We start from the raw sequence: 214,848 nt of genomic DNA, 5'->3' as shown, positions 1-214,848 counted from the left end.
ACACTAGATGTAAAACAGTCTTTCAACAACATTTACCGATAACATTTGGTTCCCTCGTCTCACCGAACATGAATCTTGACAATCAATATTAAAACGCATTTGTTTGTTTTTGGAATTTCGAGCAAAGCTACACGAGGGCTATCTGCGCTAGCCGTCCCTAATTTAGTAGTGTAAAACTAGAGGGAAAGCAACTAATTAGTCATTGCCACCCACAATTCTTGGGGTGCTCTTTTACCAATGAATAGTGAGATTGACCGTATCATAATAACACCCCATGCATACACACACCGCTGAAAGGGAGAGCATGTTTGGTGTAACGGGGATTCGAACTCACCACCCTCAGACTACGAGTCTATCTCCCTAAACACCCGGCCATGCCGGGTATATTATAATGTACTCACGGTAAAAAAGTACGGAGCGCATTTTTACGACAGCAGGTTCTGAACCATGAACGCGCGGAACGTTATTGATTTGACCAAGTCAGTCTCTTTTAAAATCTCTTTCACAATATTCTGTGGTCAATTTACCGTTTCGTCAACTCGAAGTAATATTATCAGTAATAAAGCAATGTTGACTGACATTAATGTTTTAAGTTAATTAAAGATTGTTTGTTTTGGAATTTCGCACAAAGTTACTCGAGGGCTATCTGTGCTAGCCGTCCCTAATTTAGCAGTGTAAGACTAGAGAGAAGGCAGCTAGTCATTACCACCCACCGCCAACTCTTGGGCTACTCTTTTACCAACGAATAGTGGGATTGACCGTAATGTTATAACGCCCCCACGGCTGGGAGGGCGAGCATGTTTAGCGCGACACGGGCGCGAACCCGCGACCCTCGGATTACGAGTCGCACGCCTTACGCGCTAGGCCATGCCGGGCCCCATTTAATTAAAGAACAGGTTGATTGTTCAAGCATGTTAACAGACAGTGATAGTAAGAGTACAGAACAAAGTTTTTTGTATTTATTTCAAATGAATAAAGTCTCTCTGCTGTTATCAACCAAATACCTGTCATTCACGATAAGAAAGTAACTGTCACTTTTATAACGCACTATCATCTTCAAAGTACAGAGAATATTTTGTAGAATCACACAGATGCAAGTACGATTCCTTATTTCCAAAATCCAGAGTAATACTAGAGCCAACCAGTGCCCATCACATAATGGAAAACTAGGTGACGCACTGTCAGGAAATGTTTTAATGTTTCTTTTTCAGAATTTATATCTATCTACGTCATACAGCATTCTGTGTTTTCAATTGAGAGATTTTTATGCTAAAGTCAATATAAGTTTGTTTAATTTTTTTATTAACAAATGCAAAACTAGTTTTGTCCATCGAAAAAAGAAATACAACAATTCAAACGAGGCCTACGTTAAATATCAAAGCATGTTTGTAGGGTTTTTTTAATCAACAAATTTGTGTATTGAAACTTGGTTGGAAAATTGTCATTTGTTTAAAATAAGCAAGATTATCTACCTGAATTAATTCGCACAGTTAAGCATGACAGTGAGTACAGGGAAGATATATATATATAAACAGGGAATAGTATGTTCCCATTGTCCCTTAGTTCATGCCCCAGTAGACAACCAGCGAGGGAGGTGACCTCTGTTGATATAAGTTTGGATCACACCTACCTTTGTTCTAGATTTTCTTCCATTCTTCAGTTCCTACGTGGGTGGATTTCATAGGGCAAGTTTGTTGAACTGGTATTGGTTGAAACAACAATCTTACCGTTACCCGATTTCCTATTCTTGACGTCACCAACGGGGACAAAAATAAAGAATTGTTGTACATGGACAAATAATCTGTAACTACTCTCAGGGAGATACAAAAATTGCGTGCAGTCATGAGATTTCTACTTTACAAATATTCGAAGTATGAGCTGTTAAAACAGCTGACAAAAGGAACAAAGTCCACCTGTCTAAACAATACACCCAACAAACAAAACAAAGTCCATCACTCAAAACAATACATCCCAGAAACGGAACAAAGTCCACCTGTCTAAACAATACACCCAACAAACGAAACAAAGTCCATCTCTCAAAACAATACATCCCAGAAACGGAACAAAGTCCATCTCTCAAAACAATAGCCCCACAAACGGAACAAAGTCTATCTCTCAAAACAATAGCCCCACAAACGGAACAAAGTCTATCTCTCAAAGCAGTACACCCAACAAACGGAATAAGATCCATCTCTCAAAACAATACGCCAGACAAACGTAACAAAATCAATCTTTCAAAACAATACACCTAACAAACGGAACAAAGTCCATGTTTCAATACAGTATGTCTTTACTTCACAAGTGTAGTTTTCTCTCATACCTCAGGTAATAAATATATCCGAATGTTTCGTATTAACCAGAGTTAATCGTTTTTTCTTAAAGCTGCTTTTTGAGGAATGCGAAAAATTTAGAATAACACAAAAAATTATAACTTGTAGTTTTGACAATGGTATTATTTTGAACGAATTTCATTTTTTTATTTGATAAAAAACTTTTGAATCTTTGAAACCCACCTAAGGCGCCGTTGTGAAAATTGTGCAAAATACCCAAAACACGTCTTTAAAACATTGAAACATGCTGATAAAACATTTTCAAAATTACTGAACATACTCAAAACACATTTTTAAACTTTTAAAAATACCTAAAATACGTTTCTAAAATTAGTAAACATTCTCAAAACACATTTTCAAACTTTGCAAAATACTCATAACACGTTTTTGAAACTTTTAAACATAACTACAGCTTCAAAAAAAGAGAGAGAGACAGATTCAATCCTACCTATAACAAAGTTTCGGTAACTCCAAAGCTTAACCTAAATAGCTTTTAGAATCTTTTAAAACATCTTTAAAAAAATATGAAATATGTCTCAAAGCAATTTTTTTTTGGTATAAAAAGTAAGAAATGTATATTAACCTGGATATGAGTGCCGTAGAAATGAGCATACAAGGTCAAAATATATGTGACCCTATTTTCAAAATTTCGAAACAGGAACGACAAAGACTGACATAAAAATACTCATATAATCCCATTGAAATATCAAGTTGATCAGATGAATAAAGTATTCAACCCATGTAGGGATCGTGTACATATAAGTTATGATTCCCATCACGCTACAGTGTTAGGGTTACTTCTGTTTTTTTCTGTATTTTTCAGTTGCTTTTAAACTAGTTTTATTTACGACTTTCTCATTGTGTAGATGTCGTGATAAAACTGGCTGTAGTCCAGAGAACGATTTACCAAACGATTCTCTTCAATTTGAGCGTCTCTGTTCTGGCAGGGTTCAGTAAATTCGATTTTTCACGTTATTTTGTTTCTTCTTAAAGATGAAATAATGGCTAGCTTAAAAGACACAACAGTCTTCAATTTCCCATGTAACAAGATTTAAAAAAGAAGGGGTGTTCCATTATAATAGATTTTATTTTGTACAGGATCGCACGTCAATGTCATCGGTACACGTTACTTATATTATCATGTTGTACTTCTCCGCATGAACAGGAGAATATAATGTAAAAAAGTTACTACTTTTGTGGCCTATGCTATAGAACTTGTAGAATTATATAACATAATCATCTCATGTTTTTGTTTTATAACATGAAAAGTTAATCGCTCTCTTAATGTTTGATTAGCAACTTGAAAAAATCAGTTACTGTTACAGCTTTGTTTATACAGCTTCATGGATTATCTTTGGCAGAACCTTTATAATATAATATAATGGGTAATCATTATCAGGGGCTTTATAATATAACATGGTGGGTAATCATTGTCACGACCTTTATAAGATAACATGATGGGTAATCATTATTAAGGCCTTTATAATATAACATGATGGGTAATCATTGTTAAGGACTTTATAATATAACATGATGGGTAATCACTATCAAGGTCTTTATAATATAACATGATAAGTAATCATTGTCAAGGCCTTTATAATATAACACGATGGGTAATCATTGTCAAGGCCTTTATAATATAACACGATGGGTAATCATTGTTAGGGGCTTTATAATATAACATGATTAGGTCTTTGTTATACAACATGAAAAATTACTAATGTAGTTATTGTTACAAACTTTGAGGAGCTAATCGTTCTCGCAACCTTTGCTATACAATTTCAAGATATCACTATTGTCTTAGCTTTGGTTATGATGATCGAAAAATTAGTTTTTGTTATAACTTCTTGTGTCATATAATTTTGTTCCTTTTTAAACTATAATAGCATTTGTTTAATATTCTTGGTTTCAAAAATATAGAAATTATTGTTACAGGTCACTTGCAACTCAAACAGCTGCTTTCATAGCATTTGCTTTGCTGCCTCAAATGTTAATTCTTGTTATAATTTCTGCTCTGAGAAGTGATCTACAAAGTCTTTCTCGTGTTCTTTGCTTTGTTTGTTTGAAGTTAAGCACAAAGCTACACAATTGGCTGTTTGCTGGTGATCTTTGCAGCAATATTTGACAAGTTCAGGTTTATTAGTGAATGAATTGTTGCGGAAACGGACGATCTTCGTTCGGGAATAAAATTTCCATCATGTGATGAATCTTGCCTGCAGCAAGATTGGAATAATCATTTGCTGACACTTTACTTTGCAGTGAGGTCATGGGTAATAAAATAAACATGAAAAACGTAACCTATTATCCCATAATTTTTAACAGATGGCACAAGATAGTTAGGATTATAAAGTCCTTTTAGTTTACACCTCGTATATGCATTCCTATTTAGTGTGAAAGTGTGAACATTATTCATCAGATCAAACCAAATATGCACATTGATCTTCTAATCAACTTTTACGTTCTTGAGTTTTTCATTGTTATCATGCTATCAGAAGTTTCTGGATGAGATATTTACCATATCAAACCATCTTGTGTACTTCCAACAGAGTTGTTTTGTTTTCATCTAACTACTCGTATTAATGCTTGTATGTCTGCTGTCTGTCACGACCTGTCAACCAAGATTTTCGACCACTGTTAGGTTTGTACGCTGTCAGATGGCCCTCGTGTCGATTTTAGCAAGAAAATCAAACAAATTTCATTAAATAACACTTATTTGAATGGTATTTGTTATCGTTGGATGACGTTTCCAAACCAAAATTTCATTCCTATGCCTAAATATACATAACCCCTTACCGTTAAAACCTATATTTAAAAAAAAACTGAAATTCACTTTACTATACTTAATGTTTTCTTACACAGCTCTATGTTTTTACAGAAGGGATAATAAAATATATCACAATATATATGTTCGTATTTTTAATACAAAGTGAATAATTGCTACTAGTAATACATCAAGTTAAATTGAAATAAAATAAAATTTTCCTTTGTCTAAAAGTATAACATAAATGTAGCCCCAAAAATAGAGATAAACACACACACACATAATCTTTGACATTTGTTTACTAAGCAATATGCATCTTTTCGCGTTTTAAAGTTTGGAAGTTAAATTAATTTCATATATATATATATATATATATGTATTAAATATTTCTTTATAGCCACCATCTTGAATCGCAAAATGGCTGCTTTCATCATGTAGGATATTATTTTATAAAAAATAACGTGTACTTTTTATCATCAATGAATATCGCATCGATGAGATTTGGCCTTTTCACACTACCTGACCTGAAGCATGTTTTTGCGAAGTATGGTTTGTTTGCTTTTGAATTTCGCGCAAAGCTACACGAGGGCTATCTGAGCTAGCCGTCCCTAATTTAGCACTATACGACTAGAGAGAAGGCAACTAGTCATCACCACCCACTGCCAACTCTTGTGCTACTTTTTTACCAACGAATAGTTGGATTCACCGTCACATTATAACGCCTCTACGGCTGAAAGGGCGATCATATTTGATACGACAGGGATTCGAATTCCTGGCCCTCAGATTACGAGGCGAGCACCCTAACCACCTTGCCACGCCGGGCCTTTGTAGAGAAATGCTTGGGAAAAGCTATTAGTAGTATCTGTACACTTTGATACGTATTATAATTTATTTCAGACGAGGCTCCGATTTATTATGTTACGTATAATACGATTTCAAATAACCAGAAATTTTATTTTAATTTAGAAGTTAATTAAACGTTAGTATGCATTAAACCTATGATATTTGCCAACAATATTGATACACACAATGTTGTTTTGTTTCTTAACCTTAAGTATATTTTGATAAACAAACAAAAATAATAGCATAGGTGAAGACTCGGAGTACGTAAAAGTTTTGAACAATTTTGGAAAGGCCTCAGAGCGCAAAGAAAGGTGTGTGTGAATCAGTGTGTGCCATAGGTAATCAAAATTTAGCAATATTGTAGGACAATGGTATAAAATGCTTGGTAAATAAAAGTCAGCAATTAACTTTGTGCAAGGGCAAACTTGGAAAATGTTATTGCAGATTCAACAAAGTAGGCTAAAGTTCCCAATGTCATCAGTGTGTCCCTTTAAAGTTATCACGGTCATCAGTGTGCCCATTCAAAGTTCTCATGGTCATCAATGTGTCCCTGACTGCAAAGAAATCTGTGTTCAGTAAACGATTCAGCAGTTGTCACTGAGAAAAATTCTAGAATGATCAGTTGTGTATGTGGTGAGAAAACACAACTGCACTGGAAGAACCCCATTCTTGTAAACAGCAGAAACTGTTGTTTGCCATGTTTACTTCAAAATAACTGCTATGTGTATAGTTGTATAATAATGTTTTTTTTTGTGTGTGATAATGCGGTCATTTTCAAGATAAAAAGAAAAATATAGCATATATCAAAGAATGATATCGAAAAAGATTTTACCTTAGAAAATAACATCTGATGTTATTGGAATGTTGCGAAACTTTAATCAACGTAGTATAGTTTAAGAATTTGTTGTTTCTAGCATTAATATTATATATACCTGATAACAATTACACAATGTCATCATGTAATTATGTCTGTGGTCAGTACAGTAAAATATAACTCTCACAAAGATTACTTAATTTATTCCATAATTTATGACATTTGGTTACTCATTAAAGATAACAGTGTTTAACTTAGTTGATATAAAAAAGTAACATTCCTTCATAAAATGGTATTCTACACCACAAAGGCAACCGTTTTCAGTTGAAGATCGTAGCTATAAATGGACATGTATTATAATTGTTGAAAAATGTATTTGTCAACAGATTATGTTATAGAAGCTTATTTTTTAATCGAATATTTGTAAATTTAACGTAAAACATACGAGCTATTTACATAGTGGCCATTTTGAATTCAATATGGCGAACACTGGATACTTTTCGAAAGTAGTGACAAGTTAATTTGGAGACACCAAGGAAAAGTACTTGAGGTTTAACAGCTAAATCCTTGTATCACATGATCTTCCGTTATATGCTTAGATAATACCTATTCAGCGAATACTAAGAACTAAACACAAAGGACTCTGTAACATGTATGCATAATTACTCTCATGTAAGGATCTTAACATGTGTTTGTACTCTTTGACTCACATCCTTTTTATAACACTAAAATATGCTACATAATTAAAACAAACATGTGCTGACAGTTCAGTAAGTTATATTAAAACGATTTTCTAGCGTCTCATCGCGTTATAGTCTCTTTAGCTATGTACATGCATCTGGACAACAGCTATGCAAAACACTTTCTATTGCAAAAGGTTCCTTTGTAAACTTGTCATGTCCAAGTCACACTTCTCCTCCTTTTTGTAAGATTTCAAAAGACCCATTTCACTTATAAGTCCATAAGCTCTGTGCCTAACGACTTGACCAATATGTTTTTGTGTTGAATAGCACAGATACTTGTTTCATTCTTCACCTACTTGAGGAATGCAATGGTTGAATGGATACGTCGTTGCAAGAAGTTGGGTACACGTGATTTTTGTCGCTTTTCCAGACGGAGATCAGTCTTGTTTATGTTGTATACTATTGATTGGAGCATGTGGACGGCTTTTGCTACTAGCTGTTGTGTTCGTAGACCCTCTCCTATCTCAAGACGACTGCACTTTGTTTATCATGACTTTGGCACGACATATTGTAGATCCCTTTCTGGATGGTTCCGGTTCCCCAATATGATACATATTCCTAGCTTTCAAATGCCACTAACTTTAAGATACGTACTTTTTTTGAAATTTTAGATCTCTGATATCAACACATCCTTACGGTCTAAGAGACACAATATTTTACGTCAGAAGGAGATGTATCATACTTTTCCCAAAAGCGATAAGTGTTTGTAGATATTTTACTACTTACGAAACGCTAGGCAGTATAAAAATGTTATCTGATGTTTTCCTTTCCACCACGACTTTATATTGGCTCCAGTTCAAAATCGTTGTAGTATAATGTACTAAATATACCTTGTATATGTCAACGAAAATTAAAGTAAGAAAGAATAAGAAATATCTCGTTGAACTAGAAGCAGGATATTAATAATTAAAATTATATATCTCCTTATACACAATCATTTTGTTGTTTGTTTTTGAATTTCGCACAAAGCTACTCGAGAGCTATCTGCGCTAGCCGTCCCTAATTTTGCAGTGTAAGACTAGAGGGAAGGCAGCTAGTCATCACCACCCACCGCCAACTCTTGAGCTACTCTTTTACCAACGAATAGTGGGATTGACTGTCACATTATAACGCCTCCACGGCTAGGAAGGCGAGCATGTTTGGCACGAGCATGAGTCGCACGCCTTAACACGCTTGGCCATGCCAGATCCACAATCATTTAAATCACTTAACAACGTTTCACACACAGAACAATATTTTTTTAAAGAAATAAGTCTTTTCGCTAACAGTACGAACCTTCAAAAACACATTGTATTTGGTGACTTGAATGCATATTAAATAAAACTGTTAGTTATAATAGGTAGGCAAACAACAATTTATAAGCATAAAGAAAAGTTCTATTAATAATGTAATATATAACATGACCAAATAAGACTGAATGTGTGTTTTCTTTTAGCAAAACCACATCGGGTTATCTGCTGTGTCCACCGAGGGGAATTGAATCCCTGATTTAAGCGTTGTGAATCCGTAGACTTACCGCTGTCCAAGCTGGGGATAAAAAAAAAAAAAAAGACACACCATCAATAAAGTTTGTATTTATACTTATATATTGTCGTTAGCCTACCTGTTATTATAGTAGCATTACGTGTTTCCTTCCTCAAATATTAATATTTATATCAGGTAATTTCACATGTTTAGTCTACCTACTTTCTCAAATTATTATGGACTTTAATAGATACATATATAAATTTGCCATAAGACTCCAGATGTTTTCGAAACGGCTAGCATGCTAGTCTGAGTAAGTTTTGTTTTATTACACTTTCACTTATTTATTGCGAAAATACGTCAGTTAAAGTCGTAATATGTTATTTTATTGGACTTGTCAATACTACACTTTTGACACCTAAACACTATAACAATATTTCACACTTTTAATTTTCGTCCAAATCTCTGTCTCCATTTCGTCTATTAACTTGTAAACTCAACTTCTATGCGTTTGTACTGTCAGCTTTTAAGACTAGGTCTGAGGCTAGTATATATGTAATGAGTCATTTAACTTCACCTAAATAACAAAGAAACAACAAAAATCACTTCACCGGGAGTCTGTTTTCTCACACCCCCCGGGCGAAATTCCTAGGTCAAGCAGAGGCCGGCTGTGTATGCTGATATGTCAGGGCTGTGAGAAGATAGCCTTGGCCACTGCTGAGAGTCTGACAGCATGAATCATCCGCGGCTCGGGCATCAACAGCTGTCAATGTACTAAACACAGACAGTCCACACACACAGAGAGACGATAAACCAAGATAAGAACACGTAACTTGGCTTTTTATGGGTCTATGCAAGATCGAGTATGGCAAACGAAGCCTCGTGCTTACGTAGAATGCGTGAATTTTGGCGAAGGAATTCCTAGGGTACGTAACAACTTAGCTTGTGTATGGAAGCGTATTTATGAGTATATAACAGTAAACTGACAAACAACGATTTATAAGCGCGATGAAGTGTCATTTCTGGGAAACATACTATACGTTTCGACCTGTCTTCTTCAGGTCAATGTTCTCTCAAAACTATAACAAGTTTCCCAAAAATAAAACTTCATTACGCTTATAAATCGTTGTTTGTCAATTTGATATCAATGGCCTAGTTTTTATGAGTTAATTTTTTCGACTATAATTAAGTTTACAATTATACGTGCCTTAGCAATAAATGCAATAGATAATAAATAACTAAATACGGGAACAGATTGCAGTTTGCAGCACGGGATTCGACTTCATCCCTCTTCACGTACCTTGCGTTGTTCGATGTAAAATGCGTTATGTACAACCTAAGTTGGTTGAAAAACCGATTTCAATTAATACGTAACATTTTCCAACGAAATAGATGTTGAAAGCCATGATAGTAATTAATCCAAAAAGACCGATGATGATGGTTACATATTATCTACCAATATTTAAAAACTTTATACTTGTAATTATGTTTAGATTTCGTAAAATAGTTTCCTAATAAAGTAAACATGTAGGGAAATTGCTTCTGCCATCTGTCGAGAAAATCATATACTATATTAATTTAATTTTCTGATGCTGAACGAAAGTAGACATAACTATTTTTTCATTAATTCTTTTTTGTATTCTGTTTATAAAGCTAATGAAGATAATTGTATAAAAACCAACACGCCTAATTAAAGATAGGGAAAAATGAGAAGTTTTAAAATCTCATTACCCCAAGCGACCAATTGTTTGTTTTTGAATTTCGCGCAAAGCTACTCGAGGGCTAGCCGTCCCCAATTTAGCAGTGGGGAAGGCAGTTAGTCATCACCACCTACCGCCAACTCTTGAGCTACTCTTTTGCCAACTCTTTTACTGGGATTGACCGTAACATTTTAACGCCCCCACGGCTGGGAAGGCGAGCATGTTTGGTGCGACCGAGATTCAAACCAGAACCATAATATTACGAGTCGAGCTTTCTCCCAGCAATACATTTCTAGACTTATAATGTTAAAAATTACGTTTTGGCATTCCTAGTGAGGCCCAGCTGGGAAGGCGAGCCTGTTAGGTGCGACTGGGATTCGAACTCGCGACCCACAGATTACGAGTCGAACACCTTAACACGCTCGGCCCCTTATATCAAAATATGTTTGAAATTATATATAAATAAGTAATGAAATCGTGTATAGCTGTGCCTTTTTTTTTTACGTTAATGCAATACACAAGTATAGAATAAGGGTAGGTCAGCTGCTTGGACAAATGGTCAGTCAATACATAGCGGTGCGTTGATAACACTGCAAAACAAAGTTTTTGCTTCTTGAACATAGTTGGGTGTTCTTTATAGATTTTTGGTTGCTGATCACGAAAATCACATCCACATTTCCCCATCATGTACCGTTTCATCGAAATCTTCAGTTTTGTTATGTTTTTTCTTATATTTGTGTCCAAAAATTTTCGTTTCTGTAAGAGACCTATGAACAAAGTTTTGTGCAGTCTGGGGATGTTCAGGCATGGAATAGAGCCAGTTTGGAAGCTGTTCTATGTATGCAGCCCAGACATGTTTGGGCAGGCCGAAGCCATCTTGACACTGTCTCAGCAGGCTATAAAAGTGGCTTGCATACACAGATGCTGCTCATTGGATTAATATAGAACTTATAGTGTGTACGTATTGTTTCAGAATATAGCATTGCCTCAGTAGCACTATAACAAGTAAGCTAAATGTTATAGACGTTTTATAGGACGATTGGTGTCGGTCAATATGTCTCGTCAATGTCGTAACAGCCGCGATACAATCTGCTATATTTGTGGCAAGTATTCGCTTGTTCATCAGAGAAGCTCAATGACTGCTCTTGTGAAGAAAGCATATCATCCGTACTTCGGCTGTAAAATTGGTGATCAAGACCAGGAATTGACGTCTCACATTTGTTGTGCGACATGTGCTGTCTGTCTGAGAGCTTGGCTCGGAGGCACTCGAAAGACAATGCCGTTTGCTGTCCTGATGATATGGCGAGAACAGAAAGACCATGTGACTTTTACTTCTGTTTGACTAATGTATCTGGTTTCTCTGCCAAAAACAAGAAGTCAATTGAATACCCTAATCTGCCTTCAGCAGTGAGACCCGTGCCACATGACGACAGTCTTCCAATTCCGAAACCACCAGAGGAATGGACCTCAGACAAACCAGATAAAAAAACTGCAATGCAGGGAACTGGCAGTGACATTGATCCTGATTTTCAACCGTGCTCCTCAGGCGATCCACATCTCATAACACAGTCAGAATTAAACGATCTGGTCAGAGATTTGGATTTATCAAAAGCAAAAGCCGAATTGCTGGGTTGGAGACTGCAGGAATGATGTTTGCTGTCACCAGGTACGAAAATTTCTGTGTTTCGAAGCCGCCAAGATGATATAACCAAATTCTTTGCACAAGTTGAGAATCTCTGTTTCTGTGTTGACATCGAAAGATTGTTCTCTGCTTTGGGTTGTGACCATGACCCGCAAGAGTGGCGTCTCTTTATTGCTTCATCAATGTTAAGCCTCAAAGCTATTCTGTTACACAATGACAACGTTCATCCTTCAATACCTGTTGAATATGCAGCACACATGAAAGAAACCTACGAGAAGATAGAAATGTTGCTGAAGCACATCCAGTAAAGGAAGTACAACTGAAATATCAGTGGAGATCTGAAAGTCGTTGCTCTGTTACTGGGACTGCAGATCGGCTATACAAAGTACTGTTGTTTCATCTGTGAATGGAATAGTCGTGCCAAAGAGTCACATTATTTTAGGCAGAGCTGGCCACTCCGTAAAAGTTAGTTCCAGGACAGAAAAATGTAGCGCATGAACCGCTTATCGAACATTCAGCTGGTGGACAAACTTCTCAAAGCATACAAAACAATGAAGTGCAACATGTCACTCAAGATTAATTTCCTCCACTCACACTTGGACTTCTTCTCCGCAAATCTTGGGGCTGTCAGTGACAAACACGGTGAAAGGTTTCACCAGGACATTGCTACAATGGAAAAACGATATAAGAGCAACTAGAATCCGTCAATGCTTCCTCACTACTGTTGGACACTGCAACGTGATGCACCGGACATTGAATACAAACGAAAATCAGGAGCAAAACACTTTTAATTATGTTGAACGTAATGTTTTGTTTGTTTTTGAATTTCGAGCAAAAGTACTCGAAGGCTATCTGCGCTAGACGTCCCTAATTTAGCAGTGTAAGACTAGAGGGAAGGCAACTAGTCATCACCACCCACCTCCAACTATTGGGCCACTCGTTTACCAACGAATAGTGGGATTGACTATAACATTATAACGCTCCCACGGCTGAAAGGGCAAGCATGTTTGGTGCGACCGGGATTCGAATCTGCGACTTTCGGATTATGAGTCAAACGCCTTAACACACTTGGCCATGCCAGGCCGCGTTGAACTTTATAGCGTATTAGAAACATAAACGCAAGTAAATACGTTATTGTCGGTAAAAAGTTAACTGTCTATTTCTCAGAGTTCCTACGTGATGAAGCAAAACGAAAATTATATTTGTGCAAAAACTTTTCAAAAAATTTGTTGTGCAGTGTAATCACATTTACCTAAGTGAATGTTATTGACTTACCTATAGGTTCGATATGACTAGGTGGTTAGGACGCTCGACTCTTAATTTGACGATCGCAGGTTCGAATCTCCGTCACACCAGACATGTTTGCCCCTTCAGCCGTGAGAAGGGCGTTATAATAAGACGATCAATACCTGTTCCTTGGGTAAAATAGCAGCCCAAGAGTTGGCGGTGATGGTGTTGACTAGCTGCCTTCCCTCTAATCTTAAACTACGAAATCAGGGACGACAAGTACAGATAGCCCTCATGTAGCTTTGCGCGAAATTCAAATCATTTTGTTACAAAAAATGCAAGTTTAATAAAGATCATCTTAGTTGGTTCTACTAGATGGCAGCACAAGGATAATAGATTTTTAAACATTTCTAGGTTTCATAAGAACAACCTGGTTTGCTGCAGAAACATGTGGCAGCGTTCAGCTTGATAAAAAAAATTCTATAATAATTTTAAAACAAAAACTAGATAAATATGGAAAAAAAAGGGGTCTTATAAAATTATACGTCTTAACTACCAATAATAATTAATTATCAAACTGAGAACAAAAGAAAAACATGAACACTTCTGTCGATTCGATTTTCCTCTGTGTTTTTAGGTTTGACCTATTTTAATCTACAAATAGTCACCCAGGTACCCTAAAATTTATTGTACGTATAAAAGTCAACATTTACTCAATACAATAGCATTAATACCAAATTATAATGTATAAATGATGAACTGAAAATGAAACAACAAGTTTTAGTTTTTGACCAAATCGTTTCGGGGATACAAGAAATCGATGCAAAATTAACAAGGTTTTTCATAACTCAGAAAATGCTGATATTGATTCACGGCTTCTGATTACAGTTTGTCATTTCTTTAGCGAGATCTCTAGGAATAAAAACGGAGAAATAATTAGCATTTTGGATCTCGAGAGATTTTTCGTAAAATATTACCTCTCTCAACTTATCCAAATTTGATCTAGTGACAGCTGAGAGCTGACGTCACTTTGAAGTATATGTTATTTCGATAGGTGGCTCTGCACGTTCCAAAGATTAGTTTGAATTCTCTCAAAACATGTGTAGGCTGAATTTTAGATTGACAGTAATTATATCATTCAGAGTCTTTGTTCGTAGCCCCCTTCAAGATGAGGCGTGGATCGTCATCTTTTCTCAGTGATTGCCGAAAGAGCGATTAAAAGCCCACGTTTTAAGAGTAGACATCCTGTTGTCAACTATGTCACCATCAAAAACTCATCGTGCCTTCAAAGGCTCAGAAAACAGCAGTGAATTGCTAACCCAAACAGTTGTGCAGTGTAACCAGTCTCGGATGTTTTTATAATAAATTCAGTACGTGCTCGGTTACTCTGATTATTATCGTTGTCGGCTTGAGCTTTCCACTATCTGCAATTTGAAACGATTCCTGCAATGTCAAACTTTACCATTATCTCACATCTCGTCAAGTTCTAATAAAAGTAAACCTGCTATCACTTTAGGCGCATCATGCATTCAGACATAAAACTGAGTTTCACCTACCTACCCTAAAACGCCCCTCAGTGGCTCAACTGTATGTTTGCGAACTCACACCGCTAGAACTGGGTTCCGATACCCGTGATGGGCATAGCACAGATAACCCATTGTGTGACTTTGTGCTTAATTACAAACCTACCCTAAAAGTCAATTTTTTCTGCACTATAGAATGTTATTTTTCCCTTTGATAAAGTGTGTTTTGTGTTGTTTTTTATAGCAAAGCCACATTGGGCTATCTGCTGAGCCCACTGAGGGGAATCAAACCCCTAATTTCAGCGTTGTAAATCTGCAGACTTACCGCTGTACTAGCGGGGGCTCCCCTTTCATAGAATAAGTGATGAATGTACAAGTGGAAACACTGCAAGTCAAGATAACAAGAACTATAGAATAGTCTATAAGATAAGTACAAACCAAATGGTTTTAAAACGTCGTAGATAATATGTTGTTGAACCTTAAATAACTAATACGTACCGCATTACTTCGAATTTAAGACGCACTCTACCTATAAAAAGAGATTTTCAAGAAACAAATTTGGGCGATAATTGGAGAGGAGTGATTTGTTTGGTTTTTTTTTTAATTTCGCACAAAGCTAATCGAGGGCTATCTGTGCTAGCCGTCCCTAATTTAGCAGTGTAAGACTAGAGGTAAGGCAGCTAGTCATCACCACCCACCGCCAACTCTTGGGCTACTCTTTTACCAATGAATAGTGGGACTGATCATCACATTATAACGCCCCCACGGCTGAAAGGGTGAGCATGTTTGGCGTGACAAGGATGCGAACCCGCGACCCTCAGATTACGAGTCACACGGCTTAACACGCTTGGCCATGCCGGGCCAGAAAGGAGTGAATACGTGTTAAAAGAGTTTATTAACAAATCAAAATGTTAATAATACGTTTAAAATGAAATATAATAAAAATATACAGAAAATTTTAAATTTTCATTACAATAATGTTTCTTTCTGCTTTCTTTATTTAATCAGAATGTTAGTCCGATGTTTCTTCCTGCTTTTTTTTGCTTAATCAGAATATTACTCCGATGTTTCTTTCTGCTTTCTTTATTTAATCATCATGTTACTCCGATGTTTCTTCCTGCTTTTTTTTTGCTTAATCAGAATGTTACTCCGATGTTTCTTCCTGCTTTCTTTGTTTAATCAGAATGTTACTCCGATGTTTCTCCCTGCTTTCTTTATTTAATCATCATGTTACTCCGATGTTTCTTCCTGCTTTCTTTATTTAATCATCATGTTACTCCCATATTTCTTCCTGCTTTCTTTATTTAATCAGTATGTTACTCCGATGTTTCTTTCTGCTTTCTTTATTTAATCAGAATGTTACTCCGACGTTTCTTCCTGCTTTCTTTATTTAATCATCATGTTACTCCGATATTTCTTCCCGCTTTCTTTGTTTAATCAGAATGTTACACCGACGTTTCTTCCTGCTTTCTTTATTTAATCATCATGTTACTCCGATATTTCTTCCCGCTTTCTTTGTTTAATCAGAATGTTAGTCCGATATTTCTTTCTGCTTTCTTTGTTTAATCATCATGTTACTCCGATATTTCTTCCTGCTTTCTTTATTTAATCAAAATGTTACTCCGATGTTTCTTCCTGCTTTCTTTATTTAATCAGAATGTTACTCCCATATTTCTTCCTGCTTGCTTTATTTAATCAGTATGTTACTCCGATGTTTCTTTCTGCTTTCTTTATTTAATCAGAATGTTACTCCGACGTTTCTTCCTGCTTTCTTTATTTAATCATCATGTTACTCCGATATTTCTTCCCGCTTTCTTTATTTAATCATCATGTTACTCCGATATTTCTTCCTGCTTTCTTTATTTAATCAGAATGTTACTCCGACGTTTCTTCCTGCTTTCTTTACTTAATCAGAATGTTACTCCGATATTTCTTCTCGCTTTCTTTATTTAATCAGAATGTTACTCCGACGTCTCTTTCTGCTTTCTTTATTTAATCATCATGTTACTCCGATATTTCTTCTCGCTTTCTTTATTTAATCATCATGTTACTCCCATATTTCTTCCTGCTTTCTTTATTTAATCATCATGTTACTCCGATATTTCTTCTCGCTTTCTTTATTTAATCAGAATATTACTCCGACGTTTCTTCCTGCTTTCATTATTTAATCATCATGTTACTCCGACGTTTTATCCTGCTTTCTTTATTTAATCATCATGTTACTCCAATATTTCTTCCCGCTTTTTTTAATCATCATGTTACTCCCATATTTCTTCCTGCTTTCTTTATTTAATCAGAATGTTACTCCGACGTTTCTTCCTGCTTTCTTTATTTAATCATCATGTTACTCCGATATTTCTTCTCGCTTTCTTTATATAATCAGAATGTTACTCCGACGTTTCTTCCTGCTTTCTTTATTTAATCATCATGTTACTCCGATATTTCTTCTCGCTTTCTTTATATAATCAGAATGTTACTCCGACGTTTCTTCCTGCTTTCTTTATTTAATCATCATGTTACTCCGATATTTCTTCTCGCTTTCTTTATTTAATCAGAATGTTACTCCGACGTTTCTTCCTGCTTTCTTTATTTAATCATCATGTTACTCCCATATTTCTTCCTGCTTTCTTTATTTAATCAGAATGTTACTCCGACGTTTCTTCCTGCTTTCTTTATTTAATCAGAATGTTACTCCGATATTTCTTCTCGCTTTCTTTATTTTATCAGAATGTTACTCCGACGTTTCTTCCTGCTTTCTTTATTTAATCAGAATGTTACTCCGATATTTTTTCCTGCTTTCTTTATTTAATCAGTATGTTACTCCGATGTTTCTTCCTGCTTTCTTTATTTAATCATCATGTTACTCCGATATTTCTTCCTGTTTCTTTGTTCAATCAGAATGTTACTCCGATGTTTCAAAGCACCTGGTGTCAAAGCATGATTGTCTTTATTCAGCCAAGCATCACAATGTTTACGGATACGATCTTTGAATAACTTGTTGAAGGACACATCAAGAGGTTGTAACTGACCTGTTATTCCGCCAGGAATTATCATCAGATCACTGTTCTTATTCCTTAACCTACTGTTGATTTTATCGGCGAGATGGCCACAAATTTCATCCATTACAAGCTTGCTCCGTTGCTTTAATAATGCACCAGGCTGACGTTTCCGTACACACCCCAACCACTGTCCCATTAACTATGATGCCATCCATGTAGGTTTTGTGCACGAACTATTACGTAAATCTTTGCAAGAAGTTTCTTTTAGCAATGTGTTTCTGTTCAGTGTGACATACAGTGGTAATTTATTTCCATCTGCAGTTACACATAGCATGTAGCCAAGCGTGTTAAGGCGTTCGACTCGTAATCCGAGGATCGCGAGTTCGAATTCCCATCACACCAAACATGCTCGCCCTTTCAGCCGTGGGGGCGTAATAATGTGACGGCCAATCCCACTATTTGTTGGTAAAAGAGTAGTCCAAGAGTTGGCGGTGGATGGTGATAACTAGCTGTCTTCCCTTTAGTCTTACACTGGTAAATTAGGGAGGTCTAGCGCAGATAGCCCTCGAGTAACTTTGCGCGAAATTCAAAACAAACAAACAAACACATAGCATGACACTAACACTTAACCTTTCATAACCAGTTGTTTTGAATGTCACCTGTTTTTTTTCTTTGGCATTTTCAGTGGAGTTGCGCGGCATGTCGAGAAAACACTGCCGTTTCATCTGCGTTACAGATTTGGTTCAAGGAATATTGATTCCTTTGACGTAGACCAATAACGTAACGTTGATATTCAATAAGTTTTGTTTCAAAATCTTACTGCAGTTTTTGACTTATTGTTTTTCTTCCCGTAATGATAAACCTTCTATTTTCATAAATTTCTCACACCAGCCATGAGTAGTCTTGAAATAAATGCCACTGTTTCCTCCACATTCTTTTGTTTTTAACATTAAGACTTCTCTTGTTGCAGACAGTCTTTTATTTCGTAACTCTCTGAAATACGTTAAAACGGCGGCGTCAATTTCAGGATGTCTTCGTTTTCTTTAGCCAGGAAACGATTTTGTACTATTCGTACAAGAGAACAAATTGGTTTTCATACCACGCCAGTGACGTACGTTTGCCTCACTCACTGTATACTTTTTACCAGCTGCACGATTCCCAATCTGTTTGGCGCGCAAAATAGCTTTTCTTTTAAATTTGGCATCGTATGTAAAAAAACCATGTGTAAAAAAACAATAAAATAGCGTCTGAGCAACAGGAAAGTCAGACAAAAACTGAAGACAGTGATATCCGACTACACCGCTAGAGGCGCTGCCATTGGCAAATATGACGTTTTGTACGTGTGTTTTTTTTTTTATCTTTCCAAGGTAAGTTATTTTTAAAACATAGTCCAGTATCTTTGTTAATGCATGATTTTTTTCGAAAATTTTTGTTGTTCGAAGAAAATGATGTTTTCAAGACGTTCGAAAGACTGAAAGAGTAAAAAATACTACCTCGAATTTAAGATTCACCTTAATTTTCAGTTCGGAAATATGTGAAAAAATGTGCGTCTTAAATTCGAAGTAATACGGTAATATAGCATAGAAGGATTTCCTTACATGTATGCTTTAATAAAGTGAGACTAGTGATGACTAACCCTAACCAAATGTAGTCACTTTATGCTGTACTCTTTTAGTGCCTTTGTACAATACTTTCCCCTTAATGATCACTAGCTACACTTTGGTCTCGGATAATGTGGTTGACCTCGTCCAAAGATGAATGACAAATTTCAATTTTTAAAAAGGTCCTGAAAATACGTTTAAGAGCTTTAATACGCAACGTAGGAATTACTTCACTGTTTAAAATTTACATTTTCTCAGATACTTGTTGTCCCCTCATGGACAGTGGTAAGTTTAACGACTTACAATGCTAAAATCATGGGTCCAACTCACTGCAGTGAATACGGCAGATAGCATACTGTGGTTTTATTCTAAAACAACAAATATCAAACATGGTTCTCGCCACAACGATAAAAATTATATATTTCTCAGATAATTTCCTCACGTAACACTATCAGCAGCTGCACACAACCTAAAGAGCGTTCTCTGGTAGATTAACGATATGTTAGAGTAGCCCTGAGGAAACTGAACGTGTAACATCTATGAAAACTCAGGGTTTGTTTCATTTTATTTCTGTCTTAGGGTAACACTCTTAGGCTTAGGCTACATGTTCATTAATTTTCTTTATTATTTCTTACTACTAATTGCAAATTTAAAACACAAATAATTCAAATCCTGGGTATTTAAAATATGAACTGTCAAATCCTTTGTATTTAAAATATGAACTGTCAGATGATTGATCTTCAAACTATGAACTATCAAATCTTATTTCTATAAAACATGATCTTTCAGATCCTGGTTACTTAAAACTAGATCTGTCATATCTCGGGTATCTAAAATAGCCATCTGAATGTACTGCTTATGCTAAAAAATATGAAACATACACAGAATAAATCCATTCTTGAAGATTTTCTAAGATTTCGTTTAAGCTATTGAGATAATTTTGTCCAAGTGGCGTATATTTTATTATTTATGTATAATAACATATGCATTTATTGGATTCAACGTTTTACTAGTTGATAAATAACTTACGAAGAAGTAGGTATACATCATACAATAAGAACAATCCATTAAAACTATTGTTGAGAAAATAAACAAATTATTTACTTATTTTGTTCACCATTAATAATTTCTAAAACGCGAACAACTTAGTCATAGCTTCAAGACTTAATACCGACACTGCTTACTGTTTATAAGTATGAAATATTTCGTTGTATTACACCATTACCGATACGTTCGTACAACCCTGCTTTCCCTCTGACGAAGCCTAAAGATTATAACACGGAAACTTTAATTTCATCTTTCAAACTTCCCAGTTAATAAAAAAATAAAATAGAGGAGATGGTGCAATTATCATGAATTGGTGTGTAAAGACACATAAAAACTAACTGTAACAATAGCATAACGAAACTAGTTTTCTTTCACATTCAGCGATAAGATTGCATTAACATTGTACAAATACGAGCAAACTAATGTTTGTTTTGAATTTCACACAAAGCTACTCGAGGGCTATCTGCGCTAGCCGTCCCTACTTTAGCAGTGTAAGACTAGAGGGAAGGCAGCTAGTCATCACCACCTACCTCCAACTCTTGGGCTACTCTTTTACCAACGAATAGTGGGATTGATCGTAACATTATAACGCTCCCACGGCTGAAAGGGCAAGAATGTTTGGTGCGACTGGGATTCGAATCTGCGACCCTCGGATTATGAGTCAAACGCCTTAACACACTTGGCCATGCCAGGCCGCGTTGAACTTTATAGCGTATTAGATACATAAACGCAATTAAATACGTTATTGTTGGTAAAAAGTTAACTGTCTATTTCTCAGAGTTCCTACGTGATGAAGCAAAACGAAAATTATATTTGTGCAAAAACTTTTCAGAAAGCAAAACTTTTCAAAAAATTTGTTGTGCAGTGTAATCACATTTACCTAAGTGAATGTTATTGACTTACCTATAGGTTCGATATGACTAGGTGGTTAGGACGCTCGACTCTTAATTTGACGATCGCAGGTTCGAATCTCCGTCACATCAGACATGTTTGCCCCTTCAGCCGTGAGAAGGGCGTTATAATAAGACGATCAATACCTGTTCCTTGGGTAAAATAGCAGCCCAAGAGTTGGCAGTGATGGTGTTGACTAGCTGCCTTCCCTCTAATCTTAAACTACGAAATCAGGGACGACTAGTACAGATAGCCCTCATGTAGCTTTGCGCGAAATTCAAATCATTTTGTTACAAAAAATGAAAGTATAATAAATATCATCTTAGTTGGTTCTTACTAGATGGCAGCACAAGAATAATAGATTTTTAAACATTTCTAGGTTTCATAAGAACAACCTGGTTTGCTGCAGAAACATGTGGCAGCGTTCAGCTTGATAAAAAAAATTCTATAATAATTTTAAAACAAAAACTAGATAAATATGGAGAGAAAAAGGGGTCTTATAAAACTATACGTCTTAACTACCAATAATAATTAATTATCAAACTGAGAACAAAAAAAAAAAACATGAACACTTCTGTCGATTCGATTTTCCTCTGTGTTTTTAGGTTTGCCCTATTGTAATCTACAAATAGTCACCCAGGTACCCTAAAATTTATTGTACGTATAAAAGTCAACATTTACTCAATAAAATAGCATTAATACCAAATTATAATGTATAAATGATGAACTGAAAATGAAACAACAAGTTTTAGTTTCTGACCAAATCGTTTCGGGGATACAAGAAATCGACATAAAATTAACGTTTTTCATAATTCAGAAAATGCTGATATTGATTCACGACTTCTGTTTACAATTTGTCACTTTTTTAGCGAGATCTCTAGGAAGAGAAACGGAGAAATAATTAGCTTTTTGGATCTCGAGAGATTTTTCGTAAATTATTACTTCTCTCCACTTATCCAAATTTGATCTGGTGACAACTGACGTCACTTTGAAGTATATGTTATTTCGATAGCTCCCATAGCTGAAAGGCGAGCATGTTTGGTGCGACCAGGATTCGAGCCCGCGACTCTCCCATTACAAGTCGAACACCTTAACACACTTGGCAATGCTGGGTCCTCAAACTAATATAATTTGCATTCGAATATTTTGTTTTTGTATTATAATCATTTTATCCGATTCAGTTTTTCAAAGCTTTGCATTAGATCAGTTTGTAAAAATTATTAAGTGGCTAAGCATATTATTTAAATTTCAAAATGTCTAATATAGTTGGTCTTTTGGAAGCTTGATATTCTTTATTAATTAGAATTTTCATCCATGTCTTATTTGCAGTACGTAATATTTGTTGTTTTCATTTTGTATTGTCAATAAGGATTTGCTGTAATGATGACACCAGAAATATCTGATAAAGTACATCTACTGATTACAATGGTGAAAAAATAATTGGAGTAAGTGTTGATTATGAATATACTAAATGGAGTCTTAAAGGAGTATGAGTTTCCCAACAAGGAAGACCAATTGATGAAAAGGAAGTCTTACAATACACTGGAAGAGGTATTTAAGGAAGTTCTGTATAAGACTGGCATCACAATTTTATCAGTATTGAGAACAGAAACTCAGATGAGGATAACCTAATTGACTTTTGCGTGTTTAATAGTTTTGCAATTATTAACACTTTTTACCAACATCATCCTAATCACAGATGGACTTGGTACAGGTGGAGTAAAAAACAGCAAGTAAACCAACTAATTTCAACCAACAGTAAAAAATATTTCAAGGCTCATTCATCTATTTCTGACTCAGGTCATAGAACTTTATTGACAAAACTACGTGGATAAAACCAAAGATTAGAGCGACAAACATAAAAAACTCATGTTGAGAAATTTTAAGAGAAGAGAATTTGCATAACTGTTAAAAGCTACGGTGAAAACGAACAGCACGTGTAGAACTAAGTGAACATTAAAAAATAGTATAGGAGACGAATAGAATTACCAGAAAGAAAGCATAACGAAAACAATAAAAGAAAGGATACAAACAATACTGACTTATAGTACTGAAACAAATAAAATGCCTTGGAGAAATGACAAAACAGTGTACTTTTAGAAGGTGGGTGAAGATTAGAGGAAAAATAATTATGTTAAGGGATGAAAATTATATACATTACATAAAAAATAATGCTAAGGGAAAATTCTTGAATGAACTTACAAGTTATCTGCAAGAGGATATGTTAGAACGTAAAATCTCTTATATATCACGGCTAAAAACTATGTAAAAAAGTATCTCCACCAATCTATCAAATTAAAGATGCAGAGGGAAGAGAATTACTAATTGAACCGGCTCGACATGGCCAGGAGGTTAAGGCAGTCGCCTCGACATCCGAAGGTCGCAGGTTTGAATCCCCGTCACACCAAACATGCTCGCCCTTTTAGCCGTGGGGGGCGTTATAATATTCAAATCATTCCCACTATTCGTTGGTAAAAGAGTAGCCCAACAATTAGCGGTGGGTGGTGATGAGTAGCTGTCCTCCCTCTAGTCTTACACTGCTAAATTAGGGACAGATAGTGCAGATAGCCCTCGTGTAGCTTTGCGATAAATTGAAAAAAAAAAACTTATTGAACCAATTGAAATAGTACAGAAATGGTGGGAGTGCATTGAAGATCTAAAAAGCATTGAAATTGTTGAAGAGAAAATAGAAGGCCATGAAGATGAAGTCATTAAAGAAACTTAAAATGCATTAATAAGGTGTAAAAATGGTAAAGCATCTGCAAATTCGGGGTTGTTTGCACAAATCTTTCAAGTTACAAGGATAGCAAAGTAATATTTAAATAATTATGGTGCTTACTGATAAGGCCTTGATGTGCTTTGAAAATGAGATGTTATAAGTTTTAGGTGCTCTTCAAACGAGTTTAGGTCTAAAACGTGATTCTAAAAATAACATTGTCTCGCATGGTGTTGATTCAGAGAATGTGTTTTTCGTACTATCTACCTGTACACTGACATGGGTCCGTTTGCAGCTGTAAGCATCTGATTCAATCACATAGCAGATATTCTGTGATTATTCGAAATCGACAGGGAGCAGCTGTTAAGCTGCAAGTGATGGCATGCCTTGTCTATAGATCCAAAACATTAAAGCAATTTCACATAATTCTACCATCAGTTCTAGATACTTTGAGGCTGTATATGCTCGCTGGATCTCGATGGCATCTAACCATGATTCATGAACATTTTAAAGTTTCTTTAACTCCGTGAGTCACTTTGGCACTTGTCCAATGATTTGTACTCCATCGCTAACAGACTTAGTATATTATTGTTTACCAGAATTGATCGATTTTCAGGCGATCGATTGTTTACTGAGAAAGCGATTGTCACTATCGAGAAAAATTACAACTAACTATAAACAATCTTTGACAGCAAGCAACAGATAAAACCATTAATCAATAATAGATTAGATTAGGTTATATCTATAGATTTGAAATGTACAGAACATTAGAGAGAGTTTCTTGAAAGTATAGTAAAATAAAGACAAAATCAGAAATACGCTGAAAAGTATTGTTTGGAACCAAGTACAAAGCTATGCAATGGGTTATCTATGCTTTGCCCCCTACAGGTATCGAAACACGGTTTATAGAGGTGTGAATCCTCAAACATAGCGCTGTGCAGCTGGGGAATGAATGAAGATTCATAACTTTGTATTATCCTCATAGCCCTGAATTTCCTTTTTTTTTAATCAGAATAAGCTTCAATGAAATATTAACAAAACCTTATGTAATTATCATATATAAAACACACACAATATAGGTTTCTCTGTTCAAGGAAACGACTATTCGAAAGAAAATTTTAGTCTAAGGAGATGAATTCAACTATTGAGTTTATTGAATTCTGATACATATATCCAAAAAAAAAAAAAGACTTTTTTTAAGAATCTGAATCGTAAACATTTCTATCAAGCTTCAAGTTATGAGTAAGCCAAAAACATATCACAAAATTTTAAACAGTGAATGGTATTATAAATTTACATCATGTCTTTATCTTTCATGCACAACCTAACATGTCACTTTTTATAACTTTTATCAATGTTATAACATGACACCATAACACTGATATCTATCCTATAATAATATATCATCATGTTTCAGCTTTGATCTTTAGTTGGTTTACTGTGTCCTCGATTTGGATTCCTATTCACATATTAGGATATTCTTTACCTCAGTACTCCCCCAAACCTGGGAACATTACATAATAACTCACCTTATGATTTGTGGCCGAGTGTTGGATGTCTGCGTTGTGGCTGCGAATTTGTTTCTTTCTCTCATGAATTTAAATTTAATTGTATATATATAAATACACCTTTAACTTTATAAAATTTACAATAAGTCTGCGAATATAGAACGAGAAAATCGGGTTTCAATACCTGTGGTGGGCACAGCACAAATAGGCTATTGTGTAGCTTTGAGTTTAGTTAAACAAAGAAATAAGCAAAACATATCTCAACAGTGAAAGTCTTGTCTTTTGCGAATACTCGTGCTACTTAAAAAACCTAAGTAATTTTTATAGACAGATTCGAAAATGATATGGTCAGTAATTAATTCAACTAGTTTCAACTGTTAAGTGTAATATATCAATTAATTTAATCAGTTTCAACTGTTAAGTGTAATATATTAATTAACTTAATTAGTTCCAACTGTTAAGTGTAATATATTAATTAATTTAATTAGTTTCAACTGTTAAGTGTAATATATCAATTAATTTAATTAGTTTCAACTGTTAAGTGTAATATATTAATTAACACAATTAGTTTCAACTGTTAAGTGTAATGTTTATAATTAAAAACTAGCCTCGTTAATTTGAAAACGTGTTCCTTCCATTATGTCCGCGGCTCACACAACTAAAAAACAGGCTTCGATACCCGTGGTGGGCAAAGTCCAAATAATCCACTGTGAAGCTTTATGCTTAACTCCAAACAATCCAATCCCAGAGATGTCGTCTTAGAATCGAAATTTATTTGTCATAATAAAAAATATCGATATGCTGTGAGTGATTTATTAGAATTAAGACATCTCACGATGAAACTTTGTAGAATGGACGACAACTGCCTGTTGTGGAGACACAAGTGAAGAGGACGACGTTTCGAAAGTCTTCCGCCTTTCGTCTTTACACACACACACTGACCTGAAGACAAAAGGCAGAAGACTTTTGAAACGTCGTTCTCTACAGTTATGTCTTCACAACAGGCAGTTGTCGTCCATTCTACAAAGTTTCATCAGGAATACTCTGCCTAAACAATCTATCAAACAAAGACATCTCACATTTCACAATAAAATATACTGAACAATTTCCAAACTTTGAAAGATGCACGTGTGCGATTTTCGTGGTTAGATCGAATTTTTCTTTCTTTACTTTTTGTTTTCATGCAAAAAAGAAATTAGCATTCAAGACTTTCTTAAACAACACCCAATAGCATTTGTTTTTCTTATCAACGCTGGATATTCTTAGATTAGATTTTTCACTTTATGTTTGTTCATTACACAGTTAAACAGCTGACTATATTGAGAAGTAAACTTTTATATTTTCTTAAAGTTTAGCTTTCGAAATTTAATGAACGGTAGTTAATGGTGTTTTTGAAATGAACCTACACTCACATTTTTTGTTTCGGTTTTTCAGAGTTCGTTGAAGGTAATAAAATCGTTTATCAGTTCGGCTTTGATCGATGCGCCATTCTTTTTGCATCATTAAATATTCTTTTCAAACAACCTGAGTGAATTTTTAAAAGACGTATTCGAATTCTGCTTATTTATGTAAGAAAGAAAAAATTCATATTATTGAACCTTTGTTTACATTGCATTTTAATACTGAGCAGGTGTTTAAACGTGTTTATGCTTGCTTCCAGTAATATAAATCGATTCTTGAAAAAACAAAAGTGGCATAGTTTTTTTCATACATCGTGATCAAATCCACGTTTAATTAGAGTTGAACTGGACTAAGTAGCTATTTATATCCTTATTGATTAAATAAGATATCAGATATCGATTTGGGCTTATTATGAAATATAAGTAATAACAAAACTATCCGTCCATACATATTTCTGTTTCCTTGTCTATCTAGCATTGCAGTATTACTTTTGCTTATAATTTGTTGTTAAATAGTTTGTTTCAGGATATTAATTTTATAATCGTGTGTCTCTAGAAGTAAACAAACAAGTCTTTAAGTTTCCGTGTATATACACTGCTGGCCAAAATTTTAAGGCCAATGAACATAAAGAAAAAATATGCATTTTTCGTTGTTAAACTCAACCATTTATTTGAGTAGAGCTTCAAAAGAAGAAAATAAGAAAAGAGAAAATCAAAAAAAACTTTTTTAGAATTTAATACCGGAAATGTGAACACTATGAAATTATCCTAAATACTAGCTGGTCAAAAGCTTAAGACCATACTGAAACGAAGCGTTAATCGGTAAACACGTAACGATATTTAGTCATTTGAGTTCAAGCATTCGCGTTGTCAACATCTCCGACTGACATCTCCTGTGTTACATTGGGTAAAAACGTGCCATTGCTGGTGAGATTGGGCGTAATAAAACTGCTGTTGCAAATTTCTTATAAGACCCTGAGGGATACGGAACGAGAATTTCAAGTGGTCGGCCCAAGAAAATTTCGCCGGGGTTAAGCAGGAGGATTCAACGGGTTGTCCGGCAAGACACCAGCCGATCGCAAACCAGATTAAGGCCCTTACGGACGCAAAATGCAGCTCAAAAACAATAAGACGGCATCTACGAGAGAAAGGCTTTAAAAACCACAAACGTCTTCAAAGGCCACGCCTCCTTCCACACCACGAAACAGCTCGGTTAAACTTTGCTGAAAAGCACCAAACATGGGACGTAGAAAAGTGGAGAAGGTTTTGTTTTATGACGAGAAAAAATTTAACCTGGATGATCCAGATGACTTCTAACGTCACTGGCACGATAAAGATATCCCACCGGAGACATTTTCTACACGACACAGTGGAGAAGGTTCCAACATGATCTGGGGTGCTTTCTCCTTCCATGGAACAATGGAGCTTCAGGTTATACAGGGGCGTGAAACAGCATCTGGTTACATTTTCATATTGGAGAGAACATCCATATTGACTAAAGGATTTTGCTTGTGTGGAAATGACTGGATCTTTCAGCAGGACAACGCTGCAGTCCACAATGCCCGCAGGGCAAAGGACTTTTTCGTGGCGAATAACGTGATTCTTTTGGACCATCCAGCGTGTTTGCCCGAATTGAACCCCATTGAAAATGTTTGGGGGTGGATGGCAAGAGAAGTCTATAGAAATGGACGTCAATTCCAAACAGTGCATGATCTTCGTGAAGCCATCTTCACCACGTGGAGTAACATTTCAGCCAGTCTTCTGCAAACGCTTATATCGGCCATGCCAAAGTGAATGTTTGCAATTATTCGCAATGACGGCCGTGCAACTCACTACTGTGACCTCTTTTTGGGCATTTCCTACCCTGTTTAGGACTTCTTTTTGGTATGATCTTAAACATTTGACCAGCTAGTATTTAGGATAATTTCATAGTGTTCACATTTTCCCTATTAAATGCTAAAAAGTTTTTATTTTTATTTTCACTTTTCTTATTTTCATCTTTCAAGCTCTACTCAAATAAGTGGTTGAGTCTAACAACGCAAAATGCATATTTGTTCTTTATGTTCATTGGCCTTAAGATTTTGGCCAGTGTATATTCATAAGTTAAGCTGTTCAGCTCATTAGGATAACACGATCAATTTCAGGGTCTGATTAAAATGCCTATACAATTATTTCTGCATTAGCTTAACTATTTTATTCGTAGCTTTTTTCTTATATAATACTCGTATACTTCTGTAACCTTAGAAAGACTGTTGTTATGCTTTCACTTATAATCAAGGAAAAAAAAACATACGGATTTTGTTTCTCATATACTGACCTTTTAGCTCGATAAACTGGACCATGAGTTTTACAGAGAAATATATTTCAAGACAAAACGAAGATCTTCAGTTACAACAAAGCATTTCGACACTTTTTTATGCCGTACTAAAAATAACTTAGTTAATAATAACAGAGGTTGTTGTTTCCTTAATATAGAGGCCCAACATGGCCAGGTGGTTAAGGCACTTGACCCGTAATCCGGGGGTCGAGGGTTTGAATCACACCAAACATGTTCGCCCTATTAACCATAGGGGCGTTATAATGTTACAGTCAATCCCACTATTCGTTGGTAAAATAGTAGCCCAAGAGATGGTGGTGGGTGGTGATGACTAGCTGTCTTCCCTCTATTGTTACACTACCAAATTAGTGACGGCTAATGCAGATATCCTTTGCGCGAAATTCAAAACAAACCAAACCTCGATATAGAATTACATAATGGGAAATCTGTACTCTGTCATGGCCTGGCATGGCCAGGTGGTTAAGGCACTCGACTCGTAATCCGAAAGGTTTGTCTGAAGGCTGACAATACTGGCTCCAATATTTAGTTAGTCCGTTTGTTGTCTCACTGTCCTGCATTTCTGCAAGACACTTCTAAAGTTCTGAAGACTTCATGAAAGCTGCCTGATAGATCTCTGATGGCTGCATTAGTGTTTCTGAATGTTAAACCTGCAGAATGGACATCAAATCTGTTGACGTGATATTTTAAAATTTCTTATCAGATGCCTTGAGGTGGTAATGATACTGTCTCTAGAGCTTTGAATCTGCTGCAATATTCAAAATAGATCAGTTTCAGTGTAAGGTCTTGTTGATCTGTTTTCCTTTAATTGCACCATATGGTATGGTTAAATGTATTTCACTGTTCAATTCTTCACTTTGTTTATTTCTCAAATACCAGTACCTTACACAGAACTTCCTGTATGGTTTAGTCTCTGGCAGTTCAGTTTATTTTTTGTTTTCATTTGGAACTTGAAATGTAAGTAGATGATTTGGAGACCGCCATATCTCTCTAAATCTAGGTCTTTAGATCTCTTTTATTTCAAAATGTTCTGTCTTTTCCATGTTATGAATGGGCGTTGTCTTTCATTACTTTCCAAACAATATGAAGTCCCCAATTCTGAGTTTTATCAGATTTCGTGTTGTTAATTTTAGCTTGATGGACCCTATCCACAGTTACCTCAGGATTCTAGAGTTAGCTCCCCAACTGGACGTAAAAAAAAATTATTTCACCAATAAGTAAAAGAAAACTGGAATTACCTGAAAAACTGTTTTTGGTCTATTTAATCTCAAAGCCATACAATTGGCGCTCTGAACTTGCACGAGTAAAGAAAAATGTTTTACCAATCTGTGCTAAAGGAATCAACAAATTAACTAAAAAGTGTTTTATTATAATAAAACCACGTCGGACTACATGATGTGTCCACCGAGGGAAATCGAACCCCTGATTTTAGCGTTGTAAATCCGTAGATTTACCACTGTTCCAGCGTGGGACCCTAAAAGGTTAATTGATTGCAACGAGAAATACATTTACAATATAGGTCTGTTGGTTTCAAATGAAAGACCGGTTTACTAATAACAGAGATCAACTGCGTATAAAATATTGAAATATACAGTCCTTGTTGATTGGTTGTTTCTCTTTAAATTTCGCGCAAAGCTACTCGAGGGCTATCTCCGATAGCCGTCCCTAATTTAACAGTGTAAGACTAGAGGGAAGGCAGCTAGTCATCACCACCCACCGCCAACTCTTGGGCTACTCTTTTATCAACGAATGGTGGGATTGACCGATACATTATAACTCCCCCACGGTTGAAAGGGCGAGCATGTTTGGTGCGACTGGGATTCGAACCCGCGACCCTCGGATTACGAGTCGAACGACTTAATACGCTTGACCATGCCGGGCCCAGTCCTTGTTGACGTGCAGTTATTTTAATTTGAAGTAAACCTGCTAGTTTGTCCAGTTACACCAACTATTTTAGGTAAAACATTTAGTCTCTAGGTACAATTTTCTGGAAAATAAATATCAAATTTATCACTTACAAATTTCCAAAGGATGTCCAAACATGTAAGCTCTTGTGCAGCAACCTGCCGCAATACATATATAGAATTACTAAAATTGATATATGTAGACTTAATATAATAACCCTATTGTACTGAAAATATAACTATTTCTTCCAGCTCACGTGGGATTAAAGAACAATATTATAATAATAGCCATCACCTAACACGTGTAATGCAGTTGCAACAGATTTTAATTATTGAATTTTGTATTTTCTAATCTTCTTTTACATGTGTTACTTCCCATCCCCTAGAAACAGTAAGTTTTCAGGCTTACATCACTAATGATCGATTTTAATATCGACGAGCAGAGCACAGACAACCTGTTGACTTCTTTGGTGCTTAACGGCAAACATATATTTTACGTATGTTATGTTCCACGTTATGTCCAACAATAGATAAATAAACTTACAAATATGACTATTATTCACACATGATATTATCAACTATGATTATTTAACAAATGACTCATAGCCAAAGAGTTGATAACGTATAGGATTAAGGCATTAATGAAACTACCTTGCAAATACACACATAACAATGTATTAGTTAGTGGCTAAATCTGTGGGCTTATCACGCGAAAATCAGGTTTCTGTATCAGCGATGGGCAGAAGAAAGATAGCCCATAGTGTAGCCTTGCTATTAACAGGATACAAATAAAACAGTCTCAATTTTACAAAATTTACAAATAATTAAAGTTACTATTATAAAAATAACATAATATATTAAGCTCGGATTCAAGTAAAGTAGATATATATTAGTAAAGTTTCAGTTTTAAAGCTGTAATTTTTTCTACAAATTATTTTGTGAAATGGGAAGACAACCGGTAAGTACTATTGAAACTGAAATTTTTACACAAAATAAAGCAGTCATAAAATTGATACGCTTATAATATTATTTTTGACTATTAATTATTATTTTCAATATCTTGACGAGAATAATTTCATGTGACTTTTATAATTTTGTTTGTTTGTTTGTTTGTTTTGGAATTTCGCACAAAGCTACTCGAGGGCTATCTGTGCTAGCCGTCCCTAATTTAGCAGTGTAAGACTAGAGGGAAGGCAGCTAGTCATCACCACCCACCGCCAACTCTTGGGCTACTATTTTACCAATGAATAGTGGGATTGACCGTCACACTATAACGGCCCCACGGCTGGGAGGGCGAGCATGTTTGGCGCGACGCGGGCGCGAACCCGCGACCCTCGGATTACGAGTCGCACGCCTTACGCGCTAGGCCATGCCAGACCCATTTTCTCAGCCCACCGAGGGGAATCGAACCCCTGATTTTAGCGTTGTAAATCCGGAGACATACCGCTGTACTAGCGGGGGGCTATAATTTTGTCCTTCTACTTATTGAGATAGGCCCGGTATGGCCAGGTAGTTAAGGCACTTAACTAGAAATCTAAGGGTTGCGGGTTCGAATCTCCGTCACATCAAATATGCTCCCCCTTTCAGCCGTGGGATGTTATAATGTGACGGTCAACCCCATTATTCTTTGGTAAAAGAGTAGCTCAAGAGTTGGCGATGGATAGCGATGACTAGCTGCCTTTAATCTTAGCCAGGTGGTTAAGGCGCTTCACTCGTAATCCGAGGGTCGCGGGCTTAAATCCCACGTCACACCAAACATGTTCGCACTTTCCGCCGTGAAGGTGTTATAATGTTATAATGTAACGGTCAATCCCACTATTTGGTTCGAAACCCCATCACACCAAACATGCTCGCCCTTTCAGCTGTGTGGGGCGTTATAATGTGACGGTCAATCCCACTATTTGGTGGGAAAATAGTAGCCCAAATAATTGACGGTGAGTTATGATGACAAGCTGCCTTCCCTCTCGTCCTACACTGCTAAATTAGGGACGGCTAGCGCAGATAGCCCTCGTGTAGCTTACCACAAAATTCACGACAAACAAACTCTTCCAAGTCTCGCCCAGCACTGTCAGTTCATAGAAATATTTATAAGAAATAAAAATAAAGATCTAGGAAACTGGAGGTGAGTCTTACCATATAGTTTATTTTTATATATTAGATATATATTATTTACTGAGGCGAATAGAATTTTTATTGTTTATTCTTAAGCACAAACGTACACAACAGGCTATATGTATTGTGTCCACCACTAGTATCATAATCTGGGTTTTAGTGTTTAAACCCTTAAAGTTAACGCTGAGCCACTGGGGTGGGGGCATAAACTGTTATGACTAAGTCCAAGAAAAGTATTATTCATAAGTTCGAAAAAGAATTTCAGTTACGGATTTAAATATGTTTGTTTGTTTTTGAATTTCGAGCAAAGTCTAGAGGGAAGGGAGCTAGTCATTGGCACCGATCACTAACTCTTTTACCAACGAATAGCAGGATTAACCGTCACTTTATAACGCTCCCCACAGCTGAAAGTACGAGCGTGTTTGTTGTGATGGGGGTTTCGAACGCGCGATTCTCAGATTATGAGTGCCGTAACCATTTTGCCATTCGTATTAGAAATTATTTGTACTGTCTAAAGCAGTGCTTCTCAGCTGGGTGAAAGGTTCACCCATGGGTTAATGAGATTAGAATTAGGGTAAATAGGAATTAATATTATTAAATATACAACAAATTCGAGAGCAAAAAGTCACTAGTTATTATTTATTTATTCTAGTTGTAGATTGATAAAAATATTTATTTTATATTGGATTCTTTCGAATTGTAGTTTGATGTATATTTAAGTTATAATTATAATCGTATTTTGACACTTTTGTCTTTTGTTGTCACCTAGCTGTTCCTATTAATGCTTGTACATATATATATATACGTCTATTGCCTGTAACTACCTGTGAACTTAAGTTTTCCGAACACTATTAGGCTTACGTGATGCGTGTTTATTTTGCGATATCCATATGATTATCACTTCAGAAACTGTTTCTCGGGGAATATTTATTATTTTAGGTACTATAGTTATTTGTTCACTAAGAATCAATTAGAAATTCACCTATAATCACACATCTTTGGAAGTCTGCATGAAAATCTAATTTTTACATGTTAACACCATTTTTTAACTAAATAAGAAATCATTATTTATGTACATTGTGTGATTTTCTTACATCAAAGCTTCATCAGGTTATCAACGAATCGAATCCGTGATTTTAGCGTTGTAAATATGCAGTCTTACCGCTGTCCCAGCGGGGAACATATATGTTTATATACACAGACAAATTAAATTATATAGAACAACTCCAGACATTTATCATATTTATTACATTTGCCTCTCGTAGACATGTAAAAAAAATGTGTCCAAATATTACCACCGTTTAAACATTTTGTTTGTCGGAGTACGTTTATAACGTACAACATTAATATAAAGCTTTTTATTACAAATGATATTCGCAACTTGATTTTTGAAAAAAAGCAACTGAGAGGATTTTTTGCGAAACGTTTTCTGTATATGCAATTATTATGAATAAAACAGTAATAAGTTTGTTCCTGACTAAATCATATTACTTTCAAAAGAACAACACTCTCAACCTTATTCGTTTTATCGTATTTAGTAAGACGTGCAACAATTTTCTCAAGCTATTTATTTCTCTATCGATGTATTTATTTATAAAATTCGACAGTTTTTTTACATTGAACGTATAGCTGTCTTCTCTGAACATATCAACCAGAACATACAACAACGTTATCAATACGACAGTTTTTTTTTTTACATTGAACGTGTAGCTGTCTTCTCTGAACATATCAACCAGTACATACAACAAGGTTATCAATACGACAGTTTTTTTTACATTGAACGTGTAGCTATCTTCTCTGAATATATCAGCCAGTACATACTACAACGTTATCAGAGATATAAATCCATTCATTTACTTAAATTTCAAAAAGAAAGAAAAAGTAAGGATGGTTAAAAATTGATGCAAAGATGTAGGGATAGCATTTATATATGCTACATGATAATACCCACCAGAATTAGCACATGTCAATATATATATTTTTTTAATCACAATCCACTTTAATATATCATATTTTCATCTGTTAGCACTCTACTACACTGTGTACCTCTGATATTACAGTGAAAATAGTGGACGAGAAAAAAAACAACTATTACGTTATAAGCCTGGCATTGCCTGTTACTCATGTAGTTTTCCACAATTATATTTGGAGCCATACAGAATGGATAGACTCAGAGCACTTGGTGCTTGTTGACAAGTGTAAGTTTTCATTTAATTACAGTAGTGTACAGTAATGTATAAAAGATATTTCCACTGGGAATGTTTTGTTTTTCTTAACTTCGCTCAAAAGTACACGAGGGCTATCTGCTCTAGACGTCCCTAATTTAGTAGTGTAACACTAGAGGGAAGGAAGCTAGTCATCACCACCCACCGCCAACTCTCAGGCTACTCTTTTGCCAACGAATAGTGGGATTGATCGTCATATCATAACGCCATCACGGCTGAAAGGGCGAGCATGTTGGTGCGGCGGGGATTCAAACCTGGACCCTAAGATTACGAGTCGAGTGCCCTAATCACTTGGCAATGCCCAATCTCCCAGCAATACATCTCTAGACTTATAACGTTAAAAATTGTGTTTTGGCATTTTTGTGGAGCCTTCTAGTCTTACACCGCAAAATTAGGGACGGTTACGTTGGTAGCCCTCGTGCAGCTTTGCGCAAAATTCAAAAACAAACAAACGAACATCTCATGAGTTGTAACCATGCTAGAATATTTAAGTTATTCGTAAGTCCACACACTGAGGTAAGAAAACAAGATAATTAATAGAAGCTTAGAAGTGTAGAAATAATCAAAATTATTTTAAACATTATAGTCGGTAATAACAATATTAATGAAACGAGCTTTAAAGACAAACAGTAAAAGCCGTTACCTATATAACAAATAAAATACTTTTCATTCACACTCAAATTTGAATGTGCATATAAACAAATATGTATTTCACCATCACCTCTCATGTTTCGTTGCAGACACTAAAAATGTATTAGTCAGCAAGGAATGTCTTTGTTTGTTTCAGAATATTCTCGGAAAGTTACATGAAGGACATCAAGCTGTCTCTAACCTGAACTGATCGGTCAAGGGATGAGATAACTAGCTAATTAGTAGTAACTAGTGCAAAACCTTGTGTGGCTAAATAATAGGAATATTGGCTGTCACACTTGTAACGCACCTATGACCCTAAAGTGCGCAACGCGTTTCTAGACTACAAGCTGTGAACAATATGAAGCCTCAGTTCAGCTAACATACCCTGACAGTTAGGCTATTGTCGTCCAGATACTGAGAGAAAAAAACGATAAAATTTGTGTTAAAATAATAAAGCTCTCGGTTTTAAACAATATTATCGCGAACATGATAATGAATACAATTTTTTATGCATTATTGTGTCCATGATTTTGCTGTTTAAAATAATGGATAATATATTTTATACTGATATTAGATTGTTTATAATTAAGTAAAAATATTAGGAATGGGATCTCTGTGCTATGCCCACCAAAGGGTATCGATAATCTATTTCTAAACTGGTAATTCCGCAGATATGCCGCTGTTGAGCGATGATAGAGCGAAAAGAACATTTAGTATAGGAATTTCACATGTAAATACTTGTATAATACTTTAAATATGTATTGGATTTTGATTTAAAAATAAAACTAATTTTATGTCGAGACTTAAAACTTTCCTTGTTATGAATTAAAAATGAGTTGCCAAAAGGGTAATAGCAGAGTATTTTCGAGGGGATGGACAGTAACATGTATTTGTATGTGTATTTTTCTTATAGCTAAGCCACATCAGGTTATCCGTTGTGTCCACCGAGGGGAATCGAACCCGTGATTTTAGCGTTGTATATCCAAAGACTTGCGGCTGTCTTAACGGTGGACGGACAGCAGCAAATATACAAAGTTATTTGCGAACGATATATTAAAAATAAAAGATGAACATTTTCAATCAATAAACCTTTAAAAAATCATACTTCTAATACGTTTAGTTTTGCAATAGAAACACACTTCTAATACGTTTAGTTTTGCAATAGAAACATACTTCTAATACGTTTAGTTTTGCAATAGAAACATACTTCTAATACGTTTAGTTTTGCAATAGAAACACACTTCCCATACTTTTTGACGTGCTTTTATACTAGTATATTATAAAAGCTACACATCTGTACTTTAATATCAATCAAAAATCTTCAACCATAAATGTTGCAGGTACCTACATAATTGAGTCTGACATGTTTCTTATGATGTGAACACCTTTTCCAAGTTGGCTAAGCATGATTAGAAACATTTGTTTTTGTCATGAGGCATTACTCATAGATCCACTGTATTTTGTATCTTGTCTCTTAGAGATTTTCAAGAATTAAAAGTATATAACAACAGTATTTCAACCATACTATGATCACCACATCCACTGACAACGACTCGTTTCGCTCAATCCAGAGTTCGTCAGATTTATGGGGGGGTGTGCGTATATGTGTGTTTTCTTATACCAAATCACATCACGCTATCTATTGAGTCCGCCGTGGTTTGGTGGGACACATAAAAGGACCGTTAATATAAGTTATTTTGTGCTACAGCTATCATTATGGTGTGAACTCTTTTAAATATTTTAAAATACAAGGTTTTATCCATTTATGAGTTTTTCCTTGACAATTTTCTTTTTTAAATTTTTCTTTAAACATAAAATACATTATCTACACACATATATAAATGATTTATCTATCTTTTCTAAACAAACTTTTTCGATGACCGTAATCTAAAGACTATAGAATTAAAGAAACTAAATTCAGTAATTGCGTTAAAAACAAATATAAAATAGACTTTTAACAACCAAACAAATTATTTTTTTTACATGAATTGTATTCAAAGTGGTTGAGAAACATGAGATCAGGTGTGAAAAAGTCCAAAGAATAACTCAGGTTTTTAAATTTCGCGCAAAGTTACACGAGGGCTATTTGCGCTAGCCATCTCTAATTTAATGTAAGACTAGAGGGAAGGTAGTTGGTCATCACCACCCACTGCCAACTCTTGGGCTACTCTTTTACCAACGAATAGTGGGATTGGTCGTCACATTATAACGCCCTCATGGCTGAAAAGGCGAGCATGTGTGGTGCGAGCGGGAGTCGAACCCGCGACCTTCGGATTACGAGTCCTTAACCCACCTGGCCATGCCGGGCCACCTTATGCTTTAGTAACAAAAATAAGAAGTATTTAGTTTATTTCCAAGAAACCACGTAAATAAACATGTTTACTCATGTATTTATTGTCTAATTTTAAACTTATGAAAAATATACGTGTGTCTGTATATGACTTTTTTACGGTGTGTTTCACTCTATAGGAAAATATAACCACTTGGTTCATGCTATAAATCATTGTGTCAAATAGCGTAAAACGTCTGAAAATTTTTCTCGTGTCAAACCAGCTAAGCAAAAGTCAACAAGCAGAACGACTTACACGTGGTGTTTACTAAAGTGAAACGTTGTCGTGGCAATGAGTTGAACATTATGTAACAGGCCTTGTTGCACAAGAAAGAAGTTTGTTAATTTTTTTATAATTGATATTTCAAACCGTCGGTAGAGCTGATGAAACTCCGTTACGTGCGTACCAACAGTTTCAAATATCAGTTGTATAAAACGAACTAGTACAACAAGATTAGCCTTCTTATACAAAATGCTGAATACACAACAGTGCTTAGCAGCTGAACACCTTTCATTCAATAACAAAGTGTGTGACATGGAACCTCATCCCTGAATATATCTCATGAAGAACAAAAACATTTCAGTTCAGCCAAGAAATCTCTGGAATCAGTGAAGATCTGACTAAATGAAGACATCAGTAAGAGGTACAGTACAGTGTTATGGATAATGTAAGTACACGTCTTAAAATAGTTTACAGTGAATTGTTTTCATCGTCACCCAGTGTAATTTGATCTATTGGTCAGAGACACACTTGAAAATGTAAGTCAGATAATACAGAATATTTACTTGAAGCAGACAGGAAAATGGAATAATCTGAATAAACAGAAAAAACGGTTCAAATCTAGTAGTAAATTACTATTTAATTCCATCCTAAGTTAGTAAACATTTCGAAATCCAAGTTCACTGAGTCTAATCTACTCAGTAAAGGTTCCAAATATCGTTCCAAAGCCAGGTTAAGCCTAAAATATTTTGAACATCTTACAATAGATGTAAAATATCTATTGAATCTTCAATGTATTGAATTGTTGAATCTGATTATATAACAAAAAGTAAACGTTCCAAAATTACTTAAACTTCTTTCCGAGAATCGTGAAGATGAAGAGTCCAAACCGACAGAATCTAAATTTTAAAATGATGTTTTTAATAACTGCAAAAGGAGATAAAGGTAATGCAACTGTATCCTTGGCTGATAGTAACCGACGATGATTTGGTTGGCTTGGTTTGTTCTGAATTTTGCGCAGAGCTACACGAGGACTATCTGCGCTAACCGTCCCTAATTTAGCAACTTATAGAGCTAGAGGCCAACTCTTGGGTTACTCTTTTACCAACGAATAGTGGGATTGACCGACACATTATAACGCCCCCACGGCTAAAAGAGAAACCATGTTTGGTGCGACGGGGATTCGAACCCGTGACCGTCGGCTTATAAATAACCATTTTATCTAATTGTAACCAGCTAAGCTGGTAGAGGTGAGGATAAAGATAGGTTTGGTTATTTGGTTGTCAAATTCGTCTTGATTCAGAACCTATTCGATATAAGTTAGAACTTACGTCTTCATTACTGTACTGCATCTATCAGCTTTCAGCGTAGTTTTTGGCCAGACTAATGTAATCAAATCTTTACACTCTTGAGCTTTTGTGTCTTGCCAGTCAAAATCTCGTTTTTACTTCTAACTCTTTATTATTTGTTTTGTTTTTTATTTTATTGCCCTCACCAGTGTTTTTCATGTTATATTCCAACAACAAATGGACTCATATCACAAATATTCACACTTTTACCAATCTCTGGATATTTCTTCAGCCTTTATGCCTATCAGGAACAACCATGAACCCATAAGGAGAACCTGTGTAAAATAAGCAATGTTTCCCACTAGATTCAGATCAAAAGGTTCAAGGTTCCGGCTACAATATGCCTTTGAATATATTTAACATTCAGACGGGCGTATTAAGATTGTAAGATTCAAACCATTCATTAGGTTAAGAGTAAATACATGTTATTGCCTGGTTTTTTTCTCTCTGATAAGCTGCTCTAAATTAGAGAGAGATATTATGATTTTAGCGTTGTAAATCCGTAGACTTACCGCTTTACTAGCGGGTGGCGTTTGAAGTAAAAAGCCTTCCATTGTATTGCATTCTTTGTTCAGTTTCATTATTTTACTTCTAACTTCTAAAGAACCTTCTTTTTTTCAGTTCTTATCACATTACTTAAAGTGTTTGCTGAATTATCACGAGAAACTTTGAGAAACTTTTAATTTTCTCCGAAAAGAACAATAATAACCACAATTTTATTTAATTTTTATTCCGTTAACACTATTGCCTCCACTGTAAACACTTTTAATGTATTTTTATTAAATGACAATAATCTGAAACTTCTACTACAAAATGTTTCTATCAAATCTAGCTTGATCCGCATGTTCCAATCCTGGTGCTATATTCAAAACTAGAGAGAATAAAAGTTAAAAGAAGTAAAAACAGCTTCGTTAGCCCTTGTTAAACAAAGATCATATTGTGAGATCTTGCTTTGATGATGCGTATTGAAACTACGAGTTTAATAAATAGATCGCTCGTTCAGTGTAAAGGTATTCAAATGATGACACCAGAAGAATTTATAACCAATGTTTAAGCCCCAAGTCTTGTTTTCAGTATTTTCTGCAAGAGGAGATTCAATAAGCTTAGAGCTTAGAAAACTGGTCCTGATTAATAAAACAGACAGGATAATGTTAAGGTTGACTGATCTTCTCAGTCACGAAGATCCTTTAGTAAAATCTAACTTATTCCTTTTACGAAACTTACGCTTGAAAGCGTAACTCTTTATAGTACGTGACACTCTTATTAAAGACCTTAAAAATTGCACACTGCACGGAATTCAAGAAACGTGTCACAGTTTTGTCAATCACCACATTTTAAACATTAAAAATCAGCGGCCACCGTTTGAAGAACGATCGTGTAATTTAAACGAAAAGGTTCGAATGAGATTAGTTAATACCAAGAGTAATTTTATGAGATTCGTTTGAATAGTTCTTATAAAGAATTTTGTTAAAATTACTCATAAAGAACTTTGTTAAAACTATCTTATTTTCTTCAATGTTTAGAAAATTTTTACGACATGGTAGTTCTTTTATTCTCATTTTCCTATTCTATATATTAATACGTTCTATAATGCATTCCCTTTCGTATATTCTTCATTCTTAAATTTGTTATTTTGTGGTTTATTTTACTTGCTTCCCTACACAAATTCTTACGACCCAGCAGGGCAAGGTGGTTAGGGTGCTCGACTCGTAATCTGAGTGTCGCGGGTTCGAATCCCAGTCGCATCATACATGCTCACCCTTTCAGCTGTGGGGGCGTTATAATGGTACGTTTAATTCCACTTTTTGTTGGTAAAAAAGTAGCCCAAGAGTTGGCGGTGGGTGGTGATAACTAGTCCAGTGGTTCCCAACCAGGGGTGCGAGATAACGTTTCAGTTTTATTTGTTTATATTAAGGGTACTGTCCTATATATTCAAATATTACTGTGAGGGGTGCGAGAAAATTTAAATTTTTTTAGGAATGCGGGGCATAAAAAAGGTTGGGAACCACTGCTCTACTTTTACACTGTTAAATTGGGGACGGTTAGCGTGGACAGCCCTCGTGTAGCTTTGAGCGAAATTCAAAAGCAAACAAATACAGATTCTTAAAAATTATCACCTCGGACTATTCTTATGGTCCACTGTTACCATTTCCACGCTACTGTTACCATAGTTTGAGTTCTAATTTAATTCAATGTGTTTTGTTGCTACCTTCTTCCTGTCTTACCATTCATTTGTTGTGCTGTTTTCCTTTTTTTTATTCGTAATCCATTATCCATTTGCTTCTATTTGTAACAGCTGTTTCCCTATAGCCTACTGCAAGAATAACAGTAGTTAAGGCTTCGTGGGTAACAGTTTTTAGTAACATTCCTACAGTTCAGTTTTCCATTTTTTCTTTGTTATTAACTTATAAAGCAGATTTTATAAGTTGACAAACCATCAATGCATTTAAATAAACAGCTTTGAAATGAAAACTACGGGTCATTTGTAGACAACACACACAAAATGTAACTGTCATATTTCACACAAACTCCTATTTAGAAACAGAATTGTTTTGAAAAAGACATACTATTTATATTAACTTATAAAGCAGATTTTACAGTGTGTATGTTTGTATAACTATATACGTAATGTTCGCATTATTTGTTCTACACATAATTTGAAAGTGTTTAATTTTTTTTAATTCTACGACGACTATTTCGTTACTTATTTAACCAAATCTCATATAATTCACTATTCTATGTATCTGCTTGCTACTATGTACCATTTTTTGCTGATTTACTCTTCAAGAAAGTAACCAATTAATTGCTGTCCTTGTTCAGTTTTCTCGCGGTGGTTCATGGGTAACTGATCAATTTAAATTTAATAAAAGAGTGATAATTTAGGTAGTTATAAAGCGTGAGTGTTAATGTTAGTATTTTTAGAAGCGATAATTTATCGCAGGTTTGTTTTCGTAACTTTATAGGAATCTTTTATTATGTAGCACAATTGTTATGAATCAAGGTCATTTTACTCGATCCACCAGAATGGTAAAAAGGAATTTTGCTGATATTTATGTTTTCTTTGTTTCACAATAAGCACAAAAGCACACAATGAGTTACCAATGTTTTGCCTGCCGAATTTTAGCATATAAGACCACAGACTTGCTGTTGAGCCACACTAGGGCTAAAATTTATAAAATAAATGCTTCGAAATCAAACTATGTGTAGTAAAGGATACTTGAACATGTTACGAAAAATCAAAGGTCATGATATGGCCCTTTTCGTCATTACACTCAATATAGGTTCTTTGTAAGCTTCTTAAGACAAGTAATGTGTACCTCTATCATGTGATTATGACATAATCGGTATAAACTCTGTAGGTTTAATTCGTGATGATGAGAAACAGGACACCTGGTATGGATATTAAACTTTTATTAAAATAAACTAGAGAACAATGTTTCGATCTTCTCAGGCCATCTTCATATTCTCTACTTTATTTTAATAAAAGTTTAATAATATGGCCTCTTTTCCAACGACTGATAATCCTATTTGGCCATGGTCATATAATTGTGAATGAAAGGTAACAGGTTCATCAACATGTTTCAATATCAGTAAAGTAACCCACACTTTAAATAATAGTTTTCAGACAGTTTGAATGGGAAATGAAAGTTAAAATTATAATTTTCTGATACGTGGATTCCTCACTATCGCCCCCCACTAGTATAGCGGTATGTCTACGGACTCCTACTGTTAAAACCGGGTTTCGATACCCGTGGTGGGTAGAGTCTCTTGTGTAGCTTTGAGCTTAATTCTAAAACAAACAAGTAAGCAGTCCTCATTATCGAGTTTTAATTGAAACTTTGTTGTATCGTACAACTTTTAATAATATTTTAAAACTGAGAAAGCAACTCCTGTGATACGTGGACTGAGCAATCACATCGAACACTCAAATTTCCTTAGTTTTGTACTTCTGGTCAGATATTAGGAAACCTACACGTTAACTTCTTTATATCAAGTAGCAGGAGTGACTGTTACTGCTATAACATTTAAACAGTTCAAAGTGCGAAGCGTGTGGGGCGTCGTGTGTCAGACTAAAACCTTGGATTTTTTTAAATCATTGCATATTATGCGAAAAATAAAGCACATCCAACCCCTGTCAGAAATATTTATGTATAGAAACAATTGCGATGAAGTGTTTGCGCGAAAGTACAGCCATGCGTAAAAGTCTCTTTTTCTTTTTCTTCTTTTCTAAAACAGGGCAGAACATCTTTACACCCTCTGTTGGAGAAATCTGCAACTAATTTCATCAACATTATTAGTACCTTTAGTTTTTAGTTTACGAAAAAACTTTCGAGGGTAAGTAGGTAAAAGTAGACATAGTTAAATTTCTTGGAATAAAAATGAAGAATTTTTCCAAAAATATAATAGTTTTAAATTAGTTATTTACAAGATGAAAAGTTTATTAAAAAAGTATAACATAGTAATAAAATGCATAATAACTAAAACGAAAAGAATAAGTAATATGAAAGTCGAATAAAACATACGTTCAAACCAGCCGAATGACATTATAAACTCAGAAATAAAATTATTTTTTTATTTTCTTAGTTGATTTGAAAGTATGGAATTAAGAGTCCAATTTTTTGAGACTTGGCAAAAAAAACTATAAAGTTTCACGTAATAAATCACATATCAAGATACTTTACATAATAAATTAATTATAGATGACATTTAAAGACTTTCAAATAGTCTAAGTTTAATAAAACAAAACAAAATATTACTTTTTATTTTCGTAACTTAACAATTTTTTTATTTGCCTTTAACAACTTTTCATAAATCATTTTGTTTATTTGTTTTCTGAAATTAAAGATAAGGCTAACAGTATGAGTTAGGGTAGCCTAAAGCTATTCTTATTGTTCAGAGCCTTTTAGGGTAAATATCATCTCAGCCAACCATTTCTAAACCAACAACAAAATATAAATTTAAAACTTTAAACGTAGCTGTATAAAATAAAAAGCAACAGTAAAAATATTTATGGTTGGCTAGATGTACCAAGTATTCTTAAAACAGCAAAACTAGATACTGGTTCTTTAAAAAAAAAGCTTCGTGACTGACGTCTGAAGTCGAATCAATAGATAAATAGCAAACAAGAGTCTGTAGAAACCACCTGAATTTCGAGAGAACGTTTTTCTGATTCCATGAATCCTTCGATATGACCAGTAACCACCCCTTCCTAAACTTGATGGAGACAGATAATCAAAGGAATAACGTAAATAATGAAAAATGACCTCATACAAAAACTCAAGAAAATGTTTCCTTCTGCTTAATCTTGTTGAAAAGATGAAGAAAAACATTTAAATAAGCAGAAGCACCTCATAATGGTTAACACCAAGTCTAATGGAAGTCTGCAGGAGTGAATGATGTATTCCAAACCAAAAAGCAAAACGACAAATAAATTTATTTTCACTTATGTCTTGATGGTCAGGAATTCTGGATGGAGAATAGATAAAGGGGCGAGAACAATGGAAAGAAACTCTTCAGAGATTTTACAATTCCTTGCAAAGTTTTAAAATTAGACAAGTGGTTAGCTGCACCTGTATAGAGTGATTTACGTAAGTCAAGTTGCTGCTGTACAAAAATGTGAAAGCATGTGTATAATTAGCCTTTTAGTTAGTAACATCAGTACAGTAAAGAATTTATATTTACCAGCTACTTTCTGAAACCTGTTCCAAATGACCTTCAAACTAATGATAGAGGAGACCTAAACTAGATCCGAGATTAACTTTTGGTTTTTAGACCGAGTTCCAGATCTCTAGCTTTCTAGAAAGGAAGGAAGTTGATATAAGTTGAAAGATATATATGTGGAAAGTACCAATACTATTTTCGGAGCTCAAAATTCCTTCTAAAATCAGAGATTTACTAGAGGTGAGAACTTTGTAGAACAAAAGTTGATTCATTTAAAATAATAGACTGTCACACCCCACCGGCATCTTAGCAGGAAATTAACAAGAGCAAGATCTTAAAAATAACGAAGGAGAAAACTAGTGATACATTTTCAAATACTACTTAGACATACGATTAAGGTGACACTGATTTCACTGAACATTAGTACTATGTGAAAGTTATCACTGCTATGTGAAGTCAGTCCATTATCCACGTAAATAACAGCAAAAAGAAGTTGAAGAAACTGAGAAAAAAATGACAGAAAACCGTCTGATTTAAGAATGTGTTATAGTTCCAGTGGTGGTGAAAAGTGAGTGGTAGTAAACTTAAAATGGAATGTGCTATAGGTTTTCTCTCATCATATCGAATTGACTGAGTCCATTAACTTCTCCCAAAACGATAACAAAAGAAATGGTAGCTGGGAAGCTAGACATTCAAAAGTATTCTGATCAATATTGTTTTACTAGTTAGAAATAAAACGATATGATTTTGTCAATAGATCCTCTAATGATGTGTTAAGCGGTAAGATACCAGAGAAAGAATGATGTTTCATCAGAAATCAGAAAAGCCTCTCTCCAATGAATAGGATTGTTACCAAATGCGTCTTTCTATAAAAGGAGCAGTATTTGCAGCTTGTAAAATGGCTTCTTGGAGACAGAGGGAAACTGCGTAGTAAAACTCTATCACACTCTTGATGTCGTCTATAATAGAATAAGATTCTTAAGAGTAAAAACTACTTTCTCTTTACATAGAAAGTTTATGAAAAGTTTTCGAATATTCTCTCTCTCTCTCTCCACCACTGATCCTGGGTGTACTTCTTGTCTCTAATGAAACCACCTGTTTTGTTAGAACTAACCCTAGTGGTGGAAAACTATTAAATAAGAATTATTATTAAGTGTTTTGGCTTACTATACTTCCATTGTGAGCAAGATCGTGAATGTAAAGCGTGAGGACCCTCTATAATATACACATAATGACTCAACATTAAAGTCATTTATTGTCACGATACTTACCATAGGAGCAACCATAGCTACGGTATCTAAAACTAAAAGTTTCGAAATGCTCAATTTGGTGATAGTTAAAACGTCATAGCAGATTGGTAATGTAAGGTAAAAAAATATAGCTTGATCACAGCAAAGGGACAAGCAACGAAAACATCAGAACAATAACTATGAATGACTCATATTCTGATTTAAAAAAAATATCTGTCTAGCAGCTGCAATATCCTGGTCCTTTGTAAATAATTAATCTCTCTTGATATTCATATCTTACTTTGTAATAATTACTTTATAGGAATTCAATGAGTTATTGAGGATGACCTTAATTCGAAGTCTCCAAAGACACTTGGATGGTGAAACACAGTTTGCTATTCTTGATTAAGCCTGCATGTTTTAACTAACATGACTTCTGATCAAAATTGTTGTTTGTTTGTTTCGTTGTTGTTGTTATTATTCTTTTTTACAGACTTAAAAGAACCCCTCAAACCCTTCAAGTTAAATACAGCCGACAACCATCCTATTGCTTGTGTTTTTAATAGTATATGAATGAAGGTAAAAAAGCGTGCACAACACTGTGTCAGCCACGGTATACCCACTTTATTCAATGACAATGGAGCCTTTCACCCAATACCAGAGCTCATCAGGTTAGCTGGGATACAATAAATACAGTAGCTCTTAAGATGCTGTCTGTATTAGTAAATTGCATGAATAACAGCTGTTACGGCATGATAATGAATGTACAATTACCACGGTAAGCTGTTTATTCACTGATTGAAAAATATGGATAGGGCCTACGTTCTGGAGCTCTTTTAAAGTTCCATTCAAAGTAAAATTTGTGGCTTCCATAAGAAATAAATTATTCATTGCTCGTCGTTGATTTTTACCAATAAATATTCTGAATTGCTGGGAGAAGAATAGTGCAATAACATCATTGTTCTTTGACCATTATAACCGAACAATAAAACTGAACATAGGTCTCTAACTGACTTTTAATGGATGTCTGTACAGTTAACCCTAGCCTTTATTTACTACCATATTAACTCTAAGGAAGTATATCTAGGTTTATGGGAATTCAAGGCCAAATTAATATGTTACAATGACTTAGGTACCACATACAACCACCAGGGCATTCTCCACCCTGGGTCAATAAATGGGTCAATAACCAACAGAAAGTAAATATCAAGGTGGATATGAGAATTCTAGGAAAAGAGAAAGTATCCACGAAACACAAAGTGGCGTCGGTGGGTAAGGTAAATTACTTACTTAGTTAAATACTTAAATACAAACGTGACGTTTTATATGTAAAGTATTTTTACGAATATCAGTTTACTTGAATTTTTTAAAGAAACGTTTCTCGAATCCTTTAAAACATTAAAATTTCATGCAAATAATGCGAAGTGAATCCTTGTGTATCAGGCTTGTAACTAAGGACTACAGTTGTAAACTTGTAGCTGCAAATACTTGAAAATATTTTTGTGCCTATAATAATAATATATTACTATACCAGGTTAATTCCAATGTAGTTATTGATGACTGATAAAAAAAATTTACAAATTTCATTTTATTAAAGAATAGTAAAACATCCGATGTTTCTTAAATACTGCTACTCAAAAAAAGTCTGTAATACACATTTTTTAAAAAGATAATCCATTTGGTTTAAGAAGAATGTTTGTTGAATTTCGCACAAAGCTACTCGAGGGCTATCTGTGCTAGCCGTCCCTAATTTAGCAGTGTAAGACTAGAGGGAAGGCAGCTAGTCATCACCACCCACCGCCAAACTCTTGGGCTACTATTTTACCAACGAATAGTGGGATTGACTGAAACTTTATAAAGCTCACACGGCTGAAAGGGGGAGCATATTTGATGTGACGGAGATTCGAACCCGTGGCCAAGCATAATTTAAAAAAAAAAATCGAATTATTTGAAAGAAAATACTTCGTGCATATGTATGCTCAAATAAAAATTATATCCAAGGAGAAAGGAATCGGATTTATTTTCCCCTCTCATTGAATGTGAATAATTTGTAGTCGACGAAAGGTGTTCTTCGTGGATCAATATCAGCTCTCTTCGAAATGTACCACAGATAGAGTATGAAACACAAAGTAAGAACGTGAATAAAACTACAACAAGTTTTAATACATTTCTTTTAAGCCCCCTTTTTTTTTATAAGTTCCTGTTTGAGGAATATGTCTCCAAGCAACAACTGGAGATGTATGTAAAATTGGGTTTTATATTTGTTTGTACTTAAATTCTTAACTGTTTAGTTTGTTTTTATGATGACAGAAATAGAAACAAAAATGTATAATTTTCTAATTAAATTACACATTATGGAACTTGATTACTAGTCAATCTTCGAGAGGCATATCTTTTTATTTTTTATTAGCTATTGTGAAAGGCGTGTGTTCATATTTTACTATATTAAAGCGAGTTAATAAACCAGTTGCTAGGAAATAGCTGTGCAAATTCAACTTGAACACGGGTTGAGTTTTCGACAATTTGTTTGCACACACTATAACCTGCAATGCAAGAGTTAACTACGAAATCATAATAACAGGTTCTCAAAACTGAAGTGCCGTGGATCGTTTTAATAATAAGTTTTATATTAATCTTACGAATATTTGAATATTGAAGGTTGGCGCCATCGATATGAATTGTAGTTGTAATAAAGTACTGAAACTTAACCAGCGTACTTCGTTATAAGTTTCAAAACAATACTGCGTTATATAGATACCACACGATCGAAAATGTATGCCTGTAATAGTATAACTGTGAATCAAAAACTTAGCAATTTATTTGGTTTTTGAATGTCGCGCAAAGCTACACGAGAGATACCTGCGCTAGCCGTCCCTAATTTAACAGTGTAAGACTAGAGGGAAGGCAGCTAGTCATCACCACCCACCGTCAACTATTGGGATACTGTTTAACCAACGAATAGTGGGATTGATCGTCACATTATAACGCCCCCACGGCTGAAAGGGCAAGCATGTTTGGTGCGACGGGGACTCGAACCTGCGACCCTCCGATTACAAGTCGAACGCCTTAACCCACCTGGCCATGCCGGGCCTCCGTTTATTTGGACACGGGGAAGAAAATATTTACATTATGATCACCTAGGAACCACTGTTTTACGGAAGTACGTAAACTTTCTGTTTTAATGAAGTAAAAAAAAAAAGATTTTCATGAATTACTGCTCTCTCAGACATCTTAGGGAATATTTACATTTTGTGTACGTATAATATAGATAATTATAATATATGTATAATAGCTAGGTTGATACAGCAGATAGAAAACACACACACTTGTAGTTAATCACAAAGTTACACAATGGGCTATCTCTGTGTTGTCACCACGGGTGTCGAAACCCCGTTTTTAGAATGGTAAGTCCACAGACATACCGTCTGCTGGGGGTTTGTAGTTTACATGTATATTCGAAGTTGGTAATTCCTTTCATTATAATAAAAATCAGATAAATGCTTAGAAAATACTTTATGATAAATCGTTTTTTATTAAAGTGAGAAAGCGGAAAATCTGAGTTGCAATTGTTTCAAAGTGGCCTAAGAAAGCAAACATTAAATACAGTCTCCCCTCCTTAATTAAACATTTAAATGTTGTTCAAGTTATAAATAAATTAGTGAAAAAACATTTTAGGCTTACAACGCTTTATTGTATCAGGTAAGACACATTATGCGTGAACTTCCGTAATTTCTGGTACGTATACAGATTTGTGACGTTTCCTGTGTCATATCCTGTTTACATCGACGAAGTATGAATCAGAACTATTACATTTGGGAAGATGTTGAGTCAATAGGTTATTCTCGTAATCATCGTAATTCCTAGAATGTTTATATTGCTCTTAATTTCTACGTCAAACTGAAGCCCCTTCAACCCTTTATTGACAAATAACACATACTCGTTACAAGAAGAGTTAAGCCTTAATATCAACTAATTATATATAAAATATACAACCGTCGATCTTCACCACATGGTGTTTCTGAATTGCAAGAGAATAAAAGGTAATTTCGTTTTTACGTCATTTTGTAATTTGGAATCAGAACAAAAACATAAACTTATTAAGCTTTATTTTTCATCACTTTCAGCTATGAAAATATGTAAAATTATATAATAAAATTTTAATGTAGCGTCAGTTTGAAGACTAGAAAGTTGATTGTACCACGAAAGCCACTAGCATCAGCTTATAGAACACTTACGTATGTATAAAAAATTTCATTTCGACTTGTCTGTCAGAAAATCAAGTTAAAATCAATAGAAGTGGTGAGTGAACTTTCTAATTTTTCTCAGACAATACTGGGTAAAATATCTACTAAACTTTTAATATCTCATTTCTCATTTGATAAATGTGTATATTTTACTGCTGTTTAAGTTTATGTTGATATTAGTAACTCACATACAAACACACACACATACATATATATAGGTATAAATATAATACATATATAGAGAGAAGCCTTACATACACACACATATATAGGTGCGCATATATAGAGAGAAGCTTTATACGTACACACATATATATAGGTATACATATATAGAGAGAAGCCTCATTAAAACTGTACACAAACCCACATATCAAGGCTTATGCATGAAAACTATTTTCTGTAAACCTTTCTTTTCATATCCTTTCTCTCATGGATAATTATGAGTTTGTTGTGGAAGAAATATTATCAACTGTTTTAAACTCCAATGAAGGAGTTGTGGTTACTGCACCAGTTTTTGAAGAGCAGGGATAATTACTCAGGTGGACATCTGTAACAAATAAAGTTGTATCAAATCTTCCTGACCCAAGGTGCTTTGGTGAACACAAGAAAACATGATCTTTTCTGTTACTGCTGGTTTGAAGTTTCGAGTCTGGTGTTCCGTTGATGTTCGAGAGCTGGAAGCACGAGGGTCGGGCTGATGGCGGTGGTTCCTTCCTAGCAACATGAATTGATGATTTACAGGCAACCACTCCCAGGACCGTTCCTATAATCACCAGCAAGGAGCCAGTAATGAGAAGTATTGGGCCCACAATCTTAAAAGGATCGAATAAATTCTCAATGTTTTCATTATAAGCACGAATAAATTCCTCACTATAATTGGCGAACGAGCCTTTAGCACGTGGCTTACAGGCCATAATAATCAAAAACGTCCCTGCAATGAGGTTCATAATCCCAAACAAAGCGAAACAAATAGCAAACGGACTTGCCATTACTAGTCCGGAAATAATATTGTCATTCCGCTGGAGCCGACAGCGAATTACAGGAACGGCAGTTCGCCGATTCTGAGGCATCATGACTGAGACATATTTCAGGGTAGTTACCTGTAATTAAAAAAATAATGAATAAATAAATTGAATGGTACAAAAAAACTGGAAAAATATAAACTGCTTAAAAATAATTTAACTTCTAGGACATAAAATAATATTTGTTTGTTTTTTAATTTCGAGCAAAGCTACTCGAGGGCTATCTGTGCTAGCCGTCCCTAATTTAGTAATGTAAGACTAGAGGGAAGGTAGCTAGTCATCACCACTCACTGCCAACTCTTGGGCTACTCTTTTACCAACGAATAGTGGGATTTACCGTAACATTATACCGCCCCTACAGCTAAAAGGCGAGCAAGTTTGGTGTGGCAGGAATTCAAACCCACGATCCTCAGATAACGAACCTGGCGTGTGGCGTCTTGCATTTGGTGAGAGTTCACTACTACAAATGTCATTGACAAAAGCCATCCACGTGCCTTAACTAAGCAACAATACACAACATAACGAAAAACGATTTCAATTTCTTATACCGACGCATACCTCAAGCAACGGGAAAATGCAACGGGTATTCATGTTAAGCCAGACGAAAACATATCGATCAAATTGCCAGACGCAACGGAAAAATGCAACGGGTATTCATGTTAAGCCAGACGAAAACATATCGATCAAATCGCCAGACGCAACGCCTATTGATTTCTGTGCGATCGGTCTGTTTAAACGGACGCTGGAAAATAGTGTTATTATAGACTCGATGGATTATGGAAAGCATTAGGGAGGAGGTGTGTATTCTGAACACGACATCTTTTCGACAAAGCGTTTTTCAAGGGAAATTACACTGTAAGATTTTTTGCCAAAAAGCAGTCATAAGATAGAGCATGATTGAACGTGTACTGAAAATCGTTTTAATATAACCTATAATGTACTCACCTTCTGTTTTATAGAATAAAACATTAATCTTGACATTTCATCAGATTTCTATTTTCATTCTTGTAATTACAAATACACACCCATACCCACACACACACACATACGTGTGTGTGTATAATATTGTATTAAACTTAACTAGCCTGTGCCTGTAAAAAATTAATACATTATATATTAGCTAGGAATGTGTTTAGTTAACAGTTGATTATGAGGTACCAGATAAACTGTAATTTTTGGGTGTTTTTTTTAATAAACAGTTGGTCACTCTTTATTGAAGAAATGTATAGTGCAATCCTGATCTTTATTGAAGAAATGTATAGTGCAATCCTGATCTTTATTGAAAAAATGTTTAGTGCAATCCTGATCTTTATTGAAGAAATGTATAGTGCAATCCTGATCTTTATTGAAGAAATGTATAGTGCAATCCTGATCTTTATTGAAGAAATGTATAGTGCAATCCTGATCACAAGTCACTACATTAACCTCATACTCTTAACCATATCCCGTTTCACTTTATTTGTTTGTTTGCTTGTAATTATGCACAAAGCTACGCAATGGGCTATCTACGCTCTGCTCTCCACGGGTATCGAAACCAATTTTAGCAATGTAAGTCCATAGACGTACCGCTGTACCACTATGGGGCTGTGTTTCACTTTAGTCGCTGCTGAAACGACCAAACCAGGATGCGTTATTATCATTCGGCCTTATATGAGTAGTCAAAGAGTTATAACCTAGTGATAGTGACTAACTTCTTGTCTCTCATTTGAAAATTAATTGAGATGATTGTGATTGTCAAATGGAATTTTTCGGACAGCATGCTTTTGAAAAATTTCTCCTCATGATGATATATTTGTCCATGTGCAATCAAGATAACAGTTGCTTTCTACTCTAATATAAATAGAGGGCCCAGCATGGCCAGGTGGGTTAAGGCGTTCGACTTGTAATACCATGGTCGCGGGTTTGAATCCCCGTCACACCAAACATGCTCGCCCTTTCGGCCGTGGGGGCGTTATAATGTAACTAAACTAAAACTAAACTAACGTGGCAGGGGTTCAGTTTAGAGAGAGAGAAATCAGAAGAGTTCTCTCTCCAACTGGGGTGTTCAGGAACTTTATAGTTCCTCTTCGTCCCCTTACGTGAGAAATGTTTTAAAATATCCATGGAGTTTTTACTTTATTTTTAACATTTCAAAAATATTTGTGAGTGAGAGGAAGGACGGGAGAACTGGACGAAAGCAGCGAAAGTGAAGTGAGCCAGACTTTAGCTCGAGGATGGAGAACCCTGGCGGCTGGCGAATTGGTTTTTTTTTTAAATTTACTGTAATTGATTAGATACCCTTGACTGGGTAAACGGCCCTTTCAGAATGAGGCTGGGACCTACAGGTCCGATGCCAGAGATTTTGCTGTGGGGAAACAGGAGTACCCTGAGAAAACCCACTTTCACGGCCTGGGCGCCGAATAGTCTACCCAGACCGTGCCCGGAAGTAGCTGGAAAGAAAAAGAAAAAAAACAAAAAAACACTAAATTAATAAAAAAAAACAAAAAAAAAACTGATGAACTACGTTGATGGTGTACGTGAAAACTGTTAGCTGCAGTCTTGTAGATCGGGTGGCAATTTCATCATGAACTTGTTTCCACACTTGAAGCCCATTGGTGCAACTGAGAAACGTGGCCTTGGTGGTGGAACTACTGGCTGTTCTTCTGTGAGTTGTTCTTCGCTGGTCTGTGATGCTTTGTTTCTTCTCGAGATTTTGGTTTGAGTTTTCTGCGTGGAGGTAGATTGTTTTTCGGTTTGTGCTGTCGCGTCGATGGTTATCTTCGTAATGGTTTGAGTCTGGCTGGTTGTTGAGTTCTGTGGAACTGGGATAGAAGTCTGGCAGGAACTGTCTTTTTCTTTCTTGAACTACTGCAACTTGGCGTGTTGCCAACAATGGGTGTTGTCTTCTTCTGAGTCGGGTTGTCTGAATCCGTCTTCGTGTTTCTTCTAATACGGTCTGGAATCGGCGGTATTTTGGTATTTTCCTGTTGGAAGATTTCCGTTGGTTGTTTACGATATCTGGGTGCTTGGTTTGAACCATTCTTGAGTGGTCGTCGATGTGGGCGTTCGGCTCTAAAATGAAATATATGATAATAGCAGCCATCTCGTAAAATACAGTCGGCACTGTACTTCGATGTTGTCACTATCTTCATGAAGTGTGTGGGATGATTACTGTTCTTAGAATAAATTCGATGAACTGCGTATACCTTGGCTTGTATTTGGGGTTCTATGGTTTGTCTAATTTCTTCTGGTTGAATTGATGGGTCGACGCCCCTGAGGAATACAGAATAAAGATTGACTGGACTTTTCGTTGGGGAACAACTTACTTTAAATTCAGTGTTCCATGGCTGGCACAGATAGGTTTGGTCTGCAGTAGTGGCTGGTTGGATGAGGATTCCTCCCCGGCGTAAAATACGGGTCCTGGACGGTTCGATGGTTGCCCCAGGCTTGGCTCTGGCGATCAACGTGGCGACTTGGTACGGCGTGAGGTTCGGCGGTAAGCCGTCGACGATTACAGGCGGCACTAACGGCCTGACTGGCGAGGAGGAACGTTTCGTTCTATTCAGGAATAGCATATTGGCACGTCTGACTTGCTCGGTGGCTAGCTCGTTATAATGTTGCAGTAAGTCCCACTATTCATTGGTTAAAGAGTATCGCAAGAGGTGGCTAGTCTAACACTGCTAAATTAGGTACGGCTAGTGCAGATAACCCTCGTGTAGCTTTGCGCGAAATTCAAAAACTAATTCTCTATAGATATTGTTATATGGTAACGTGAAATATTGCCGTAAACGGATTATTGTTCAGCGAGTTATTTTTGCTTTTTCGGTAAAAAATACCCGCAAGGTCCAGTCCATTTAATGAGCGTAAAAGTCTTTACTACTGACTACAATGAACACGTTCTAGAAGCGTTAAACAGCCACTTACTTTTAAACTGGGAATGTTGTCTTATAGTAACGATCCATCGGGCTGTTTTCTGTGTTCAGAGAGAGGAATTAAACCCCTGATTTAAGCTTAAATCCGAACACTTACCATTGAACTGGCTTAATATCGCTGTAAACAGACTCCCTAAACAGCTTGTTCACTCTGCTAGCCGAATACTACTATAAACAAACTCGCTAAACGGCTAGCTAACTCTATTGGCTGAATATTACTGTAAACAAACTTACTAACCGGCTATTTCACTCTAGTGGCTGAATATTACTGTAAACAAACTCACTAACCGGCTAGTTCACTCTATTGGCAGAATATTACTGCAAACAAACTTACTAACCGGCTACGTCACTCTATTGGCTGAATATTACTGTAAACAAACTTACTAACCGGCTATTTCACTCTAGTGGCAGAATATTACTGTAAACAAACTCACTAACCGGCTAGTTCACTCTATTGGCAGAATGTTACTGTAAACAAATTCACTAACCGGCTAGTTCACTCCATTGGCTGAATATTACTGTAAACAAATTCACTAACCGGCTAGTTCACTCTATTGGCAGAATATTACTGTAAACAAAATCACTAACCGGCTAGTTCACGTACACATTATTCAATCATCTCTCTTTTTAAGCCTAACCTTATATTATTCAGTATTACTCGAAACACTTGTAAAATTGTTAAGTATGACATCCCAGTAGCAGAGCGATATGTCTGCGGACTTGTACACTTGTAAAACGGGTTTCGATATTCGTGATGGGCAGAACAAATATTCAAGAATATTCGAGGCGAAACGTACTCATTACGTAACATCGCATCTTCGCTAGACAAAACAATAAAATAACGTAAATTGGAAAAAAATATTTTCTCACGAGCTACTGGTTTTACAATAACAAAGAATATTTCTCGAATTTTAGATTACAATGTTAAACCATTTCTCACAACAATATGGAATTGCTACTTTATTACTTCTGTATACACACCATTAACGGTATAATTTTGACACGAAAAAAAAAACAATATGGTTCTTGGATAAGTTTAATAATTAATCCTCACGTAGCAGTAAAATTATTAATTACCACGGATTACTTCCAGATATGTGCCAATGTACTATAAAATATATTTTTAGTAATATCACCAAATTTTGTTGTTATACTCTAAAATCTGTAAAATAGCACAATTTATTTTATCCAAAAACCTTTGTACAACTGTATAATTCATAAATTATTATCTTTTTACACACTTCAAGAAAAACTAATAAAATTAAAGGTTATATTTTAACTCTCAATAATCTCATATTGACAAAGTTTGAAAAAATTTCCTATATCTGACCTTTTAATAAACATAAGATATACGAAAGTTGGAAAAAAGAATATAAGATAGTAGTCCTCCCCATTGGTACTGGTACCTGTACATTTGTAGTGCTAGAAACCGGGTTCTAATACCTGTGGTCGACAGAGTATAGGGAGCTCATTGTGTGTGTTTTTATAGCAAAGCCACATCGGGCTAGCTGCTGAGTCCACCGAGGGGAATCGAACCCCTCATTTTAGCTTTGTAAATCCGTAGACTTACCGCTGTACCAGCGGGGGATAGCTCATTGTGTAGTTTTGTGCTTAATAACAAACAAAAAATCATATTTTTCAATTATTTTGTGGTTAATTTAGCATATCCAAGCGACCCTGAAGGCCTGGCATGGCCAGGCGAGTTAAAGCGTTCGACTCGTAATCTGAGGGTCGTGGAGATCGAATCCCCGTCACACCAAACATGCTCACCCTTTCAGTTGTGGGGGCATTATAATGTGACGGTCAATCCCACTATTGTTTGGTAAAAGATTAGCCCAAGAGTTAGCGATGGGTGATGATGACTAACTGCCTTCCCTCTAGTCTCACACTGCTAAATTAGGGACGGCTAGCACAGACAGGCCTCGAGTACGGATCTTTTTCTAGGGTTTTCAATATGCTATTCAGTTACATACTAAGCTTATTCGTTAACCAGTTGAATACTATAGTCTAAATAAAACTGTTTTCTATATCGTCAGCCTAGGATGTCAGGAAATAACGCAAAAATAAAAAAAGTGCTACTATTGACACTTTGTGTGGGAAAGCTGAATAACAAAATGTTCATTTGTGCACCAACAAATACGGCGGTAATAACAACCCTGATAGGACTTCTACATTCCTTGACATGTCTCGTTGTATTTATTTAATAAATACTTAATGATTAAAAACATCTTTTGAGATCTATTAACTCTATTACGTGTTTACATGTTCTATTGCTCCAACTGCAAATAGATGTGATTTCCTCTTACGAGCAAATCTCCAGTTATAATGAGTATCGATTATTAGATTTTTCCAGTTCTGTTAAAGAACTTGGGCTATATTATTCTATTCAAATGATACATATATTGAAAATTATAGTTGTTTTTATCTATTAGATCAAATAATTAACATACCTTGTTGGTGAAAAACTCTGTCGCAAAGTTGCTAATTTCAGGAATACCAACAGCACAACAAGAGGAGATGTTGGTCTGTGATAGATAGCGTGTAGAGAACTTAGCGTCACTGCAGCACGCTACCGAGATTCAATTGATCATACTAACTAAAGACGCGCACTTCGTAACCTGTGAGTCACCAGAGGTCGTCTTTGCTTATATGCCCTATGAAGATAATAAAGTATTTCTGTTCGATTTCCTAGGAAGAACAATATACCGGCGAATTATATTAATTTTATAAAACGTTGCATAAAGTTTATTTTCTCTCCATTGAACCTATTTGAAGGAACTTATAGTTTACTTTTACGTTGATACACAGTTACACTTTACTTGATGGGAAAGTTAACTAGCTCTCTTCTTGTTTGGCCTCACGCTCTTTACAAGTTTACTTTTTACAGAGGAAAATAGATATCTAACGTCCTCGTAGAAATACAAATGTCATAAGTTAAATCGAAATCTATAAACGTTCCTCGAAAAATATCTGTAGTTTTTCGATTAACAAGGGTAAACCACAATTATAGCTTCCGTGGCTAATGGTATACTGTTTGTAGCAGAAAATTTGTTTGTTTGTTTGTTTTGAATTTCGCGCAAAGCTACTCGAGGGCTATCTGCGCTAGCCGTCCCTAATTTAGCAGTGTAAAACTAGAGGGAAGTCAGCTAGTCATCACTACACATCGCCAACTCTTGGGGTACTCTTTTACCAACGAATAGTAGGATTGACTGTCACATTATAAAGCTCACACGGCTGAAAGGGTATTCGAACCCGCGACCCTCAGATTACGAGTCTAGTGCCTTAACAACCTGGCCATGCCGGGCCGTTAACTCGTATATTTGAAAACTTAAATATAATTACCTAACAACTTTATTTTTGTTTGTATAAATATTAAAAATATCTCTTTAGTAACTCAAGACATTTAAATAATATATATCAAAGCTAAATTGCTTATTCGTGTTAATTATGAAACGTTGAGATAACAAGTGAAGTGGTTGACATTATTTTACATGTCTCTGAACATTATTCACATTGTGAATAATGAAAAATATACAATATATTTAAGACTCAGACATCTTGTGTTTAGCATTTTCTGGCACTACTTTCTTTCTCGGTGATGTAAAGTAGCAACAAAGACGATTAGGTTACAGATGAGATAAAAATAGTGCTAGTGCTCATCCGATTTGCATCTCCAAGAGTATCCAAGACTCGTGGAAAATTTTATAGAAAGATCACACTCTGTTTGTTAGCAATCTGAACTATACAAAACCTGAAGTATTTATACAGCCCTATCAGATGTAATTGTTTTTATTCATTCTTTCATATCTGTACTCATTGATCAACTCATTTCACCATAATACGTCCTAGTGTGTATTTATAGATCGAATCTTCTAACAATAATACATCTCAATAAATACTTATACATTGACTCTTCTCACCGTAATACATTTCAGTGTGCACCTACACGTAGCCATTTTGGCTTTGTATTATTTCTTATTATGTGGTTATCGAGCGACTCCTGCTACAGTAATACTGTAATCCATACTTCAGCGAAAGTGGGATATTTCGAATACACTACAATATAATTACGCAATTTTAAGCACCCAGTAAAGTTGTTTGTTTTAAGCGTAATTAGCCATCTTTGAAGTGCCCGTTCCTGTGATTGAACAGTGATTATTATTTTCACAAGTCCTGAGTTACCAGAGCAACTTCTCTAATATTAATTTTGTTTGTAAGTCTTCTTATTCCTTTAGATATTTCTGTCCTCTAATTGGTAATTGCTAAATATATAGAAATACAACGCTAAAATTCAGGATTCGAATCTTTACAGCAAACAGAGTACAGACAGACAATTTTGTGGCTTTACATTAAAACAAAGTAATAACCATCAGGTAAGTATTGAATGTGTTAAGTTAGATTATTGTTTTATTATATTTATTTCGTACTTTGTACAATAAATTGAATAGTTTGTGTCATGTTTCTTAGAATTTCCAGGACATTTATTTTTCTTACTTTGTTTTGTTTTTTAATTTACTAAGTTAAATGTATTTTGTAATCTTTCAATGAAGATTTCGACTGTATGTTTTAATGGCAACTAGGAACTGAAATCTAAGCCTCTTTCTCCATTCTGGGGTTTTCGAGACATGTTGTAGTTAATGTTCTAATTTCAGTTCTGCAAATGAAAACGTCAGCCAGCTTAGCTGACATATTATTTTAGTCTTATTTAATTTCATTCTTAAATTCTAAAAATTCGTATAGAAAATGTTGAGTCGGTTGAGGAACTTCCCACTTAGATAATGTTTCTACAGTTAGGTTTGCTATGATTTATGAGATTACAGTTTTCATTACCATAACTGTAACTTGAACATTGTGAAAAAATTTCACCTTGTCATCAAACTGGTTGGAATGCAAACAAAGTTTGAACATCTGAATATTTCTCCTGGGGTAGTTTTAAATTATATTTTGACTGTAAGATACCCAGGAATGAATTTTTTTAACCGAAATAAATTTAGTTTATATTTTTGGTGTTATATAATAAAAACAAATTTCGAAACAAATAATAGATTTGATATAGTTCAGTATATTAAAATAGCTATTGTAATTATGAAACTATAATTAGTACATATAGTAATAGTGACTAAAACTGCCCCCCGGTGCAATGGGTCACCTATAAGATTACGGATATACAACTCTTAAAACCTGCGATGAATAGAGTGGAAATAGCGCATTGTACACCTTTACTTTAAACGAAGTTTCTAAAAGGATATTACGTTGTGCAATAGATAATCCACTAGGGTGCGTGCGCAAACATTTCAAATGATCTCTGACGAAAACCACTTACAGGATTTCGCTTTATAAATTCTGGTTATTTTGAGTAGGATAAAGAAATCACGTACAAGTTGTATAAAATTGCGAACATTGTTCAAGTTAAACGGTGTCGATATAATAAAGTTAGCTTGACTTTACAAGTATACAAAATAATTATTGATTCATACACTATCTAAAGAGCATTAAATTTTAGTAGAATTAGTGGGTGTGTGACTTAGTTTGTAATAATTATAACAAAATAAAAATTTAAAAATAAAATTTATTAAAGGTCCAGTAATATAATTTTATACTATTGAGGAAGTGAAAAAAATCTATTCCCTTAAAAACTCCTTCATTTCTCTAGTTTCTTGGTGGGTTAAGGCATTCGACTCGTAATCCGAGGGTCGCAGGTTCGAATCCCCGTCGCACCAAACATGATTGTCCTTTCAGTCGTGGGAGCTTTATAATGTGACGATCAATCCCACTATTCGTTGGTAAAAGAGTAGCCCAAGAGTTGGCGGTGGGTGGTGATGACTAACTGCCTTCCCTCTAGTCTTATACTGCTAATTGAGGGACGGCTAGCGCAGTTAACCCTCGTGTAGCTTTGCGCGAAAGTAAAAAAACAACAAAACAAAAACAAATATTTAGTTTCCGTATTTTAGTTTAAAGACGAAGTTGCTAAAAAATCCTCTGTTAGAAGTTGTATACTTTTGTTAACGCTTGTATCAAAAAAGTAACACATGATAGACATTCCATCACTCCAAATTCGCCGAGATCAGTAAGAGGAATTTATGAATGTTTATGTTGTGGAATAACAAACCAACATGTTTAATGTCCATGACAAAATTATAGTCAGAATCATAATTATCTTATACACATCACTTTATATAGGCCTAATAAGATTTTCATTGGAAAGCAAGTGTATTTGTATATCAACTTGAAAAAGGTTTCCATCCAGAATAAAGAGTATCTGTATTTCAACAACTCTTTGTTAATTTCTCGTAGCTGATAAGTCGTACTTCTTACATTTATATATGGTGAAAGATTTAATCAGATTGAGCTTATATTTTATTACTGATTGCGTATCAGCTGGCATCTGCGAAGCTTAAAACTGTAAGGTAATAAAAGATATCGATATAATCAAACTTTGTTCAGCTGAGCAGCTACATCATATTTATTTTTTGTACTGTCCACTAGATGGCAATACTGTATATATTGCTGCAAACAGTTGACAGTAACCTCTTTTATTCCTAGCCTCTATAGTTTTCAACAACGAAAAACGGTTAGCTTTGTGTATTTGGCGCGACGGGGATGCGAACCCGCGATCCTCAGATTACGAATCGCACGCCTTAACACGCTAGGCCATGCCGGACCAAAATATCGTTAAAAAATGAGGTAGCTCAACCGCTAATTCAATCAATTGTAATCGTTATAGGTTTCAGTTTCGTTTTCCTTTGAATCGATTTTCGACATTTAAGAAAATTTCGCCAGCGTGTTATGTAAGATTGACTTCGTTAACTTTTCAGATTTCATTTTAAAATCATATTCGTTCTTATTTAATTAATTAGTTCACATCATTAATAATTTTTTATTAGGCCTTTCTGTTTTAACATTCGTCTTTCTTTTACTTACTCTCAAAGTATTTGAGAATACAAGGAATATAATATCTTGGAGAGAGTGGGGATAATATAAATCATTTAAGGTTATTTCAACCTGATTATCTGAATACTGTAGTCCAAAATATTTACTCCATTCGGTAAATAATATCAAGTTGTACTACAGACAACAGATACAAGACTCTTATGGGAATCTATTAATGAATCTATATATATGTACCCACGAAAATATGTTTACCTTATAAGTCTGTTTGTTTTGAATTTTACGCAAAGCTAGCCGTTCCTAATTTTGCTGTGTAAGACAAGAGGGAAGGCAGCTAGTTACCACCCACCGCCAACTCTTGGGCCACCTTATAAGTATGACTTCGACCTGATCCGTCTAATAATATCTTTATTTCAACAATCTGTTTTCCAATTTTATACAAATACGATATTTTATTCAAATTTTATACGTAAAACATATTACACTATTGAATAACACGTGTAGCTTAGAACGTTCTACATAGACTGTAAATGTATATGCAATAAAAATGAATCAATTATTCTACTTGTGATTCATGCGTATACGATGGATATTTTTAGATGATTTACCATGTTAATTATAGTTTATGTACGCATGGCTAATTAGAAAATGTATGAAACACACGTCTTTCATTTTCAGTTTTACTCAAAATCTGTATTACAATTAAACATGAATGCCCATTATCATTCAAAACCAGATAATTTATAAATTTATTAATAGAAATTTGGTCAGGTACGTCTGTACCATTTGTTTATTCACTTTTTTTTTTGCTGACGTTAACCTCCAGCTGTTTATGTTCTATTAAACATGTAAAAAGTAACCTGCGTCTGAATAGGTTGTTGTCACTTTTATATCCTGGACAAAAAATGAACCATAGATCCCGATTTACCATTGTCGTACATAACACAGAAATACCAAACGAAAAAACGATGATAAATGCAGATTTAAAACATGTAGACAAAACGGAAATGCATCACAAAAATGGATATGCTTTAACATCTTTTTCCTCTAGCTAAGACAGTATAGACTTCCTATAAACGTAAGAACAAGAATAATCTGTTATCTGTGGAACTTGATAAGTGTGGGTATGTTTAATAAGTTGTCAGAGTATTATAATTACTAGATAATGTCGGAACTCTGTCTTGTTGAAGAAAAACTTTCAATTTATCGGTCTTTGTATAAACCTTAAACATCACTGGAAGTTTTGTGTCATCTTGATGACGAGAAACGCTCTTGAAATAAAAATGTATCTCAGAATGGTTGGTATGGATATTGGTTTGGTTTGGTTTGAATTTCGCGCAAAGCTACACGAGGGATATCTGCACAAGCCGTCCGTAATTTAGCAGTATAAGACTAGAGGGAAGGCAGCTAGTCATCACCACCCATCGTCAACTCTTTTACCAACGAATAGTAGGATTGACCATCACATTATAACACTCTTACGGCTGAAAGGGCGAGCACGTTTGGTGTGACGGGGATTCTTATCTGCGGATTACGAGTCGAGTGTTTTAGTGTGGGTATTAACACTTTTACTGATAAAGAGCAGGTTAAGCTGAAAATGACCTAGGAAGGTCAAAACGTTGTTCTCTGCTTTATTAATAAAAGTGTTAATACCCATACCAGCCGTTCGAAGATACATTTTTATATAATCTGTGTACAAGTTACTAGTACAATCACTGTTGATTTGTGTTTAGCTGAAACGTTTGAAACTCAGTAAAAAGTCGATAAAAGTTTGTATGTGATATCAAAACACAAAAAACTAATTCAACAGATATTTACCAATTGGAAAAAACAATGATACATAAAAGGGTTACTGTGGCTTTTAAAAATATTCCAGTAATAAGATCATCACCTTTTACTCATAATGATTTTTTACTTGTTATAAGAAAGATTTCACACAGTTTTTATCTTTGAGTAAATATTTACTTTTCTTCGAGATATCTGTAAAAACAAACAATATTAAAGCAAATTTGTTGTTAAAATTATACAAAAGTGTTATCATTGAAACTAAGACGACGGAACTGTGGGGGGGGGGGCACATACACCCAATTTTAACCCGATAGGAAAACGTTCCTTTGCATATGTAATAGGCACTTATGCATTATTATCATAAAAACTCGATGTTTCAGTTTTTGATTTCAATGATCACAGTTAACGTGCAAGCAAAGCGCTCCTAGTCATCAACGCTCGGCATGTTCCGCCGACTCTGTTGATGGTTTGTACTTAAACAACAACCTTGTTCTACACTAAAACAGTTCAAACCTTTAGTCTGAGAAATGATCAACGCTCTTTATGAAACGGAGATTCTTCTTTAATTTTGTTGCTTTAACCGATCTCCAGCGTGCTGGAAAATAGCAAAAAAAAAGTAATATAAAGAAAATCAAACCGAAAACATTTTTTCGGTGTCAGTTGAGCATTAAATTGTAATTAGGTGAAACTGGCTATTTTTTGATGAAAGGTCGATAGCTTTACCTTGCCATTGGCAGGTGAGAAGGTGAGATTATCTGATGGACTGTTTTTGTTTCAACAGATCAAGTGATGTCAAGTTTCTGAGAACCCGGATGTTTTAAAACATTGGGTCTGTATGGCAAACGTCTGGCAAAATGTATATTATTTTGTGTATGCAGGTAACAAACATTTAAAAAAAATGGAGTCAACTGATACTATGTTTCAATTTTTTGAGATTATTTTGTGCATTTATAATAATATTTTACTGTGGTGAACAAAGACACGATGTCTTAGAGCTACAGGCTAACCCTGGCCTCAAGTAGTACATGAAACACGAGGAGAAGGAATATCATAAGGCCTGAAAAGTCAGACATGAGATTGAGAAGAACTGAGAAACTGGATTACCAGACAAGTGCCCAACAGGCCAATCCTAAACAGTGTAGTGGTCAATCAATCTTAAGTAGTAATATGTAAAGGCAAACTGTTATTTACTTGAAGTAAACCTTATACAAGTCAAAGTAAAATACAGGTAAATTCCCAAACAAAATTAAAAAAATCTTTCATGTGAGGGGACGAAGAGGAACCACAACGTTCCTGACCACACCTACTGGGGAGAGAATTCTTCTGACTTCTCTCTCTCTAAACTAAACCCCTGCCAAGTTCGTTTGCATTTACTTGAAGTAATTGGATGCATTTGACCTCAATATGATTGTTGGAAACTATTTAAACTGATGTGGACTATGGATCAACAACTGGCAGGACTACTTAGTTGTCACTGAATGGGCAAGGTCATTCTTGTAACCACACAGAAGTGATGTCTCACACCATTAAATATCCAACTACTGATGTCCAAGTAGCTACCGTCAACTACATCCTTGGACATTAGTGAAGTAAGCTTCAAAGAAGTTCTTCTACGTATCATAAGGTATTTTTGAGAATAAAATTTAGGTCTTTAACTAAAGCACACAAACATAATTACATCAAGAGAAACGGAATATCCGGAGAAGGTTATGGAACACGCGGAAACCTTTACTTCCATTACATACGCCAGACGTACAAATGAGAAAGTTATACCGTCATGTGAAACATGCACTTTAGTCAACATGTATGACACTTTGACAATAAAGTGTCCAAAAGGAACCAAGTACAATAAAAACACACCAGAATTACTAGGCCTACTCCACTTATTTCAGTGACTGTTTCATGTCCCTGATGAGTGTACCAGGAAAGAAAATGTTGATTAAAGACAAACTAAGTTTATATCTGTCTTTCGAGCTTATACAAAGCTATAAGGAAAACAAACCTTTTGTTTCCTCTTTCACTAACTCTACTCACGTAAGCGAAGCTTTAGCTACGTTTTTATTCCGTCCAATGAGAACAGCTTGGAAAACAGATGAAGGCAATAAACAACCATATATTCCAAAGAAAATACTTCCAGGTTGTTGTTAAACTCTTTTAAATGAAAAAATGCTCTTCTCTGAACAAACTGTAAACGAATCACCAAACTCAGATTGAAGATACAACAGAGGCAGAAGAAACGGTAAATGATATTGTGGTCAATCTGCTTAAAGAGGTCAAACATGTTACTGATGGCCAACGAAGAAAAGAAAAGAAACACAACATTATCACTAAAAAATAATAACAATAATAAAGGTTTTACTGGATGAGTGATCATGGGCTAGTACCCTTGAAGATTGCAAAAAAATACTGGATGGCAGTTGGTAACCAAAAAAGCATTGTAACTTAATGGTGATAAGAATTTCAAATACATTAATTTTTGTATCCTTCTTCTGTAAAATGCTACTACCACTGAATGTGTGTTTGTGGCTGTTTTTTTTACCAAATTATTAATATGTTCACTGAATGTCTTTTATTTTACCGAATTATTAACATTCTCACTGAACGTCTGTTTCTTACCAAATTATTAACATACTCACTGAATGTATGTTTTTTTACCAAATTATTAACATACTCACTGAATGTATGTTTTTTTACCGAATTATTAACATACTCACTGAATGTCTGTTTTTTTTACCGAATTATTAACATACTCACTGAATGTCTGTTTTTTTTTTTACCGAATTATTATCGTGAGTTTAAATTCCCGTTACCCCAAAGATGCTAGCTTTTTCAGTAGTGGGAGCGTTATAATATGACCGTCAATCCCACTATTCGTTGGTAAAAGAGTAGCCCAAGAGTTTCAAATAGCCCTCGTGTAGCTTTGTGTGAAATTAAAAAAACAAAAGTACAACAGCCACATCTGCATACAAGTATGACTTCTTATTAAAGGTTTTCAGTGCTATAACACTAATCGCTCAAGAAGATAATTTAAAATTTAAAAATGGAATTGTTTAATATTAATGTTGACATTAATGACTTTGTATTTTATTATTCCACTGTTCGTAAAGCGGATTGGTTAATTACAGAAATATTTTGTTCAATTGGTGACCCATGGCCAAATAATTGTTTTCTACCTCCAGATTTTAACGTCTGCGATACGACCAGGATTGTCTGGGGACAAAGGAATGTTATGAAGACAGGTGTTCCAAAGACTGCGCTGCCATTCTCTCAAGACCACCTTCAAAACGCCCGTTAAAAAAAGACCATAGTCAACCAGTGTTCTTCGTACAAACATGTTTACAGCAGGAAAATCCTAATGAATTCTTAATTAATAAATGCTGGTCAGAATCTAATAAAGGAAAATTTTCATCGTTCACTCGTGCTGCATTGGTTTGATAACACTATGTAACATAAATTTTGTTCCTGGATAGTATGTGTTATTTTTAATTGCTTATGTTGTAAAAGAACAGAAAATAACCATTATTCTCTTCAAACTTTGCTTTTGTGACGTGGATAATGAAATTTAGAAATTAACCTATTTTCTATGTAAAAACGTGCAAATTTACACATTTTCAGTTTCTGAATAAAACAGCATATGAATCACGATCTACATGTGTTTATACTGAAGTTATACAAAAATGTTTAGAAGTGAGTAGTTTTTCGAGATTTGCGACTTTAATGTAAATCACTTTCAGGTATCAGCTCCCAAATATAGTCTCCCATCATGTTTTCATTATACGCTCCCAGATTACAAAAACAAAGTTTGAAAAGAAAAATAGGTCTTTTCTATTTACTTTGAGCATGAGCAATTGGTAAATAACACTTTCTGCCCAGGAACAAGAAAAACTAAAAATTTTGTTACATAGTGTAAAATGTGTAATGTAGCTTTGCGCTAGAGTTCGAAACAAACCATACTGAATTATCAATACATGCACAATAACAACATAATAGTAGCCGACATGAAAGCTAGGGATGGAGGAAGAGGTCCTGTGCACCTGACCCTCCTAGGTATTTAAAAGTTCAACATACCCAAATACCCACGAAGAAGAAGACTAAGTGTCTGGGTTTGTGTGTGTGTGTTTTGGATTTTTGGTTTATTTTTTGTCCAATTATTAATATATTCGTAAACATGTCACAAAAATATGAATAAAACTAAGCTTATTTATTTCAATAGCATAGTCGGAGGGTCATGGCATACTTGTGTATATAATCCTATTAATGTCAGACAAGCAATATTATACTGAATCCTACATAAAAGAGTTTCATTAATACATAATGAACAGAAAATAAAAACCGAGTTTCTGTGGGGTGTTGACATTAACACTCCTACGAAAAGTGGGGCCTAATAGGCCCCAGAGCAACTTGAAAGGTTATTAATATTAGGCTAATAAATTTGTATTTATAGATATTAGTTTCATATCACGATGTATAAAAAGTTTAACTCGTGAGATTCAGTATTTAATTGATGTAGTTCAGTGGATATTTTAATAGTATAAATAAACGGCCTTATAACACCAAAATGTTTTCTTCAATTAGACCTCCACGTTTCGCTTTATATATTTAAAAACGGCTGGTAGAGAAAGCACTTGTAGAGGAGCGAACAACGTTTCGACCTTCTTCTGACGATGACCGAAGCAGGTTGAAACGTTGTTCGCTCCTCCACATAGTGTTTTTTCTATCCATACTAGCCGTTTTTAAATATATAATTTTCTCAACAAGTTGGTTATCACGGATTATTGTTTCGCTTTATAGTTTCTTCATGACTGTTACGGTTTCAGTTTCAGTGGAATGTTCCTGAAGAGGCTGCAAAGCAAAACGTTTGAGTATCTAATTTATGAGAGTCAGTGTTGATTCCGCGAAGTACGTTTACAAGTAAATCGTTCTGCTGTCAGAAGTTCAACATGTAAACTGCTAAGGCTCTGCCAGATACAAAGAAACGTGGCTGCTTCATTTGTTTATTCACGAATAAATCCACAGTCACATTATTTTATGATATTTATTAACCTTCTACAATTTTATAGAAAGATACAATGGGATTCTTGGTGATGTGGGTCATGCGTGGCTTATTGGTTAGCTTGAACAGAGTTTTAGGATTCACGGTTCATATCGCATTGCCAAAATATTTTTTTCAAAATAAACACCCTCTGCATTTTATGGTCAACTATTTGCACATGCAAGAGTACCCAGACTCTGGCAGTGAGTGTTTTTCTATAATTCTCTTTTCTCGTTAAATTAGCTCAAAATCAAACACAATCACGGGCAGATAACTCTTGTGTACTACTTCGTGAAAGTTCTATAATCGTGAATCCTGTTCAACAGAGACTTTGTACGCTACACTTGAAATTATTTTATGCAGGAATAACTTAAGCTGAAACATTCCTGCATATTAAATAATTTCTTTTCTGTAACACTAATAGTGTCTTCATCGTATGGAAATCACATTAAACGAACAGGATTTATTCGCACTAATCCTCTTTCCAGATCAATATTTTCCATTATGGAGTTCTCCCGGCCTTAATGTCTACTGTAATAATGTAGGCCTACCGTTTATAACGATTTAACTTGTTAAAATTGGGCCCGGCATGGCCAAGTGTGTTAAGGCGTGCGACTCGTAATCTGAGGGTCGCGGGTTCGCATCCCCGTCGCGCCAAACGTGCTCGTCCTTTCAGCCGTGGGGGCGTTATAATGTTACGATCAATCCCACTATTCGTTGTTAAAAAAATAGCCCAAGAGTTGGCGGTGGGTGGTGATGACTAGCTGCCTTTCCTCTAGTCTTACACTGTTAAATTAGGGACGGCTAGCACAGATAGCCCTCGAGTAGCTTTGTGCGAAATTCAAAACAAACAAACTTGTTAAAATTATTGATTATTTAGTTTTCGCATTGTCATGGCGGCAACACGTTGCCCCAAAATACATCATGTTAGCTTGTTTTTAGTCTCTTTTTCTCTTATCTGATTATTTATTCTGCCACCAAGGATATTTCGGTGTATTTTGAGCTTGGATTAAATCTACTAACAATTGTAATATCATTTACTGACCGAAGTATGACATCAACTGAATATGTTAGCAAACCAAAGACGTCTGGGAACAGAGGTGACGCTGTCCGTCGGACAAAGGAAGGAAGTTAATATTTGAAATCCTTTCGAAATTAGTTTAGTATTTATGTTAATCCATCTAGCGAGAAAAAGAGCTTTAGAAGTATTAGTAGCATAAATGCTAGTGAGGCCTACCCGTAGTCGAATATGTGAATACTAGCCCTATTTTTAGTGTTGTAAGAACTAAAGACTTTTCAATATATTTTAAACGCCAGGTTCCCTTATTTCTTACAATAGCTCCAAAAGTGAGTTAAATAATGTCATTTGAGAAGTTTACTTAAATCACTTGGTCGAGCCTGCAGTTACTTGTAGGTGTTTATATCAGACAAACTAATCACTTTGACCTGAAAATACCACAACAGCTCATCACACTCTAACGCAGCAGGGACTGTATTATTGGTAACTCTCTCCACTGTAATTTTTGTTTTGTATTGTTTTAACAACTAAATGGTTCCCTGGCAGGACATCAATAAGCTTACGGACTTACGGTGCTAAAATCCGAGGTTCGATTCCCTGCTGTGAACACAGCAGATAGCCCACTTAAAACGAACCAACAGGGACAACCGAAAGTGACGTTATCTATGTCAATTTGAATGAATCAAAGACATTGATGCCTTTGGTTTGTCATTTCTACATGCAATAAAAAACAACAAAGTAAATTGCTTCAATCTTAATATTGATAAAAACTAAATAAACCATACAATATCACGTTCTAGAGTTTTTACAAGAAGTCAAATAGGTTGATTAAAAACTAGTCTTAACAACAATATAAAGTCTGTTTCCAGGAAAAAAATACACTGTCGCATATGTGTTATTTCAAATTATTCAAATCACTTATACATTTCGATTTTTTTACTAGTAGCTTTGAATGATGGTCTCTGTATCCTCATTAATTCATTTTCCGTACTATAAGAAAAGACCATGGTCCTTATATTGTATCTATTTTAAATTATTTGTTTGTTTGTTTATTTTGAATTTTGCGCAAAGCTACAAGAAAGCCATCTTCACAATCCGTCCCTAATTTAAAAGTGTAAGACTAGAGGGAAAACAGTTAGGCAACACTACCTACCGATAACCTTTGGTTTACTCTTTCACTAGCGAATAGTGAGATTGACTGCGACATTATAACGCCCCCAAAGCTGTAAAGGTGAGCATGTTTGGTAGAATTTGGGACTGTGATCTGCAGAGTACAAGAGGAATGCTCTAACCACAAGACCATACCAGGCCTTCAATAGAAAGTAAATTTAGAAAATAAATGATGTAATGATCACGAAATGTGTCAAAGATGAAAAGCTGAGATAAATTATCAAAAAAAATTAACACTTTAAGTAACTGCTAAACCTAAATGGCATTATCCTTCTCATCAGCACCATTTAGTACTTCAAATTTAGACCAGTCATATCTCTGTCAAGTCAAATATTATTTATGTTACCATGCTTGTTTATGACATTGTAAGTCAATGAGACTTTGAGCTGGCGTATTTTAGTATTGAGGTTTTAAGTTGGCTTATCGCAATTTACTCTTCAACATAATTTTTTTTTATTCGCTGAAGTGCATTTCATTTTGAAAAGTATATTAAAACTTTGAGTTAGTTGTTCTTTTTATACTGAACTATATTTAGCGAAACACGAAACAGGGGCATGAATCCATTTATTTAAGAAACAGGATCCAGGTATTTACAGGCAGTAGTTTTGGGGTAAAATTGCAGTGATGACATATTCATCGTTGTCATGGTCAGTCAGCTATTTTGTTTTTACGTATAGATAACTAATTAGAAAATAATTTTTATCATACATACCAGATGCTAATCTGCTTCCATCTTCAGAGAAGTCCCTGAAGTAAACGTCGTCACTTCGGGTATACTCCATTTAGTTTGTTCTTTTGTTTGTTCAAATTGAGGCAAGGCTACTCGATGGTCATCTGAGTTAGTCGTCCATAACTTTCAAGTGATATACTAGAAGAAAGGCAGCTATTCAACAACACCCACCGCTAACCTCTTGGCTACTGTTTGTCATCAGGCAGTGGAGTTTACCGTCATACAACAACGCTCCTCCCTCAAGGCTTAAATGGCGAGCATGTTCAGTGATGAAATTAGAACTCGCGACACTGGTAGCCATACCAGACACCTACTCAATCAGAATTTAAACCAGTTAATTATTAAGTATGTTACATGTTAAAGAAAGCTTAAATTTTGTATATTTTCTTCTTCTTGTGTTTGGTTTCTATTTAATTATTTTAATATTATTTTTTCTCATATGCTCCCCATTATTTCTCCCAAAGGGGGTCGAATATCGTCTGAAAGGGTCACCTATTTTAATTCCTTGCATCGCTATTCAGTGATGCGTTGTCACATAACGTGACAGTTTGTACTGTCGTGACGTCATTAAAACGTGCGCTTGCCAAGAATCATGAGATACATGATACAGCACAGGATGATATATGAACTTGAAAAAACGAGGAATAAAAATACTTGCTACCCTTAATTTTGTTTTTATCTACCCTTGAAACAGAACACTTTCTTGAACTTTGCGGAAGTACCTCTCGCCTTGTTTGCATGACGCTGACGATGAGCTGTCTCAAATAGCTCGTTGGCCTTGTATGTGTATTAGATTGAAGAAAAATTTTGTTGGTCCTTTTATTTTTTCAATATAGTGGAATCCATTCTTGATGACATGAAACCCTCTTGAAGTAAAAATGTACGACAAATATTGTTCATTCTGAAAAGTAGACATTCTATTATGTCTCCCTTTGCATTAATGAGAGGCTTTACTTAAACTCTATTTATTTACTTGTATCTGTGAGTTTTCTGTATGTAACGTTACATAGGTGATTATGTATCTTGATGTCATCATCACGTCAAGAAGTAAGACTTCGTTATCGTTTAATATTTTTATTGCAGAATTTTCTCTCTTTGTGTAAATGAATAATTCGTTAACCTTGTCTGTAGTGGACAGCTCTATTACAAATATATTATCCACGTAGATGAAACAAATCTTGTAGTGTGGAGCGGCTATTTTCAAAACAATAACTTCGAACTGTCCCATTTAAAATTGACTAATTCCTGATGACGAGAAACCCACGTGAAATAAAAATGTATCTCAGAACGGCTGGTATGAATATTAACACTTTTACTGATAAGTTGTTGCATTGTATTTTATAAATTATGTTAGTGTTGTGTTTGTCAGTGTAGTTTTTACATAATATGGACTTTAGTTTTGTACCTGGTTTTTGAATAAATTTGGTGTTTACTGGAATGTTGTGTTTTGTTAGAAGTTTTTTTCCAGATTTTGGTTATTTTTTTGCTGATGTCAGAAACATAAGATATGCAGCAGTGTGAGAGTTTGTAGTTTGTTATATCTTGAGATTTATTGTTGTTGGTCTAAGTGTGTGCGTATAATTTTCCACGGTTTTTTGAGGAAATTTGTTGATGTTGATGAAGTGTTGTTTTATTGTGTTGTTTTCTCGTTAATTTTGTCAGATAAGCATAGTTTTGTGGCTGTGTTTATTTAGTTTCGTAACATGTTGAGTTTTGCTTTTGTTTCATGTATTGAGTCCTAGGGAATGTATAATCCAGTATGGGTGATTTTTCTGTGGATTTCTGTTTTTAATTGTGTATCAGTTACAATGATTTCTGAGGTTAAGAAATGCTATTTGGTTAGTTTTTACCTGTTCACAGGTGAACTTAAATTTGGATGTATCGAGTTAACGAGGTTAAAAAAACTAAGAGTGTGATCTGTAGATGTGAATCAAGCAATTGTTTCATCAACAAATCTGTACCAGTATAGTGATTGGTGTAAGGCTGAATTGATCGCTTTATATTCAATCTGTGTCATAAAAATGTTGGCTAGAACTAGTGACACGGTATTCCCCATACTTGGAACATTATTTGTAGGTAGTTTTGGCTATTGAACATACAGTTAGTTCTGGTGATAATGAATTATTTTAGGGTTGATAATTGGTTGCTGGGGATGTTTATCAATAGTTTAGAGTCTTCGATATAAAGTTCTAAAGCTTGTTTGTTTGTTTGTTTTTTAATTTCGCTCAAAGCTACTAGAGGGCTATCTGCGCTAGCCGTCAATAATTTAGACTAGAGGGAATCAGCTAGTCATCACCATCCAACGCCAACTCTTGGGCTACTCTTTTATCAACGAATAGTGGGATTGACTGTAACCTTATAACGCCCCCACGGCTGAAAGGGCGAGCATATTTGGTGCGACCGGGATTCGCACCCGCGACCCTCAGATTACGAGTCGAACGCCTTAACACGCTTGGCCATGCCGGGCCCAGTTCTAAAGTTATCTTGCAGGCTTCAGTTGTTGGAAATTCTGTGAAGATGGAGATTACATCAAAACCGGCCATTAAGGCTTTATTATTTAGTTGATTAAGAATATATTTAAAGTTAAAAGAGTCTTTGAAAAAGGAGGCGACTAATGTTACATATTTAAAAAAATTCCCACACAATATATTTACCGAGGTTGCAGTTAAATGATTCATTGGGTCGACATTGTGGGTCATAGTGGACAATCAGATTTGTGAGATTTCGGGGTGCCGTATAATTGTGGTGCGCGTGAGTCGGCCTTTCGTGGGTAGGAATAAATGTTTTTTTGCGATTGTATTGTTTTTTCATTTGTAGTAGCATTTTTTTAATTGAATTTCATGTGTTTTTGTTAGATTTGTGTTTAGTAGTTTAAATTTGTTTGTATCTGACAAGATGTTGCTCATTTTTTGAATGTATTCATTTGTGTTCATTATAATTATAGTATTGCCTTTATCCGGTTTTAGAATGTTGATGTTGTTGTCTTGTTTTAAGTTGTTAATAGAATTAATATCTTTTTGTGATAGGTTGTTTTTAGATTTATTTTCTGTAAAATTATGGTGATAGTTTGTGTGAAAATTCTTTGAAAACGTTGTTTAAGATACAGTTTTGAGATGTTACGGGGAAATAGATGTTTTCAGTTCTACCTGGAAAGACAGGTTGTTGGTTGTCGAAGTTCTCTTCTTTCTGGTAGATGTTTTCCATTGTTTTGCTGGTACTTTTAGTTTGTATAGAGTGGATAAGTTTAGGCATAAGGAAGTTTAAACAAAGAACACAATACACAAAGAAACACAAAAGACTAACACTTCTCGTATAATCGCCGTGGCGAAGTAATTCTTGATGATGAAAAACCCACTTGAAATCAAAATGTATCTCAGAACGGCTGGTATGGGTATTAACACTTTTATTGATAAGGAGAGAACAACGTTTCGACCTTCGTATGTCATCTTCTAATTAAGAAAGACATATTATGAATGCGATCGTTGCCGGACACATGTCTTAGATACGAGATAAAATTAGTATGGAATTGTAGGGGGCGATGCAGGTGAATGTTAGGTTATTAATTAGTATATGTATATAGGTGTTCTTTTATATTGGTTTAATTTTGGTTTTAGTTGCTGTTCCGATAAACACCAAATTTTTATCAAAACCAGGTACAAAACTAAAGTCAATACCATGTAAAAACTACACTGACAAGCACAACACCAACATAATTTATAAAATACAATGCAACAACTGCCACAACTTCTACATTGGAGAAACAAGAAGAAAAATAGAAACTAGATTCAAAGAACAAAAAAAAAACCTTCACACGTTTCTGAACACTTCAAATCAAATAAACACAAAATAACCGTAGAAAACACTCAGATATTAAGTATGGAAACAAATATAAACAAACGCAAAATCAAAGAAGCCCTATTTATACAACTAAAACCAAAATTAAACCAATATAAAGAAACACCTTTATACCTATACTAATTAATAACATAACATCCACCTGCAACGCCCCTACAATCCCGAACCAGTTTATACTCTCGTCCCTGAGACATGTGTCCGTCAAAGGTCACATTCAAACTCTCCCTTTCTTAACTTGAAGATGACCTAGGAAGATCAAAATATTGTTCTCTCCTTATCAATAAACGTGTTAATACCCATACCAGCCATTCTGAGATACATGGCAGAGGAATTTTAAATGTTCTCTTAGCCTTTTATACACTTGTCGACCGGTTTCTCTAAGGTAATAATTACCATTGTCTTCACATGTAATACAAAACTAAAGGTACACAATTTAACCTAGTTTGTCTTTTTTAACGGTGTGTGAAGTAAAAATTTCACATCAAGTTTTATGTTTTATGTTCTTAACAAAATATTTGGATGACTTGTGAGAAACTAAAGATATAGGGTATAACATAATAAAAAGATGTTTTTTTTTTAATAGCGTTGATTATGTGTTTAGATCGTGATTAATTTTCTAAAGATGACACCGTTTTATTTATGTCTGTGACAGGATATTTGGTTTGCACCTTAAGTTGTGATTATAACACACTTGTCTCTATTGAAAATTCCTGATGAGAAGGTTAAATAAGGTAACCAGTGTGAAAAAGATTCTTGGTGATTTTTATAATTTTATATAATCTTGGAAATTATTCTAATGAGCATAAAGTCTCAAGCGTGTCTTTAAGAAAAAATTATTTGTGTATTTGTTTGAAGTCATACATCAAGCATGGGCAATGTGTGCTCTGCCCACCACTAGTATCGAAACCCGGTTTCTAGTAAGTTAAACCCACAGACATTTCGCTGTGCCACTCAAGAACATCTAAAAATAATAATGATATGGAATCACGTGTTGTTGTTTTTTCAATCGTCAACTTAAAATTAATATTTCTTTCAACATTATCTTCAACTGTAAACATGACGTCAGTGTGGTTTGCTTTCAAATAATTAAAAAAATATATCTATATAAACAGGGCCACAAAAGTGTAAAATACATAACGAATCCAGAAAGCAGTAGGAGGAAGTGAACTGGAGAGAGCAGTTTTCTCATTTCTATCGTGAATAAATTAACTGAAACAGGAGAGGTGTGATTTCTCAACAAACTGGTTAAAATTGCAATTGTGAAACAGAAAATTTTTGCGTGAAACGGAAAAAAAAATTCTTTGACGATGCAAACATCTAAGTAAAACCTAGGGCTGGACTAATACTATAAAGGTTTCAGAACATAGAGAATTGCTTCTTCGACAGAACATTTGTGTGAATGCAATCAAAGCTAACTATAAAGGTTTCAATATTGAGATTACTTCCCGCAAAAAAAAAGAACCCTGAAATAGAAATAAAAACAGACTTAGAGGACTTAGGTTCACAATTTTCCTTTCACGAACATTTGAAACGTAATCTGGCATCGGTAAAAAACAAGACAGTGAGTGTTTCACTGATTGTTCAAAATGTTTTGTTTGTTTTTCTCAAATTACCGTTAGTACTTCTTCATCGCCTATCAGGTGGTCATCCTAGCTTAAAACTAATCCAGAGTTTCTCCACCAAACTCATTGATAGATCACATATTTTTATCCCCTAATTAAAAACAGGAAAATTTAAAACTTTCTGTTTGTTTGTTTTGAATTTCGCGCAAAGCTACTCGAGGGCTATCTGCGCTAGCCGTCCCTAATTTAGCAGTGTAAGACTAGAGGGAAGGCAGCTAGTCATCACCATCCACCGCCAACTACTTGGGCTATTTTTTTACCAACGAATAGTGGCATTGACCGTAACATTAGAACGCCCCACGGCTGAAGGGGCGAGCATGTTTGGTGTGACGGGGATTCGAACCCGCGACTCTCGGATCACGAGTGAAGTGCCTTAACCACCTGGCCATGCCAGGCCAAACCTTTCTGACCTCTATAAAATTATCGTGATGTTGTTTTATTAAGTGTGTTTTCCTTACAACAAAGCCAGATGGGGTATCTGCTGACTCTACCGAGGAGAATCGAACCCCTGATTTTAGTGTTTTAAATCCGTAGACCTACCGCTGTACTAGCGGGGAACAATAACTAACAGTAGCAGGAACATTACTTTAAGTTATTTAGTTCATTTTGCAAGATTACGTATTGATTTACCATATCAATTGAGAACTTTTCACTATAGTGGAACAAATCTGACCAAATTTCCAATGATTTGTTACATTTCGTACGATCTTTAAATTCTCGTTCGCCACAAATATATGACCTACCAAAAATCCATAAAACGTGTACTCCTTTACCCACTATATTTTCTGCATTTAAAGATTATAATGATAATTTTTGGAAAATTACTCTAAAGCTTCTCCAATTATCAGAAAATCTCATCCTTTGCCATAAAAACGATAAAACGTACAGACTGTCATGTATGTACTTACAATACAACGTAAATTATGCATAACACTCGAAAAGACAAAACTAAACAACAGACTAAAAACATAAGGGCACAGAGCAAGTAACTGTTTGTAAAACGAATCGACACAGCTTTTTCATTCAGACAGGAATAATTATTTTAAAAGAAGCCAGGGTGATTCTTAGAAGGAAGTCCAGCGCTAGTTCATCAGTAAATCTTCGGATTTACAACGCTAAAATCAGGGGTTCAATTACTCTCGGTGGATTCAGCATATTATCAGCCTGATGTGGCTTTGCTATAAGAAAACACATACGCACTTAGAAGGAAATTGCTCAATCTAGCTGTGTACTTCACAGAGTAAACTAAAAAAAGTATATATATAAACTCTTAATTTACTAAATATGATAAATAGGGGATCGTAATATTTGTTTGTTGTTTTTTTTTTACTTTCGCGCAAAGCTACACGAGGGCTATCTACGCTAGCCGTCCCTAATTTAGCAGTGTAAGACTAGAGGGTGTTTTTGTGTTTTTTTTATAGCAAAGCCACATCGAGCTATCTGCTGAGCCCACCTAGGGGAATCGAACCCCTGATTTTAGCGGTGGAAATCCGTAGACTTACCGCTGTACTAGCGGTGGGCAAGACTAGAAGGAAGGCAGCTGGTCATCACCACCCACCACCAACTCTTGGGCTACTTTTTTACCAATAAATAGTGAGATTGACCGTCACATTATAACGCCCCCACGGCTGAAAGGGCGAGCATGTTTGGCGCGACGGGGATGCGAACCCGCGACTTTCGGAATATAACATAATTGTATTATACTATTACATAAGTAGCCTAAAGGTTGGTGGGGGGTGGTGATACAAGCTACCTTCCCTGTAGTCGTACACTGTTAAATTAGGAAGGCTAGCGCTGATAGCCTTCGTGTAGCTTTGCGCGAAATTCAAAAACAAACAAACCATATAAATGTGTATTGAGTATTTTGATACACTTTAAATATCTACACAAATTTCCTTGAATGTTATCCATATTAGAAACTTTTTTTATTATTTTAAGCTCAAAGCTATACATAGAAACATCTGTGCTTTGCCCAGCGAAGATATGGAAACACAAATGTTTTGTGTTACAAGCCTTTGAACTAGAGGGGAGCGTCAAACATGTCGATTCACATTCCTTACAATTTGTAGTGTTATGGTAGGTTTTGTTTTAAATTATAGTAGTAACGGTACTCGCATTTAATTCATTGAGTTTAAAAGTTGTGTGTGAAAAGTGATTTCAAGTTTGGGTGAACAGAAGTTTACTGAACATATTATCTGTTTTCAACATTTTCATAATTTACTGTTTTCTGAAACCTTTAAACCCGGTGACCTTTTCCTTGCTAAGTTTTGATTTATATCGAATGAAGATACACAGACATTCACTTTTGTATAATAAAGCTTAATCTAACAATAACGAAACAACACCAAGATGTCAAAACTTTGCATCTATATTTTAGGTGTTGTTCTATTAATGTCGAGTTAAACTGTAGTTTGGATTACTTTACTGTGCATTTACCTTCTCGTGCTGTTACTTTCCGTATTTAGAATAATTTTTATTATTAATAATTACAAAAGAGTGATATTTTTAATATTATGTTTCCTGCTTCTAGTCTGACGACTAAACTCTTGGCAATGCTACACATTAACGACAGCTTACCTACCTGTGTCCCGGCATGGCCAAATGTATTAAGGCGTTCGACTCCTAATCCGATGGTCGCGAGTTCGAATCCCAGTCGCACCAAACATGCTCGCCCTTTCAGCCGTGGGGCGTTATAATGTTACGGTCAATCCACTATTCGTTGGTAAAAGAGTAGCCTAAGAGTTGGCGGTGGGTAGTGATGACTAGCTCCTTTTCCTCCGGTCTTACACTACTAAATTAGAAACAGCTAACATAGATAGTCCTCGTGTAGCTTTGTGCGAAATTCAAAACAAACAAACAATACCTACCTGTTTTGAAACATATGTCTAAAACACTGAAGGAACCAAAATATATAGAGAGACTAGTGGCCTAAAATAATTTATTTTCCCCAGAATTAAATATGCATAGATGAAAATTATTCACAAAATAGAAAAATGTCTTTTTTCTGGAAGTTTTCTGACTAAGATATATAGACAAGCGTAAATTTTGTGTACTTAAAATGTTAAACTGCAATATGGCATTTGCTAAGAGACGATCAAACACATGTATACATTAAGCATAAATCAATACACGATATTACTAGATGATAGCCTCCTACATCACAATTATAAAATAAATATTCAACGCTGTATAGCCCTAAAATTATATTCCTTTGAAAGCACTTAGTAAATATACACTTCAATATGCTTTTATATATATATATTTGAAATAGCATAAGGTACCTTATATATATATATATATTTATTGTTATCACTTCTTTCATCAAATATCTGTTCATTCGTTGTTGTCTAAACTTCACACGTTCAACCAAGAATCGGGTCGAACTTCCCCTCTGAATTACTTTGAATGGATGACTCATTACGATCAGGAAGTCTACAATAATGTAGAACAGCGCACACAGTTTTTGGAAAAACGCCGTCCATCAATAGAAAATAACATTTTTAGTAGATTGATCACGAAAGTCTGAATCTGTAATAACAAGCACATCGTGTACGTTTTTTGATTCTTCATAATTCGGTGTAGAATGTATTCGTTTATTCTCAGTACAATATCGAAATTCTTTCGGCCAAACAAAATGGAAACAAGAGCTTAGAATACCAAGAATACCACTTGCTGAGAGAACAGCTCCACTAATGAGATAAGGTTTGGAAAAGTCCTCTATCTGAAACACCCCACTCTGGATAACGAAAATAGTCCCTCCACAGATTAAGGCCATACTGAAGAAACAGTTCGACAGTACCTTTTCCCTGGTCATTGCAATCACAAGCTCTAGCTACTTGGCAAAAAAATAAAAGAAAGAAACCGATAAGAATCGAATTAGATGCAATAATACACTTACTTTTGTCTGCATTCTACAGAAATGTCACTAAGCCTGAAACTCTGCGTATAAAATACTTATGATTACACAAATTTTAGGACGAAATTCTTAGTATGGAAAAGAGCTAAAATTGTGAACATATAACTGATTTTTATATATACGTATATATAAGGGGGATTGTAGTCACCTATCAGAACGTACGACGATAGCAGCCAGTCGATGAACGAAAGCCACATGTTACTTTAAAGAAGCGTAATGCAAGCGTCAATATAGTTTTATCAAATTTCTTCCGTGTTCACACTTACCAAAACAGGCACAACGTGGCGTGGCGGGTTTCTACAGAATCCAAGAGTTTTTTTTCCTGGAATATACGTCATCGATAACATTTTGTTTAAACGATATACGTTACATTAAGTTACCTTATCAGTCATATTTTAACTATTTAGGGATACAAAAATGGAAATAGAAGTGCATAATTAAATTAATAATGTGCTGTTATTTAAAATCCACGAAGATGGGGTTAAATGTGTTATAGAATATAATAATAACCAACTCAAATATCAGTAAAATTATCATATTTTAATACGAACTATAAAATACCTTAGAACCTTTAACGGCAACAACGATTTTCCAGTAATCTTGGATTAGACTTATAAAAATGGTAGTCTGTGGGAAAATTCCATGTTGTAACATTATGTCTAAAGTGACTGACTACTAAAATTTATTGTAACATTATGCCTTGTGTGACTAGTTTATAAAATAAGGCACAAGATAAAAGGCTTAGGAATAATATCGGTACATCATTATACAGAAATGAACAAAACGTAAATTTGTTAATTTCCATACGTGCTATTTTTCTGTACATATAAAACGAAAGATGAAAAACAGTTTAAAAATTGCAATTTTAAAACCAAAAAATAAAAGTAACACTCAAATTAACGAAATGAATATTAAACTTCACTGGAATTTTAAAATTGCTTGAAATTAAACGTAAATGTATACAATTTTTTTTTTTTACAATCAAACGATGAAATGATTGAATCGTAATCCCAAGTAACTTTAATGACTTAAAAAGAAAATTTTACGACTAGCTTCTGATATTATTTTGAATAAGTTACAAAATCAATATAATGAAATAGATAGAACGTATTGCTCATAGCCACAAAACAGTTAGATGAGTGGAAACGGATTTAATAATCGATTATAATAAGCTTTTACGGCAAAGGATTAATTTTAACTGAATCAATTAAACTCGAAAATTTGAGGCACTGTTAATGTCACTAAAATATCATGTGACCCACACAGTTTACTTTGTGTAACTAATGTAAATAATAAATTTTTAAGCGACTTGTAACTAGTTGCCTATGCATTCACCAGATTACACTAGTATTTCCTTATTGCATCACATATCGTTATAAATCCTACAAGGAAACATTTGGTCGTCTCACTATACAGGCTTCAAATAGGAACCCAAACTAGCTTTCCTATTGGACAGCACAGTAAAATACAAGTTTCACGATCTTAATGTTTGTAGTTAAGTCCAGTGTTTTCGTATCACACAACGGGTAGTGAATGTGAGGGTTGATGGCAAAAAATTAAAAAAGCAAATAAATAACGCAGCCGCAATTTCGCACCCGACTCTTGGCAGCCAACAATTTAACAGCCGAGCACGTTGGCAGCGGACAATTTTGCACCCAGAAAAATTGGCAGCAGATGATTACCCAGCCAAGCAATACATAGTTAAGGTATGGTGTTGTTCATGATGTTACTAATGTTAACTTAACAACAAATTAACATCCATTTGAAAATTGACGTCACTATTAAATCTGGTAAAAACATATAAAATGTCTGCGTTTACTGTTAGAACTTCAACACAGTCTTCTCGTTAAACTTTCATTGATTTATTTTAAAACAGTTTCAAACAGCTGATGAGTAACATCATGAACAACACATTAACTTACGTAACATCAAACAGAAGAAAGCCGAAGGCATGCAACAATGAATACGTTTATTTATTCGATAAGGGTAGCAAGAAAGACAATCAGGTAACTTTCTACATGTGTGAAAATTACAGAACTTTGAACTGCCCAGCACAGATTCATGTCCGAGACGATACATTTACAGCTCGCCTCAAGAAGCACAGCCACGCACCCGTTGGACCGAGAAAATCCGGGACTGTAAATCAAAGAGTCCAACGTACAGTTAACGAATATCAAGAAAGCGATCTTATTCAATTCCTTCGAGGAATTAGCTACTGCTTTAAACTGTGAACAGATGTGGCTACAAGACGGTATGATATATGAGTATTTTTTCTTAAACTGTAATGTTGATGTAAATACCCGGCTGGGTAATCATCCGCTGCCAATGTTCCTGGGTGTGAAATTGTCCGCTGCCAACGAGCTCGGCTGTCAAATTGTTGGCTGCTAAGAGTGGGGTGGGAAACTGCGGCTGCGAAATGTCGGGGTACCATAAATAACATACAACATTAAAATAAATACAGAACTTAAAATGTTTTAGTCCAATCCAACCTGCAGCCGGCATGGATAACTGGTTGAGGCGCTCGATTCGTTATCTCAGAGTCGCGAGTTGGAATCCCCGTTACACCAAACATGCTCGCCCTTTTAGCCGCCGGGGCGTTATATAGTGAGGGTCAATCCCATTACTCGTTGATAAAAGAGTAGCCCAAGTGTTGGCGGTGGGCGGTGATGACTAGCCGCTTTCCATCTAGTTTTACTCTGCTAAATTAGGGATGGCTAGCGCAGATAGCGAAATTCAAAACAACAAGCTTTTGTTTTAATAATTTAAAGGACAAATGAAATACGTTATAAACAAAAAAAAAACGACCGAAAGTTGACAGAAATCATAAATGTGAATTTATACAGGGTTTTAAATTACCCTAGACAAAGGGATAAAACTTCAGTGTTTTAAAACAATGCTCTAAAACGTTATTTTGTACAATGATAATCTATAGAAACTATTAAACATAAATTATTAATATTCCTTTGTAGAGGGACACGTCCAATGGTTAGAGTTCCCGGACGTGGATGCAAGGAACTTGGTTCGAAACCAGTTTCTTAAAAAAAACTTTGGGGTTATGGGTGTTTCATAACGTCGCTATCCAATCTCACTATTGAATAAGCCAAGGGTAGCCCAAAAGTTGGTAGTGGGTGCTGTTGACAAGCACCCTTCCCTCAAAATTAGGAATGACTATGTGTAGCCTTTCACAAAGTTTTGAATCAAATGAACAAAACCTACTAGGAATGTCTATTCATGTGGTATACTTTCAAATTTAGAATATAACTACCCCGCTCTTCGTTATTCCAATTTAGTCTCAAAACACTTTAGCTTTTATATATTGTCCACACCATCAATTACTGACAGTAATTAGTTTAATTTAGAATATAACATGTGGTTTAATCACAGACCTCTGATCAGCGATATTTGATTTAGAAGTTTATATGAGACTTCAGTGGATAATATCGTATTTGTTATTTTCCAGCACTGTCGTAAATATACATGTATTCATTTCCTTTGGAATTAAGATAAATCTTGCATGGCTTAGTGGTTTGAACATTCGACTCACAATTTATGGGTCGAGACTGATAGAAACGTAGCCCAAGAGTTGGCGGAGAGTCATGCATCCTTTTCTCTAATATGTAACTTCAAAACTAAGATAGCTGAGTAGTTTTGCAAGAAATTCAAAAAGTCATACAATTACATAAAATTTAAAATAATATTTTTAGCGATAGTGCAACAAGAACAATCATAAACATTGCACATCCTCACCCCGTCGCTCTTTTTCGATATTGCACATGCATTTACGTTAGGTAACATCACATTAACCTTCGAAAACTCAGAAAATTCTTCTCAGATTCAGAATGATAAACGATCCGCATCATTTTATTGTAGTGTCGCAATCAGTTTAAACCTTGATGTGCCCGTGAAAGTTGGTTAGAAATTCAACATTTTACGGAGTTACTGATCCAAAACCGCGAACATACCCCATCTCCCCATAATAAATAAAATTTAAAAAAAACAATGCTTCAAATGATCCAGAATCCAGATTTGGACCTGGAACAAATTTAAGGAGGATTGTTCTAGACTAATACCCCATCTTGTGTAAACTTTTCGTTCTATCAGTTTTCGAGATGCGCACGCCCAGACAGATACATAAAACCACGAACCCGCTTGTAATACCCTCGTTCCTTCCTTCGCCACGAGTTTGTTTGTTTGTTTTGGAATTTCGCACAAAGCTACTCGAGGGCTATCTGTGCTAGCCGTCCCTAATTTAGCAGTGTAAGACTAGAGGGAAGGCAGCTAGTCATCACCACCCACCGCCAACTCTTGGGCTGCTCTTTTACCAACGAAAAGTGGGATTGACCGTCACATTATAACGCCCCCACGGCTGGGAGGGGAGCATGTTTGGCGCGACTCGGGCGCGAACCCGCGACTCTCAGATTACGAAGCGCACACCTTAACGCGCTAGGCCATGCCAGGCCCTTCACCACGAGAGTAATAATTAGTATAACAACTATAAAATATTACCTACAAAAACGTCGCTGTCGTTAATAGGTTATTCCAGAAAATGAATACTTACAATTTACAATACTGTAATGAAACATGTCAAAAATCTTCATGTCACATTCGTGAGAAACCTTTAAAGTAAAATATATCATAATGCACTGACTGCAGACACGTACTTCTAATTTCCGTTACTAGGTGCCACGTCTTCTTATACAGTAAAATTCAAGCACTAATAGGTTTTTATTTCAAATTTCTTCATTAACAGAAACAAAAAATATATATTTATTAAACAATATTTCAGTCATTGTATTTGTCTAACATAGGAATTCAATTTTTCAAAAGTCTTTTAAATCAAAATAATAGTAAGGTTTATCTGCTACTTTTAACCACAGCCTCAAGTTACGGAAATTATTTTTGCTGCAACGCAACGTAAACATGGACATCCTGGTATCAAAGTCCACGCACTACACCACCAAACATTCCTTTCCTGTCCGATTAAGGCACTAATTTGTTTTTGAATTTCGCGCAAAGCTACTCGAGGGCTATCTGCGCGAGCCGTCTCTAATTTAGCAGTGTAAGACTAGAGGGAAGGCAGCTAGTCATCACCACCCAGCGCCAACTCTTGGGCTACTCTTTTATCAACGCCCATTATAACGCCCCCACACCTGAAAGGGTGGGCATGTTTAATGCGACCGGGATTCGAACCCGCAACCCTCGGATTACAAGTCGACAACCTTAACACGCTTAGCCATGCTGGGCCTCAAGGTATTAATCTGCTTAAAAATGCTTACATTTTCTAAATATATTTAGATATACGTATTTCAAAGCAGCATCTATAACTACATAGATTTTATTCGAAAAGATTACAAAATTACACAGAAACGAATTAAGCTTTTTAATTTCATTATTCAGTCTCTCTCAAATTACCTAATAGATAATTGATGTTAAGATTTTCTAAGTTAAAAACAATGGAAGAAATTATAAACTTATAGATAGCAAAAACAAGTTATCTATTTCGTGATTTACTTGTAGTCTTTTGTTCATGACTCAGAAGTTTATCATGATGAAATTAAATACCGTTTTAATCATTCACTATTTCTTATTATGTTTCTTGCCCTCACGAATAATACGTGGAATAATTAAGAGATTATCCCTTTTCTATAGTAACCTCGTTGGATACTTTTGACCCTCGATGAATTATTATTTTAACAGCAAGAGTGAAAATTTTTATTATTTCTTGACGTTTATGTGTTAACAAAAGGAAAGATAACGTATATTCTATTTGATTCTGTATAGCTCGTAATATTGTCTTTTTGGATAAATACAGATAACAGTTCGGTTATCAGAGGCATGCATGTATGTAGGTAAGACAAACAATATATGTGTGTTTTTTGAGGATTAAAATTGGCGCTTTAACACGACAAACGACTATTTTGCCGTGTTTTACAAAACGAAATGTTTCCTTCAGAATTTTACCACACGTTATATTTTTGTTAGCCTCATCAGTTGAGTACTAGCCTACAATGGCGGCGAGCTGGGTTCGGCTTATAATATTTATGTATAAACATACATATCCTGTACACATTTCAAAAAAGGGGTGATGATGACGTTAGTGTGATTTACGAACAAATACACCGTTATATTTTCTGTATTTTTAACTCTCTTATTTAACGGAAATGGGTAACAATAACGTCTTTAACATCCTCTCATCTTTTCAGCTTTCCTTTAAGAGTGGTTACTGATATACGTTTCGTCACCTAAATAGTTTGTTTTGTTTGGAATTTCGCACAAAGCTACTCGAGGTCTATCTGTGCTAGCCGTCCCTAATTTAGCAGTGTAAGACTAGAGGGAAGGCAGCTAGTCATCACCACCCACCGCCAACTCTTGGGCTACTCTTTTACCAACGAATAGTGGAATTGATCGCCACGTTATAACGCCCCCACGGCTGGGAGGGCGAGCATGTTTGGCGCGACGCGGATGCAAACCCGCGACCCTCAGATTACGAGTCGCACGCCTTGACGCGCTTGGCCATGCCGGGCCCACCTAAATGGAAAGTTAATATGTTAACAATCATGTTGCAGTTTGAAAAAAGAAACAGTTCGGTAGCTGAGCCAAGAGGTAGCGTATTTATCTTATATTTCCCACATTAGATCATTTATTTTGAGTAATATGAAACGAAATAATTTATAAAAATTGAAAAACACCATCATTACAAGCCAGACAAATTAGAAACTACTTGGTTATAATTTAAACTGTAAGACGATATATATAATGAGTATAGCAAATGCTTTATTGATTGTGGCGTCACTTGGATTAATAACTCTGTAACAAGCCCACATATTGCCCAAATCACATACTCAAGTCCAAAATACGTCGTGCTTAATGAATTCCTTGAGGAGAAATGATGTCTGATTTGCTAAGGTTAAATGTCATATTAATGGAACCTAATGTAGGTCACTTGATTGAGACGTTACCCAGTTAAGTGTTTTTTAGACTTACATCAGTTTTCGTTATTTAATAAATTTGTTTCAGCTGCAGTAGAGTGTATTGATGTAAGAAACAGTTTGTTTTGGTTTTGTTTTGTTTTTTATTCAGGTGTGATACATTAAAGGAAAACAGATTAGAAAACAATAAAGCCCATGTTTCATTGTTCTCGTGAACCGCTTCTATCCATTTGAGGGTCACGGGTTCGAATTCCCGTCACACCAAATATACTTACCCTTTCAGCCTTGGGGGCGTTATTTTGGATGTTCAATTCCATTATTCGTTGGTAAAAGAGTATCACAAGAGTTGGAGATGAGTGATGATGACTAGCTGCCTTTCCACCAGTCTTACACTAATAAATTAGGGACGACTAGTGCAGTTAACCTTCACGTGGCTTTGCGCGAAATTAAAAACAAACAAACAAACAAACAAACAAACAAACCGTTCTACCAAGATATAAAACGTGATTAATCATTTTATAATTAAGATAAAAGAAAACGTGAGGAGCTGGAATTTTCCATCTAAATGGCACTTTTTTGCACACATGAACTAAACGGCTAACTCAGAGATCTCTAGGTACAAAATTATCCAAAGAAAGAGGAACCAGCTAGCTCCTTCAACAAAATAACGGACTAGCTGATGTTCCTCTAACGAATCCACAGGAGAAAATACAGGAAGGTGTTTACTGGCGTCAGAGCCTTGAATCTTCGACCTGCAACACGATATGCTGACCACTAGGCCTCGCCAGGCTAAGAGCGAAGGGTCAGTTCTGATTATTAACATATTGTAACAGAAATCTGGATTTCGAAGCTGGATATCCGGTTTCGAATTCTTGCAATAAGACAAAATATTCCATGCACTTGAAGCTGAGGGTGCGTCGTAAGACTGACATAGTGCATAGAATAACTATATTTTGCGTTGGCCTATTAACGTTATGTAATTATTAACGTAAGGAGATAAAAGCTCCATAACAAAAAAATGGTGTTCTCAAGGTCTAGAAGTTTGATAAAAAAGTCACCAAATATTATATTTCTTATAATGGAGTTATACAAATTTTTTTATAAATTCTATAGTAATTTGTGCCCAAAACAAATCGTAATTTAATTTTTTATATGTATTGTAGAATCGAATCACTAAAATCTCTAGATAATCTTCGCTGTAAACACCATAATTTACGTAAAACTCTATCAAGTTCAGTTCTATAAACTACAGGTATCCAAAAGACATATTGCATATTCTGGGAAGTTTCATTTACAGTGCAGAAAACCTGAGAAAAATCACAGGCTTATATGTTTCTTTATAGTTCCGTCTAAGCTGTTGTTGTTGTTTTGAATTAAGCACAAAGCTACACAATGGCCTATCTGTGCTCTGCCCACCACGGGTATCGAAACCCGTTTTTTAGCGTTGTATGTCCGCAGACATACCGCTGGGCCACTGGGGGACCCGTTTAAGCTACGTTTCTGTCTGGAAGATACGAACAAAACATCACCAAGCCAATTTTAACAAACTTTGGTCCATAAATGATAACATCTGCTTAATAAAAGCCACCATCCGTCCGTAATGTTCCAAGAGTGTTGATAAAATTCATATTAGCTCAGTGATTTGTCTTAAGTGGAAATCTGGAGCTCAGATTCAATTCGAGTGAGTTTTTTTTTTCTTAGTTACTAACTCATCATATTTAGAATAAGATGTTACAATATTAGGAAAACCACAATAGCAAGATAATATAAAGATTTGAATTATTTATTAATATTCGATTACAAAGGTTGGGTATAGTAGTAGTTATAATGCTCCGTTATGATGGGGCGCGACTCGTGCGTGATCCGTATAGTAATTCTCTTACTTCATTTATCAAAGCATAAGTTCTTCACAATAAATATATGTTTTTAGAAGGAAATAAAAAACGTAGCACACTCTCTTTGTTATTTGTATGCTTACCCGGTCCGTTTGGCGTAAATTATAAGTGAAAAATCTGGCGCAGTTGTTTTGGGATTACAACCGACAATGTGGTTAAAATTATTGATATCTCGCTGATGATGAAGTGCGTCTAAACTAAACATATATATTTTATATACCTTTTGTTTCTCTCTGGTAATTATTATAGTTAATTTTATGTTTAAGTCTTACGATTAGTCTTTCAAACTGTGTTGTTTAGCAAATAACTCGTACAAGATTCTTTTTATTTAATAATAAATACAAAACTTAATTCGTTTTCATAAAATGTGCTTTATCATTTCTCTACCGATACCCAGCTGACGACCACGTTTGCGATAGAAGTCAATAAAGATTTCTAAATAGTGGCAACTGTATAAAATATTCAATACCAGTGTCATCATGATGGACGCATTAACAGAAAATCGTCGTTTCTAGGTACCGATGGAATACAAGCTATTTCCCTTGTATAATACATGGTTTACCCTACAGGGTGTACTAAAAGTCATGGTGGATTTACAATTTGTATTTGTGCTGTAATTTTAGTTTAATATTTGTTCTTTTTATGTTCTTGTTTATCATATTTTACTTATTAAATATTTGAATAATACTTCACTTATTCAGAGCTTTTTTTGTTAAACCTCCGTTGTTTATAAACATTACTTCCTGTAGATCCCTATTCTTTCCTCCAATGGCACAACAGACTTATAACGCTAGAAACTAGGTTTCGATCCATACGATTGACACAGCATCGACAACCCTTTGAAAATCTGTGTGTTTGGTTACAAATAAACGACACATATTCTTGTGAGTCATGCTTATTTCAAAGGCCCAGCACAGCCAGGTGGTTAGGTCGCTCAACTCGTAATCTGAGGGATTCAGGTTCCAATCTCCGTCTACAAAACATGCGCGCCCTCTCAGTCGTGGAGGCATTATAATGTATGGTCAATCTCACTATTCGTTGGTAAAAGAGTAGCCCAAGAGTTGTCGGTGATGACCAGTTGCCTTCGCTCTAGTTTTACACTGCTACATTGAGGACGGCTAGCGCAGATAGCCCTCGCGTAGCTTTACACGTACTTCAAGAAACAAACTTACTTATTTCAAAACTTCTCTGTTACTTATCACACCCACACATAAAAACGCACCATAGTTAAGTAATATTCCTAGAAACGCGTGATATCTCACAAGTGGCCCAATAAACACATTAATAGTCGGATTTGATGACCAATTTTATAAAAGCCAAAACAGACTTGACGATGATGACAAAACCTTGTAGAAATGTTATACGTTTTTTACTTGTAATAACGTTTCTTTCATTACCAGTTCAAACCGTTTCCAAACTTTATACGAGTGATCAAGCTGCTTACAATAGTCATTTGCCATATACCGCTGAAGACGGGAAGGCTATGGCCGAAAACATTGGATTATTTAGTTTCGTTCCTGATGCTCTGTACATTCATATTGCGATAAAAGTGTCATCACACAGTTTGTTTGTTTTTTATTTAGAACGTAGTTTAATTTCTAATATCTTACTATGAAAAAAAATGACAGTTAAGTTAGTTTCACTTGCCTGTGAGGAAAGGAAACTCGCTATGACCGCATGAGAGGTCGAAACATTGTAGTAAAGTTGAATAAAAATAAATAAATAATCTACTCAAAAGCTGTACAAACGTTTGGTATCGCTTATTTAAAGTTTATTTCAATTGGCTTTTTTTTAAGTACCAAGTGTAAAATAGCTTCTTCCCCTCCCAACTGTATAATATATATACATTTTGTCGTAAAAGATTTAATCGAAAGATGACCTGTAAGCGTAGGATCGCGGCACGACTTTTGAGCCATTGAGGCGTTATAAAAGTGACAATCAAATCCCAATATTCAGACAGCTCTTAAAACAGGGTTTTGCATTAAGATAGGTTACTGCGCAACGAGCTATTCTTCAAAGATATTTTTACAAATATTTTAAACATAATTCATATACTTACCACACTTTCTCAATAAAACACGCCCATGCCATTAATTAGATATAAAATATACTTTACATGACCAACTTTATTTCACTGTTTGTTTGTTTTTGTTTTTTGAATTTCGCACAAAGCTACTCGAGGGCTATCTGTGCTAGCCGTCCCTAATTTAGCAGTGTAAGACTAGAGGGAAGGCAGATAGTCATCACCACCCACCGCCAACTCTTGGGCTACTCTTTTACCAACGAATAGTGGAATTGATCGTAACATTATAACGCCCCCACGGCTGAAAGGGCGAGCATGTTTGATGTGACAGAGATTCAAGCCCGCGACCTTCGGATTACGAGTCGATGCCTTAACCACCTGGCCATGCTGGGCCCCTGAAAGTCAGGGTACAAATGAAGTATTTTAGGCTTACTATTGAATTTACTGTTCATAAGTGTAAGCGTAAAGGTAACTGTTTAGTTTGTGACAAATATGTAAAACTATTGACAATACACTTTCACTATATGGTTTCAAAATCTATATAAAAAAACTATTATTTATTTAAAATGCGTCACATGTTTACACGATACTTACATATATTTAGATAAAAGGATCGCTGAGAATTCACAGCTTTACCTTAAGAAATAAATCTAATCAAACTTTTTTCTCTCTCTCTTTATCAGACTAAATAACTTGTTCGGTGAGTAGTCCTAACAGAAGGACAACATAATTACATTAATGCTACATGATCGTTTTAAGTATAGGATCGTTATAGTGAGTAAATGAGACATCAAGTATAGACTATCACTGAAAGAAAAAGACTAGCCTTATCTTCGATTTGTACTTTTTTCAGGGTTATCGGTGAATAGAGGTATTTAACGAAAGCAGGTTTTCTTAGTGACATCTAGTAAGTAGACTGAAAAATTATGGTTCGTGTTAGTTTCTTGCCGAAATTGACCATTCAGTTTGTTGTTCAGCGTGTTCATACAAAACAATATATTTTGTTGATGCAAAAATATATGAATGATATGAAACATTAATTACTTTTCAAAAATGAGGATGTATATGTTTTCGTTTGGTAAAACAGGTAAACAATTTTGAACTTTATATGATTTTTTTAATGTTTATTTATTTCTTTTTAACTCCAGTCGTTTGTCTGAGCCCTCAGTGACTCAGTAATAAGTCTTTGGACTTATAACACTAAAAACTGAGGTTAGGTTCCTGTACGGGGAAACAGCACAGAAAACGTGGCCTTATACATCCAAACAAACCGTTCATCTGGTTTCATATAACCACACGTCTGAATAATTTTGTTACTTATTGTGCTAAAGAAAAAAAGACTTTTGATATTAAATTAATCATTATAATTTCATATCATTGAAACGTTTACAGACAGCAATTTAAGATTTTATTGACAATCGTTTTATCGCAAATTTTAAACACGGCAAATCATTTAAGCAATGAGTCGGGCATGGCTTTCGGCTAATGGTCTAAAGATCCAAAGTTCGAGACGTTGTGGTTTAAAAAACTATCGTTCATTCAATTGTATCTATTTTATGTTTCGGTTATAGTTTGGATAAGTGTGAACAATTCATAAAATAGTAGTAATTATGAAATAACGATGTTAAAAGAGAAAGTGAATTCAAAGTACGCGAAGACAATACAATTTCCAGCGTTTGTTTCGAATAGTATTTTTTATTCTAAATCTGCATAATGAGAATATAGAAACTGTTTGTTTCATCATTAACACAAAATTAAAAAAAACTTTAATGCTTTTTCATATTACTTTGCAATGTTGACTTATAATGTTCATATTAATCTAAATATCCTCTTTTGTTCTTACATCGTTCATAGGAAGATGGTTAGGGGCGCTCATCTTGTAATCTGAAGGTCGCGAGTTCGAATCTCCGTCACACCAAACATACTCGTCCCTGGGAAAATTGTAATGTGACAGTCAATCCCACTGTTCGTTGGTAAAAGAGAAGCCCAAGAATTGATAGTAGGTGGTGATGACTAGCCTCCTTCCCTCTAGTTTTTACACTGTTAAATTAGGGACGGCTAACGCAGATAGCTCTCCTTGCAGGTTTCGACGAAATTCAAAACAAACTTGCATCCATAGATTTTATTGAGAGTATGAATGAATAGGAAGGGAGTGGGGCAAAATCGAAATGATTTATACTGTATTAGTTACGTCAAATAGTCATAATAACTTAAAATTAAGTGCTTTACTCTAAAGTTGTAAATTCAATTTGTTATTATAGTTATTATAGACAAATTACTTAACAGAAAAATAAAATATATGTATATAATATATGTTAATATATCATATTATATTACAATATTATGTTAATCTATGTATATATATATTATTATATAATAGTATCCATTTCAATTAATTTAACATGAAACACCATGTAGTTTTTCGAATTTATAGATTGGAAAGAAAAACATCGACTTTGTGTCTTTCATTTTTCACGACTGTATAGAAAACATTTGTTTGTTTGTTTGGAAATTTCGCACAAAGCTACTCGAGGGCTATCTGTGCTAGCCGTCCCTAATTTAGCAGTGTAAGACTAGAGGGAAGGCAGCTAGTCATCACCACCCACCGCCAACTCTTGGGCTACTCTTTTAACAACAAATAGTGGGATTGACCGTCACATTATACACCCCCACGGCTGGGAGGGCGAGCATGTTTAGCGCGACGCGGGCGCGAACTCGCGACCCTCGGATTACGAGTCGCACGCCTTACGCGCTAGGCCATGCCGGGCCTGTATAGAAAACAAAAGAGAGAGATTTTAATATTAAGTATAAAAACTGAGCAAGTATAAAAGGCAGATTGTAAAGGGCGCTCATCTTGTAATCTGAGGGTCGCGGGTTCGAATCCCGTCATACCAAACATGCTCGCCCTTTCAACCGTGGGGACTATTCGTTGGTAATAGTAACCCAAGGGTTGGCGGTAGGTGGTGATGACTAGTTGCCTTCCCTCTAGTCTTATACTGCTAAATTAGGGACGGCTATCGCAGATAGCTCTCGTGTAGCTTTGCGCAAAATTAAAAATAAACTATGCTTCCTAGTGACACAGCGATAAGTCTGGTGGTTTATAACGCCAAGAACCGGATTTTCATATACGTGGTTGGCACAACAAAAATAGCACGTTTTATAGCTTTGTGCTTAACTACAAACAAACATTTTGTATCAATACAGAAACAGGGTGGTTAAGATAATTCAACTACTACTTGAAAGCGCTAAATCTTCTGGTCAACCAATCATATTGCAGAGTAGAAAGTCACTGATGCCTAGCTTCCGTGTTGCTGTTCTTCACGTACCACGTAGCAAAATAACTAACTTGAAGGTGTGAGTAAAAGACAGAAGAATAAATATTTACTTGAACTATACAATCGATCAAATCTTAACAACACAATAAATTACTTTAGTTATTCCCTTAATCTGTTACGGTTTTGTGTGTGTATGTTTTGTTTTTTTTTATACTACAAAGTGAAAACTATGGACTGGTAAACGTTTGTCTTACCAGGAACGTAAATAAAACTTTTATTAAGTTTAATGTCACTTTCAGGTAAAAATGCCCTTTTCGGCTTTTCCCATCCCTTATTTACGTTTTCAAAATTGTCAGTTTGTTTGTTTTTTTTTTAATTTCGCGCAAAGCTACATGAGGGCTATCTGCGCTAGCCGTCCCTAATTTAGTAGTGTAAGACTAGAGGAAAGACAAGCTAGTCATCACCACCCACCGCCGATTCTTGGGCTAATCTTTTATCAACGAATAGGGGGATTGTTCGAAACATTATAACGCCCCCACGGCTGAAAGGGCGAGCATGTTTGGTGCGATGGGGATTCGAACCCGTGACCCTCGGATTACGAGTCGAACGCCTTAACCCACCTGGCCATGCCGGGCCCGAAATTTTCAGCACAAGTAGAGTCGTTTAACAAATGACAATCGCACCGAGAACCATAAAATGTCCTTTGTTTGTTCATCATTTATCGAACAATCCCAGTGATCTATCTCTACCTTCATACAAAACCAGTAATAAATTAAAGTGAAAAGATGTGTGTGTGTGTGTGCATTTTATAGCAAACCCACATAGGGCTATCTGCTGTGCCTACCGAGGGAAATCGAATCTCTCATCTTAGCGCTGTAAATGCGTAGATTTACCGCTGTACTAGCGGTGAAGGGAAGTGAGAACGAAATAACCTTAAATGGACATATTCTTAATTGAGTTTATTGGCTCGATTACCATGATTTTTGATGTGGTAATTGGAAACTGTTTAACAGTTTACATGAGATATTTTGGTGTGTTTTTTTCCATGAATGGGGTTTAAAAATTCCCTAACATACGGCACATTTACCTTTTTATAAACTTTTGACTTGCATCATTCAAGTTGACTGACTGAATTGGGCTACTTTTCTGTATGGTAACCATAAATTGGTCGATCGTGTAAATGGGTTATTTTGTTTTATCATTTTTGCAAGAAAAATTGGAGCTGGTAAAAACATTCTGAAATTGGACACATTTTTACTTTTTAATATACTTTGGATTTTAGATTTAAAGATACAAGTACTTAATAAGTAAGTGAATTATTACTATTAACAAAGCAGGATAGATAATTAGGATCTACTGAGGTCATTGGAGATTTAATAGTAAATGAGCTGGAAGAGGAACATTATATATTCTTTATAAAGTTTCTGATTTCCTAAACTTTTCCTTTAGAACTAACTGTTAATGATTTATACCAATAGATGACACTAATGTATTAATACGTTATACTGCTATTCGTCGCCGGTCCAGTGTAAAGGCGGAATCTATGTAGAGTACCTATCCTTTTCACGTTCTCTCTCTCACGTGACATGCATCTCACTAACTATTCCAATTAGAAGTCCTACATGGTCACGATCTTTTTCCAACAGTTGGTCGGTCAAGCTAGTGTTTAGGAATGGATACCTTCAGCGAGGTTATGTAATAATGAAGTTTATTTTCACTTCTTGTTAAATGTACTTGTGTTCCTATGTCATGCAAATTTTCTGAATTAAGAGCTCGAACTTTGGATAATTCCACATATCAAATACGCATTTGAACGGATCTATTCAATCACAGGAGAATTTGAAAACAAGAACTATACGTTGTGTAATTTACCCTCACATTGTTTTCAAACTAAGTATTACCTATTGAGGCCAGGCATGGCCAAGCGCGTAAGGCGTGCGACTCGTAATCCGAGGGTCGCGGGTTCGCGGCCGCGTCGCGCTAAACATGCTCGCCCTCCCAGCCGTGGGGGCATATAATGTGACGGTCAATCCCACTATTCGTTGGTAAAAGAGTAGCCCAAGAGTTGGCGGTGGGTGGTGATGACTAACTGCCTTCCCTCTAGTCTTACACTGCTAAATTAGGGACGGCTAGCACAGATAGCCCTCGAGTAGCTTTGTGCGAAATTCCAAAACAAAATTACCTATTGACATGTGATGTAATACTTGAAACAGTGCTATTGTTGGGGGTGTGTGTGTGTTTGTGTTTTCTTAGAGCAAAGCCACATCAAGCTATTTGCTGATCCCACCGAGGGGAAACGATCCTCCAGTGCTATTGTTAAAATATGTCTTTCAAGGAAATAAAACGGCAAAAAATGATAAAATCTTATGTGATAATATTGAAAAGTTTTTGTCCCAGTGAAGAAAGCATTAGTGTAAGAATAGAGATAAGGTTAAAACAGTGATATTGAATATACGGAACAAGCGCTTCAACCATTAATCCATTCAAAGAAACGACTGCGTCCTTGGCTAGATGAAAAAAAAAATATATATATATAGCAAAGATATCAGCGAAAGCCAAGAAATATCGAGTGATAGTTTTAAGAAAGGCTCAGTTGCTCTCGATATTTAGCACTAAGAAAAGCTGCGAAACAAGTATAAAAATATTTAAATAAAAGAATTAGGAAGCAGAAATGAAATCACCAAAAAGTAAAACAAGAAGGTAGGAATGGGTAGGAACTCATAACTTTGAAAAAGAAGTTATTTAAAATCAGTAAACAATTAAAATTTTATATGAAATTCATTTATAACAGCGAAATAATCGCCCTTTTTTTACTGCTATGTTTTCAACAAATTTTCCATCAGTTTCGGTATATGTAAAAATTTGATTCAAAATACACCAAGTGAACAAAATAATGAAACAATAATTATTCGTTTTTCACTTATTATGTCCGGCATGGCCAGGTGGTTAAGGCACTCGACTTGTAATTCGCGGGTTTAAATTCCAGTCACACCAAACATGCTCGGTCTTTCAGCCGTGGGGCTTTATAATGTGACGGCCAATTCCACTATTCGTTGGTAAAAGAGTAGTCCAAAAGTTGGCGGTGGGTAGTGACGACTAGCTCCCTTTCCTCCAGTCTTACACTGCTAAATTAGGGACAGCTAGTACAGATAGCCCTCGTGTAACTTTGCGCGAAATTGAAAACAAAACCGTTGTCACTTATCTATTTTATTTTATCCAAGTAGTTGTTGCTCTTTAGTGGAAAAATACACAAAAGATTATTTGTATTTGGCCTCCAAGAGAGAATCAAATCCTGGACTTTAACATTGTTTTGGAAATTGTTTTAGTCTTTTCATTTATTTCTTTTACACCCTAAATATAAAAAGACTGAATACTAGTTTTTGGAGAAATGAAAACTGTCAATTTTCTTTCGCTGATGCTGCATTAGTGCAAATTTTGTTTTATGAGATTGAATAACATATAACAGTCTAAATATTCTGATTATTGTCCATAATACCACAGTGACACAATTAAAATCTAGTGGTCATTTGTTTTTTTATTACACAAACTGTCTTCAATGGGGAATCGATCTCTTAGTTTTTAGCATTGGACGTCCAGAAAATTACAGTTGATTCACTATGGAATATTTCAGAGTAATTCTAATTTTCAATAAAACGAAAAAAAGAAATCAAAATTTGAAAATAATCAGGCATAAAAAATATTTTTCGTATACGTAACTCATTGTTATAGATTCATTATTCAATAAAGAGCCATCTCTTGTGCACAGCTCTAAAAATAATACTGGAAAGCTTCTCAAAAAATCCACCAAAACACCAAATAACTAACTGTAGAGGATAAAAAACAAAACGATGAAGCTTTTAACATGTTTCAACTTGTTACTGCATTATCGATTTCCCTCGGTGGACTCAACAGATAGCCCGATGTAGCTTTGCTGTTAGAAAAAACATACGAAAAAAACATTCTGCATTATCTTCAATAACATGACGAAACATCATGAGTGCATGAGAATGTTTTTAATATTGGATATTTACACAAGCTCCAACGAATTTTAATATGTATTTCACTGTTTAATGTTATTAGAACAAAATAGGCATAATGATTTTAGTGCGAAAGCATGCTATTGATAAGATAATTTTATTTTTAATTTATTTTGAAATTCAAAATATTCTAGTTCTCAACTCATACTAAAAGTTATTTCCATCTTGTGCTGCCATTTTTAAGTTAGTATTAAATTAAATGCATTTCTTGCGCAATGCTGAAATGGAGGAACTCCACCAAGAAACACTCGTCACTAAACTTTTGTCTTCCAGTGGCTCAGCGGTATGTCTGCAAAACAACGCTAAAATCCGGGTTTCGATATCCATGGTGGTGACAGATAGTCCATTGTATAGCTTTGTGCTTAATTCAAAACAACAACACTAGACACTTAAAAAGCTCCTATCAAACTGGCAAATTCATATAATAATTAAAATAATATTTTATAGCATTCCGCAGATTCTGTGTGATTTGTATGAATGTTTACAAATGGTCTAAATGTACATAGCAACAATGTCGGTTTGAATAAACTTATGAAGTTGTGTACAAAAAAGTCATTGTTGAAATGTTTCAAAATACCCTCAAGAATAGCTCAGCCAGGTAAATCCTGATACTTCAGTAATATAGAATAGCTCAGCCAGGTAAATCCTGATACCTCAGTAATAAAAAATAGCTCACCCAGGTAAATCCTGATACCTCAGTAATAAAGAATAGCTCAGCCAGGTAAATCCTGATACCTCAGTAATAAAAAATAGCTCAGCCAGGTAAATCCTGATACCTCAGTAATAAAGAATAGCTCAGCCAGGTAAATCCTGATACCTCAGTAATAAAAAATAGCTCAGCCAGGTAAATCCTGATACCTCAGTAATAAAGAAGAAGTCAAACAGGTAAGCCCCCCGCTAGTACAGCGGTATGTCTTCGGATTTACAACGATAAAAGCAGGGGTTCGATTCTCCTCGGTGGGCTGCGCAGATAGCCTGACGTGGCTTTGCTATAAGAAAACACACAGCCAGGTAAATCCTGATACATCAGTAATAGTCATTACTTCCATGGCTTTATCTTTTATTAATTTAATATTCAATGTGGCATTGTAGAGGACACTCGAGTCGCATTTTGTAGATTGGGAGATCGAATGGTGTAATGGGAACATCATAATATGACGCTATTCACTATTCGCTGATAAACAGAGTTGATGAAGTGTGGTGGCGACTAGATAGTTTATTTTAGTCCATTGCCTGCTAATGGCTCAGGGGTAAGCCTGGAGATTTATAACTCTACAAAACGAATTTCGAACGTGGTAGTGAGAACAGTCCAAATTACCCATTGTATATCTTTGTGTTTAATAACCAAGAAACAAACCTTGTCAGTTCCTTCAAACTGCACTCAGCATCGCCAGGTGGTCAGGGTGTTCGACTTGTAATCTGAGGGACATGCGTTTGAATCTCCGTCACACCAAACATGTTCGCCCTTTCAACCGTGAGGGTCAATTCAATTCTTCATTGGTAAAATAGTGGCCCAGCCCAAGAATTGGCGGGAGGTGGTGGTGATAACTATCTGTTTTCACTCTAATCTTACAGTGCTAAATTAGCCCTCGTGTAGGTTTGATCGAAATTCAAAATAAACAAGCAAGTATTTCAAACTTTGAAAGGAGAAACGCAGATTTATTTATAGCAACTTTGGAAGATATTCAACAATGAAGCAATCAATGACCAAAACTTTGTTTCAAAGCACAGGAAGTTGCAGGCTGTTGATTAAAAATAACTTTGGAAAGAAACTCTTTAAACGTTATAATTTTCGTCCAATTGCATTTCATTATAAGATAATGTTAAAAATGGCTGTTTTGAAACTGCTTATTTCTCAATAGTACATGTAATGGGCATATTTTGTCATATTGTGTTTGCTCTAGCTATCAAATTACTACCTAACGACGAATAATAATAATAATAAGCAGAGATATTATACCAGTAATACGGTGGTAATTATGTGATTTTTTTCACGCAGTAGTAACTCTAGAAAATGGATTTCGATACCCATAGTGGGCACAACACAGACAACCCATTGCGAAGCTTTGTACTTAATATACTCGTGGCGCCATCTGTTAACGTTTAAACTTGTTGCGCATTTCTATATAAGTGCTAAATCAAAATTATTACGTGTTCATCTACGCACCTTATTAATTACTGCTATCTTACATCTTCTATCTCAAATATTTTAGTATCCCTAGATAATTAATCAACTGACAAATAGTAATTCTTATTTGGTAGATACATACTGACCAACTTTATAGAACTCTTGTGTCAATAACACTTTTACAGTTCTTGTGAGAAAGTATACTTGTTGCATAGAGAAATCAAATATGGAATTTTAAATAATTTTTTTCGGTTTCTTTTGAATGTTTTTTTAGGATCATTTTCTGAAGGTGTGAATAGAAACTGTAATCAGCATTTAAACATATATGGAAAATGTTTATGAAAGTAACACAAAAACTATGACAGTCATTTTGAAATAACTTAAAACTATCAAGAACTGATTCAAACATTGATATTGTTCCAGATTCAATAGTCCATGCTGACTTACACGGTTAGAATCCGGATTTCGATACCCGTGATAGGTATGACACAGATAGCCCATTGTGTATAAGCTGATTGGGGCATTATAATGCGCATGTCGAAACCCACTATTCGTTGTTACAGCATAGCCCAAGAGTTCGCGGTGGATGTTACCAGCCGGTTACTTTCGTGTGATAGGTAGTTCAAAATTATGGACTGTAGTTTTGCCATAAACTAAAATGTTTACTTTCAGGCTATTTAACGTAATATTATGTTAAAATAATAATGTATTATATGTAAACCTAAAACTTCTACAAGAAATTAATTAATTAAATGCGTAGAAGATGTCTCCTACAGAGTTTTGAAAACTTTGAGATAAAATTAAGTTTTATTTTCAAATTTAAAAACAATAATTAAAGGCTAGAAATAAGTAGAAAGAAAGAAAGCTGTGTGTTTGTGAAACACATTTGATGACACATTTTTGGAAATTATAAACTAAATTCCTTGAAAGCTTTCGAAGACACACAAATTTATAAATGCAGTAAGCAAAAATAAGGTTTCTATTCAACGTTTCCCGCCCCTAGTGGCAAGTGGCACAGCGGTATGTCTGCGAACTCACACCGCTAAAAACCGGGTTTCGATACTCGTGGTGGGCAGAGCACATATAGCTTTGTGCTTAATTCTAAACAAACAAACAAAGCCTCCTAGTGGCACAGCGGGATGTCTGTGTACTCGCAACGCTAAGAATCGGGTTTCTAATCCTTGTGAGTAGAGCACGGTCAGCCCATTGTGTAGCTTTGTGCTGAACTATAATAAAACTTTATTCTAAATTTAAAATCTAATTGGCTAGGTGGGTTAAGGCATTCGACTCGTAATCTGAGGATCGCACCAAACATGCTCGCCCTTTCAGCCGTGGGGACGTTATAATGTGACGGCCAATCCTACTGTTTGTTGTAGCCCAAGAGTTAGCGGTGGGTGGTGATGACTAGCTGTCTTCCCTCTAGTCTTATACTACTAAATTAGGGACGGCTAGCACAGAAAGCCGTTGAGTAGCTTTGCGCAAAATTCAAAATAACAAATAAAATCTAATTGCAGGCCTCCAATTAAACCAAAAATGAACATATAAATTAAAAGAGTATTTGTAGATTAAAGTTTAGCAAGTAGATTTTTCAGAACTGTAAATTAAATTACTTAAAGAACTATTTTATAATAAAGACTTACAAACATGAAAAATAGTAATATAAGTTATGAGCGATTTGAAAGAAAGAGAAACGTTCCACAAATTATATTTACGTAGCAAAAATGTTTTAGACTTTTAAAAATCTATAATAAAAGCTTACTCTACCAAACACATACGACACTGAATCTTAGGAGCATGCGGACAGTTTGCATCAAAGGTTTTATTGGTCAACTAAGTTCATTCAATGCTTGATGGAAGTGGAGCACTAGGATCATGGCAAACCCTCGTAATTTAAGGATCGAGGGATTTAATCCCCGTCACACCAAACATGATCGCCTTTTCACCTGTGAGGACGTAATAATGTGATAATCAATCTCAGTATTCGTTGGTAAAAGCGTAGCCAAAAGTTGTTGGTGGGTGGTGATGACTAGTTGCCCTCCCTCTAGTCTTACACAGCTAAGTTAGAGACGGCTAACGCAGAAAGCCTTCGTGTGGCTTTGCATGAAATTCAAAACAAACATAACAAACATTGAGATACATTTGACGCCAAAGAATGGAGCCACATACCCATTGGAGAGTGCTTGGTCATCTCTAATAGCGATTGTCAGAAAAAAGGAAGGTATATTACTATTCTATGTTAATTTAGATAGGTGAGAAATGGTTACTCAACTTCACAACTTCGTGCCACAAACAGGCTACTCTTATTGCTTCAACACTTTAAACATTACATCCTGATGCTTGCCATTTGAGCCACATGAAGTACAATGCTTTGTAAAAGGTGCACGTCATGTCAGTTATCTGCCACTTTCAAGGGGCTAATAGCTTGAACTAAATAGGCTACAGTGGAAGAGAAGTCTGTTCTACAGTGACAATATTTTAACGTTTGATTGCCGTTCGAGTTTGTAGCTTAAACCATGACAATTATGTTCCCTGCTAAGATGTCACGAGTGAGGAATTAACCCTAACCTGTGATATCTTGGTAGCGTCTGTAGGCACTACAGTTTTACCTAAAATATCACTGAAAAATTCCACTTTTATGCATATGATCTTGTGTTTTACTGATTTATGTGTTGGGACAGAATTTACCTTAACCCGTGACCAGCAATATACAACAGTATCATTGTCTGCTCTCGCTAAAACTTAGATGTACTTCAGACGAAGCTACAAATATGACCAAGCATTTCAATCCCTACAGCTTGCTTTAGTGAAAACTCCAGTGCCGGCAAATCCATAACAAGGCATCATATTACCATCATCAATAATGAAATCATAGAAGTTTTATTGCAGTAAAAGGATGAAGTAAAATGTTTGTGCTATTTCTATAGTCATGTTCCTCAATAAAGTTACTGTATGGTGAAGAGAAGCTATTAGTAGTTGCATTCTTCGTAAAATACAGTTCCACTACCTGTATTGAAAGGGGTTACCATAAGGGTGGATCATGTTTCAGTGAAATGTTAACAAACTTCAAGTATACATAAAGAATGATGGTCCAGTGGATAAAAATATCGAGAGAATGTGGCTTTATCATACTGCATTACTCAGGCCTATAACACAGAAATGTCCATGTAGAAGTTGAAGCCATTTCCTCCATAGCAAATCCAGCCCATATAATAGGTGACGCCTATAGTGAATTTATGCTACTGTAAATGTTCTGGGAGCTCTTAGCTGAGGAAATGAATAACTTAGTTTCAGCAAAGCAAAGTTTGGCCAACACAAATAAAGAAAAGTAGTATTTCTATTGTCTACAGATCAGTTACCATTATTCTTGATGACGAGAAACCCACTTGAAGTAAAAATGTATCTCAGAACAGCTGGTATGGGCATTAACACTTTTACTAATAAAGCAGAGAACAACGTTTCGGCCTTATTAGTAAAAGTGTTAATACCCATACCAGCTATTTTGAGATACAGTTGCCTTTATATTAATCATTTAACTGTTGTTTTCAAAGTGTGATGCAGCTCTAAGATAACAGATTATCCAGACTTAGCATAACACAAAGACTAGAAGGTGCCATTATATTACCCTCGCCTGTGCTAACCTTCAGTGGTAAGTCTTCTGGTTGCATTTAAGTTGACATGTTTGGTACTGTTGTGAATTCGGTATAGGGTATCCCGCCTAGAGAAATAACTGGTTGAGTAAAGTAAACTCCAACAGAGAATTGTTGGATCTCTTGTACAGAGAAAACCAACAGATATCACTGGTCCACTCGTAACGACTTAGAGAGCCCACTAGTACATACTCATCAATATCAAAATCTTCTAAAGATGGGTCAAGGTTCATCTACCGATAATTATATCAGTATATTTCATAGCAGATGTATTGATGGAGCATCCAACACAGAACAGCATGGTTTAGATCAATGGAAACGGTTCACATAGATCAGGAAGCCAAATATTATTGTGGATATTGTGGTTAAGGTCTGTGCTAGTTGATGCAAATAAGTTTGCCCAGCAATAACTATAAAAGGTCACCAAACATTGTAAGAAGTACTATAAACCAACGTGCAGATTGGATTTTGCTTTGGTATGTAATGAAAACACAGAAGCAGCTCAAATCTAACTGGACCTTGAACTACAACAGGTTATTCTATTGATGTTTAAGTTATACTAGATGTGAGATGTGCAAAGGTGCATGAATCACACTCACAGTGCTCACCTATATATCACAGATGAACCTCTTCTGCACTGGTTTTACCAAGAATCCGAGTTTCACACACGCAAGTTGGAGGAGGATGCGAAAGACATTCCAACTCACTTCGTGAGCGACAAAGAGCTGGAACTACTTATCTTTTGCGATGAGGAAATACTGAAGCTGGACACAACAGACAGCTCTGACAGTCAGCAAAGCCAATTATTGTCTGCTGGATCTGCAACTAACAGACAGGTATAAAAATCAACTAAACCAACAATGATTCCTTTCTAATGCATATGGAAGAGACTAACCATTCATCGAGAGATAGTTTAAGCCATCTTAAAACTATTAATATTTATTAATTATTTATTAATAAAATAATAAAACTATTTATTATTATATAATAAATATAAAATATTTATTATATATTACATTTGAATATAATAAATGTAATGATTAGTACATTAACAGTTCTTACAACTGAAAGAGATAAATATGGGTCTTAAATCTCAGTTGAGTTCTTAGGTGCTATAGTAAGGTACAATACATGCAATACATTGTATGATTACTATCCAATCATAAAGAGCTAAGACATTCACTTACTGTATAATCGCCGAATGAAAGGAAGCTGAGATAATTCTTTTCCAAATAGTTACAGTATCATTGATTGTGACATTACATACTGAAAGAAAGTAGCAATCCCTGCTTTTCGAATTATTAAGTGACATTCATTGTATCACTGATCTTTGGGATCACTCACTGAAAGCAAAAACAGCAATCTCTGCTTTCCAAGATATCAAGTGACGTACACATTGTCCAATTCACACGTGATCACCACACAATTAGGAATATTTGTTGGTCGTCATGTTAATGGGACTTAAAGGAATTCAAGTTATCTACGAGACGTACACTAAAGGGACTATGTGCCAAATATGAGAAAACAACTACATAATTACCACAAGTTAAGATGGTCATGTGGTCTGAAAATCATGAAAGAAAGGGTGTTGCAACCCTTGCTTTCCTAGACCCTTGGCAAAGGTGCCTGATGTATTTCGTGACATGGCATTCTGAGCAAATCACTTATCTGATCTCGCTGAGTGAATATAACTCTATGAAGGGTGCTGTCTGATCCTCGCTAGGATTTCCTTCATGTACATGGGGAACGTACAAGGTTTCTACATACAGTGAAGACTTGTGTTTCCTCTGGGTGCAAGTTGACATAAAGTAGCAGAAAAAATATTAATTCAGACTGACGAGAACTGTAGGTGAAAAGTTCTTGTTTTATCTAAATTCTGCCAGTCATTATTTATTTTGTGATGCCCAAAAATAAAAAAGTGTTGCATTTGTTGGCTCCTAGATAACAGTACATTTCACGACCCATATTACTGAGACTAAGCTATAGGAAGTACACAGAGAAGGATATCAAAGTATTATATTTTTTGTTGGAGTCCAAGGCAATTTATCATAAGTAGTTAGTGGTGTCTCTTATAATGTAGTGACAGAGTATGTGTAAAAATACATCAGTGCATGTGAAATTCCAAGTTTATTTGAACACAACATAAAGTTATTTTTGAATGTTGAATAACATAAATGGATCATAAAAAATCAAACACGTTCAAATGAATTAAACATAACAACTGCAAATAATGAAGTTTTTCTAGGTATAATTATTTAATATAACTTACGGTTTCGGTAAACGTGTTACTAGCATCGCTTGTTACTCTTATTACACCAGCACAATGTGCCTTAGAAAGAATTATAACGTCTTAATTAAATGACAAAAATTAAACCTTCCAGAAAAATATGCATGATGGGCAAAATACAAATTTTAAAGCACATAATGAAAAATAAACTTTTTAGCAACGATAGGATGCCTTATCATGCGCTTTCAAAACGTGAATCTTTCTTCTTCAGGTGGAAATTAAAATATACATTGTACAATTATATAACAATTATTCATAGTCTTATTTTAATAAAAAATATATTTGTTTAAAAATGCAGCAACTTAAATCAGAGCATATATATATATATATATTACGTTTGTTTCATAAAACTGATGTTTCGGTAATTATTGCTCCACAGTGGCACAGCGACATGACTGCGGAGTCAATCCACTAGAAATCGGGTTTCGATACCTGTGGTGGGCAGAACACAGATAGCCTATTGTGTAGTTTTGTGCCTAATTACAAACAAACAGGCCCAGCAAGGCGCTGTACTTTTAATCCAAAGGTTGCGAGTTCGAATCCCCGTCACACCAAACATGCTTGCTCTTTTAGCCGTGGGAGCGTTATAATGTAACGATCAATCTTACTATTCGTTGGTAAAAGAATAGCCCAAGAGTTGGCGGTGGGTAGTGATAACTAGCTGCCTTCTCTCTGGACTTACAATGCTAAATTATGGACAGCTAGCGCAGTTAGCCCTCGTGTTGCCTTGAGCGAAATTCAAAACAAACAGCGATTATTATTTTTAATGTAAAATAGTTGTAAGTCCAGTGTAAGTAATTAACTTACTTTTAATTTAAACTAATACAACCTTTTCATTTTAGATATCAAATGCAGTATACAGAACGTAAGTAAAACAAAACAAAAAACGAAAACTCGCCACATTATTTTTATGATATAGACAATAATGAAACGAATAGTTGATTGATTGGTTGTTTTTCAAGCAAAATGAAATTCGGCTATCTGCTGTGACCACCGCAGGGAATTGAAGCTGCAATCTTCTTAACATTGGACACGGACAAAGTAAGTCCGTGAACTTACAGCTTTCCCACCAGTACCTGAAAGATGCTGAATTTTGTTCTCACTTCGTAATAAAAATATAATTTTAGATCTACTGCCAAGTTTTATACCGAGCGTTCTGTGAAACTTCAATGTTATAACTACATTTAATACAAATATTGTTTTAAGACTTTGACTTTAAACACTAAATCACCTTTAGGATCTCTCAGAAGTCTCTAATTTTCTGTATTAATGTGTTAGTAGTTTGAATATTTTGCAACAAGCTTAAAATTCATTTCAAAGAGAAGATCATGAAATTTGTTCTTAATTAAGATCGATATTTTAACAAGTTCCTCCAATGGGAACAAGCAGAATGACCCCTTTGCCCAACACGTTCGTTCTTTCAGCCATGGGAACGTTACAACATAACAGTCAATCCCCCCTCCTGTTCGTTGGTAAAATATTGGTCTAAGGGTTGACGGTGGGTGGAATTGACTAGCTTCCTTTCTTCTAGTTTATCACGGCTAGAGTAGATAACCATTATGTAGATTTGCGCGAAATTCAAAACAAAAACAAATGAAACGACAACGCCCACTTCACGAATCGAGCAGCAAACATGACGGAGAGTATATACCGCTTTAACTAATCCTGATTCCGTAAACAAACAGGTTATACATATCTTCAATGTGGGACCAAACGAGTCTTATTGGCACTTACTGAGTCGAATCGCAATATCCCATTAAATGTGCATCTTACAGTAAACTGTTGGGAATTTTGCAGCTGTGCCAGTCAATCTCGTTCTTCTGTTTAAAGTAGCAAAGTAATCTGAAGGTGCTGCCTACTAGTTGTCCACCTGTGGTGAGAAGTCCTAAATTAGGAACAACTATTCCTGAGCCTTCTGACCTGAATACTTAGTTCATCTGCTAAGTAATCAGCCATTCAGATTGAAAATATCAAATAGCTTCTAGAAGACTACATGAAACTAAATTCAAAGAAGAAGAATTTATATGTTTGACGTTAACATAATTCATATATTTAGGATTATTTCTCCGAAAGGGACCCAAAATCGCCAGGAAGGGTCACCTGTTTTAGCCACTCGCAATACAATAGATTAGTGTTTTGTCTGTCAGTCATTCAGTAAATACTAAAATGATGCCACATGGGAGACGTTTAACGTTGTAATTTGTACTGTCGTGACGTCAGTAAAACGTGAGCATATTGTAAATCACAAGAATTATATAGTCCGTAGGCTACAAAACAACAAGACAAATGATCTTTAAAAGCAAGAAATAAAAATATTTGGTACTCTTACTTTTGGTTTTGTTTTTAATATTGAAACAGAACTCTTTCGAGGACCCTGCAAAAGTACATCTAGTTAGATCAGCAATTTCTCCAAATATTTTTTTTTTATATACAGATTACTTGGACACACTAGCGATTTCTCTTCCCTGGTAGGAATGTATATCCTGTTTCTTCTAGTTGGAATCTATTTTTGTCACTCCAACGGTACAAACAAAAAATACTTCTAAAATTCTATCTTGATCCTAATTTCGTCAAACCTCCAATTGGCTACTTTTAGCTCAAGTCCACTCTTGCCTATTTTTTTTCTGCGGGTTAACTACATATTACTATCATTTCTTGTTAGAGAAACAGTCTTGTACATGATTTGTAAAATGAGGATAAAAACTGAACAACCATACACCATACAATGTTTAGGTACTTTACGCCGCCATCTTGAAGTGGCATAGAATACTGAAACACGTAGTATTTTCAAGGCTGGTGCTTCTTATTAATACATTATTAGTTGTATAAATATTTTAAGGCCGCACAACTTTTAATAGTATATATATATATGTGTGTATATATATATGTATGTACAAGTTCCGTTTTAATTTCCTTAAAACTACTTTTTGCTACACGTAAGTTCTATCAAAGACTACAACCAAATTAAAACTAACATTTTACTACAAGTAAGTTCTATCAAAGACTACAACCAAATTAAGTCTACCATTTTACTACACGTGAGTTATATCAAAGACTAAACTCTCCAGTGTCACAGCGGAATGTTAGGGGACTTACACTGCTAGAAGGTGGATTTCGGTACTCGTGATGAGCAGAGCACAGATAGTCCATTGTGTAGCTTTGTGTTTAATTTCAGATAACCAACCAAATCAAAGACTGCAACAATCTTTTTACTACACGAAAATTCTGTCAAAGACAGCAACCAAATTAAAACTACCATTTTACAACATGTAAGTTCTATCAAAGAATACAACTAAATTAAAACTATTTTTTACTACACGTGCTAAAGCTACGTTCTTACATAAATAAGTCTAAACATTATCTTGTCAAAAGACAGACGAGTAGTAAAAAGCAGATACGAGCTAATACCTGTAAATTTGGCAAATAGGTTGTAAATATCAGACTTTTCCCTGCTTGACAAAGAAAATATCATGCTTCACAATATATTCCATTCCAGCTGTAATAACAACTAGTTAGTACACGCCACGGGGGCAGCACCAAGCTAATGGTAAAATCACCTTTTTGATATTATTATTATTAATTGGTTTTGATTTGTTCGGAAATTGGCAGAAATCTACACGAGAGCTATCTGCGACAACCGTCCCTAATCTAGCAGTAAAATGTTAAAAGGATTACAACTAATCGTAACCACCCACCGCCAGCTCTTGGGATACTACTTTAGCAATGAATAATGGGCTTAGCCATCACATTAAGTTAGCCCCACAGAAGAAAGTGCGAGTATGTTTGGTGGAACGGGGATTCGAACCCACGACCAGTGGATTGCGAATCGAGATCCCTAACCACGTGACTGTGCCAGATCGGTAAGTATTAAAGTGTGGAACAGTGGAGAAGTTTAACTTCGTAATTATAACATGAGCACAAGGGACATTTTCGTATATATATTAACATATTAAATCCTGAATATGACTTAATCAAATATTTGTAACATCAATTCATTTCTATATATCAAATTTTCTCAACTATATCTGTAAACGTAATCAGTCCCTGATGAAAGGAAGAGGCAATATACATTTTGACGTAATCATGCACCGGATAGGAGGTCATAGGGTCAAAATCATCTGTAGCCGATCAAGTGAGTTACATTAGAACTCCAGCTGCTGGGAGGTTGCATTTAGATGATGGTAAACAATATATACATTACAACTTAACCATGTTGACTGAATAATTACATTATCACTCAATACGTCATTGTTAGTCGGGATTTATTTTTTTTTACTCGTGACCAGTTTATCACTACTAAGTTTTGAGCCATTCGTGTCAGTTGATGAAGAAATAAAAAGGGTTTTGATCTCACTGGTTTTAGTTTACGAGATAAAATGATTAACTGGTACAAAGAAACAAGTTTCCATATGCGAACATCAAAAACTATAATAACATTTTGAATCTATCCAATATAGAATTTGTTAGCTTTTCAAATTTAACAGTGAAACTAACCAACTTTAATTTTAAATTGGTAGGCCAGAAGAAAGGCAGCTAACCAACAGTACACACTGCCAACTTTTGAGCTACTTTAGTCAAACTATGGAATATGACTCTCACTTATATAACGCACCTGCAGTTCTAAATTGCGCAGGACGTTTTTGTCGCAACGGGAAATGAGCTCGGAATCTTGGAATTCATATCCGAACATGACAGCGTTTCGCCACGTTTGTTTCTATCTAAACCCCTGTTGTATATCAAAGTCATATCAGGCTACGTGCTTTGTCCGCCGAGGGAAATTGAACCCCTGATTTTTAGCGCTGCCCACCGGGAAGTATCCATATCGAGATCTATCCTTCTCTAGCCCTCCAGTGGCACAGTGGTATGTCTTCAGACTCACACCGCAAGAAATCGGGTTTCGATAACTGTGGTGGACAGAGCACAGATAGCCCATTGTGTAACTTTGGGCTTAATTTTAAAACAAACAAATTCTTTCTCCCTCCCTCATTTTGTAAATTCCAAAATCAGAGACAAAGAGTATGCAGTACTAAAACTGTTTTCATTATTTTTTGTTATTGCTTTGACATGTTCAAAGGTTCTTATATATATGTACCTAAGGGGCCCCGACATAGCCAGGTGGTTATAACACTTGAATCGTAATCTGAAGGTTGCGGGTTCGAATTTCCTTCACACCAAACATGCTCAACCCTTCTGCCATGGAGGCGTTATATTATTGTCAATCCCATCTTGTGTTGGTAAAAGATTAGCTCAAGATTTGGGGGTAGGTGGTGATGACTATTTGCTTTGTATCTAGTCCTACTCTGATAAACTAGAGATGGCCAGAGCAGATAGCCCTCATGGAGATTTATCGAAATTCAGAAACATACAAAACACACCCAACGTCAAAATGTCAAGAAAGGAGAGCTTTGAGAATGTAACAAGCATAGTTTGTAGCGAAAATGTATATTTACTGAATCATCTTTCTCCTGGTATAAGATCTTACAAATTTACTTTGAGATTACGGGTAAATCACGCAGAGCTTAGCTACAATGAAATGATTAATTTTGTAGAGAAAAAAAATGTTATTTTTTGTCCTATTTCAATTACTAAGTTGAAAGTTACAAAGAAGAGTAATCCATCTTTGTCACCATTCACTCCATGTCATCAGCTTTATTTACACATTACGAATGGTTCCAGTTGTCCTAACGTTATTCGACAATTTTTTTATTGTTCTGCATTTCGCTTATCAACCGTAAAATTATTATTCACGTGAATTAAGGATTTTTATTTCAGAAATTATTTAACTTTTATTAATGTTTGATCTAATAATTGATTTTTTTCATAATTAATAATAAATCGGCTAACAACAGCTTATAAACACAGTGAAGTGATGTCGTGTGTGTGTTTTTCATATAGCAAAACCAGATGGGGCTAGTCTGCTACGGCCACCGACAGGAATCGAACCCCTGATTTTAGCGTTCTTAATCCGTAGACTTACCGCTGCCTCAAAGGGGGGACAAAGTTAAGTTGAAACATATAGTGTGTTCCCGTTCACCATTTCCCTAAGAAAGATCGTTCCATTATGTTTATGAATCGTTGTTTACTATTAACATAACATGATGTATATGTTTCTTTATTAAAATAGCATGATGAATATGTTTCTTTACTCGACTTTCTTTTTTGTTTTCGTATGATTTGAAACGAGTTAAAAATTAGGTTTCCCAGCAGGACATCATTCTATTCAAGAGCGTCGATAGTGCTAAGTAGCAGAAGTAAGAACGTGATAATAAGTTGGAAATAAAGAAATAGTTGGTTAGTGATAAGTTAAACGTTGTAACTCCGTAATACAATATTACACATTCAAAACATGCTTAGCCGTATTTGTATGAACATAAACGTTTGTTTGTTTGCTGTTAAACCCAAAGCTACCCAATGGACTATTTGTACTGTGACTACCACATGTATCGAAATCCAGTTTTTAACCCTCAGATTTAGTGCTGACCACTGAAGACAGGTCCGGCATGGCCAGTTGGTTAAGGCACTCTACTCGTAATCCGAGGGTCGCGGGTTCGAATCCCCGTCACACCAAACATGTGGGTGGTGATGACTAGCTGCCTTCCCTCTAGTCTTACACTGCTAAATTAGGGACAGCTAAAGCAGATAGTCCTCGTGTAGTTTTGTGGGAAACTCAAAACAAACAAAACCACCGAAGACTGAAAATGTATATATTTTTTTTTTTTAAATGTCCTGAAGCCTTTAGAGATATAGGCTTGGAAAATATATGAATAGTAAAAACACAATCACATTACTAGTCTGTGAAGACTTACTTAAATATGGAAATTACTTTGACCACTGAATAATTGTGAATTATTATAACCTAAAATCTTAACACTAATATACATTTTTCCTGCAATTTTACAACATCACATAAGTAACGTGCTTACTTTCCTTCGAGAAAGTCTTGGCTTAATGAAATATTGATTTTATTTCTCAATAGTTTAATATATAAATTCAGTTAAATAGTATCAAACATTTGTGTTTTGTTTAAAAAAAATAATATTTCTAGTTTGAGGTTAGTTAAACAAAATATCGATGACGTTATATTCCAAAAGAATACAGTGTTATCTACTTTGTCTGTGGGACATTCATCGAGCAACTGGAAGATTTCAAGCGGCGGTCACAGAACCAGAATAGATACTTCGGGAGTGTGAAATATGAGGGACATCCTGTTATGTTCTCCTCATTGAAAAATTCATTTCCTGTTAAAGAAACAAGGAAGGTGTAGCGGTAGATAAGTTCGTACTTACATAAACTCACCAAGAAACGAAAATCACAGATTTCACGATGATTTGTGTGAGTTAACGAACCAAGATACTTGTTACAATGTGAAAAATAACCTTTAAATAGTTTTAATGCAAATTTGAGATTATTCGACATTAGCTGGAACAGCGTCCAGTTTTCTAAATGATTCTTGGTATAAAATATTGCCGCTACAAAAGTATGAAGTCCCTAAACCTAAAGCGTGTTTGTACTTTGCTATTTGATAGAACGAAATTCTACTGGATTCGTTTGTTTGTTTGTTTTTGGAATTTCGCACAAAGATACTCGAGGGCTGTCTGTGCTAGCCGTCCCTAATTTAGCAGTTTAAGACTAGAGGGAAGGCAGCTAGTCATCTAGCTCCGCCAACTCTTGGGCTACTACTATTACCAACGAATAGTGGGATTGACCGTCACATTATAACGCCCCCACGGCTGGGAGGGGGAGCATGTTTGGCACGACGCGGATGCGAACCCGCGACCCTCAGATTACCAGTCGCACGCCTTAACGCGCTTGGCCATGCCGGGCCTTCTACTGGATTCACTTGTCATAAAACGTTAGTATTAGGCCTATTACATTTATAAATATTACATTCTTAATCTAGTTTATTGGGAATTTTCAGCCGTTAGAAGAGGTATAATATTATTTTAAGCATATTTATTAAATCCAACTGCTGTGTTCATTGTATCTCAGCCAGTCTGAAGAGACCTTGACTGAACGAAAATAGTCGTTACCGATAGATACGATAAAAATAGTGTGGTTTTGTATACTGTTATTATACATACTTCTAATTGTTGAAAATCCCTAAAGGAACATACATGTATAAATAAAGTAGTACTTAAAGACGCAGTAGGCCTAAAACTGATTTCTTACTGCAAGTATAACTATATTCAAGCTTCGCCAACTTGTAAAAAAGGCGTGCACATCATAAGAAGTTTATCAGTTTTCAAACCTTACAGAGCCGACTGAATAATTAAAACCATGGTTAGAAAACTACTGGTTACACTCTAAAGGAAAAAAAAAAAAATTTATTCAAACCCGAGGTTTCGACATACGCCACTCTGGAATTCTGGTGGCTCAGTGATTCAGTTTATCTGAAGTTCGGTACTTGATCCGCATAGTGGACACAGTACCATCTGAAACACATCTACTAATTTGAAAAGCTTGGACTAAATTAAATGTTCCACAATTCAAAACCCTTTCTAAACATTCTTTATTTACCTGCTTCCCTACTAGTTAACACAATTTTAAAAATGTGTTTTCAGATAAAGTTATTTGTCTCTTTTTCGAGATATCAAAAATGTATTCACCCAAGGCATCACTGATACCTTCCTTCTGTATCTAAAAGCAGGTGTAAAATGTGGAAGAAAAAATTCAATATACTCACCGAATTTTGTTAAACACGTGAATACTAAATAAAGAAACTGAAACGCTGTCATGTTAAACACGTGGATGATAAGTAAAGAAACTGAAACGTAACGCCTGTTATTTACTTCAATTTGATAAAAAATTTGTTCGATAAATAACCAAGTAAGCTTTGACCTCGTGCACGATGGTTAATCACAGTTTTGTGGAAATAATGACTTCATACTGTTGCTTGTTTTTAAAGATAAAGATGCACAATTTGCTATTCATGAATGAGCTTCACGAATCGAATCTATAATTTTCTGTATAAGGCCCAAGGCTACTGAGAACTACTATTAATTGAAAATATCATCTCTTATTTACTGTATTATAGGTTTGATTTTGGTTGTTTCTAAATGCAAAGCTTAACATTGGGCTATCTGTTCTCTTCTCACCACGGGCATCGATACCCCATTTTTAGCATCGCTAAATTACTGGGGGCGCTATTACAGTTTGTTTGTTTTTTATTTCGCACAAAGCTACACGAGAGCTATCTGCGCTAGCCGTCCATAATTTAGCAGTGTAAGGCTAGAGGGAAGACAACAAGTCATCACCACCTACTGACAACTCTTGGACTACTTCTCTACCAACGAATAGTGAGATTGACCGTCACATTATAACGCCCCTACGGCTGAAAGGGCGAGCATGTTTGGTGCGAAGGGGATTCGAACCCGATATCCTAAGATTACGAGTCGAACGCCTTATCCCACCTGGCCATGCTGGGCCGCTATTACACTTAACATATAACCTTAAGTTCATGTACGCCTGTTTAACTTAGTTTATATCATAAAATAAGTATTACATTGGCAAATATATATCGCTTTATTCATTTTTAATGACGTTATAATATTTTACACTGTGATAGGTTATATGGATCATAACTTAACGTGCTTTACTTTGATTTTTTTCTTAAATTTTTGGTAACCTGTTTTATGTTAAAGTATTAAATAACAGTGATAAATATTTAATCTGAAATAATTTTAGGAAAACTCCACCACAACAATCTTTCGAACTTCACACAACACAAACACTGTTAAAGTTTTATAAGTACTTGTCCCCAGGCGTGTGTTCCACGGTTAAACGGCGGTAAGTCTTCGGATTTGTAACGCTACAGTCAGGGATTTGAATCTTCATCACGCATGCTTGCCATTTCAACTGTGGTCGTTATATGTTACGATCAATCCCACTATTCGTTGTTGTTTGGTAATGATAACCTTCGCTCTAGTCTTACACTGTTAAATTAAGGATGGCTAACGCAGATATGCCTCATGTAGCTTTGATCGAAATTCAAAAGAAACAAACTCACTTTGGAAATTTAACGAACTAAATTAACTTTCATCAGTCCATAAACTTTGTATAATTCATCAAGTTCCTCATAATCGGTCGTTTCCAAGTGTCCATACCTTCGTGGAGGGCACACGGAAATGATGCCCATTCATACTTGTCCATGTTGTGAAGACACTGTGAATCTGTTGCTATTAAATTACGGCACGTTTGAAAGAGCCCCCAGTGGTACAGCATTATGTTTGCAAGCTTACAATTCTAGAAACCGGCTTCCAATAACCCTTTGTGTAGCTTTGTTGCTTAACAACAAACAAACAAACTCTTAAAAGTTTTATGAAGTAATTGCTTGTCATGTTTTGCAGTAATGTAATTGTTTCCCAGATGTTTTACTGACAAGTTATTGAAGATGTAATAATTTTATTTGAGTCAGTAGAATAATGTTTGTTTGTTTGTTTTTTAATTTCGCGCAAAACTACACGAAGGCTATATACGCTAGCTGTCCCTAATTTAGCAGTGTAAGGCTAGAGGAAAGGCAGCTAATCATCACCATCCACCGACAACTCTTGGGCTATTAAGAATAAAACGTCCTTAAACAGTCGTTGATTCGGAAAAACGAAAAACCGAAGATTTTTTTTATCATTTCACTTTTACTAGAACGTACAGAATTAATTTTTACCTTTAATCGAAGTGACGACAATAAAATATTTCTTCGATACTTCTTTGCATTAAGTCAATAATTGATGTCAATCTACGAGTTATTCTAAACTACATCTACCATGTCCACAGATATTTTGTATAAATCTGAACTTGTAAACCAATGATCCTCGTAGACGTTACTTAAACTTCAGTCTCTAGATTTATAAAAGTTATCCATACTTTATCTATTCAGACATAATTACCTGTAATTTAGAACCGTTGACCAAAATGAGGCCAAGTAGTCAACAGCACCCTCCGCCTACAGTAGCGGGAATACATGTCCCTCTCATAACGCGCTCACAGGTGAAATTGCTGAGCGTATCCAGCAATATATCGCATCTCAAACCTTGGACCTTCTGATCTACAACCTGAATGCTAACCAATAAGATGTATGATGCCATTTAAGTAGAAATAATATTACTATATTTTTCAGTTTGAACAATACGCATAAAAGTCATATATTTCAATAATCTCTCCATTTGCACATTCTTTCAGTTTAGTAGATATTCACCAACATTATATTTCATTAGTTTAGAAATCATAATTTTGAATATTCATTTCTTTAAGTTTTCAGTTTCTACATCAGTCGTCCTACGGATTTACAACGATAAAATTAGAGGTTTGATTTCCCTCGATGGACACAGCAGATAGTCTGATATGGCTTTGCTCTGTGGGAAAGACACAAACACCTTCAATTTCTTGCTTACAAATTCTTTTCCTTATAAACACATTATACCTTTAACACTCTCCAATTACTTAACCCTTGTCTTGCTTCTTCTTTTGTGTTATTAAATATAAATTTGGACTTTTCAAGACATTTCACAGTAGATTATTTGTATGTTTGTAACACATTTCTCCTGTAATATACGAAACTTCTTATAAATATCTTCAGAATCATCAAATTATTTATACATTTTGAGCCGTTGTATAAAGCCTCCGATACGTTTCCAATATTATATGTAAATTCCTTAACTTTTGTTTTGCTTCCAAGTTTAACACACACAATTTAGTTAACCCGCGTTTTGTTCCAAAGTATAATACACACACACACACACACGTTAGTTAACCCTGTTTTGTTCCCAAAATCATGAGCACAAGTTATTTGTCCTCTTTTTTTTGCTTCCAAGTGTTACATGTGAGTTAATTAACCCTCTTTATACAAGTTTCACACACGAGTTACTAAAGCCCTGTTTCGCTTTTCTCTGTCATAAACCATTTTCTTAAATTTCGTTTGATTTCCAAGTGCCACACACGAGGTAGTTTAATCCTCAATTTGTTTCCAAATGTCAAACGCGGGTTTCTTTAACCTCCCCCAAGTTTTTGAAGTGATATCCTCCGAAACCCTCGCAACAAGCGTTGTTGTCTTTTTCAAAATTAGATGCAAGCGTTGTACTTTCTTCATGGGTTTCAAGCCTGTTACATGCTCTTTGCATGTTGTTCTTTTTGTGAACCACGGGCAAAATACTAGCAACATTTGAACTGATAGATACAGGATCATCAACACTCAACGATTGAGACATTTTACTGTGTCTAGTTTCTAACTGTTTTGTGAAAGTATGGCGTAAAGGACCACAGCACGTGAGGGCGCCACACGTTTTCGACTTCGAACATTGAAGAATGCACTCTGAACTTTGAAGAAATCCATTACTCTTGAAGAATTCTGGTTGCACGGTTACAAAAGCTATTCCTTGTCTCTGAAGAAACTTTTCCATGTGATAAGCGATATCCAAGTAATCATTGGGAGAATTTAAAATTATATGAATAGTGGCGATCGCGTGGTCACTGGTCAGTCGCCACACATGTAAGTCGTGTACGTTAAGAATGGCTGGAAATTTCAGCATGAGGCGTTTTTTCAGCTCCCTGACGTCGATGTGGTGGGGGACACTCTGTAGAAGAATCAGTCCGCTTTCTTTCATGAGGGGGTAACTCGTAGCGATAAGAACTACCACGGTGGTCAGGCCAAGGAGAGGATCAGCGTATTCGGTTACACCTCGGCCATCCAAGTAAAGAACAAAGTAAGCCACAACTGTAACTAAAACACAACTGCACGAGTCACGTAAAAAGTCAAGCACTCGGCGTAAATTCCGTGAATATTGTTTAACTTCGTTGCTGTCCGAGCCGCATGACTGGACATAGGGTAAGGATTCGCTCGTATGACCTACGGGCTCCACTTGTCTTGGTTCGCTTGCGTGTTCATCTGTACCCAACACCAAGTTGACCTGGACATCGTCTCCGTGAACACTCAGATAACACCCTTGGTGTTGAGTGTAACCTCCGATTAATATCGTACAGATACAGTTTAGGAACAACCCAATCAGACCAAAGGTTAACAGACCGTATGGAAACCGGGGTTGGGTGTTTTCGTGAGAGGCGTGAAAAATTGTTTGCAATGACTCCACACAAACAGAGAAACAAAGAGCAACCAAAAATAACATATTCACCAGAACTCCTAACACTTCTACGCGAGCCCACCCGAACGTGTTCTTTAGGGTTCGTTCCTTGGTCATCCTATAACTGATAATTAGTAACAGTAAGGATAAGACGTTGTACAACGTATGATATGAATCTACTAATAAAACTAAAGATTTTGTAAAGTGGCTAGCCACTATCTCCGCTCCGAAAAACAGCCCTGTCAAGCCAATCATAATATATAACTTTACTACCTTGTGCGTTTTCATCTTGAGAATGGTGCTAATTGGATTCAAATCACTCTTTCCTTTATTGGTTGATCCTTTCCTAACTCTTCTTATTCAACTTAAACGCTTGAAATTTTTCTATCTAAGGATCGCGCTAATTGTAACAACATATCAATCCGACCACTAACATATGTTTGGTACAGCATATACTAGGACTAGCAGTACTAGCATCTCGATCGTGAAACAAACAACATTGAACTGAGCAATGGGACCTTTGATCGGAAGCACCGATTGATCCCTTCAGCTGTGTACTAGTAAACCGCTTATGTCAAAAGCCACGTGACCTCTCGCGGTACAATATTCAACACGCCGTTTGTTTTAACCACTACTTGAAAGGTCAATATAACTGTATAAATATAATTTTCCCAACAAATTATAAAGTAGGTTTTTAACCTATCACTGAGCGACACTCTTATTTCTTTCTCTCTTTGTTTATTTCAATTTCGCGCATAAGCCACACAAGGGCTAGCTGTTCCAAATGTAGCAGTGTAAGATTAGAGGTAAGGCAGCTGGTCATCATCACCCACCGCCAACGCTTGGGCTACTCTTTTACCAACGAATAGTGGGATTGACCGTCACATTATAACGGCTGAAAGGACGAGCATGTTTGGTGTGATGGGGATTCGAACCCGTCACCTTCAGCAAGCTTCCTAACCACTTGCCCGTGCCGGGTCCTCCTGTTTTCTTTACTCTACACATTACATTATAACCATTTAGTTTTTTTAAGCTAAAATTACTTACGATATCTTATTAAGTGCTTCTTGGCAGTCAGCAGTAACTCTGTAGACTTACGACGCTAAAATTTGGGTTTCAACACTCATAATGAACATAGCAGAGACAGACTATTGTATAGCTTTGCGCTTAACAACAACCAAACCAAACTTTATTAATTAAGCCTACTTTTCAATGTATGATTATTATTACTTTTATCTTCCCCAGCATAGTTCCCTTCTGTGATGCTTCTTCCTATCATGAACATAGTTTGTAACGACGTAATAACCGTAATATGTAACGTCTGAAATGTAAAATTGATAAAATATTCTCGAGGTTAGAGTGATGCCCACTTGTTTTACAGTTTTTCTTAGTTTACTTCAGTTAAGAATATACACGTATAAAAGTTTATCCAAAGTCGTTCATTGTATAAATACGTATTAAATTAAAGGTGCCTAATAATTAAATCATATGCTTCACAAATATTTACACTCCAATAGCAATAAGCTCTGTACAATACTTCGCTGGAATAAGAAAGCCTGCTAAACGTTACATTTTACGTGACACTTGAAATAAATACAGAAATAACTGTCATTACCTACTTAAGAAAAATATATATCTTACATTCAATATCCCTATACATTAGTGGCCTATACAATGAATGATACTTCTCTTCCAAAAGTAAATTTATTAATTACATTTTAGCTTCCTACCAATGATTATAGATCTTAATATTGTTGTAGGAAGTTTTAGATACTAATTAAGGAATATAAAGTATGATTAACCGTTAACCTTCGCCCTGGAATAATAACTGATGATGTCAACACGAAACTAGTGTGAACAACAGAAGCGTAGACATAGCGCAAGTTAAAGCAACAGTTTATAAATTCCAGTTATCCAAAGGAAAGTGACGAACTGTATTAATTTCACACTATGCAAAATAAACTTTCACTTCATATATATATATATATGTAGATTAACACACGTAACTCATTCCCCCCGAAATGAGGGTCGAACTTAGGGTTCATCTTTTAAATAAACTGTGTATCTATATGTGGATAAAAGTTCGTTATTTTTTTAAAATCTGTCAAAAATTACTACATGATAACCCCCCTGCCACAGTTCGTCTTACCGTGTCACACGGGGAATTGCAAAATGTTTGCTTTCTTAATGTGCTGGCCCAGCATGGCCAAGCGTGTTAAGGCGTGCGACTCGTAATCTGAGGGTCGCGGGTTCGCATCCCCATCGCGCCAAACATGCTCGCCCTTTCAGCCGTGGGGGCGTTATAATGTGACGGTCAATCCAACTATTCGTTTGTAAAAGAGTAGCCCAAGAGTTGGCGGTAGGTGGTGATGACTAGCTGCCTTCCCTCCAGTCTTACACTGCTAAATTAGGGACGGCTAGCACAGATAGCCCTCGAGTAGCTTTGTGCGAAATTAAAAAAAAAAAAACTTTCTTAATGAGTCGTTTTGAATTATTAAATCAATTTTACATCCAAATTTTTTTTTTTTTTTTTTTTTGCTTTTAAAGACTGTTTGATTTTGCTGTAACCAGCTATTTGAAATAATAGAACAATCATATATATTGCTTTTGAAACTTTGGTTTCGATGTAACCAGCACCTTTGAATGGTCAGAACAATTTGGCATCCAAAGCGTGTTTTTTATTTGTTTTACATACACATTATGGCTATTGACTTTGTAAAAATACATGATGTTTTGTGTTGTTTTTCCTGGGAAAGGTTAGTTGTTTCTGCGAGGGTAATGCCATATCACTTCAGGATCTCAAGAAACCTCACCAGCTGATCACTTTATTGGCCTTTCTCTCTTCTATGTTTACAGAGAGTTGGGCCTCTTGCGTGTCAGGTGGCGCAAACAGTGTGACTTGTTTGGATTACTGACTGTTGTTGGGCTGATTTTACCGTGCGCATGTTTCTGATAACTTCGATTTTTATTTTGTCCATTCCTTGTTTTTTGTTGTTGTTTTTTTTGGTAATTGTGCTGCGCAGATATCTCAACTCATATGTGGCGATCATCTTTGTTCATTTGTTTCATTTACGTCCTACGTCTAGTACTAGAAACAAAGTGTTGGAATAAAAATTGCGTTTACCAGTAGTGTTTATTGACACAATGACTATCAAACAATATTTTCCATGCAGAATTAATCACAAGAAAGTTTGCTGCAAAGCAGTATAATCAATTACATTCCTAGGTACGAATGAAAATCAAGATTGGTTTGTGATGTCACTTTTGTTCTTGTCATTCTTTGTTTGAATGCTAAACGATTCGCTTGAGAATTTATGTTTTAAGTATGCATGTACTAGGGAAACTGTCTAGTGGTAATTTAGTGTTAAGTACACATGTGTTGGGGAACTGTCTAATGGTAATCTAGTGTTTAGTATACATGTGCTGCAGAAACTGTCTAGTGGTAATTTAGTGTTAAGTACACATGTGTTGGGGAACTGTCTGATGGTAATCTAGTGTTTAGTATACATGTGCTGCAGAAACTGTCTAGTGGTAATTTAGTGTTAAGTACACATGTGTTGGGGAACTGTCTAATGGTAATCTAGTGTTTAGTATACATGTGCTGCAGAAACTGTCTAGTGGTAATTTAGAGTTAAGTACACATGTGTTGGGGAACTGTCTAATGGTAATCTAGTGTTTAGTATACATGTGCTGCAGAAACTGTCTAGTGGTAATTTAGTGTTAAGCACACATGTGTTGGGGAACTGTCTGATGGTAATCTAGTGTTTAGTATACATGTGCTGCAGAAACCGTCTAGTGGTAATTTAGTGTTAAGTACACATGTGTTGGGGAACTGTCTAATGGTAATCTAGTGTTCAGTATACATGTGCTGCAGAAACTGTCTAGTGGTAATTTAGTGTTAAGTAAATGCATGTGCTGGAGAAACTGTCTAGTGGTAATTAGTGTTAGGTATACATGTGCTGGGGGACTGTCTAGTGATAATATAGTGTTAACTATGCAAGTACTAGGGAACTGTCTAGTGATAATTAGTGCTGGAAAAATTGTCTAGTGGTAATTTAGTGTTAAGTACACGTGTTGGAAGGGCTGTCTAATGGTAATTCATTGTCAACTATACACGTGCTGGTGGATAGGAGGATTGTTTAGTGGTAATTTACTGTCAAGTATACATGTGCTGGGGGAACTGTTAGATTTTCTCTCGCTCATCGAACTCACAAAATGATCATATTCTGCAAAACTTTGTTTTTAAAATCTTATGTTCTGTAAACATAAATTCTTTTATAGTTAAAAAATCATTTAAAATGCTTGCTGCTTCCAGTTCAAGAAAAGTCCGAAAGTACAAAAATTACCCTAACAGTTCCTGCTACATTTGTGGAAAATATATTACAGTCTTACAAAGGAAAAACATCACATACAAAATAAAGGTAAATTACTACCACCATATTGGATGTAAATGTGGTGACCAAGTCAAACATTGAGCTCTACGTGTGTGTTGCACAGTTTGCACATTTGGCTTCACGCAGTATCTGAATAAAAAAAGAGCAAGTATAGCATTTGCAGTTCACAATATATATATATGATATGGCGTTCACCCATAAATCATCTTATTGACTATTGTATTTAAATGACTAATGTTTCTCGATATTCAGTTAAAATTAAATTATACATTAAATATCCAAATGAAACAAGTATATCATGAGGGTGATCTTCCACTGCAACATCCACCAGAGAATTGTGAAATAGAAGAGTTATCTTGCGAGGAAGACAATGAATCCTCTTCATCTAGTCATCCTATACCTGTGGTACATCAACATAAACTATCTCATCTAATCAGACAAGTCACGAATCAGATAATTTAGATCTTCTTGTGTGGTCAGATGAGATAGTTTATGTTGATGTTTAGGATGTCTAGATGAAGATGATTCATTGTCTTTTTTGCAGGATAACTCTTCTATTTCAAAATTCTCTGGTGGATGTAGCATGGGGAACTTATTGGTTTTACTTTATAGTAATAGAATTTATTAGGTTGTCTAGAAGTAAATGTCGTAATTCTCTCAATGACATTTAGAAGCTGAATATTAAGTAACTTGTCGTTGGTGTTGTCGCTTACAAGGTGTTTTAATTGTCTGCTGCTTCAATTCTACTCAGAGTGAGCTTCGCAATCCCTAAGGCAGCGCGGCTAAGAAGGACTTTCGTCTGATTTTCTTCTACGACTTCAAATCTGGACGAAAATCTACCGAAACTTCACGGAACATCAACCAAGCATTCGACGATGGATCCGTTACTGAATTTACAGTTCGGCGTTGGTTCAAAAGATTTCGACATGGAGATGATAGTTTTGAAGACCACGAAAGTCGTGGAAGGAAACCATCCTTAGATAAAAACTCGTTAAGGGAAGTAGTTGAGACAGACCTTCGCACAACAGTACGTGAGCTTGCAGAAAGGCTAGGCACAAGCAAATCAAGCATTGCCAACCATCTGAGTGCGATTGAAAAGACGAAAACGTTGGATAAATGGGTTCTGCATGGGTTCTTCAGCTGCCTGAAGAGTAACAAAATCGGCGTTATGAGACCTGTCAAAGATGACGCTCCAAAAATTGAACAAATTGGGAAAAGAGATTCTGTCTCATTCACTTTTCCCCCTGACCTTACCCATACAGATTTCTTTTTTTTAAATAACTTTGACAACTTGTTGAACAACAAACGCTTTCAAAACCAGGCAGCTGCAGAAGAAGCTTTAAGGAACTCCATTGACCAAAGAAACACTGATTTCTACAGCAGGGGCATAAACAGCATCGTTACACGTTGGTAAAAGTGTGTTGAAGCAAATGGTGCTTACTTTGATTGAAACATGTTCTACAAGACTGGTTTATACATTTCCAAACTTCATAGCTCAAAAATGACATTTATTTCTGGACAACCTAATATTAGTTCCAGAAACAAGAGTTTCAATTTACTGAAATCTCCATCAAAATTGTGCGAAGTATTTTATGTTTCTCTACAAATATTGATGCACTAATGGAAGAATTGGGAACGGAACATTTTTCTCAAGAATATAAACATTTTATCGACTCACCTAAAGTTAGGCTGAATGGCATAATTGGAACACTAAGCCATGGATTCCTGTTGCGTTTGGTATGAATATGAAAAACTAATCAAAGATTATAGTTGAGGCCATCAAATATGGTCATCATACGTGGGACATATATAGTGATCTAAAACTAATTGCAGTAATGGGTATTCCGTGTCTCTGGAACAGACCAGATGATAAAAATCATTTCAAAAAGAAGGAATAACCAGTGAAGGAAAATTACATACCATAAAAACAGATCACCGAGTATCAACCTTTAATGAATCTTCAAAATGTGTTTCTGTTCCTACTTCATATAAAAATGGGACTCATGAAGAATTTTGTTAAAGGAATGAACAATGATAGTGGTTTCAAATATCTGTCTTATAAGTTTCCAAAAATCAGTGAAGCAAAATTGAAAGGAAGCATCTTTGTTGGACCACAGATCTGTAAAATGCTAATGGATAATGATTTAGAAACATTACTTAATCAAAAATAACTTGCTCTTTAGAAATAAGTCAAATTGATTGTTAAAAATTTCTTAGGAAATCACAGAGATGAAAAATACGCTGTCGTAGTAGATGACATATTCGAGAACTACAAGAAAATGTGGTCTAAGATGTCACTGAAGATGCACTTCTTACACTCCCATTTTGACTTCTTTTTATATGATCTAAGTGCAGTGAGCGATGAGCATAGTGAGCGCTTCCACCAATGAAACAAAAGCCAGTATATTTTTCATCCACTAATATATTTAGTTCTTATTCAATTCACTAATAAAAAAATTGGTGTAACGAATAATTTACCTTTTTTCAACATTCGAGTAGAAAAATAATATGTTTAGTAGTTTTGTATGTAGTAAAATCACTAAATAGTTTAATACTCTTATGGTATGTAGGTTATAGCCGTCTCACAAACGCATGGCATCTGAAATCGCGTGTAACATGATGTTAAATGTACAAATGGAATATTTAAAACCTACGCAGAATGATGTTTACATTCTCATTTCATTCATGACAACTTTTATTTACAAATCAATAAACAGTTTTTTACTCCTAAAGTAAACAAGTAAAATCGACCCTATCACACTGTGGCATACATAACCAACATTTATTTAAAAATTAACGTCAGATTTACATCTTGACCGGGTAAAAACGAAACGTTCTTCTTTCATTTCAAACAACTGCCCTAATGTAACCGAAACGTCATAAATATATAGAACAAACTGGCAAAATTATCTTCATCTTAAGATTGAAGATGGTTAAGGATCTACGCTCTTAATCTGAGCGTCGCGGGTTCGGATCCCCCTCGTACCCAACATGCTCGCCCTTTAAGCTGTGAGGGAGTTATAATGTGACAGTTAATCCCACTATTCGTTGGTAAAAGAGTATCCCATGAGTTGGCGGTGGGTGGTGATTACTAACTGCCTTCACTCTAGTTTTACGCTGCTAAATTATTGACGGTTAGTGCAGATAACCTTTGTGTAGCTTTGCACGAAATTCAAAAACATCAACAATTGGGCTACACGGTGTTCTTGTTCCAAAAAAGAGATTCGTCAAATTGAAAAGATCAAAATTTTACTCTAATATAGAAATATCTTACAGTTAAAAACAACTGCGTCTTTTTCATTGTCATGAAGACCATCTTTTAGTCAGTTTGGTGTGGTTCGGTTTGAAATTCGCGCAAAGCTACACGAAGGATATCTGCACTATCGTCGCTAATTTAGCAGTGTAAGACTACGGGGAAAGCAGCTAATCATCACCAACCACCGCCATCTCTTGGGCTACTCTTTTACCAAAGAATAATGGAATTGACTGTAACTTTATAACTCCTCCACTGGTGGAGACATTATAGAGCGTTGTCCTTAATGAACTGTTTGTTAATGCCACTATGGCTGTAACTTAAAATCTATGTTCCATATTTTCTGTAATATCGACCCGTGTGATAAATCAGTAAAAGTAAAACGAAAGGTTATGAAAAATGGATGTTAAATTGTAGCTTTTAATCCCTCAACACCGCTGTTTATCGTAAATCGACAGTACTCAGTATCTAATAATTCCACTCGCCTAGGTTTTTGATGATTGACTCCGAATGACATGACATTCATCACTTTTTCTATTTTATTTACAGTTTTAGTAGGTTAAAGCATTGATGTAATCAAGGCCACAGATAGAAAAGCTATACCACCGGTAGCAAACGCACTTGTTGTCATGGGTATTAACATTTTTATTGACAAGGAGAGAACAACGTTTCGACCTTCCTTGGTCATCTTCAGGTTAAGAAAGAGAGAGTTTGAATGTGACCGTTGACGGATACCTGTCTTAGGGACGAGAGTATAAACGGGTATGGGATTGTAGGGGGCGTTGCAGGTGGATATTAGGTTATTAATTAGTGTAGGTATAAAGATGTTCCTTTATATTGGTTTAATTTTGGTTTTAATTGCTCTATTTATTGAGTTTTTTTATTTTGCATTTGTTTATATTTGTTTCCCAACTTAATATCTGGGTGTTTTCTATGGTTATTTCGTGTTTATTTGATTTCCAGGGTTCAAAAACGTGTAAAGGTGTTGTTTTTTTTGTTTTTTTTTTTGTTGTTCTTTGAATCTAGTTTCCATTTTTCTTCTTGTTTCTCTAATATAGAAGTCGCGGCAGTTGTTGTATTGTATTTTATAAATTATGTTGGTGTTGTGTTTGTCAGCGTAGTTTTTACATAGTATGGACTTTAGTTTCGTACTTGGTTTTTCAACAAATTTGGTGTTTACTGAAATGGTGTGTTAATACATTTTTATTTCAAGTGGGTTTCCCGTCATCAAGCACTTCTTGTCACGTGAGTTGGGCACGTATGCAGGCCTATACACAGCCACCCTGTCATCATCTCAAAGAAGGCGAGATAAAAACAGGATATTGCGACACACTTACACTCACAAGACATGATTATTTTTCGCCTGAGCTAGCGATTCTGATAAAAATATATGCGCAGAAGTAACAGATATTGTCCACCGTAATTTTATCTCTTTTTTTTTCCCCTCTCAGATTCATTGAACTGTGCACCAGGATATCGCTTCACAATTTACACAATATGCTAACGAAAGAAGATGGTTCCTTTTCAGATGGTGATAAAATTGCATAAACAGAGTTCACCAAAACACTGACATTGTTAACTATCTACCGACTGCAAATGGTAAGTTTAAGGATTCACAACGTTAAAATCCGGGGTTCGATAACCTGCAGTGGTCATAACAAATAGCCCAATGTAGCTTTGTTAAGAAAAGCAAAGTCACAATAACTACAAATGAACCCTTTCTAACTGATATCGCTCTCTGTAACTTCAGTTTCATGAGACTTTTCAAAGTAACTTGCCAGGAACTAAAATTATCGTTCACGGCTCCATCACATAACAACAAAATATTAAAAAGTACTGATATCGAACAAGAAACTCACAACTGAAACGTTGTTGCTAACGTAACTCCGAGTAGGCATCACACGTTTCATAATGAATAACAAATCAGACTAGCTAGAAACGACGAACCTAACAAAGAGAAAGAAACAAGAGTATGTGAAATGTATAAATGTGTACTTCTTCTGACACATTAATAATCGATAACTCGGAATACGTTATATTCCGTTCGGAATTTCCGAGTTGGACCTTTACTCTCATTGGTTGTCTCTTTCATTAATTCTTAAATAACATTATATATGTAGTTAAGTCAATATGTTGTAACTTTCTACTTATAGGTGTATGCATTCATAACTAAACAGATTATAAATATTGTGCCTAAATGCATGACTCATTTTTTGTTGTAACAGCCATGCTGTCAAAATAATAACATAAATATTTTCCTATTAGTAATCCAAAATTTCTAAAATATGAACAAAAGATTTGCGGACTGAACATGTTACAGAGGATAGCGTGCTTGGACTGTAAATTCCAGCTGTGAGTAAGTCACCAGAGGGACGGTCGAATCCCACTATTTCTTCAAACAAAGAGCTGTTCATGAGGTGTTCAAACAAAGAGCTGTCGATGCTACTGGTTCGTGTCAAGTTGACGCGAAAGATTATCGCGTTAAGAACTTTGTGGTCGTATGCGCGTTATAAGAGAGACAGTAAAACACCATAATTTGATTAGAGTAACCCAAGAACCAGCTGTGGCTACTTTTGATTAGCCTGTCTATCTTCTAATCTACCAGTTCAAAACTAGGAACGGCTAGTATAGATATCCTTTTTTGTAGCTTTTAGCGAACATTCTGAAACAAATATAGTTTTGTTTTGAATATACATTCAAGTAGCATTTCCTCATTTTTACGATTTTGTAGAGCTAATGGGCGTATATCTTGATTTTACTATTGGATTCTTTTTATAATTACAATGTTCCTATTACTCTTACCTGTAAGTACAGAGTGTCTTTGGGAAAGTTAAGCTGGATTTGTTGAACGAAAAGCAAGGTACACACATAAGGTTTAGTTTAAATTTCGCGCCAAGCTACACGAAGGCTATCTACGATAGTCGTCCCTAATTTAGCAGTGTAAGGCTAGAAAGAAGGCAGCTAGTCATTACCACCCACCACCAACTCTTGGGCTATTTTCTACCGACAAATAGTGGGATTGACTGTCACATTATAATGCCCCCTGGCTGAAATGGCGAGCATGCTTAGTGTGACGGGGATAGGAATCCGCGACCCTCAGATTACGGGTCAAGTGCTTTAACCACCTCGTCATGCCAGGCTTCGCACATAAGAATCCACCACATAGTGGAGGGATTCAATAAGTCTTAAACTGATATGATTCCCTACTGTAGGGAGTGCGAAAATTGTTTAGAACAGCTGCTAGGTAGAAAGTAAAATGTTACAAGCGATTTGCTGTTACTAAACAAACATGGACTTTATTTCACATTTTTCTTACTGATAATTGGTTTTAACCTGTTACAGTAATAATGATAAAGTAGACTTCGTTTCTAAGTTTTATTTACAGATATTTGACCTTTAACCCTTATAACCTTCTTTTGAAAAGCAAATACAATTCTTTAAATTCCCACAGAAGATAAATATGGCTAGCTATAACTTTTTTAGACATTTCTTACGAACTAATTCTCTCTGGAAAAGAGTGGTAAATTATCGAGATAATCTAAAGCACCCTCCTGAAAATCAAGGGTTTATTCTGAAAATTTATCTAAGTTTTTTATTTACTTTTGCTAAGACTTTACATGTTCCCATAGTTTTTTTAACAGGAATGTTTAAAATATATACCAGCTGTCTGTGTGTGTGTTGTTTTATAGCAAAGCCACATGGGACTTTCTGCTGAGTCCACCGAGAGGGATCCAAACCCAACATTATAAATCCGAAGAGTTACCGTTGTCCCACTGGATAAGCATGCTTTCGTATTTTGTGTAAATAAAAACAAAACTTTTTTAAACCTATTTGTTGTTTTTCGCGCAAAGCTACAAACTGGGGTATCTGCGTTATGCTCGTCGTGTGAGTACCAAAGCATATTTCTGAGCCACTGAGAATATGGGAGCTGAAAATATAATATTAAATAAACATCAACATTTGAAGGATTCCAGAAACCAATACATTTATATTATTGCATGAGCATTTTAAGAAGCGTGACTATTACAGAGGTCCTTAGTACAGAAATAGAAATTTCGTATTTCTCGAGAAACAGAGCAATATTAGTCAGTACTTTAGAAATTCCAGCCTATATTATTCGAAAAGTGTAGAGAAGAAGAGGGGGAAGATGAAGAAGTTGAGAAGATGCAACTGGTCACAGCAGAAGACATTCTAGTAGAATAATTCATTGGAGCTGGAAGACCATCTCCAGAACTTAATCCTGTGAGATATGCAGGCTGTTCACATGTCTGGGAGGCGAGACTGACTGACTTGGCTTGACTGAAACAGTGTGTTTCACAACAATGGAAAGATTTGATTTACACAAAGTTTCCTGCATCTAATTCTAAAAGAAAGGAAAGGGCACTTCTACAGAAGAAGAAATTGAAAGAACAGAACTGGTTTTACTTACTATGTAGTTAGCCACTGGGAACATGTATCAACCCTATGGTTACTACCACAAAGAGCACACACTGTAGCAGACAGGAGCTTCATGGTTATACAGTAAACATCAAGAGCACTTTTGTGTAGCACAATCCTTAGAGACATGGCTTTCCACGCCACATTACCTGCACAGACATACCATCCCAAGATCATGATCATCACTGTACAATGGTTTACATTATTTCTATTATTAATGGGAATGATAATGTCACTCGAAAATGAAGTCCGAAACACAACGAAAAGTACAGACTATGTCCTGATCTTCAGTTTATTTGTCCCAGGCTTGGTGCTGGTTTTCATTCCGAACGTCCAGGGAACAAAAGGAAAAACATCTAGAACATCCTAATGGGCCAAGGAACGCAACTAAACATGATACACGCTAAAGCAAGAAAAACTCAGTAAAATTATGCTCAAAAGTCTAAACACATACAACTCCAGGCTCGATCCCACTGAAGGTTCAAAGGAAAGAAGACTACCATATAATGCATTATTTTGATAATTAAGAACCTGTTTTAAAAGTACATTTTTACTTCAAATGGGTTTCTTGTCATCATGGATGTGCACAGATCTGTTAGCTACGTTAAAAAATAACAACAACAAAAGAAACACTTCAGCTGCTTGATATATCTTCAATATTAATTTACATAATTCTTTATTTATTTATTTTTAACGAAAGTGTATTTTCAGATATCATATTTGTCCAATAAAATGTATCCAAAAGTAGTTATTTACGAACATTTTGTGCTTTCATCTAGCGACAATAAACAAAACTATTATGAAATACAGAAATAAAATATGTTTAAACTGGACTTACTCCTGAGCAGTAGTTTTCTTTCTTTCATTTCCCTGTGTTAAAACATTCAAAGGTTTTTATCGATACTCACTGATCATTTAACTTGACTCTAGAAAAGACGATAATTAGAACTTCTGACATGAAAACGTACCTGAGATATCTACTGTGTAAATACTTGAAACATGCTAGCATTAGGAATATTTAACCTGAAATACAATTAATAAAATAAATAAAGGTGAAGGACCGGAAAAGGGGTAAACAATAAGGAGCCCAAGTCTTTCATACTCTTTAGAAAAGGCCCCCCGCTAGTACAGCGGTATGTCGACGGATTTACAACGCTAAAATCAGGGGTTCGATTCCCCTCGGTAGGCTCAGCGGATAGCCTGATGTGGCTTTGCTATAAGAAATCACAAACTCTCTCGTAAATAGCGATATTAAACTTAATAGTTATAACACCCATACACCTGAATGTACCTTACGATAACGACTGAGTAGCTCCCTACCTCTTGGACTACTATTTGACCAACGAATAATGGGATTGACCATCCCATAATAACCCTCTCACAGCTAAAAGAGTAAGCATTTTTAGTAACAGGAATTGCTACAAAATGGTTACCTACACATATCTTTCCATAATTTTGATCTGGAAGACAAGAGGAAAGTCAACTAATAAAAAAAACTGCACCAACTCTAGGACTACTTTTATCATATTGAGTATTTGGATTTGGCCGTATAACGCACCTACAACTCCGAACACGTAATAAGCAGTGCAAGACTAAAAGGTAGGCAACTAGTCATCACCACCCACCACCAACTTTTGGGCTACTCTATTACCAATGAATTGTGGGATTGATCGTTACTTTGAAACACCCTCACGGCTGAAAGAGCGAGCAAGTTTGGTGTTCTTCTTTTTTTTTCAAACTGCACGAGACATGTCACTTCTCCTTAGAAACTTTCGTTGTTCTGTAATTGGATGGATAACAATCAAAGTCGGCGAAGCATAATTTGATTTGGATGCATTCTATATTGATAACGTTTTATATGTATGTAAATATTTGAATATGAAATTAGTAGGTTTGATTGCCCTAATTCTGGTGGTTTTGTATCAACACGGGTAGTGTCGCAACGTCTACCATTCCCTTCGGACCCAAGCGTCGATTGTTACCTGGACAGCGGGAGAATGAGTGTATAGCAGATTTTAATTAACGGTGTCCAAGAATGGTTGCGTGAATACGACTGCTCAACGAAGTGAAATCGTGTAACTGTTAACGTTGTAACGTTACAAGAATATTCATTGACGTCAGGTTGATCTTCAACAGTGATTCCCACTAACACGTCTTACAATTCATTAATCTTTAAATTGTATCAACCGCATAATAAAATATGCTTGAGAACATAGGTTTCCATGTGTATTTTACTAGGCCTTGTCGCAAGTAAGACAATAAAAACAATGTTTTTCAATATGGTTTGTTAGGAAGGAGGAGCTGAGTACTTTTGTATTGTTGTGAATTTCAGCATTTATTACACTTTAACTACTTATAATTTCATGTGTCAGATGTTTCAAATTAAAATATATATACAATGAGAAAGAGAGTTAAAAAAAGGCTTAACTCCTCAAACTAGATCACCAAAATACGAGTTTAACTAAATTCACCACTTTTTGTATTAAGTAATTTATTTAGATTATCACCAACTTTCTTACCTATCGGTAGAAGGGTTAGATAATTGAACCGAAAGTTTGTGCATTAATTTAAAAAAAAAACACACTAAAAACCTGGTGGTAGCCCAAATAAATTACTTAATACAAATATGAGCACTGACGTTAAAAAATTAATAAGTTGCAGACTCAGTACTATCAAAACATGAACCAAGGTTCTAAAACTTTTTCAAAAGAAAAATATAAAACAAATTGCAACCCAACCTGAGTGATCTCCAATGTCTCAGCTTTCCGTACGAATGACCTACCGTCTTCTCTGTAGCCCAACTATCTCTACATGTAGATTTCAAGTTTTTCACTAGTTTTTTTCCCCAAGCACAAGTTTTTGTATACAAAGCCTCTATTGTTGTAGTTCGACTAACGAATTTTCGCTTTCACTGCTACAGTTTATTTTCTCTGTTGATTGATTATTGCAATAAATTCAAATTTTGATAAAAATAAGGTAAAAAATTAAAAAATCTAACGAAAAGGAAGAGTGGGTAATAGAAAATGAAAGTTAGGATTTAGTTTTATTTTTTATAGCATAGAGCAAGTTCTCCTTTACATATTCATAAGTCTTGAATATGTACAATAACTGTGGGTATGGCATAAAATAAATGTATTTCAACTACTTTTACTAAGAAGCGCGAGCTGACCCTGTGATATAATTCTGTATTTTAGAGCTGGTGATCCGGGTTCGAATCTGTGTGATATCACAAAATGTTACCACACCCCCATATTAAGTGTGTATGCATTATGCTAACGACAGTCAGTTTCCTTAGCACGGGAGGTAAGGTACTACTAACTGGATGTTATTCTTTAGTCAGTAGTTCAAAATTAGGGATGGCAGTAGATGACATAAATTATAATACCGTGTTATTGAATGTTGTGATATCAAAATACGTTAGAATACAAAGGACTGTAAAAGGACTGTTTGACAGATGTTAACAACAAACAATTAAACATTGAAAAAGAGGCAGCATTTGTGTTAACAGATGGTAGTAAAAACAAACTATCAGTGATTACTGACAGTTTACTCAATTATAAAAATGCCCAACTGACAAGCTGTGTTGTGCCAAATGAAGGCATTAAGTCTCATCTTTCAACTTTATAACCTCTTAAAATTACTGCTTAGCCACTCGGGAACAGTTGATTAGATTTAAACGTATAAAACACCTGAAGATGAAAAATATTGCTCTCAGTAACTAGGAATGAATATTGCAGTAGTTATTATTTATGAAACAATTTTACTATTTGTTCAACATAATGTAATTGTATAGTGTAATGATTATTGTGGTTAATCGTAACAAATTCCAACTGGCACAGAACAAAGCAGAGTAGTTACCATAATGAACGAAGGTTCCATAATTTGCTTTGTGTTTCAACCAAAAAGTAAGAAACTGCACTTCATTCTTTGAAGATGTGTATGCATTATAAAAGTGGTGAGCAACTCCCACGATTCATTGTGTTCAAGAGTTGACAGCGTATCTTTTCACTAATCCATAACTTTAAAATCTGTGTTGGCTAGCCAAAAAACAGTCATGTATCTTTGCGCGAATTCCAACAGAGAAACTTTGTAAGTCACATTTTTAATAGTTTAACTGAGGTGTTTGTTGTTAGAGGGAGCAACTCATGACACCATCTAGAAATTTCATGAAAGTCAACAATTCGGAAGTTTCATGTTGTGATAAAAAATAAGTAATGACGTAAAAAGTACCATGTGAATTAATGAAATATTCACTGTATTAATGACTGAATTAAAGATATGTTAAATTAAATGCGAATTAGTGGACTAGACTATGAGAGTTAGTGCATATATTTATCAGTAAATTAGTCAGTCAACGAAATTGTTATTGATTAACAAGCAAGTAAATTCTACAAGTAAATTTATTTATTACTTATATATGTGATATGCAGGTGTATTACATGCTTTTATTAATATGGAAAATTTTCAACTACTTTTCTTTATGAAGTTTTGGCATAAACTTCATACGAAACTATTGGATTTTATTTTGTTCTATTGCTTTCTCTTTATTCGGGCCTGGCATGGCCAAGCGCGTAAGGCGTGCGACTCGTAATTCGCGGGTTCGCGCCCGCGTCGCGCCAAACATGCTCGCCCTCCCAGCCGTGGGGGCGTTATAATGTGACGGTCAATCTCATTATTCGTTGGTAAAAGAGTAGCCCAAGAGTTGGCGGTGGGTGGTGATGACTAGCTGCCTTCCCTCTAGTCTTACACTGCTAAATTAGGGACGACTAGCACAGATAGCCCTCGAGTAGCTTTGTGCGAAATTCAAAAAAAAAAAAATCTCTTTATTCTTTGCCCTTCGGGAATGGATAGTCAACCATACTTTATTAGCGTTTAGGAAGAGTTAATAACTACAATGTCTTTTTTTCTGGACAGATGGATAATGTTCGTGTGTTGCAGTCAACATAAGCTACGAGAAAACAACAAAAAATAATATGGGCTTTTTTCCCAAATCGAAACAACTAGCCATTTTCATTTCTACTTGCAGCTTGAACGAGATCAGTTAGCCAGAAATTCACCTCAAGAAACAATAAGCTGGCTATCTATTCAGTTATCCTGTATTAATAAAGTACATTTTTTCGCACAAATACATACACTGCAGTTTATTTTGGTTTGATTTTATTGGAGATTTCTTTTAAACCGATCCAGTATTTTTTTTTTTTTTTTTATGCAATTGAACTCGTATTTCCTGTTCGATTCTGCTCTTAAAGTAAACCTGTCTAATATATTTCCCTAAATGAGTTTTAACTGAAAGCACCATTAGGTGTAAATTAGTTTCAGAGATTCTACTGAAACGTCATTTGTGAAGCTATGTTGACCCAGAGAATGTAGTCTGAAGAAAAAGTTATAAAAGAAATAAATTGCTTTGTTATCTTTACGTGGATTGGCCTTGGTATCATTTTAAACAAATATTTGAAAATAACCTGCTGAACGATAGAACATGTTGCAACTAAATAAACTAAATTATAGCATTTCATGTAGACAACAGCGAACCACCCTTTATTTTTATTCTTTTCCAGGAAAACACTGATCCCCTTTTAAAAACTGGTAAAATGCTGGTCCTCTCTACTTTTCAAATCTTAAACTTATGTTCTTATAAATTTCGTTAATAGTTTTGTTAAAACCATATGATACTTTAAAGTTAAATATATTTATATTTGCATTGCAGATTCGTAATCCAAGAGCCGCAGGTACGAATCCCCGTCACACCAAACATGCTCGTCTTTTCAGCCGTGGGGGCGTTATATTGTGACGGTCAATCCCACTATTCGTTGGGAAAAGAGTAGTCCAAGAGTTGGTGGTGGTTGGTGATGACTAGCTGCCTTCCCTCTAGTCTTACACTGCTAAATTAGGGACGACTAACGCAGACAGCCCTCGAGTAGCTTCGGACGAAATTTAAAAAAAAAAAAAGAAGCAAACTTCAAGTAAAAAATATATAATTAATATCTGTGTATAAATCTTCATAAAATCAAATTTAAAAGATAAAAATTACAAAATAAATATCGTAAACATCCAAAAGAAAACAGGACTAAAAAGCAGTATTACAAATAACAATAACATATTTTTTGCTCTGTAGCTAACGAAACAATACTGCATTTCTTATTCAACAGCTTGTATTTTCTGACTTTGTTTTTCACTGTTACTTAGGGGTTTATGTATAGTGCCCACCAGAATATTATTACTATCTCTGCAAATTTACTTAATGCAATGACATAAATGAATTTTTCTTTCTTTCTTTTGTATGTATGCGTGTATAAGGGTCGTAGTTTGTCCCAAGTTTTTATGACTTTCAATATCCTGGTGGTAATAAGATAAACTACAGAACCAAACGTAAATTATGTGAAAGTAGACATGAAAGTTACGCATTTTTGCAGAGGTTTTACTTAAAAGATTAAAGAGTGTCATATCAAGTTACGTATGTAGAATATTGTATTATTGTAGCTAGTTTACTTTGAATATTCGTATAAATGAAAATTATATTGTGAGATATGTCAATGTATATTTTGAGTTCTATATGTATTGTATTGTACGTGTCATGCACCGGGTAAGGGACAAAGCGAGTAAAGATTGAATCAGTAAATGGCATAAGAGCATAAAATGGATACAAACTGTTTATTATAATAATTTATGAAATAAGCTGAGGTTTAAATCTTGCACAGATACTATATATCACGCTGATTGATGTAGTACTTAACATGTTTGTTATTGTGTTAAAACAAGTTATTACAAATGCTGTAATTTTTAAAGTTATGCATATTTCATTACTAAATAATAAACATTTATACATTAACACACATGACAAGCTTTGTTTTATGTCCAAGTAATGTGTCCAGTACAATTATTGTTGTCACAGTATAGAAAGTGCAGAGAAAAGACACTAGATTTAGTCACATAAAAACAAAATTAAAATTTAAATGTCATTTTTTTATCTTGCATGGTATTGGTTTTTAAAGAATTGGGGAATATTTCAAAGACTGAAATAAAAGTTTAGGGAAACATGACAAACAAAAGCCAAAGTACTCTTTTGTTCTTCATTTTTTAAAATATGTGTATCAAATTTTACAATCTTGTATGTTTTAGTATCCCCTTCCAGATTTCATTGATATTGGAAAAAATAATTCTAGAAAAGTAATAAACATAAGCTTTGGGATTCCAAAATTATTTACAGATGAAACTACTTTATAATAAAAGTAATTAAAATATTTATCTGGTAATTTGAACATGCATTTTTTGCTTCAATGTTGAGTTGATATATAAGTATGAATAAGTATTAGATAGGGTTCTTCAAGATGTACTATGGAACAAACTATGAGTCAGTCAAGTCTTATAATCTATTTTTGTTTTGTTTTAATATCAACATAGTAAGACAAACTGAAAGACTCATTTAATTGCTAGAAAGATTCAATTCTAGAAGGAAAAAATATACTATATGTTCTGTGTGAATGAAATATTGTAAAAGCTGTAAGTTAAAGTGTTTGTAGGAGAATAACCCTTTTAGTTATAGTAGCCATGCATAACCTTTGAATTGGTAGGTTGTCTTGGATTACTTATGCTCTGTTTTAAGTAAATAATAATATATTAATGTTTCAGTGGAACTTCAGGCATAGTAGATGTAGAAAGTGAAAAGTTTAGTTGACTGAAACTGCATCTTAAAAGAAGATAGGACATCTTGACTCTGTACTGAGGTCTCAGTATGGTAGCTGTAATGTCGTAACTTCTTTCAACAGGCAGTTGAAGTTCATTAAAGTTCTCAGACCTCTAATATATTTCTTTATAATGTACAAAGAGGTACATGTTATTGTTTTGTGAGCATTTTTGTAAATGCTCTAATGTAGAAAAGGAAGAAGGCTGTACGTTTTGTAGTGCATTAATATTATCTGATGTTAGTGAGTTTTGAAGGTTTCATCTTATAATTGTCTTCTTGATATATTTTAATAAACTTAACATTATGTAATGGCATATAATAATGAGACACTACGTATATGCAAATAATAATAACAGCATGATAATTATTCAATATTTTGTATATTCTTTGCAAATATGTAAATTCATATTCAATGGAATTCTTAGTAAAATTATGGTACTTATCTCTTTCTTAATGAATATCTCACCCTATCAATAGTAAGTAATAAAAGTAATCTTTAAATAGGGTTATATTGCCCACAAAGATGTAAAGAAGTGTGCTAATATAACTTGCCTCTTTTTTTTATGCATTTATGATATTTGGTTTTGAAATGGGACATTATACTAGTTTTTTGTTGAATATGCTGATTTGTTTTCAATTTATAAAAATAATTGCAAGATTTTCCATATCATTAAGTGACAAAAATGATACATGTACATTTAGATTTTAAACTATAAGATATATGTAACTCTGCATATTCTATTTTTTTTAGGGCCTGGTATGGCCTCATGTTGGCATGTCAGGCTGTAAATCCCAGCATTCATGACTTATGTCTCATTGCTTCAGAACCATACTTTGCACTTTATAGGTGCATTATAAGAGAAACAATCAAATTGTACTATACAGTTAGTGTAGGCCAATAGCTGGTAGCACATGCTGTTGACTAGTTGCCTTCCTTATCATCTGTTGGAATGACCAACACAGAATATCCCTTGTTTATCTTTGTGAGAATATCCAAAGCAAACAAAAAACATTTTTCTTGAATGTTAATATGAAAGATTTTAGTTATGGTTCATGAATTGAAAAACTTTCTAGTTTGTAAATGTGTAGAATGTTAATGGTTTTTGGTTTGTCTCTGTAATTTAGGTTTTTTTTATTCATTTCTGATTTCTTCTGTTGGTAGTTAAGATTAAAAAATACATTATTATTAAATTAACTATTATGAAATTAAACACATTTTTCCTTTGTAGTCCATTATTAGTTAATTTTGGCTCATCCAGAATGATTTGTACAGTTTGTGGTAAAAAATTAAGGTTATTACTCATGTTCTTGTATGTGTAGATAGGTGTTTGATTGTATGTTTAAATACAAATTTCTTTAATGCTTCAGAATTAACAGTCTACTTGAAGAACAGCCTGAATGTCAAGTTTGATAAAGGTCGTGTTTCTAAAACATCAGAGAGAATTGTGGGCAAGAAAGTTGTATTTAATACATAACTGTAAAGGATCTGTCATCAGAAGATATCTAAGCACAAGGTAATTAAAACAAGAGTAACAAGAAGTATTACATACACCAAAAATGTTAACTATTAAAACAACATGCAATAGTGATAAAGCAGAAATCATTAAGGATGTAAAACAACCCATATCAGGTTTGGAAGATATACCCAACAAAGTGACTATTTTATAAATTACCTTTAATATTTTATGCCCTTTTTATATCATGATTATCAAAATGGTGTTTGTAACATCTACAGGTCTTTGATTAATTTATCTGGAAATAATCATAGTAGAAAATGTTACATGTATTGAAAAATCCAGTCTGTATATTTAAAAGAATAATGTGCATGGGAAGCTTTTTAAAATTCATTAAACCATGCAGAAATGAAATTAGGACTAGAGAAGTGTGGGTGATGTCACCATATGTTCATGTGAAGTTTTTAACTTGTTTAATCAAATCCAGAAAAAATTCACAGGTATATAAAAAAAACAGAAAATTTCATGATAACATGATTATTGTTATAATTAATTTTTGTTCCATTTTTCTTCACACCTAGAATTTACAGAGCTACAATGACTGCTAACTAATGATGTAAAAAGAACATAATATTGTTGAAGTTACAGTGATAAAATAACTTCAATATAACTCATCTCAACCATGATTTATTGTTAAACATGTTTTTTAAAATGTTCCATTTTTTAACATTAGTGTATGTGTGATGCTATCACACATAATTTGTGTTATTAATATGTGGAAATCATGTATTGTCAGTTAATTGATTTAAAATATTTTTTGTTTTATTACTTTGAATATTTATGGTATTTAAATAAAATGGGACTTTTTTCCCAAGCCAAAATTGAGACCTTTTTTCCTGTGTCTTTATTTCCTTTCACCATTTAATCTATACAAAAATTAAATTAGTACCAGGGAAGTACAAACAATCTTACATGTTTATAAGGGAGGGGCAGGTGTGGAAAGTACTATGTAGTGCAAATGGAAAGGTGTTTACAGAATGTGTTAGATTACAGATGCCATGCAAGCTATGCAGTTTTTCAGTAGTGTCATTGCCAAGAAACAGATTCCTTATGATTCTTAAGTTTCTATGTTTCAACACTAAAAATGCACAACCTAACTTGTGATGATAGACTGTACAAAGTATGCCCAGCTTATAATTGTATCGCAGAAAAGTTCCATGCATTGTACATGCCTGAATAGTACGAGGTCTGTTAAAAAAATACGTGGACTGTTTGAATTGCGCGGCTCCAGTTGGTTCCAGGGGAATCCGCTTGGTGTTGCTAGGTTCGCACAGATCAGCTGATTACGACGCCATTTCCTGATTGCAGATATCTTTATTTGTGTATTAGCTACGCGGTTTTAAGTGAAGTGCAATTTTTTTCGTTTGGCGGATTTCAAAATGAATGACCTGAAGGAGCAACGACTTGCTGTGAAATTTTGTGTTAAACTTGGAAAATCTGCGATTGAAACTTTTGCTATGCTTAACACGGCTTACGGTGATGTTGCTATGAAGCGTATGGCATGTTTCAAGTGGCATGAACGTTTTAAGGATGGTCAACAATCCATTGAAGATGATGAGTGTCCTGGACGTCCTTCCACGTCAACTGACGACCCACACATCGACAAAATCAACACACTGGTGTGGGAAAATCGACGTCTGACTGTCAGGGAGCTTGCTGAAGAGTGTGGGATATCAGTTGGATCTTGTTACGAGATTTTGACCGAAAAATTGAAGATGCACCACGTTGCTGTGAAATTTGTGCTTCAGAACTCGTAAGTTTTTGGCCAAACACTTGATCACTGTTCTTCCCCACCCCCCTACTCACCTGACCTTGCTCCTTGCGATTTTTTCTTGTTCCCCAAACTCAAAAGACCCTTGAAAGGAAGATTTGAGACGATTCCCGAGATTAAGGCAAATGCGACGAAGGAGCTGGAGGACATTACAAAAGAAGCGTACCAGGACTGTTTCAACAAGTGGAAACACCGTTGGGATAAGTGTGTGCGTTGGGGAGGAGAGTACTTTTAAGGGGTCCCAGACCTGTAACTTCTAAATAAAGTACATTTTGTTTTATGACGTCAGTCCGCGTACTTTTTGAACAGCCCTCGTACACTTCTTTAGATGAGGGGATGCTGAAATGGAGGGGGAGGCTCATCTATAATCTTCAGAAATCAGACATGGTTAAGAAGGGTTCTATACTTTGTGAATCATGTTTGGGATACATTTGCAACTATAGCCTTTACTGTGATATGGGATGCTCTGTGATTCAGAGTTATGTTGATCATCTTACACCTTTGTAGGTCAGAATTACAAAATTACAAGACTTGCAGAACTATTCAAGTCAACCATGGATTCTCACCATCCTTGAAACTGAAAGGCACCACTCTGAATAAGTGTGGGTTTGCATGTCAACAGAATAATAAAATATATTACATCTCATGTAGATAGATAAGAGGTTAGTAAAGGTGATATCTACTGTGCATGACTCCTCACTTGCTGATAGCAAAGAGAAAGATAAAAGAAGGAAACCCAAAAATGATATTGAAGTGTATTATCCAATACAACAATATGTATCTGTGATCAATGGCAAATTGCTTTCCCTGCAGTAGAGGAACTGCAAAATGGACTAAGAAACTTGTTTTCCATGTGATGAATTTGCCCTTTAAATACTGTATAACAAGAGAAGAAGAATGTGTTATTTAATTTTCTCATGAGGTGAATAAAACTGAACGTTTGAACTGGATAGCACAGCAGAAGAGGTCTCTGTATCCAAGAATAATAACCTGCTGGGACCAGTTGTCATAAAAATGCTGATATCTGATCCACCCACAAGACTGCAGAAAAGTAAAGAGGCATTCATTGGAAAGATATGCAAAAACTGCAGAAAAGTCTAGACCAACTGGGCAATGTCGTGTACCAGTAAACTGGAAAGAGGAGGAAGTCTCACTGGTGTTTTAGAGACTGTAAAATTCCTCTCCATTCATTCATGTGCATTAAAGTATACCATTCCAAGAAAATCTATTGGTCGTAGAAAGCTAAACAAGAAATAAATGACACATGGAAAAAAAACATTTCATAGCTTTATTTTGTTATATTCGTAAGCCTGGAAAATTGTGAAAAAATGCTAGCACAGAGGGTAAAACAACCTTAGCAGGAAAAGTGTTAAGTGAACATCCTACTTAAAGAATGGTAGCACATCCTTTGATTTCACTATGTTTTACTAGAAATGATAATATAGTTATATATGGAATGTTAATTTAGAGGTTTGAAGGTCATACTAAGTTTAGAATTTCATATATTTAATTATTCATATAACTCTATAGTTAGGCATAGCTTCAATAATAATTTTGCAAATATGCTCAGTTTTACTTATGTTTTAGTTTAAACACATTATAAGTGTGAAGTATTCATAAAGTTGGATGTCACATAATTGTGTTTGAAACTTTTCTCAATTTTTATAAAATTGAAATACATTAATTTCTGTAATAAAACCAAATTGTTTAAAATAACAAAATATAATATTCTTTAAGTAAATTTGGTAAATATTTAAAAGTTGTAATAATTTTAAAGTCAGGTACTCATCAGAAATCTAGAAATCAAGACATTTAAAATCTATGATTATGAACAGGTATTATCCACTGATCATTCTAAATTTTCTTGAACATTATCAATAAAGTATTGTTAAGTCTGTTTCGTTCTTTTAAAGAAAAGAAATTTTGTTTGCAAGTGAATAGAGAAAAATGATTTCTTAAACTCATTCTAGGTGTAATAAATGACATAAAATTTCTAAACTCTTAAGAATAGAAAATTTTTAAATTACTTATCTCGTAATATCAGCTTAAACTATTTGAGAGCCTACTATGCACATAAGGTGAAAAATAATAATATATGAAAAGTCCAGTCATCATTCCCTAAATCTGAGTTAAAAGCTTGGTATTATATTTTAAACATACAATAAGCGTAAGATGTCTGTATATGTGTAGTTATGTGCATATTTGTTTGTTTTGAACAGCTTCATCATGACAGCAAAAACAGACATCAGAGATCACTTACGACCCCTAGTGGCAGTATGTCAGATGACTTCCCATGCTGACAAAGAAGCTAATTTTGAAGTTTGCAAATCACTAGTTGCAAGAGCTGGTTCAAGAGGAGCCCAGGTATGTTGTCAGTGGTTATATTAATGATGTTTTTAATGAATAAATTATTCAGTAAAAAAGGTAACTATACTCTGGTCTAATTTTCATTAAGTACAAAGTATCCTACAGCACTTGTGGTGCTTACTTCTTAAAGCAATAGAATGATCTTATAAGTTGTGCTGAAAGTATTATAAAACCCTTAAAAGTTTCTTTTATATCAGAATGTTACACTATTGGTCCAGCTGTATGCCTGGTAGTATCATACTTAAATACAAATCTCTTGTGAATCCAGTTTGAAATATGTGCATTCATACATAACTTCTTATTGTAAATGTCAAAAGCTTCTTTACAAATGTGCCTGTGTTGCAGTAATTAGTTCTTTATGTAGTATAAACAAGTTTGGTTCATTCTTGATGTCGAGAAACCCACTTGAAATTAAAATGTATCTCAGAACAGCTGGTATGGGTATTAACACTTTTATTGTAAGCAGAGAACAATGTTTCGATCTTCCTAGGTCATCTTCAGATTAACAAAGATTATTAATAAAAGTTTTAATACCCATACCAGCCATCCTGAGATGCAAGTTTGGTTCAGCAATCTATGTACCTCCTGGTGAAGCAGTGGTAAGTCTATAGACTTGCAACATAAATTTGATACACTTTTTCAGAACAGCAAATATTACTAATATAGTATGTTGTTGACTGCTATCACTGAGACATTTGGTTTCGAACCATAAACATTAGTTTGCCAAGGTCACAATATCTAATTTTTCTAGTATTTTATAATTCAGTAATTAATATATGATGATTAATTTTGAATGAATGTTTTGAATCAGAACATGCTGTACCAGCTTTTTGTTACACATTTTATAATTTCATCTGTTATATGATCACATCTGAAGTGTAGTTTTAAGCACTGTAAGGATTTCACAGCATTTTCTAACAATACAGTATTCAGAATTAAATGGTTAAAGAAAGTACCCTAAGTGCTTGGTTTAGTTAGTTGTCACATTGCTTGGTCTTACATTCTATTAATGGACGTGCAGATGGTGTTCCTTCCAGAATGTTTTGATCACATTGGTGAGAAGAAAGAACATGCCTTAGAGATGTCTGAGCAAGTTGAAGGGCCTTTAATTCAAAGGTATAAAAACCTTGCTAAAGAATTTAATATCTGGCTTTCTCTTGGAGGTTTTCACCAACGGGTAAGTATTTCAAATTTTGTCTTTTAATGTTGAAAAATTTGGAGAATCTTAAAATTTTTCAATTAAAAACTTTGTTGTTTTTTTTGGTACAAAGAAGAGTGATGCTTTTAGGAGAATCTTTGGAATAAAAACAAAAATAAAAACTGTGGTCTTCATAAAACACTGAAAATATGAAGTGTGTATAAAATAGATTTTTGTATTTTATACAGGATCGTATGAAAATGTTTTCTAAAATTACCTTCATTTAAGTTTCTAATTACATTTTTAGATGTCACAGAATGCTTTACATCACAAACAAGTGTAATTTAAAAGCACTAAAAATAATAATTACAAATTATTTGTATGGAGAGATTTTGAGAATTATGTCTGACTGCAAACAGTTGTCCAAATCTCTGTATAATATTGCTGTAACATGGTGAGAAAATAACATTGTTATAGTAACAGTGTTGTATGAAACATTTCAAATGTTTGATCTATATTATTGGTTGTCTTCTGTCATCTCCTAAAGTTAGAAAATGGAAGATGGTCAGCCTTGAAAAAGCTCAACTTTTATCTGTTTATAAGGATTCCTATCAACCACAGAATGATAAGAAATTGTTTTTGGTTTGTAGATAAGATGTATGTATGGATATATAAACAAAACCTTACATTTAAGTGCACTATTCAAGTAAATTACTTGTATTTCTTTATTCTGACATTTTATCATGACACTGTTAATAAGCCATGTGGCTGGTCCTTCCATACTGGTCTAACTAAACACTGTATGTTTTCACAAGCTGATGTTGCATCACAAGTTGTCATATACTTTTCTTGTACTTCTATTTTTCACATCACTTTTCTTGCTCTACAGTTTGGACTTGTGTGTGTGTGACTGGATTTTATTATTCATTAAGCCTAGTTTCTCAGTTTGGTTTGTAAGTTGTAGATACTTTTCTTTTACCATCTTGTGGGTGTAATCCTTATGTCAAAAGTTTTATACCTCTTACTTCACTGGATACCTTTCTTGTGATTTCATAGTTATTATATATGTCTATTGTTGGCTTTGCTTTCATAAAGCATCTTGATATTTCTACCATGTGCCTTTGAAACACTCTCTTGACATTTTTACGAGATAATATTTGTGTGTCATCTAGACATTTTTACCAGGTAGTATTGAAATATCAACTTCACATTTTCACCAGGTAGTATTGATGTATCATCTTGATATTTTTACCAGGTAGTATTGGTCTATCATCTTGCCATTCTTACCAAGTTGTATTGAAATATCATCTTGACATTTTTAGTATGAAATATTGAAATATCAACTTGTCATTTTTACCAGGAAGTATTGTCTGTCATCTTGACAATTTTATCAGGTTGTATTGAAATATCTTCACGTTTTCACCAGATAGTATTGGTGTATCATCTTGACATTTTAATAGGTAATATTGAAATATCAACTTCACATTTTCACCAGGTAGTATTGATGTATCATCTTGACATTTTTACCAGGTAGTATTGGTCTATCATCTTGCCATTCTTACCAGGTAGTATTGAAATATCAACTTCACATTTTTACCAGATGGTATTGGTGTATCATCTTGACATTTTTAGAAGGTAGTATTGAAATATCTTGACATTTTCACCAGGTAGTATTGGTGTATCATCTTGATATTTTTACCAGATAGTATTGGTATATCATCTTGACATTTTTACCATATATTATTGGTGTATCATCTTGACATTTTTATCAGGTAGTATTGGTGTATGATGTTGACATTTTTATCAGGTAGTATTGGTGTATGATGTTGACATTTATATCAGGTAGTATTGATGTATGATGTTGACATTTTTAACAGGCAGTATTGAAACAGTATCTTGACATTTTCACCAGTCAGTATTGCAATGTTATCTTTACATTTTTACCAGGTAATATTAAAATATCAACTTTAGGTTTTAACACATAGTATTCAAATATCATCTTGACATTTTTACCATGTTGTATTGAAATATCATCTTAACATTTCTACCATACAGTATTAAAATATCATCTTAACATTTCTACCATACAGTATTAAAATATCATCTTTACATTTTTTACCAGGTAGTGTTGAAATATCATCTTCACATTTTTACCAGGTTGTATTGGTGTATCTTGTTGACACATTTCACAGGTAGAATTGGTGTATTATCTTGACATTTTTACCAGGTAGTATTGGTGTATCATCTTGACATTTTTACCAGATTGTATTGGTGTATCATCTTGACATTTTTACCAGATTGTATTGGTGTATCATCTTGACATTGTTACCAGATAGTATTGGTGTATCATCTTGACATTTTTACCAGGTAGTATTGGTGTATCAACTTGACATTTTTTACCAGGTAGTATTGGTGTATCATCTTGACATTAGTGTTAGTGGAGATATGAGAATATACCAGTAGACTAATAGACCTATAAAAATGGCATTTATATAATTTTGTGAAAAGTACATTTTATTGTCATCTTTTTCTTTATCTTTTTCCATTTGAATTGATTTTTTCTGTTGAGATAATGTATTTTGTGTTTAAGTCTATTTAGAAGTGTTCTTTCATAAGATTTTATAATACCCTTAAAAGAGATTATTTTTCTCTTATGTTCTCCTTTAGAGAATATGTATACATTTAATTCTTTAAACCTGTGATTTTGTGCTTGTTTTGCAGGATTTATTTTCGTGATTTCCTAATAATTTACACTATACCTCATAAAATTTCCATTTATGTTTTAATTTTGTGGATAATGACATAACTTGGATAGTTTTGAGCAAAAGAGATATAAATTTTATGTCACCATCTTGTTGGTAAATCACATATACATTTTTATATCATTTATTTGTGATGCATTCAGGATATTTCATTATTTGTAATAATATTCTACTCTTTATATGCAGGGACCAGAATCAGATCTCAAAAGAGTACAAAATGCACATATTATCATTAGCAATGATGGTAAAATTGTGGAGATTTACCACAAGACACATCTTTTCAGTGTCCATTTACCAGGCATTATTTCTATTCGAGAATCTGACTATACAATACCTGGAGAAAAATTGGTTCCTCCTGTTGATTCACCTATAGGAAAAATAGGCTTAGGAATTGTATCCTTTCTCTTCTACTGATTTGCTGCATACACATATATAAAGTTTATAATAACATTTTTTTCTTTTCTGTTTAAAATTTTGTAAAATAGTTTGTGAAATCTCTTACCAGCCTGTAAATGTTTTACAAATATTTATTTTTTGGAACTCAAATTTTATATTTTTGAAAGTGAAAATTAATGCTTATCTGTTCATAGCGATAATTATGATGGGCCTAAAAATATAAGGTGAAGTTTATTTTCTGTGCATGTAGTTGTTTTATTTGTTTAAGTGCTTGGAAAGTGCCTTTATATAGTAATAATTGTAAGACATGAGATGATTTTCACTATAAAAAGTAGCAAAGCCTAAGAAGACCATCATTGTTTTTACATCTTTGAAGAAATTGCAGACATTTAATGGTGACTCTCTAGAAACCATAGCACAATACATCTGTTTTGTTATATACACACATACACAGTGTATACTAGTAATTTTCAATCCTTTTGAATTCATTGCCACAAACAAAGTAACTGACATATTAAGTGCATTTATTACTGATGTGTACAAACATTGTTGTTCATCAGTATACAGACAAGGTGAAACATTAAGTTAATTTTTAACTAACATGTAAACATATTGCTCGCCATGTTCATCAGCAAATGATGTAACTTGTTAAGTGGATTTGGTATGGACATGTATTATATTTTTATCCATTTAATCCTATCACCACAAGTATCCTTTACTGTACATGATGCAAGGTTTTAGCATCTTACATTCGAAATTTCATTAAAATACTTTATTATATAATACAAATAAGTATAGCATAAAATCTTAACTAATAGCTAATATTTTAACAGTACATACATTTAAAGTTCTTAATTCTATAAGACAATATTGAACAAAATCTTGAATTTTCCCTAGTGTATAACGTGACTTATTTTCTTTACGTATCTTCTCATCACCCCTCCAATATCTGTGAAATTAAACATTAATTACTCACAATAACATCATTATTCCTCAGACACAACATAATTTGTATTGCCTTCATTTATTTTTATTTTTTTTTACAGAGCTATAAAATAGAAAATCACATCACTTCTTTCACTTCCTCTCTACCAGAATTTGTTAATAGTTCTCTCTTACCAATAGTTATATACAACCTATAACCAATAGAAAGCCAAGGTTTTCATCCATTAAATAAAGTATTGTACAGCATTGTTTTCTTAATAGATAAGCATCAATTTCATTTATAATTCATGATTCATTCTCTGGGAAAGTTAACAGCTAGTTTTGGATGAAATTGTAATGGCTCTTGTTGCATAGCTAGAAAAATTTTGAAAGTTTGGGAAAATTGTCTGTTTCTTGCATGTCATTAGTCTATGTTCTTTGGTACTTATCAGTTAGTTCAGTAAATGTCACTTGCTGGAACAGCATTTAAGTCTTAGAATTAACACTTCTAAATTCAGGGGTTCAGTTCCCCTTAGTGGACATAGCACATAATACATGTTGGCTTTGCTATAAGAAAAACACACAGAGACATTTAATTAAATAAAAATTATTTAGTGTATTACTACCATTAGTCATCAGCAAAAAAAAAAAAGATTAGGTAAGTCCTTTATTTCTTGTTTTGCCTTTTTATTCTTTATTATTAGAAAAGTAACTAGAATGTAAAAATAAAATTCTTTTTAGGATAGTTAAGATTAGTTAGGTAAAATAAATAATAATATACGAAAAATATTTCATGAAGAATGCACATGAATAGCTCATAGTAACTCATGGATAATGTAATTAAATAACATAATATGAGCTGCATCTTCCATGAGTGATTTACAACTTTTGATGGTACAGACAGAAGTTAGACACAGTTCAAAGAGCAGTAATACAATAAAATGTAATTATAAACATATGTTTACCATTATGAGTTTAAAACTACTTAAGTGAATGTAGTTTCATGCTACATTTGAAGTCATTCTAGAAAAATAAAATTTAGATTTATTACAATTTCTGGATGGGGGTTACAATGTCAATGAAATTGACCAACCATGTATATAGTTACACTAAAGAAAATAACAGATAACATGTAAAGTTTTACTGAAAACAAACATAGGAAATGTATTTAGATATCACAGAAATGCAATTTGACATTTTTAGGATAAAGAAAAGTAATTTTAATCTTAACATAAAAATCATGTTGCACATGGACTGTTTAAAACATATACTTGTTATATTCGTTGACAAATCTTTAGTTTAATAAAAATACTTCACTAAAAATATTATTTTTTGTATGGTAAAGACTTGTAATGTTAACTGAAAGACTGACAAATTTTGAGAAGGTATACACACTATATTGAAAGTTTGAAACATTAAATCTCTAAAGACTGTAAATTACTACGAATAAGTTGTGTTAGTCAAGTTGACTGAGCCCATCTCAAGAGAGTTAACTGTTGTTAACATAAGTAGATTAGAGTATCAAAATGACTTGATAATATGGCTTAAATGCCATTAAAATTAGCAGTAAGTCATTTACAGTACTTCCACACTTTTTCTTATATATTTGTGGTTTTGTATAATTTTACATGTAAAGGTTTTATTTTTTTTCACATATAAATAAGCCAACAAGTGTGAATTTTGTGCAACATGGTTAATAATTAAAATATTCTTTCATTAAAGCAATGCACCCAAAATTATGTTTTTACAAATAGCCTAATTATGAAGTTAGATAGGTCTTATAAAAATCTTATCTGTGACATCCGATTGTAGTTAAATTGGATATTTTACAATATAAACATCTGTTGTAATTTAAGTACTTTTAAAATTTAATTAAAATATTTTGTGAATTGGAAAAGAGCTTAGGAAAACAGTTAGGTTATACATATTTTGATCACCTTCAGGAGAACCTAAAAGGTCATACCATTCCACATATACACACAACTACAGCTACACTATGTCAGATATACATGGACAAAGTGTAGCTGTAGTTGTGTGTATATGTGGACTACTTTCAGTGCAAATTAGAACTACAAAAATAATTTACATTTCTACTTATTTAACTTAAGTTCTCATGATGCTAAAATATACTGTTATTGACTCTGTGAGAAACAAACTTTTATAATGACATGAGCTGTTCTCTCCAAATGCTCATTCATAGCTAATGCAATATGAATACAGAGATGTGGATAGTGGTTTGAAAATAAGTTGATATGGTGAAATGTTAAAACAGAATGTAAGATAAGAATTTATTTGTAATGTTGTTTTGCTTCATTGTTTGATACCTTCTTTGAACAATTTTATATTTAGCTTTCCTCTCAAATAACTCAAACTTTCAAGGTCGTGTTTAAAAGAAACACCTCAGTTTGTTCAGTGTTGTACTGTTGCTTAAATCTTATATTAAGGCTTAAAAATATTGTGGAAGGATTCTTTATGTTGTCATGAAACTTTAGGAATTTTTGTGTAATTTTCATTATCAGAAATCATTAATAAAGAAGAAAGTACCTTGTTAGATGTAACAATAACTAACTTGCACATCGAACACTGTACCTGTAGTGCCCTTTTTATACATCAAAAATTTGGCATTAAAATTTTACACTGTCTCTGAGCTACACCAATAAAGTTCCAAAATGCTCAATTTTTTTTAATGAAAATGTTTCATGTTTAAAAAAATGATGTGAACCAAAAATAATTTTTGATTAAAAATCTAATGTATTTGTATGTGTGTGTAATAGAGTATTTATTTCTAAAAGAAGAACAACTCAAAAGTATCAGTTTTATTACATTTATTCTTAACATGAAAATTTTAGTGCTATGATCTACGTTTCCCAGAATTTTCGCTATCCCTGGCTAAATCAGGAGCAGAAATCTTGACATATCCATCCGCATTTACTCAGACTACAGGTCTAGCACACTGGGAAGTAAGTGATGCTTATGACAACACATATCTAGGGTTTTTATGAAAAATGTATTTATTTAACTTTTATGTGCAACAAAAAATTAGTTCTTGGTTATTAGGAATGAAATGTGTAAAAATGGTTGAGGACCTGTAAAACATTTATGTTTGTCTTCAGTAGTAAATTAACACACAATCAAAAGTACAGTGATATTTAGTCTACAAAAACACCTCAAGAAGACAAACCAAGGTACAGCTAAAACATGGAATATGTTTTCTATGATGTCATTGTACTTTGAAGTCATTTATTATTGAACTACAGTATTATCATAATGTGCTTGCACACACAAAGATATATATATATATATGTTTCTTATTAATATTTCTCTAACACATTTTCAAACAGTACTTTACTACAATTTTTACATTTTTATTATAAAATTGTTCTTGATATTCTTAAACCTAGAGATTCACTAGTATGTTTCTGTTACACATTTTTAAACATTGATACCATGGTGGTTAAGTGATTAAAACATTTTTTTTTCCCTTCTGGTTTCCAACTTTCTAAGCAGGTGGATATGTCTATAATTGTAGAACTGTGAAAATTTGAAAATGGATTTTGTATAAGTTTTAACTAACTTGTTATGCAAATATTTAGTGTATATTGCTGTGTCATTTAAGGGGTAATATATGAGGGCTGTTCATAAAATATGCAGACTGTTTGAATTGCGTGGCTCCAATTGTTTCCAGGGGAATCAGCTTGGTGTTGCTAGGTTTGCACAGATCAGCTGATTACGACACCATTTCCTGATTGCAGGTATCTTCATTTGTGTATTAGCTACGCAGTTTTAAGTGAAGTGCGATTTTTTCGTTTGGCGGATTTCAGAATGAATGATCTGAAGGAGCAACGACTTGCTGTGAAATTTTGTGTTCAACTTGGAAAATCTGCTACTGAAACTTTTGCTATGTTTAACACGGCTTACGGTGATGTTGCTATGAAGCGTATGGCATGTTTCAAGTGGCATGAACGTTTTAAGGATGGTCGACAGTCCATTGAAGATGATGAGCATGCTGGACGCCCTTCCACGTCGAGAAAATCAACACCCTGGTGTGGGTAAATCGACGTCTGACTGTCAGGGAGCTTGCTGAAGAGTGTGGGATATCAGTTGGATCTTGTTACGAGATTTTGACCGAAAAATTGAAGATGCACCATGTTGCTGTGAAATTCAGCCCTCAGAACTCGTGAGTTTTTGGCCAAACACTCGATCACTGTTCTTCCCAACCCCCCCTACTCACCTGACCTTGCTCCTTGCAATTTTTTCTTGTTCTCCAAACTCAAAAAACCCTTGAAAGGAAAAAGATTTGAGACAATTCCCGAGATTAAGGCAAATGCGACGAAGGAGCTGGAGGACATTACAAAAGAAGCGTACCAGGACTGTTTCAACAAGTGGAAACACCGTTGGGATAAGTGTGTGCATTGGGGAGGAGAGTACTTTGAAGGGGTCCCAGACCTGTAACTTCTAAATAAAGTACATTTTGTTTTATGACATCAGTACACATATTTTTTTAACAGACCTCGTATAAAGCAATTGTACTTAAGAGAGATTCTTACCTGCACTTTATGTGAAAGTTTTATGTCTATTATATTAATGGGTAAGTCTACAGACTTACAATGCTAAAATCAGGAGTTCGAATTCCCTCGGTGGGCTCAGCAGATAGTCCCATGGGACTTTGCTATAAGAAAAACACACACACACATTATATTAATGCCTTTTCTTACAGGTGTAAGAAAAAGTTACATCACAGTTTCCAGTTTTACTTGTGATCTATTTGTGAAAACATGCTCAAATGATGTTGAGTAATTATATTTTTTGTTATTATAAAAATTTTGTGGCATTCATAGGTATATTGTAATTCTTCAGTAGTTTTTGAGAGATGTGGTATTTGTTCAATACCTCTTTCTACTGGTGTGTTGTATTACTTGTGTTAGAGCTGTGTTATATGTTTTGCAAACATTTGTATTTGAATGCTGAATGAGATAAGAATGACAAATAAATGGTTAAATTTATTAAATAATCTATTATTATTTTACATATTACCACTTTCTTATCATGTCCCTTTGACTTCAAAGTTTTATTGTATGTGATTGGTACTTGTAGCTTATACTACCAAATTTATTGTGTGCAACTAAACAAAATATGACAAGCTTTTAACAAAATATCCAAGTCTGTTGAACACAAAAAATAGGATAAGTTATAAAAGTGTTTGTTCTCAAACTACATTTGTGAATTGGCAGTGCCAGTCTGACATAGAATCTGACAAGTTAAAAGTACAAGGTGACATTCATATGAAAATTAAAAATACTTTTGTCCATTGTATAGTTTGCATGTTGTACTTGCATAACCCCTAGAACCTCCAAAAGGATATGTACAGTTTTTTTCACTATCCATGTATTATTAGATCTGGTATTTACCCTTGTATGCTACAAACTGTTACTAAATCAGCAGTGTGGGATAAAAGTAATAGTTGATAACTTTGTTGTCAAATAGATAATACCATATTGAATGGCACGCTGTAAAGTATTACAGCTTATACACTTTGACTACTGCCTGTGTACATAAACAGAACATTGGAAACACTTACCAGTCATGAGGATTTTTGGCTATCTCTTGGATATTCATTAACCATGCAAGTGTTTTCTTTATGAATTTACTTGCTAGAGAATAGAAAAGGTGAAAAACTTATTACTGTTGTAAATAAACACCTTCATTTCTGTCATAGTATTTTTCAGAATAAGTCATTATGTTTCTTACTATATATTATTTTAATCTTATATTCTACTAGATTTTGATTTTAATGCTAAACAAACCTGTCTTTTGTAACTTTTACAGTCTTTACTTCGATCTCGAGCCATAGAAACACAGTGTTATGTCATTGCAGCTGCACAAACAGGAAAGCATAATCCTAAACGTTCATCATATGGTCATGCAATGGTCAGTATTTGTGTCATTTACCTACAGAGGTAAAGTAAGGGGAAATGTGTTTTAAATGTATTCTCATAATACTTTATTATTCATATATTGTTTGTTAAATCTTAATTGGTATACAATTTGTAGAAGTCTTGTGAATATTTTATTAATGGTACAGGTACACACTAAATGAAAAGGAAAAAAAAATGTTTCAAAAAGTAAATGTTTGACAGTAGGAAAGATCTTTCTTTTTTCACTGAAAAATACAGAGTGTCCATATATTACTGAACAAACTTATTAATTGAATAAAATGAGAACTAATGAAGATCAACAATTTTAGTTTGTGAATTAATAGGGGATAAAACCTCAGACTTGTCCATGGCCTGTAGCTCTATTAGTACACCTTGAAACATGCACCATTCTTAGCTGGAAGATGTTCAGATGTACCAGCCACAATTGAATCAATTATTCAGGCCCACAGTATTGTCATATACAGTAAGTAATTTTGCTTTATATACAATCTCCTTCACATATATGCCATGACCTACAACAATTTATGTGGTATTGTTGCTGTGCTATTCAGTTAGTGCCCTTCAGTGGCACAGCAGTATATGTGTGTACTTACAACTACAAAAACTGAGTTTTGATACCAGTGGTGGGCAGAGCACAGATAGCCCTTTTGTGTAGCTTTTTGCTCAGTTACAAACAACAAAGACCATTTTTAATTGACACAGAGGTTCAATAATAGATGGTCACTTTGTAAATAATTTCAAATTTTACTAATTAATGAAACAAATACTTTTGTTCTTTACTAACCCATATACTGTACCTTTATTTTCTTATGTAATTTTTAGTTGAATTTTTTAACTCTTGAAAATAAGCTTATTAAACGTATGTAAGCTAAAGGCAGTATGTTAATTTTTTAAATGAAATTAAAATAAGCTATTACTGTGCTGGTATGAAGCTAAATATGGAAATTGACAAGACAGCAGCTGTTCACGGACTCACAGGATTTATGATGTTATCATAATTTGTTTAATTTAATATATATTTTTGCAAGTTGTATTCTAACTTGGGTTTTTAAATATTTGAAAGACATAGGAATAGCAAGGAATTGGAATGCTGAAAATAGTGCTCATAAAATCCTGTTCCCATATGTTTTGGTGAACAGTTAATTTCAAATTTTGTTTGCATACTATGTCTGAAACTCTTGATGAAAAGGAAGTATAGTTGTCATGGGGTGTGTGTCCTAATAACTCAAAAATAGATGCTAATGTTTTTCAGGACATAAAATTATTTTAATCAGCTAATTGGTTGGTTTTTATTGCAACTGTAAGAGACATAGTAGAGATGTCACTTACAGTAAAGAATGGCTATAATATTTTTTGATAGATTGTTTAGGCAGAGTATTCATGATGAAAGTTTGTAGAATGGATGGCATATGCCTGATGGGGAGACACAAGTGTAGAGGATGAAGTTTTGAAAGTCTTTTGCCTTTCCTCTTCAGGTCAGTGTGTGTAGGATGTTGTCAGTCTTTTATAGTGTCCTAGTGGGATTTGGAGAGTGTGTTATGATTAGTTGGATTATCACTGTTTCTAATTGGAGATATTTTCTGTATATTCAATCACCTGTAGATTTACTCACCTCTAATCCAGAATCTGTGTTTAGTGAAGGTTTAATAGTGTTAATATGAAATGATTCTTTGATTTTTCTTGTCTTCCAGAATTTGTCTGTGTCAATGATTCAAGTTTTCTTCCAGTTTATTCTGTGTCCAGTTGACGTGTCATGCTCTGCAATGGCTGAATTTTGTGTTTTCATAAGTCTTGTACTCCATTTCTGTTCTTTTATTCTTGTCATGAGTTTTCTTCCTGTTTCTCCAATGTATGTAGCATTAGCATTACAGGAACACAGAATTTCATAGATGACGTTTTTGAGGTTCTTTTCAGTAAGTTGCTGTTTGTTTTTTACCAGAATGGACCTTAAGGTATTGTAGGATTTCCACCATACTTCTATGTTGAATTTTTTGGCTGTGTGTTTGAGTTTTTCACTGAAATGTTGTAGGTATGGTAGGTAAATGGTGGTAACTTTCTAATCTTTTATTTCTGTCATGGTCTTCAAGGAGTTTTTGATGAAGGAGGAGGTATAACCTTTATGTTTAAAACTCTCTATGATCTTTTGGCATTCTGCTTTGATGGATGTCTTATCTCAAATGATTTCTACTCTGTTGTTTAGACATTGGATTATACCATGTTTGGATGATCAGACTAGAAGTGTTGGTATCTGTTCATATGGGTGGGTTTTCTGTATATAGTTGTGGTGACTTGTCTTGCTTGTTTGCTGATGACTATGTCAAAAAATGGTAGGCTGTTTTGTTCCTCTGTTTCTATGGTGAAGTGGATTTTTTTGTTTACAGAATTGAAATGTTCTAAGAAGGCTAGTGGTAAGTTTTCATGACCGTGGGGTCAAATCACGAAGACATGGGTGTGGATGAAAGGACTCTTTCTTCAGTCTCCCATGAAAATGTCTGCTAGGATTGGAGAGAGTGGTTATCCCATGGCTAGGCCATCTGTTAGTTCATAGAATTCCTTGTTGTATTGGAAACAGGTTGATTGTAGGCAAATAGATTTTAGTTCCATTTTGGCAAGTATTTTCATATCTGTTCTGTGTGATAGAGACTTGTCATTCAGCAATCTTTGTCTGGTGATGTGAAGGGTTTCTGAGGTTGGAACAATTGTAAATATATCTCTGACATCAAAACTGACCAGAATATCCTGAGATTTGATGTGAAGCTTTCTGAGTTGTCCTATGAAATCTGCTGAATTTTGAATGTGATGTTCAATGTTTACTCATAGTGGAGATAAGATAGGTAGTAGGAAGGTAGCCAGTTGATGGCAAGGTGAGTTTTGAGTACTAACAATAGGCCTTAAAGGTATATTAGGTTTGTGTACCATAGGTAGTCTGTAGAACTGAGGGGGAAAATTTTCGTTGAACCTTAAGCCTCTGACTAGTTTTTTGTTGATTAAGCCTTGTTTCTTTAGTTTGTTCAGTATTCTATTGATGGGTCTCTCTATCTTTTCTGTAGGATCATTGGTGATCTTATTATGCTGGTATTTGTCTAGTAACTGTTTGATCTTCGTGTCATAATCCTTGATGTCTAGGATGACTATACTGTTTCTTTGTCTACTGGTAGAATCTTATGCTGTTGTCTCATTTTAGACGATTCAGTATGCCGCATTCGTGTTTAATGATGTTCGGTTTTGGTTTCTTGGTCTTACTGAGGAAGGTGTAAGTTTGATTTTGGAATTGTTCAGCCATAAGGTTCAAGAGGCAGATTCTAAGGTTGCAACTATGTCAACAGTTGGAACTGTGCGAGGTTGGATGGCGAAGTTGAGACCTAGGTTAAGGATCTTATTTTCTGTAGCACTTAGTATTCCTATGTCTATAAACACAGTTCACAATTATAGTCATGAAACTACTTCCTCTCGTATTAATCACGGAGATGACCTGAGTTGGTAAGTAAGTAAGGTTGGTAAGTAGTTTCATGACTAAGTTTACACACTAGACGTAGCCTAGTGATTGATACTAGAGGAAGTAGTTTCCTGACTAAGTTTAAGTGCTATACATAGCCTAGTGATCAGCATTTTAGAATATCAGTCCATAGAACGATGGTTCACATTCCATTATTGTAAAGTTATGCTGTTCACCTTGAGGCTGTGGATACTTTATAACAGTGAGGGTCAAATTTCACTATTCAGCTAGAGAAACCCAAGAGTTGATGGTGAGTGCTGTTTCCTAACTGCTTTTCTCTAATCTAGCAGTTCACCATAAAGATTTTAAAGAAATATTTGAAATGGTTAGCCTACTCACTGAGTCAGGAACAGAGCTTTACTAAGTTCATATATGGTTTATTTGCTAAGAGTTGTAAGTATTAACATGTAAGTGGATTGTCTTATCGTAAACTTTAGTTCAATAATAAGATTACAGAAAAAAGTGTAAAACTATGAATTGTTCATTGGTTATTAGCAGTTTAATTTGTCTTTAATAAAGAACAAATAAGGGTGCTTACCCAGTTTTTTTTTTATATTCCAGTGTTTTTAGGTCTGACATAGCCGGGTGGTTAGGGCACTCAACTGGCAATCTGAGGGTTGCATATTCGAATCCCCATTACACCAAACATGCTTGCCCTTTCAGTTGGGGCATTTTAATGTCATGGTCAATCCCACTATTTGTTGGTAAAAGAGTAGCCCAAGAGTTGGCGGTGGGTGTTGATGACTAGTTGCCTTCCCTCTAGTCTTATACCGCTGAATTAGAGAATGGCTAGTGCAGGTGGCCCTAATGTAGGTTTGCATGAAATTAAAAACAAACAAACAAATCACTGTTTTTATATTATATTTAGATAATCGATCCTTGGGGTTGTGTAGTTGCCTGCTGTCATGAAGGCACTGATGTCGCTTTTGCTGAAGTTGATTTAGATTATTTACGCAAAGTTCGACAAGAAATGCCAGTATGGACACACAGAAGAACAGATCTGTATGGAGAGCTAACAGATGGAATAAAATCAAATGGTAATATGGTTCTAGCATTATATAAAAGAAGGCATATATTTTCAGTTATAGACATCTTTTTGCTAACTCTTCTATCCTTAGTGGAGATAATTTTTTTTGCATGACATTGAGTCCTAGACAGAAAAATTACTTCACAACTTATTACTACATTTTAAGACTAATAACGTAAGCAAATTCCATTCCAAGTACAGCTTGTGATAAGTTAAACTACAGTTTTATCATATGAGGATAACAGTCAACTGTTTGAGCTACTATCTCAAATATATTTTGGTAGATGCTTAATTTTTTTCTTTTTTTATGGAAATAAGTAAGCAGTCCTGAATATACATTAGTTGTGTGAAGAATTAAGAACATTATAAAAGCTATTCTTGGAATCGTGGCTAAATTTACATAATAATTCATTTCATTGTGGAGTTTCATGTTCTGAAAGCTTTTTCTGGGTTTCATGGTTAATTCACTGTGGAAATTTCAGTGAACATATTCCTTGTCATATCAGGCTGATTATTTATTAACTAAAGACTTATTAAAAACTTTACACATAACAGTCATATGAAAGACATAACTTCAATATGCTTAACAGACAATTATCGTACAAAGATTTAATAAAAAATATGTTGATGACACAAGTGTTTTTGGTTGTTTTGTTTTTAATTTGAGTATCGTGCTATAGAGTTTATGAAGCAGAATAGCTTGTAGAGAAAAGCAACATTGACAGTTATATGACAATCAGAACATAAATGAATTGCTATGTAATTTTATAATTGGTCTGTCAAGAAACATGTGTAAGAAGTTATTAACTTGTATTACCTTTTTTTTTGTCTTTTGCCAAAATATTTGTTTTGTACACCACATTAATTTGTCATTGCAGGAAATGCATTAGATTTGTTAGATATGATATTGTTTATGATGAAACAAGTCAAAGTTTCAGCTGGCAACAGGGAGAGACTTGAAAACTGGAGATATTTACTGATTCTCTTTTTTTATTATTATTATTTCTAACCTCTCTCAAATGCTGTGAGAAATATAGTTTTAATTTCATATCTCATTATGCCAATTTTAAGTTATTTTTACTTGTAATCTCCCAGTTTTCATTGTTCCTTTCTCAACTCAGTTGCACGTGTGTACTCTTTAGACATAGATGCTTCTTCCCATTACCAGTTTGGTCCAGTCATGCTCTTACCTTCACAGTTGTTCTACAGAACACAACTATCTATGGCCTTTGTGAACAAGAAGCCAGTTCTACCTGGACGTATCCTTTACTAGAATTTATTTGAAAGTGGTGATACTGTGATGAACTAGTAATCCTGGGAGACTACCAGATTGTATGATCTTAGTGTACTTCTGTTGTTATGTATTTGTCAAAAATAAAGAAAAAAATTATAGTTACATTAAACAAGTGTTTACCACTGTAATGACTCTGCTGTTTTGTTTTATTTTTGGTTTAAAACAAATTTTATATTATGGATACATAGTTGCTGATTCTGATAGCCTGAAATACTTAATATATTCACTGGGCCTGTTATATTGTGTTCTGTTGAGTCCTGTTAATTCTGATTGTTTTTAACAATTCGGTAATACTGCTAGGAATGCTATGTTGTAACTTAAGCACCAAAACTATAACATTGTTAAACAGAATGAATTGTAAGGAATAATATTACCTGTAACTTAGTGATTCTATGAATTATGATGAAATAGCAAGCTTCATGTATGTCTTAAGTTAGGCTAGTGTTGAAACTTGGCACCCAGTATATGCATGAAACCCAACTGTAGTCTTTCATAATGTAAAGTTTTCTTGCTAATTTAAAGCAAAGATCCAGACTTACTAGAAACTTTGAATAGATAAAATAAAAAAGTATTAGTGCATAATTAACTTTGGACCAGTGTTTGTCTTCCAGTGGTATTTGACATAAAATCAAAATTATATTTTAAGAAGAAATCCAAAATTGTAGGAATTTTGGTTAAGCTGCTACTTTTATAAGAGCTGTATGAAAACTGTTAAAAAGATTATGTTCTACATTACTTTTATACCAGACTGTTTTTTCTCAGGTATTCTGTATTTTACCCAAAATGTGGTTTATTAGACCAATACCATATCAGAAAGGAATATTAACTGTAATTCCATATTTACTGTATTTATCTACACAGAATATGCCAAGCTTTGAATAAAAAATGTAAAAGTCTGATGTATACAGCAAATAATGTGTTACAAAATTATTTGTACTCAAAATCTGTCTGTGAATTGACAATGACAGTCTGATTCAGACTCTGACAAATCAGAGCATGAGGTATTGTACTCGTCAAAGTCAAGAGCCTCTAGATTGCATATCCCTGTCTAATGTATCTGGTAGTTACTATCTTCTACTATGAACTGTTACTAAATCAGCAGTGTAAAATAATAATCAATGATGTCGAGAAAACCCACTTGTAGAGAAAAATATATATGTAAAAACAGCTCATTTGGGTTGAGAAAATTTTTACGTGGAAGAGTTCAACTTCTATGTAAAAAAATTTTCTCAACCCAAACAAGACATAATATACATAATACTATATTGAATGGCACTTTGTAAAAGATCATGGCATGTACTTTGAACTTTATCTGTATATGTACAGTCACCAAATGTTTTAAACTCAGCCAGTACCCATTGATAACAGCATAACTTTTCACCATTGACTTTAGAAAGGAGTCAAAATCTTGCAAAGCTGTAGAAGACACTATATTTGTTTTGTTAATAACTCTTTGTATCTTGGTTAAAAAGATAAATTATTTCATGTAAATATTAATATTCATATTAATTCAGAGTAATTTATTTTGAAATATTTAATAGTCTTTGACATTGCAGTTGTTTAAAATGTGTGTTTATTTTAACAAATCATTTAATACAGGCAGTATCACAAATAAGTATGGGATTTGTTTTTATTTCTAATTAAATTTGTAGTCATTATAATCAAATTTTATAACTTTTTTTTAAATCAAACAACACAAGTAATAAATATGATGTTTCCGTAAAATAATTCATAAATTACAAAACTTGTTTGTCAGCTGTAGTCGTAGTGAGATTTACCAAGTTCAATATAGAATGTTATGAAACTGTTGTAATGTTTGTGCACAGAATTAAGAAACTTGTGTTAAGTACACTTCCCATAACTTATAAATAAATGAAAAAATGTTCAGGTAACTATGCTTCTACTTCTACAACAAATTTAGCCATCAGGGTATAGGAAAAATAAAACTATCTTTGTTATCTGGCTTGTATTTTACTGTTACATCAAAGCTGAATGTAATTATAGCTAGCTAATTCTACAGTTTGAAAATATGCACTGTTATATCCTTTACCAGAAATGACTCTAGATGTACTGATAGCTCCACTCAGGCCTGCAGAACGATTAAAAGATCTGACTGGACCAGAAATATCTGATCTTTTTACGTGTGTACAGAAAGTCCAGGGTGTTATTGAGGAGGTTCATGGTGTCCAGTCTTCTACCATAGCTGTTCAGGTAGGTAATATAACTTGCAATTGCACTGTTTATTTGGTTTTGAGTTTTAAACTGGCTTGTGAAATATTTATGAATACAGATAAATATTTCCTGTATTTCTTTTCTTTTCTGATTGCATTTATTATGGTTAAATATAAGAATGAACTATTAAACAGTTTGCAGAACCAGCTTTAGCTAGTTGAAGCCCACGGCAAGGTCTGACCAAAACAGATGTTATAATCTTTGTTTCAGTTGACTAGTCAGAATAAATCTGATTGATTGGTAGCATATGAATATAATCATAAATGAACTCTTCACTGAAATATAAACATAAGTGAACTCTTTGATAACAAATAACTGGTTTCACCTAAGGTTTAATGCAGTGTAAATTAAAATTATAAAAGCAAGGCACAAGGCCCCCACTGAGTGCAAGGTCCAAGGCTGCTTTTTTGCCTGCCCAACCCTGAGTAACAGTGCTGTCAGAAGATGTAAAATAACACTGCAATACTCACAACTTTTGTTTAAATTTATCTAGTTATATTTCTTTTATGCTAACAAGATCAGGATTGACATAGCCACCATTAAAATACAAAATGTTATTTACGAATTTTTTTTTACAGTTTCAAAATATTTATCAGCTTTATTAAGAATTTCTTAAATTATTGTCAATTTCTTAGAGTGATATGAATAAATTAAATGAACAACATAGTCATTAGAATAGGGTTGATGGTTAGAAATTTGAACATGATAGTAATAAATGTTTTGTTGTTTTTTTATGCATCTTAGGGTTCTTTCTTTGCTAATCAGGGGTAGAAATATTTTAAATTTTCAGCAGGACACATGTCCTGCTGGACAATGAAACTTGCCAGACATTTGAAATTTTAGCAGGACACCTCAAAATTGTCACCGGACATTACAAAAAACAAGAAATCAAGTAGAAACAATTATTATATAAAACAGAATCATTTTATTTATGGCACTGAAATATTATTTCAAAGCAAGTGGCAACAAGCCTTGTATCCATTAAAAATGACACATCAATCAAACTGGTAGATTTAGTGATCCAGCACTAAGACATCAGCTGATGTAGACTCAGTATTTCTTTTGTCTCTACGTGTGTGAGTTCCATGTGGACTCACAAATCATCTCTTTTTTTTTTTTTACTGTCCTTCCACCAGGATTCTACAGACTTGCACAGTAATTCTGTGCTTGCAAGATCACAGGTCTTATTCTTAGCTAATTTTATTGTCATTAAGTCATTAAGAGAATCATTTATTAGTTTGGACCACTAGTCATCCTTAATAACTGCCATCTGGGAAAATCCACGTTCTGGTTCAGCAGATGACATGGAAATGGAAATCACCTGCATGAGGCATACCAAGGCCACACTGTTGATCCAGGGAAAGGTTTACCATCCTCAACAGATGTTGAAACCCTTAGCTTCTAGCAGAGCACCAAAGTGGTCCAATAGTGTCTGAAGTTCATTATGGCCATAAGATGGCAATGCTTCCTTGCTTTTAGGCCAGTTGCTTAGTTCAAAAATTTGAAAGGCACCAATAAAATCCTTATCAAATTCTTCAAATCTCTCATTCAGATATGTAACAATTTTACCTATGAAGATGACAGTTTCTTCAGCCATGGATTGAGCAACTGTCTCTTTTGTGGCACTTTTTGAGTTTCTGGCCCTTGTCTGACCACTAATAGCAATCACCTTTCCTCTAAGTAACCACTTGCCAGTTTGTTCACATGTTGTGAGCTCTTTAACAATTTTCTGGGATCTCTCAACATGATTCAAATTGCCCAGCTTCTCTTTGCAGACTGTGAGTTTGTCAGAAACAATGTTCACAGTAGCAGAATTGTCTTGCATTTTGAGACTAAGAGATGTCAAAACAGGCAGAACTGCCAAGAGTATGTCTATGTACAGGATGAATTTAAAGCTTGTGAAAGTACTGTATAATCCTGCAGCTTTCTGTCCACGTTCCCCTTTGTCATGCAGCTTTACTTGATACAAATGCTCTGCTAAAGCTGGCCAGTTATGAGAAACTGACTCCAGAGCACACTCTTTGTAGGCCACCTACCAGGTTCCTGTCCCCTATTGTTGGCTTTACCAGCTTCTTTAAGGCCAGCCCAGTTCTGTGGCAAATTGTCATAAAACTTCCATAGGTTTTCTAAAAAGGTTTGGATACTATCAAGGTAAGGGATATCCTTGATGGTCTTCTTAATTTCAAGTTCCAATCTGTGACTAACACAGTGGATCCCTATCAAATAAAGTTTTTGCACCTTCAAACTGTTGACAGCTGCCCCATCAGCTGTCAGGCATACAATTGATTCAAGCCAGTCGGGAAACTTGCCATATATGGACAATGCTGCAAGCACAAAAAAATTAGTTACCCAATATTAGTTACTTTCTGTAAAAAAACAAAACAAAATGTAAATTTGTACTTTGGAAAATTCAATTGTTCCATTATCTATTACACTAGTTGTGCTAGGTTAAGCTCCAATTCTGTCAGTGGTAAATACATGGTTCTTCTTGGTTTAAATCAATTGAAAAATGCTTGAGTCTTCACTGATGTATATTAATAATGGAATGACTATGTAAACCTGAATTAAAACACAAATGTACATGAAATATTGTCCATTTTAATTTTTCTTAATTAGGAATTCAGGATAAATCCAGAAAATTCTCATCCCAGGCAATTAAAAAACCTTTACCTGAACTAAGTGGCTGTAACAAGTGTTTAGAATCAACCTTCTCAACTGACTGCAGACACAGGAAGTGGGTTACTGGGTAACAGTCACTGTCCAAGTATCTTACATGACTATCTCCTGCTCAATGTTGGCAGTGTCTGTTGAGCCATCAGTCATAATGCCAAAGAATAATGAGGTGTGCAGACGAGATCTTACATTAATTCTAATTGTTTCTGCAATATACGTTGTAAAGATAACTGCTTGTTTGTCATTGGCATAATGTTCTGTTAAGTTCATACCAAAGTTGTGCTCCTGCAGCAACAGAAGCTCTTGAAAATTGCTGAATGGTTTGGCATTCAAAGCCATATAAAGAGCAGTCCTGAACAGCACAAGCAAACGATCTTTCTCAGTCTGGTTAAGTTTGCTCAATTCTTTCATCATGGGAGTTAAATCAGGTGTTTCTTTTGCTGTCTTAGCTTGACAACTTTAGACTGTGGGCTCGACTGTTTCTATGCTCCTTAACAGCACTTGCTTTCAGGTTGGAAGATCCTGTTATGAAGGTGTTCTTCAGCCTTCCACTACTTTGGTCGTATTCTAGCAAAACATCAGTCCGGTAGTGTTATTATACTCCAGCCATGGTCGGCCTCATCCTGAAAACGATGAGTAGGCTTAGCGCCAGTACTAGCAGTAACAGAGTTTGCTTTAATACTTGAGCTTGGGTCAACAAGCTTGGGTTTTTTCACTCGGGGTTCCATAGTATTGTCTTCTGATTCATTAGTCTTGCTTGTGAAGCCAAACTGAAATAGATCATCAGACTTTCCTGTTTTCTTTATTGTCAGATGCCATGGTCAGATCATCGTGAATGTTTGGCAGTCACGTGACTATCCAGGACGGCATGGTTAAGGTGACATAAAAAAGCACATTTTGTGAGCATTTACGACCGTTTTTTTTTTTTAAATTAAATCTTAAATTTTGCAAGTTATTTTTCACTCATTATAGAATATACTTTTAAGCAAAATCTTTGGGCTGTGCATACACAGCTTTGGTCTCGCTTATTTTTGAGGGGACGGTGCATTTGTGTCCAATATGTCAGCAATATGACCACCAGTGATAGATGGGAAAGTGCCGGTCAAACTTGATTTTTTAACGGACATGTCCAGCTTTAAATAGAAAATTTTGAACCCTGCTAGTCAACCACTATTTAATTATTTAAATACATGTGTATAATTAAAATGAAAGCTGAGAATGTACAATGTTATAGTGTACTGTTTAAAACAATAACAGAAGTTGCAACTGATTTGCTGTTATGGAAAGCTAAAATTCAACTCTTGAACGTTATATCTCACAATCATAAATGATTTTGTTGAACTCCATGTGGAAATGGTGATTTGATCTGGCTCAGTAAATACTCTGCTTTCATGTAATTTGTTTCATATTTGGGCTGTAAAACTCAACAAAGAAAAGTTTGATGAGGATATTTAAGAGCTGGATGGTCTAACTAATTGATCTACATAATAAACTTTCTATGAGTGGCCCATAAAATAATCAAAATTATGATTAAATCAGTTCATGCCACAAAAATAATCATCCAATCAAAATCAGGTCTTTGATTATTCCATCTGTTCAAAGCCAAGTTTCATGTAAGGAAAAATTAAATAGTTGATCAGCAAATTCCATTAGTTGCCCAGCTCTAATTATCTTTGTTTATTGTTATAACATGATAGGTATTTTTTGTATTGGATAACTTTTACTCTTGAAATAACTGTTCAGAAACAGTATTGGCTGTAGGTGGCTCTGTCATCAGGGTTATCAAAAATCCACTGGCTTAAGCTGACCGAGTGTCAGATTTTTAGTTTGGGCTCTCATGAATTCAGCCTTTACTAGCTAGCCTTGTGTACCACTTCCATATAATATCCATGTGTGTAAAGTACAACTCTTGTATATTTGTTATTTTTCTTTAAAATCACTAAATTTTTTGTAAGATTGGCCTGTTTATTGACAATAAGTTAATCTGATATGCAGCACATGAGTGACTCATTTTCAAATTTATAAAGTTTAAAATTAACATGATTACTTTTGATGCAGTATTTTATTGATACAAGATGAAACAACTGTGTTTGGACAAAATGACTTAAATATTTATCTCACTTTCAACAACTCTGCCTTATTCCAAAGTACACAAAGTGGTATTGTAAATGTTAGATGTGTTTGTGGTTGTTGTTTTAACTTCATTGTACGTGTAGACTGGTTAACCTGCCTGGTGTTGGTACATGTTCATACATTTTGAGTGACATATATTATTATCCAATACATGAGAGGTACACTATAACATATGTAGGTTGGATACATTTCACATTTGCCGCAATGGTATAGTAATATGATAATAACTACTTATTCAGTTTAGTGTGTTGTTATTTTGTCAACTAGAGCCACATGAGATCTTACCATATGAAACCACTTATTTTAGTGTGTTCAACTTTTAAATCCAGGATGGCCCAGAGGCAGGGCAAACAATAAACCACTTACATGTCCACGTACTTCCTAGGAAAGCTGAAGACATTAAAAATAATGATGACATCTATCTCAAGGTAAGACTTTAATGTAAATAATGTCCAAAGCTTTTAATTGTGCATGTTATAAAATTAAAAATAAACAACAAAAAGAGAGTATTGTTAGTTTAACACAAAGTATATACTGTGAAATATTGGTATTGTTGAAGTACCAGATTGAAAATTTACTCAAGATAGTTGATCTTGAACCTTTATCTTAATTTGATTCATAAAAAATATAAGGCATTTATAAGGCACAACAGAGGTTAAAGGAAAAAGAATCAGACTGATTTCTGTCATCAACATTAGCAATATACTTGAGATATTCAAGTCACTGTTACTGTATGAACAGATGGATTTATCTAGTTATATATATAGCTCAAGGTTAATGTGTTTCATTAGCTAGAAGAAGAAACTTAGTGGGTAAATCAGGCCAGTAAGGAATGTATTTGGACTAGTACCACCTTGTGTGACAACACAATTACATCACATGTTGGATGAATATTCTACTCAGAGCTATAATTTTCATTACTCTCCCATTCACAACTAAAATTATTCTCTACGTGTCTTATTCTTATTAAATTAATGCTAGTATCGACAACCATGGTAAAAATATGAAATTTTTGTATTTTCATTACGTATAGCATACATCACTAAAACTTATGGCAGAAAATATAATTCTAAAAAAAAAAAAATCTAGAGATCCACGTTTTTGAACGAAAATAGCTAGATACAAATGGACTGTAAAAAAGAAATTTCTCTTGTAGTTATTTCATGTCTGTATTTACAAATAGTTATGGGAAGCATTTAGGTTTGTTTGTGTATAAAATTACTTAAGCTTGCCAAATTAGAGTTAGCAGCATGAAAATTGTAGATAATTAATACATTTGTACTGCTATAAGCACAAAACATGAATCAGGTCACTGATAATTTTTGGGGGGAATTATCTGATGTAGTGATGTAAGTTCAGGAGAGTTCAAATCATGTACTGCAGTGGTTAAGTTAGTGTGATGAATACTTCTTTGTTCTTACAAAGTACTTAGTAAACTAGACTGTATTTTTATAAATGCATTAAACAATACATTTTGGGTGCAGATGTCTTTAATAACTTGGAGAATCTGATTTGTCACACAAATTTACTGATCAGTTTGTTATTCTAAGTAATGGAGGGAAAAAAAAGTTGAAATTTCAAAAGTACAATTAACTTTCTTACTGTTGATTCGTTGGGTCCTAAGAGAATCAGAATTGGTTATCACCATTTTATTATTTTTCTTAAAAAAATACCTTCAACTGTGTTTTTATATCATTTTGTGTATTAAAAAATACAACTGGTATCTTTCTCTAGCAAATACTTCTACCATTTTATTGTAGTTTAGCTGAAAAGTACAGCTTAAGCCAGTCTGTTGCCTCTGTATTAGGGTTAGTGTATCAGTAAATACACTGAAATTAATACCAGCAGGTCTTTATAGTATAAACATTTTCTAACAGGCATTTATTGTTAGATATAAAAGTGCCCCTGCTTGCTCAGTGGGCAAATCTGAAGGCTTATAATGCTAAAAAGCAGGCCACATATAACTATTGTTAAACATTGTGGTTAACAAGATATAAAAGTGTCCATCAGTTAGTCTTCAATGATAAGAAATTTAAAAATTGTTTTGTTTATTCATACCTTGTTTCTACAGCTAGAAGGACATGAATTTAATGTCACTTTGGATGCAAGAAATGAAGATGGCATGTCACAAGAAGCAACCCTTCTAAGAAAATATTTCTACTAATTTAGTCAAGAATGGGGGGAGTGAAATTTGTATATGAATTTTATAGTGCATTGCTCTGATATTTAGTAATACAACTAGCTATAATTGCCAATTTTAAAGAATATGTTACCAATATTATAGTCATCCATCAGTGATTACACAGTATATATTATGGTAATGAACCACTGATGAAAATTTAAGAAACAATAAAAATGGTATTGTGGACTGTATAACCCAAGTTTATACATGACTTGTAGTACCAAGTTAACAACAAAATAATAATTAGAATAAATGCATTAACAGTACAATGTCTAAATAGTGATATTAGAGTATATATACAAATTTCTTACAAAACTTCATTATTTGGTCCAATACAGTAATTGTGGATATGCAACATATAATGTATAGAATATGATGATAAAGTGAATAATTTTATATGTAATAATCTTGAAAGCATTAATTAAAATTGGGTTGTTGTATTAAATCCTACTTTATTGTTTATAATATTCACAGCATTAAGTACAGTTTCTGTACAGCTTTTAGTTATTCACAATATTGCTGGTTCCTCCGTGTTTGAGTTAAAAGGTTTTCTAGTTGATCTTGTACAAGTTCATAGAAACAAAACTATGAGTTAACATTAAAATAGAAAAATTTAATTACAAATATTATTTGCATCTTTAATTTTCTAACAAAAATTAAAAGCCACTGTCCATATAGTCAAAACAGGCACTTAATTAGAAATACCTAAACAACTATGTAAATAAAACAGTCTAACTGAATTAAAATACACAAACCATGAAACTTAGAACAATGTGTTTTAACTCCTTGCTACATGTATGGTCTGAAGAATAAAAAAATGTTGCTGTTATTTCTTTCATAGTTGTATAATACTAATTTTAGGCACTTTTGTAGTATAGTACAAGAACTACCAGGAAATAATTGTCTCTGTAAAAAAAAAAAAAGGTAGTGATATGAGAGAATTATTACAGTAAAATTGTAGAAACTTTAAGAATGAGAATAAACTTATACACAAGTTTTCCAAAACAACTTGTGACAAATTAACATTTGTATAACATTACACGTTATTATGAGAATAGTATTCTAACACTTATTCAAAAAGCAGAAAAATTCCTTTTTCCTACAAGTAAGAAACCAAAGTAAACAGGGCAAATAATAAAGTTAGCAAAACCATATAACAGTGAAAAAAAAAGTTTCAAATCTAAACAGTCTACAAAACTTTAAAAATATACCTACATCTTTTGTACAATGTACAAATTACCTCATCATAAAATGAATGTACTAACAAGCACCTCCTCAACAATAAAAATAAGCTGTGGGATTTAAGAGGCAACTAGAAACCATTTTATAAACTTAGTTAGCTATTACTGAGCCAACACAAAACATTTGCACAAGGAATTTTGAAACAAATGCTTAAATGTAAGAAGCCAAAATTTATTCTTTAGTACTTACATGAAGAAAGCAATTTCTTTTTAAGGCAACAATTATGAAAATTTAGTAGGCTACATTAAGAAAAGAAAAAAAAAACATTTGGAATGAAATCTATTTAAGAGGAATTGTATTGAGAAAACAATGACAATTATTAAATTTAAGACATTTCATTTGCCACAAAACAATTCAATCCCACAAACTCACATCTTAGGGAAATAGAAATAACATGTATATATACTACAGCATAAGTTAATAAAACAACAACATACTTTACAAGTAAAAAATTGTCCAGGTGCATCTCACTAGAATTATGTGCTGATTTGCTAAACACAAGTCAACCTGTTAAACAGATTTTCAAGCATTACAGTTTGTTTATTATATTAAAATAAACTTAAAAGATACAGATGAAAATGTTTATTTCAGAAATAATAATTCACTTCCCTTCTGACATTTGTATCACAAAACATACGTGTAAATTAATTCTGATTATCCTAACCTTATGATTTCTTTTTTTAATTTTATAAAAACAGGTAACAGGTTTTGTTAGAAAACAAGTAGGCATAATGTTGTACTATTATTTTCAGTTCTGACAAATTGTATTTGAAACTAACTTTTCCCTACTGTACTACTAATTCTGAAATATATTTTGGCACTCAAAATATATGTGAAAGTAAATAACCCATCAAAAATAGAGAAATTTTCCAATGAATTTCCATTGTTTAAGAAAGAATTTTTGCTTGCTTTTCAATTTTACAATATCAAACACCTTTACGTCACTTTGTATTATACTTTTAAGTTACTTGTATGTCTTTAAAATTTATTCTTTTATTTGCTGCACAAAAATTAAACTAAAAAAATAAATTTTACGAACACTGAACCTGATATTGTATTTCACCACTATGCTCGTATAAATGTCACAAACAAAGAAGCAGCTTTTAAAATAAAAAGTTAATTTTAGTAACATTTATTCAGTGGAAAAATGTAAAGACATGAAATGAAATGATTTCCAGTAAAACTGTTCAACCATGCTGTAATAGAAACATAAAATATGAATCTAAAGAAACCTCCTAATCTCATCAAAACTTATAACTAAATGTAATGAAGATTCTTATAAAATTTACAACAAAAACTAATCACAATTAGGTAAAACTAATCTTTAAAAACCTCTTTATAGTATCACTTATTTTAATCAAAACACATTTCTCAGATTCATCCAAAAGAACTCTCATTTGTTTTCTATAAGATCTATAATAGTACTTCCTCTCGTTTAGGCAGCTTAATTGTTATCTCCATAAAAATATTTGTGTGATCCCAACATCAAAAAATGCAGTGACTGTTGATGTGAGTAAACACATAAATGCAGTTTATGCAGACAAGTAAAATATCTGTACTCTTATATCATCTTCATGAAACATCTCTTTCCATTTTTGTGAATGCTTGAGTTCTGTGGGTTTCTGTAACATTTCACTTTTAATACATGTGTATGTGAGCTAGTAGATGTTTGGTATGAAGAATTGAGAATTCGCCCTTTTTGAAAGCAGCTTCAATGAAGTTGTGTATTTGCTGATGATCTGCATATTATGAAACTGTAAGATATCAAGGCAAAAGCCTTTTTTCCCTTAAAAGCCTGTTCTAGAATTAACTAATCATCATATGAAATATTCAAGGCTTTATGCTAGATCCAGGAAGAAAGAAATTTCATGGAGTTTTCTGAAATAAATACAGTTCAGAGATTCAATAGGAAATGTTCTCTTAAAAATGATTCAAAAAAGAAATAGTTTCATCACAAAGGTAGACTTCACATATTTCCATGTCGAAAAAAAACATGGACTAATAGAGTGAATAAAAAATTATGTCTACCACTACAACTATTGATTTATTTTGACTTAATATAGTCAAATATTGTAATTTAGAACAAAAAAGTTTTTATATCTCAGAATGGCTGGTATGGGTATTAACACTTTTACTGATAAGGAGAGAACAATGTTTCAACCTTCCTAGGTTATCTTCAGGTTAAGTCTCATCATCAAGACAAAAATATTTTGTATAGATTTCAACTTAGAAATGATTAAGTTCCTACTGTAGTGTCTTAACACTGCATAAAAATTTCTTTGTGCGTTGAACTCAAATTTAAAGTATGCCGTTTGAGGGAAAGGCAGTAATTTTTAATTTTCAGCATATCATTCAAAAGGTTTTTAAAATATTTCTTTTGCAGTGGCTATAAAAAGCATAAGTATATTTGCTCCTGTGTTGCAGTTCTACTAGATTTGCATCAGTACTGTAAGTAGGGAAAAATTTTAACTGCTCCTGCTCTATACAAACTATCAATTTTGCTTTGTATACATTGTCATCATTCATTTGTAAATAGTTCTGGAATTCTTAAAGGCAAAATATATTACTATTTATTTTCTGAATTAGAAGTAGCAAGACAAAAAAAAAAAAAAGACATCAATGAAATAAATCTCAAAGAAAATGTTGCAAAAGTCTGGTGCAGAAAACAGTTACTTCCTCACATATATATAATAGCACAAAACTTATGTGAAATAAAATGTCCTTACTGGGCCTTTAGCAATTGCCCAGTAAGTAAGACCCAGTGCATAAAAGGACCCCCAATGCCATGCCTTTCAGTCTACTTCCATGTTTTCTTATCATTATGGGGTCCCATTTATTGAAGCCTGCCTGGGGTTCCAGAATGACTAATACCACCCCTGTCTCTAGTTTGACAATGTAGACTTGTACAAGTAAATATACTTGTTTCAAAACCTATAGGTATCTCTAAATCTTATCTTCTTTTTCAACATGCAACACCAAATACAAAAATCAATCTTCAGCTTTTGTTAAGACATAATATTTCAATGAATTGTACAACTAGACACAATGATATTTTATCTGTCTAAAATAATAATAAACTATAAGAACTTTTCAGTAACCAGTACAGCATTATTAACGAGTTTTTGGAAGATTTGATTGCTCATTATGTGGTATATATTGCATTTTAAGACAACCAAAATTTTCTCATGCATATACTTAATTCTTAATAATGTTTTAAAGTAAGCAAAACTTTTGGTAAAAACAAAATTCAGATATTTTCAAGTTTTTTCTTTAAATTGTTAAACATAATTGCTTTTTAATGTGTTTCATTATGACTTTTGTCTACCATCATCTAGTGCAACTGATGAGATATAATTGTGAATGGAAAATTTCTTGATCAGAAATTTGTGGAAGTCAAACGACAGATTTACTGTGCTATTGTTACATACCTCCAATTTTGAGTTGCAATGGACAGATTAATAGGAACTTAATAAAGAAATCTGCAGTTAACTTAATTTTTATAACTGTTTTACTATAACTTAAAAACAAAAGCCAAAAATTTCTATACATAAATACAATACTCATGAGTGTGTGAAGAGCAGTATTATTAAAACCCTGACAAATCTTACTAAAGTGTAAAATACATGAAATTAACCATATTTAGATAAAAATAATTTGAGAAATATATACAGCTGTAAATAAAAATTATTATTTTATCTGTAGTACAGTTGAAAAAAAGATAGGATTCTACTTCAGGATAAGAAAGTAATTAAGAGTAAACAAATGACTTTTTGTAGGCACAACTGGTTTCAATAACACAATTACCAAAGCTATCCAGCTTTAAGTAATAATAAATATTTTACTTTTCAGTGCACAAAAAAAAATGTCAGTTTTTTTAAATATAGTAGTACAATGTGCGTGAAAATAAATTACACAGAAGTAAATGAAATACCAACATTTAAAAGTGAAGTTCCCAACCACAAATATCTTGACTTTTTCTTATATATCTATACAATAAACAAGTTATTTACAGATTTGCAGTAACAAACAACATATTTTGTAGCCATTAATATATAGTTACAACAAAATAATAATATTCAACTTTATTTCCTTTAAGATTTTTAACAGGTTTTCCTGCCAACCGTAATACGTGAAGTTATTTTGTGTGTGTGTCGTGATATTTCTATCAAATTTAAACCAGAGAGAAATAAAATGTGAGCAAATTTATACACCTAAACTTCTTTGGGACAGTAGATATAATGATTGGCTGATATTTACTTGCTCAATTTTATGGGTGTGTTTTAAATACATTAAGTATATGCCATATACCAGTTTTTTTTAAACATCAAATGGAGCTTTATAAGGCAAATTAATGTATAGTGTTTTTTTAAAAATCATTAACCCTAATAGTTCTTAATCAAGTACTGTTAGACATACTCTAATCTTTGCCTTCTTGAATATAAAATAATCTAAGGCTAAAATTAACAAAATCAAGCCTTTAAACTAAGGATAGTCAAATGTAATAAAGCACATAGGGTTCACACAATTCTTACAGTTGAATACATTAAGTTAAAAGTGTTTCAGGACCAACAAACTTTTGAAAAACAAGTTTTGTTACATGTGTTATTGTAATTTCTCTACTGATGTTAACAATAAACTATTTGTACTTTTGAAGACGACAAAACTTGGTAGATTTTATACAGAAATTTAATCTATTTCTTTATGTCATACTTGGACTTTTTGTTAATAAATGATTTTGAGTATACACATAATATATAAAATCTTTTTTAAGTATCTCCAATTACTTACAAGTTCACACTTGAGAAATAAAGTTAAGCAGATCTTTACATTACAGGAAAATAATTTCATTCCTTTACATATATACTTATGAATGAAATAGTAAGAGGTATAACCATTCATCTACGACAATGCTTGGTGCAAATAAAAAATGAATAGTTCCACAGGGCCTTCCTTATATTTTTGTTTCCTCAATGCAGCTGATACAGGATTACCCATTCAGAATGATATACAAAACCATGAAATTTTATTGGAGTGACAGTGGTCCTAATATTAGTTAAGCCTACTTTAATAATCTAGTTAGTGTTACATAACTCATCAGTAGTAACAGGTACAGAATTCCATCGAAAAAGTACAAACTCAAACTTTAAAAGCTAATTTTATGAATTTAAGATGAAATACAAAGAGACTTTTTCTTATAGATAACACATATAAATACTAATTGTAATATCGTGCAGTATGAACTATAAAATACATATCGTGAATGAAGATATAAAGTGATGTTAAAAACCATACTTTTATTTACAGAAAATTTCACAGGACATCACCTTTTAATCCTTTCAAGGCAACTCTTCCTCAGTTATTATAGCTTCTCATATAGAAAGCTGTTTGAGTAAGTAGATGCACGGAAACTAAATTTCTTCTCTTCTCATACCATGTAAGTATGGAAGCAAATAGTTTTTACAGCAGGCTCGAGTTCACTTAAAACTTCCACTTCTTAGTTTCTTTTACAGAAATTAGGTGACAGTTGTGTCAGTTTGAATCTCCTGAAGCAGAAATGAGATCACCTGTTATTATTTGAGTAATAGGTGTTGACCTTCCATTCTGAAATTGAAACAAGAAGACTGCTAAACATAGTATCAATACACAGAGTACTTAAAAGTTGCATACAATTAAAGTAAAATTATTATAAGACTAGTAGAAAAGTCTCTCCTCCTATTAAGGTCTCACATATATCAGTCTCATATTTTAGAATTAAAAACAAAAAGTCTCATGTTTTCTGATACACAGTACTACGTATAAGGTTTTTAGCCTAAATATCAGGTAATGGATATAAAATAACAAAATCCAAGAGTGAATTTGGTTAAAATAACTGAAAAATTACATATTCTTTATACCTTGCACACACACACACAAAATTACATTCTTCAAAAACTGCACATGAATTACCTCTATACTAGAATTCAAATGAGCTGATAGGTCATTGTTTAATGAACCACTGTCAGAATCTCGACTGGTTTGGGATTCTGTAGCAATTTTCAATGCTACACTATTGAGGCCATTATTTCTTATAAAAGCTTTGGTATCTTCATTGTCTCCATTTCCAATATGCGATTCTTCACCGACCCTGCATGTAACAGAGCCTGAATTGAAACGACCACCCTCTCCTCTGATTCTGTTCATCGCATGCCTGTGCCTAGATTCATGAAGGTATTTCTGGTAGTAAGAATGAAAAGTTTTTAAAATTACAAAAAAAAACTTTCTTGTAAGAACTAAACCATTTAATTATTTTACATATTTAGAGAAATAAATTGTATAGCTTTATACACTGGGGATGCCTGGCATGGCCAGGTAGTTAAGGCATTCGACTTGTAATCTGAGGGTCGCTGGTTCGAATCCCTGTCCCACCAAACATGCTCACCCTTTCAGCTGTGGGGGCATTATAATGTGATGGTCAATCCCACTATTTGTTGGTAAAAGAGTAGCCCAAGAGTTGGTGGTGATGACTAACTGTCTTCCTACTAGTCTTACACTGCTAAATTAGGGATGGCTAGCACAGATAGCCTTCGAGTAACTGCGCATGAAATTCAAAACAAACAATTATACACTGGGGAAATAAGATTGCTCTTCAATATTTAAAATTACAGATAAAATACATGTAATTCTAATGCTAAATATTGTCTTATAACAACACAGTAATTTGTTTCATACTCCTGAAAGATACACATTTTGTAAGAACAAATATCTAGAATTATTTTTTAAACTGATACAGTCATAATCCCTATATTTTGTAAAAATTTTAAAACACTAGAAAAAAAACTATCAAACTTATGATATTACAATGTTTAATTCCACTCATTAGTCAATTAGCAAGGAATAAATATGCTGGAAAGTACATTAAAATACTTGAGTATCCTATACGATATTTGACACAATAATGACATTGTTATGATTGTTTTTTAGAACGTTTAACTAATTTTACAGTACCTCTCTAAAAATAATTCAATACTTTTTTCCCTCGTTTCTTTTGCAGTACAAAAAAGAATAGCCACAAAATAAAGTTCACATCAACAGTAACTCCTCTGGGTGAACAGAAAGCTACTTGCATGAAACATAGATTTCTTAATTTCCCAAAATAATTATTTTTCTAAATTTTAAAATAATTAGAAGTATTAAACCCATAGGAAGAAAAAGAAAAAAAAGGCCTCTTTATATACAAATATTCCAATACTGATAATACATACAATTTTTATGTGTGATAAAATTAAGTCTGTCTGTTTGCTTTGGATATTCTTGAAAAGTTACAAAAGGGGCTACTTGTGGTAGATGTTTCTGCTTTTGAAGCCATAGGTTATAAAGAAATCAGCTAAACCACTCAACAGCACCCACTACTGACTAATTTAATAGTTACATTTTACTGCTGCTGTTATAATGCACCCACAGCTCCTAAAGTGTAGAGCATGACTTTGCAGTTACAGATGTTGAGATATGGACCCTCACATTTACTATCCAGCCTGTTTATTACTACTGGCCATACCTTGCCCAAATGAAGTCTTAAAACTTTTTTGTATACACTACTGCATAAAATATTATATAAATTAAAAACATATTCCACCATGAGCTTTATCCTAATATTAAAAAGAACTTGAAGATAAAATACAACTTCTCTAAAGTAAATGATTCATTAATAAACCTTACCTAATAGGTATTTTATGATAAAACTAATTAACTTAACACAGTCCAACTGTTTAGAAAATAACAAAGACATAATTAATACAACTAAAATACATGAGGATGGTTAGAAGAAATGTTGTGTGCATTCTTACCTATATACTCTTCTTACTACAAAATACAAAGGTTAATCAAAGTAGACCTTGAAAGTGTTTGGTTGAAAATTTTGTGGAAATATTTGAGAAAATCAAGAAATAGTCTAAGAGAATGTGACTTTTCTATGTGCAATTAAACCAAGGAGTATACAGCAAGAGGAATCAAGCTCAATACTGATTCAATATGTTAAGTTTGAACAAATGTTTTCATTTATATGATAGGTTTGTAATAACCAAACAATATGTTACTCTATCATGGAAATAAGTAACCAAATTAACTCTGTCAGATTGTTTAAATGTTTAAAAACTGGTCTAAATCTATTTCATAATCCCAAAAACAAATTAAAACCTCAATGATACCCATAAAAGAAATCAATAAATTTCACAAAAATCAACTTGCCCTTCTCTCCTTAGGGATTCGTCCTTCAGCCTCCAGTTTGGCACGAGCTTGCCGTCTTTTCAATATTCGATGATATTGCTTAGCATTCACGTATAACGGCTCTTCTTCCAGTAATTCAGCAGCTGGTAATGGTAATCTCTGCATTGCTTGTAGCCCTCCTGACCCTGGAACAACCTAAATAAAAGTATAACAACTTAAATGAATGTTATCTTTCTCTACAAGAATTTTTACATTTTCACAATTAACAAGCAATCTCCGACTCAACAGTAGAAAGTATGACAACTTTTGGTATCTATTGTGATATCCCATCAAATCCAGAGATTTGTAAGTCTAATACTGAAGAATATTGGTGCATAGAGCATGACTGATGGATAATTCTGTCATTCTGTTTTATGTGGTCCAAGTAGTTATTAAGGTGTTTCTCTCTTACCAAAGTGGATCACCCACAAAGTATAGTCATAATATGTTGCCTTTATTGGAGGACTCCTCTTCTGATCCTCTGTGTATTCTTAAATTATACTCAGAAAAAAAAAAGTTTAAATTATCCATTCATTACCTGATCTAGAATTGTACTCTTTTGTATTATCAAGATTCACAACATGCCAACCAATCTTTGCTTTCTCCCCATTTGAGAACAAGTCGTTGAATACGTTCACATAAAAGAATCTTCCTTTTGGGCACATAACACCTTCTTCTCCACTGAAATGTCTATCTTTCTTAGAGCTAACTTCTTCTGCCTCTGTGATTTTATCTGTGCCTACTACACTTGTAATGCCTCAGATATTTTGCTACTTTACTTTTACAGGTTTGCTTTGAATTTGGTCTCGTTTTCATCATTAAAAAAAACAAATACTTAGAGATTTGGAATCATTGTCCCATCAGTTCCTCATAAAAAGTTTGGGAATAATAAGTGTTCCATAGATAATGTCCTATAATCATGCCATGATGACTGTTTCAATTAATATAAAGAAATCACCCAACTATACTGTTAAAAACCAGTCTTAACTTCTTTGGATGTTATCCAATTGTAGATCAACATACATCATCAGATTCCTCATAATGCATATTTCTGTATATAATATGAAAACAGATATTCTAATTTTAGGCAAAAACGTTTTACTGAGATACATTGTTAAATAAATTTAGAGGAAACTGATACGAATGTCTCCTGTTTGAAGCAAGTAAAGAAGAAAATAGGTTTTGAGTGACAGATTATAAAGCAAAACAAGTTACTACAAGCTCAGATGGCAGGAAAGCTAAACAATGCAAAACAAAACCCACGTCCCAAATTGGGCATCATCAAGACATGCAAGAATGTTGAAATTCAAAGGCCTAAAAAGGATGAGTAAGAAGTGCAAATGAAAGTAAAAAAGTATTCACAAAATGAAAAGTGGTTGATAAAGCAAATCTGTATCCAGACATAGAAAATAGAGAAAGATCTCTTTTATGAAGGAGACACATGAAAAAAACTCCCAATGAGCTGCATGATGGAGGTGTCCAAACATAATTAGTCAATAAGAGGGTCTAGCAATAGTGCTTCTTTTGATTATTTACTGGGCAATTTAACTGGGACAAAAGGTTGAAGTGATCCAAGAAGTATGAGACATACAACACTCAAACAGACCACAAGCATATGAATAACTATGATAACAAATGAAGCATTAACACCCAAATTAACTCAACCCCTGTACATGAAGATAGATTTACCAGGAATAATTGCAAACATAAATTGGTGCAGAGAGGAAGCAAATTCAAGTAAAGATACAATACTGGCATGGAGATTAGTACCTCATAAAACAGCAGTATGAGAAAGTATTTCAGAAGAACAGAATATCCAGGTCAACAAAGAAATTACATGTGTGTAAGGACAGATGACAAAAAGACTACCAAATGTATTAAAACAAAAATGATTATGAGATGTAGAATAACCTATAGCTAAAAGCTTGGTTAAAGAAGCCAGTCTAAAAATGAGACTCATCATTGAATTAAGTGAGTAGAATTGATGAGAAGTCAAGGATAAAAAAAAAGTCCATAAAAATTCTCTATACCAACATTTCCTAAAGTGTGATCTGCAACCCAGTACTGGTCCTCAAAAAAAATGTCAGTCCACAGAAAACTAAAAAATATTAAATTAGCTTTAACCCTTTCACTACCAATCACTATTTTTAAATTTTCTCCATGCCCTAGTTGTATATATTAAAGAAAACTGTAATTATATTATTATAAATATATTCTAATAAAATTAACATTTTCAAATGCATTATAATTTAAATTTATATTTCATCTAACTTGGATTTCTCAGTATTTCAACTAAGCTAATATAGCAGGAAGGAAAAGTGAAAGTTTGTACTTAAGACTACAAAACTATGATTCATAGGTTGACAGTTGTCTTTATACATTCAGTCCCTTAGGAATTAAAGTGTTCTCACTTAGTGCAATTTAGAGAGCCTAAAATTTAGTTTTACAGTGTTGATAACCTTGATATTCTTAAACCACATGTCAGCTAAAACAACTCCCCCCCCCTGAGTCCAAGCTGATCTTCCCCTGTCTGCAGGTGAGATCAAAGAAGGAATTTTGTCTCACATAAAAGGACTATGTATTAATTCAAGTTAACTGACTTTTTCTCAACACCAAAGTTTTAGGAATTTTATTCCAAATATAGTAAAATTGCTTACTCTGTTAATGGAAATTGACAGGCATGCAAGACCTGAGTCTTATGTTTTATAGCACCACATGGTAGCAGACAAGTTGTTGGTGGATGGTGCCATAAATATCAGTTCGTTCGGAAAAAAGAGAGAATTGCTTGTGACTTAGTTTGTACTAACTAAAGATTTTTTAAGTTGTTCATTTCCGAGATAACCCCTCTCCAATATGGATAGGTGGCTGAAGAAACATGTATCACACAAGAAAACCCTCAAGTGATGATGCACAAATGCAGCCTAGTTCTAGTGAAAGTGAAGTTATTGAAAATAATATGCCTAATTACAACTGTTTAAGTGACATACAGCTTGGTAGCAAAGAAAAGAAAACAAAGACCTATTGGACTCAACAGTATTGTGATGAATATTTAAAGTATGGTTTTATAGATGGTGGTAACAATAATTACTTGCCACTATGTGTTCTTTGTTGTTCAACATTATAAAATGAGAGCATGAAACCATTGAAAATGAAATGCTATTTGGATACCAGACATCCAGATTACTCAAGTAAGCCAACAGATTGTTTTTATAAATAAGAAAATTGAAATAGTTTTTTTCCAAACAAACAATTTCACAAACTTTTTCCACAAGATCTTCTAATGAAGATTTGGTCATGGCCTCATATGAAATTTCAAACCTAATAGGTTATCCACACACTATTGGTGAAATGTTAATACTTCCTGCAGTAAAAAGAGTTACATCTCATGATTATAAAAAACAAGAAAATCAGTTGAATTTACTGTCCCTATCTAATAATACAGTGAAGTGTAGAATTGTGGATATGGTAAAAAATATTGAAGAAACTCTTATACATTGAGTTCACTGTAGTCAGTTTTTTCATTACAAGTGGATGAAAGCACAGATATAGCAGTTAATGTCAATTTAATGTACTTTGTAAGATATGATTATAACAACACGATTCATGAAGATTTATTGTTTTGTAAACTATTTCCAACAAGAACAACAGATGATGAAATTTCTAATTTAATCAATAAATATTAAAATTTAGAATGGCATTTAATGGAAAAAAATGTGTTGGATTAAATACTGATGGTGCTTGCTGAATGTCAGATTCCATTACAGGAGATTTCCAAAGACAGAAGATCTGAGCAGTGGCACCAGACTGTGAATGTGTGCATTGTAGCATTCGCAGAGGGGCATTAGCTGTGAAGAAAATACCCTTACTTTTGAATTCAACTATGCAAGAGTGTGTTAAATTCATTAACTATACAAATTCTAGCTGAATGAATTCCAGAATCATTCCTGATTTGTGCAAAGAATTAGGAAGTGAACACTAGCATCTCCAATTACACTATGAAGTTCTGTGGTTATCAAAGAGAAATATCTTACTGAAATGAAGAATAAAGTTATTTTGTTTCTGAAGCAACATCCCCCCATCAGCAAAGGATGCAATATTTGAATTTAGATACAGGTTTCATAATTTGCATTGGTTAATTAAGGTGGCCCATTTATGTGACATTTTTGGCTTCTTAAGTGCATTAAATCTAAATTTACAAAGTGCTAACATAAATATTTTTAAAGTTCAGGAAAAAACAGAAGCAGCTATTTAAAAAAGTCAACTTGTGGGTAGATCGAGTTGAGAAGAGAAATGATTAGTCTTTCTCTACTTTTAACAGAGTTGCAAAACCAAGGTGAGGAAAGTAATGTTTTAAATGAGATTTCCCCATCAATCAAAGAGTACCTTCTCGGGCTAAAATCATGCTTGAGGGAATATTTTCCTCCAACCAATGCAGTAAAATGTGGATCAGGAACCCTTTTACTGTTGACATGGAAAATGAGGAAGGTTTACAACTCAGTGAATTATAAATTGATTATATTATTAAACTGTCCTCTGACCCTGCACTGGAAAATTGTTTTAGTCAAGTCTCATTAATTAATTTTTGGCTAAGCTGTCATGCTGAGTATCTAAATTTATCAAAAAAAGCAGTGAGATTTCTTACACCCTTTGTCATGAGCCAGATTTGAGAATCAAACTGATTTCTTTTCCTCCTGATCTGAAGTTGCTGAGTGATAGCATATTCTTCTTATTAGGTAAGTTATTTCTTAAAAGAGCATTAATAAATTTTCAGTTAATGTAAAAATTAAATAACAATTAAATATAATTTTTTTTTTTTTAAACTGTAGTACTATAAAACACTGTATATTTTATAATCAACGATGTATTGATAAAACTATTGCTTCCAGCCTGATGCTAAGACTTAGCCACGACTTAGCAGGTTATCTAATTAAGTATTTAAGGAGGCTGGGTCTCATGAAAAATTACGAAAGTAAACTGGCCCCTAGTTGGAAAAGTTTGAGAAATGCTGCTCTATCCCCTCCAAAGATTGAGTAATTGTGAAGTCAAATGAACTAAATTAAAAGACCCAAGCAAAATGTCCACAGCACAATGAACAGAAGGAACATGAAGAGAATGAATGTTTTTCTGAAAGAGTTAGCAATAACTAATATCAAGGGAAGGCAAGAAAAATAAAGGTCCTAAAAGGGAACCATCTAACATAAATCTAGCATTCTCAGATATAACAGAAACAGCCTCACTTAATACTTAAAATTTACCACATACCTAAGAGATAAGCTGCATTAAGTCTGCAGACTCACCATCACAAAGAGGGTGAGTTGATAAATTCTGGTTCTTCTGAAACAGAATGTGAAAAGGCCTGGGAAACAAATGGGCTTACATATGAGTAAAGGCAATGTTCTACAGTACTAACATCAAAGCTGAACAGGACATTTCGCAGAGGTAGCCACAAGAGACTCAGCATGCTTGGGTGATACATGTTGATTGATCAAGGACAACAAAGCAGTCACAGAATTTCCTTGTACACCCAGTCAAATGCAGAAAAGAAGTCTCAACTGAAGGAATAGAAGCTTTAAAGTTTGCAAAAGTGTTAAGATCAGGGTTACAAGTATACTCCAAATTCATACTGAACAGAGATAGCGATGTGAACAATATAAATATTAACAAGAGAATCTGGTTTTAGACTAAATAGTATAGCTTGAGTGGTCCAATGATATGTGAGCAAATAATTCACATGGAAAATGTGAGCATGTGGTTAGGTATGATAATCTTTAAGTCATGTAACATTCAAAGAATGAGTCTACTCAAAAAAAAAAAGGCAAAATGTGTTTCAGAGATACATTTAGCCATTTTGAATGCTCTTACAAACAAGATAAATGTGCATGTGTTTTCTTATAGCAAATCCACAATGAGCTATCTGCTGAGTCCAGCAAGGGTAATCAAACTCCTAATTTTAGTATTGTAAATTTGTAGATTTACTGCTGTACCAGCAGGAGACAAGATAAATACCATTAGCATGAAAGAGTTTTTACTTTCCTGCTTAACATTTAACTCAGATATTAAACATTCCTAATACAACAGACAATTTATCCCACAAGTAAATAAACTAAGAAAATGACAGCAGAATAAATGCCTCTAAACAAGTTAACTTTGAAAACAATATAAGCATAAGCTATAATAAAGCATACAAAAGTGTAGCCACTAAAACATGTTTTTCACAGGTGTTTATAATGGCTTTTTCACAAAAAGATCTTGCAAGGAATTTCAGTTTCACTATAATATTTCAGGGATGAAGTGTGAGAGAATGTGCAAAATGGTGGTTCTGCATATTATGTTAAATAAGAGCCTCATCTTGTGTAATTTTTACAAAAATTTATAAGACAATTTCTTTTAGCTTGAGTTAGACGTAACTTATAATGATACTGTAAATGAAATGATAATGTAAAGCATCTTTTGAAAACTTAGAAACCCCATACATATGTGTGTGTGTCATAAATATCTGATTTATTTCCATATACAGTATAAATATCCTTCTAGCCTTGAGCTCTTATATCAATTTAGTTTATATAATTTTATTATGGTAAATATATACTAGAAAAATTGATATACTTAGTCAACAAATAAGAGTGAAGAAAATACATAATTTCAAATTAGATGTTTGGATATCTTCTGATGTAAAAAAATACACAAACTTCTAGTTTCATTCTGCCTTCTTTGATTTTGATCACTTGTGTTGCTTATACTAAAATATAATTTCAAATTAGTACTGCAAATACTTTTAAGTAGAAAAAAAGATTTATACACATAAACTGCTAATCACATTCTACTTTCTTTCATCTTGATCAGATGGCATCTGTTACTTTACACAAAAACTGTTATTACACACATAGCATCAATCAAATCTCACATGCAACTTCAGAACGTTTTTCAAAACTTTACTCTTTAAAATCCACAAACTGTTATGTGATATACTGAAACACAATTACAACATACCTCACTAAGAAATACTGCAAGTAATTTGTGTCTTTGCATAAAACATTTAGAAATTTTTGGTTGTCACCAGAAAAATGGGCTTGATTTTCATTTAGTGATGAAATAATATTACTGTGTACATACACTCAAGTGACGAAATAAAATTGGTAGAAGGTCTGTTAAAATATATCACTGTATTTTTGGATCTTTCATGATAAAGGCTTAGGAAATGCTTGCAAATTATTTAAGATTTAAAGGCATAAAATATGATTCAATGTTGTTATTTTGTATGTACTGTTGTAGAACAGCAAAGAAGTTTGGCAAGTTCTTTCTTGTCTTACCTTTAAATAGCAGCATAACTTATGGCTAGTGTTAATTGGCTTTTTCACAAATGTGGGGATATTTGCATTTTCTATTATATAATTGCCTCAAAATTTATTATTATTGATTTTTTTTAAACCTGAAGTGAATAGTTTACACACAGACATATATATATAGAGAGAGAATACACACAACAAAATGCTCAAAAATCTATACTTCTGTCTTGAGTTAAAAATTCAATTTCATTTTATGTTAACTTCTAGATGTAAGAAAACAAAAACAGATGTACATACCATTACAATATTTCCAGAATGTAAGCCTCCTGATGATGGAATGGAAATGGCCTGAGGACTTGCACCTGCAGTAACTGTACTAGTTGTTGTCTGTTGATGGACAACCTGAGGTGTTGCTGGAGATAGAGAGGCAGCTGGTATTTGAATAATTCCTACTTAAAAAAAATTTCAAATGTGTTATTCAATAGTTTAGGTTTATTCAACTTAAACATACAATGAAATTAAACCAAGAGTTTACAAAAATCATATAAGAGTTAAATGAACACTTTCATCATAATAATTACCACTGACTAAATTTGAAAAGAAATATAGAGACTGTAACATGTCTTACCATAAAGTGACAAACAACAAAAGTTCATATTTCATAGAATTATTGAAATACAGTAGAATTTTCTTGATGTGTTCTTTTGGATTATTTGGAAAACATAATGTTACGTCCAGTCCACATAACAATAATTAATTATCTTTTCTTTAACATTTGCTACAGGCTATCTTTATTTGTAACCTTGACTTTACAAAAACAAAAACAAAAAACACCTCTGAATAGAAATAATAAGACTAATGGTATGTCCAACTCATAAATAAGCAAATTTGTAAATGTTAAATTTCCTCTTGGTAATCTAACAATAACAAACATGCTAACCATTTTACTGAATAAGTAAAACTGAACTCAATCATTCATTGGTATTAAAGCCTTTACTTAACTACTAAGTTATGATGTCAAGTTTATTCATGTACATTGATGATAAAGTAGTTTAATTAAATTTTGTATGCAACTCTGTAAAAAATCATGAAATACACACTTTGACCTACTCATCTGACATAATTTAATTACTTAAATAAGTTGAGAAAACAAAATAATACACATCAGTAGTTGTATGGTTCAGGATCAACTGGGTAATAGCCAACTTGGCGACACTAATTTGTCAACAATATTACTAGTTAACAGACAACTCGGTGGTTACCAATTTGCCAACATTATTATCATTTGTTGACAGACTCACTGACATACCAATATTTTGAATGTACTGGTAGTATTGCTGATAGTAGGCTAGGTTAGTGCTTATGGGTATCAAAGTAAAATAATTAGCTTAACATTTTGGCAAGACTAACTTTGTTACTGTAGAAATCATTATTACGTCATTTTTAGTTTTTGCTACAAGGAATTTATAATACATTAAATTTCAATATTTTTATATTATTTTCTTATTCATTTCATTTTCAGGGTATAAGTTCAATACTTTACAAACTTCACTTACTTTCATTCTCCATTATTTTACCTCGTTTCACAAGATTTAAGTCAGTGAAAATTTATTTTCCAAATTTTCATCATGGCTGAATTTGTACCTTCACAAACAAATTACTTGTACATGTTAAACCTGATACATACACATGGAAACATAAATATAATAACAAATCCATCTCATAATACAATTGTCAACAAGTCGTCTTTTCAATTAGTTGTATTTCAATGATTTTTCCAGTCTACAAGCCATCTTACAACATAATTTACTGTCACCCAATCTGCTGTTGCCAAGTAGGCTATAGCCCAGTTGCCACTAGCTGATTGTACACAATAACTGAAATATACCATATAATTAACCTCACCTCCCTGACTTTGAACAAAGTTTGTGCCATCTATAGCCACTGGCTGATAAATCAGGGTCTGACCATCAGATGTTTGAATAATTTGGCTTTGTTGAGGCTGCTGAATTAGGAACTATAAATAAAATTTTAATACGAAAATAAGTGTATGCAATAAATTATTTTCTTCACATTATAAATATACAAACATAACATTTTACATTTTAAGACTAAAGAATATGAAATCTATTTCTACCATTGTTTTAAAACAACAGAAATAACTCTATGACTAGTAAATCACTAAATACTTGCCTAAAGGTGAGTTCTGATTGACCCTGCACAAGTATTGAGGGGGTTTGAGGAATAAAAAAATCAAAATCAGTGCAAAATTTATACATTTTAATAAACTCAGTAAAAAAAAGTAAACTGCCACATTGCAAGTTTCATTGATACTCAGATAGTTACATACTCTAATCACATGGTTTACAGTAATAACAATTAAAAATATGTAGCATATCAACATAATATTACAATAAACTAAAACAAATATATTTAATTTTTGGTTCATTTAGATATAATGCATTTCAGTAACATCTATAATATTACACACTAACAAATAAGCATTATACTGCCACAGTGTTAATAATATTCAAGAATTCTACAAATTCTAAATTTTATTCATCAAATAATTGTGTTTTTATTTATGTATGTGTGTTTTATAATCCCTAATAAAATTGTTTTAAATTTCATATTTTGATTTACTTATTTAGGATAAAACCAGCCTCTTCTTACATTGTTTAAACAACTCAATTAAACGTGTCAACCTTTTTTAATAAATGTTAATATTTCTATGAAATACTGTCACTGTTAAAAACAATTGTTTGCAAAGGATAAACACTAATTCATAAGGAAAATATCTTGCTAATAAAGGGTCAAAACCAACACACTGGGGCACCTAACAGATCAACATCCCATTAACAATTCTTGAGGTCTCAGGAGGAAACAAGGACCCCAAGCAAGCAATAACAAAAAGCACATACAAGACATAGGAGTCCATCTGGAACAAGAGGGCAGAAATAAGAAATTGAGGACAGGGATATAGAGAAAGGAAACCTGAACATCATGAGCTGCTGCAGCTGCAGGAAAGTAAACATGATGTGGATAAAGGCTAAGGGAGAAGGAGCAGTACAAGGATTTGGTAACATTGAGGGCAAAATTATCCAACCTACAACAACTGTAAGCCATAATGGGGAAAAAATGCCCCTTCAAAGAGAGATGAAACAAGGAACACACAGACAGTAGTGCAAAGAGAGGTAATGTGAAGACAGAAAGGTCCACATGTATGTCCCAAACTGGAAGCAATCAATGCCTCAGTGGCCAATGGAGTTGGAAGAAATGGATTAACACAGAAAGAACAAGGGAAGCAAGGACCATTCAGAAATGCAAAAAATAGGGCATATTGGATAATGCAGCCCAACACAAAAAATTAAGGACACTGAAGAACATCTCCCAAAGAAATACATAAAACATTCAGAGATACAGGAAACTGTTGGGTAAAAAGCTCAGAAACCTTGTATCAATACCCAGGAGCAATAAATGCCCCACTTGCATAGGTAGATGGCCAAAAAAGGGGCAGGTACAATATCTTTAAGGGGTAGGAGGAGACTGCCTTGGACAGACAATGAAGTGACCAGGGATCCCTGGTAAAGCCATGTATCTCCACAAACAAAAACACAGAAAAACTGAGACAGACAGGGTTGGAAAGGGTAAAGTATCAAATGGAACTCAAAGCCACACCTGAAAATCTTTAGATGTCTCACAAGAAAAGGCAGAACCATGTTGGACAGAAACCATCAACAACAATGAGAGCGCAGTAATCATATTATATTAAAATTATCCTATACATTGGGCCATAAGAATAACCAGTATATATGGAACTAAGTGACAGGTTCATGAGAATATAGCATTACAGCCAAAAAAAGACTTAATGAAAAGTGAACCATGTGGGTAGGGCCATAGCTAAAGGCAACACATGGCCAACAAGAGAAGGAAAGAGGGGAATGTTCACAGAAACTCTATAAGGTTCCCACAAAAGACATCAGATAGGAAAAAAAAGGCCAATGCTGGAAAAAGAGGAAAAATGTAGAATGAGCAGGAAATTTATGGAACTCATCCCCCAAAAAAGGAAAACTGAACATACAGCTTCTGTAGATGAGATTCACAGTTCCATATATAAACAAGATGTATCTAGATATAAAATGAGACTGGAAATATCTATGACCAGTTTTCAATCTACATGTGTTTATTATACCAGAGCAAGATGAGAGATAAAACCTCAAAGTAACATGAAGTACAAACTCAACACCCCTTTCACAAAGAAAAGGGCTAAATTTTCAAGATCCAAAATTGAATAGAAATTGAAAAAGTGAATCATGACAAATAGAAAAAAACATTCAAAGGGAAGAATCTCATAAATCAATGGGCATGAAGCAAAAAAGTGCATACATAAATAAAAGTTTGAGATAACACCCAAAAACCCAAACAGAGCAGCCTTCCAGAACAAAATAATAAAGATCCACTGAATACAAAGCTATACAATACTCTGCATTTGTATTTCAAGATGGCTGCTGGTATGGGTATTAAAACTTTTATTAAAATACAGTACAGAACAATGTTTCGACCTAAAGATGATCTAAGAAGGTTGAAACATTGTTCTCTATTTTAATAAAAGTTTTAATACTGTCTTGAGATACACTTTTACTTCAAGCAGGTTTCTTGTCATAACAAAATAATCTATATTTGCTTCATCCACCAGTTAAAGAATCAAACTCAACAAAGAAATAATTTTTAATTAGTTTGTACACCTCATTTTGGTGTTAATGAATGGTTCAGTTAAAAATTTCATTTTTTTCTTCTTTATTTCATTTGATGGGTTTTATAAACTATCTAGATTATTTTAATTTTTCATATTGTCCATCTTTATTTGCTTTATGTATAGTTCATATTTCTGTTTTCACTATATTAATCAATAGCTTGTCACTTTCTCATTAGTTTCATTATATTGTCTTAACTTTACTGTTTAAAGCTTGGTTTCTTTCCTAACCACTCTCCTTTTCTTGTATATTTTACACTCCATTCAGAACATTCTGAAATAGTTTATCATTAAATGGTAAGCCTGTTTCTGACTCAAAAGAAAGCACTTGTTTGAAACTATAAAAATAAAACAAAATAATTTTCAAGATGATTTATCTCCAAAACTTAATTATTTTATCACAACCTCATTTCTCTATTTCCACTATACACATACATATATACATATAAGAATTTGTTACCTGCTGAGGTTGACCCTGAACCTGGCCAATAGGAATAACATGAATCTGCACAGAAAAACAAAAACAAAAATACCCATAATTGACATTTAGTTAAAGTCAAATTGTCTACATGGAAAACTGTGGTATTTATTTCACTAATATTATACTCTTTTGACTATTTGTTGACATTCAAATGTTGCAGAATAATCGAGAAATAGAACATCAAAAGCAATTTTATAATTTAAAACATATTCTAATATCAAACAGTTTTACATGCTACCTCTGAAGAAGCCATAAAAGTGAAATGTTGATTGAAATAAAAAGCTATCTTATAATTACCTGGAGTATTAGTCAATTTTGTTTCTAAGCTTGTCACCAAAATATTAATTTTGCTAATTTTTTTTATCAAATTTGAAACTTTTTCCTTTCATGCAAAACGAAAATAAAAATATACATTGAAAGTGTATTATGAATACAAATGTCATGCAAAATTATGCAAAAAAAGGCATTTTAAAACTATAATTTCAATTCTGTTTCTGTAAATTTGATAAATGTGGAATAAAGTTAAGTGCTCACCATTTAGTTTTCAAGTGTTTTATTCCTATGATAATATTACAAAACAAAAAAAAATCTATTTTCAATTATCAATGCTTCCAAATTTTTGCACACAATTATATTTTAAAACTATTTCAGAATAGTAGTAATTGGAGGGATTACTTAGTTAAGGCTTATTATTGTTCATTTTTTTGGATTTCACACAAAGCTAAATGAACAATAATAGGGATTACTTAGTTAAGGCTTATTATTGTTCATTTTTTTGGATTTCACACAAAGCTAAATGACAAGAACCTCTACTAAAAGCCCCTAATTTTGAAGTGGCAGACCAGATGAAAGACAGAAAGTCAACACTGCCATCTGCCAACTCTTGTCAAAAAAGCAGGGTTGTACCTTCACTCTTATAACTTATTCATATCCTAAAAATGCAGAGCTTTTTTGTTTTGTGGTAACAAAATGAACCATGGGAACTTAGTTCCACAACTGGGAATGCTAGTTACTTAAGTGTGCTCAGCCCAAGCGTTATTAATACAAAAAAAATTACATTCTATTTTATTCCATAAGAGAAATAATTTGGTAAAATCAAGAACCAAATTACCTACATTATACAAGTTGGAATTGTGTTTTGTTTTGGTTTTTCTTTGAGATTTACACCACTAGTTTTTCTTTTATTTCTTTAAGAGAAAAATGAGAAATCATATATATTTCATCATATGATGAAAAGCACACTAAATATTAGGAAAGAAAAATATTTTGGTTTGACATTCTTTAATTGTTTACAAAAAAATATACACATGTTGTTTGTCTGTTGTTTTTAGCTCAGACCTACACAATGGTCTATCTACACTTTGTCTAACATAGGCAATCAAATGCCATATTTTAATGTCTGTAAAACTTTCACTGACCACAACAGGGGTGGGGACATATGTTTATTCATATAATGCATAATTTATTAACATACAAATACAGAAAAAGATATTAATGGGCATTCAAACACATATTTTCAACAAACATATATACACAATATTTAAGATTAAAAAACACAGTTTTTCACTCCACACTCATACTGAAACTTCCTATCAGTTATCTTTTATTTTAAAAAATCATAAATTTAAAAAGATCATAAAGAAAGCAGAAATGGACAGAAATTTTAACCAGCCTTTTAAAGATGGGAAAAAAAACAAACACTTCTCTGATGAGAAACAAAGAAAATTCAAAATTTACTGTTTTTCTTTTGACAAAGTACTTTGCAAATAACTGGCAGATATTTTTATGATTTCTTCAGCAATGTAGTAAATAAATGTAGCTATTTATCTAAACGTCCTACATTATACTAATGTATTAATGACTAATAACAGCAGTAGATGATGGGAAAAAAAGTATATATGCATATCACACATACTAACAGCTAAAAAATGTAATAAACCTTACAGCTACTATAATAAATATTATAACCAAAATATTTTTGACTACAATACATACAATTTAAAATAAGCTTTAATTTTCTACTCATAAAAATAAATGTAAGAGGGAGCCACTACAGTATCTGCATGACTCCCAGCACTGTACCTGAGATAGTGGCTGAGTTGACTGGTGGCTAGGTTGACTTTGAATCTGGAATTTACCCACCTATGAGCTTGCATTTCTACATTTAACATATATAATGTATATATCATAGACACACTACACTCTAAAGAGTTGTAAGGCTACTCTCACAACACTTTCAAGCATGGAAATTCATATAAAAATGTAGTTCTCTTCAAATTAAACACAACTATCATAACAAATTTATGTTAGACGAAATTAAACTCACTCTAAAATACAGAATATGTATCAATGTTCAACCTGCAAAAAAATAGGAATTATGTATATTTATGATTGTGTCTCTTAACTGCACATAAAACAAGCTTTCTAATGCCCACTTTGCAAAGTCAAGGAGGCATAATTTCCAGCACTCTATTTTTTTATATATTATTATCAGTAAAGATTTGAGTTCCTTGCAATACCTGTAATATGAATTGTCCACCAATGCAGCTGAATTCACACTAATTTCCAGGCATTGATGCAGTAAAACTCTTATTCCAATTTAAAATGCCACTCAGAACAGTTTTTGTGAGCTCTGTCAACAGAGGTAAGCAAGTAAGGCTTAACAAATATTAACTGATGGTGTAAGGTGGTTTTATGTGGAACTTATCTGAACATGAATTCTCCTGCTATCTTGTGAAAAAGAAACACAGTCTAGCCAGCTCCCTAAACTATGATTCTTAATGACTAAACACTACTGAAAAGTCAGTTCTTTTGACAGTAAAAAAAAAAAAGTAAATTTGTTGAGTTTTACAGTGTAAACCCTCTTTTTGAGTACATAATTTTGAATCTAATTTAAACACTAGAGACTGTGACACCCTTCTGCATCTCAAAAAATCCCTGAATTCAGTCTCACTAACTTGAAGACTGGGTGTTAACTGAACAATAAGACATCGGACACTGGAACCACACAGAATGATGTGCTGACATAGGCATTTCTGATATGTGCAATAATCTATAAAATGAATAAAAAATGACTTCTTAAGAAAATAGATTCCACTGTTATTATCCTTTCATAAAAATATTTTTCTAAGGTCCTGCTAACAAAAACACAAATAAATGTTTTTTTAGTGACTAATCCTACATTAATTACGTGTTTTCTTGTTTGTGAATCCCTCCCACAGTTCTGGAGCTAGCAAGACTTGGTGGTTGGACTCTGGATACCTAGATCACCCAGGCATAATATGGGTGCAGAAGCAGGTTATTATGGCTCCTTGGGGTGCCATGTTTATAACTCCTTTTCTACTCCCTACTCACAATCCAGTGAGACCAGAATGCCACACATACTCAAGTATCATTGCTACAACTTAATGTGCCGAAATATACTGTTCAAAGCATAATTGTCAAGTTTAAGCTAACAGGATCAACTGATAACCTCCCTCGTTCCGGACGCCCCACCAAAATTCCAGAGAGAGCCAAGAGAAAGGTTCTCAGAGAAGTTAGTAGGAACCCTTGTTTAACACGTAATGATATACAGAAAGTGGTCAGGGAAACTGGGATTGAAGTAAGCACCTCTACAGTTATGAGCATGTTACGCTCTTCTGGGTTCAAAGCATGCTGTCCTCGTAGAACTCCATATTTAAAGTCTGCTCATTTAGAAGCACAATTGAGGTATGTAAGAAAGCATGTATATAAGCCCTTTACCTATTGAAGAGTATTCTTTGGTCAGACAAGACTAAATTCGAGCTTTTCGGTCACAATTAGGTTCACTATATTTTCCGTAAGAAGGGGAAACAAAATCTTCCAAAGAACACCGTCCCTACAGTTAAACACGGAGGTGGTTCAATCATGCTATGGGTTCCTTCAGCTCTTCAATACCAGTCAAATACTGTCAAACGATCATGTTAGACTATGAGGAGAGATTGCGCCAAGTAATTCACCTGAAAGGCTTCACAACTAACCATTAAAGTAGACGCATGAACATTTTCTGCCCCTCCTATGTTTGGTTATTTGTTCATAAACAGTTTATATGTCATTTAATTTACATAAAAATTTATGTAGATGTGTATTAGCATAATATTCATAATATACTATACTTTCATTATCCTAATCATGATACTTTTTAAATTATGAGGAAAAACTACTCACGACGCAGGGGTAAGAACACTTTCTGTTGTAACTGTACATTATTGCCGGTAAACAGTTAACTGTCTATTTTTCAGAGTTCCTACATGATGAAGCAAAACCAAAACTATATTTGTGCATACCCACCAGGTACCTGTCACAATCAGCAAAAACGTTTTAGGAAGCAAAACTTTTCAAAACAACTGTTGTGCAGTGTTATTCGTACAGAACTTGAAGATTGAACACTGCTTTCACACATGGAATAGTTGATATTATTGTAACAGGTAATTATATACATAATGGTCACAACTTAAAAGATGTAATCATCATTACATGAATTACTAGTTAAGATTCACTTGAAATATTGTGTACAGTGTTGGCTTCCTTATCAACAAAAGTATAGTGACCTATTAAATGATGATTTCAGGGCTTAAGGGTTGTTTTGGTTTTTTTTATGGGAATAGGGTTACAATTACTAAAGTAAATTGAAAATTAATGTTATAGACACTAATGTATGAATTTTCAGAAAATTGAAAACATGCAAAAATGTTATGAAAGCAGAGTTATTGTTCTTGTAAGGGCTTGAGTTACTCTTTGGTAATTTCTCAGAATGTTTCAAAAGCTTAACACAAAAATATTAATTTTACTAATTTTTTTATCAAATTTAAAATCTTTTCCTTTGATGCAAAATGGAAGTAAAAGTATACATTGAATGTTTGCATTAAGAATATGACTCATTACTCAGGAGGATAGACACACATGATTCACTATTTCAGCAGCTAGGAACTAGTAAGTGGCAAAGACTCTCATATTTGACAAGAACAAAGGAGAAAAAAATGTGCTGGAGAGTCCAGAAGACCACATCACCAGAGACAGTCAACAGATTACCACGATACCCTATTCTGAAAAGTAGAGCTACCATGTTTATGGAGTCAATCAATTAACACACCCAGCAGCATATGGAAAGGTACATCAGATCTGTATATAAGAAATGTCTCAACATTATATCAAAGATGAGCAGCAATCCCTGTCTGCTTTACTCATGTGTGTTCATAAATATATGATTTTAAACAAATATATTTATGATGTAAAAGACCACTAGAGAGGACTACTGACAGTCCTACAGTACACTTCACCTCTAAGGTGTGCAAAACATAACCCTGCGACTTACTGTTTCCATGTAGATGGCAATTGTTTGGAGACACACAACCAACACCTGGCAGCATTTAGAAATGTACATCAGGTCCACAGTATGGAAAACTATAATGTAATTGAATTGATTTTTAAAAAAAAGTATACTTTGTCAGGCACCATTCACCACAGAGTGAGATATACAATACACTAGCAAAGATGTCCCTGTAAATAAAGAACTAATAAAAACATGGTGAAGAAAAATTGAGTACATTCTCTAATGGAAAACATCAACACATTTGGGAGCATATACAAGTGCATCTGTATAGTTCCATTTCCAATGAAGGAGTGATTAATTAATGCAAATATGGAGAGGGAACCGATTACAATAGAGTTTATGTCACATTCCTATTGATGGAGAGCTGCTGCATAATCATTTATATGTGAATATACAGAAGCAGGAAGTGGAAGACTCATGATAAGCATTGAAAATTTGCACTGATAAAGGGCAGTACCAATGAAGAAAAGTTATTTTGTGAGAGTAGGTAGGATATCATACAGGAACTTAAATTTAACAAGAAATACCCTGAAACAACTGTATTTAGAAAGATAAAAAATGCCATTAATGAAATATAAGAAAGTTTCTTCTTGCAGTTCTCATATTTGACAAATAAATTACCAATTCATAATAGACTTTTTAAGGACTTGACCTGTTGAAAAAAGGATACATAGAATAATAGTAATACAAAAGAATGCTACAAGTAGTGCAGCTGGATTAAGTAGCCTTGTTTCTGATTAATGGAGAATATACCAGGAGAGTGAAAGAACAGAGAAGGAAAGAAATCATGGTAGGCAGACAGTGTACTAGAGAGTCTATTTCTACTGAAACAAACTATTACTAAATCAAAAAGTTGCAAGATTTCCACAGTACAACATTCCACTGAAACTAGTAAAACCAAATATTTGTTTTTCACAAGGTAATGCTGAAGTTAAAAGAAGTCTCTAAGAAAATAATAAAAATGTGATATAATTCTTCTTTCAGATAAATCTATTAATAGACCTCATATTATAAAAGATTCAGTTATTATAATAAATGTTGGAAAATTATGAGATTCTATTAACAAAAGAATTGCTCATTGCAGGACTAGAAGCATTTCAAATGTATTTAAAGAGAAGCTTAAGGATGAATAGCAAAAACAATTAAAAGACAAGAAAAGAAATAAAAGTAGTTTAATGAGAGAAAAAATTACAAGAAAGGAGAAGAAAATTAGTGAACAGAAAATGTTTCCATGTAATAAGAATGAACTTACTTAAAGCTAATATATGAAGAGAAAAATGTTTTCAGATGCAAATAATTTCCTGTCCAAAGCTTCAAAGAATAAAAATTTTGATGAAGCATCAGTGACATAAGAATGGCTTGAAGGTATGAAGAAACCAAATGCTTGGCTAGAAGAATGTACAGTGTGAAAGGCATGGTTGAACTTAGCATGAAAATTATATAACTGAGATACAAATAAGAACTACAGATAGGATTCTTCGAAAAATATACCAAGAACAAATTATAATAATTTCACACAAGTTAATTCATATAATTCAAACTGTGATATATATTTTAAATTGATAAGCATTATCATGAACATATGTGATATGGTGTACCCAATAAGTCTCTATTTCAAATTGTTATAAAGAAATAACAAGCAGTAAATAAAGTATATCCTGATTAGTTTCATCTTTGTGATGATTGGTTGATTTGTCAAAAAAGTCAGATTTATAAGCATAATTCTTGAACTTCTTTCAGTAAGTAATTATATTTTTACCTAGTCTTTGGCATAAAAATGTTACATTGAAGTTTAATATCATCCATAACATTCTTAAAAAGTATTTAAATTTTCTTTTAAAATTTCCCAAATTTTGTTAAAGATGGCTAGAAAATATTGCATGTTCAAATCATAAAAATGAAATACTTTACAATGTCTAACTGTTACAACAGGAAGCATATATTTCAAGATAAGCATCTTTTGTATATAGTTTTAAAAATGTCTTCTAGAATAAAATAATAGATGCTTTTTTGCTGCTTAAAAAACTTCAAACATAATTTTTTCTCCACCTACAAACCAAAATCTTCTTCTGCAAAACCATAAAAATATGGAAGCCAAGCTAAATATGATTGCTGGATATCTTTAATTCATCTTCTGCTCATTTGGATGGTTCAACTAATTTTATTTGATATTTTCTCTCACATATCTTCTCACATATGCAAGTTTAACATTATTCTTTTGTAAATTCACTTACAGAGTTGTGCACTATATATAAAAATGTGGTAAAACATTGTAATTCATGTCAGTAGCAAGAATGTTGAAGAATTTACTAATTACATACAGTATAAACTCATTTGAGGTTTATAGTGAAATATTTTATAAAGTTTATAGATCTTCTGACACATTCCTAAAGATAAACTAATAACTTTAAAATGCAATCTTTAATTACTAATATGTCATATAAGATTGGAGATGGATACGTTTAACACTCACTTCACCATAGTCAGCTTACAGGTAGTGTTTTAAAGCACACACTAAACTATGATGCTAAACCTAAAGAAGAGAGTAAGTTTAGCATCCATCATTTAAACTGAATTTCTGAACATCACACACTCTTCAATGATTATAAAACATAGCAAAAGGTACCTTTGATGCAACTGATCTATTTGCAAATTTAGTTTAACAGAAAACTAAATTTTGTTTATTTTAAATGTTGTCACCATGTATTCGTCTCTTCTTAGAAAAGAAGGTATTAATTCTATGAGTACGTATTTTGTTTTTCATCAGAGATGAAGTAAAAAGTACTCAAAACCCGAAAGATATCATATATATACTATATCCCTGAATGTACTTGGTATATCATTAATGATATTTGGTTTGCTTTTGGTAAATATTACAAGTCTGTTTTACATAAATAATCAGATTTTGTAGTGATGTATTTTCACTAAAGATTTTGTCTAGAATTTATCAAGTCGGTGTGACTCATATGGACTGGTCTATGCATAAGTTGATTTTCATATTAAGAATAAAAATATTTTTTCATCTTGTATGTACTGTACTGCAGAATGAAGGATTTACAAATTAGAAATAAATCAAAACTATTTTTCCTTCTTTCTACAATGACTGTATATTGGAACAGACAATTACACATCCTTTAATCTTGGAGTCAAATCTTTTCAATTCTTATTGTATTACAGTTGCACTTATATCCTGACATAGGACATTGAAAGCCATTTCTTGATGACAAGAGACCCATTTGAAATAAAAATGTAACTCAGAACAGCTGGTATGAGTATTAACACTTTTACTAATAAAACAAAAACCAACGTTTCTACCTAAAGCTTACCTAGGAAGACTGAAAGGATTGGCTCTGTTTTATTAGTAAACGTGTTAATACCCATACCAGCCATTCTGAGATACATCGAAAGCCATTCATCACAGCCAAACAGCTTTGTGAAATGATAGTTTCAGTCATACTACACAATGAACACATGTTAAGGTACAAAATATTGGAAGTACTTTCTTATTCTTCTTATCTAATCTATTAAACTTTTAATTTTTTCATTTGAGTTACTTTTATAGCAATATAAAAAACATGCATCAAAAACAAACCACTCAGTACTCAGGACTGGAATCAGTCCTTTTGTCATCAACAAATGAAGCACATTAATGGGCTAAAAAATTTCATCAGCCTGTCAAGATGAACACCACTACAGTAAAAAATGTAATTAAAGCCAAATACTTTCTGAACAAGCACCTTAACAAACAAACCATATTATTTTTTTATGAACAATCTATTCTTTCTTATATATTTAAAAATGGCTGGTATGGGTCATTGTCAGGTTTCTTTATAGTGGTTATAAAAAATCCAACAACAAATGTCAGAGAGAATTATTAAAATATTTTGAAGGGCAGGATGTATCAGGAGGAGTATACATGTTTGACCTCCTTGTTTATATCTTAGTACAACAAGAAGCTTGATGCTATAAATTTACATTATGGCTGTGCAGTATATTAAGTGTATGTGGTGCATATAAGGGCATAAAGAAAATCTACAATGGGCAATTATGAGTGAGGAAGTGGTTTGGTTTTAATTTCATACAGAGCTATACAAAGACTACCTGCACTAGCCATCCATGATTCAATAATGAAAGACAGCTTGCCATCACCACCCACCCCAGTCTTGGGCTGTTCTTCTACCAATGAAAAGGTGAGCATATTTGTTGTCATAGGGATTCAAACCCACAACCCTCAGACTGCAAGTCATGCCAAGCCATAATTTAACAGACAAATGTTGTAAACATAGTATCAACAACTTATGAATGGTTAGATGGATAATGTATATATATAGGTGATAATGACAGAGAAATAAATAAATAAGCACATTAACAGTAATAGTTTCATACCTGTTGCAGTTGTTGGCCAGTTTGACCCTGTATCTGGATTGTTTGGCCCTGAGGGAGAGCTTGAACCATTATCTGCTGACCAGTTGTAATGAGATGTGGTTGGCTTCCTGCAGCTTGTGATACCTGAATCACCTATAAATCACAGATTAAAACCTGTATACATGCTTTAGGTTTTGGACTTTGAATACTTTTATTTATTAAAAACATATACACTATTAGCCTTTTTACCATTTTACATAGGATTCATAGCTTTCCTTCCAACCAATTAGGATGTTTGGCTTAAAGCTGTGTGTGATTTGTTTTTCAATGTACAGTTCTGTTAATACTTTACAAGCATATATATAGTTTTTTTTCTTGATTGTCCTAAAACTAACATAAGCTAAAATTTTACCCACTGTTTATTTTTGACACATTCTTTAACAACTTAGTATTACTATGTTAGCGTTGTCCAAAGAGTTTACCTGTGGCTGTGAAGTAACCTGAACTGCTCCTGCAGCTTGAAGGTTTTGCATAACAGCCACCTGTTGTTCGGAATTACTTCCATTTCCAGACACTCCTCCACTTGCTCCAGATGCTGCCACTTGGAACTGTTCCATGTGCATATGTAACAAATTTAAGCTTCAGATGAAGATACTACAAAACAAAAAAGGTAGAGGAGAGTTATAAACATTATACACATGTGTAACAAAACTTGTAGTAAATACACTAAGAGTTTGATTTTTTTTTTACTTAACAAGCAGTTTAGAAAAAGTAATCTTTATTTGTCAGATTATTATAGAAACACTATGAAAAGATACATTAATTACCATTAGTAACAAGTTTTTATACAAGCCCCAAAGAAACTCCAATGGCAAAATGTAACTGCAATAAAAAAGTTTAAATTATCTGGAGAGTTAACTCCGCTTTCTCTAACATTATTGTTGAAAACATCTAAATTCCTCCACTACGTACCAACATTCTGGAAAAGAAAGATGTTAAAAGAAGTATTGAATCAGTATGTGTTCTAAAATGACTGGACACTCATTCTATATTTATAACTTTGTATTTTGTAGAGATTGCTCTAACATCTTTACAAACTTAAAAAGCATATCTAACTTACCACTAAAGCTGCATGATTAAACCCAGTGTGTTGACAAAGTATTGAAACATCCTTGACTATATGTTTCAAAAATCTCTCCCCAAGCTTTCTTTAGCACCTACAGTTGGTTGATGGGATGCAATATGTATTGAAAATTCACCCCATATATATCTGAGATTGAAGTCACACATGCTTGTACAAGATATACTATATTTAACAGTCCAAAGGATTATAGAATATGGTCCCTACAGCACGTGGCATTCATTAATGGATACACTGTAGAGTTCAGCATCCCTACAAACAATTAATTCTGTCCATGTCCATATTTTAATCCTAATAATTTACAACAGATTTGATCCTGGTTCTCTCCAAAGGAGTATATCTCCTGAAGAGTAACTTATCTACAAGAATAATATGGCTCTACAATAGTAATCCATTTCATATAAGCTACTTTGTGACTTACTATAAATGAAATGCTCTTCAATGGGAGTCTGGCATTTAATATAGCTATATTAAATCCATTTCAAGACATGTGCACAGTGACATGGATTTCAAGCATAGCTACAATTATCCGATTCACTCTTGTGGCTGGTACTCAAAATTGCAGTGAACTAGTATATTCATAGTGCATCTACTGGTGTTGTGAATGTTCTACCTTGCCAGGTATCCAAGCGACTGTACTATTGGCTTGGAAGCAATTTGACAATGTGCTAAAAATAATGTGGTTGACTTCCATTTGTCTGATAGCTCTCCACAAACAGATGAGACATTCAATCATCTTTGAAAAATTGTAATTCTCTGATTCACTTTAAAGTGACAAATCAGGCATGAATTTGTTATACCATTATATTAATATAGTCTTAATGACTAATAATTTCCATTTCAAATCACATTACTAGCCATCTGATGCCTTATAAATAAAAACATTAAATAAGGAATGTGAGTAGAACTATCTACAACAATGATTTTACCTTATAACACTTGTAATAATGCAAATACAATCTAGAAAGTTAGCATGGTATACCACAAAATGTACTAATTCAAAATCAATGGGTTTATAAGTATACATTTTCCTGTACTGAAAACGTACTTCTAGTATTATTTACTGCCCCTCACGCTTTAGCTTAACCTAATGAAAGGTTTTCTTCTTTCTCCCTCTAAAGAACTGTATAAATTCTACCTCATTTGCTGTAGTCTTTATACCCTAGTATATTGCCCTTAGTAATTTTAAGCTTGTAACTCTCTCCACTGATGTCAATGCACCCTCTATAATCAATCAATATATGATGTCCCTGTTATTCTTTCTTACTCACTTTCTTGAGACTTCCAAGATTATCAGACCTGAACACCAGCTATAATGGGGAGGAAAGGAGAGATAGTGTAAAGGAGTTAAGTGTTATTGGAAACATGTTTTCAGTATAGGAAAATGTAAGCTTCTGAAATACATTTATCAGTGATGACAAGATCCACACAAAAAGCATCTGTGTAGAAAAACAGGTGTGTAATACTTCTGGAACAGGTTTGCCCTTTGACCAGGTAAACTGAAATCTAAATGTAGGCAGTAAAAGCTAAACAGTTACAAAGTCAACATTGTTTATCACAAGATACATTCAGACCCCAACCATACACATATGACATTCCACATCTAATCTTTAGAATTATATATTATCTAGGATAATGGGCTAAAGGCTCAACCTAAAGTGCAGTAGTTAGGCATGGGGCCTTCAATATGATATAAATATCTAACATAAATATGATACAAAGGAACCCAACCTGAAAGTTACAAGTCTTCACCCTAAATTTCTTTTTTTTATTTTATTAAGTCTATTAGGTTTCACCTTTTCTGTTATCTTTTTAGAAACATATCTATAGAACTAAATAGACATTTATATATAAAAGAAGCATGGTGTAGTATTAATACAGAGGATCTAAAATGGGAACTCTAATTCTCTAAGCAAATGGACCTTCTTTTTTTAAAAAGAGAAAATACTGCAAGAACATTTAGTGCAAAAATGAATAAAATGGTTGTATGTAAGCCCAAATCAAGTGATAATTCTCTATATATAAAAGTAGCTTGCCAATGAACAAGATAAAAGTTACAGTTTAAAAACAACAGAATTCTTTTTATACAGTTGTTTAATATATAATTTTTATATTTAACTACAGGACACACATGAATTTACACTGAAATAAAATGATATACAAGAAAATGTAATAAAATGTCAGCCAAGGATACCATGTCCGGGGCCATAATCACATACATATTTACATCAGCTGTGACTCACTATTAAACATAATAGTTTGATATTTAAAGAAGTGTTTTTACTTTAGCAGTGATACTACCTCCTGACATGACACAAAGCCTGCAATATACAGTTAATGTTATAATGAATTAAATACCCTGTTGTTTAAATAGACAACAATGTCCAAATGTAATTATTCCTTATTAAAAAAAAAAACAACTTATCTGTTAGTGAATATAATATTCAGTTATATAATGGAACAGCACATTTTAGTAAGCATGACAAAATACAATAGTAATAAATTTGGCATTTTATTAACAACCAAACAAAAAAACTGTTTATGATAAATGTTGATAATGCAGTCACAATATCATTAGAACTAATCTTAATTTACATCAATAACATAATCAAATTGTCATTTCTCATTTAAATCTTCCTGTGTTTTCTGCTGAGAAAATAAAAGAACACACTTAAGTCGTCAGGCAAAGGAGTATTCCTAATAAAGGTCAGAACTGTCAGTCTAAGTATTGTAATAACTACAACTATTTTCATAATTATATACAAAAAAAAATTAATTCACTGAAATCATGTATTTTACATGTGTTATCAGAATTTGAATCGAGAAAAAAAAGTCACAAGTATACTTAAAAAAAAAAAAAAGGTAAATTTCATGAAAACATGATTATAGTTATATTTGATTTCTGTTCCATTCTTTTTACATACTTAAAACTTGTAAATGTCTCCTAACTAATAATGTATTTTAAAAAAAGAACATAATATTGTTTATGTTATGGTGATAAAATAGCTTCAATATTACTCAAACAAACCATTACTTGTTATTAAAAATGTTTTTCAAAATGTTCCACTTTTTGCATACTAGTGTATGTGTGATGCCATCACACATAATTTATGCTGGCAACATGTAGAACTCGTGTATTGTCAGTTAATAACCGGTTTACAATGTTTTTGTTTTATTACTTTAATTATAATATTTAAATAAAATGTCTTTCTTTTTCCTGTGACTTTATTTCCTTTCACCCAGATTTCATGTTTAAAATGTTTTGAGAGAGTACAGCCACTTGGTCAAGGAACAAAAAGAAAGGTAATGATCAGGAAACTTGTGAAATATTTAAATGTATTTTAGTTATGTAAGCACTGTAAAGGTCATACATACAATTGAAAGATAAAAAATTCAGTTTCTTTGGTTATTAGAAATATGAACAGCGAATTGTTTTCCTCCACACACACACATACCTATTCAACAATGTTTTATGTGATTTTGCACAACTGATAGTACACATCAGTTCATCAGGCAAGTCACCCAGTTTATTAATCTAAAAACAAATTTACCCCAGAATTGTTTTAAATCTGTAATTTCAGTTTAAATTTATTATTCCTAATCAATAATATTGAAAGTCTGTATTTCTAAGCTTTTCATTCCATCAAATAGATAATCTAAAAGCAAAAATTAACCCAGCCTCTAATTATTTTAAATATCAATTAAATCAGTTCCAGCTTATTCCCTCCATTGCCTTTAGAAATGGTTTCTAATTCTTCAGCCGACATTTATTCTACTAGTTTGTCTTTGTATATTCTTTTGCAGCAAAGTGACCAACTGTCCACATTTTGAATAAAAACCTTACCACTGTAGTACCAGTACTGAGAAAAATAATATTACAATAGCCTTTTCAATCTTAAATACCAAATTTTCATAAATTCTAGGACTTTGTTAGCTCTTTTCTTCACAAGTGAAGCATTCACCATCACTGAAACAAACCTTTGAACACCATGAGAGGATTATCTGAATCCCTAACAAGTTTTAACATTATTTGTAGTAAATCACCTCATTTTCTCCAACATTCTGCTCACAATGTCAGGTTTTGGGGCTCCTCTCTAGATATATCATTGCCTTTTCAAACCATTTATCTCCTTCTATATTTAAGTTGCTACTTTGTAATGGCACAAGTACTGTTTACAAACTCTGAAAAACAAGTTTTGCCCTTTACTCAGACAAATTGTTTTTTCAATCTTCAATGGGTAGAACAATTTGTCAAAGATATTATGAACTGTAGTTTTGAAAGCTTTCAAAGCTTGGATAGATGAGTTTTAATATAATAATTAGGCAATGATGTTCCTACTACATTAATGAATTATTTGAATATTAATAAACATCAATTACAAACCCATTAAATATGTGTACAAGCATACTGTTAGATACTTCAATATATAGAATGCCCTTAAATACATTTATTTTATCATTACTTACTATGTAGAATATCATAAAATATTTCCTCACCTGTAATTATTTCATGTTTCACATTATATTTCATTAAAACATCACACAATGTATTATCCTGGATATAACTTAATGAACAATTTTTTGAACAACAAAATTATTGAACAAGAATAATAAAAATCGTATTTCCAATGTATGTCAGCCTATAGTAAAAAAGATTACATCTATGTTATTCAATTTACTTTGAGACCTCAAATGGTTGATTAATTTTTGTAATTCTTCTATGTAAAAGTTCTGTACATCTGACCTTTGTCACATGTTACTATTCACAATCCTACATATTGTGCCTCTATTTAACCATGACATTCTAATGTTTGCTGGCTTGTGCTGCTACCAGCTTTATATGTAACAGGTACAATAACATAACATATTTTCAGATTTACTTTTCAGGTTTAAACCTTAACTATTGTTAGTTATACCTAATTTATAAGCCTGACTCACTCAGAAATGTGTACAACTAGCAATAATTAAGTGTAACTGAATTTCAACGAGACCTGCAACTAAGATGTAATCATCGATTATTAGGATTTGGTTGGTTGTTTAGTGTTTATGGGCACAAAGTAGCTTTACCTGCCTCAAACAGCTAGTAAAAAGTAAAATATGTAAAAAGGAATCATCCTCAAACAGAAAAGTCCAATTTTCGGATTAAAATTTAAATAGAGTTAAAAAAGGCCAATGGCCATTAAAAATTTAAAAACACAAGTGAGGTGACCGTTATCACCCTCACCAATTACACTGATTAGGCAGATATATAAATAATTTAATATTAATTAATAATAGCTGAAATTAGCAAGTACTGTGAATATTTGAATAAACGTGAGCTGGCAGGTTACTAGTATTTGTACTACTATTTTCTGACGTTCGAGGTCAACTATGTCAACATGCCCTACATCGCTTTGTTTCGCATTGATGGTTAGGCCTAGTAGTAACTTGTAACCCGTTCGTTTGCTGACCTCGCTTACTTTAGATATAAAATCTTAATTTAGAAGAAAAATCTTCTAACACGTGCTTTTAAAGCATGCTATAGACAAAATCGAAGATAAATTGCGAACTTACATTGGATAAAAGCACAGTGGTCTCTTCTTGATTGGCTATGGGAAACTTGCACCAATGGACAACGAATCACTAGTCATAAAAACAACAAGCTTCGTCTTTATTGGTGCTGTTTTCTTCATTGCTTCCTTTCCCTTTCAACAAAACACAAATTTAATTTATTTTCTTTAGCAAAACGATAAAATCCTATAAAATTAAATATCGGTCACTATATTTTTATATTATTCTATTAATTTATTTTTTTTACTTTTTCTAACTGATTTTTGTTCTATAAAAATTATTTAATATCATCAACCAATAGGAGGAACAGCGAAATCAACATCTGGTAACCGTCTCACCAATCTCGAGTCAAAATCAAGTTGCGTAATGCATATGTTGTCCTCGCTTGTGATCATCGTAATGCAAGTAAGAACTATTGACAATTGGAACAGTTGAAACGTGACCTTCTGGTACGTGTGTCAAACGGAGTGTTATGGATCATTTAGTAATTTCAAGTAAATGTAACCTCACTAAAATGCAAAAACAAGGGAGATAAGTAATCGCATCTCACTCACTGTGAACATATGTTATTTGTTAAAGTTGCTGCTGCTTTATTTGATCAAAGTTACGCAATAAGCTGTCTTAGGTTGTCTATAGAGGGAATCGAACCTGTGATTTTGCATTGTAATACGGCCGTAGGTTGACCGTTGACCTATTGGTGGACATTTACTTAAATCAATAGAATCTTGTCTTTATAGAGACAGTAACCAAAAAATTTATTTTATTTGTTACTATTCAAAGTTTATGAAATTTGTATCATACTTTAATACAAACTGTGAAAACGATGGAATATATATACATATATATATTTCTTTTACCATAACGTTCCATATACATCACGGTGAGGTGTTTAATACTAACTTACTGGTTCACCAGTTTCATATGAATATTAAGCAAATTAATCGAAGAAAGTAATAATTAATAATCCATGCTGTTAAAATTAATAAATGAAATAGTGCTAAATAATCGTTATACTGATTAATGTCTTGTGACGCAAACAGAATTGATGACAATTTAACACTTCACCAATTTATCCTTTTTATAGCGTAACATTTGTTGTTGTCAACCCGTTTACTAATGCAAATAACATATTATCCATTACTATGTCCTTTTCGAGGCCATAATAATAGTCCTTCTCCAGTGGATCAGCAACACGATGTGTTTTCCAGTAATACTTAACAGGTGAATTAATACAATTAATCTCATATTGACCCCTTTTTATTATTGAAGTTGATTTATTCGTCTCCATGCTTTAAACGTTTTTAATTATAACTGAAATGTTTAACATTTAAATTCACACACACACACACATATATATTTCTATATTTAATTCAGTTTTATTAATATCTGTTTTGGATAGAATATTTTAAAAAATTAAAACCTTAGACCTAATGGCTGATATCTGGCTTACTTTTGGAATTTTTTCAGGTCATGTAAATAAATAAACTCCTAGCTTGTAAAGAAACAACTTTTCAAAGAGCGTGCCCCTTGCTAGTACAGCGGTATGTCTCCGGATTTACAACTTTTATATTTTCTAACTCATTGTGTTCCTTTTGTTGTAATTTTTAACAAGGTGGTATCTTGAAATGTTTTCTCTCCATATGCTAATTATTTAACTAGTGTTTTATTTCATGTATTTTTGTTTATACCTCCTATTTGAGGTGGGATGAATAAACAGAAAAAAATCCGGATTTACAACGCTAAAATCAGGGGTTCGATTCCTCTCGGTGGGCTCAGCAGATAGCCCGATGTGGCTTTGTTATAAGAAAACACACACACATTCAAAGAGCGAAATAAAGCCAGAAATACACAGATTAAAAAAAAAAGTTTGTTTTGGTGCGAATGTTATTCCAAGGTGGAAAAAGTTATTATAATTAAAAGCAAGTTAAAAATATAATAGGTCTAATACTAATGACTTATTACAATCAAAATTTATTTTTGCTTTTATTTTAGCTAAGATGGCTTAGAAGCAATGAATGTTTCAATTTGGTTATGTTACGAACTGTAAAATTCAACTCTCTGCACATTTTTTTCTTATAAATTTCTTCGTATTTTAAAAAAAGTTGCCAAGATTACATATATAGTACAGATTAGATTTTCAATTTGTCTTTGATGAAATGAAATATTTAATGTAATAATTAAATAACTGGTCCATCCAATGCCATAACATTATTAAAACACCTAAATTAACTTAGATTACTACATGTTGAGTTAATGATAAAGAACATGACGCATTTATTTAACGTTTCGGAATCATCAAAATGGGCCCGACATGTTCAGGTGGGTTTAGGCGTTCGACTTGTAATATGAGGGTGGCGGATTCGAATCCCGGTCGCACCAAACATGCTCGCCCTTTAAGCCGTGGGGGTATTATAATGTGACGGTCAATCCCATCATTCGTTGGTAAAAGAGTACCCCAAGAGTTGGCGGTGGGTGGTGATTACTAGCTGCCTTCCCTTTAATCTTACACTGCTAAATTAGTGACGGCTAGCGCAGATAGCTCTCGAGTAGCTTTGCGCGAAATTCTAAAACGATCAATCATCAAATTCCATCATCAGTAAGCTATTCTTTACAGGAAGTATGTTGATGATATTTTCCTTATTTTCCACCATACGGATTATACTCAATGCTTTCTTGACTACTTTAGTTCACATCACTCTTCTTTTCAGTTCATTCATGAAGGACCGGCGAAATTCAAAACAAACCAAACCATGAAATGAGACAAATAACTCTATTTTCTTTCTGGACGTTCTTGTTAACCACGATGTTATTTGGCTTTTCAATTTCTGTCTATCGTAAAAACACATTTACTGCCATTTTTACTTATTTTGATAGTTTATACCATCCTCTCTCATACGCAATCATATTCTCTCTCTCTACTAAATAAGGTCTACAAACTTATCTCATCCTATCTAGCCTTTCATAAGGAACATACTTCTCTACAAAACTTCCTTTATACACCTGCTTACCATATCTCGGGAATCAAAACTCTCTTATCACGAAACAGTTGAAAAAAGTTAAGTAATTCTTACTATCCCCAAATTGACCTCAAGGCCATTATGAATTTAATTTTAGATTTAAAATATTTTCCGCT

General features: G+C 34.0%; 4 protein-coding genes across 16 annotated transcripts; 1 reads left to right on the top strand and 3 right to left on the bottom strand.

Moving 5' to 3' along the window:
* The first annotated feature begins 39,134 nt into the window (after nt 1-39,134).
* Nucleotides 39,135-174,135, top strand: NitFhit (ntrilase and fragile histidine triad fusion protein NitFhit). Of its 7 annotated transcripts, none has more exons than XM_076495359.1 (12): nt 39,135-39,391; nt 142,830-142,975; nt 146,966-147,110; nt 148,135-148,290; nt 151,200-151,406; nt 155,183-155,293; nt 158,160-158,261; nt 162,634-162,802; nt 163,914-164,051; nt 166,152-166,297; nt 171,454-171,552; nt 173,196-174,135. In XM_076495359.1, the coding sequence occupies exons 2-12, from the start codon at nt 142,860-142,862 to the stop codon at nt 173,286-173,288; spliced, it is 1,482 nt and encodes a 493-aa protein (XP_076351474.1). In that variant the 5' UTR covers nt 39,135-39,391; nt 142,830-142,859; the 3' UTR covers nt 173,289-174,135. The 7 variants fall into 7 exon arrangements, with proteins under 7 accessions (XP_076351474.1, XP_076351475.1, XP_076351472.1 ...); XM_076495360.1 differs by lacking the exon at nt 39,135-39,391 and adding an exon at nt 140,074-140,231 and having other exon boundaries at nt 163,935-164,051; XM_076495357.1 differs by lacking the exon at nt 39,135-39,391 and adding an exon at nt 140,074-140,231.
* LOC143247378 (uncharacterized) lies at nt 50,735-81,288 on the bottom strand. Of its 2 annotated transcripts, XM_076495372.1 has the most exons (4): nt 81,064-81,266; nt 72,992-73,319; nt 58,834-59,037; nt 50,740-52,550 (listed from the first exon to the last, which is right to left on the bottom strand). In XM_076495372.1, exon 4 carries the CDS (start codon nt 52,521-52,523, stop codon nt 51,888-51,890), a length of 636 nt encoding a protein of 211 aa, XP_076351487.1. In that variant the 5' UTR covers nt 52,524-52,550; nt 58,834-59,037; nt 72,992-73,319; nt 81,064-81,266; the 3' UTR covers nt 50,740-51,887. The 2 variants fall into 2 exon arrangements, with proteins under 2 accessions (XP_076351488.1, XP_076351487.1); XM_076495373.1 differs by lacking the exon at nt 58,834-59,037 and having other exon boundaries at nt 50,735-52,550; nt 81,064-81,288.
* On the bottom strand, nt 81,408-122,210 carry LOC143247375 (proton-coupled zinc antiporter SLC30A1-like). Of its 4 annotated transcripts, XM_076495365.1 has the most exons (3): nt 119,507-122,210; nt 100,350-100,455; nt 81,408-82,318 (listed from the first exon to the last, which is right to left on the bottom strand). In XM_076495365.1, exon 1 carries the CDS (start codon nt 121,979-121,981, stop codon nt 120,590-120,592), a length of 1,392 nt encoding a protein of 463 aa, XP_076351480.1. In that variant the 5' UTR covers nt 121,982-122,210; the 3' UTR covers nt 81,408-82,318; nt 100,350-100,455; nt 119,507-120,589. The 4 variants fall into 4 exon arrangements, with proteins under 4 accessions (XP_076351480.1, XP_076351479.1, XP_076351482.1 ...); XM_076495364.1 differs by lacking the exon at nt 100,350-100,455; XM_076495367.1 differs by lacking the exons at nt 81,408-82,318; nt 100,350-100,455 and adding an exon at nt 106,168-107,155.
* On the bottom strand, nt 173,739-211,834 carry LOC143247376 (nuclear transcription factor Y subunit alpha-like). Of its 3 annotated transcripts, none has more exons than XM_076495368.1 (10): nt 211,719-211,834; nt 205,507-205,678; nt 205,046-205,177; nt 197,392-197,436; nt 195,289-195,333; nt 191,981-192,092; nt 190,373-190,524; nt 182,772-182,945; nt 180,495-180,761; nt 173,739-180,149 (listed from the first exon to the last, which is right to left on the bottom strand). In XM_076495368.1, the coding sequence occupies exons 2-10, from the start codon at nt 205,645-205,647 to the stop codon at nt 180,078-180,080; spliced, it is 1,140 nt and encodes a 379-aa protein (XP_076351483.1). In that variant the 5' UTR covers nt 205,648-205,678; nt 211,719-211,834; the 3' UTR covers nt 173,739-180,077. The 3 variants fall into 3 exon arrangements, with proteins under 3 accessions (XP_076351483.1, XP_076351484.1, XP_076351485.1); XM_076495369.1 differs by lacking the exon at nt 211,719-211,834 and adding an exon at nt 210,210-210,324; XM_076495370.1 differs by lacking the exon at nt 197,392-197,436.
* Between the last annotated feature and the right edge of the window lie 3,014 nt (nt 211,835-214,848).

Source organism: Tachypleus tridentatus, chromosome 3, assembly GCF_004210375.1.
Source record: "Tachypleus tridentatus isolate NWPU-2018 chromosome 3, ASM421037v1, whole genome shotgun sequence".
In the NCBI taxonomy this organism is placed as follows: domain Eukaryota; kingdom Metazoa; phylum Arthropoda; class Merostomata; order Xiphosura; family Limulidae; genus Tachypleus; species Tachypleus tridentatus.
Note: the sequence above shows the minus strand (reverse complement) of the source record. Positions and strands in the feature narration are given on the sequence as shown.

Excerpts from the sequence above, each read along its gene's own strand:
- LOC143247376 (XM_076495368.1), bottom strand. The coding sequence starts at position 205,647 with ATGCACATGGAACAGTTCCAAGTGGCAGCATCTGGAGCAAGTGGAGGA. Across the intron at positions 197,437-205,045 it reads CTGGCCAACAACTGCAACAG|ATTCAAAGTCAACCTAGCCA; the intron begins GTATGAAACTAT and ends GGTAAATTCCAG. Across the intron at positions 182,946-190,372 it reads ATTCTGGAAATATTGTAATG|GTTGTTCCAGGGTCAGGAGG; the intron begins GTATGTACATCT and ends ACTTTTATTTAG.
- LOC143247378 (XM_076495373.1), bottom strand. The coding sequence starts at position 52,523 with ATGATGCCTCAGAATCGGCGAACTGCCGTTCCTGTAATTCGCTGTCGG.
- LOC143247375 (XM_076495365.1), bottom strand. The coding sequence starts at position 121,981 with ATGAAAACGCACAAGGTAGTAAAGTTATATATTATGATTGGCTTGACA.
- NitFhit (XM_076495359.1), top strand. The coding sequence starts at position 142,860 with ATGTCAAGTTTGATAAAGGTCGTGTTTCTAAAACATCAGAGAGAATTG. Across the intron at positions 142,976-146,965 it reads AGAAGATATCTAAGCACAAG|CTTCATCATGACAGCAAAAA; the intron begins GTAATTAAAACA and ends TGTTTTGAACAG. Across the intron at positions 155,294-158,159 it reads CAGGTCTAGCACACTGGGAA|TCTTTACTTCGATCTCGAGC; the intron begins GTAAGTGATGCT and ends TAACTTTTACAG.